Below are 245390 nucleotides of genomic sequence, written 5' to 3'. Positions count from 1 at the left end.
AGTAGGTGAGGGAAGGAAGCAGGCGCTGCCTTTGTTGTAGAAGCGATAGTTCCTTCTGTGGAAATTCTGGCAGTTTTCCTCACAGTCCCAACCTGATACCACGACAGAACTTCATAAGGCTGGGAAAGGAGGCAAAATGAGGAACTGAAATACTGAGTAAAACTACAGAGGATAGAACAGGGAGAAGAGAAAAACAACACAATCAATGGAGAAAAAAAGAATATGGATTTAGATGGGCAGAAAGGGAAATGATCCCAGAAAACAACAGAAGGAAGGTAGAGGCAAAAAGAGTTGTTTTTTTTTAAATCTGGCCTGTCAGTCACAGACACTGAGTGCTATTTCCAAGAGAAAAGCCATGTAGGCAATCAGCAATGGAAACAGAAATAGAGAAGACCACCTTAACTGAAAAAAAAAATATATGAAGGCAAGAGGTTTTTTTCTTTTGGTTGGTTTTGTTTGTTTGCTTTTTAAGTAAAAGGGGAGGAGGAGAGAGGAGAAAGTGGTCACACTCTCATAGCTCAACACTGTGTCCCAACAGCAGTCATGTCTTGTGAACTTTCTGAGGCAAGGACCTTCAGACTCCTTCCTCCTAATACCCTAGTTTTCAGATCCAAAGCCTACATCAGACCGAGCATTCCTGCTTGATACATCCTCTTTTTTTCTTATCCTAACCTACACTTCACTTCTGCTGAGACGCAGGAGCGGTGTCAGTGCCTACCTGCACGTCCCCAGCAAGGCTTCGCCCCTGGGAGAACCCCTGCGGAGCCTGGACAGGCTTTCGCTCTTCCCAGCTGAACGAGGTTTCCGTGCGTTGCCTCGCCCCAGATCCACACCTCGCCTGCGCTGCAGGCTTGTAGACAACCTGACTCGGGCTCAGCTTCCCTCTAGCAGCAGGAACACCGAACCTACGGGGGTGCCAGCGCCAGCTCACTCAGGGCAGTGTTTTCTCAAGGCTCAGACCTGCTGGGAACTTACTATCTACGTCGAAAACGTCACTTCAGTCTTAACCATGGCTAAATGCTGTAGATTGTATTGTGAAGGACTTGATCTGTTTACTATGAAATCATTGTAATTTCTGCTTCCATATTTCCTTTACAGAAGTATTCCTGGATGTTACATGATAATCTTACTACGTGAAAGTACATGCAAACTGTAGAGTGTATATATAGTGTCGCTACACGGGGTCCACGGATGGTACACTGTGTTCCATGGCTTACGCCGGAGCAAACTTCAGCTGTTAAACCCTGAAAGACACCTTGAAGCACAATTTCCTTACCACTCATTTGCCATATAATTTATCACATTCAGTCTTTCCCGTTTTCTTTTATGTGCAGTCTGATTACAACAGTAATTTTGTGAGGATAAATAGGTTTTTTTCGACATCTCAGTTCATTTAACTTATTTGAATGTCTGCAGTTCATCCAGACAGATCTGTGAGTTTAAAGTCCTATCCAAAATTTTAAAACTTACAGGGTTTTTTTTTAGGCTTTTCTTTCTTTTTCCTAACGGTTTATGGTGCCTTTCTCACCTTTCATACAAAGGGTCCTGCTGGCCTAAGCATAAACCTGCGCTCAGGTTCAGTTAAGGGAGCAAGAGATAGGGCACATGGCAACTGTCTGTCAGTAATGAAACTCCCCTCCCCTCCTTAACGAGATCGAAAAATCAAGGCATCGTGAATTGGACTCCACTCTTCCACCTCCGTCTGCACGAGCAGATGGTCGCACCCCCACCGAGCCCGGAAGGCGCCAGTGGGAGAACCGAGCCTTGGCCCTGCCTGTGCTGGTCCCGCACGGAGACAGGGCCTTGGGTTTTGCTGATAATTTATCTCACGGAAACTTGGTATTTTTGCCTTAAATGACATGCTTGAGTCCTTCTAATTATAAGTTAATTTATTTAATACAATTTTGTGCACAAAAGAATGCATTCTATAAATTATGTATGAGAATGTTAATGTCTTTACAAAGTACTAATAAATCCAGAAGACCGTATCGATTCAAATTATGGTTTAAAATCCTAATTTTTTTTCTTTTATGCTCACCATTATTATTTTTGTAGCTGCAAGTCTTATCATATAGGAATTTTTTAACATAATATTGATAGAAAATAGGAAAAGCAGTGAATATATGAAATTCTGGAGAGGAAGAATTGTTTGTTTGGATTTTTATAAGCTTTACTCATATTTCCTCATGTTTCTATGCTCTCTCTTTACAAGACAGCGTCATGACTGACAGTGATTCACTGGTTTCACGAAAGAAGGAGCTGTCTGGCTTTTCAAGTCTTCTCCTGAGCTGCTTATTAAAGTCCACCTCATGACAGCTAATAAGAATTGTTCATGAGTAGGGACAAAGGACAATGTTTTTTTCTGATTTACAATCCACTTGAGGATTGTTGAAGAGACAATTTGAACTTAAGTAAGAGCTTCAGGAATTAAGCCTTATCCAAATAACTGTTTTCTGATCAGCATGCTTCTTGTACCTGACTGAAGAGAGAACTGAAAAGAATAGTTTTGATGATTATTATTTGTTTAAAAATTTGTATTTGCTCCTGGCTTATATTATCTATACTTTTTATTTAAATATGAATATAGTGTTTTAGCCTAGGGTTCAAGATTGCAAAGATCATACACTTTTATTCACAGTGCCCACGGTTGTTCCATATGTTTTTGAGATAATCCTACTTAGAGTGACTGCTCTCATTATAGTACGGTGATGAGTAATTCACCTGCTCTTCTGTGATAAGTCAAGTCATACTGAATTACTGATGTATAGTAGAACATCTGATGTACAGTACTATTTCTGGATTGGGACCTGCAATCCTTACTCAAGCAAAAATTCTATGTAATTCATTCATTCTGTGGAATTCAATAGTTTTGCTTGAATAGGGAGCTCAGATTCAAATCCTTATTTTGTTGGGCATCTGTTTAAAGTGAAAATGGTAATATTCCAGTTATTTCCTGAGGAAACTAATACTTAGCTGAATTTACCCATGTCACATTGACTATATAAAAAATAACGCACAAAGTATTGATGTAAAAAGGGAAGAAGAGAAGGGACGTTTATAAAAAGCACAGAGAAAAGGAGAATAACCAGAAAGGAGGAGTAAGCAGGAAAAGAAAATATAACAGCAAAGCAATGAAAAAAGGGTTTAAACACCTGAGGCTAAATTCATCCTTGGATGGCTTCACTGACTTCAATGAATTCACTGCCCAGCCGGGTGAAGTTCAGCCTCCACTGGGATAATCAGGCTCGGTTCCACTGATCTTAAAGGAACTGAACCCACCTGCACCAGGAATGAACTTGCCTCTCTGGGCCAACTTTTATCCTGACTCTTATGTCATGCAATCCTTTTGGATTCACTAGGTTTGAATGAAATACAGGTCAGAAAAGAATTTGCCCCAGATATTTCTGCTTCACATTTTTTTTCAAGTGTGTTAATCGACTTAATTTAAATGGATTACAACATCACTCAAAGTGCTGTCACTGTCTAAAAAGGTTAATTGGTTTTTGAAATAAGAACTGTCCCCTGCAGCGTCAGTGGAAGCATGTAATATTTTCCTGTTCATACATCTGGATGCAAATATGGCCATTCATTCAGCTGTGCCCACACGGACAATTCCAGACATATCCAATACCATCTGCACTTGGAAGCATTTTCTACTTCTTTGAAAGATAAAAAGCCTGTTTCCTACCAGGCTTAGAAAGCACGAAGGCTGCTTCCACTGACACTGCAATGACATTACAACGTTAATTGTAACTTCTTGACAAAGCTGAATCCATATTGTTGTTAATAAAAATTATTTGAAAAGTACCAGGCTTACTGGGTTTTTTCCTTACCTAAGTGATTGGGTGGTGTAAGCATGTATCAGGCAAAAAAAAAAAAGAAAAATATTAAACTTGCTCATTGTTTTCCATTCAAAGTTTTGTAATTTTTTAATCAAATGGACCAAAGCACCACAAAGGAAGTTTACTAGAGTAAAATGTGCACAAACTAGTCTGACATGTTCAGTTTCTGGTAACTGTTTACAGCAGACTTTACTTAAACTTCAGCCATTTCAGCACCTCTATGAAAATTTGTTTGGTAGTTATTATTACCTTCACTGTTAGATAAATGGGAATTGATTCAGGATTGGCAATCAGGGGCCTGTGTGAGGAGCAGGGCTCCCAAGCAGAGGCCCATCCACTACCTCAGTTTACCTTGAGGCCCAGGTGAGGCCCCCTCCTTTAGCAGATTTTCAGTGTAATTGAAAGGGAGGCAGGGGCAGCTTTTTCTGTTTTAGGGTTTTTTTTCTATTTTTTTTTACTGTGAGGGTGACCAAGCACTGGCAGAGGTTGCTCGGAAAGGCCATGGAGTCTTCACCCTTGGGAGGTAATTCAGAAGGTGCCTGGACACAGTCCTGGGCAGCCGGCTCTTGCTGTCCCTGCTTCAGCAGGGCGTTGGGGGTCACCTCCAGAGGTCCCTCAGCCATTCTGGGATTCTGTTACCAATATTATGTCGGCTTTAGCACATCCAACCACACTAAAATTTTCATTAAAGCATCGTTAAAGCTTACTTGGAGATTAGATACTAAGACTTCCCAAAAAAAAATTCAGACCATAGTGTATCAGCACACCACAGAATCATAGAATCATAGGTTGGAAAAGATCTCTAAGATCATCAAGTCCAACTATCCACCCAACACCACCATGCCTGCTAAACCATGTCCTGAAGTGCTACATCTACACATTTTTTGAACACCTCCAGGGATGGGGACTCAACCACCTCCCTGGGCAGCCTGTTTCAACGCCTGACCACTCTTTCAGTAATTTCTCCTAATATCCAGTCTAAACCTCCCCTGATGCAACTAGAGGTCATTGCCTCTCATCCTATCGCTAGTTACCTGGGAGAAGAGACCAACACCTGCCTCACTACAGCCTCCTTTCAGGTAGTTGTAGAGAGTGATAAGGTCCCCCCTCAGCCTCCTCTTCTCCAGACTAAACAAACCCAGCTCCCTCAGCCGCTCCTCATAAGACTTGTTCTCCAGACCCTTCACCAGCCTCCTTGCCCTTCTCTGGACACGCTCCAGCACCAAAATGTCTTTCTTGTAGTGAGGGGCCCAAAACTGAACACAGGACTCGAGGTGTGGCCTCACCAGTGCCGAGTACAGGGGTACGATCCCCTCCCTGCTCCTGCTGGCCACACTATTCCTGTTACAAGCCGGGATGCCGTTGGCCTTCTTGGCCACCTGGGCACACTGCTGGCTCATGTTCAGCTGGCTGTCGACCAGCACCCCCAGGTTCTTCTCCGCTGGGCAGCTTTCCAGCCACTCCTCCCCAAGCCTGTAGCGTTGCATGGGGTTGTTGTGACCCAAGTGCAGGACCCGGCCTTGTTGAACCTCATACGGTTGGCCTTGGCCCATCGATCCACTCTGTCCAGATCCCTCTGCAGAGCCTTCCTACCCTCGAGCAGATTGACACTCCCACCGAACTTGGTGTCATCTGCAAACTGACTGAGGGAGCACTGGATGCCCTCATCCAGATCATTGATAAAGATGTTAAAGAAGATTGGCCCCAAAACAAGCCCTGGGGAACACCACTTGTGACTGGCCACCAGCTGGATTTATCTCCATTTACCACCACCCTCTGGGCTCAGCCATTCAACCAGTTCTTTTTCCAGCAAAGAGTACACCCATCCAAACCACAGGCAGCTAGTGTCTCCAGGAGGATGCTGTGGGGAACAGTGTCAAAAGCCTTAATAGTCCAGGTAGACACCAGGACCATAGACACGGAGCAAAATCACTCAGTGCCACCCTCACTCCCCACCTCACGGACTTCGGGGGCTTCCCACACGTTCAGGACCAAGTTCCTGCCACTCCCGCCCCAAAACACCCCCGCCTCCTCCTCCTCCTCCTCCTCCTCCTCCTCCTCCTCCTCCTCCTCCTCCTCCTCCTCCTCCTCCTCCTCCCCCTCAGCGGAGCCCACCCCGGGCTGCCCCGAGGCCGGCAGGGAGAGGGCAGCAGGCAGGACTCGGGACCCAGCGGGACCCAGCGGGACCCAGCGGGACCCAGCGGGACCCAGCGGGACCCAGGGGCCGCGCAGCGCGGCCCCGCGCGCGCCCCCGGCCCCCACAGCGCTGAGCCGCGCGGACGCGAGCTCAGCCTCGAGCAAGGTAGTGACGGCCCCAGGTTCTCCCACCCCCGGCGCGGCCTCGCCGAGCCAGCCAATGACCGCTTAGAGAGCGGCCCGCCCTGGCCAATCAACGCGCCACTAGCCTGAGGCGCGCCAAGGCCCTCCACGTGGGCCGCGGAGGCGGACGGCGGAGCAGCCATGTCCGACTGGGGCGGCAGCAGCGGCGAGGATGCCGGCGCGCCGGGCCGGCGGCCATCTTCTGCCGCCGGCGGGCGTCTGTTGCAGCCTCCGGCCACCCCCTCGCAGGACCGCGCCTCCGTAGAGGGCGGCGGGGGACGCAGGAGCGCTGAGTGGCGGCGGGAGGCGGTGGCCGGCTTCGGAAGGGAGGAGTGGGAGCCTCGGGGGGAGGTGGCGCGGCAGTGGCCGCCCCGATCCGCCGCCGGCCAAGCTCGGGACGCTGGGGCACCGCTCTGCTTCCACCTCGATAGCTCCCTGGTCGGAGCTCTCATAGGTAATAACGGCCGCAAGCCCCCCCCCTCCGCCACCCATCCCCGCGGGGCGCCTGGCCCGCTGAGGGAAGCGGGTAGGGGAGGAGGGGAGGACGCGGGCGAGGAGAGGTTTGTTCGTGTAGGCCCCCTCTGTGCCCCGAAGAAGGGGCATCGGTGCCTTCCCTCTCCCTGGCCCCGTGGAAGGGTCCCAGCCCCTTGTGATCCGCTGAGGTCTTTCTCGAGTCTGAGGATGGCAGGATGCTGAGTGCTGGCTGAAGAGCGGGGCTCTGCCGCTCGCCGGGGTAGCTGAGCTTTTCCTCCCCAGAGTGGTTGGGTTGATTCTGTTTCTCGTGGCCAGGGGTCTGTAAGAGGGCTGAAGCCCCTCTCGAGGCATCTGGAGGAAGGGTGGCTCGCTCTTGAGCTGGTTTTGCTGTGCCATCTCTTCAAGCGACGTGCCTTTCCCCACCACGCACGCACCTTGTGTTTGGTTAATTGCCAAAAAAGTTGCCTGCATTTTCCAACAGTTTGGGGTCGCAAGTTCTTTTATTTATGGATACATGCACTTAAGTGAAAATCCTAGGATTTGGTCGCAATCAAAATACAGTTACCCTGTGTAGTTTTTCCACAGTTTGGCCTAAAGCTCTGTAATACCAGCAGTGTATCTTTATAACAGGTCGCGGCGGAACTAAAATAAGAGAACTTGAGGATTCTTCAGGTTCCAGGATAAAGGTACTATGTGTTGTCTGTCATCCAGGCCTGGACTCTGTTGGGAACACATTTGGTTTTGCGTGTACGCCAGAGTTAGTGCAGCAAGTTGAAGGGTGTTGCAATAGCTGTAATAATTTTACTCTTTTACAAGAATTGATAAAAAGGAAGTGGAATTGAGGGTGCCACTTGATTAGTATGTGAAAGTTGGAAAAGCTTACTGATTTTTTTTTCCCCTTAAATACGCATTTATTTCCCACCGTTTTAGAAAGGGGCTTTTCCTGGGAAGAGAAGTTAAAATTCAGGAAAAAAAAAATCAGAGATGGTTAGATGGTTTTCAGTACGTATTCTTATATAATTATTGTCTTTGCAGTATTAAAAAAAAACTCAGTAAGGTTTTATAAACATAGGTTATAAAGGGAACCTATGAAGCTGAAGTAAAGATTTTTGGCAGTGCTGCTGTGCAAAACAAAGCCAAGATGTTGATTGATGATGCTGTTACAAGATCTGGACAAAACTACATTAGAGGTGGGACTGAGAAAGGTAAGAAATGTGGTTTTGGAAAGAAAAGAAATAAGACTGTGCATTGTCTTTCCATATATTTTGTAGCTTGCTTGAGTGTTTTTGTATTCTTAGCATTTTACCGAAGTGAATTATTTTTCACCTTGTTCTTGGACAATGGCATACCTCCTTAAAACAGAATTATCTAGACATCCTCGTTTCTCAGCTATGAACAGTTCCTCCCCCACCAAACTGACAGACTTCTGTGAAAATCTGTTTCTGTGTGTTTTCAATGATGCGGAATGGTATACTACTTTGTTTCTTGCATTATCAGTTGATTTCCCCAAAATACAAGTATTGGTTCTAATTTAAGTTTCAATGTAGTATCTGTGCAGTATTAAAATTCAGTAAGCTTTTATAAATGTTGACTATAAGGCAAGTGTACTGATTATAGCATGGGTGATTCTGACTTCTTGCTACTTTCATGCATAAAAGATTTGCTGTTGCACATCATGCCTCGCTTTCCTAGGCTTTATTGTGTTAACTTTACAATGTACATGTAACATGAATGTACGAGTAATGATTGTGTGCCGAGATGCTGCTTATGTTACTGGTACTTGTCTTCTGTGTGCTCCAAATGATGCTCTCCACAGGCGAACAACAATCGTAGTTGTTGATATGAGGCACTGATGAGGAAGAAGGGATCCGAGAGTTGTGTTCTGGTGTTAGAATAAGAAATGGAGTAGTTGTGAGTTTTGATTTTAGAAGTGCCCTGGAAGGTGGACGAGTGTGTTTCCAGAGGCTTGCAGCAGTTAACACTTCCTTAGTACACGTGACTGTTTTTGTCGTGTTTCTTGCTTTTCCGCTGATGCATAATTGTGTTGCCGTTTATATCTTCAGTGTAAAACCTTTCTTTCTTCAGAAGTGTTAACTGCATCGAAAAAAGGGGTGTAGAATGTAACTACGCTAAGACATCATTGTGGTGGTGTTGGATGCATTAGAAATAAACCTTGCTCTTAGAAATAAAGCTTTCTGTCTGCATATTGTCTTCTGGGTTCACAAGTTTTTGAAAAGCCTGTTGCACAGCAGGGCTTATTTATAGCTGGAGGAGTAGCACTTTGGAACCTGTCATTGCTTTCTTTAAGTACCTAAAGATGTTGAAATGCTTATTTTCTATCAGAACTGCATTTGTACAGATTTCAGTGATGTTTCAGGCTAAGACTTAGGAAAGAATTTTCTATTTAAATGCTTCATGTCTATTCAGAATCACATAAGGGGCCTCACAATAGAAAAAGGCAATAAGGTGTGTGTTTTGAGGGAGGTTCTCCCCCACCCTCCAACAGATTCCATCAAACAGCAGCCTTTTGTTACTAACTCTACAGGAAAAACATTGGACATTATCAAGCCTGAAAATAGCCCAAAGAAATCTGTGATTGACTGGGCCTCTCTTCGAGAAAACAAAGCTAAATATGAAGCTATGAAGTGGGCAGGTTAGTTTTAAAATTTTGATTGTGTGGTACTTGTCTTCATGTGGTAAAGCTGTTGAATGCGTAAACGTTTTTAATTTCTTCTTTGAGATGACTGAATCTTTCAGTGTCCAAAATAGTTAAGTATTTGCAGTGACCATGTCAATGTTTCTCAGCATGGTCATGAAGGACACTGTAGTTGCTGTGTAAAGACTTAAACTTACTACTCAATTGGTATTTTGACTTCACCCTTTGAAAATGCTGGGTTTTTTGTGTGTGGCCACAGCAAAGATCTGAGAATTGTTAACAGTTACACTATGTGTTAGCAGAAATTACTTTAGAGCTTGAAATGTGGGAAAGTGGTTCTTTTGCAGATACTTAACTGTTTGTCTCAGCCTTCATCTTTTATATGAACAACAATAGTCTGCCAGTGCTTTTGGCTAGTCTCTTAGTACAGGGCACTGTCTGCATTTTGGGGTTTCCATCTTGAGCTTTTAGCAGACTTACCCTGAACCTGTAGCATTTCTTACTGACTCAAGTTTACTTTTTCTGATTGTTTAAGACTTGCCACCAATTGAGAAAAACTTCTATAAAGAATCGCCAAGGACTGCTTCTATGTCACAAGAAGAAGTGGAACTGTGGCGGTAAGACCATTTACATAGGGAATCACTTGCTTGGAAAAAATAACTACTAAGGTATAAAGCCCAGAAAGTGGGAGATGAAATACTGAGATAGAAGCATTAATGTTAGGGTCTTGTAATAGCTTAGCTCTTCTTAGGAACTCTTTCTTAGGGATTAAACAATAACTGGCAGATAAGGTATTATTAGTTGCTTGGAAAAGTAACTTTAGGGATTAACTACTTCTCTAAAAGTGTTTGATCTAGTTGACTTTCAGAAGGGGAAAAAAAATCAAGACAGTCCATTGGCTTTTGGCTGTTTCTTTGCATTTCATTACCATGTTCATGTTTTCTAGATTCTTCCAAATAATATTGTTCACATGTTGAATACCTCTTGGCTGCCATTTTTTTCCCATATATTTTAGTCAAATACCATCTTCAAAACAAATTTCAGCTTCTATTACTGTTGTCTTCCTATCTGTCTATCTATCTTGTCTTTACAAGTACATTCTGGTGAGTGCATGCCTCAGTTAACTGTATCCAATCATTATGATCCACCAATCTACATCATTACTTTGCGAGAAAAGGTCTTCTGTTTCAAGTGATTCTGTGCACGCTGTGGTAATAGCTTCAACCCTTTTCAGTAGTTCTAATTAAGTTGGTGAACATTCTTGAAGGGTTACCTGTTATTGCTTTTCTTTTTGCATGCTGTCTAGTTTTTCTCTTGCATGCCCACCAGAGAAAGCTTGCCACGGTGAGCAAAGCATGGAGTATATGTACGTGTTATTGTTAGAGCTAGGCAGGAGCAACAGAGCATTGCTCTGTAGGTGCAGAATGTGTGTTGTGGAATAGCACTTGTGTGGTAAAAGAATGGTTTTTCTTTTTTCATCTGATCAGTTTGCTTTAAGGAGAAACAAGCAGTAATTGAAAAAAAGAAATTTGTAAACGTGAGGAGAAGTTGAATTACCTGTTCTTTTCCTAGCCCACACCCTGCTTGAAGTAAAACTGTTTGGTGAATGGAATCTTTGAAAAATACAGGACTGAAATGAAGATAAAATACTTCTGCATATTAATACCTCTTTGTTGGAGGGAGCCTCAGAACTTCAGTTTTTAATGTAGCGTTTGGGGGTTTGGTTGGTTGGTTTTTATGCTTTTTTTTGTTCTGTTGGGGTTTGGTTGTTGATTTTTTTTGAGCTTGTCTTACTGATCACATTCTTTTTTGTAAACTCTTCTGTTTGTATATTCTGGACTATCCAGGGAGCTGCTCTGAAAATATTTCGGGAAGGCTTTTGTCAGAATATAGTGTTCTGACAAAGAAGTCCAATCCATTCCTATGAATTCTAGGTTGTCTTTAGGTTTAAAAACTTGTCAGAGCTATTTAATTTGTAGTATAATTTAATTCTGATATGATAGGACTGCAGTTCGTGTTAATATCCATATATAACTTCAAATGAGTCCTTCTTAAGAAGGAATGGTAATTGATGCCTCCAGGAGAATAGTTTTTGTAGTAAGGCTTTCTTAAAAGTTAGAAGAATAGTTGTTAAGGTTCTTGAATGAGACTTACTTGTTTTCTCTTGTTCCAGGAATTAAAAAAAATTAAAAAGTCAGAAAGGCAGTCGTCTGTCTTAGCTCTGTTTTTGCAGATAATGAGACTTTAAAGCAGTTGCACTTTTTTAATTCTATACAGGAAAGAAAATAATAACATAATTTGTGATGACTTAAAAGAAGGTGAAAAGCGTTGCATTCCCAATCCTATATGTAAATTTGAAGATGTATTTGAGCATTATCCTGACCTTATGGCTCATATAAGAAAAGTTGGTTTTCAAAAGCCTACACCAATTCAGGTACTTCTTCAATTTTGATGAGTCTTTAACTGAAGCTTAAGAGGAAGTTATATTTGAGTTTATTCTGTTGTTTTATGTTAGTCCCAGGCATGGCCGATCATACTCCAAGGAATTGATCTTATTGGTATAGCGCAGACTGGTACCGGGAAGACATTAGCGTACTTAATGCCTGGATTCATTCACTTGACTTCACAACCAATGTAAGGACTGCTTGCATGTCTCACTTGTATAGCTGTGGATACTTACCTCCACCCCCCCATCATGGATTACTAGTAAAGAAGATAATAAATCATAAATCGGCAAAAAAAATTATAAACCTGGTGGAATATGTACCAGAGTTGTCACCATAGATTCTGTTAGTATAGCAGTGTACTTAGAAAGTCTAAAACACTGTAAAAATATTTGATGGCAGATGTGATGGACTTTGCCTAGCCTTATATACCCACATTCTAAAGATGCTTTATTACAGATCCAAAGATCAGCGTGGGGGGCCAGGAATGTTAGTCCTTGCTCCCACTCGAGAACTGGCACTTCAAGTAGAGGCAGAGTGTTCGAAGTACACGTACAAAGGAATTAAAAGGTAATCTTACTTCTCAATTGCTTGTCAGGTAAGCTTTTGTCCTACCACTTGTGGCTTAATTCATCTACTAAAATAATTCGTTTGCTGAGAGAGGAGCAAAGGTAGTAAATGCAGAGTTTGTCTTTTCTAGAATGCTTGTTTTGACTGCTCTCATTGTAAAAATCTATTTCCTATATAGCTGGAGTTCTCTGTATTGTAGCTTTGTGTGTTCCTTCTTGTCCTTCTGTGTGGACAGCTGAGTCTGGCTGTGTCTTCTTGTCACCTGGCTGTTAGGTAGTTGTCAACAGCAATAAGATCTTCCTGAGCCTTCTCCTCTTGCAGCTGAGCAAGCTTCTCTCACATCATGCGCTCCATCCTCTTGACCATCTTGGTAGCTGCCTGTGGGACTTGCTGCAGTATGGATATGTCCGTCTTTTAATAGAGGTGGTGGGTACAAAAACTGGATATTGTGCTTGAAGTGTGGTCTCACAAGTACTGGACGAAGGGGACTAATGAGTTCTCTCAACCTGCTGGCTACCTTCTCCATAGTACACAGCTGGCTTTCTTTTCTGCGGGGTTACACTGCTGAGTAATGTTCAGTTCCTTGCCCACCCAAGTCTTTTCTGCAAAGCCATTTTATAGCATGTTGGCCCCTAGCCATGGGGTAATTTCATTCCCATCTTGGCTTTTATTAAATTTCATGGGATTCCTGTCAGCCTATTTCTCTAGCCTTTTGTGGCTCTTCTGAGTAATAGCCTAGCCCTCTAAGTGTATCGACTGCTCCCCCAATTTGGTTTCATCCACAAACATGCTGAGAGTGCAGGTCTTCATTTAAGCTATTAAACAGACATTAATGTACTCTGAAACTTACTTCTAGGGCTCTCTGGTAACTTTGTATAGCATACAGAATTCCTCTTGTAGTCATCAAATACTGAAATGTACGTTCTGCTTCCGTCCCAAAAATACTAAGAAGTTTTACAGAGCATGTTAAGTTTGTGTGTAAGCCTAATACCGTATCAAGTGCATTGATGGTTTTAACAGCAAAATGTCTGACTTTTGATGGTACTGTTCAGAAAATCCTGCATTCTTTCATATGGTCATCTATTTTTGGTGTAAATACTTTCAGAAGAACCCAAAACATATTCATTGCTTAATAGCTATCTTCCTTCCTTTCATGTTTATTTTCACTGCAATTTCAGCAGAAAGTTATGGCTGAACTGTTGAGGGAGTATCATTCAGTGTTAAGTCCATTATTTACTGTGATACTGTCAGTCACGCGTACTGTATTCCTTCCTCTTGGTAATACCAGATGACACTTTTTCAAGTGAAGCAACATGGTGGCATGCATTTGAAAAAGACTGACTTTAGTTGAACCTTAATACACTGCCTCTGTAAAACATTTTATTTTTCAGTATTTGCATATATGGTGGTGGGGACCGAAGAGGACAGATAGATGTGGTTACCAAAGGTGTGGATATCATTATTGCTACTCCTGGCAGATTGAATGATCTTCAAATGAACAACTTCATAAATTTGAAGAGCATAACATACTTGGCAAGTAGCTGATATGGGATAAGTAATGCACTGGTTGGGGAATGGTTGATTTAGTGTGCACTTAGCTTTAATGAAGTTTTCTTTAAAGTTTTTAAGTCTTAATTACAATAGATCTTAACACTGAGATTGGTGTTAAGTATGAACACATCATTGGTGAAGGAAGGTTCATACTTAACATAATTGCATTGCAGATGTGCAATATTCCCTAGGAAAAAAATAAAATAGGCTTCTAGCACAATAAGTCTTTTAAAGATGCTAAATTCTTATCTCATAGTAGTAAGGTTTGCTGTTTTAAAGTTCACTTTGTCAGAATCAGTTGTTAGTGGATGAAATGCCTTTCCCAAGGTGTCTTGTTCTTTTAAAGGTTACCAGTGACTCAAGTTCTTATTAGAACTTGTGCGGTAAGCACCAACGTTGCAAACGGTTAGGTATTAAAATGTTTGGGTATCTGACTTTCTTTTGATCTCAATGAAAAAATAGCCATGTAAACACTGTTATTAATCCTTATGTCATTTCATTCTTGCCCTTTGCTGTGCTGGATACTTAAAACCATTGCTGTTTTGTAAAATACTTTCATATATTCAAATTATGTTGGAGTTGTCCATTTAACTGGTGACTTGTTGCCTAGTTGGACAATTTGGCCTGCTTCCTTTTCCTCATCTCCACCTCCACTCCCCTCTAAGGGTTAAATACTCATTATGCTGTGGCAAGTTAGCTCCAATTCTAGTTAATAGTTATGAGCTTACTGGCAAGGCCAGTGGTGGTATAGCATCATTAGAAATTTGGCCATCTGGAAAAACAGACTGTTGTTGGAAGACAGGAGAGTAGCCTCTTATAGAAGAGTAACATGTAATTGCTAAGCAGGAGGGAAAAAGGCCTGAAAAACTGCTTTCTGAGAACTACAGGAGTATTAGTAATCTCTCTCTATCAAGGTGAAGTATGGTCATGCTACAAGCACACACTGCTTTGTAAAATAAAATCAGATGTTTCAGTATGTGCAGGTTATCCTATAGTATGATATTGCTAAAAAGAATTAGCCATCAAATTGAAAAATATTATGTAAAGCAGGAGAAAAATATTTGCTGTTGTACTGCTGGGAGTTAAATATTTTCAGCTTGAAACCACTGCAAGGACGATATTTTGCGAAGTGTTTAATGTCTCATGCCTCAGACTTTCTGGAAATGCTGTACTTCTTTAGGTCCCATACAAAAAATTGGACATCCAAAATTCTTTTTTTTAATTAATGTTACAATATGTTTTTCCTTTTAGTTTCTTGTATATTTTTAACATATAAGATGCTTTCTATTTCCACAGTTTTGTTGTCATTTTTCAGGCAACAAAGAATTTAATCTTGCAGCCTTGTTTCAGAGAAAAGAGAGGGGTATTAAATTTTGACTTTTAACACCTTGGATGAAGAACGCTCTTCATTGAAGCGCTTCATTTACGGTTTTCATTTAAAGATATTGATAAGTCTTGTGAATGCTCCCAAAGTGCACAGAGTATTGTTCGCTGGTATGATATAATTGTTTCCCAGAGGACTTCCAAGGTCAGAGACTGGGATACAATTGTTAAAAAAAAAAAAACAAAAAAAAAACAACCCCAAAACCAAACTGTTAATTATATTTGAATATACACTGTACACAAGGTGAAATGGAGGCAGGGAATTTGTCTTCTCATTTGGCAGAACCATGAAGTTAGTTGCAGTCTTGATTCAGATTTTTAGGAACTTACTCAAGATAGGCTGCTGTTTGTCGTGATTTCAGAAGAAACACTGGAAAATTCTGTCATATATGGCCTTTTGATTGTGTACAATACATGTCATTTGAAGATTGTCTTCTGTTTTGCTGTGTTCAGTGTAAATCAGTATTCGTTCATCAGTAATCTGAGTGCTTTTTTCATTTGACCTTATGCTCATAAAGCAGAAGTAAGGAGACTGGACTTGTGCATGAATAATTGGGAAGCATTTAGGAGAAAGAATATACTAAAAAATAAAACCAAAAAAAATCGTGAAGTAGGATATAGAAGGTAAATTGAAGTAGTCCTTTTATTCTTCAAATATAAAAAAAAAAAGTAGTGTGCAACTTACCAATAACTAGTTTAAAACAGAAGAAAGAAAATAATTTTCACATGAAGAACTGGCTTGTAAGAATTTCTTGCCAAGAAATAGAACTTAAATGAATAATGTTAACAAACAATAAATACCTATACATAACAGGAAACCTAAGATTATGTCAACTAGGGCTAGATTTAGTTTATAAACCAGGACCTGGCTATGAGGCATTTGGAAAAAATAGTGCTGCTATCTATCTAATCTCTACTACCGCCTTTATTCTTTGTTAAGCACCTATCAGAAAGAAGGAAAGTGAACTTCAGCTACTCTGATCCATCTAATACGCATACTTATGTGCTTTCTTCTCCCTTTCCAGCTAACTCCCAGCGTGTTTACTAGTGTAGAAAGTATCTGCTGCTGAAAGGGGCATAGTAACCAACTCTATATATAAAATTACTGGTATTTCAGCCTTGCCATTGTATTAGAATCCAAGCAGTTAATGAAATCTCCATGAGTCCTTTGAAAATAAGGAGAATTAAATCAAGAAGCAGAATTACTGACTTCTGTCTCTCAGCTGATGATTTGTTATTTCAGAGATTTACATAAATATTGTACTGAAAACCTTTAATAGGTTGAAACATCTGAAAAGAATGGAACAGCAAGATCAGGACAGTAGAAAGGGATTATCCTCAAAGTCTTATGTGTCTACATAAGCAACTAGAAAATGTCAATACTTAAGACCGTATAACTTTATATATATAAACTCTATTTGAAAAGTAAAGGAGAAAAATGAGTCTTGGATGGCAGCCTTCTTCCTTTGTATGAGACTCTGAAAACATTCACAAGTGTGCTTGTATATTAGAAAAAAGATCAGTTCCAAATAGTTGTACTCAGACCTTCAGCTCCCTTGTTCTCTTTTGTTTTTTTTTTTACCAGATGAAACAAGTTTGACCTCTGGGATTTCTGCAGTGTCCTAGCATGAGCCAGACAGAATGTAGTCTGGCTTTTTTCCTACTTCTAATGAGGAACTAAACTGATAACTGATATCTTGTTCTGGTATGAGATCCCTTGCAAGATACAAATGAGATTTCCCCTTCAAATTACCAGAAATTTCTTACTGAAATTGTGTTGGTTTTGTTGGGGTTTTATTAGTTCTGTGCTTAGTTTTAGGCACCAACCGAATTATAGTTCAAACAAACAAAGAGTTGTTTCCTCTTCGTTGACTGTAAGTGCTCGTAAAGATGCTGTGGATTTTCTTGTTCTGCCCTCAAATGTATTACTAAATGAAAAAGCTTCAAGGAAGTTGAAGAGGTGAAATAGAAGTTGAACAGGTTTTGCAATACATTATGGAGCAGATTCTGCAATTAAAATTGTTACCATTGAAATGGTCTGCTATGTGATGTCTTGCTGAAACTCTTATCATCTAAGGAAATAGACACAATAAACAACCTTGTTCTGAGCAGGTTTTAGATGAGGCTGACAGAATGTTGGATATGGGATTTGAACCTCAGATAATGAAGATCCTAATAGATGTGCGGCCTGATAGACAAACTGTTATGACGAGGTATGGAAACATAATAGTGCTCAGTACTTAAACACTGTAAAGGTAAGGTTATTGAACAAGTTAACTTCAAAACAGATGTGTCAGTTTTATTAAGACTTCTACTAGCGTAAATGGGAGTGGCATCAGTTTTCTTTCTAATTCTGTCTAGTCAGTCCTTAAGTTATTTGACAAATTTATTTTCATTCCTTAACCTTTATACATGAGCTATAAAAACAACGGAGTTCTTTTCAAAACGGAAGGTGTCCTGGGAGTACTAGAATTTGCCATATCAATTTCAAATGCCATATTTAACTTCTCCATCTGGGACCAAACATATATCCTAACCTTCTGATCCGTATCTGTGCTAGTCCGTACCTGGATTAATTTTGAAATTATGCACATTTTTGGAGCTTTACAATAGAATATCATAACTATTTTTTTTGTTACCGTATTTTGCATTGGAGCTATTGTTTTAGAGCTAAAAACAGACTAGAAGCTTGCTTATTAGGCATCATTGAACTATTAAACTCACTTTTGGCTTCTTTAGAAGAGCTCTGGAACAGTTGCCTGTACTTTTAACCTAGAAAGTTATCTTTAAAGCTTGAGTGCTGTTTACTAATAGCTTCTTCAGATTATTCCTGAATGTTTTATAAGCTCACTACTGTTGTTGCTTACTCAAGCGTTTCACTGACTTACAAGAAAGAAAATAAAGAAGAACGTGATGAAAATAATGAACTGGAGAAGATTTTGCACTCTATTCTCATGTGTTTGTTTTCCTCTTTACTTCCTGTATAGTGCTACTTGGCCTGATGGTGTTCGTCGCCTAGCAAAATCCTATTTGAAAAATCCTATGATTGTGTATGTTGGTACTCTTGACTTAGCAGTAAGTTGTTCTGCTCTTTTTTCTTTTTTCCTTTTTTTTTGTTTGGGAAAAAAACATACAGTTAAACTGGGAAGTACTTGCTGGTAACAATAGGTAAGTGAATGAATGTAACTTTAAAATCAATCCAAATCTTCAAAAAACAACTCCATATTATTCTTTTAAAGCTTCTTTAAGAGCTTAGAAAGAACTAAAAAAAGGCAAGTAGAGGAGAACTTTGTTCTTGTGTTTCTGTAACAGGATCTTGAAGTCCTAGATCTTCAGTAGAAGACACCACAAGCAATAAATATCAATCAAACTTAAGTTTGAATGTCGTACTTCTGTGCCATGTGTTCTTGCCTGAACCCTTGTTTTTGCAGCCTTTACTTCTGTTCAGCAAGTTCTTGTTCCTTCCTCACTTTTCCTTCTGAAGGTCTTTCTAATGCATGCGAATGCTTATATGGGTCTGTGTTTCTCAACTGCTGCTTTCTCAAAGAGAGTGGAAGCTCTCTGCTAGACTCTTGGAGGGCACTTGTATTTTAGATTAAGAACTGTCTTTGAAGTCCAAAACTCCTAGTTTATATAAGTAGCTGCATACTTGTCATGCCTGTGCAGCTGTGTGTAGCTGGCTTCAATGCCGGCAGAATTTACAGAAATAGTAGTTCTTCCAAGATCTCCACATCCTGGTCTGGAGATTGCTTTGAGTTTGTTTCTTAAATTGTGAAATCTTCAGTTCCCGTATTTCAGTGACAGCGAATGAAGAAACTTGGTATCTAATACACTTTTAGTTAGAAATAGGGGGAAAATACACTTTTAATTATTCTGTTTCAGAGCTATGCATTTGTTGAAGGGCACTACTTGTCAGAGAGAGGATTGGAATTTGAAAGACATCGGCTGCTGTTGTAGCTCTCGTCTAATGCGTTCATCTCTTTTATAGGAGCTTCTCTTAACTGCAGATGTGACCTCTGGGGGGAAGGGAGGGAGAAGCATTCCCATGTGGAGAGAGTATCTTTCTGTGTACTTGATTCATTCTTCAGCTCTTACCACAAGATTATGGTGCAGCGCCATGAGAATGTCTAGACCTTTGTATTACTTACGTAGTGTACCTTAGGCATTCTATGGCGACCTTCAGATGTAATGGAGTAATGTTTTTGTTAATGAACTGTTGTTGGAAGAACTGCACAGAACTGATCATTTCAAATAGATTACAGACTCTTCTTTAAAAGCTTGTTCTTTCAAGTAAGACTGACATAGTTCCAGCTTCCTCTGGATTAACATAAAATATACTGAAAGTACTTCAAGATGATTTTCACTAATATTAGGAATATTTATTTCGCCTCACTAGTCTGCTGATCTGTACCATATGATTTTGCAAAGATAAATTTTTACTGTTCTCCTAAAGCAACTAGGAAACAATAAATACATCTGCATTGTTTGAGCCCCAGACTGATGTATATTTTGGTTTTGAAATAGTTTTTCATTGTATCATATTACTAGTTTTACAATACCATAATATGGGAATTAACAGGAAAAATATTATTCAATTCTGTTTCTACTTAACATCCGTTTTTGCTGTTTAACAGGCAGTAAATACAGTAGAACAGAGAGTTGTTGTTATTGCTGAGGAGGAAAAGAGAGCTTTCATGCAAGACTTCATTGACTCTATGAAGCCAGAAGATAAGGTCATCATGTTTGTGGGGAAAAAACTTACGTATGTAATCACTTCACAGTATTACAGCTGTTCCTTTTTTACTAACAAATACTGGATAGTTTCTTAGTTCATGTAGTAATTACCAGGTGTAACAGCTCTTGTGAGCAATGTGCTGGTGTTAGCGGTATTTTTATTTATTTATTTATTCATCCAGATTGTCTGGTAGCTTGTATCCTTTTTAATATCATTAACGGTGGTGGTAAATTTCAATTTCATGTAGTTAAAGTAGATGTTAAGATTCCCAGGGACACATTAATGTTGTGTACTGTTTACTTGCCTATGCTGGTGCATACAAGACCTGATATGGGGGGGGTGGGGTGGTGGTCATTGGACTGTAGCTGAGCTTTTTGAGTGAACAACACAAAAATCATTCATTATTTATCTTATATGTAAATAGAAGCAAACATTTAAGTGGGGAATAGTCTTGCTTTTGTACTGTTTTATAATTCATTTCAGCTGACCTAGGTGGGCTTTTGCCCTTAGGCACACTTTTAGCTTTTGTTGTCACGTTATTATCTTTTGGATCTAAATCTAGATGCTGCATGTTTGTGGGTTTTTTTTCTTTTTAAGAACCATTGTTTTATTTCATCCTAGAGCTGATGACTTAGCAAGCGACTTTAGTCTCCAAGGAGTTCCAGTACAGTCACTTCATGGTAACAGGGAACAGTGTGATCGAGAACAGGCTTTAGATGACTTCAAGAAAGGTACGTTTGTACCTAAGTACTAGTTTGTTAGCCCAGGTTTTTAAAGCTTGTCATGTGCAGAACTTCACCTATTTGTAAGTGCCATAGAAATGAAAATATTAGAGATCTGTTGTGTTTACTTTGTTAATTTGACAAACAAACAAAAAAAGGCAAACAAAAAGAGATTGCTTGTCAATAAAATTTGGAATGTCAGAGTTAAATAATTTAAAGCTTGTTTTATTTTTGAACTCTGTGGCAAAGTCAATATTGTGTTAGTCTGCAGAATGGTAAATGATTGTGCATTCAGTGCAACAGTTCTGCTCTTGGTTATGCCAGTAGGGTATTACTCTGGGGTTAGGTGATCATATGCTAATAAAAAAAAGACTAGGCCTATGATAAGGATGCCAGCTGAGAATACAGTTGTTGAAGTTTCTGTTCTTTTCACAGACTCTTTATATCAGCTAGGCATGTTTCTTGCTTCTCCTGCACCCTGCTGTTCTACTTGTGAAACACAAATAATAGTAAAATGACATTTTGAGTGCTTACTTGCCACCTTGTATTTGAAGCTAACTCAGTGTGATGTGAAACAAGCATTTTTTTCCTTTATGTGTTAAGAATAAGTGCATTACACACTAGAAAACCAATAGACTGGAGTATATTTTATTATTCCATAAACTCCCATTATTTGTTTTGCTTCTTTTAGGCAAAGTCAGAATACTGGTAGCTACTGACTTAGCATCCCGTGGACTCGATGTGCATGATATAACTCATGTTTTTAACTTTGACTTCCCTCGCAACATTGAAGAATATGTTCATAGAGTAGGTCGTACTGGAAGAGCAGGGTAAGTGTTTCCAAGACAATACTAACATATTGTCAGTACTTGGGCACTTCACAGGTGTTTCTCATGTCAAATGCTAGAGCTGCAGGTGATGTGGAGTGGGGGAGTGAAGATTCCAGAGTCTATCAAAGTGTGTTTTAGATAATAACACACTGCTTTATGTTTTGAAATTGGTTCACTGTTAAATTTCAGGCAAACAAGTTTTCCACTTTTCTGTTACTTCATTGAAGTGGATGGGAATGAGGGATGTTTGAAAGCTGGTTTAAATGTGGGGAAGAATTACAGTTCAAAACAACTTCTGCATAGATACTCTGAAATGTCACTTCCTTGCTTGTCTCTTTGTGAGCCACGGAGTTGTTTAGTTTCCTAGACAGCCCATTGGGAAAAAACATACATAGATTAAAAGTTTGCAGCCTGTCATAGTGGTGTAGTTTAGTGTTAGGACTTCTGAATGCTGCTTTCGCAGGTTGGCACAAGTGGGCTTTTTCTTGTGTATGTGTTTGTTTTAATCATGATATGAATGTATGTCTCAATACTTAAATACGTTGTCTTTGTACTAGGTTTATTGTCTAAAAGTCTAAATTAGTTGTGCCTTTGCTCCATTGTAGGTGAATTAGGTGCCATATTCTGATCTTTAGAAAAGTTGCTTTCTGTCATGTGTGTAGTAAATACTCAAGACAGTTTTATCTACCAGTGCAGTAGTATTGCCTGTAGTACAAATGATTTCTGTGTAGATCAGTAGGAAAAGCCTAGCGGCAGTCGTTTGGAAGATCAACGGTTATTTCATTCCTTGTTTAGACGTACTGGGGAGGCAGTAACGCTTGTCACTAAGAGAGATTGGAGGTTTGCATCTGAGCTGATTGAAATTCTGGAAAGAGCAAACCAAGTAAGAATACATCTTACTGGGTAAGATTTATATTGATTCTGGGTTACCACCTGAAACAGTTCATGAAGGTCTAACCCTATGTAGACCTTTCTTAGTGAGTGTTTGTAGTGTCTCGGGCAAAAAAATGGGCACTTAAGTCTTTCTTGTCCTGGATGTTCTTAGCTGTATTTTACCTTGCAGATGAGTCCCAGAAAGAACTGGGAACTTTAATCAAAGCCTTCTGTGTCCAAAGAAAAAGTAACAAAGATACGTGCACATAGAGATCTGCAGAGGAATTGTAGGATCTATTTTATTTCATAGTATTTTATTCCATTTGTATTTCACTTCTGCATGCATGTGCCAATATTCTTGTTTGACAGTGTAAATATTTACAATATTTATATCAAAAGAAGCTCAACTACCTATCAGTTTATTATATCTGACAGTTGTGATATCTGCATGCACTTTTCCAAGCTATCTTTCTTATGGGTGTTTGTAAATAGTATGGGAAATACAACTGGAATGTGATTTGTTTCTTTATTTTAAAGAAACATTTTTTTTGTTGCTACCATATCTGAGATGCCAGAGACAATTACATTGTTGTTTATTCCTGTGGCAAGAAACAGTATGTTGTCTGACTGATAGCAAACCCTCAGTTTGTGCCCTGACTCGAGTTGAAATTTAAAAAAATTTTTTTTTTTGGGGGGGGGGAGCGATGGGGGGGTGAGCTAGATGAGTACAAACTAAATTGCTATGACCTAGGACCTGTGGTTGTTATTGTGGACACTTACTCAAACTTTAAACCCTGAGTTAGAACTTCACCTAAATCTTCTGTTTTACAACTCGTCTTTGAAAGATGTTGTGCCACTTAATGCAAACCTGGCAAGATGCTTTTGAGGGAGGAAAGTAATAATAAAAAAATAAAACAAACCACACACAAGTTGTCCCCTAATAATTTCGTAAAGTTGCAGGTTGGGGGTGAGGTGGGGGGGTGTTGTGTGTTCGGTTTTTGTAGTGTTTTGGGATTTGTGTGTTTCTTTTTTTTGTTTTTTGGATTTTTTTTTTTTTTTTTGCAAATGTGAGAGATGAAACCAGTAATGATACTTTGAAGTCACTTAAATATCACTTAGAGGTACCTTGTTCTGCATTCTGAGTCAGCCGTTGCCGTCCATGCTTTGTCACCTGCTGCAGACTGAAGTTCCCAAACTTTTTTTAATGTGTGATAGTCCAGCTGGGAGTGGGTCTCTGAGCTTAGAGGAGAAAAGAGCATCTCTGAATCCTTACTTTCAAGGGTAACTGTTAGTCACAACATTATTCTCAAACTTTTAGTTACAGCTGATAGAAGGGAAGTATCCATACAGGCAGGTGTTTGGGGTTGTTTTCCTCATGACAGTGAAAATATAATTGCTTCAGTTTTAAAGCATCACATAAAAGGGAAGGAGAGCAACTGAATACATGGTCTGAAGGTTCAGAATATTCGGTTTCAAAACAGGTAAAGTGCATTTGTTAGCCAGATGTTTTCCATGATTTTGAATATACAGATAATGTCGCTAGAGAAAAACAGGTACAACAGAAAGATTTCTGTATCATGCTGCAGGGATCTTTATATATAAGCTTATTAAGAAGCATGGACAGTTTTATCAGGGAACTGGGTGGAAAAAACACTGATCTCTGTAATGCCAAGAAGAGTGTTACATATAAATTATGGCATCTTTATCCTTTTCTGTTTTCTCATTTGGACTATCATACCTACTTTGTATGTTTAGCAGATACACAGATTGTTCGTGTAAAGCTTTCAACAAACCACTAGATGCTGGCTATTACCTCACTGAGATTTTTATGTTCCATATCCTGGCTTCTTCCCACTCTTTCCTTGTGCCTGCTTAAAAAGCACTCTTACAAGAAGATGTTGCAATTTTAGTTGGAATAAATCCAGTTTCACACTGTAGCAGAGGATCTGATCTGATACTGAGGAAGAAAATCATCCAGTGTTTCAACTGAAAACTAACTTTGTCTCATTACTTCTGGCTCTGTTGGTACAAGTCTGTAGTGAATTTCAGCTGGAGAGATGCATCATTTTTCACTTTATTTTTAAACAATGTCTAAAACTTTGTCAGAATAGACTGTTCCGTAGGCATCCTGTTCTGTGGACTCCTGACAGCCAGGGCAGTTGTGTACCAGTAAAAGCAATTCAACACATAAAATACGTACTAGCGAGCTGATACTCATGCCAGCTTAAGAATAGTTGCTTATCGCAAATGGCAAGCATTCTGAATTATAAAGCCGCTCAAAAGAAGTTGGAACTGGAGGAATACACCTTCCTGCTGCACCAGGCCAGTTGTCCTGGCTGCATTCTTCACCTGTTCAAACATTGGCAGGTCTAGGCATTACTAAGGAGACTTAACAGTATTTAGATTTGTTTGTACTGTACTGTTTGCACTGTGTGTGTGCCGCTTACGGAGGGACAAACCACGGAGACTGAGCAATCACGTTAATACCGTGCTCACAAGCGCTGCAGTAGCTTGCTCCTCACTCTGATCAGGAAGCTGATTCTGGACTGGATATCTTCTACCTGCTGCGTGGCTATGTGCAGTAGCAGGTTGTTGAAGCAGGCTGGTTTTGATAATTAGTGATCTAAAACCTCTTCTGATAGTAGTCACCCATACTGCTTTTTGCGGTAAATGTTGCATTAATGTCCGCATTATGCCTGACCTGGTTTAAGAAAGCTTGTTGGACACTGCCTTTGTTCCATAATTTATAAGAATAGTATTTGGGTTTGTTTTTTTTTTCATTCAATGATCAGTGTCACCCAACCTAATAAAGTCTGTCTGCAATTCTGTGCATCTGGCCTCAGTCTTCATGAGCATGAGGAACTCTGAGGTGACAAAGTGTGCTGATGATACTGTTCACCTCCTTTTCCACATAATTACAAGCATGCCAGAAAGCACCGTGGATCTTGGTAAGAGGCTCTTGTGAACTACCAGTAGTGGGAGAACTGACGGCTTTCTCCTGCCCTTCTTTTCTTGCTTTTAGCTTTGTTTTATCCGTGTGAGAACCCTCCCTGTGGCAGTGCTTTAAGTACCAAAGTTTCTCTTCAGAGGCCCCTAAAACTTCCAAAAGGAATTTAATATTAATCATACTAGTGTGATATTCAAATACATTTATATATATAGTATGGTATCACCTTTTAGTGGCATTGGGCATTTTTTCCAGCTGTTCATTATCACTGAAAGGTACATTTCTATCTGAAATGCAAATGCTTTAATTAGCTGGTTATATGTTGTCATCAGATGTGGTGATACTAGCATACATATGTACTTGAAAATCTAGGGACACTGTCCTGGTTATTTTTCAGTATATTTCAGTATAATTTTATGTAAAAAGATTTATCTGCGTGTCTCTACCAAAAAAAAAAAAAGATCTGCGAAGTGACAGGAGCCAGATGAGTAACAAAATCAAGTTTGGGAACACACAAATCAATGGCATTTATGTAAAGCAGAGTCAGGAAGTTTAGATTTATTTAAACCTGACCTTGTTCTTGTGCTGCTTCCTTATCAGGTAGTTCCTAGTGAGCTTATTGCAATGGCAGAAAGATACAAACAATTTCAAATCAGAAAAGAAATGGAAAAGGATATGCGAAGACCTCCGAGAAAGCCCTCAAAATAACTAATCCCTTGAAGTTACTGGAACAAAGTAAGTGATTATAGTCAGTGTTAGCATCTATGGGCTTGAATTTAGAAGTTTCTTTTCTTGGTTGATTGTTTTCTGTACCTGTCCCACTTAAACAAAATACATTTAGAAACATGGCTTAGAAAAGAAAACTGGATTGACTTTATATAGAAATAAATATTGTTTTGCGCTCGGGCAGTATTTTTGCTTAAGAAAAATTAATTTCATTATTTTTTCTTGTGTGATGTGCATTACTTCTAAAGCACTTAACTACTGGTTATAAACATGTTGTGGGTTTTGTGATTTTGATGCAGTATTAATATGTAGGACTGTAAAAGATAATTTTTCCTTTTATTTTCAGAGAACTGGATTAGCGAATGTAAGCAATGTTTGTCAGTGTGGCTCCAGAATACTGTATGTTTGCATTGATACGCCACACCTGCCAGTGGCATGCAGAATTGTTTCCAAAGATAACTTAGTTATTTAGGAACTGCTCTGTTTGCAGTAATAATGTTTGCTGAAGCAAGGGGTTTTTTTCGTTTTTTTCATTTTAAAACTTAATATTGAAAGTCATTTTTGTTAAGTCTTGTGTCTCAGGCTTTTTTTGAGAGAAGTCTGCATTTCATCCTGCTGGAGGAGGGCATAACAAGAAACATGTGTTCATGGCTAACTGGAGGAAAAACAGCTTCTACTTTTGTTCTCATGGATATAACTTTCTAGCTTAAGGAAGAAGAACAGAGTTCACTAAGGCAATGTTAACAAATTCAGGAATTAAAAATACATTTGAAGGTATTTCTTTCAGATAAGGTCGATTCAAATTTTACATTCGGATGTCAGGTTCTGTCACACAGATTGCTAATGATGATGGGGTATGTTTTCACTCTTTGGAAGTTGTATGGGAAAGAGCTATTCATTTGATGCTAGGTCTGAACTTGTGTTTACTCATGTGTCATAAGTAAATGAAAAACTAATAAACTCAGTCTAGTGAGATGAGAGTATTTTATTAAAAGCATTCTCTAAATGTACTTCTGGCCTTCCCTCTTTTTTAATTTGCTCATAATTGAGGTGAAATCTGGGCATTATTTAAGCCAGTAGGTTATTTTGCCTTCAAAAAGTAGGCTAAAAATACAGACTTCCCATGGCTTCTTTAAGAAGAAGCGAAATACGTATTTACTTACAGCACAGCCGTTCCCAAATGCTGTGTATTTATCACCTGCACAATTTTAGTGATAGGAAATATTACAATTTTTATTTTTTCCTAACACCCATCCTCTTCAACCTAAGAAAAATTGAGCTGAATTGTGATTCCAAGAATGTCAGATTCATGCTGCATTTTGGTTTTGATAACAACGTGTAATGGCTTTAAACTGAAAGAGGGTAGATTTAGATCACACATAAGGAAGAAATTCTTTACTCTGAGGGTGGTGAGGCACTGGCACAGGTTGCCCAGAGAAGCTGTGGCTGCCCCCTCCCTGGCAGTGTTCCAGGTCAGGTTGGACGGGGCTTTGGGGAACCTGGTCTAGTGCAAGGTGTCCCCTCCCAAGGTAGGGGGGTTGGAATTAGATGATCTTTAAGGTCCCTTCCAACCCAAACCATTCTATGATTCTAACCTTTCACATAGAGACTTCGTCCTTGATATGAGTTGAAGATACATTTCTTTCTACAGGATTGGTCATGTGTGTGCTTACTGGCACAATAACTTTTACTCTGTTGCAGCACATTGGATAATAATCTCTTCCTGTCCAAGGTCCAGTGAAAAGACTAATTTCCAAAGCAATTCTGAATACTCGGAAAAGAGAAGTTACTTCAGGAACTTCGTATTGTTTTGATACCACAGTTTCTGTCTGCTCACTGTTGCTGGTGATTGTCCTCTGCAAAAGGTCTTCATCCACCCAGTGATCTGGAGAAGTTGTTCTGGTTTGTGTCAGTTTGGTCTTTTTTTTTTCTTTTGAAAGCAAGAGTGTATTTTAGATATTCCTTAGTGGATTTTCATTTAAAATTAAATTGTCGTCTGCCCAGTCATTGATGCCTTCATATTTGGAATTGTAGAAACTACGTGTGGGAAATTAACTATTGCAAATTCTCTTCTGTATGTTCTTAGTATACCTTGAGGATATTTTGCAGGTGACATCTAGACTTAGAAAGGGAAGATAAATATTGCTTAAAACATCCTATTTCTTTTAAGAAAATACCGCAAAGCAGCATGACTGAAATACACAATTTTCTCTTAGTGTTCTTGATTTTGTTTTGGGCTTCGTAGTACCAGACTACTGAGGAGTCACTTAAGTTGCAGAACTTCTGGTTTTAAATATGCAACTCTACACAATTAGACAGTTTTGTAAATGATGTTTTTTAATATTTCTCCTGAAATATTGGGAATCTGTTGTTCAGTTCATAGTTTATTTGTCTTGAAAGGAAATCACTGCTTGCTTTATCTTCCAGGCTGAGCAAGTTGTATTGGGGAATAAAAAAGTGTGGCAGCTGACACTTTTGCAGGCAGTCCAGAAAATAGCCCAGATATTTCTGAAAGCAATGATCCAGGTCTCCCAAATGCCAGTCTGTGTCATCTGGCCACATGACACACGAGTGGAAAAAAGCAGTTTTGGCATGATATGAACAGAACTTTTCCAATTCTTTTGCATGTTTCATTTTAAGTTGCTCTAGAAGATACTTCAGAAGCTTGAGACAGCCTTTCCTGTTAAATAAATAAGAATTTATTAGGTGCTTTCTAAATAGTTCTAAATATGTATTCTAGTTATTTAAATACACATTATTCATGAAAGCAATAAAAATGTTCTTACTCTTCTAGAACATTTTCAATAATGTTTTGAATAAAATCTGAACAGAAGTGCAGCAAGAGGCTGGATAATCCTCGACGTTTACGAGGTCAGATCCTAGCAGTGAAGGATTCCTACTTTAAACAATCGTTCTTGTGAATGCACCACTTCCACTGGTAGCCACAGCACGCAGAAATCAAAGCGTTGGTCCGCAGCGTGCTTACACGGTACGGTCTCACAGCTGCTAACCACTGCAACTTGAGCTTGGATGGAGCATGAATTTAAGATTAAACCTGCCCTTTTTGGCTTGGATTTACACTGAAGGAAATGCCACTACCTTCCCGTGGTGCACCACAAGAGGAAGAGGTGTATATATATAGTTTAATACGCTGCTTCGTAGGGGCATAGCATGTCAGATAATATCCATAAAGCAAAAACAACGAATTATGCATTAGTTCTCTGGTGACTTTCTTGATTCAGTGTAAGATGTAATTAAGTAAACTAAGAAGTTGGTTTGCCATTAAGGAGGTTCTGTACCTCATGTCGGTTTTTTTCCTCTTCAAAGAAATGTTGAAACCAGTTTTTATTGGAGACAAAAATCACATTTATTCATCCTGATTCCATTCAGCAGGTTTTTTCCTCACCATCGTTTTAGAAAGTGCCTTGGTGCAAAGTGTGATTTTGCTCCCAAAGCTCAGAAGGCGGAGTCATCAGACTTCAACGCTGGTCCTTCTAAACAGGATTGAGTTTGGGAAAGATTGTTTTAACAAGTCCCATCTTTCTGCTTTCTAAGGCAAGTCTGTAGTGTCAGCCTGCAATGTAGTTTGTTTCCACAGCTCGCTGAGTAAATGCAAGTTCAGCAAGTACATGCAATGTTGTAGTGCTGTAGAACAGTGATGCCTAAAAGAATTATTTGTGCTCCCTATTTATGAGTAATTAGATCAAATTCTTAAAAGTTAAACTGAAACGGCGCTAGCATGGCTCACACAGACTTGAAGTAAAATATTCATGTGAAATACCAACCTACAGCACTTCGGTCCGTCGGATTCACAGCATGTCTTTGAGCTGCCGTGGTTGTTGATCATGGCCTTCTCGATATGCGAGAAAGAGAGTCGCCAGGTGTTCCCTAAAGTTGAGTACAAGATTGTTAAATGGTTACACAGCAGTAAGTACCTGTGCCTGTAACTTGGAGGGGGGAAAAAAACCACACCTTATAATTGATTTCATTTTAAACATCAGCAATTTCTTTGCACTTAAACTAAAAAATAACAATAATTAGTTAATTTTGCCTCAATTCCCTACCTGCTCCACACAAAGACAATTAGGATCTTATTAGTACAGGACAACGTTAATTGTTTGGATACTTTAACTATATTCTTAAGGATGTTAGGATTTACTTGAAAATTAAGCTTAAACTTTCCTGCATTTGTTGAACGTGATTTGGGGAATTGCACTACTCACAGAAATCTGCTACTTTTGAATTTCTGTTCTGTATTATCTGCGTCACCATTCTGGTTTAGAATAAAAAAATCTTCACTGTTGGTTTCAATTTCTTTGTGCAAGTAGTAGGCTTGTGAGTTTGTCTCTGGTAAGGTGACTGTTCTGAAGCGTTTATTTGTGTTCTTCTGGTAATGTTTCTGAAAACAATGATTAACTTAGCTCAACCCACTATTTTTAAAAAAAAACAGCAAGCATTTTTGTCTTCCTTATATAAGTTAGACTGTTTCCCTTGCCTGTTTGGTTCAGTTACACATTTAATTTTCACAGGAAGAGACAGCCTGGTAGAGCAGTAATGATTTACTTGGTATTACGATGGGTCTACTAATTAAAAAAAAACACCTAATTAAAAAAAAATCAACAAAACAGATTGCCTGAACTGTTTTTCCGGAAATCATCTGTTCTCATAATGCAGTGACGAGCAGGGATGTTTCTACAAGCTAGTGGAGGCTTGGGGTGAGAGTGCTCTGGAGAAAAAAATGTACATTGTAGTCATACCAGAGTTCAATGAGAAATAATGTGTCTTGCTAGAGAAGAACTTCCTGGGGAAGTGTGTAACTTGCGTATACAGTCCTGCTTCCAGGGATGCTCCCTCCCTTTTGTAAAAATCACCTTCACCCCCACCCCCCCCCCCCCTTTAGAAAGCAAGGGAGAGGATGTCGCTGTTAAGTACAGCACTAGCACAGGAAAGGCCCGTATTGGTGTGCCTGACTCAGCAGATTTAACATAATGCTCTTAGGAGTGGTTAGTATACAGCCTGGCAGAGCATTTTGTCTTTAGGTACAGGACAAGCAGTGTCACAAACCTGATGCTTTAAAGAGGGATTACAATTGTCTTTGATCTGGATCTATCCAGGATAAGATCAAGATCTGTACCTCGAAGGCAGAATACTGAACAGAATCTGGATATTCTTTATAGCACTCGTAAGTTGTAGAGAAGACATTTCATAATTTAGACTTATTGGCTGTATTTGAGGTACCTCTTAGAACCTTTTCTCTTTTGTTTTGTTTGGCTACTAAATAAATTGATTTATTTCTGAAGTCTCTCCTGACTTTTCTTCCCAGCCACTGTTCAATTTTGAGGCCATCCTGTGTGCTGGGCGGCCAGCTCTGCTGAACTTCCAAAGTCAAGATGATGTCCACTGAGATTTCTGCTGAAGGGTGTTTGATCTGAAGAGTTATTGCAGGGCTTCCAGCCTTTTTCCTTTTCACAGTTACTTCCACATCTAGTAACAAAAAGAAGAAATTGATTTTTTTCATGTATATATTTAGATATTAGAAACTTTTTTTTTGTTAAGAATGTTCAGGTTTTTATGTAAGAGGAATTTATAATAACCAAAATAAATAGCTGGGTTCAGTGACTGGCTCTTTAACCTACAGGATATGGATTTTAAATGAAATGTTAAGAAGGCCTGTTGAGGAGTTCTTATGGAATAAGCAACACTCTTCTTGAACTGCTGTGTTTGCTTGATGTACTATGTCTACAGAATCAGACATACAGTCATGTTTTCCAGTGAACAGCCTCACTCTTGAAAACACTGAGACTTAAAAGAGATTTGGCCACGATGTTTTTGAAGGCTTTGGAGAAAGAGAGCACTCTAAAAGGGGAGGTTTTCTATATAGATTAATATAAAATACCAGGTAACATATAGAAGAAAGCTCTTCCTTTTGCTACCAGTTCAGCAAATGGCTCTTTGTGTATGGCAGATGATAAATTCAAAATAGGTAGGTCATGTAGGAAGTACCAAGTGTGTGACAGAACCCTTAATATTCATTATTTTCATCAGAAAGAGGATTGCATAGTGGAGCAGTGGGTTAATCACGTGATATGACTGGCTCTGATGTATTTGTGGTGGTTCTCGGCACCAGGGCAGACCTGAGGTACCGGGGGCAGGAGGGGTTACAGCTGCCGCCAACAGACAGCTGACGGGGTCAGGGGGAAAGCACATTTTGTTAATGACAGGGCAAAGCATACGTGCAACGTAATTGGATTTTTGGCACTCCTAGGTGAAGCTTCTTCACAGAATCACAGAACGGTAGGAGTTGGAAGGGACCTCTGCGGGTCATCTAGTCCAACCCCCCTGCCGAAGCAGGGTCACCTACAGCAGGCTGCACAGGACCTTGTCCAGGCGGTTCTTGAATATCTCCAGAGAAGGAGACTCCACAACCTTCCTGGGCAGCCTGTTCCAGTGCTCCGTCACCCTCAGAGGGAAGAAGTTCTTCCTCTTGTTCAGACGGAACTTCCTGTGCTTCAGATAGTGCCCATTGCCCCTTGTCCTGTCGCTGGGCACCACTGAGAAGAGTCTGGCCCCATCCTCCTGACACCCACATTCTTCTCTCAGTCCTTACCTTTAATGTTTTTTACTTCTTGTTTAATAATTTCCCTTAGGGCTTGAAGCATTTTAAAGGCTGATAATTTTCCATCTTCATCTAAAAATCTCAGCAAATACTTTTCTTTTGGATTTCTTTTGAATGTTAGGTAATAATAAGCCCCGGTGTCATCACATTCATCCAGCTGAAGTCTTGCAACTGGCATTACAAGCATGATGTCGAACTCATTTGGTTCAGATATCTGCAGAGCACAAGAGGACAACAGTCGGTGTGCAGCTGGGGCTTTACCCTCTTCAGGCTTTCGTACCGGCTGCTGCGGTTTTATCTATAACTGCCTTGGCCTACTTCTCGCGTCCGGGGGGAACCACGATCTAATTTCCGTGCATTTGTGTTACGCAACTGTGCCCGAGTGGAGAAGAGCAATTTATGGACAGCGGTCCATTCCCCAGCTTCCCGACTCACTCATTTTCATAAGAGCGGTTTGAGAGCCGTAAGCTGTTCCAGTAACGCGAGGGCACCAATCCCGGCCACCCTTTCGCACCCAGCAACCAGCTGCGGGGCGGAGAGGGACAAACCCGCATTGCTATGCCTGAAGCTGGCTTGAGGAGAGAATAAAAGAAGTGTCCCCGTGTGTGACTCTGTTTCGGGTCGAGCTGGAACCGGAAAAAGGGCATCGCTGCCTCTCCTGCTTCTGGATAAAAGCAGAGCGTAAAGCGAGGGGCCGAGGCTTGGCAGAGAGCGACTGGTCCTCCGGTAGCGCCGGGCCGACCCGCCGCCGCCCCGTCCCCCCGCCGCTCCCGCACCCACCTTGACACGCTCGTAGTAGCTGCCGGCGCCCAGGCGCTCGACGGAGCCGAATCCGCCGTCCCTGCTGCGGACGGCCTGGATGAGGCGCGACACGACGTGGTTCACCAGCCCCGCCGCCTCCGACACGTCCTGGCGGCCCAGGCTGAGCCGCGACAGCACCTCCCGCAGCCGCGGGGCAGCCGCGGCCGGCGGGGCGCGGCGGGGGGCCGCCCCGTCGGGCACCGCCGCTCGCCTCCGCGCCGCCGCCGGGGGCCTGGCGGCCGGCGCGCCGCTCCCGGCGGCCTCTCCGCCGCCCGCCGCCGGGGTCCCGACAGCGGAGGGTCGCCGAGGTGGGCGGCCGCGCCGCGGAGCGGGTGCGTCCCCCTCCCGCGGCGCCGGGAGCGCGGCGGGACCGGCCGGGCTGCGGCGGCCTCGGGAGGAGCTGCGGGCTGCGCCCCGCGCCGCGCCCCGGCCCCGCGAGGCCGCCCGCCGCGCCCCGCGCCGGCCCCGCTCCCCTCCGCCGCCGTCCATGGCTTCCGCTGCCCCCGCAGGGAGATTCCCGCCTCTCGCCCGGGGCGAGTTCCCCTTCCAGGCAGCCGCGGAAACGAAACCCGGCTCTGACCGACGGCCCGGGCGCGGGAAACCTCCGCAGCGCCGGCCGGGCTGGGCTGGGCCGTCCCGTCCCGGGGGCGCGGCCGCACGCTCGCTTCTCTCCAATCCCCTGCGAGCGTTTTCCCGCGCTCCGAGCGGGCCCCACCCTCCCGCTCCTCTCTTCCGGTTCCGCCCGCCGCCGCCGCGGGCAGGCGCCATGTTGCTGCGCAGCGTCCGGCGCCGCCTGTCCCCGTCCCTGCCCCCGGCGCCGGGCCCCGGGCGGCGCCGGGCGGGCAGTGAGGCCGGGACAGCGGCGGCAGCGCCCTACCAGGTGGTGGTGATCGGCGGGGGCCATGCCGGGACGGAGGCGGCGGCGGCGGCTGCCCGCGGCGGGGCCCGCACGCTGCTGCTCACGCACAAGATCGGCACCATCGGTACCGCCGCGGGGGGGGGGGCGGGCCCGGGGGGGGGGGAATGGCGGCGCGGAGCCGGTGCGGCGGCGGTGACGGGCCCCCGGCTGTGCCCCCCGCAGGGGAGATGTCCTGCAACCCGTCCTTCGGCGGCATCGGGAAGGGGCACCTGGTGAGGGAGCTGGACGCCCTGGACGGGCTCTGCGCCCGCCTCTGCGACCGCTCCGGCGTCCACTACAAAGTGCTGAACCGCACGAAGGGCCCGGCGGTGTGGGGGCTCCGCGCGCAGATCGACCGCCGCCGCTACCGGGAGCACGCCCAGGTGAGAGCGGGGCCGGGGCCCTCCGCGGAGCCGGGCAGTCTGCGGAGGCGGGAGGTGCCAGAGCCGCGGAACCGCAGGGCCGTGAGGGTTGGAGAAGGCCTCTGAGATCGTCAGGTCCAACCGCCCACCCGCCGCCACCGTGCACTGGTAAACCACGTCCCAAAGTGCGACGTCCACACGTTGTTTGAGCACCTCCGGGGATGGTGACTCCACCACTTCCCTGGGCAGCCTGTTCCAATGTCTGACCACTCTTCCAGTAAAGAAATTTTTCCTAATATCCAATCTAAACCTCCCCTGACGCAGCTTGAGGCCATTCTTAGGATAAACTACAGGGGATGATGGCGGTTGTGGGGATTTTTTTTTAACATTTTCTTATCAAACCTAGATACCTTTCTGTTCGGTACTTTAATGCAGTGTGAGTTGTTGGAGCTCGGCACAGTTAAAAAAATCCTCTAGCATTTTATATACAGGTCAGGGTTCATGACCAAATAGTTTCTTTTGAGCTTAAACTCCATCTGTGGATGAAAAATTCTACTTGATGGAGCACTGGAACAGGTTGCCCAGGGAGGTTGTGGAGTCTCCTTCTCTGGAGATATTCAAGACCCACCTGGACAAGGTCCTGTGCAGCCTGCTGTAGGTGACCCTGCTTCGGCAGGAGGGTTGGACTGGATGACCCCCAGAGGTCCCTTCCAACCCCCACCATTCTGTGATAGATCAGGATAGCACTGTGACCAAGTGCCTGCCAGGTGACCTGGTAAGAGTGGGAAAGGGAAGAGGGTGATAGATGTTGTGGAAATCCGCGGGGTTTGCGACTGCCCACGCGTCTCATAACCTCCTAGATTTTTGCAGTAACTCCTTTCGTGACAGAAAGAAATCCTTAGCACACCACTGTTGACAGTTCGCGAGGCGTCTGTGGAGGACCTTCTTCTGGCGGAGCCAGAGCCGGACCATCCTGGGAAATGCCGAGTCACAGGAGTCGTTCTGGGTATGTGCTGGTGGCTCGGCAGGCGCCTTTGAAGGGCTGTGCTGCGCCGAGAGCGCCCTGTGGGGCAGACATTTTGGATTCATCGGGGGCGATTCAGGCCTACCGCGAGCTAAGCTGGGTTGATACCTGTCATACAATGAAAATCGCACCTGGATTGACAGGGCCTTGGGACGTTACGCGAGTTTAATCTCCTTCAGGCCGGCGATGCTGAATCCTGTGCTGCGTTTTGGGGTTTTTCTGTGGTGAATGGAGCGTGCTGCCGACGGCGCTGCGGGGCGGTGGTGCCCCGCTAGTGGCAGACTCATGCTGTATTACCCCTCGCTGTCCTGGTGAACGAGCTTCCCGAAATAAAGGCCTGGGCAGGAATTTTTCCCAGGAGCAGGTTTTCTGTGTTCGGGGTGAGACGCTGAGGAATAAGAAAAATACAGGAATAACTACATGCTGCTTATGGCAGTTATTACCATTAGTGCTTTTGTTACTGAAATGCTGGTTTTGTTACAGGATAGAGGACGGATAAAGCCTGAGTGAAGACTGTTAGTCTGGTTTTAGGCAGAAGCACCGGAATACCGGGGCTTTGTCAATACCACAGTGCATGCATCTCTGAAAACTTGCTGTTTCAGGGGATGGGAGCACAGTACGTGCCGGGAGCGTTGTCCTGACCACCGGTACGTTCCTGAGGGGCATGGTCCTCATCGGACTGGAGAAGCACCCAGCTGGGCGGCTAGGGGACCAGCCAGCCATTGGGCTGGCTCAGACGCTGGAGAAACTGGGGTTTGCCATGGGCAGGCTGAAGACTGGGACGCCACCCCGACTCGCCAAAGACACGATTGACTTCAGCGGTCTGGAGGAACGGGCAGCTGACAATCCTCCGGTGCCCTTCAGCTTCCTCAGCGAGGCGGTGTGGATCGAGGTGGGACAGCGCAGGTCAAATGGATGGAGCGCTGGGTGGGGAGCGGTTCTGGGAATGTCGTGGTTGCAATCGGCCAGGGAGTTGGTGGCTGGGAAAGGGAGCTGGGCTGTGTTCGCGCTGGAGGCGTCATGTTTCTGAGGACTCTCAGTGCCAAAGGAGAAATTGCTTGTTTTCCTTTGAAAGAAGTACCTTCTTCCTCTCAGTTCTCAACTTGAGAACCATCTTTAGAGTCAGAACTGCGGGCGGTATTGTTGTTGGTAGTATTCTTCATGTGCTGCTTACATGGGCGGTGTACAAAACGCTTCGGTAATAGACCTGTGGTGTGGGGATTTATGATGTCTTGCTCGTTACCCCAGCTCTAGAATAAGATTAAAGTGTTGAAATTGGAGATCGTTAACAGTGTTGACTAGGAAAGAGAAGGGATGGGGTTATGCACAGAGCTCGGAGGTGGCATCTTAACAGTAACTTAAAAGCGGAAGAAACTGAAGAAGATCTTGGAAAGTCGATGGCATTCTTACATAACGTAGTTAAACAGCACAGCATTAAGCGCCGGGAGTTAATTTGCCCCAGAGCATATAGGAATTACAATAACCTATTATAATTGGGGTGGGGGTGAAAGTGATATCCCTTGAAGTCCTTGGTATGTGTAGGAAAGGTGTTAAGGAGTTGAGGTGCAACGTTATTACTGTTTTGAATGTGAGTCTACTGACTCTTTTTCAGAAAAAAAAACAGTGAAATACTTCACATGGTGTTTTTTTTACAAACCTTGAATTTTCTGTGTTAATTGCAGGGTTTTGAGATTTCTTTTTTTCTTCACCGAACTCTTTAATTGGCTGTTAGCTCTAGGGTCAGCACTTACTCCTCTTACCTCGGAGCTTTGGCTTCCTGTGGTTTATTTGAATGCTGTGATACAATGTGTTGCTTTAATAGGAATGTCTGTCCTGTGATTAGGAATACGGTGTATGGAACAGAACCTAAGTCTGGACCCCCAGGGTCTCTGCTGTTCTTGGTCTGCTTTTGGGCATGTTGCTCAGGCTCTTTGACTGCTGGTGTTCTGTCTGTGCAGTGGGTGTGACAGCACTACCCATCTCTCCGGGAAGCGAGAGCCAACTGTCCCGGAAAAGCCCTGGGAGATCCTCGGGCAGCTGATCGGTAAGAGTACAGTGTTGTGACTGGATTAACTCAGTGAGCTTTGGCCTCTTTCAGCCAGAAGATCAGCTGTCATGTTACCTGACGCGCACTACCCCGAAAGCCCAGCAGATTATCTGTGATAACCTCCACCTGAACAACCACATAAGGGAGACAACAAGGGGCCCGCGGTGAGTGCGTGGCGTCCTGCAAGGCTCTCTGTGGCATGAGCTGACAACCTGTCTGAAAGCGTGGCTCTCCCCTGCTTTGCTTCTGCAAAGTTTCTTTTTCTCCGTGTCAGGTGGTGCTCATGGCTATTTTACTGCTGCAGGTACTGCCCCTCTCTTGAATCAAAGGTCCTGCGCTTCCCAAACCGAGAGCATCAGGTGTGGCTGGAGCCCGAAGGCTTGGAGTCCGATGTCATTTACCCCCAAGGCATGTCCATGACGCTGCCACCTGAGCTCCAGGAGCAGGTGGTCAAATCCATCCCCGGCTTGGAAAAAGCCAAGATCGTACAGCCAGGTGAGGAGGCTGAGTAGTTTTAAATCTTATTTGTCATACTGCTTACCAGTCCATGAAAACCAGATTTTGTTTGGAGCATAGCAAAACAAAGGAAATATGAAACAAAATTAATTCTTGGATACAGGGATTTTTCCTTGTTTGTTTTTAAATCGTAAGTAGAAGTTGATAACTCGCGTCATTCTGCCCCACTGCTTGCCTTTGCCGATAAATAGGGACCTTCAGAATCCCTGCTGTAAGATCTGTCTTGTTGTTTGTCGTAGGCTACGGGGTGCAGTATGATTATTTAGATCCCCGTCAGCTGACCGCTTCTCTCGAGTCCCGGCTCGTCCAGCGCCTCTTCTTTGCAGGCCAGATAAACGGCACTACAGGCTACGAGGAAGCTGCAGCTCAGGTGGGTGAAGCTGATGGTGTGTACTCAGCGCTCGGAAGGCGAGATTGCCGTGGCGTCTGTCTTTGATGCTCAGCCTTGCTGGGCCCATCTTGTGCTGATGAGAAGTTCTTTTGCTGCTCACCCTGGTTCCAGACTTGCCCGGATATTTTTACTTTCGGTATCTACAGCTGCTGTTACTGAGATTGCTGTAACAAAAGTAGTCGGAAGCGCAGTCAGATGTTTCAGCATGGAGACTGTGCAATGGGTATAGTTGAAAACATGTGGGAATTGTCTCTGGTCATGTTAGCGGAGGCTGAGAAGCCCTGCAGACAGCCGTCGTATCACAAAAAAGAAACTGCCTCCATTACTGGCACAGACGATTGCGTTTGCCAGGGTTTGGTTTGACACCGGAGGCTTTGGAGGCAGATGTGCTGATACTTTAGCCACGAAGAGACCAATAAATGTTTTCTGTTTTGTTTTTTCTCTGCCTAGGGTGTGATTGCTGGGATCAATGCTTGCCTGCGGGTTCACGGCAAGCCCCCTTTCGTTGTGAGTCGCACCGAAGGCTACGTTGGCGTCCTGATCGACGACCTTACCACGCTGGGCACCAGCGAGCCGTACCGGATGTTCACCAGCCGCGTGGAGTTCCGCATGTCCCTCCGGCCCGACAATGCCGATGCCAGGCTCACCCACAGAGGTGTGTGGCTGGGTGGCTCCTGCGGTGAGCAGCCCTGCCTGGCCGTAGACCTTGGTCTCACACGCCGCCTGTCTCTGCAGGTTTTGAAGAAGCCGGGTGTGTGTCGCAGCAGCGATACGAACAAGCAGTGAAGATGAAGGCTGCTCTGGAGGATGGAATTGCAACGCTAAAATCCCTTCAATTCAGCATATCCAAATGGTCCCGGTTAATACCAGGAGTTCCCATCAGTAGCAGTCGAAGGTCGCCTGCCAGGTAAAGGTTACAGCTGAAGCGTTCTGGTCTGACCTGTGCTTGCTTTAGGACACCTGGCTGCCAGTTTAACAGCATTTGCCTGCCCATCCTGAAGCTGTTGGTACTCCGAGATTCCAGCTGTATCACCTTCAGAGGACGGATATCTGACGTTTGCCTGTAGAATAAGCGTGACGTCGGTGGTTTTGCTGTGCCGCCTTTCCTGGTGCTGACGTAGGCTCCCAAAGCAAGGGGGTGCTCCTCCACGGGCCCCGTCAGTTCTTGCTGTCCTTACTGAGACGGTCGCCGAGTGGTGACGGTTTTGCAGTGGCCTGCTGCTTTGCTGAAGGCTTCATAAAGCAGCAGTTAATTTCAGGCTAGTATCAGATGGTAGCTGTTCTTGTACACAAAGGCCCTTGCTTTCCTTACCCATCCTTTGTCTATCTCACCCTATCTTTTCTGTTGTTTTAAATCAGTGACAAAGACCTGGCTGGCTCAGTCTGTGTGAAAGGTTCCCCTTGATGCCCTTACTTCTATCCCTTCTAGCTGGCCGTTCGTTTTTCATAAAGAGTCCCTCTTCAAGAGCTGAACTGCTCTTGTGTACGCTGAGAGGAGATAGTAGGGAGGTGAGCTTGGCTCTGCAGTTGTTCTGCCTTGAGTTTGAGCTGGGAACAGCTGCAAATCTGCCTTATGTAGGTGACTCCTTCCTACCTTAAAAACCTACTCTTGTTCTCCACAGTGCCTTCGACATCCTTCAGTACCCAGAGGTCAACATGGAGGTTCTGGCGAGGGCTGTCCCAGAGCCCCTGGGAAAGCTTGCTCAATGGAGACAACTGGCGGAGAGACTGAAAATAGAAGGTAAAGTACAAGAGGTACAGTCTCTTAGTGGGATCTGCGTAGGTGGTGATGAGTGAGGAGAGAGCCAACCCATTCATCTCGCTATGCTTCGTGTTGCCGTTTAGTGAAGTGAAGCACTGTTATCACAGCTTTCACCTTCTACCAGAGACCACGGCCCTGTTCAAGCACTTGTGTTTCACTTTGTGGGGTGAGATCAGTTGTTAGTGTGCACACCTGGGTTTTTCCTCCTTACTGCTCTGTCAGATAGACCATCCTTTCCTGGGATGAGAGGAAAAGCCAACCCGTGTATCTTAATTCCTGTAACAAATGAAAGAGAATGTCTGCTTCCAAAGTAGTGATGTGAATTACACCTGCCTTTAGTCCGTGAGGCTGGAAACCTCCTTAGGAGCTTCTGACCGTCTCAGTGGAATCGCTCGTTTCTGCTTCCAAGAATTCCTGCGAGTGACCTGTTTCACATGAACATCTGTGTGTGTTCTGCTTGTTTCCCTGATCTTCCATCACAGCTGCTTACGAGTGGTGTGTAGTCAATCAACAGCAGGAAATAGAAGAGGTGCGTCGTGATGAAGCCCTCCGACTGCCGGAGGACCTAGATTACTTTGCCATTGACGCGTCGCTCTCAGCAGAGGTGCGGGAGAAACTGGACTCTAACCGTCCCCAGACGGTAAGATACTGGGCCACAGCAAGGCTGGGCAGCCGTGATATCCCTCCTGTGTCTTCCCAAGGCACGTGAGGGGTGAGGGGAATCGGGGGCAGGAATACCGACAGGTTTAGATCTCATTTCTCACTAGCTCCAGTGTGTAGGTTCGTGCTTGGTTAACTTGTTCCCGTTTCCATGCCCAGATTGGTGCAGTCAGCCGCATCCCTGGAATTACACCAGCTGCTATTGTTAACCTGCTGAGATTTGTGAAAACCAATCACCAGAAGGCAGAGAGGCTAAAAGCTTTGCCTCAGACTGGCAGGTACTTACCAGGGAAAATGCACTCGGAGAAAGCAACTTCCCAAAGACGGATTTCCGCAGAGCTTCCGGAAGAGGAGCCGGAGAGCACCTTTGTGAAAACGCCTGTGTAGAGGAGCGTACCCCCTCTGACACAGAGTGTGGCGAGATCACCTGTACTCTGCACAGGTGAAGCCGATGCTGGCTGGACCCAAAGCAGCTCAAGTTGTGTCCCGTGGCAGTGTCACTGAGTAGAGCAAAGATGATGGAACGCGCAGGCCTTAAGTGAATGCTCATGAACCTAAACACGGCCTGTCATTTTGCCAATCCAGGTGAAAAGACAGGGGCATTGCTTTTAGAAGTCCTTTCATTTGGAAGATGTTCAGGTAGTCAAAATGTGTTCTAAAGCATCTTGGAAAGGACGGTGCTTTGCTCGTCTGAAGTGAGTAAGAGATGTCACCGTGCTCAGCCCATGGCAGCCCAAGAGGCTGTGAGCTGGAGAGCGGGCTCCATTGACCTTAGTGCTTGGTTTGTAACTGCCGTGACCATGCACAGTCTGATGTTTCAGTGCAGTGTCAGCCGAGAGGAGACGCTTGGCTGTGGAGATGTGTGCAACGCAAATATTTAAACTTACGTAGGAGATGGATTGAATGTAAACGCTCTGTCCTGGGCTTTTTTGTCTCCTTGAAAACAAATAAAGCTTATCTTGAAACTTGCTGAGGAACTCGGTTGTCACTTAGCTTTCAGTAGAGCTTTTGGTCACGATTCGTGCAGGTAAGATGGGGTGAGGTTGGCTACAGAGCTGATGGAGGCGGCTGGAGGGAGGCTCGCTGCCCGGGCCGGTGTGCGGAGGAAGGAAGGTGGGGAGGCATGTTGGGACCTGCCCTGGGGAACCCCGGCTGCGGGTGGTGTGGTGACTGACAGGTGGGTGTGCTGGGTGCCTGGGCAGCTCAGGGGAGCAGGACCAGGGGTTTCTCATCAGCACTGGTCCTGCGAGTGACAGTGACCGAACATGCATCTGCACGAGATAGGCTTGGGCAGTTGGTTTGTCACGTGCCATCAGGAAACACCAAATTCAAGCTGTGGCCGCGCGCCTTGCCTGCCTTTGGCAGTAGTCTCTGATGCTTGCCCCGTTGCTGAACGTCCTCTGAACTGACCGCAAACAGGCTTGGGAACGAGCTTTGTTGCAGTTAAATGTAGCTGTAATTTTGATATTAGGATCCTGGACTTGCCTCTGTCTGCTCTGGGTGAGTGGTTCCTTCCCTGGCCAGACAAAGGAGTTGGAGCAAATCCTTTTTGTGGACAGAGGCCCTGTCGTGGAGCAGGAGGATGGGCAGAGCTCACAGCTTGCTTTGGGGCATCATCCGCCCATCTGAATGCGTCTCCCAGTCACCAGCTGTTGGCTTGTACAGGACAGCTTTAGACACATGATCTGTAGGTCAGTTCATGTCAGAAGGGCCCAGAAAAGCTAACAGATGTCTGCCCCTTTATGTCTGTGGCCTATTTTCCTTTCAGATGACTTCATCCTTGTAAGCCTGAAGTTTGGTGTTCTGTTCCCCAGGGTTCAGATTTGGGTCCAGTCTTGTTTAACATCTTTATCAATGATCTGGATGAGGGAATTGAGTGCTCCCTCAGTAAGTTTGCAGATGACACCAAGCTTGGTGGGAGTGTCAATGTGCTTGAGGGTAGGAAGGCTCTGCAGAGGGGTCTGGACAGAGTGGATTGATGGGCCAAGGCCAACTGTATGAGGTTCAACAAGGCCAAGAGCCGGGTCCTGCACTTCGGTCACAACAACCCCATGCAACGCTACAGGCTTGGGGAAGAGTGGCTGGAAAGCTGCCCGGCAGAAAAGGACCTGGGGGTGTTGGTCAAACGCTGGCTGAACCTGAGCCAGCAGTGTGCCCAGATGGCCAAGAAGGCCAATGGCATCCTGGCTTGTGTCAGGAATAGTGTGGCCAGCAGGAGCAGGGGTGAGGCTGCACCTGGGGTACTGTGTTCAGTTTTGGGCCCCTCACTACAAGAAGGACATTGAGTTGCTGGAGCGTGTCCAGAGAAGGGCAAGGAGGCTGGTGAAGGGTCTGGAGAACAAGTCTGATGAGGAGCAGCTGAGGGAGCTGGGGCTGTTTTCTCTGGAGAAGAGGAGGCTGAGGGGGGACCTTATTGCTCTCCACAACTACCTGAAAGGAGGTTGTAGTGAGGCAGGTGTTGGTCTCTTCTCCCAGGTAACTAGCGATAGGATGAGAGGCAATGGCCTCAAGTTGCATCAGGGGAGGTTTAGATTGGATATTAGGAGAAATTTCTTTACTGAAAGAGTGGTCAGGCATTGGAACAGGCTGCCCAGGGAGGTGGTGGAGTCCCCATCCCTGGAGGTGTTTAAAAAACATGTAGACATGGAACTTCGGGACATGGTTTAGCAGGCATGGTGGTGGTGTGTTGATGGTTGGACTTGATCTTAGAGGTCTTTTCCAGTCTTAATGATTCTGTGATGGCAGCTGTGCTTTCTGTGGTGTAACTCAGGCTCCAGGTATGGTGCTCCTGAAATTCCAAAGCAGCCCTGAATCCCTTGCCTCTGTGGCTATTCAAAGTTCAAAGCTTCTGATCAAGAAAGTTTCATGCTTTCTGCACTGCGTTATCTTTGTGTTGTGTTTCCTTTTGACTTACCTACGTCTGTAAAATCTTAGAGTTTTTATGGACTAGGAAGGAAGCCCTGTTGACAACTTCATCCTCTCGCTTCTATGCAGACTGTGCAATCCTGAAACTGCATTTCCTAGTTCTTGTCAGCAGTCATTTGACAGGAAAACCTCGCTTCCAGCAGTGTGTGTCATGAAAGGCAAGCCCCTCGCACCCTGTTGCAAAAGCAAACACTTTTTCCTCAGCTTTCTCTGCTAAGTTTCTGTGCTCCAAAGGCCTTGGTTCTGGTCTCACTCACCCCAGTGTAAATCAAAGGGTGATCCTGCTGAGCTGGGCTGCACCCGTGTCGAAGGAAGAGCAGAAGAAGAGGGCTTTTGCTCGTCTTACTTTTAGCAATTTAATAATGCACAGCCATGGTCTAAGAGGTAGAAAGAGGGGAGAAGTTCAGTCCGCGGGAAACTGAAGTCAGCGGTGCATGGACGCATTGCTTTCCAGCAGATCTTCTGTAGCAGCTGCCCTCTCTATTTCAGCGGGAAGCAGGTCTTTGGCCACTGGTGAGGTCGCTTGTTCAGGCAGGGCGTCCTCTGTTTGCGTCTGTGGGTTAACGATGTCCATATTTGCTGAGATGGAAAACCCAGCACGCGCGTAAGTCTGAGGACGGGCTGTTCCTCAGGTGTTAGTTGCATGTGTATAGGGCTTGCCCCAACATCTTGTGCTTGTTGAACAGTTCTTGTTCAAGACTTCTCACCTGAAATCATGGCTGCAAGTACTTCTATTCATTTTGTTCAGAAAACCAAGCGCAGAAAGGCTAAACAGTCTGCTGCAAAGAGCGTGGGCAGGCAGGGCGCAGTGCAGGACGCAGGCACTGCGCCATCTGCTCTCCGGCGCCGCTGGGGATTTGTTACAAGGCCCAAGGCTTGGTTTTTTACGCGAAGACAAAGTGACCTTAGACCCTCACAGGCCCTGTGGTCTCACGAAGGCCAGCAGGATGGGACAGGCAGAACCGGAGAAGCCTGCCTTTGAGATCCCCGGCCGCTTGCTTTGCCTTGGCTGTGCGGCGATGAATCGCGCTTTGTCCTGTGATCCTCTCTGCCGCTGGGCAAGCAGGGCGGGTAGGATGGGCGGTGAGGTTGGCCGAACTCCTTGCACATACCAAGGGTCTTTGTGCTCCCTGTTTCAACGCGAGTGTCTCTCTTCATTCCCCTCCTGCAGAACACAGGCCTGGCGAGCAGCAATGTTCCCCAAGCCAAATTTCCTCAGATCTCTACCATGCTATCTTGTACCAGATTTTCAGGACAATTGTTGTCTTCCTTTCTTATTCTAGCTTTTATTTTATATGATACTTGGACTGCCCAGTTTCTTCATCTTTTCTTTATTTCTGCCTGGAAGATGAGAGCAAGAGAAAAACAGGAAGGCATGTTACACCACGAGACCCTACAAGCTGTCACCACCCAATATTTTCTGGCCTCAGTGCTGCTAGAAGAGTTGGGATGGTGCAGCGGTGGCTGTGCTAAATGTCCCTCCTTAGCCCCCCGCTTCGCTGGCCCTTGCGCGTACAGGTGTGCCTCCTAGCTGAACATTGCCTTTGCACTTTGGTGAGTAATTATCTTCACTCGTATTCATTTCAGACACTCAGGGGTTTACTGGCTTTGATGCCTACACCGCCCAGGTTGTGCTTCTCCAGCCGCTGACAAGTATCTCAAGGTCCTGTTTAGCGGGTGCTGGAGAAATGTGCTGTACCCGAGGAGCTGCCGTTTCCACCGGGGAGATGCTCTCTGTGCTCCCCCTGAACCATGGCCTGTGCTGCCCAGAGTCCTGCCAGCTGCTTGTTTCCGGCTCCGGCCATGGAGTTACGGGGCGAGTGAGAAATGAAATGCATCTTTCCTCTCTTGTGCTGAAGGTTAGTGGTGGCCAGGACTTTCAGCTGGAAGATGGGAGGCTTGCAGAAAGGCTTGCTGTTGAAAAAGGGCAGAGAGAATGGGCTTCATTCTTGCTCTGTTGTTTTAACCACTTCTCTGGGCAACCTGTTCCAGGGTTTCACCACACTCCTTATAAAAAATTTTTTTCCTTACATCTAGTCTAAATCTACCCTCCCTTGGTTTAAAGGCATTGCTCCTTGTCCTATCACTGCGTGCCCTTGTAAAAAGCCCCTCTCCAGCTTTGTTGTAGGCCTCCTTCAATTACTGGAATGCTGCTATAAGGTCTCACAGGAGCCTTCGCTTCTCCAGACTGAACAACCCCAAGTCTCTCAGCCTTTCCTTGTAGGAGAGGTGTTCCAGCCCTCTGATCACTTTTGTAGCCCTCCTCTGGACCCGCTCCAACAGGTCCATGTCTTTCCTGTGCTGAGGGCTCCAGAGCTGGATGCAGGACTCCAGGTGGGGTCTCACCAGAGTGGAGTAGGGGGCAGAATCACCTCCCTCAACCTGCTGGCCATGCTTCTTAAAACTTCTTTATTGCTTCTATAGGTATTTTTCTCATATTTATTATTTATTTCAGTTTCATTCAGTCATAAACACTATGAAGTTTTCAGAGTATTCTGATGTTTTCATGTTTACAAAAAAGTATTCATGTTAATTTATTTGTAGAATCATAGAATACTTGGGGTTGGAAGGGAGCTTTAGGGGTCATCTAGCCCAAACCCCCTGCAGTGACCAGGGACATCTTCAACTAGATCTGGTTGCTCAGAGCCCCGTCCAACCTGGTCTTGAATGTTTGCAGGGATGGGGCATCTACCACCTCTCTGGGCAACCCGTTCCAGCGTTTCACCAGCATTATGGTAAAAAATTTCTTCCTTACATCCAGTCTAGGCTGAAAGCTGATGCTGTGGTGGAGATGGGAGGTGACTGAAGTGAAGGGCGAAGCCGTTTCATGTCCAGTATCAGCTACAGCTCCCAGCACAAGCCCCCGGACGCTCGTTTCCAGGCACCACCGGGGACCAGCAAGCACATGCTGTTTTTATTCCAGGTGACTTACCGTTTCATGTGGTTGACTGAAGAGCAGGCATGGAGCCAGGTGGGAAATGAGCTCACTCTGTGCTCTACAGGGCAGTGAGAAGAGAGGGGAGCTGACAACAGGTTCGTGACTAGTCTCCTCGGTGGCAATTTTACATGCTTTAACTTGAAAATTGCCGTGTATGACCAGGTGGTGGCTTGTGTCACAAGCCTGCGGGATTTTTGGAGTCGCAAGTGGAAAGGCTGCTGTGGCCAACACCGCTGAGCTGGCTGCTGCTGGGAGGTTTGGTCCATGTCCCACTGCGCCTCGCGGGACTTCGGTCAGCTCGGTGGCACTGGGAGGTGGTGGAGTCCCCATCCCTGGAGGTGTTCAAAAAACATGTAGATGCGGCACTTCAGGACGTTTAGCAGGCGTGGTGGTGTTGGGTGGATGGTTGGACTTGGTGATCTTAGAGGTCTTTTCCAACCTATGATTCTACGATTATTATTACTATAAATAACAGTCAAGTAGGAGCAAGCCTATAACTACTTTTAAATTCATCTACTCTTTTTTTTTTTATTCCTCTGGGAAAGGCTATTTAAGAGCTTGTTTTACACAGAGACAACTCTTAACATCAAACAAGCCCACATTTCTTTCTCCAAAATACCCATACCCCATTAGCAGAGCCACAGTCCAGCTCACAAAACTAAATATTTACTAATTATTTAACAATAATAACTAAACATGTAATAATAAATAATATAGATAATATGTATAAATAACAGTAAATATGTAGTCATTTCGGGTTTTTTTCACCCTATTTATGAAGGAGTTTAGAATCCAGCTTCAAAACAGGAACTGCAGAGTTTTAAGAAGTCTGGCAACTGCAACAATTAAAAACAAGAGAAAGGAGGCACCTTATGTGTGTATATATATTATATATATAAAATATATACATGTACGTGTGTGTATATACACACATACATCAAAGAAAAAAAATGGGAGTTTTGCTTAAGGTGTGGCCAGGTGGCTGCAGATCAGCAGAATCTGAAACCTTCTTTCAAGTTTCAGCCCTTCGTGCAACAAACCTCTCCGGGAGGGGAAGGTTGTCTTGCCTTTCCATCGCTGTGCGGGTTTGGGAGCGGCTTCCTCACCAGCCGAGCTCCGCAGAACAGGGACCTGGCATAGGGAGGCGGCCTCCCCTGTGGCTCTTCCCCTTTGCGTCCAATAATTCCGATTTTACTGGGCTGAAAGGGAAAGGGTGCCCGTGACTGCTGCTGGCAGGGCAGGCAAGGCCGCGAGTTGGCGGTGAGCTGGCTCTGCTTCTGTCCAGAGACTATGTAATAAAAAAAGGAAGAAACAAACCAAAAGCATTAATATGCTTTAATACGCTATATGCATGTAGCATAATGGGCCTGAGCCAGCAGCTGCTCTCGCGGAAGGACAGCTGGGTCACGGGATGACTTTGCTCAGAAGCACCAGGAGAAAGCCCCAGCCTGGCCCATCCCATGGCCACAGCACCCTTGAAAGCAGGAGTCTGGCCCACGAGGGACGTTTCACCAACGAAAGCTTAGATACCTTTGAGTTTCATGTTTTTCTTTTTCCAAAACAAGGAAGCAGCAAAACCCGCACCAGTTCAGAGCTGCTGAGCGGGGCCGCAGCTCCCCAGCAGCCAGCCCTTGCGCACCCCACTGCTGACCACTCGCCGGGGAATCGCGCTCCGATTTATCGCCACATTTCCTCAGCGCTTCACCCAGCAGCTTTTGAGAAAAACCCACGCTTAACTGCCGCCTTACCAGCGCAGAGCAGCTAGCAGATTTGAACGATGTTGTGGAAAAACAGAAAGGATTAAAGAATTACCGACAGGCAGCCACAGAAAGTAACCTTAGTTAAATTATGACAATGATGTAATTGATTTATAACGCAGAAATAATCTGACGGGACTAAAAAGGATTCAGAAAAGGCTAAAAAAACCCCACAGCTTCTGTGTTTTGGAAGCCAGCATGGTTTTTCTGTCTACCAGGTTTTCCTCCGGCTGTTGAGCGCCCTGGGTGCTCCCTTCTCCCTCCTGCAGGGAAGCGGTTTCAGCCTTCCCCTCGGTACGTAGCAGGGGCGGCGCACGCGAAGCCATAATTCCGCCCAATGCTATTTTCCGTGCTCATAGTTAATTCCGTTTATTCCTCGGTTTAGCTTATCATTTGGCTGCTGTTTAAGATCTGCAATTTCAGAAGACAAAATTCCTAGCCAGAAAGCACTATTTGCTGCTGCTGAACAACGTGAAGAATTTGAGGACTTGAAAATAACGGAGATCTGGAATCTCATAAACTCAAAGGTGTTTGTACCCTCGGATTTGCACTGAAAAGAGAGAGAGAAAATTCTCCCTGCGCAGCTCCCAGCTCCCTCAAGCAGGGTCCTTTCCCGCGCCCTCCCTCACATGCCCATCCCTGCAGCAGTGCCCGAGGGAAGCTGGCTTGGCCAGCACTGAAAACGAAGAAGCTTTAAAAAAACCACAAAAATAATGAAGGAAAGGCTCAGCCCGGCACCCTTCACAGCAAGTAAGGCTCCTACGCACAACCACTTTGGGGACAGGCAAAAAAAGGAGTATTTTATGCCTGGAGCTGTGCTTTGCCGAGCCCTGAACACAGCAGCAAGGTGCTGCCGGGGAGGCCGGGAGCTCCTCAGCTCTCCCATACTCTCCTCTGCCTCCCAGGCCCCCTCTAGACTACGGAGACACCTAACCGACATAAATTAAAGACAGGCAAGTTGTATTTGTGATCCTGATCAAAACTTCAACAGACACTGAATCATTTAGCACCAAGGAGGAAAAGGGACATCCCTGTACAGTAGAGAGTTTTCATTTTCTTCTACGCAGTTTTATCTTGACCAAATCTGAAATCTCAAATATGCATTTAGAGAAATAATCACTAATTTGTCAAAGTTTGTCAATACTGTTCAAAATGTATTGAGCCAGCTACAGTCAGAATGTAAATTAGTCTTTCATCTGCAATTTCAGTAAAATTAACTGTTCCAGTGACTGGCCTTGCATACAGCTAAAAAACCCTGGGGCAGTAACCTGAGCAGATCCCCTTTTATTCCAGCCTAAAACATCCACCTAGGCAAACAAAATAGAGCAAGAAGTTACTCGGCTGCAGCCACTACGTCTGCACTGCTCCACGTCCCTACACCCACCAGGCTTTGCTGCGTCCCAGTCCCCAAACACCTCACCACAAACATTTCTGGAATATCTGTGTGTACTAAAAGCCCTCCGGCCTCCCAAACCACACCTCATCAAGCAGAAAGGAAATCATGGTTCAATCTTTCGGCTCCCCACTGCCACCTCCAGCGATAAAACTCAAAATAGGTGAAGTAAATTTCACCTTCTAGACAGTTTTCTGCCTTCACAGCTGGCTACGTCACCAGGGCAACACGCTCTCGCACTTCTGCGTAGCAGGACAGTATGGAACGAGTCAAGGACAGCTGCAAAAGTTGCTTGAAGAAATAAGCAGTCAGAAGACAAATGCAGTTCTCAACTATTAACATTTATTAAAGGTTAGACCAAAGTAGTTTTATTCTCAAGTTCTGTTTACAAAAGTCTAACAATTTCCCCAGGTAGTCAAAGATTAATAAAGGAACTGAGATGGCATTGCATTAGCGCATAGAAAGCAAAACTGGTCTACGGTAGAAAAAAGAAAAAAAAAAAAAAAAATCAGAATTTGTGTAACATTGAGGTTTTAAATACTTCAAAGCAATTGCTAGCATCGCAGGGGGTTCCCAAGCGCCTGCTTGGCTGTGCTGCCTACATCGTTAAGTTGTTAGCTGCAATACTGGCTGGTCTCTAGGCTTTAGCTTTTTTTTCCCCCCCTCCTACAGAGGCAGAGCCACCCAGATCCCCTGGGCCACTCCAAGACGCAGCACCCTCCTGGCAGCTCTCCCAGGTGCCACCTCGCAGCTTTTCCGATCCACGCACAGCTGACCAGAAGTAAACGGCCTCTTGAAAAAGCTGCACCGCCTGCCCTTACTGCCGGCCCTTCCTCCCGCTCTCCGCCCGTTAGCACCCACGACGCTTCCAACACCTGACGTGATTCCAAGCATCACCTTGCCTCAAGGCTTTGGTTTCAATCGGCCCCTCATGCCACACCAGCGTCCAAACCGAGCGCGAGCAGCAGGCCCAGGGGAAGCCACCACCGTGCGATGAGCACAGAGGAACGGCAGTGGGCTGCGCAATGCCCTGCCAGCCCCGGCCAGCCAAGGCAAACACCGCACACCCACACAGCAACGCGCAAGGAGCCCGACAAGCGCGTCGCCACTCTGGAGACGCAGCTCCTGCCAAAGCCCTTTGCGTCCAGGATAGAACTTCGCACTTTGCTGAACCAGTCTGACCAAAGCCTCTTGGAAAAAAAAAAAAGAGTCAGCAGTTTAACTGAAAAGCATGCAAAGATGTGGCGAGACACTTGAGCTTTATTATGGCAACGGCACACCTGCCTCCATTTTAAAGTCCTGTCCTTCCTGCTGTCTCGGGGATACTAACAGACCTTCAGAAGCAGCATTCAAGAATCACAACAAGATTCCTTTACCGGATCCCATAGTCCTCTGGAGAAGGCGCTCTAGCCCTTGCTTCCACTGTACTCAGCCCACCTATACCTTCTAAAATGGTGTATAATGCTCCAAGGCCTTACTGCAGTTAAGGCAGAGAAGGTGAGCAGAGGAGAAAAGATCCAACCAAAGCAAACAGAGAGCGTGAAAATAAGTAACTGCAGTTCAGGATTAACCAAGCACCTCCAAGCAGCGAGTTCCTACAGAGCCAGCACATGGCTGAAGAAAGAAAACAAACAAGAGAATACAGCCGTTACAGACAGAACCAACACACTGGTGTCACGAACAACCACCCTTCCCAGATGCGGAATTGTTTCTGCACCTGCGTGGGGATGCTGTGGGGAAATCATGGTAAAGGTTAACAAAACAGCTGCATCGTTATGCAAGCCGGATCCGATTATCCATTAACTGCTTGCCTCCATTTACCAACTCAAAGCCAGACTTTCATTCTGGAACCCCCATTTATTACAGCCGCTATTTCTTACAGCCCAAAACGGTCTACTTGGATTATTTACCTAGTAATTAATAGCAATCTTTTGGCCTAGTTACCCAACCATCAACTGCTTGATGCAAATCTTCAACCCCATTGTTAAGGACACAAGCACACAGTCCCACCACACCGTTTGGCGCTGATGTAGTAGTGTGTTCTCGAAGAAGAAGACATCCCATAAACATCCTTGACCCACAGTTCACAAATTAAAAATTTAAAACCATCAGGCAGGACAGGTATAAACACTACCTCTTCGGAAGCCAGTGGAAATACCTGCCGGTTTCTCTCCGAGCTTTGCTCTCAACATAAAAACCGAGGAAGATGCTGTAATGGTGGGTCACTCCGAGGCTGCCTGACAAGTGTCTGCTCAACAGAATGTTTTTGAAATTTAGCTATTGAGTTGTTTAATCTTGACAGATCTACAGGACAGTTAAATCAGTTCCCCAGGAGAAAAAAAAAAAAAAAAAAAAAAAAAATCTGTTTCCTCTAGCATTTAGAAAAATCCATGTATAAGACTTGGGAAACCCAGCATTTGACTCCCTGATTTTTTGATGTTAAATGTGGTTGTATTCACACTATTCTTCACTTACAAAGTTTTACCAGTTTACTCAATGCATCACAGAATGCACCAAAATACTGTAAAACTGTTACCAGGTATTTGTGCTATCCAATTTAGAAATTATCCTTAAAGAAGAAAGCACCACAGAAATCAATTTTTTAAGGCTTAGATTAGCTAAAACTAAACCTGCAGCCAAATTTTTCCCTACACCTCTTCAGTAACAACAAATCTGAGTATTTGCTTTGCAACTTCTGAACATGCTCAAGTAACATCAATCCGTTCTTCTGAGCCCACCAGGACTGTAGATTTTTTTTTTTCCCCCTATAAACTTAACATTAACCCAAAGAACACAGAGACGTAGCATTGAACTTTTCTTTTAATGGTCTCAAATTCTGTGACAGATTTTTGGTCAAGTTTCCATTTTAAAAAATTTATCGATTTTAAAGACTAATAACTTAAACTGCCACGAAACAAATGGTCCACAAACACTCCTTTCCTTCTGAAGCTTTTACGATGCATTGTAATCATTAACCAGTCTTTTACTATTAAACTTAAATGGCCAATTGAGACAAGCAGTTCTGAGACCGTTCGTCCACCACTGATTAAGACTGAGGTGGCAGCTGACGTACAGAATTTTCATTTAGCCTTCTGGGCCTTCTGGGCAGACTTTGTGACCTTGCCAGCTCCACCAGCCTTCTTGTCAACTGCCTTGATGACACCAACGGCAACCGTCTGTCTCATGTCACGCACAGCGAAACGACCTGAAAACAGAAACAGGTTTTAGGGCTTGGGTCTAGGGCTATGTACCCAGAGCATTGTCCGCAAAGCGGCAACACGCAGCCCGGGGTAAGCGGGCAAACACCAGGACAGTAAACTGCAGGAGGCTGGGACAGAGAGAATGATCTAGAAAGCACCCCTGTACTGCTGAGGTTTTGGTCCCACTTCAAAGCTTCTATGGAAGTCACACCTTTTAACAGCATTTTTGCAGAACACGCTACACCCCAATACAAGAAATCAAGGTGTTTTACGAGATGCCTTACCGAGAGGAGGATAGTCAGAGAAGCTCTCGACACACATGGGTTTGCCAGGGATCATATCAACGATGGCAGCATCTCCAGATTTCAGGAATTTGGGGCCATCCTCCAGCTTCTTGCCAGAACGACGATCAATCTTCTCTTTGAGCTCAGCGAATTTGCACGCAATGTGAGCGGTGTGGCAATCCAGCACAGGAGCATAACCAGCGCTAATTTGGCCAGGGTGGTTCAGGATAATAACCTAGAAAACCAAGAAAGCTAAGTTAACACCGCAGCCATTTTGAATACTGCTGTGTCTCTTACAAAGCCCAGGCTTTCATGTAATTTGCTTCGAGTGAATACACCTCAAACACAAGTCTGTGCCACTTGACACCTCAGCCTGCTCGTAAGAAACAAGCAGCATACCGCGTTTCACCATCCTGAGCCACATTTCAAACATCACCTGTGCAGTGAAGCCAGCAGCTTCCATCGGAGGATCGTTCTTGCTGTCACCAGCAACGTTGCCACGGCGAACATCTTTCACAGACACGTTCTTAACATTGAAGCCAACGTTATCACCAGGCAGAGCCTCGCTCAGGGCTTCGTGGTGCATCTCAACAGATTTTACTTCAGTTGTAACGTTGACAGGGGCGAACGTAACCACCATGCCTGGCTTCAGAACACCAGTTTCCACACGTCCAACTGGTACAGTACCAATGCCTGCAAAAGAGAAGTAACATCAGTAATTCAGCTCGATGAATATACAGCCCTTACAGGAGAAAACACTCGAGAGAACATATTGGACATCTTCCACTTGGAAAAGCAGCTCTCGGGCAACCTGCATTTCTGTCCCACACAATAGCTGCTGCTGGCAAGCGCCAAGCATTATGCAGGACACGTACCGCCAATTTTGTAGACATCTTGAAGAGGCAGACGCAGAGGCTTGTCAGTTGGACGAGTTGGTGGCAGGATACAGTCCAAAGCTTCAAGGAGGGTGGTTCCACTGGCGTTGCCATCCTTTCGGGTCACCTTCCATCCCTTGAACCAGGGCATCTGTAAGAAATAAGCACCCAGGCGTAACCTGTCTGCCGAGCTGAATGGCACAAGGCTAGAACAGACCAAGCATTATCCAGCATTATCTTGGTATACTACTGCACAGTAAGAATGTGTGAAGAGCTGGGGCGTGATGTTTGACCTCAGCACTTCCAAATACAACTATTAAAAAAATGTGCATTTTACTATCGCGTAAGTTATCTCGATAACCCTCCTCGCTTCATTTCTTAATATAAACAAATGTCAAACCTACGTTAGTGCTGGGCTCCAACATGTTGTCTCCGTTCCAACCAGAAATTGGCACAAAAGCTACGGTGTCTGGGTTGTAGCCAATTTTCTTGATGTAAGTGCTGACTTCTTTGACAATCTCTTCGTATCTCTTCTGGCTGTAAGGTGGCTCAGTGGAATCCATCTTGTTGACACCAACAATCAGCTGTTTCACACCCAGGGTGTACGCCAGAAGGGCATGCTCACGGGTCTGCCCGTTCTTGGAAATACCAGCCTCGAACTCACCAACACCAGCAGCAACAATCAGGACAGCACAATCAGCCTTTGAAAAGAAAGAAAGAAAAAAACCCCAAACTCTCATTATAATGTTTGCACGTGTCAAGGTATTAGAGGAACCCCCAACCAAACAAGGAACATGCGTTAGCTTCCCAAATCCTTAGTTGAATTTACATACCTGAGAAGTTCCAGTAATCATGTTCTTAATGAAGTCTCTGTGTCCAGGAGCATCAATGATGGTGACGTAGTATTTGCTTGTTTCAAATTTCCACAGGGAAATATCAATAGTAATACCACGCTCACGTTCAGCTTTCAGCTTGTCCAAGACCCAGGCATATTTGAAGGAACCTTTGCCCATCTGTGGATTAAAAAGAGAAACTAATCAACCCATTTTTCTTTAAAAAGAATTATATATATTTGCATTTAATTCAGAAAGATCACACACTGGCTAAAGAGCAAAATCTAAGAATAGCAAGTGGTTTAATACTGAAAAATGCTGCTGCTTGTAAAAGATACACTTGGCACTACTAGTGAGAGATGCCAACTGTCTTCTGTTATTTACCCTGTTGACAGTTTAGCCCTCTTGACAGCTTGTTAACTGCATTCACACATCTTCACAGATCTCTTGAGCCCAAGCCCTACTATCAGGTGTCCGCTACAAATTTAAGCTCTCCTACTACTGCAATCCCTGCGATAATCAACATTTTAACCGCCACTCAGCCTAATAACTGCTTCATTCCATTCTGTGATGTGCTTATTAAGACCTACGCTGTTCTCTCTTCGGAAAAAAAGGAAAAAAAAAAAAAAAAAAGCATGGTCAGCAACGCTTTCTACAGGTTCCAGCACTAAAATCCTACCTTTCTCATTTTCATTAGTAAATTTTACCAACACAACTTCCTTAATATTATCCTCAACTACATCTGTGATAAGGCTGAAGCTGGGAACTCAAATTCTGATTCCAGACATAGCTTTAGACTACCTTTCTTTTTCTCGTTCTGCACTTCACAGTTTGAGCTTTGCCAACTACCACAATGGCGGATCCCACACTTTGGTACTTGTTCAGCTACGGGGACAACTGCAACCCAGCTGCCGCCCTGTGGCCACAGAACACTCGTGCGCTTGTTCGGCTATTGGGACAGCCGCCATCAAGCCGCCTCCCTGTGGCCACCGAACAGTTTGCAACTTCAGTTTTGCAGCTGAACCTCTTTACTCGTTCTCGCACCCCGAAAACTCAGCCCGGGGGGGGGGCGGGGGGGTGACGGGCCCACGCACCTCGGCGGCTTCCTTCTCGAACTTCTCGATGGTCCTCTTGTCGATGCCGCCGCATTTGTAGATGAGGTGGCCGGTGGTGGTGGACTTGCCGGAGTCGACGTGGCCAATGACGACGATGTTGATGTGGGTCTTCTCCTTTCCCATGGCGGGTGTTCGTCAAGTTCCTTCTCTCGGCGAAAGAGAATCGACACCTGGAAGTTCCCCGCAGAAACGCCGGTTACGCCTCCGCTGGAGCCGGCCAGTGGGGGGGGAGGGGGGGCGATGGCGGCCCACGTCGGCCCGGCCGGGGCGGCAGGCCCGGCCCGGCCCCGCCCCGCCGGGGGAGGGGAGCGGGGCGAACGGAGCGGGGGCGGGCGGGCGCCGGCCGGAGCCCCCCTGGCGAGCCCCCTCCCCGCGCCGCCGGGCTCGGGTTACCCCTCCGGCCGGGGAGCGGGGCGCGGCGCGGCGGGCCCGGCGGGCCGCGCGGAGGGCGGGGCCGGCCCGCTCCTTTGTGTGACTCACCCCGCCCGGCCCGCCGCGTCCTCCATTTTGTGGAACGAGCAGCAGCCAGGAAAGCCGAGCGGCCATTTTTTTTCACTCGTGCCCCGTCCCCGCCCCCCCCACCTTCCTCCCTCAGCCGGCGGACCCCGGGCCCCGCCGGCGGCCCCGCCGCCGCAACAGCCCCACCGCCGCCAGCACGGCAGGGGGAGCGCGCCGGGCGCCTCCTGCCCCACGCCGGCACGGCCACGCCGCACGCCGGGCCCCAGCCCGCGGCGGGGGGGGGGGGGGGGGGGAATCGAGCAAGACCACGCGTCGCCATCTCGCCAGCGTGCACCCCCCCCCCCCCCCCACCGCCCCCCGCCGGCGCCCCGCTCCGCGGCAGCGGCCGCGCCCGGGCTCGGCGCTCGCCGGCCCCCAGGTCCCGGTCCCGATCCCTGCCGCGGCCCCGGCCTGCCCCGCGCGGACGGGCCTCACCTGCGAGGCGGCGGCAAACCCGTAGCGAAAAAGACCGACAGCGTGAGCGCCGCCCCTTATATACCCTGCGCGGGGGCGGGGCCGGGGGACACGTCACCACTCCCGGCGGCCCCCGCAGTCCCGCCCCGGCGGCCGCGCGGGCAAAGGGCGCTCCCCGCCCCTCCCTCCCCCCGCGACCGGGACCCCCCCCCCCCCCGGTAGAGCAGTTTGGCTTCAAAAAACAAACTGAAAAAAACCCCAAACCAGGCTTTTTCTTTCTGTCCTGTGCCGTTGGAGGACGGAGGCTGGCGCGGCTCGGGGAGCGTCGGCACAAGCCCACGGCCGAGGCGGGCCGGCCTGAGGCAGCGAGGCGCCCGCAGCGAGTGGAGCCCCACGCTGCGAAACGTGACCCCGCGCGCGGAAACGGGCAGCTCCGGCTTATTAATTTTTGAAATCACGGCAAGGAGGGGTCACAAAAAAAGCTCACAGCATCAGTAGTAAAAGCCCTCGTGGTTCCAGTGGACTGTACTCCGACTTACATCAGTTACGAGTAAGAGAATCCATGAAATACTCGGCATCTCTTACACCTATTCAAGCGCAATTAGGCTGAGAAGCTGAACAAATGTTTAGGTCGATCTGTGTTTCCTTTGCAGATCATTTCCAAAGTTACACGCTTCTCGTCTTCAGGTATGCCTCTGTGAGAAACAGGGACTGTACCTGTGCAGCTGTAACTCCACTCACTTGTTGGTAATGCTCCTCAGAGTGCAGTCGGGCAGCATGGAGATAACGCCTTGTTCAAAAACCAACAAAAAAAGAACAACAACGTGAAAAAATACCCCACCTCGCGCGTCTACACTCTCGCTCCACTCCCAAGTTTCTCTTGTTGAGACACACCCAGCATCCAAATTCATGACAGTAAAACGCAGTAAACTGAGCTTGATATGGATTGATACGGAATTGAAGTGCTTCCACAATATCTAGTGTTTTTCTACATGCGAAATTAAAAAAAAAATTGGATGTGTTTTGTAAAAAAAAAAGTGATTAGAGAGATGCTACGTTAGAGGAGATACTGACTTTAGAATACCCTTTTTTTCTTTTTTACACAAAAATCCAGTTTCAGACTAAAACCTGCAAAAAGGTTCAGATATTGTTAAACAAACCACTAGTTTTTAAGAAAGGAATAAAGTATCAAGTTCCTCCTCTTCCCCTCCTATGTTTTTAGGCAGAGATTAGTGTGCAGGGGGGAGGGTGGAGACGGTTCAGCTTTCCTCAAAACTTAATGTTTAGGGGCAGTTATTAGCGAGGACATTGCATATGAAGACACAGTAACAGAAGGACAGGAAAAGGCAGGTGGATCCCTTTCTGGAAATGGAAATGCATTATCATAAACTCATTTAGTGGCTCGGGCTGAGGACCAAAGGATAATACTTGGTAAGAAAGCTAAGCGGCACTTTTTGGGTCCCCGGTAAAGCAAAGACTGTTTGTAAACACATCTGAAAAGCTTTATTATTCAGGGTGGTTGGACGTTAGCTCCTAAACCGTGTATTTCAGGAGGGGGGTATTTTTAATAGACTGATCTGTCAACGTATCCATTCTCATAAAAAGGTAGTCTAACGCTTCCCAAATGTCATCAATGACTTGTGCCTCAAGAGGGAGAGGAGAAAGCAAATGTGTTACTGACTTCTTACACAGCCCATACTAAACTGCACATTTCTTTTTTTAAAGAGGGACCTTTATTTTTTTTTTAGAAGACCTTCATAAATAAAGGCATTTAGAACTGTGTATTTCTTAAGATGACAATTTCTGTGGTATGTACATAGCTGAAAGCTATGAAAGTTGAATTTGTTGAACAAACTTTTAACCACGGTCCTAGTTCAAGTCTACAACAGTTGTTTTTTTCCCCCCTCCATTTATTTAATTGAGTTTTGAAAAGAATTTTATTATTTCCTCTTTAATCTGTCCAGTACATGCTTTTATTCTCTCAACAACTAGTATATGTCTCATTGTCCATTCTATTAGCGGAACATTCCTATTATCAATCTCACAAATATTTATACAGCTGGGGAGCTTCAGATATACGAGTGGCCTCACATAATTCAGTGGAAATGCATTCTGAAGAATCCTCTCAGCTAACACAGACAGGCATACGCCAGACTAAATCCTGCATGCAAATAGCCTGTTACAAATCTTAGATTTTGTTCGTTTGGCAAAACTAATCTCTTTGATATGAAACACTTTGGGAGAAACAGAGATAAGAGATTTCAAGCAGTCAAGGTCTTTCAGGCCTTGGAATAGTGCTTACTAAATCTAGACTGACTTCAGAAATAGGAAGACTTTGTGGGGAAAATTTACTCATGCTCCCTTGACCACAGGTCAGCATATGCTAAACTGAAATAACCTATGGCCACATGTGCCTGCAGTGTAAGAACGCGTAGAAGGGTTCTCTAAAGCACTTGTATGGTAAGAACCTATAAACAGCCACAATTTTAAAAAGAATCTCAGATCAAATTACATTAAAATGAAAGTTATGCTGTCAGTATATCTAAGCCAAATATTCTAACTTTTAAAAACAAATGTTAACTGGATTTTGAGATCACGGAAGCTACTGCAGCATTACTTTCACTTTAGTGTGTGGCTCCGGCACACACAGAATGTACTATAGGCTTAGAACACACTCACAGCCAGAGAAATCATGCTAGAGCATAGAAGATGTGCTCACTGAACACTGCTGAAGAAGTGGCATCTTTTTCGGTCAGGCTCCTGCACATAAACAAAGGACTTACAGCACTTATACAGCTATTTTAACTGCAATGAACAAGATCATTCAGCAGTGCAAGCAAACAGACTTAGTAAGCACAAGACTTTAAACACAGATCTGATAAATGCAGTTTATCAAGCTCACTATATACAGAAGAGGCACCAAGCTTTCTGGAGGGCACTTTTCGAAAGTGCGATGGAAAAGCAGCCCAAAAGTAACTGGTGATTAGCAAAAGCAGATTCTGGTACACAACATTATTTTGTAATACAAATAACCTCATACTTACTGTGAAATGCTTTCTAATCCCTATGTTACAGTTATCACTGTATGTACATTAGTTCAAATGTTCAACATAAACTATGGTATGAGCACACAGCTTTACTTCCATCTGTAAGTGTTCTTTCACGCATTGATTCTTAATAAAAAGCATCTACATCTGTTATGAAATCCTTTTCTCTACACAATCCTAACCCTTACTACCAGACTTTACAATCACCTGTTTAATAAATAAAAAAAACAATTAAGAAAACAATGGTGTTATTCATGCATGAAGAGATTAGACAGAAAACCTGCTTCAAAAAAAAATTGTTTAACTGAACTGGGCGAGTTAATCTACTTGAAAAAAAGCTACTTTTGAAAGTTATTTAGCTCTGTACTAGTATCTGATATTTTCATGTAGATGAAATAACTTGGTAAAAGGAAGAGACAACAGTAAAAACACTTCTGTCTTAGGAGGCAGCACAAAATAAACCCCTCCAACCTTGAAAGTCTTTAAGACTTGGACTGGATAAAGCCCTCAACAACTTTGATCTCACAGCTGACCTTGCTTACAGATTCAGCAAATAAGGTCTTACAGTAGGAGGTGTAAGAGAGTGGCCTTCAAAACTATCAAGAGTATTATTGGGATGAACAAGCAGCTGCAGTTTCAGAGGCTTCTGAATAACAACTTCACATGAGCCTCTTACAGGCGTTCTTTCCCCTAAAGCAAGTTTCCTGCAGGAAGCACTACTGTTCCAGTTGCAGCATTTACAACGGGTGAAGGACTAATGCTTAGAGGACAGTCTGCTTTAAAATAACAGCAACAAAGAAAATCCCTTTGGACAATCTTTTGAAACCACATTTATCCACAATATGAAAAGTCTAATTTATATTGAAAGGTTAGTACCCGCTGAACCGTGATACTGCAGGTTTAGTGTCAGACAGAGTGGGTATAACTGCAGATGCAACCAGAACTAACAGCTGTATCTAAACCTCTGTTCTGCTCTGTGGAGGTCTGCATTGCCGAGCTAGAAAATGAAAGTATCTGATTTAGAGCAGAAGTGTCTTAAGCGGGAAGAAAAGAACCTCGCAGGTGGCTGCTTCAGCAAGGGTGCTCTGGAACTGAACAGCGAACGGGAAGATACACGCAGACAGCTAGAGGACTTCAGATCCAAGAAGTAATTCATCCTTCAGTCTAACCAAAAAGTGACCCTTCACTTACAGATGCCTCACAAAGCTTCACACACTTCATTAGTGCTAGGCTAATTTACACCAGCTCATGACCTGGCTCCGGGCAAAAAGCAGAGTTACTAGAGACCAATGCAGAAGAGAGGTGCAGGGCTGACAAAGTAACCACCACTATTACAGAGAAAGAATGTAATTTGTTAAACTGTTCTGTGGTTTTGCATTAGTGTTTTCCAACAGCAAACAGGCTGCAGCATTTGCTCCTGTTCCCCAAATGGAACCACACTTTCACTATGTCCCGCCACCTTTTGGACACCTGAAATGAATGGTAAGCCCTTCTAGGAGTTCAATTCAGAGAATACCCTAAATAGGAACATTTAAAAACAAAATAGTGCATTGCGCATAAAGACAGTGTCAGTGACTGAACAGAAACCCACTGGGCGAGGACAGTTTGGCTCTTGTTCTCGATTTATTATGAGCTTCCAAAATTCCATTTCAAAGCTCTGGTCTCTGCTGCTAAAAATAATTTTGCCAAAAGCAACATATTTGTCCTTTTGCGATAAGCCTGTGACAAAACCTTTAACTGGGACCTCAACTCCTCACCCACTGACCATGCATTTTAGAGCTCTCCTCTGAGCCCTCACAGCAATTGAGCTATGCTCCCATAGCTCTGCTGAGAGTCCGCTCATAAGGTTAATTTTGCTGCCTCTCGCTAAAGCGGGTTTGGAGCTGGCTTGTGCACTTTGCAAGCCGGAAGTCCACCAACAGAAAACCTGTAATTCCCTGTTCTCTTCTTGCAGACCTTTTGCATTCACCCTTTTCTGCCTCTCTTGTGGACCAAGTAAAGGCAAGTTTTCAAAGAGGGAGACAAAGTCTATGGCTGGATTCCTAGAAGAGGTTTATACGAATCAAGAAAACCCGAGATGCAGCTTATGGCTGCAAGGGAGAGAAACATAATAAAGGTGATTTTGGTGGAGACTGCAAAAGTGTGCTACGAATCAGAGGCCGTGCATGGATAGGCCAAAGGAGGAAGCAGGGCAGCACCTGAGACTTGGGTTGCTAAGGATGGTGCGGACACATCCAGCTGTTCAGCTGAAGTACCACCCATTGTTCGCTCTCCTGTCTCAACATTGCTGTGGTTTCACGTCTTGGCATCCCTCAGGCCATAGGATCCATTTCCACTGCAATCACGTGTGCATCATCCTTGCTATGTGGTAACCGCAGTAACCAGAAGTGGTGCAAGTCAAGTCATTTAGAAGCCTTGCTCAGATTTCGTGTATGTAGCATATGCTTGACATTTATTCAGTGAGTTTAGATTTCAGATTGTTAAAGTTTGGAAAGCTCTCCGAGAAGAGCTATGGGGATAAATCAAGATCTGGAAAAGTACTTGTACTTGACCTGTTCAATCTGTCCTGAGTTTACTGAAAGGCACTTTGGCTTAGTCTGCAGAATTCTGCGAGGCAGAAAATCCTGTAAAGCAAGAATCACAAGTCTGGACACAAAGACACAAGAAGATTCAAGATTGTTGGTAGTTAAGTTAAGGCAGAAATAGAAGCCAATTATTTGCAACTGGCAATGAACAGTGGCACCAGCTTGTTAAAACCAGTAAGCCAACAGGTGAAGAAGTGCTCAATGTTTAATTATGTCACTAAAAAAAACCACAGTAAAGGAGGAAGAACTTAACTGGCGGGAAGAGGGAACAAACAGGAGCGGCCATTTACTTAAAATGATGCCTTTGCTTTCAATGAGCTGTCTCTAATACAGTCTCTCTGAAGTACGTGGCCAGATGAAACTATCTTGGAGCCACTACCGATTATTTTTGAAAGCTATGGAATGGGAAGGTTCCAGAACACCAGAAAAATAGAAAAAACATCCCTAAATTGGAAAAAAAAAAAAAAAAGAAAAGAAAAAAGGAAAAACAAAGAAAGAAAGACCATATGCATGAGCTGGGCAGTTATAGAACAGTTGGTCTAACAGGACAGTTGGTCTCATTTCAATTCCTGGAAAAATATATTGGAACAAATGAACTATTTTTAGAAGATAATAGGTTGATAAGTAACAGCCCCAGACTTGTTAGGAGCAGATTGCATCAAACTAATCTTTCTACTGTGACAGGTTTAACAGGCTCATGGATGGGGAAAATGTGGATATCATTTAACTTAAAGGAAGATATGACACTCCTTAAAAGCAACTTGCATAAGTAAGCTCAGCAAGTTTTGGACAAAATAATGGATGTGCGGGAGACCAGCTGAAGATGACACATGCTCAAAGTAATTGGTAGTATCACTATGAAAGGTTGTACCAAATCCATTTCTGCAGGCACAGACATTATTCCACCATGCAAATATAAAGTTAGAAATGCACACAGATGTAATCTTACATTGCCCACTTTGGGGGAAGGAGAGGCTAAGCACTTCAGAGGTCAAGAACAGAATTCAGAGTAATGTGGTCAAGTTAGAGAAATGGTCCAAAATAATGAGGAAATAAATCAAGGTTAATATTTGTCCTTTTTAAGGAACAGTGCGCTGCACAAACACAGGAGAAGTAGCAGCTAGCCAGCAGTCCTGTAGAAAAGCACCTGGGGTTAGAGTGGATCACCAACTGAACAAGAGTCAACACTGCCATACTCTTGTGAAAAAAGTAAACATACCGAGATGTATAAACAGAAGTGCTGTAAGATACGTAAAATAAACCTTCCACCTTACTTAGCAATCATTAAAGCCTCTACTGGGATGCTTTGTCCATCTTAGGAGCCATGCTTCAAGACAATACCAAGACAAAAAAACTGGAACAGACTCTGTGGGCAGCTGGTGCAATCCCCATCATTAACAAGCTTCTTACAAGCACCTAAATACCTATCAGGAACAGTTTAACTACTGCTTCCTCAGCTATAGATATCCATAAGTCTCTTCAAGCCTAACTTCCACAGGTTTACATTACTTAGAGGATCTGTGTGATCACGAATGACTTTCTTACACCATAATTTCAGCCCACGTTGTTTAGCTTGGTAAGCAAATTTCCGCAGGACTTTAACGCATTTGTATCAGCTGAAGGTCAATTGTTTAGTTACAGTAGTCACATCTGAATGGAAATTCACAAGTATTTCAACCATGAATCATGCATCTTGCTGTATAAATTCCATCTTCCACACTAGATGATCAAGCACATTTTATTGCAAACCAAAAAAAGCTAGCCTATTATAACTAACAGAGAGGTGTGGAAGGAAATGGAATAGTCAGTCCTAAAGTCTAACCAAGGAAGAGTCAGGTGGGAAATGAAAGATGGAAGAATAAATTTTGTACCACAAGCTCCTCCTGCCACTGAATATGGCAGGTTATGTTAGAGCTGTTTGGAACAGGGTAGATTCCTGGCACGATGTTACAAAACTTTCATTCAGTACTGGTTTCTTATCAAAATGAAATGCTGGAAAACACGTTTGGTTTCTCCAGCAGCTTCTAAACAACAACCAGAAGAATGCTAAAAATCAGTGCACAGGACTTTCCCATGGGCGGCGATACTGCAACAGGAACTATCAACCAGGTAACATCCTGGGGGAGTCAGTCCACGTACGCTGCTACTCCTTATAGTCCCTTCTGTAACAATACTTGTGAAAAACAACAGCTGTCATTTTGGAAGGCAATCCACAGAGGAATGGCATTTCAGAGGTTAAAATCTTGTACTACACTCTGTATAAAGTAGACTTCGGCCCCTTTAAACTGCGAATGGCTGTTGAGTCAGCTCTGCACCGAGGCCAAATCTCGGAATGAAGGGGAGCCAAGGCTGACATGCCAGCCTGTCAGCCCACCACAACGGAGGGTACAGAGGGGAGGATGGACAAGGGGAGTACAAACTGGGAGAGACTGACGCTTGAGCTTAGAGATGTGGCTATCCCACAGGCCAGAATAAAAGTAAAACACATAAAAACGACAGTACGGGTTAGAAAAAGTTTGCAAATTGATTCATGTGAGTGAGTCATGTGCTACTGACCTCTGTTGCCTGAAACAGCAACTCTTCTACTCTCAGCAGGAGACAGCCTGTACCACTGAAAGGGTGAACAGCGACCAAAGGATTCCCTTAGTGCAGAGCAGGAAGACCTAGAAGGTCTGCCTTAGTTACTGGGCAGTCTCCGTATCACAGTCTGTGCAATTCCTAAGGCAACTTGAAGTGTACAGCACACTCCAAATTGTAAATTCTCTACTCTGTTTTCGATTCAGCACAGAGGATATAAATCTCTGCCCAGCTGTTTTATGTGCATACACTGTCATTCACCACAGAAAACCTAACTGTGTGTACACACTACATACAGGTGCAAGTGCTGTAATAAGAAAACACATAGGAACACACAGAACCAGGGGTTCCCCCACTCCCCCCTAACATCTGAATGGGGTTCCCCCCACCATCTAAGGTAGGGGTGCATGTGTATGTGAGAGTCAAATGGCAGTTGTAAAGAAACGCTGCTTTTTAGAAAGTAAATCTTAACTCCTTCTCTAAATTTAGCTCTGTAGAGTCATTAGAGATGACTATTTATGGGAAATCGTTTATACTTGCTTTGCAAGCTAACGCAGTCCCATTTACTTCACAAAGCTGTGCAGTGAGTCATGTTACCCAGCAACATTCACACACTCGTATGAACTAAGGAAGCAGAAACTCTTGCTCACTTGCTTTCCCCTTTCCTTCTAGGATATTCTTGAGAAACAGCATCCACTAGCAACAGTTCAGAACAATGACATTCCTACCAAGCAGATACAGCAACTGGTGTGGGTAAACCAAACCGTAACACAGAAAATATGAAAGGGAAAAGAAAGTCTATTCTAAAATAAATCTTTAATTCCTTCTCTTAAGCTTACATCTGAGTTCAGCAATTTGAAAGGTATTTCTCCATGTCAAAGCTAAATCTACACAGCTGTGAATACCTGCCACAAGAATTGCTTTTGTCTTCTGTCTATCCAAAGATTTCCTGCACTGGATCTAGCAATTGTATAGTTGAAAGGGGAGCGAGAGCAGCGAAGCTATCCACAGGAAAGCTTTTTTTAATTATTTCAGTTTTATTTTAATTTTTGCATTGGTGGGGGTTTTTTTTGTTTTCTATTCTATCACCTAATAGACCAAACTAACTCCCACGGCCACATGATCCCGAAACTCAACCCACAGGAAGTAGGATATATCATTTAGGTGGCAAGGCTCAGTTACAACAGATCAGCGACAAAGTGAAATTGCACTTCTACTTATTCTCTCGACTAAGCAATGTGGTCACCATAACCATCAAGGCTGATCTAGGCTGTGTCAGATACTACACACATACCTAAGAAGCCCAGACCTGCATTTCAGGCTTAAACCTTGTGAAAATACACTTACCTCTTTCAAAAAGATTCTGAGTATTTTTCCATGGGAAGTCTATTTCTCCACTTATAATTCGTAAGTAAGTATTCATTACTCAGCAGAGAAGTCAATGACAATACGCGCAAAATAAGAATTGTAATTCACAGCTTCCCAAATTCACAACAATATTCTATCACTTTTCACTGCGTGCATGACTAGGTAAGGTCAGACCATCTTAGTCATCTTTGCGTGACCCTAATGTTGTGACAACCTCTATGGTGTCTTAATTCTGAGATCGGAACTAGGAATTGCATGATGTTTTTTTCTGCTGATGTTTGTTTTTTTCCTTTTCTTGCTATATGCATGTACCATGCCTGCTAATGGTGGCTGGGACTTACAGTGTGCCATCTCAAAGCATACAAGCTACAACAGACAATACGCAGGTACACTCACTGATCTATTAGTGGCAATATACAACAAGTATATCTGATCATTTATTGGTCACTTCCTACTCAATTAATTCTCTTGTTATGTTGAATAAGCAACAATTACAGAAGTGCCTAAATGAATCCAGAGTTTAAGTTCCACTGAATTTTGCTTAGAGGTTTAGGAAAAAAAAAAAGAAAAAAGAAAAATAGAGAAAAAGAAAAAGGTTATCCACCACCATGTTCTTAATGCTGCATCTTAGAGAAGCCAAATCAAATTTGGCATTTCAAATTGGTTAAGCTAATACACACGCTCTTTAAGCAGTAGTTGACCACACTCCGTCATCTATGTTCTTAAGTAGCTTTTAAAAAAAACTTCTCAACCAAATATACTTTCCATTTCAATTTTACAAACCACTCAATTCTTCCCTATTTTCTCTCTTCCAGACACAATGCATCTTGACATCCAGTGATTGCCTAAAGCACAGCCTTGGGGTGGGGGGGAGGCACAGGAAATCACTGCAAAAGAGAACAGTGACTTTTTTGGATTACAAGACCAGCTACCTCAGGGCTTCTCTAAAACGAAGTATGAAAACAAAACTGTGACAATAATCTGTTCCATGGCTTTGAAATTATGAATGATATCAGCTACACCAGCAAAGTTTCCAAACTGTTGCTGATGCATCTTCAATGTCTCCCAGAATGGCAGCAATGAAGCGTCTCATGTATTTTCACTCTGACTAGGCGCACAGAAAAGGAACACAGACCACGCCTGGAACACAGGCAACACCTATATCAGATATACCAGAGCGCCTCTCTTACTATCCATAGGATAGAGGGGCATCTCCCAAAAGTTACCCATTTGTGAATGAGACCAGAGTACTCTTGTTTTAAATGCAGAAAGTGCAGATTAATTCAGAGTGAAAGAGAAAAAAGAAACCACAAACTTGTGTGAAAAAGCCCAAAACTATTTTTCTCTGTGCAGATAACCAGAGATATCCAGCATAACATACAGTACATCACCCTCATCTTACCTTAATGTAAGTATCGGATAGTTTGAGGTGGTTCTATCCAGCTACTCTCAACAGAACAAAAATCACTCCTCCTACCATCCAAGCAGCAGTGGAACTGGTTTTCAAGGGTTATTAAGGTAAGCCATGGTGATTAAGCGTGATTTATAATCCTGTTGTTCTTACGACATGCCAGGCAAGTCTCAGTCCAAGAGTACCCACAAAGTTTAAAAAAATGATCTGTCATCACTGTACTTGAGAGTGTCAGTATACAGTTCTCGGTTACCTTCTAATAAGCACAGGTCAGAGGTTTCAATATAGACACAAATTCCCAGTGGATGAATTATCCAGCAGGTCTCACGTTACTGCAGCTGGAGATACAAGCAAAACATTTATCAATATAACCATCTTTTTTCTGGTTAATTTCAGGCATCTATAGTTTCTACCGCAGTGCTACATTTGCTGAGAACGCAACAGAAACTTCAGAGTTCAAAAAAAAAAAAAAAAAAAAAAAAGAGTTGGCACACATACACAAAGTAACTGCTCTGAGCCCTTTTCAATCAGACAAGAGAAAGCAAGAGCAGGGAGCACAGCCCTGCCTACCAGGAAGTCACTGCTTCCAGTGAAAGTGAGATGAAATGCAAGTGTAAATACAAAAGTAGCCACAGTGATTTTTTTTTTTCACCTCCATAGCTTCGTGGAATAAAATGGCAGAAGGCTTGGTCACCAGAAATACAGAAACATTGACCATAATAAATTCATCACCTGGCTCTAGAAGTCATGAACTTACCGAAACTCTAGAGACAACTCACCTACACTGGGAATTACTATGAGCGATACCACTTGCAGTGTACAATACATAAAATTCTGTCTTAACTCCCTCCTCCTTGTTAAGCAAGACAGTTCAATCCAGTGTACCTATACCTGCCTTTCCTCATATTTTATACATTGATTGTTGACTTTTGTTTTAAAAGTGAATAGCTTCAATGTGTGCACGATAAATAAAATACCTAGACATTAGGAAGAGTCACAACTAACTCACATACTATACAAAAAACAACAGTTTGGGTACTATTTTTTTTTCCCCAATACTAAGCAGAATTACACTATACTGGAAATTAGTTACATGGTTGCCAATTTGTCATTTAGCTGAAAAACTAGACTTGCATCATACCGATACCCTTAACAAATCATTTTTAACTGAGCTGGCATAAAAAACATGAAGCTGATTTTATGCTGACAACAGAGACTGCACTGGCCAGACACCTTTGCTGGAGGAAGCACTACCCCGTGGCTGGAATCCCTTCCCAGTGACACTGCTTATCATTGTGCTAGAGCTTCCTGCTTATCAGACCCCCAGTTTGTGCCTTCATAAAAATTAAGCTTTTGGTTCCCCTCCTGTGTTATCTATTTTCTAGAAGTGAGAATCTTCCACAATGGAACCAACTGTCTATTTAGCCTGACAAAGCAAAATAAATTGTTCACCTTCGCATCTCAGCTATCTAGGACTGAAAGCACATAAACCTGCTCATCTGACAGTCGCAAGCCAATTGCTTACTTTTCTAATGCTTTGGGGCTGCAGTGCCTCATTTGCATGGTACAGAGGCTTTGAAGAGCAGCAAGTCACTCTCAGTACCGGTTCCCACTCTCCAGCTGCCCCCTCCATCTCTTCCAAGTAGCTGCTCATTATACTATATACCATCCAACAGGCAAAAGCACTAAGGCACTATAATATCAAGGTACTTGGGAAGTGTTTGAAGTCACTCAGATGGAAAACACTGGACACGTAAAGACTAGCTATTCATACTTCCTCAGCATATGATTAATAGATCACTAATCAATACATTTCTACCTACCTAATAAAGGTCATTTTTCTCTCTGAAGGAGTCAAATAGGTCTACTCAAACCTTTACAGGAGCAGAACTACCACTGGGCCTGTTTCCTTTTGGGGATGATAATGAGGGTTAAGGTTCAACGTGAAGGCATTTTCATTTAAAGTAAAGGCTCTAGGGCACAAATACAGCTGGAGGCGGTGATTTAAACAAACCGCGTGTGGGGGTGGAGGGGCCTCAGAGGATGCTTTGGAGCATGACTGAGGCCTGTTTGGGAAGGACTGGTATATTTCTTTACAAGTAGTTCTCGGATCAAAATCAAGTGCAGTAAAGGCACTATGCGGAAAGTGAAAATAAATAATCTTTATTGACTGAGATAATCGACTTGCTGACTTTGAGATTTTTTAATTCTTAAAGTGCCTTATCTATATTGTCCTCTGCCACCTCATACAAGTGTGAGCTGCCTACTGCCTGGTAGGAGAGGGCTTGCTGGCTGCAGACAGCCATGCTGGGGCAGAGCCCTGCCATGGCTCTCTGCTGTTGCAGAAGCATGCACCAGCTCAGCACTGCCCCGCCACGCACTATAAATCCCCGCTTTTGTGTTTCCTTGCTGCCAGAGATAGCTGCTCTGAACAGCAGTCTCCTTGCCTGGCGCACTGAGACAAAAAAATGTACAACTGCGTAGTTGTACTTCATGACTCAGCTGAAAAGACATGAGTCAAACAGCAACCTCCTCAGAACAACAGGAGCTGCATATTAACCATCCATCCGTGCATGTGGTTGTGATTTTGCGTCATATTTTATGATTCAGAAGAATTAAAACAGGCACAGAGGAAGAGGAAACCCGTAGAGAGATTTATTTTTTCCTCCTGTAGGAAGGCATCTGCCTTTGTAAAAGTATGTTTGTACAGGTTGCACATTCTCTGAACAGTGACGCTTTCATCTGGGCTTCAAAGTGACACACTTACTATTTAACTTTCATTGAGTAGCAGCAGACAGAAGGATTTAGTTTGGAATTTTGTTTTGGTCTGTTGCTTTTTTTTTTTTTTAAACCATTAGATCCTCAGTTAGAAGTGAAGCCAGCTGCTTATTATTCAATTCCAGCAATTCAAACGGATTGCTTGCATTTTAACCGCTTGTTTAATACAGTTGCTATTTCAGTGGTCAGAAGCAACCTTTGAAGTTAGCACCCTGTTAAGAGGAGAGCTGGGGGGAGGAATTACAGCTTCTGCGGCTTGTGATTTTAGTGTGTTCTTAGACTGATTGAAGAAGATGGCTGTGGATCCATTTTCACAGCCTGTTTCAGTAAGAAGGGATAATTTGAATCCCAAGAATGTAACAGTGCATGCAGAGTTATAGATATCTGTTACATCCAAGCTTGAGTGAAGACATTTTGCACCCACTTTGACTGGGGTAGTCAAAACCTCAGCTACTGCCCAGCTCTAGAGACACTTCTGCTCACATATGCCCAGTTTTTACATTAAAGGTGCTGGCTGCACACGGGCAGCTACTTTTTGATATACGGCTTTTTTTTTTTTTTTTTTTATATACACAGGTAGCTACATTTTGATATACAGCTACCTTTGATATACAGCTGCTTGGTACCCATCTTCTTCATAAACCTTTCGCAGCTCTGCAAATATCATGCAGTTCTTGTTCTCAGCTCTTGAGGATAAGAGGACTGATAAGGTGGGCTGTTCACAAAAAAAGCTGCCCATTTTCTTTTAAAACAGGGAGTAAGTGCTGATTATTTAATTCCTCCCCCATCTATGCAGGGGGAAGTAGGCTGATTACCACCCTGTCTGCAGGAATTCAAGCCCACTTCTCCCGGGGGAGGGCGAGCTTAGGCCTGTAACATAGAACTGTGGGTACTACTGCTGGCAACATGTAGTTTACCAGTTACGTGTGACAACAAAGCTTTGCTACATGCCATCTCCTTCACAGACTGGGTTTTAGGTCATACTACAGCAAAATACTTTAGCAGAAACTTAGCTCTCAACAGCCGCTTAAAGTACCATAGGCATCAACATGACTCTACAGAGAGAAGTTAAATCAACACCATCATCCCTGTGTGCATATTCTTCCACAGTGTGATCCTGCTCTATTGCTATATACATCTTGTATTTACCAGTTTACTTTCAAAACCATGCGGAGATGCTTAGCAATTCTATCAGCTATGTATTAACAATTCAAATATCTTGATTTCTCATTCTCTCCACACAAGAGCTTTTATGCTTAAGCAGAAGCTATTTTCACAGCAGAAAATATTAACATAAGTAACTGCGTTGGAAGTAGATTCTAAAATATTCACATCTCCAAATCTGAAAAAAAAAAGACAAAGACTGCACTAATAAAAAACCAAACAACACTGAGGACAAGAAATTAAACCTTCTCATAGCCATTCCAGATGAATTTATAGTTCAGCTTACGGTTGAACCAGTTTTCCAGTTATGGATACCTTAAAAAGCCCATCGACTTCAGCCTCAGACCTTCAGCCAGGACTGATGACTGCAGCAGTAGTGCTTGACTCTGCAAAATGAATGTCAGTTATGATGAAGGTAATGACAGAGACGTGACACCAAATCAGACTCTGGCAAATAATTAATTCCTCTATATTTGCTCTGGGCTTTATTTTCCATCCTAACTGCTCAGAGCAACACAGCATTACCTCCTTTCTACAGCACACAAAAAAACCCATGCTCCCTCTCCTTAAAGTTATCATGTACTTCCCTAGCTGAACAACACAACCATGCAAGATGCACTGACCACACACAGCACGCGAATTTTAAAGCATCATAAGTCAGTCAAGTCAAAACCAAAATTTCACTGAGTGACATTTTATACATTCATACAGCTTAATTTTAAGATCATTCAGAAGGCAGACATTTTCTTGTGTTATTAAAGGAAATGCTGTCCTTTCTTTTTTTCTCTCCCCAACCCCCCTTCACTGCAAAGGTAGCTGAAGTGGTTTTGTTTAAACAGTATCTCTAGGGCTACCCACTGCTTGGTAGAACTGGCAGAATTAGGTCTCGAATTGAGTTGCAAAATATACTCCATTACAATTTCCTTTTAAAGATGGCCACAGCAATGATTTTTTTATGTTGTCACCTTGCAACAAAAGCTACTTGTGATTTTTAGTATATTGTATTTTCCACAAATTGCTTACAAATTATTAATTATTGCAAGACTTTTGCTTAATTTCCTTTTAATGAATACATGGAAAACTCTTTTTTTCCCCCTTAAGCAGTGACTGTTTAAACTTGTAGATACAGAAGGCACTTGTCACTTGTTCTCCATGCAGCCCAGATGGTCAGGGAAAAAGGAGTGGGAGAAAGATGGCTGCCGTTTCGTTAGGGGTTTTTTGTTGTTCGGATTTTTTTTGTTTGTTTTGTTTTTCATTTGTCTTTTCCCTTTTCACATCCCACCCCCCAATCAAAAGCAAATAAACCCTCTAGCTCCAATCTTATCATCTAGCAAGATGATTCAGAAATAGAAGATTAGTCATTTACTGCTAGAATGCATCAGCAGAAGAGGTAGTCAGAGGAACATCAATAGACCCAAGTTTTCCATCAGAAAACATGACAATATCCAAGTCTGTCTGAGCTAAACTTATTAAGTGTCTACACTATTATTTAATTTAGGAAAAGACCAAAAAATTAATTTCCTTTTCTGAATAAGCCATATGGAAACTTCTGTATAGTACAAAAAAAGATTTTAAGAAATTCCTTTCATTAAATTTCCTTCCAAGAATGCTATATGAAAGGCTATTACCACTCTTCACTCCGCTCTATATCAAACAGGTATCCTTTAAAGGGAGGGGAAGGCAAACAGAATTTTGGCTTAATAAGCCATCCTTTCTTTCCATTGCTTTGCCTTCGGCAACTCCCAGGCACCCTCTCTTGCAGTGTGTTGCAAACTTGTACAGGTTATGTTGCAATAACAGCAAAGTTACTACTATTCTAAAGTTAATCTGCATTCACTTGAAAATGCACATCAGTACTTGAATCTTCTTTTTAATTACTCCACTACCTGAGTTTTCATGTTTTGTGTCTGATCCAGGCCTGAACGCTGCCAAAGTGTAATCTTCTTAAGTATGTTACTGAGAAGCAAAAATCAATTCATAATTTTTGGAACTGACAAAGGATAAGGAAAATTACGTCTCTAAAATCACATGTGCAACCCTTTTAGAACAGCGCTACTTAACTGATAGGGCCAAACAGAATTTCACATGGAAATAACTTTTCTGAAAATAAATGCAGTTTTCACTGGATTGAACTATGGCTCTTGAGAATTACATTAGCCAGATGTGTATTGGAGCTTCTTAGAAATTAGAAGTGTTAAGTCCGATCAATGACTTTACACACAATAAAAAATTAATTTCTATGTCAAGGATTCAAACCATGTAGATGTAGTTTTAGTTTAAAAATGTATGACCAATCACCACTATGGCAGCTTTACAAAGAAGAGGAAGTAGAAAGGTTGTAATGGTGATTTAACTGAGTCTCAAGTTATCTCACTCAAGGTAGCAGTTTTTTATCCTCTGGTATGCCTTTGTGTGTCCCTCTCAATTTGCTGTGCAACTGGGATTTAAATAATGCTGGTGTCTTCCTGCGCTTCCTTTTCTGGCTACTTGAATCTTGCAAAATGTTAACAACTAACACCCTGACCTAAACTAGTTACTGGGGCTACATGCAGCTCTGCTGGGTGGAGGGCAAGAAGTTCAAACAAATATAACTCCTTGTTTTACTTTCACATTAAACAAAGCAAGAATTACTTCTGCAACAGACTATATACTCCATCACATAAAGTGTAAATAAATTAACCCTTTTTTAAGCTATTTTTCAGAATTATAAACATACAGTCCATTAGATACAGAATTGCAGAAATACTAATAACTGTTGTATGAATGAATCATGAAGCAGGCAGATCAGCAAAGCTTTAATTTGGCTTTAGCATAGTCTGATTTGTTGGATTAAACAAATGCATTTTAAAATAATGGCTCATTATATTTCTTCATGTCAAGAAACCAACACGAGGCTAACCAACTTCTCTTTAAGTACTTATCCCCATGAGATCCTCCTCCTATCTTCAGGATTGTCTGCTTCACTGTTGGTGAATACACTACTGCTAGCATGGTTGTTTCCTCCCTGGGCACAGTAATAGAAACATGAGCAATAGAAAATAGAGTAATAGAGAAATGTGTTAATACCAAATCATTCATGACAAATTATATCCTCTTCTAGCTTCAAATCATACACATCTTCTTCAGTTTAACAACTCCGGTCAGTGCTCTTGTATTTAATAGAGACAGCATCTTTACTGACAGGTCTCAGAAAAGGATTTGGCAAGCCAACAACTGTTTGAGACTTTTGATTTATTTTGTTTGATTGCTTTTAAATCATGTTATTTAAGAGCAGACATTGGGCTTTTTGAGACAGGTACACAGGAGAAATGGGAGACCCTCTTAAAATGCTACTCACAGGAACAGCTTTCAAAACACAGCAGCAGTGTTTTAGTTGTGATAGTTGAGCTCATAATGTAAAAGAATAGGCTTCAAGTTTAAAAGCATGTCTCTCTTAACCAGAAGCTATAAGTTTTCCAATAGAAGATGCTACCTCTCCCTGAAAAGTTTGTTTCACTTACCTTCATAACTTAAAGGCTTCCTAACCTGCGAAATGCTAAAAATATTGGAAGATCTGTTAAACTCAAAAGTTAACTTGTTTATCATGGAATCAAAATTGGCAAATAAGTAAAGAAGTGATTGAGAAAAGAAGCCAGAAAAAAGAAATACGTCACAGGAGCAATTCCACTTCTGAGTAATGAACTAAGATGACCTTTTCACATGGCAAATACAGTTATTACCAGTTAAAGAGGAACATGTAGATAGGTAAGCACCATGCATGGGTGCCTATACATTATGAAGAGCTATATAAACCTTTGCTAGTTTATCATTAAAAAAAGCCTACGTAAGTTAACTCATTTTTGGGTGACAAATACCCGAGACTTCATTAAGGTGCATGACTGCCAGTTGGTATCCTTGGAACAAAGAAATAGTGAATTGAAAAACATACCCATTGCTTTGTGGCCTTTCCTTTTCTGAAAAGCATGAGGAAGGCACTTTTCCAGGCTGTAAAAGGCCATGGTTCAGATCTCAGGTTAACACCCCGGTCACATGCTGTGGGATATTCTGCTAAGAGTTATTGCATCTCTGTTACTAATGTTGGTAGAATTTTGCATTAAATATTAAAAAAAATAATTAAGCAGAACCATATCAGAAGGAGACATTGAGGAGAATGCACTTAAAAATACCTGCCAACACTAAGATATGCTCCCAAAGCAGCAATTCAACTCCTGCTCCAAAATGCGCAAGATCTGGTTTTTGAACCAACTTCCCTCATTCCAAGTAGACATCCTAATTGGAGGATGGAACAGAAAGCACAACTTCTTACTCTGGTACACCTGTTAAGGAAATGCAGCAAAAAATAACAATATCACAACTGTTGTTCTCAGGAAAACACAGTCACCACAAAAGCCTGCCCAGTTATTGTCAAGATCCTGTCACACAGGTGAACCGAGATGAGAGGTACTAAAAAACCCTCCTTACTTCTGAAAATATAGAACATAAGCAGTGGTTTTTAACAGATGAAACTCACTGCAGGAGCATGGCAATGCAATAGAAAGAGTATGGTTAGCAGAAAACACTTTGACAGCTTTTTCCTACAGATTTTTCTTTCTGTGAGCATGATACAGAAAGGTAAAACTGTTTAGTGTTTTGGGGGGGGGGGGGGGGCGTGTGTGTGTTTGTTTAACAGTTAAGAGCCTTGCTGGATCTAGAGCATGAATCCCATCCTAGATTTTGTTTATTTTAAAATCAAATTGGAAATAATTATGTATTGCCAAGTTAATTGTAGGCCGTTGTCTAGAAATAACATAAGGATTCACAGCAATTTTTTTCAGACCCACTGCCAAAGCTCACTTAAAAGTTACATAGCATATCAAATGAGTATTAATAGTGCATTAGATGAGGAGAAAACAAAATCTAGTATGCTGGTCAGAAATTTCTAGACTGCTTTGTGGAGAAAACAAAATCTAGTATGCTGGTCAGAAATTTCTAGACTGCTCAGTTGCTGATATGCCTGAAGTGAATTCAGTTTTAACTGAATTTAGTTCAAGCAGTGATACAGAGAACATTTATATTCACTTATACTGCATCTACTCCCTTAAGTATTTATTATTTTAGATATTCAATTGAACTTTTTCAAGGAAAAAGAGTAAAAGCATGAGAAGCTGAAGTTTTCAACTTCAGAACAGGCGAAATAGCAACGCTGTCAATATGTTGCCTTGCTCACGATCTCTAGAAAAGCAATGGCATAAATTAATTTAATCTATATCCAGAAACTTAAATTTTTTAAAAAAAAATTCCCCCCCCCTCCTTTTTAACCAAGGCTACTGAAAGAGTACAAATTTCTGTAAATACAAGTGAAATTATTCCTTTTAATACAGTGTCAGGTGGATGATAGTACTCACCTGTAAAGCTAGACAAGAAACATCTGAAGCATGTAATTCTCCAGGAAAATATTAGCCATCCCTTAATCCAGTCACCAATCTTATTCAGCATACTTTCAGAATAGTGTTCTAACTTCAGGGAGAAAGTAATTTTTAACATCAGATGCACACGTAAATATTCATTCCATTTATTGTGGAAACACTGAAGACACAATATAGTTTTAACATACTCCCACTGAACAACTACTAATTTAATCTGAACTTCACATTGTTTATTGTGGAAATGTTGCAGACACAAAGACACATTTAAACACAGCTCCACCATCAGAGAACATGACACTTCAAGGAAGGTCAAAACAAAATGGCTCTTAAAGCTAAAAAGAAGAGGCAGATGCCATTTCCTAGAAATGAAGGAAGGTAGGCTCCACTGGAGCAGCTTTATTACTGGGCTTTTCTTTTGTATTGGTGACAAGTGAGAAACCCAGAGCCCAGTGATTTTTCTTTTTTACCCAATTGCTCCAGTCCAGGAATCTTTGGCACAGGAATTTTCCTTTGCTTTCTGACTACGAGATTATTCAGCCATTTGTTCTTAACAAGGCCACTGTTTTCATAGACTTCATTTAATCCTACTGTGTGGCATTTAATTGCATGTCGTGCAAAGGATGCTCTTGAGTGTCAAATTCTGTGTTGACAGGAGACTAACAGCATCATGTTACTGCACTGGTGGTTTTTTTTTTTTTTTCACTCTACTTTTATCTGACTAACAAACAAGGCTGTTAGAGAACTGATTTTCTCATTATCCCCTACACTGGCCTTATTTAATTGCATTTACACTGACCAGCTGACAAATCTGTCTACATGCAAGAGGAAAGAAATCCACTTGCAATGATTTAAAGAGAAAAAAATGAACTGCCAAACTGAAAGTTATTTTAAGATAAGCATGCAGATATTCTATTTCTAGTTCACTTTTGCGCACTGCCTAGATTTAAACCACAGAGTTGCACTGCTTCTTCTTTGCACAAATGAATAAAAATAAGGCCTATTTAAAAAACCTGCACTGCAGAGAACAGTAACACATGGCTTGTTCTGTCAGTCACAACAGTACATTTTACTTCCTCATTGCTCTGTATCAATTGTGCAGCTGTATTCACGAAACGGAATGTTTATATATTGAAAACTTGTGCGTAAAATAGAATAAAACCCTGTGTGCACTTCCTCAACATCAATTAAAACACTGACAAAATAAAAGCATTATAAAAGATTGTAGAAAACTACAGCTTTTCTAGACTTTGAAACAGCAAAAAACCTACCAATCTCCTTGTGGAAATCAAAACACTCTTTCAGGTACAAATCTTTGCGTGCCATTCCTCATCTTACAGTGCTACATAATTACTTTGCTTTTTCCTCTCATTTCAGTATCAACAAACATCTGCCTACACATTAATTCAGAAAATATTAATTAAAAACTGGAAAAAATTGGAGCCTAGCACAGAGATTTAAAATGCTGTCTCTGATCATATATTTGACATCAAGTCCCATTTAATCCAAGTAGTTTTTTGCTAGGAAATAGCACACATATGCTGTCAAATGATTTTCAGTACAAAAGATACACAGATAAAATAGTTGAACTGAGAAGGTCTGAAGACTCCTAGGCATCAGCAGGGAAGGCACTTTTCCGGTCATATAATTCTAGCACATTCGGATTCAGCGCAGCTTTGGTATTTCAACATCTCCTTCAGTTCCTATGCAAGTGATATCCACTGACTGCCCAGTCCTGAACTTCTCCACTTGCAAATAACGCAAAGAAAATTGCTCCAAATAGATTAATAGAAGCAGCAATATAGAAAACAGTCTGCCATTCTCCCACAGTATTCTGCCAAAAGTATGAAAGAAAAAAAAAAAATGCAGTCAATTTGCAGCTACACACTCAAGAAAAAGTAACTTTAAAACCAATGCTACATGCGTTACTTATTTAAATGTAATTGCTATTCAGCATGATTTCATAGCAACATAAAAGCATTATAAACATAAAAGATCAAAGCATAAGTATAGTCAACTTCAGTTTAATAATACAGCTTACACCAATAGTCCTATCGGATAGCATCAGACTATCTGGATCAGTTTATCATCTGAGATGCAGAACCTTCATATCAAAATTCCCAGTAGCACGAAGGCTACACAAACTCGCAGAGAATTTTACTGTAATAGGAAACAGTTCCACCTCTGGTGAGGTGATCCAAGAGCTGAAGTGCTCTGCACTATGCAGTAAGCTATTCTTAATGACTACTCTGTGGATATTCCAGAATCACAAGCCTTTTAACCCAAACAAGGTAGCTATCTTTACTTAGATTCCAAGAGGAATCCTCTAAACTCTGGTGTTTAAGAAAGGTCTTAAGACATGTGTAACAAAGAACAGTTGTTTGTTTGGTTTTGGGGTTTTTTTTTCTTCTTTTATTTTAAATAAAGAAGTAATATATGTAGCTGTCTTGAGGCTTTTTTTTTTCTCTTTTCTTTTTTTAGTTTCAGATGACTACTGTAACAAACCTGTAAACTATCTTGCTACAAAAAAAGAATAATACGAGAACAGTGCACTGGTATAGGGAAAATAAACCAAACCCAATAAAAACAATCTGACCTGTTAAGACATCTGGAAGAACTAATTTGTTTGGACTCATGTATTAATGAATATTTTCATATTATTTTTAAGGAAATCATTGGAGTGATCACCAACTCCAAAAATTCAACTGCATCAATAAACTTACTCTTCCCATATTTCTTTCTTAAAAGAATTTAGAATAATTCATATAGTTGATTATAAAAAAAAAAAATCAAACAAATCCTCACTTCCTTTTTCTATTGCAAATCAACCTTTGACTAAACCATCTTGTAAGTCAAATCTAACACTGTTCAAGTTAGGTGTCTTGTGAAACTAACAAGGCTTACAGTGTGCTAATCCTGTAATGTACATACAAAGGGATGCATTATAAAAACCACACATCTGAATCCAGTTTCTCACTCATCTGACAAATGCTGACCTTACAACTCAACACCTCGTGTGAGAGACTGATTTAAAAAACAAAACAAAAATAACCAAACAAGTAAGAACTTGTCTTAATTTGCTAAAATAATATCACAACTATCTCATCTAGTTGGCATTTTAATAGAGTTTTACTGTGACAAACACATATTATTACTCCTAGAGAATAAGAGGGGTGGGTGACTAAAACTTTTAAGTCCTACACAGGTCTTCAATTTTACCTTTATTTTCCTGATCAGAATAATAAAGGCTATGTATTAAGTCATTCACAGAAATGGAACAGTACGATTTACATGTATAACCGAGATTTCATTTAATGACTGCAGACTTGAGAAAACAGAATTTCCATTCAATGGAGATAAAAATATAACAACTGAAAAAACAGTAAGCAGACTTACGTTATGAGTGAGGTTCTTTGCAATAACTGGCCCCACCATTCCTGGGATAGTAGCAAAAGAATTTGTGATCCCAAGGAGAATTCCAGCATACCTGCAATAGAAATTGTTAATGTTGCTTATTAACTTACCATGATTGTCAGTCATGGAAACAATTTTGCCTAACCTGATCCCATAGGTCTCATCTTGATCACATAGACAAATTCAAACACAAACATTCCAGTAGGAATGGCTTGCTTTTATTCCAGTAACAACTCACTGACAACTTGGTAAATATGTCTCTATTTTCCAGAAGCTAGTTATGGAATCGAGCTGAAATTGCTCATGGATCCATAATCCATACCCATATCCCCTTTGCTAAGCCACAACCAAACTGTCTGGAATGGATCCATCGGGTAAGTTAGAAAAGAACCACTGCATGCCTTGAAGTGGAAAGATGACCAGGAGTATGACAGTGCTGCTTGGCAACAGTAAGAGTTGGTTCAGGTATCATTGCTAAACAGTGTCTGCCAAGAAGGCAGTATCACCAGCGTGGATGGATCTCCCCACTTACACTACAGAGTGGATGTTCCAGAGGCCTGAGTTCAGAGCGCTGCAGCAGTCCTCCCCTGCAGCTTTCTGTGGGTCAAGGCCAAGGGGAAATGTGTCTGACTTAACCAGTTTCACTGGTTGCCATTCCTGCAGCTCACTTCTGAGGCTTCCTGTTCCATGAACATGTTACTCTATCACATGCGTACGCACCAGCGGCCATAAAAAGTTGCTGGGAAAAGCTGGTAACTTGCTTAATATCTGAGCCTCAGTACCTCATCTCTAGACAAGTAAAGATCTCTCTCACAGGAGTTTCACAATGCTGAAAAATCATGTTTGAAACTGTACCACAAGCGCAATCTTGTGCGAGAGACTGAAGAGAAATAAGAGCTAGACATTCTACAGTGGTGCTGGAGCTTCCAGCCACCAGAGCATGGATCCCTGCAGCTCAGAGTTTCAAGGTGGATTTGCTGGCTGAAAAATCGTACAAAATACTAACAGAGTTGCAGTTTAGCACAGGAGAAGAGCGTTGTCTCCCAGTGCTCATTTTAGGCTGTTTTGCAGAGTGAAATTATGTCCTCACCGATTTTAACGGAACAGAAATATAATTTCATCTCAAAAGAGAGATGCATAGCTTTGACATTTTATTTACCAAAACAGGAGAATTCAACCATACAGCATTGTTACAAAAGGTTTCAATATGTGTATCCAGTCCAACGATATTAGAGAAACGAGTTTTTTCCTGAGAGAGAGAATTAATTATCTAGCCTACTAATTGATTTTTTTCTTGAAAGTCAACGCTACATATCAGTTTAAAGCATGGCAATGTATTTTAGACTGAGCTCCAATGCCTTAATTAAATCGATCCTTATTTCTTATAAAAGTGGCACATAGTCTTATAATCTCAGAAGGTGTTTAAGAATTAATAGGCCTTTCTGAAGCTGAATGTGAAAGTGTAAAACTTTCCCTTAGCCAGATAAGTACATAGAGCAAAACTCCATTTAAAGCCTTGAAGTAGAACCAAATGCATTTTGTCTTCAACATGTTTAAACGCTACAATACTGCTAGCACACACTTTCAAAATTAAACACAGCTTAATAGTTTCCCTGGTTGCCAAAGGTCTGTGGCAATAAATAGCTGGCTAAATATCTCCAGTTATGCCCAGTGTTTCTGACATAAGTTGCATTCTTGATAACGCTCACTGTTTGATGCAGATAACTGCTATGCCACTCCCTCAGCACAGTAGACACTCCCATACGAAATGGGAAAGCAAAGAGCGACATGTTTGTAGAGCAAGACTAATAGTAAGCTGTTGGTCAGGTTCTTGTGGCATAGTGGGGATAACCAAATACAAATCAACTTGCAGAGCAGTTAAGTAGTAAAATTAAGAGTGAAAAAAACAGATGTGTGAAGTGTTTAGCGTATAGCAGAGCCATAGAATATTATGAGGGCTCATGGTAACAGCAATACTAAAAATGGTAGACGTTGCAACATATTGATGTAGATTTAAAGAGCTAGAACAGAATACATTTTCCCCACAAGAACAATCTTGTCTCCCTCCCATCCCCAAACCCCCCTAATTCAATACACTGATGGCATAATAAACACATGCTAGAAAACACATAGTAAATACTGTTTTTTCATTCAGTATCAGTATTTTCATTCACTTTTTCCTGTGAATTTAATCATTATTTCTTTGCTATAATGGAAGTTTTAGTAGCAACAAGGGACCCTTTGCTATGCTAGTCAGCATACTTTTAACCAATTAAAATGGGCATTTAAGTGCACTCTGAATCTGCTTTGAATCACTTCTGGTTACTCTAATATCTTTCAGTAAAATTAAAAAAAAAAAAAAAATCGAGCTCTGGGTAAACTCTTAACAGAGGTTTCCTTCACAGTTTTACGCAGACCCCATTTTCAGATTTCTACAGTTACGTCAAGCATTTCCTTGAAATTGTGAATGTCTGTCTTGGCCATTTCATCCAACAAAGTTAAGTAGAAAGAAGCCTTTTTCCCCCCTGTCTTAGATGTATTTGTATTTCTGTATTAGAAGAACTTTTTTGTTTTTTGTATATGACCTTTGTTACATGGATGTGCCCTTTTCCTTCTCCGTCTCCATTTGGACAGATTTACCCTGAATTACAGCATGCATGTGCTGAATAGAGAATCACCGATTTCAACAAAACAGCATCCACCCTGACCACGTTCCCATCCAGGAAACTTTTCCCGCATATGCAACCATTCGTCTCTAGAGACAACGCCGGGCCAAAGTTCCTGAACTATCAGCAAGATAGCTGCCTCTCCTGCACTTACAACCAGTATGCTCCCTTCAGCCTGTCTGAGGGAAAAGAACGGCTGGAGGAACCTTCACAGCTTAAATGCAAAAGGAATAAAAGCAGGACTTAGTCGAGGGCAGGAAGAATAGAGCGGGATTTGGTCAGAGGGATCAGCAGCAGTTCATGTGGTGAATCTAATCATGCCTGCTGACATGTATCAGCGTTGTGCCACATGATCTTTTTCTTGCGGCTTTTTTCCACACCTAAAATACTCTGTATACTGTCATATACAAATTCACCCTTTAAATAAACACATTAGAAATGCAAAGTGAAGCATCTCTCAAATTTGAAAATACACTCAAGATCCTAGTTCTGGAAACCTCAGCCGTCACCTGCATACGCAGGTTCCTTGCGCATGTACCTCACACAGGCATACACTGCAGTTGCGCAATTTCCTTTTTCCTGTGACAGCTCTGTTGCACTCACTGGACAGGATGAAGTGTTCCATTTAATGCTTAATGAGCACTATTTAATATTTTGTTTCACTTTACTTGCTCAATGCATGGACCCAAGACTTACTTTCTGCATACAATTCGGCTGTTGCAAGTAGAATTTTAATAATCCCAAACAGTAGAACTTTACACAATAATAGTTTACTTTCACAACACTCTTGAGAGCTGGAGATGATACTTTTAAATCTATCTTATAGATAGGAAACAAAAACATAGGCCAAGAATGTATGCGTCTACTGGATGCTTGATTTGAGATCCTCAGGATCTCATCTTTAGAGTATTTAACTGTGTTCATATATTCAAAGCACAGCTCCAGTGACTTCTGTCTGCATTCCAAGTAACACCATTTTCGCAAACCAGAACTTAACAGTTTGAAGAGGCATACAAAAACAGGCAATAAATCAGCTAGGCCTCAATTAATCTCACTGGATCAAACTTTAGCTTCTCAGTTGAGTTGTTTAAGGTTGGACTCCAGCTGCTGCACACTCCCTTTACATATTATGGTAGTCTGACCCAGCCTCAAGAAGTCCCTGTCTCTCTTTGTAACTAAAGAATTCTTAAAGAGTTCAGATTCCTAAAGCCAGAGGGTGTGAACCTGGTCCTCACAGATGACTGCACTAGACTCTGATCCAACCTGACTTAACACATGCAAACTCTATGACAGAACACTGAAAGAACTGAATTCCCAAGAGCGATATTCACCTACTTTAAACATCACCCTTCTTTTCTCTTGCAATGCCCTGCCTCAGCCATTATGTGCTCTCCAGCTACCACAGCTACAAGGTACAGGGTTTAGGAATGAATGCCAGTCTCCCTTTCTATACAACGCTCAGTCATTTCTAGAGCATGGTATTTCCTGTGCACTGAGTGAAGAAAAGGTCCTGTGTGCAGGGCGATATTACAACAATGACAGAAAGACTAATTTGTGATGCACAGAGAAAAGGAGGTAAATAGAAACTGCACAGATATCCAAGTTCTGCCACTAAGTAACTTACAGGAGTAATGTCTTTTGACATTACTGCTTATGTTTTGTATTATTCAACACAGAAATCTAAAATAAATAACTCCAACTCCTAGCCAATGTTTTACATTTTTAGAAAACTAACTATTGTAGTTCTGCAAAGCTAAGCTTGAAACAGTAGTTGTATAACAGCCCCACAATACCCGAAATGCACTGCTTCAACTACAGCTTCTAAATTTGTAATTCTACTCGATTTAAAACAGGGTGCATCACAGAAGCTATTATTCTTAGTTTCATATTCAATTCATAGTACAAGCTGTTTATAGCTGGCCACTGACTCCTTCCCTCTTGCTTGCTAACTAATCTCTATTTGCAAATACAGTGCTTAAAATCAGAAACCTGAGTCACTGTCAGTGCTTATATTCCAGGTCTGTACAGCATGTGGTCCACAGCTAACTCTCCTAGGCATTCCAGCAACACAATAAAAAAAAAAAAAGTGCTCACAAATGTATCATGTACACTAACAATAGCTTCAGCAATACTTACGAAGGTGCTATGTCCAAATGGTTGATGCTGTAGCCAGAGGTACAAAACCCTCCTAGTGTTGTTGATATGGTCACGAATGCAACAGCCAGTGCATAATTGCAGCCTATGAATCCAGCTGCTACTAAGAACACCGCAGGTCCAATCATTCCTTGAAGACAGAAATCTTAGAATGAATAGAGTTTTGACATGAGAGACATTAAGAGGCTCTAAGCTATGTATACATTTTCTACACAACTTCGACCACCACCTGGTGTACAGAATCCAGCACTGCACTACATGCATTACAGTGGGCCTGCAAGGAAGAGCAAATTGGTTGCAAACCTGTTGCTGTCTCATGAAATGGTAGTCAGAACAGAAAAATGTCACTCTAGCTGCAAAGAACAAACTTCAACTAGATAAAAGAATTAACGAAAGGCAACAGATACTGAAAGTGACTTCACAAATTAATTTTATTTATTGTTATACAAGTTATAGGAGCCGCACTGACATCGGCATGTGTACAGTGCGCTACAAAGAAATTATCCCCATTTAACTCTCCAGGTTTCAGGAACAAACACTAACTTCTGCAGATCATAATAAAGTAGACCTGGAAGCGTTCACACAAATACATACATACATATATGCACATACTTTTCCTGCAGGCACCTTCTAGAATGAGTTTTATTCCACATTTACAAGATCTGAACATCTGGCATATCTATACTGGAGCTTGCTGTACAATTTAGAGAATGCAAACTACGTCAGGTACTGGAAACAGCTTAGTAGCCATCGTGAGCTAGTTAGTGTCTGCAGCCAACTTCGGTACCCATTTCCCAGTACCAGAGCCCATTTACATGACCCCATCACGATCTCTCTGAACAGCTCCAGGCAATGCTTTTGTTGATGAAGCCAACCTAACAGTCCTGCTTTTCCTAACACAGTTGTACACACTTGGGTGCAAGGCCCTGCAGTAAACTGGATCACCAAAATGATATAGGCTTAAAAAAAAAATAAAAAAACCTGACAGTTTATTATAAGAGCTGGTTTAAGGAAAGCGACTGAATCAGCAGAATTGAGAAGGCAGCAAGGATGGGCATACATTCAGCAGGCTGCAACTTGTATGGATCCTGTGCCTAATCTCTTTTTCTTTTCCTTCTTTCCCCTGCCCCCTCTTTTAATCAGCAATCAACTTCTTCCTAAACACAGCCTTTTACCTGTATTGGTTAAAAACACAATCTTGTTGATCTCTTTGTGATTGCAGATCATCTCTCCTCCCAGTTAGTCAAGATCATTTTGGATTCTGTTTGGTCTTCCTACCCTGGTAGCAACTATAAATTTGTAAAAAGTGTATTCCTATTCAGTTACTTAAGTCTTAAATAAAGGAAACACTGAACAACAGAAGGCTGGGAATAGGCTCACCGCCACATCTCAATTAGAAAGCCATTCACAAGGTATCATTTCGTCAACCAGTTATCACAGTTATCACCACTTTAATGGTGATTCTACCTAGCCATTTATTTAATCAGTTTGCCTGAAGGAATGATGTATGTTGACCTAAACAAAGCTTTTGGCAATCTCTTATTGTTCTCTTATCCAATAGGCCTACTTTTTTTATGGAAGAAGATAGGATGTACTTTTAACAAATTAATGTACAAATAAAGCTTCTCCTCTCCAGCCATGCACAATCCTGCCTGATCTCACAGCAGAATGTCACACTACTCTCCAAAACTCTTTATTTTTCCCAGACTGATACTACTATGTTCCAAACAGAGATGATACTTGCACTTACCTATTACGGTAAAACACTTGCGAACACAAACAGTGGAAAATTTCTGTTTTTCCCGTAAATAATCAGCAATTTGCCCAGATAGAATTATACATAACCAGCAGCCAAAATAAGGTAGGGCAGATAAAAACCCATTCTGTTAAGGAGATAAAAAAAAAAGACAGTTAAAACACTGAAATGACTATTCTATATGCTGAAAAATCACTCGTGCTGAAGCATTAACAGACTGAACCAGAGGTGTCAAAACCATCCATCCAGATAACTATTGTTGGTATAAGAGAGAAACCTAGAGATAGAAAAAGCAAAGCATTTTAAAGTTACCAATGTGTAAACTCTCCATTGTATCACTTAATCTGTAACTACTAATGCAGCCAGACAAAAAACTCAAAGGTTTAAATCAGCAACTGGGTTTAGGAAAAAGAAAAATATATATGAAGGTATCTTGCAGACATTAACCTGATCATGCAAGTTTCCAGAAACACCAATTTCGAGTAAGACAGGATACCAAGTGAGTTACTAAGGTAAGCGGAGGCCGTAAAAATCCTTCAGAATTTTGAAAGCTATATGGAATTTCAGGGGTTTGTACTACTATAACTCTTCAACATCACATTATCCTGTATCTATCTGCTGAAACATCTGATGCTGGCTGTAATCACAGACAAGATACAGAACTGGGAGTTTCATCAAATCCAGGCTGGACATCTTACGATCCCAAAGGAAAATTAGTATTCAGGACCTGACATTACTTACACTGAAGTCACTTGTTAACTCCCACTACTTTAAACAAGAGCTGTTTAGCAACTGCTGCCTGGTTCTGCATGTTTTTTTGATGAGGGGATACTAAAGGTACTACTAAGCTGCATAAGTTTACAGCCTTTGCATACAGCTATGGGTAATTGTTGATAACAGAGCTATAATTTGACCTAATCTGAGGTTAAAAAGAGGTATCTGCACAGCTATTGGATAGAAATACTCTAACTTTTATATATTACTATAAAATGAATATTTGTCAATGAAGAAGCGAAAGCTTCCCTAGGAAACTTAATTTGAAATGAGACTAGAAACACATCACCAGCCAAAATCCGCTCTATCAGCACTCAAACATGCTGTCTGTTGGGTTTCAACACTCAGATCTCAAAAGCAGCTAGTAAAACTTTGAAAAATAGAAAATAGTATCGGTAACAAAAAGAACAACTTCTTTTGAAGGCCTGTTCAAAGTGCTTCAACTTAATCAATCCCTTTATTATATGATGGAAACTGGTGGACTATACTGTAGCTACTGTATAATATTTTAAACAGTAATGCAATTTCCACCTAAATGTGTGGCAACAAAGTTAGTCCAACACCATTATGCAAGCTTTTATTTATTTATTTATTTATATATTTTTAAAAAGTGTTCACAACAGTCAGTACTCTAAGTCACTCCGAAAAGAAGAAACACAACCCAGAGACACAGGAAACCCCCTCACAGCAGAACCTGTTAGCATTTAATGCAATTGTGTTTTACAAAACACGTGCAATTGAGGGCTGTGGTAGCAAATGACTTTCATAGGTGTTTACTGAGGTATTCCCTCAAGACGCATAATGAGGAACCCAACCAGCAACTTAGCTAGCTTTTTTCCAGCCATTTTGCAGCTCGCCCTACTGCAACCTTCTCTTCTAATGCTGAGATTGCCCATTTTTTCCTCCTAAGATTGCTGGCACCACCGTTTTCTCGCATGACGTGCATCTTCAGCTCACTCTAAAGCAGTCTCTTGTGTTAAACCCCGAAAAGACTGCACTAAACTTCTGGAAATTTCCGAGCACCTTTTCACTTGAGCTGTACCAGTTTCTCCAGGTAAGCTATCCTATCACCAAAGCTTTCTCATTAAAGAAAGACCAGTACAGTCATGTAATTGCTATAAATAAGAATGTTCCATCCCCATAATGTTTCCCTGATAAATAATTTCATTTTTTAAAATTTCCTTGAAAAAGCACTATTTCTGTACCTTAAGTCGATGGTTTTGCTCACCCTGTTTACCTTACCTAAAAAAGGTATTTTACCTCTGCTGCTCACTGAGGAAAGGAAAGAAAGGGACAATTTAGAAAGGGATCCAATCAGACTGATGCTTCCCAAATAATTTCAAAAATGACACTTGTCCAATGATTTCCTTAGTTTTATCTTTCTTTTTTAACTGGAAAAGTTCTATTTTATGAGTGAGCAAAGAAGAAGTAGATAGTATTTCAGAAGCCATAAAACAAACTATATGGCTTGTATGATTGCTTCAGATTTTATAACAGAAAAATATTTTTATAGCTACTGTTTTAAATCAGAGCAATAGGTAAGATGCCTCTCCAACCGGAAAAATAAGCTTGAAAGCTAGTATTAAGATAAATGTCAAGTAAGGCCTGAAAAAAAAGTGGAAATTACGAGGCAGGTAACATTTTTGATGCACCTGCTTAATTATAGAGATTTATTTAGCCATTTCCTAGCTATACATTTACATTCCAAGGTTCTTAAACAGCTTACTCCATTCTAAACAGCAGGGAAGAGCTCTGTTATTTCATTTCTTTAACTCAGAAGAAAGTGACTATACTTTTGTTTATCTCACCTCCTGTGCATCAAACCGCAGGATCTCCTTCATGTATGTGGGCAAGAGTGTAAGAAGTGTATAGAAAGTCCAATTATAAGAGAAGTGTGCCACAACAATAGCCCAGAGTGGAAGGGACTCCAGCATAGGTCTCCAGGGAACAGATTTCTGTGTAGAAAGCTAGCAAGCAGGAGGCAGAGAAAAAGGGAAGAGAAAGAGTGATCAGGACATCAACACACACATTTACTAAATATAGTATTTTGATCCTACCCAAGTCTATTGCTGACCATTCTGAAGAGCACAAAATAAGTCTCAGTAGATAGATGCAAGTCATCAGCAATAAATGAAACATTATGTTCAGTTCTCACTGAAGGTACACTCACATATGTTACTGCTCGGTTTTTGTACTACTGCAAAGTAAATGAATCACTACTATGTTTTGTAACCAGAATTTCAAAAAGTATGCCTTCCCTTGTTGAGGTTTGTTGCCTCCTGCTTTCACTATAAATGATTAAATATTTAAAGTCACCCCTCATGTTTATTTAGCTGAATACTTCCTACTCAATCCTAAATATTAACTCTGGTCTCTCAGCCAGCTTCACAGGTTGCAAATATATATGTCCAGTCACAGGAATAAACTCCTAAGCATGCTTTAGGAACTGTCCCATTAGCACTTTCAGAATGTTTTTTCCACTAACTGTAATCTCTTACTCTAGAAGACATATTGAAAAAAAGTTGCGAAATGCTGTATTGCAGAGTTTAAAGATGTTATACAGGTCTGGATATAGTGTAAAGAGAACTGACAGACTTGAGGTTTTTATTTAAAAAGCACCGCAACAACATCTGTGACAAAATGCATTACTATAAATGCTTTGTTTGCTTACTGATTGTTTCTCACTTATGCAATTGAACTATATTTTTATTTTTTTGTCTGACAAATTCTACCTCTATCTCAGATTACGAACGTTTTTCTAGACATCAGCAGAGCATGACACTAATGATAATATTTACGGTTTATGTTCTTACTTAAGCAAGTATGACTACATCAAAGCACTGTACCTGATCTTTTAGAGAAGAGAGTATATATTCTTTTTCAGCATGTGAAATGCTTCTGTGAGTTTCTGGTGTATCACTAACCAACCACATCCAGAAGAAGAACCATAATACACCAAGTGCACCTATTGGTGGGAAAAGGTGAGTGAAGAGACAGAAATAATAACATAAGCAGCTATATCGAGTGAATAACACTCTCAGACAATTTAATTAGAAGGGTTTTTTCCAAATCACAGAATCACAGAATCACAGAATCACAGAATAGTAGGGGTTGGAAGGGACCTCTGTGGGTCATCTAGTCCAACCCCCCTGCCCAAGCAGGGTCACCTACAGCAGGCTGCACAGGACCTTGTCCAGGCGGGTCTTGAATATCTCCAGAGAAGGAGACTCCACAACCTCCCTGGGCAGCCTGTTCCAGTGCTCCGTCACCCTCAGAGGGAAGAAATTCTTCCTCATGTTCAGACGGAACTTCCTGTGCCTCAGTTTGTGCCCATTGCCCCTTGTCCTGTCACTGGGCACCACTGAAAAGAGCTTGGCCCAATCCTCCTGACACCCACCCTTCAGATATTTGTAAGCATTTATAAGGTCCCCTCGCAGCCTTCTCTTCTTCAGGCTGAACAAGCCCAGTTCCCTCAATACTGCAATATAATTTTAATGAACATTATTTTTCTATCTGCTTACAAACAGTAGTTCTCCAAAGTGGCTTAACAATGCACAGAGGTAATAAACAATAAAGAGGAATAAGCAAGAGGGGTTTTTTTGTGGAGGTTTTTTTCTTTTTTTTTTTCCTCCCCTCCTGGAAGTGCCTCATGCAGCAAGAAAGTTGCATACACATACATATGATATTTTTATCAGTCACATGGAACAGCCACAGAGGATAGGGCTCACCAGAGGAAACAAAAATTCACTTTAAGTTTAGTCACAAAAAAACCCTTCGTGCACATACACAGAATATCAGTACATACAGCTTAACCAATGTACCAATCCTCCTTTTCTTTTTTTAAGCCAAACACCAGAACTGTCATTTGAAAAAGGTAACTTTTCAATAGTCAGTCTAAATCAACTATACTTTTATATAACTATAACATTGTAACTTATTTCATTTTATGCAATTCTTCATTTTGCACCCTTTTTATCTGTACAAAAATTGGAGGTGATTTTGTTGAGAAAAGTGTAACCCTTGTCTTTTATTCTGATTCTCCCTTCCCCACGCAGAATACGAAACGGCTCAGACATGTAAACAGACCTATAAAAAGCATCAGTTAGATCTATGACATGCTGTTAGAAAATATTCTCTGTGTTTGAGTTCATTCTAGAATATAACTCACAGTAAACCTGCTATGCCTTGCATTTTGGGCATTCCTTCAGGGTTCCTGTGACTGCTAAAGAGATTTTCCACACTGTTCCCATTTTAAGCAGCAGTAACTTTTCACACTTTCTTTCATTCAGAGTAGAAGTTTGTTCCTGGGATTAAAGTTATTAACTCAATTTCACACTTCAAATAAGAAATTTCAGCATGTTGATTCCAAGTGGCGGAAGAATTAAGAGCATTTGACTTGTACCAGCTTTTGTCCGACTGCGAGACAGCTTTGCTCCTTGGAAGCAAGGCTTACATAGCCACACACAGGAATCTACTTAGCTTTAAATTTCTCTGATTTCCCAGGAGGAATAAAAGAGCAACACTACACGTCAAATACATTTTTAAAACTTAAAATAAGTTTTATAATATACCATGCTTTTCAAAGAGAATATGGATTGTACTTCTACTAATTAAAAAAAAAAAAACACTTACCAAATATGTAAAACACGTAAACCCAGCTCATATAGTAGCAAATTAAGCCAGAGAGTGGCAGAGAGACAACAGTTCCCAGCTGTGCACCTACCGAAAGAAAGCAAAACAAAGTGGAATAACAACAATTACATCTCCTGTAGACCCCTTAAACTAAGCAGGTTCAAATCCCATGGTCCCTGAATTCAACACGGTGTATGATCGGGCAAGGAAGAAGGGAAAGATGAGCAGATTCCAGTTCAGATACAAGCCAAAAGCAGTAAAAAACTACTCTTAAGTTTATAATTCAATATACATTCTGCAAAGGACAGTAGGTCCCCTCCTGCACCAAATCTAAATCAGAAACACAATCCATATTATTTACTACTTACTAACTCTATTGGTGGTAAATAGTAGACCTTGTCTCCCAGTGTTAGTCATACAATGACTTATCCAAACCTAATTTCAACTCAGAAAACATTGTATTATGTTGATACACTGGCTGCTTAGATTTCATCTTCACAGAAACAATTTTTATTTGAGGCAGAAAGCTTCAACCACGAACAACACAACCACACACTTCATGCAAAATATAAATCAAAATAACAACCACATATATGTCCAGTCATATGTTCTCTTAGAAAATCAACACGATCATGATTAAATAAACCACAGACCACATGATTGCCAGCCATGAAAATGTGGGGAAACTGCTAAGTTTACACAAGATGCCTTTTCCTTCCATGACTTAACAATTGGCAGCTCAAGGCCACGCCTCTTCTCCCTGCTACACCAGCATATAGTTTCATAAGACACAAAAGGACAGTTTAAAAGCAGATGTCAATCCCAGCTCAGTGCTCTCTATTTAACTTGTATGCTGGCTCTCACATAAAGACTTGTTTTAAAGCAGATTTAATTCAGTAATAATGCAGAAAACAGATTAAAAAAAAAAAGAAAAAAGCTTTCTGCTGCATTAGGTGGGTTACAGTGGCTCATGGAAGGGTCTGATGAGTGTCTGAAATAGCACAAAGGAAGGAATGAGACAGCTGGCTAGGAGGGAAGTGAGGAAATGTGAGGAAGAAAGGATTAACGCTTCACTCCTGTTGGCGTAAGTGAGCCACTAGAGTGGCTTAGCTGCTTGGGAAACTGTAGCCACTGTTCACATGGTATAACCTTGTCTTCTTGATGAAGCCCAGGTTGAATAAGAAAGCTGTAACAGAATTATTACTAGCAAGAGTGAGTAAAACAAACCATTACTTCATTAAGAGAATGCAAAATTTGTCATCCTCAAAGAAATGATATCAATTTTGATGAGTAAATTTAGAAAGCTACATTTTTCACCTGCCCCACGGATACTGCATTGAGCAATGTGACTGACCAATAAACCCCCCAAACACACAAAGGCTCAGTGAAGATGGGCAAGAGCAATGTGTCCATGAAGTTCAGGGAATAACGCAGGGTGTGACTGACAACAGCTGTCGCAAAGAAAACTGACTTTATCTCAGCACAAAGGGTGGCCTTTGTTTTAGATAAACAGCTATGCCAGTTGAGTGGATCAGGTGACTATATCAACAGTTGAGCTGATCAGCTGGTGGTGTAAATGTTTCTCCTGAGTTCATTAAAAGTGTGACCATCTCCCTGAGTTAGCCAGACCAGCATGAGGGCAGCGAATACGTGGCTCAGCCCAATATAAATCATAAAAACTAAACAACCAACAACAGCAATTCTTAGAGAACAGCAGACTCGAGCTGCCTTCAACCCATGTATTCCTTCCCAGCGACTGGGGATTCCCAGCTTCGTGATGGTGAGCATGTTAGAGACCAGTAATGCAAATGTGTATTACAATTGCTATATTTTGCTAAGTGTTAACTTACATTTGTACTGTGCTTTCAGTATACTTTGCATCACTCTGCTAAATCAAAAATCCTGTGTAACATCAAATATCGTCAGAAGAGTAAATTCAATATCAAACATTACACCTTCCACACACACAATATCTGAAAGAACCTGGTCAGGGAGTACTGGACTCTGACAAAGAGCTCTTGTAGCAATACCTGGGACCTTGGACATTTTCTTCCTGGAGTTCCTCCATAAACACTTAAAAAAAAACCCAGGAAAAACACACACACACCCCTCTATCCTGTGATTCTGTCCCAGCTTTTTTGTTCCTAGTAATAAATCTCCTATATTTGCAATATCTGCCATTAATCAGCTCCACGGTAACTCTTTGCACCACTGCATATCAAAGTTAGTCTGAAGTTTATACTTCGTTGCAGATGAATACCTTTTCTCAGGGTTATAAAAGCCATGAATAAATGAAGATAATGAATGCAAAGCAAGATTTAATTCAATGTTATACTTTCCAGATTAAATGCTGATTAAAATTTAGAATATAAATCCCTTTGACTTAAGTCAATCCTCCCTGTTACTGCAGTAAAAATGTATAATCCCTTTATCAGCGTGGGAATTTCTCACCTGCATACGAAATACTAAGGAGCTTGCTGCGTTCCAGTGGAGGAGCCCAAGAAGACCACATTGAATGCATAGCTGGGAAGGTAACACCCTAGAAAACAACATTTCTTTCAGTTGAACTGCAACAATTTTAGAACTCCTTTGAACTTTGCATGTTTCAAAGTATATTTCATGAAAAAGTAGTAGTACCTTCTGTTAGCTTCTCTTTTAGCAAGAAACCACTTTTTTAAAGTGTGCAAGGCATGAGAGCAAGCAGGCAGAATTAATTTCTCCTGCTTTTCATTCTGTATATGCTGGAAAAGCTGCCAGAATACAAACAATACTGTTCTGAGCTCCTGGTTTCTGACAAATGAAAAGGGATCTGTCTCAACTGTCCTTACAAACAAAACCTTTTTCTTAATCAAAAAGCTTAGGCTAAAACACAGGGCAAACTTTTCAATTATTAAAAAAAACCAAAAAAAACTAAGCTACTCAAAATGAAACAACCCATACACTACTCCAGCACACAAACACCCATAGGGTCTAATCATAGCAATTTACTAGTAAAATGTTCAAACACGTTTTCAAGTTACATAGAGAAAAAGGATTACCTCTCCAAGTCCTTCCAAGGCTCTGACAGCTATGAGGTAGCCAACTCCCAGATGTGCAGCTAAGGGAGTAAGCAAGGTGAATACAGAGGTACCAAAGATGCCAAACCCCAGTAACAGCTTCCCTCCAATTTTGCTTGCAAGATATCCTCCTGGAATCTGAGTAATGATATAGCCATAGAAAAAAGAACCAAGGATCCATCCCTGAGTATCAGCGTCCCAAGAATACTTTTCCCCCTAAAAAGAGAAAAAACCCAAATTACAGGAAGTTCAAAATAGCAGTTTCTCTGACCATATCTTATACAACTTTGATCCATCATTTAGTCCTTTACACTTAAATTACATAACTTTCATGGTCTCCTTCCTTTATACACATCTATACTGCAATCAAAGTTGTGCTGAAAGCTAATTCAGGTAGTTTAGAGTCTGTCCAGACATATCTAGCCCAAGTATGAAAATCATCACAATGTGAAATGTAAGCACTTGGGCAGTTAGCCCTTCTTAAGTTCTATGCAACTTGGGTTAGGTGACACAGGTACAGACTACGTAGCCTGCATGAGTGTGAATCCCACTTCTGTATCACAGTGTGGTCATTCTGTCATGCTCTAGGAAAATGATCCTTCCTGCAGAAAATCTATGGGCAGAAAAGCAAACGAGGAGATGCAGATGTTTAAATTTAATATAAAGAAAGAGAGCAGCCAAGGACAGGACTTGCAAGGGTAGGTGGAAGAATGGAATAAGCACAACAGAGGGAAGATGAGTTTAGCAAACAAAGTAATAAAAGCAAAGATGATCAAGACAAGGAGCCTGAAGCTATAAAGGAAGTCACAAAAAGTCAGGAACTGTTGCCCAATAAAGTGATTTTTGAAGTTTGGGATCGATTCCAAGAGTCCAATTTATGAGCATCTAAATATGCAGCATACATTTCACGGAAGTGATGAGACAGAATCATCTTCCCATATGTTCGCAGTTATAATCTGTTCGTGATAAATAATAAATGACCTCTAAAAAAGCAAACAAAACGAAGCCAGGAGTACAGCAAGAGTGCTCAGTAATAAACTTCAATTATAAGGCAAGATCTATGCAAGTGCAAATTCACAAAGCTGTTTTGTGAGGTTTTTTTAAAGCTTTTTCTCATATCTAAATGTTCTGTTCAGATAGGAAATGTGATTTTAAGGATTACTGGAAGGGAAGTCAGAGATAAAGGATATAAAAACAAGAATCACGATCTGGGAAAGAGATCAAAGAAGTAAGGAGAAAAATATTACATGTTAATTTGTAATGGAATTTCATGCCATTAGACTGTAAAAAGAGCAGGCAAATCTGGACAGCGATGTGAGCTCTGACGCAGATGTAACAGTAGCAGTTGATCACTGGCACACAAAACCGTGAGTCATAGCAGATGTACAAGGTCAGATTAGCCAATTTGTAAGGAATAGCAGAGAAAGTATGTACGTAAAAAAACCTGACCCTGAGCACAGCACTTCTGAATTAGCTAGGCATTAAGGCTATTATTTTTCAGAACAGCTCTAAAAGAACCACTGAAAAGGCCATTTGGTAAGCCTGTTCTCTTGCCACCTAAGCATGAGTCATCAAACACAGATTTATCTTAAAAAGACTTTTACACACCACTTTACAGTACAATATGTTTGAGACCTCACCGTTGTGTTGCGAGGAACATTTATAGTGGAAGAATGCTCTGGACACACATTGGAAGTCACATTCTTTGCTAAGCTTGTGTTAGGTTCTACCATATCCACCAGAGCAACGCTTAGGTTCACACGTAACGCGTACAGGAGGAAGAACCCAAAAAAGGCCAGTAGTGCTAGATTGTAGCGAGCCGAGCAGCATGCAGGGACTGAAATGAGAGTAAATGAGAAATTTTTGGTTTAACATAACCTAACAAATTAAGAACAACTGACAAGCAGTTTTTACTAATAATCTCAGAAATTTATGGGCAAGAAAAAATAGGCAAGACAACAAGCTAATTGTTCTAGTCTTAAGGAGTGGATTCAATCAGGGCAGAAGGTGAGGGTGGGGGGAAACAAAAAAAAGAAGCCCCTTTTTCTAGTGATGTGCAAAACAAAAGTAATTCTGATTCAGACAATTGGTAGCAACCCACACAAGGGTAGTGGCTGCAGTGGAAATGTGGTGTGCGGTCTGCAGAAATGGATTAAGAAACATGGTTTTCAAAAGTCCTCTCCAAAATGCAGTAGCATTTGTTCAAAGTAGAACTTCACACTAAAAAAACCCCAACAAGATTAGTGGGAAGTCAGTCATATACATGAAAACAGTTCAAGAAAAACAAAGACTCTTAAAGTAATGCTAAAGAACACTCACTGAGATCCCAGGCTGTTATCTAGCAAAAGTTTTCTTTCTATAAATTTGCTTATAAAGGAATATGGATTTGCTAACATCTGCCAAACAGAAAAGACTAGCAGAAAGGGGAATGGCAAACACTGCAGTAGCACTGTAAAACAGCAACGGTTTCCCTGTTGCTCATTGCGCCACTCTTCTGCAGTCACCATACAGTAATGAGGCTGACAAAGGAAATTGTCTCAGGCTCAACATAAAAACCTGTATTGCAGCATTAAGCTGACTGTCAGCTGTATAAACCCAGATATCGGACTTTGCACTGTAACACAGCTATTGATTCCCCTCTACAGCAGTACACTGCAGCATTTGGCAGAGATCGTTCATCAGTACCAGGAGATTCAGATCAGAGTTGAACTGTAACTTGGCCAGCACATGACCAGCGGCAAAAAAAATTTGTATCTATACAAAATACAGTTTATAGTTCTGCAGGTACTCTTTATGAACTGGGGATGCCTGAACCTACTGAGCAGAAATGTCAAATAGTTAAGAAACTACTCGAAGAATCTGCTGAATTTACAAATAGTTAGCGGGTGGAGTTTCCCCCATTGTGAGGAAACCATGGTGCTAACGGAAAATTTTATAACCTGGACATGTGAAAACTCTGGGAGGGTTGGGGGTCAGCACCTGCAGGTATTACATCAGTGTACAGTGATCTCATCTTTCTCTTGACTACTCAGAATTCAAATTATGAAGAGAATAAGTATATCTATGAACAACAGGACTGACTGGAGCCTGATCTGCTACTGCAGTACGTCTCTTGGCTGGATTCTCTGATCTGCAGTAAGAAGCAGAAAGCATGCCTGTGGACAAGCTATCTAAAGACTCTCCCCTTCCCAACAACTTCCCTGAAACAAGGAATGAGCCTATGCGATTTGTCTTTTTCAGTGGGGGCACCAACAGACCCTTCCTGCAGAACTGTATTTTTCATGAAAGTAGTAGAACTTTTCGATTTTTGAAGTCTCTAATGCTGACCAACTTTATGTGGTTCATTACGGCTGCACAAGCTGTTAAAATGACAGAGAGGCTGTATTTGCTATGTTCTTTTAGTAAATAAGTAGTAAGTGAGGCTACTGTGCAAATATGCAAAACGTCTTCCAGATCCACGGTAATTGCAAGTCTTGGCTCAGCAGCATTTGAAAAAGGCATATCCGATTTTTAAATGACTTGAAGGAGAGCAGCCAAGGTTTTATTGCTTACTTTAAAAACAATAGGCACCAAGAGCAGGAAGTGCTTACTGCACAAAAATTAGTCAGGCAGCTTCATTGTCCTTCATTGTTATTTAAAAAGCAACTTCTCTTTAAGTAGAAAATGTATAGTCATATAATTTGTAACAATTAATATAATTACAGGTAAAGCTATTTAACCTTTCCACTGCCTGTATTTGCTGGGGTTAAACAATAATAGCAGAACGCTAAACATCACACTGATGAAGTAACCCTTCCTTGGAAATTCAGATTAACTGGAACATCCACTACTCTTCCTCTGGAAGCCTCTTACTGGCGTACACCTTGTCTGGAGAGCAAGCTCCACAGAACAGATGCGTCAGAACTGAAGATCTCTAATATCCGATTTTTTTTTCAACTGCAAAGAATTTATCATAAAAATCCAACAAACATGTAGATCTGTAGGTCTGAAACAAACGGCTGCTAAATTACTGCTTCCTTGTCTTTCCACCAAGTCCATTTGCAATACCTGAGAATATTAGATCAAGTTAACAGAACAAAAGATTCGAGAAGGTTCCAGACGCATTTCAGTCACCCACCTCTTCAGGAGACTGCCGTAATCAGAGACACAGACATTCACCCCACTAAAGTTTAAGGCAGCTAACCATGAAGTTCAAGGTCCTACCTTCACTGGCAGTCTTGGGTCTTGCATCTGTCGTTAATTCTGATTTTGGGGGCATGTTTTATAATACCGCCGCTATAAGTGAACAAGATTCTCAAACTGCAGATAAAAAAAAATCGGTCTGTGCTGCAACTGGCACAGCAGTTAAAGGAAGTTTCTCTTCTGCTGTATTTTTCCTCATGGGTGAGGTGAACCACCTAAACCAGAGCACGATGCATTGTGCAAGCTTAAGAACGCATTGCTTTAATAACCAACCCCAACTAAAATTTGACTCTTCTGTCACTTGTGTGTCACTTTGTTAGCAACCCCCCTTGCTGCAGTTGCCCATTTCCCAAGCAGGTTAGAGTATTTTTGCATGGCATACTGAAGAAACTTAAAACCTTACTTTACTGCTTATAGTTTGTATATTCTGGGAAACCAAACAGCACAGACAACACCCCCCGAACACGCTGGCCCTGTTGTTAAGCCCTGACCCCATAACGATCCCCCTCCCCTGCAGTCATCTCTGTGCCTTCTCCCACCTCCCTCTCCACGCCGCTGCGGCAGGCAGTCGGCCTCACTCAGACCCCGTCCCAACACGAAATTCCGCCGTGCCGGGCCCGCGAGCAGCTCGGCCGGCGTTCAGGCCGGAGCCGGTCACCCCGCGCCGAGGGCAGGTTACTCACAAGGGGACCCAGCGCCCGGGCTGCGCGCCCGCTCCCCGCCGCCGGCGCGGGGGACAGAGCCCCGCTCCCTGTCAGGACCGAGCGCGACGCGGGGCGGGAGGCGAAGCCCCCCCGAGGCGGGACGCGGGGCAGCCGTCACCCTGACAGGGGGCCCGCGCGCCGGCCAGCAACGGCTGCGGCAGGCTCCGGGCCCGGGCGCGCGGCTCCATGGCAACGCGACGCCGCCGGGGAGGGGCCGCGGCCCGGCCGGGCCCCGGGCCGGCAGGTCCGCAGCGGGGCGGGTGGTCCGCAGCCGCCCCCCGGTGCCGCCTCCCGCTCCTCTCACCCGGGCCGGGCTGCGACTCCTTCAGCAGCGGGGTGCGGTCCTCTCCCTCCGCCGTCTCCATCTCGCTGCCCCCCGGACCGCGCAGCGCGCCCAGGGCCAGGCCGCCAGCCGCCACCGCTGACAGGACGGGAGGGCAGAGCAGCTCGCCTCGGTGCACCGCGGCCCCCGCCCGCCGCGCTCTGCTCTGCTCTGCCCCGCCGGTGCCGGACAGCGGGGGCTGCGGATCCCGGCGGTCATGTGACGGGCGCAGGCGGGCGGAAGCGGCCTCAGCCGCCGTGTGGCGCCGCTCCCAGCCGGCCCTCGGCGGCCATCTTTGATGAGGGCAGGAGCGGCCGCGCCCGATCTCCCTCCCGCGGGGCGGGCGGACTGACTGACTGACGGACAGGGACTGACGGACAGAGCGACAGGAGGCCTGTCTCGACTGTTCTGAGGAAAGTTCCTCATATTCAGGACAAATCTCAGCAGGCGAATGGCGCCTTCCCTTCCCCGGGCCGCCTGCCGCTTCCGTGGCAGCCGCGGTGAGGCGGCGGCCGGCAGTGGGGGTCGAGTTTTGCTCTGGCAGAAGCTCTGGAGGCTGCGTGCCGCGAAGGAGTGCCAGGCGGGGGAATGCCATGCGTCGAGGCCTCCCTGGCACGGTAGCAGGCGGCCATGGTACAGTGACTGCTCATGGCTGCACGGGGACGAAGGCGAGCAGCTGCTTGGTGGCTGTGAACTGTGGCAGCCCTGTCTGGATTGGGAGAGACTCACAGTGCAGGTGTTGGGTTTTTCTATAACCACTAAAATGCTCGGTCACATGAGTGGCATTATAAGAATAAATTGCAGTATCTGCAGCACAGGACAGCTTTATTCTCTGTGTCTGCGCAGTGCCTGATAGCTGGAGTGAGGCCTTAAAATGCACCAATATAAATGAATAAACAGCGTAGCATATGTAACTAGAGCTTATTCTCTCAGAACTGGTGATTTTCAACCTCTCAAAGCTAACGACACTTTTACAGGCTTTAGTTTTACAGGCTCTTACATGGGAGCCTATCTCTGCTCACGTGTGCCCTTGCCAGGGCTGAGTGCTGAGTCATTTTGATGATCCTGCTGGTCACCCGCTGAAACCCTTGGCTTTGCTAGATGCCCGTGCCATCAGTGTAGATAAATGCCTGGAACATTTTGCATGCTGGAAAAAGGAAGAACATAAAAGATTCCTGGCAGCATATTCATCTATATAATTTCTCACAAGGTAAACGTACTGATTTTGCAAGTATGAATAGAATGACTGCGGCGGTGTGCCAGTCATACAGTATTACATCTGTATGAACATATGAAGCAAACCAGGATTTCGGTTCTGCTTCTGAAATTTAGCCTAAGAGTGTCTTCTGTGAGTCAAAACTTACCTGGAAGTTACTCTTCTATCCAATATGACAGAATGAAAGCCAGTTGCTTTATTCTGACAAAACATACATCAAAAATATTTTGCAACATTTGATGACAAGTGGAGATGTGGTTTGTAGCACCTGAGGATGGTAGCTTTGCGTTTTACACGTGCTGTACCGTTCTTGGCCTTTCTGTTCATACCACCACCATACCATACAGCCCAGAGTGCTGCACCCTGCCCATGAGGAAGGAAGTCCTGGCGTGTACGGACCAGGACTCATGTGCTGCACAGGGTCATGAGTATGATCACTTCCATCCATAGCCTGAACCGCAAGCTCTCACTAGACTCCTCTCATCATAGCACAGGGAGGGCAGGGGACTTCGGGGGCTGCAGCAATCAACAAAGCTTTTCCTAGGCTTCCTCTTTTTTTTTACCCCTCATTTCTTCTCACTAAGGCAGATTGTATCTTAAATCTACCTACACTCTCAGTATGACATAATGCCAACAAACCTTGCAATAGCAAGGAACGTGGATGTCTCTGCCCTGCTGCCTCCTTCTTGGATCTCGCAGACCCTCACTGGTGACTGGATCTTCCTCTCTCAGTGACATGCTGTACCAAGAACAGCTTGATTGCGACGCTGCAGCCCCAGAGTCAAAAGGTGACACCCATAAATATAGATTGCGAGGCTGCAGCCCCAGAGTCAAAAGGTGACATGCATAAATACAGATTTAGGAGTGTGTGAGGAGCACTGACCTTTGCCACAGCAGATAAGAACATCATTCCTTATTCCCTGGAGGCTGATTTTGTGTATAGCTGTACATAAACATGCATGGTTTGCCTCTGGCCAGCCTACCAGGCAAGGCTGGTTCTCACCTGCGCTCTGTTCTGCCAGGCTCTGTGTCATAGTTGTGATGCAGTCCTGATGTGAAGTACTTGAAGTATTTTCTGTCTTAATTTCTTTTTTTTTTTTCTAAAAAGGACTGTTGTTTGTATTCAGCTGCTTTTGCCCTGGTTACTTTCAGTGCTGGATGCAGCTATGCTCTGTGCTAGGCTAAGGAGATGGGGGACAGCACTGCTGAGCACCCCGCTTCTGTTGGCATCTGGCTCCGCAGCACCAGAGAGGACAACAGCGGAGGTTTGCACTTCCTTCCCTAAATCCCACCCTGACATTTCACATAAGCAAGCTACGAAGACATGCTGCAGCACTTCTCGTGTAGAGCAGCAGATGGCTCTCTTTCCTCAAGTCTTACTGGGAAAATGTTGAGGCTTGCTTAGAAAATGAAGAAGGTGGCCCAGGAAAATCTATCTGTAGTGCTAACCTAAGTCACAGCATTCCCTCAGAGAGCAAGACAATGTGTCTTCTGTTAGGTTACGAAGTTTCATAGAATATAATTAAAAAGTTCTTTGTTTCTGGTTTCCCACATGATTTATCAGTCTTTTTTTTATTAGTATTACAATATACCAGTATTTATTTATGCCCTTTTTTAAGAACCTGACTTTCAACATCTTGTTTTTCAAGACAAACAGAAGAAAGAAGCAGAGAAATACAGCTCGTACTCGCAATATAAGAATCATCTAGTTATTCTTAAATAACTGGAAGTAACATACACAGAGTTCGGGGAGTAAAGATAGAAATACTCACTTTAAATTTGTCTGAGTCTCCTCATATGCAGTATAGTATACAGCATTTTTATGTTGTAAATGCCTAACCAGAATATTTATGTTTTAGATGGATAATTTACAAAATGGAGAAATAGAAAGTTAAGGTATCAGGTCATTTGGACAAGAAAAGTAGATCTGCATATGCAAAAAATTTCTCAGGTTTCCCACAGGATAGCAAGTTACAGTCAGTCAAAAAGGACAACAGTTATGATGCCTTGAGATATGCAGTCCTGCTACTGTAGACCTGAATACAAAATTGCTACTAAATCATGCATGAGATGATGCTGACCAAATCAGAAATGGTTTATCTGACTCTGGCAGTACAATGTGTTTTCATTTGTCTAGAAATACTCTGTCTGCTGCAAATGCCTCGGGGCTCGCTGTTGCCAAGGATATTCTTGCCTGGGCCTTTATGTTGGGAGGGGAGACATTCATCATGCCCACTCTTCTTATCATTTCTTAGCAGAGGCACACCATGCAGTTCAATTTTTGGCATTGGCCATGACAGCAGAAAGCTTAGGACTGTCCTTGGTCAGCAGCATTGCTTTCATATCAAAGAAAGGAAGCACATATTGCGTCCTCTACAAAGTACTCATCTGGGTTATGTGGCAGCACTCAACTAGATTCAGGGAAGTGACTTAGGCTTTGTATTACTTAAATTTCAGTGTTGTGATAGCCAGTGGAAGTATAGGTTGGAAATATAGGCAATCTTGGTGTCTAGATTCCCGTTCTTAAACATATTCTTCCTAAAGGAAATGGAACTAGCTATGATGCTGGACATTTCCTATTAAACAGCTGGCCTGTGTTCAGGACACTCATCTGTATGTGGAAGCACAGATTCACATTTCTCCTCTGGCAGCAGCATTTAGTTTTACCTCTGCAGTGAATACTGAACCGGTGGGCTTTGGGGATTCCTCTTTCTTTTTAATGATAGTTGCTTCCTCATCTATAGAAGCCATGAATGTCCTTAAGGTAAAGAAGAGATTCCCCATTAGCACTGCTCCTCAGTCCTGTGGATGAGTTCTGTATTTGCCTGATTGGTGGCTTTAAATGCTTTGCCATGGATATATGGACTTCTAAGAGATGTGCAAGATCCCACTAAGAGCAATTCTTCTGTCAATGGGCTTACAAAAACATATGAATAGCTATAGTGCGTCAGATCAATGGTCCATTTCCCTTAGTATCCTGTCTCTCACAGTAGTAAATAGCGAATGCTGAGGGAAGGACATGTACAGATCAAACATAGGGTGATACATCCTCTGAATAGTCTCTGCATGTTTGAATACACTGACTGGTGACTCAGGCCCTTTCTGAGCTGGATGTGGTACCTCTGTACTCAGCAGTCCCAGACAGATTTGTCTGTCATGAATTTATGCTGTCTGTTTTTTAATCCATGTAAAATTCTGTATCCACGTGCAAGGAGTTCCACAGCTGAATTATATGCTACGGACAGGGGTATGCCTTCATAGTCTTACACTAAGCATGCTCTGAGAATAAATGCTTATCTTCTGAATCCCTGGTGAGGACTTACTGCTCCCGGTGTACGTGCCTAGCCATAGAAACATTGGCTTTTAAGGCCTTTTACTAGTGGAGAGTCAGGTGCTGAAATATTAGGGATTTACAGGTTTGGAGGTATATTTTATGAATTCCAATGGACTGCATAAGTGTTGGACTTACACTTTCAGCTGTGAAACACAGCCGTCTTGTGAAACCATGTCTTTGCACCTGCCTAGTGCCAGGCTAGAATGATTCTTTCAAGAGTTTCCACCCCATGATGTGGTGCATTATAATATGGCCATGTTGATGCTGTTCACGTCTGTGGCAAAACAAAATTATTCTGAGTTACCCTGTTGTGAAAAATGGAATGATGAGGATAAAAGATGCTGGTATCTCACAGGGTATCTCGATAGAGTTTTGTCCTGTTCCAGCTGGGAAAGCCCATTGGCAAATTGATTGGTAACTGAATTTGCCTGGAAGTGCCCAAGACCGTGCTGCAGCTGTCATTTGAGTGTTTTCTAACTCTTTCTTTGAATGCAGACTCTGTAGTGAAAGTTAATGATAAAGCTTTTTAAAGATATTTCCAGTGGTGAGGAAGCTTTACCTAATCTTAGAAGAGCTGATATGTACAAGCTTGCATTATGCATAATGGTGAGAGATCCTGAAAAATATGTTTCTCTTGTCAATAACTAAGTAAATAATTTTTGCAGAGATCTCAGAAAGCTGGATGGAACCTGTCACGCAGGACAGGATAATGTGCTTTTTTGTGCTCAAGGAACACTATATGCCAGTTAAGGTAAGAACCTGTGAATTAAGTACTTAATAACTGGTAGTCTCATGCATAACAGTGAATTGAGGAGACTTGAAAACGTGTGTGATAGTGTGAGATCCCTTAGACTGGTTGGGATCAGAATATCAGAAAATAACTTTACTAATTTTTACCAGCAGGTGTCTAAGGAAGACATAAGTCTGAAGATTCTTAGTTGTTTGGTATCTAGCAAAAAGAAGCAAAGCTTCTTGGAACAATAAAGACACATCTACTTTGATGCTGATTTGAAAGCTTGAATTTTGAAAGAGAAAATGCAATCCTAACCTCGGGATTTGGAAAGTAATATAAATGTTTAAACTCAAAAATTCTCATCTAAGTAGGGCAACACATCCCCTATGAACTCTCAGTTTCTTGGTGAGGTTGTTTTTTTGTCTTACCCTACACTTCAGATAGCTGCAGTTCTTTCTGTCTAGCATGGAAAAGTCTTCTCCAGTCTTTCATAACTTTCATATATTCTCTAAATACCCTACAAGTATTTTTCCTTTTATTTGCTGTGAGGACATCAAGCCTCAAGGGCCAGAATTTTTTAAGATAGATGTAAAGTATATCTCTGCTTTCTTTGCGACCCATGTCACGGAGTAAACCCTGGCTTGACTTGGTGTCAACACATCCACATTTCTCAGGACCAGTCTTGGGACAGCCTGGCCATTGAATGTCAGTTGGATCGAATCCTGGCCTGATGCCTGTCAAATAATCCTTGGTACCTGCTCACTCAGAGCTCTCTCCAATGTGCAACACATACCATACTGCCATACCTTGCTGAGAAAGCTGAAACAGTGATATGGTGGTATGTGCATATGACGCTCTGCTTCCTTACAGGCAATTCTCATTTTGATTGCATTATGCAGAAGGGCTCGTTGTCCTATTGCCAAACTTCTTTTAGTAGAGAAGGGGAAACATAGCAGCAGTAATTACTGCAGTCATTTAAATAGCAAACTGGTTGTGGTTTACGTTATTTTAATTAAGATGAAAATGCATGAGCATTGCAGCTAAGCATAAGTAAAGTGCAGTTGGAAAACGTTAACAGCTCTGTTTCAGACATGGTAAGGAATGTTATTCCAAACTCCTGAGCTCTGTATCATCTAACCATCAGGTTTTGCAGTCTCAGTCCTTGGAGATTTTCAAGATCATTCTGGATAAAGCCCCAAGTAACCTTGTCTGACCTTATTGCTCACCCTGGTTTGAACAGCATACTGGATTAGATGACCTCCTGAGCTCCCTTCCCCTGAAGTTTCCTCTGGTCCTGTGATCCTGTGACCCCTCTCGGCAGTAGAAAATATCATGTGCACTAGGTGTCTTAAATACAATTTGTTTGTTTGTTTTTTTAATATCCAAAGTAAATTACTGCTGAGGAACAAAACAAGAAGAAAAGAAGAAACTCTCAGAACTGCTGTTAGTGGTCAGAAAAATCACAGGGTGACTCTTTAGTCTAAAAACATGGCTAGGAGGCCTTGGAAAGTTGTCCAATATAGGACACATTTCAGGCATATGACAGCAATTTCCAAACATTCAGTTGCTGCAGTAAGGTTTGGAAAGATGTAGCTCTTGGGTCCACACCCTCTTCATTTAAATAAACACGACTGCCGCTTTGGGTGGTTGGCAGTGGAACAAACAGTTGCTTTTTGAATAGTGTGAATGAATATCCTATAGTGGCATTACTCAAGGGCTGAGTGTGTTTAGACATTGGCTTATTCGGTGGCTTGAAACATGAAACCTTTACTCAGGTCCTTCTTAATCACTGAGATCGGACTCCTAACTCTCCCTCCTTTCCTGCAGGCAATATGTGGTAAGAGTTAGTCCTCAGGGAGGTACAACTGGTATTTACCGCTGTCTAAACTAAACACAAAGTTATGTGCTAGTTTTATAAATAGTTTGAGTGTATTTTTAAAAAATAATTCTTAATCACTTCTGTCTATAGAAGCCATTTTAGCTACTACAGAAACTGATTCTGTAAGAGACAACTTGCATAACATGAGGTTGATTCGCATGTTACGTGATTGTCAAATGGATGTCATCTAAAATAGAATGGAGGTTCTGAGCAGTTTTACCTACATAATTAAAGTCTACCTACCGCTACTCTAAACAACTATTGCTTCTTGATACCACAGTGGAATTTGTTGGAAAGTGAAGGATTTTATTTTTCCTTTTTTTTTTTAGATTTACGAGAAGAGACAGACTAAACTTCAACACGGTCACAATTTTAGCTTTTGACCAATTTCCAAGCAGGAAGTTTTGCATTCATTTTTAGAAAAAAAAAAAGCTGCCCTGCAAGAGATCACATCCTACAAAAACATTTAATTTTAAGAACTACTTCTAATTCTGTCTTCTTTTTTCTGGTGTTGGCCTTTTCTGGACATGCCAAGATGGAGGAAACCAGGATTGAAATAGTATAGTCTCCACCACTCCTAGGTGCTTTTCTTGTTAATTCTATTTAATTTTCTTGGGAGCGGATCCCTGCTCTGTCCTTTCTGGGGTACTTTCATCTCTCTGTGTATGATTTTGGTCCCTCGGCTCAAGAGCAGCCTCATGGATTTTCATCATGCTGGCTGGAGATCCCCTAGCTTGATCTTCTGTATGCCATGGAGTACAGAATTTCAGCAAGTCGCCCCTCTCTTTAGCCTAATGACTTGGGTTAGACTTTCAAAAAGTCACTCAGGTTTGATGGGAAGACGTAAAATGAAGCAGCAGCCACCAGTGCTCAGAAAGCTAATCTCTGTTGTTAGTATGTGCCTCATTTCTAATTTCATTTGATTGACTTTAATGTCTGATCATTAGTTCTTTTTACACTTTTCTCCCATAGACTAGTATCTGTTATTTTCTTCCTATCAAAGTGTCATGGAGGCCCCTCTCTGATGAGGTAAAATATGCACCTCTTTAGTCTGTTGGTTTAGGGCATTGTCTCCACACCTTGACTTACTTTTGTATAAATTGTGGGAGAGGAGGTTTGTCCACATTATGAATTGCTCTCAGGTCAGTCTGCTTTAGAAAGGAAGCTGCCTCTGCCTACACGGATACACTGGTCTGTAAAACAGACTGCTGTACTAAAATCCCCTTTTTTATGGGTAGATGAACATCGTAAATAGCTGTTACAGAAACACACATTCATTAAAAAATCTGCCAGTTTTAATGTACTTAATTAAAAGTGAAGTTACAATGTACAAGTGCATGTACTCCAGAGTGCTGTGATATACTACTCTGTGACACTATGGAAACACCAGTTTTAGAAATTCATTTTTTAAAAGCTGTAATTTAAATTTTCAGTTTAATTGTAGGCCATAGACTAAGATAATTGAATCCTCAGGGAATTCTTACCTTCTTTAAAATGAAATAGTGTTAATGTGTGCTAAGTTGTTTAATAAAAATGAGGTTTTTCTTGGCCTTTTAAGCAGTATTTGCAATGAGGAGGGGTTGCATTGACCTTTTGAAAACCCTCAGAAAGCAAAGGGAATAAGGGCAGCTAAGAGAAAACGATTAATGAATCTTTGTAAATGGAATTTCGTCACATACAATAGTAAAAAATACGGCCCTAGGAAAACAGATTTTTGAGGACAACCTGTCATAATTTGTAAAAATTTTTAACTTCTCTCACTTTCATAAAAACAGCCTGTTTGTACATGCTTTAACATGCCCCTACTGTATGGTTGAACATTTTAGAATCAGACAAAAATGCTAAAATAAAATAAAATTAGGGTGTAACTTCTACTTTGCAATGAAAAAGGGGTTACCTGAACCTGCTTCTTAAATGTTCTGCTCATATGTATCAAATAAGATACACTATATCAATCAAAGTTAGGGGGCTAAGTGCAGCAAATAATGCAAGAAAAATCAGTTCTTTATATCAAAGTAACAGACATTTGAGCGAGGTGGAGGATACAATTTTGAGTTCTGACTCACTGAAGGCAATGATTTCAGTGCCATTGATTTCTGTAAAGCCAAGAGTCTACTTCAAGGATACCTGCAGATGAAATCTGAAAATTCAGCTATATGTAAAAACCTGTTACAGATACTATAACTACTTGCACCTTGGAGGACCTTCAGCACATCAATAACAAGAACATAAGGTCATTTTGCAGTAATTTGTTATGGTTCTCTGAGATCCATCAACTGCCAGGAACTATTGTTCTGGGAAAAAACAGAGGGCAAGGTCCTAGTTTTCATTCCATTATGGTCCTTCTGCACTGCCTAGTCAGTTCAACAGGGCTGTAAAGCCAGGGAACTTGGTAACAGAGGATTATCTTTGCTGTATGAGAACTCCTAGTTATATCATTTGTAGATTTGCTCTGCAGACTTTCATATTTCCCATAGTATAATTTTGTCATTCCTTCTTTAACTCCCTTTCTTTCTGAATCATTTCTAAGCCACATGAAGTCTTAACCATGATGTCCTTCTACATTTGATGCATTTCCTAAAAGGCAGTGTTTTACTCTGTTGAGGTATTCCAAAGCACGCATTTAATATAATGCAATAATATAATATTTATGGATTTGATCACATTAATTTTTTATGGGTATAGTTAAAATGTGTGCAGGTATTTTAATAATAAAAATTAAAATATTATGAAAATATAAACATATATTTCCAAGATAATAAGATCTTTCTAAGATAGATTAACAAAGCAGCAGCTTTTCTCCTATTTGGACACTGCTTGCTTGTTTTTGTGCCACCCTTTGAACAAATAGAAACAAAATCTGATACCTTCAAACAGGCCCTGATGCAAAGCTTGTCAAAATTAATGTCTATCTTTAGGTTTGATTCATTGAATACTGAGTGAGCACACTTAAGCTATAGTCATTTTACACGCTCTAGAGATAACACGACACATTTCAACTACTTGTCTTGATTCCCTGTTTAGATATTTAATAGAAATTTTAGGATGGGATTCACTTGATTCATTTAGAAGGCCACTTTTGAATGTCTGCTCATTCAAACATTAGTATCTTAACGAGTCATATAAATCTGGTCTGAAAAGTGCCTACTTTGCTCCATTGCCTATGCAGCGAATGTACATAACTAGCTGTAGACAACTGCAGAGTCCAGATCTGGCCAGGTGAATCCTACCCACTATGCCTGGAGTAACAGTTCAAGTTGAGAGTGAATTTTCAAATAACATTAGTTATCAAGAGAGATGTCTTCAGGTACTAGGAAAAAAGGTCGTAATTGCAGTGCAGACCAGATTTTCATGAAACTCCACCCTGATAGCCCAGGGCAAGTTTCAGTGCATGGCACCACCCTTCGTCAGCATAGTGTAAAACGTTTTGACACGTTCAACCATCAGAACCAGCATCAGAAGTGTTACTACTGAGCACTGGTCGGTGAAGTGGATCGAGAACTGGCTGAATGGCAGAACTCAGAGGGTTGTCATCAGCGGCGCTGAGTCTAGTTGGAGGCTGGTAACTAGTGGTGTCCCCCAGGGGTCAGTACTGGGCCCAGTCTTGTTTAACTTCTTCATCAACGACCTGGATGAAGAGTTAGAATGTACCCTCAGCAAGTTTGCTGATGACACCACACTGGGAGGTGTGGTAGATACACCAGAAGGCTGTGCTGCCATTCAGCGTGACCTGGACAGGCTGGAAAGTTGGGCAGAGAGGAACCTGATGAGGTTCAACAAGGGCAAGTGCAGGGTCCTGCACCTGGGGAGGAACAACCCCATGCATCAGTACAGGCTTGGGGTGGACCTGCTGGAGAGCAGCTCTGCGGAGAGGGACCTGGGTGTGCTGGTGGACAACAAGTTGACCATGAGCCAGCAGTGTGCCCTGGCTGCCAAGAAAGCCAATGGGATCCTGGGGTGCATCAAGAAGAGTGTGGCCAGCAGGACGAGGGAGGTTCTCCTTCCCCTCTACACTGCCCTGGTGAGGCCTCATCTGGAGTACTGTGTCCAGTTCTGGGCTCCCCAGTTCAAGAAAGATGAAGAGCTACTCGAGAGAGTCCAGCGGAGGGCTACGAGGATGGTGAGGGGACTGGAACATCTCCCCTATGAGGAGAGGTTGAGGGAACTGGGCTTGTTCAGCCTGAAGAAGAGAAGGCTGCGAGGGGACCTTATAAATGCCTACAAATATCTGAAGGGTGGGTGTCAGGAGGATGGGGCCAAGCTCTTTTCAGTGGTGCCCAGTGACAGGACAAGGGGCAATGGGCACAAACTGAGGCACAGGAAGTTCCGTCTGAACATGAGGAAGAACTTCTTCCCTCTGAGGGTGACGGAGCACTGGAACAGGCTGCCCAGGGAGGCTGTGGAGTCTCCTTCTCTGGAGATATTCAAGACCCGCCTGGACAAGGTCCTGTGCAGCCTGCTGTAGGTGACCCTGCTTCGGCAGGGGGGTTGGACTAGATGACCCACAGAGGTCCCTTCCAACTCCTACTATTCTGTGATTCTGTGATTCTGTGATTCACTTCTGGGAGAGCTTTCTATCCTGTGCTGCTGTCAGTTCTTTCTAGCAAACACAAATTCTTCAGGCTTATGTTGAAGCAAGGAATGTGCCCTCCTACTGCCACGGAATGATCTTCTACCCACCTGTTTTTAGTATTCGCTATAATTTTTGTCCATTCGCTGTGAGTAATAAAACAGACTTTTGCTTCCTTCCTGGTTCCATGAGCTGCTGAATCACAGTTTCTGCTAGGACCTCATCCAAAGCCTATTGAAATTAATTAAAAGACTTATCCATCCCCTAAATGAGCTTTGTTGCAGGCCTTGAGTTCAGTGATGCATAAGGCTACCGGCTAAGCTTTTGAAGACAGAGTATTGTACTGGAAGAGACTATAGCGATCTTCTAGTTCAAATTTCCACATAACATAGCTCTTCAGATTTCCATGAATTTGCCTCATTTCATGGAAACACACTTTGTTTGTACCACAGTCTGGTTGAATGCCTGCTAAATCCAGCTGAATGTCTGGCCAGCCAAGTTCACCGTCTAATGCTAAAAGCAGGACAGGGCATTGACCATTCAAGTCCTTGCTGTCGTAATTTTTGTTGAGATTTTTCCCCAGTACTTTAAGTACTGTAGTGCTTAGGTTTTTACATTTAACAACAGTACTATTTTCTGCATGTGATATTAGAGAAAAGCAGACCTGGCTGTGCTTGAGTTTATTTCCAGCCAATCTTCATACAGTAAGTAGTGCTTGCTAGGTGCTGCGATCCTTCTTATTTACCAAGGCAGAGGTTGCTTTCTGGACTCATTAAGGAACGATTCCTGTTCTCTGTATTTACTTAAACACATTTTTACTTTGAAAATACCTAGGCTGCAACTCAAAGGTGTGATTTCAGCTGATACTGATCCATATATTTGGGCTAGGCTTAAACTAAGTTGTATAGCAACAGACAATAGTACAGCTGTTAGCTGCCTGAGACTGTAGCCAGTGGCGCAGATGACTTCGCAGCCTTTGCAGGCTCTGTTTGTAAAAGACCATGAAAGATTAGCAAAATTAGGGTCCTGGGGAGCCGTGAAGCTGGTAAAAGTGGAATTTTTGTTATGGTGACTTATTGCAGATGGGTGTAAAACTTGAGTCTGGTAATGCTTGCTTAACTCCAAAACGTGAAAATTGAACAGAGAGGGATTTTTCAGGTAGCTTCCCTGGTTGGCATGCCGAACACAGCAACAACCTGTTCTGCCTCCCAAATTGTGTCTGCAGAGTATCCCCTTCACTGGCTTGGAGCAGTTGGAGATTATTAAATCCTTTCATACTAGGTTATACTCTTTCAAAATTATTCCCAATGTGCAGAGGTCAGGTCCAAAACAAATTTCCCTCACATGGTGATCTCAGTAAGTTGCAGTGCGGTTCCCTGCTTCCAGTTTTGTGCACAAATTAGTCTCTCAGGTGTTTGTCAGAGACAGGCATTTAAAACCTACTTAGGCCTGAGACACTGCCAAAAGGTTGTTTCTATGGTCTTGAAAATGTTGTGTATCCTGGCTAAGGTCTTTTCTTTAGTTAAACTCAGATCTCCTAGCAGTTTAATACGGCTGTTCTGGGTGGACAGGTATTTTTTAGCTAAGGATGTTTTGTGCCCTCTAACAGAAGCCAGTGGGTGTGCAAAAATTTTCAAATCTTGCTGCCCCTAAGCTTAATTTGACCAATTTAGGACAAACTGAAGTGCTGCTTGTTTTTGTTTGAGTCTGACCTAGATCAAACTAAACAGTGACATGTAACTGCATAACGAAACCCTAGTGTAGACAACCATAAATGGAAATGAGCAGATTAACAGAGTGCAGGGGAGTGTAACAGTCCTGTAATCGGTAAGGTTGCATGATGAATTGTGCTTACCTGACACACAAGTCAAGTCCAACAGAACATTTTAACAGTTAGTGAGCGTGGATAGGATATTGGCTTAGCCCAGGTCTCTATGTTTATTTTCCAGTTACTCCTGAGTCATTTTTATTCTTTGTATGCAGAGAAATGCGTGGAGGAAGCTTGAGATACGTGGTGTAGTTATAGTATACACTGGCCATAGGATGAAGTTGGCTGAAGATTTCCTGATTTCACCTCGTATCTGCTTGTGAGCAGTTTTGTATCTACATACTGTGCTGATAGATGCTTGTGGGCTATGTTGCAAACGGAGCCGCTGAAACAAGCTGCATAAGAATGAAACCCCTCTCCAGAAAGAGCTGTATGGCACAGGCTGCTAATGGTCTTTTGGGCTACATCCATGCTGATGAATTAAATAGTGCCAGCAAACATTCTTGGGACTGAAAGCTGATTGTCTCTACCCTCATGTTGACCTTGGCATGGTTTTGCCCTGGCCAGCAAGTGCTCACTTGAAAAATTCCTGGTGCGGTTTGGGGGTTAGTGTGGACCATACCCAACGGGAACTTTGGATGTGGCCACCTTGTGTTGGAGACGAAGAGACCGGATTAGTATTGACAGGTATGGTGGAGTGCCAGCTGGGGCCAGTGCCGGAGACCGGAAAGATGTGTACTGTGAGTAGCTTTACTGTGTGGGGCTGGGGTCCTCGGGATGCAGCACCACCGTAAGCGCTTTTTCCTGCCATCTCCAAGAAAAAGGAGTGGCAGTGACTGTTTATCATCTTCCCTGCCTGTTTCTCACAAGCAATGAGTTAGGGACTTACAAATAAAAGCAAACACCTCCCAGCCTTTGCCTCACCACGCACCTTTGGCAGGTGAGGAGCCGCAAAGACTGACCTTCCAGGCATCAACTGTGGTTGCTGTAACATCGCTCCTTCCATAGTCTACAGACGTGGCACCCTCTCTCCTGTCACGGCAAAGACTGGCACTCCAAAAGAAATCAGCAGAGGTATGAAAACCTACAAAAGCAGTTTTGGAAGATGAGAAAAGACAGCATGAGTGCCTGGGATACTGTCAGAGGACAGTGTTTATGTACATTTACTGTTCGTATCTGATTTTCGTACGCACGAAGCACGATGCCTCTGTTCAGGGCTGTCGCTGACTCTATTTTGTCTGCATGACACAGCTTGGAAGCCGCCAGCCCAGCACTTCCGAAGAGACAAGGCTTCAAGAACCGGGTGGAGTTTCCAAAACGTGTTAGTCTTGTGCCGGGATGAAAGAATTCAGATGAACCAAAACATCGTTCGACGTGTCTACTCTACACAGGAGCAGCATCTCACCGGAGCTGCCCCAGCGCACTTCGTGGCCGCTGTTACGATGAAGATGCGTGTGCTAAGGGTGAAGATGCACACGCAGACACGACCTCGTGTCACAGACCCCGGGCACGGAGGGCAGCGCGGCCAGCGCTGCGTTACCGATCGGCTCACGCTGAGGCAGCTCCGCGGCCCCTCGGATTCCTGCCGGCGCGGTCCTCCCCGCTCGGACCCGGCCCCGTTCCCGGAGCCCCAGGCCGGCGCGCCCGGCAGGCTCCCGGGGCCGCTCCCGCCCCTCCAGCGCGGAGCCTTCGCGGTGAACGGGCGGTTCCCACCCCCCCGACCCCGGGCTGGCTTCGGGAACGCCCCCGCGGCCTCTCCCTTCCCGCCCCCGCCCGCCGAGGCACCTCCCGCCCGGCCCCGGCCCGGCCCTGCGCACAGCGGCGGACCGGCCGGGCTGCGGGCAGCGCGCACGGAGCGCCATGGCGCGGAGCCGCCTCCTCCTCCTCCTCCTGTGCTGCGGCTCCGCGGCGGCCGGGTGCGTGGGGTCGGGGCGGCCGGGGGCGCGGGGCCCGCCTGGCAGCCTGCGCGGGGAGCGGGCGGAGCGGCGCTGCCTGCTCCCCGTCCCGCAGCGCGGGGGGAGCGGGCATCGCCCCCGGCCGCCGGGAGGGCTCCGCGGCGGGCGCCGCGCGTTACCGTGCGGCCGCGGGTTACTGTGTGGCGGGGGTCGCGTTTCACGCTCTGCCCTCTCGGGTTTTCCAGACCCGCGTTCCTGGTGGCGGCTCCCTGGAGCATCCGGCCCGGAGCGAACGTGACGGTTGCGGTAGCCGTGCTACCGGGTAGCCCAGCGCCGGTCACCGTCAGGGGAGAGGTGATCAGAGATAACGAGACCATCTTGAGCGGGGAGGCGGTCTTTGAGAAAGGTAAGGGTGAAGGGATTTAGATTTGCCTTCTCGCACAAAGATTTTGCTGCTCCCGAAAATGTCACAGCTTCTAAACGGTACTGAAATAGGAACTTTGTTTTAGCGAGTAGGAATCGCTTATGGGAAAATAATCTTCTGCTCTGCTGGCGCTGTGTGCAGGTGGGCAACCCAGCTGGGCAGCCAGTGGCTGCATGGGTGTGCTAACTCGTAAGCTCTAAAAGTAATCAGATGTTAGCCAAGTGTGATGGATGTGGGGTTTCTGAGGAGCCAGGAGGTACCCTGGTCAATGTAGAGGGGCCACTGAAGAAGCAGAAGAGGTGCTTACTGGTAGGCTTGTTGTTAAGGTGCAAGGTGGAAGTGGGTGGGTGAATGGTAAGGGTGGAAAAACCAAGGTGGTGAATTATCTGGAGCTGGCTGCTTCTCATGCTCGAGAAAGGGAGGACCTGAGGACAGTAGGAAAGCGGAGACGACTGTGTCAGACACCGCTACTTGGAAGCTCTGCATTTGCAGAAAGAGAAATTTTTAAGGATCAAGAACTGAATTGTGGGACAGGTTGGGGATTGAAGGTAAGTAAATCACAGAAGAGGCTGATGTCGTGTATGCCTGCTGGGCAGCAGTAGAGGACGTGGTGGCAGTTCTGAGGAGTTGGAGAACTGAGGTATCCTGGTCACTGCTCCTTGTCATAAAGGCCAGCTGGGAACAGGGGCATAGAGATGTCCTGCCTGAGGTTTGCCCTCACGAGAAAGAAAAATTTGTCTCGATAATCTAGCTTTCAAACTGCTCTTAGTATGAGGCAATATAAATGACACAAGAACTCTAGCTTTTTTTTTGTCAAAAGTAGAGAGTTTGGGGGCAGTATGAGGTCCTAGAAAAATCTGCCCTGCTGTAATGTACTTTCTTCTTGATGGTGTCAACTGATTTTTCAGTTCACGTCTTATAGTTAATGTAGATGACTTAGTTGGAAGCATCACACCGTAGTTCGAAAGCCTTCATGGAAGCCCACCTCTCTTCACAGTCTGTAGAGAAGACTGAGGCATTGAGCGTGATGGATTGCATTTGACCAGATCAAAAAATTCGTGGCCCTGGGATGCAGAAAAGCATATCTGATCAAAACTCTTCTTGCTATTTCAAATATTCTGAAAAAGTTTTCCAGAACTATGCATGGGCAGATTTTAGGTCAGGTTGGATATTGTCTATCCACTCTTAATTTTATAGTGTTACCGGCTATACGTCCTCCAGCAGCCAGTGTAAAAGCACAAATCTGAGGCAAATTTCCTGTAGTGTTATTCCTAATTTAAAAAAAAAAAAAAGATTTAAAACAGGAATGAACACTTATATGCCTGATCTGTTAGTGTCCAAATCTAACACTAATAGTTGCGGTGATGTATGCCTAAGGCAGTTACTTTAGGAGGATGGGTGTGCTAGCACCTAAAATCTGCATGCAAGCAAAACAGACTGGCTGTCATGCATGCAGTCCTTAATCTTGAGTCTCCGTAACATACTACGTGCCATATTTAGATTTTGCTTATCCAAAAGTAGAGTTCAAGCCTACTGAACTAGACATAGCAGAGGATTCATCAGTGAACATGCTTATTCTGTGGGAAAAACAACTTTGATGTATTTATTATGTGATTAGTAGTGAGCTTGCCTTTTGAAGCTCACAGTTCCTCTTCGACCCTTTCCTGGCAGTATTTTCATACGAAAAAGCCCACCCCAAACCAGTTGATTTATTGTTTTTAAAAGAAAAACTGCCTTCTCCTTTTCTTCTTCTGATTGTACTGGCATTTTTTTCCTGTTTCTGTTCTGCTTAACATCAAGTTCAGTGAGCCTTGCATGCGTTTCAAACTGTCTGTTGTTGTCCTTTTCAACATTAAAAAGCAGACAAGCAACTGGTAATTTCAAGCGTGTGAAAATACGTGGATGTGTCTATCAGCACAGCATACAGAAAAATGTTTGACACTGGGAGTTGCCAAAGTCAGAGGGAATGGTGGGTGATCAGGAACAGGCATGACACTCCGTCAGATTGGATACAGTGAGGAAAAAGGAGAAATGCTGTAGTGCGTTGCTTGAAGTGCATGGATTTATTGTGTATTTTAGATCTTTTTCCTGTCTTGTAAATATATACTTGAATTTTCCATGCTTTTTTACTGTACAAATGGAACAGAAAAAAAGATGCTGTTCATGCAGTGTATTTCCTCTTGCAAAAATCTTAACATTTAGTATGTGGCCACCCATTCTTTGCAGTTATGTAATTTGTTAGTCATTTGTTCTCTGTGAGCAGATATGTAAGCAAAACTGTTAGGGGCCAGGAGCAAGAGAGCTGCCCTCTAACAGAGGACGTAGTGTTGAAGATGTGAGTCTGAAGGTGCTTCAAGGGTGGATCAGTTGTGAATGCAGTTACTCATAGAGAAAGCAGTTTGTCAGACAGTATTCTAAAGCTTTAAATTCTTCACTGAAGAACAAAAGAAGATAAAATATGTAGCAATATTGTCACTGTACAAGTTTAAGAATGTGACTGAAGGAAGACTGGGAAGGTTTTATTAGGCCAGCTGTTGCAGTGGAAGGAAAAAAAACAAACGTATCTCCAGGCATACAAAATCTTCTTTAAATGACATCATTGCTGCATATATTAGTGCCCAGAAAATGTTGCTTTATCAGTCATTTTGGCCTGTTAGGTAGAACAGAGTGGCTGATATAGTGGTATTATGGTTCCTGTGGTGCACATGAGTTTGATGAGTTTTATTGCCATGGGTCTATGCAAAGTAAGTATTAAGGGAGGCAGGGTGTAGCTGAAGTTGTTGACTATGCTGAATATCTGGAAAGCTGGAACCGATCGCCCGCCTTGGTTAGGCTGCATATTCTGTGGCACTGTTGCCTGAGCTGGCAACCATGCTCTGTATTTTTCCTTGCATGGTGGCAGCAAAAACAGGGGATTAACTGCTTTGAGAAAGTGACCTGACTGAAAAATAATGTTTTTATTTTTTTGATTTTTTTTTTAGATTGCCTGATTCGATGTGCGAATATTTGTGCTGACAGAACTAAGATGGATGCAGAGTTGGGAATTGGGTGCTGGGAGTAGAGACAGACTGAGGACTGCTTTTTTATTAGTGCTGTTTGATCTTGTAGGCCAAGCTCATTCGAGTGCCTAAGGGTGAGAGCTGTTACATACCTGTCTGACCAAGTGCATCTGCAATTGCTTGAAGTTAAGGATGCGCTCTTGTTCTTCAGCTGTAGCTTAGTATGGTACATGTGCTTGTCTTTAAATTTCTGAGCTAGTTCTGTAAAAGGATCTTGTTGAATTAGAGGCACAGTTATTTTTCCTTTATGTAATACAACTCCTGCTTTATAGACAAAATAGAGTGCTTGCCCTCTGACGGTTGATAAAAGATTTACTGTTTTAACATTACCAGAAGTGGAATTTTGATTTCTGAGTGATTCTTGACCTGTAGAGAAAGACTTTAGCAGTGGAGCTTAGTTCACATCGTTATCCTTTTTTTCGTAACAAAGGGAGAAGTGCCTGGTTTGCATTCTTTGGAGTGAGTGAGAAAGTGCACGCTCATTTCAAGAAGTGCTGATAATTTGAGCTTGGCTCAACATACCAGAATCCGAATGTACTGTAGCAAGGGCGATTCTTTGAGACCAATGTTTTGGTACAGAAATTAAGTTGATTAGATTAAATGTAGTTAAAACAGACCAACTGAACTTCTGCAACCAGGATGTTGCTGCTACAGATAAACTTTGTGTGAGCAAGCACAACCAAAAAAAAAGTCAGTGCATCACCAAGAGCGAACAGGTTTCCGTTATCTGCTGTGGACTCCAGAAAAACACAAAGCGCTAAGTAAAGCTGTTTCTGTGCACCGTACCAAGCCTTGACACATTTGCTGTGGAGATGCAGTATCAGGAAGATCCTCACCCTGATTGAAAGTGACTGCAGAAGATAACAAAGGCTTATGTGCAATTTGAGCTGCTGGGTTTTCTGGGTCAACAATAAAAAAAAGTGATGGGAATAACAGACAGGCAAGTTAAATTTTATGCATGAATGTCTTGATTTTCAATGATTATAGTGAAGGGTGGCTCTTGCCATACATATTTATCCAGTGATTGATCAATAAAGATATAGTTTGAATTGGCAAGAAGTGTTGTCTTACAGGGTTTGCCACCCAGTCCTTGCAGTTTGTGTTTGTGTATGAGAAACCTTATACTTTAATTGCAAGAGCTTCTGAAAAGTCTGTGTTACTTGTTGGTGCTAGAATGATTTGGAAAGAGTAATGTAAGTTGAAAAAGAAAATTAGTTATAAGAAAGGCTTTCATGTGTAATGAGGTGTCGTTTACCTGATTGCCTGAACAATTTTAACTCTAAAGAATAAGATTTAGTTAGAGCTTCTGGTATTTAAGGTGCAACATGATGTATTTACGGCACAATGAGTGAGAACTACTTTGCGAACTGCAGAATCTGATATAAAATAGCACGTGTAGTTTGGGTTCCCTGTAAATTATTTGTACGTGTTAATTAATTTGCACTGCTTTTCAGTACTTCTAGAGAGGAGTAAACGCACTTGTTAACAGAGATTACTGAGCTAGAGTGTGGTAAATACTCAGCTAGGACTTATGAAACATGACAGAGTTTGTGAGAACATCTGTCAAGCTCAGACATGTAGTGATCATCCATATAGACAATGGAAAATCTGCTTTTACCAGAAGGCTTGTTTTGCATACTTAATAATATGGCTCTGACCACGTTAGTGTGTGAAACAGTGAAAAGCACTAGGAATATTAGATTGTAAAGTAACAGCTAAATGGCAATGAATGGCCTAAGAACACCAGTCCCTTTTGTTAACTTTGAGTTGCCTCTGTACCTTTTTTCAGAATAAAATGACTGACTCAATGGTGACCACAAAATCTATGCTGAAAATCTGTAGAGTGAAGGGTTTTGACGACAGTTAAGTGGGACAGCTCCTTTCTGCCTGATTCTGCATCAGTGCCTAAAAAGCCAAACAGCAAGAGAGCTAGAGTCCCATGATTTTGCGTCCGTAACCTCCACCTCCAAACGGATGTGTAACTGTGCCTCGTGAGAAAGAAGTTGTTAAATAGTCAGCATATGCAGATAACCGGTGCAAAATCAAAATTGAAGGAAACGTTCTGGGGGAGGAGGTGTTGGGGCTGGATCCAGAGACAAGGAAGCTTGTGAGAAGAGGGTGCTCCCTTACGGGCTTTCATATTGCTGGAGTGCTTGTAGAAAAAAACCCACAGGTTTCTGTGCCTGTTGTTCAATCCATCCTGCTAACAGGCCCATTAAGTAGTTTGCAGAAAAATGGGAATAGGAGTCCCATCCAGTACTTGAGCCTTACCTTATTGCTTGGATGGTGTTTGAGGTTTGAGGGAAAGAGCCCTTCTGTGGCTCCAGGCTTACACGTTCACACACGAGGTCATTTTGGTCACCAGGTTCTTCACCAATATCCAGCCAAGGAGAACGCAGCCGACCAAATGCTACAGGCTGTTTCACTGTACCTTGAGAAGGGAGGAATAATTCACTCATAGCAGAAATATGGTGGCAGTGGGCCAGCTCTTAGAGAGGAGCGAACATTACATGTGCCAGCGCTGGGTTCCCTGTTGCTGCTGTGTATTGAAGGGGCTTTACAGCTTTTAGGAAAGGGAGGAGAGAGAAAAACAAAGTAAAGATTGTTAATTTTGTGGAAAAAAGAAGTGATGCCAATAAACAACAGGAACTGGGAGGTAAGATGCTATCAGAAACAAGAAGGAAAGGGAGCAAAGGGAGAAATTGCTTGAGGGATTCGTATAAAAGGTGTAAGTACACATTACCCTAATATAGCAGAAGGGTAAGAAATATGATAACTGAACATGATCTTATGACTGGCCAAAAAACAACAGAAAAAAGGAAAACCATGTGTATAAACTGAAAATGAGATCAGATTCCAAAGGCTGAGCTTAAAGGAGTGTAGCATGGGTATAAAGGGACAATATTGGAAAGACCAAACCGCAAATAGGAAATGATGTGAAGGATGAGAAGGCAGGATTTTTAAATACTGTAGTGGTAGCAGGAAGACTAGCAAAGGATGTGGCTTGCTACTCGCTCTGATGAGAAGACCATTGGTCAGTGATGCTGAGAGACAGTAAGTGATCAGTCTTCACTAAGAGGATCAACTAACTGCCATGGAAAAGGGTTAAGAATTCTGGCAACAAAAGGCTGATTTGGTAAAGTAGATGTTTAGGCCTGATAAAAATGCATGTAGAATATTTAGGGAATTGATTGAAACAATTTTAAAACTGGTAGTGAAGTTTTGAGAGCATGAATGAAGATAGAGGTGCTGGAAGATTGAAAACCTGCAAATAAAATGTGTTCCACAATGGGTTGGCAGGGGTTGTAGGTGTAGAAGAAGTGGGATATTGTTGTATCTTGACTTTAGTAAGGCTTTTGATAGTCTGGTGTGGCACTCTGACAAGCTAGCTGGGGACAGTGGGGACAGCGTGAAACTCTTATTAAATGCATTCGTGGCTGAATGGAAAATAATATTCACAAAGTAGGTCTAAGTAGTTTGCTCTCAAACTGGAAATGGCTCGCCCTGAAACTGTGTTGTTCAGTATGACTGACATGGATTAAAAAGGGGAGAACTTTTATTAAATTAGTGAAGGGGTGGCAAGGACGCTGGGAGGAAGCATTAGGTTTTGAACTTGTTTTGGCAGTGTGGGAAATGGTTAGGGGAAAGACTAGAGCGTGATTCACTAGGGCAGCTGCATAATTCAGTTCTTGCTGAGGAATAAAAGAGCGTGTGTTTACTGAATGAGAAACAAGGTGAGGCAGCAGTCCTGCAGAAAAGGGTGTGTGTTTCTGGAGAGTTTGATGGTTTAAAGGTACCAAAAGGTGAAAACTTGCAAGTAACACTGTTGGCGCTCAAAAAAGAAGGCAAACGCTATACTCAAATGTATGCACAGAAGTATTTTCTGTAAGTTATGAGAAAGTCTAATCTTCACAGCTCTAATTAGGCATCTTGAAGAATGCTGTGCCTGATTTGGAGCACTCCTCATGGATGCTGTGAACCAGCTGGAGAAATTCCAGGGACAGCAGAGGGAAAGATCAAAGATCTCTCAGGAGACAAGTTCAAACCGGACAGAAGAAGGTGGGCCTTCACATGAGACAGAAATCAGTTGTGGAACTCTGTGTCGCAGGTATTGTGGATGGAAAATGTGATTGCACAACTTCATGAGTCAAAAGTCCTTTAAGGGCTGGTCCAATATAAAGACACTAATTTTGGCTTTTCAAGCCCCGAGCCTCAGATTGCATAGGCTGGGAAGAGTACCCAGGGAAGGGTCACTGTGTACTTGTTCTGTTTTTACACTGTTTGGATGTCTGTCCTTGAGGATCGTTGGAGATGAGATGTTGGGCTAAACAGACTTTTGGGTTGACCCTGGGAGTCTCAATTCCTCCCGTGTCTCCTCAAATGCTTTCGAGAATGTGGTTCTGGAAAGTATTTGAGGAGACACGGGAGGAATTGGGGTCAGGTGACAGGAGAGTTGTGCTACACAGCTGGTTATTACCCTTTGGGTACATAAAAGGTAGCTTTAAAGAGAAAGGGGTGAGAGCTAACAGTGGATCTTTACATGGGTCTAGGGTGATGTCCTTAGTGGTGTCTAATTAAAAAGAGATCCAAGCTGAAGTGTTGAGGGTTATAGAAGTACCTGCATAGTCAGGAAGCACTTGGGAAATTCATGGGCCTCCAGTCAAACACAGGTGACTTCTCTTTTCATGAGATTCTTATGACTACCTGCACTGGCCATGTTGCTGGTTCCTGTGCTCTGCTGTCCCTGACTACCTGTTTGTGAAGGCAGAGATGAGCTCCTGTCTACAGAGGTTGAGTAGCACATGGCAAGAGGTGATGCTGGTTCACCTAGATTCGCTGCAGTCCAAATAAGTATGTGCGTAGAAAACGTGGCCAGAGCGACAGACCCCTTCTCCCTCACTTCTCCACCTTCCTGGAGGTGCAGCTGTGAGGTCTAGGTGCTTGTTTTGTATGATTAGGGAATTATATTACCTTTATTTACCAATGAAGGAAGTCTCTGGTAATATTTTTATATGTATCTAAATAATTTTGTGGTCTCAGAAAAGTTATGTGGCTTTGTCATCACAGACTCTGAATGCATTCCAGAAAATGGAAGAAAACCAATATGAAAACAAACCTTCTTTCACTCCTGCTGAGAGGAAGCTTAGGTAGTTCCTGAATGTTTTACTTGCAGTGAGTGAGGCTGAGAGGTGACTTGACTTTGGAATTTTGCACCAGTTGCAGCAATTGATGCGATGAGGGTGGTGTTAGTACCGCCAAATCTCTGGCGTAGACAGACTTCGCCACATTTTCTCCTAGTACGATTTCCCTGTGTTTGAAGTCAGAATAAGAACTGCAGCTGTTTTAAATTGCAGTATTAGTGGCTTTGTCTGTGTTTATTTCATGGACATCGGAATGGACAATAATGATGGCCAATAGTGCCTTAAAAGCAGGATGTGCAGATGCCTACGAGTTTGTGCGTTTGTGTATAGTCACCAAGGGAAAACTAAGTGAATGAAATCAATTTCCCATTTAGTTGTGCAAAAGGCTTAAGTCTGAGATTATTCTAAATTGTCTGCGTAGTTTCATAGACTGGATCTGACATCAAGAAAGTTTTCTCTGTAGTATTCAAAACTTGTCTTTCTAACAGCTGTAAATTTATAATTCATGGGAATATAGTTGTTTGGGTATGGTTTGCAGCGATAATGTCATGCGCATGACAAAAACTCCATGGATGGCTCTTAGAGGCTGATCTCAGGGAAAAAGTTGAGAAGAGCCTGTACTTGTGTTTAAGTGTCTGGGATGGTGGCTGCTGGAGAGTTGTCAGAAGGTCTCTGATTAAAGAGATGATTTAGTTTTAGAAACATGCGGCTGTTTTGTTTTCCTACCCGGCATGCAGCGTTTCAGATAAACCACAGAGCGCTTTATTGTGTTCTTGCGACTGGCTGCTCTCTGACCGCTCAGATGGAAGTGGTAATAACTGTATAATCCGTGGAGTTGATTGTTTTACTTTAGATGACTAAGTGGAGAATTAAATGTCTGAATTATGACCTAAGTCTAAAAAGAAATTAGAAGGGCCAGTCTGCGGGAAGCTTGGTGCTGGCTTGTGGAAGAGATCGTGGATGTGGCGGGACAAGGGAAGGGTCGCCCAGCATCGGCAATGTCTGTCTGAGGGGGTGGGAGGTGGTGGTTTTTCTCAGGGGTGGATCTAGCAGTGCTGGTGAGAGAAGGGCTGAACCAGTAAAAGGGACAAGCAGGGAGGTACCACGACTCCTTTACCATGGGAAGTAGGAAGACAGGGGGAATGTGGTGGTGAGGGGACAGAGGAGATGAAAGGCAGCACCCCTGCTCTTCATACCTTCAGGGGAATCTGTATCTATTCCTTCCCGGCCATGAGTGTTTCTGCTTGTGCTTTATATGGTTGGGTTCCCACCACTCTTCCTATAGTGGAGTAAGAGCAGAAGATTGGGGAAAAACTTTTGCATGTAGCTGGAGGGAGGTGTTTCTGTCATGAATTGTCCTGGTTGTCAGGAATCTCTCCCTACACACTGCATTTTCGACTGAAGCCAGAACTTGCTGGTGACTGCAGAGTTTGGTAAAACATGGCTTAAATTGCAAAAATGTCTGTGCATGTTGCCTTTCTCCTGTCCTCTAGAGCTGTGATGTCCTGGCTCTTGACTGGACCCTCAGGTGATAAATTCTGGTCCAGTTCAGATTATTCCTCTTGTCCCTTTATGCCTTTCTCCATAGGGTGCGCTGCTACCCTACCTCTCTCTCTCCCTGTAAAATTTGAGTGCTTTTAGCCTCCAGAATTGTAAAGGACTGAAAAGGATAAGGGGGTGGGCGAAATGGGGAGTAGGGTAATGACTGGCTGTGGAGGGAAGGGTATGTAGTGCTAGCAGGCGGGAGGGGCTTTGTGGAGCAAGTATGTACTCCTTTACTGTAGGGCTCTTGGCTTCATTTGGCTTTGGATGTCAGCCCATATGCTGATGTCCACTAGCAATCCTATTGCATGTGTTTGAGTGCTATATTGCCCCTCCTTCTAATGTCTGGCCCAAATTTAGCCAGAACTTAACAGCAGTGGCTCACACTGTATTTTGGGCTGCTTGCGTAACTAACCGGTGCTAATTTTAGGATAATAGATGAGGAGTATAACACATTTAAAGAAAACTTCATACTTGACAGATATGCAGGTTGTCTTTTATGAAGAAAAATATTTTTCGCTCCCTGGACAGTTTAGGCCTTGGTATTTGTGCTTCCTTCTTTTTTCATATAAAAACAATATGTATTTTGGATAGGAAGAAAAATCTGGAAGGACATTAGGGAACATTATTTTTTTACTTCTCTGATGTTAAAATAAGTTTTTGAAATAGATTCTGCAGTAGAAAAAATTCCATTTACCTCTGCAAAGAAAATGCTTTTCTGTAAACACTTCCTAAGCGTGGATACGTGATCACAGCTGCCAGAAGAAAGACGTGGCATCATTTCAGCAGATCAGTCTAAAGGGATTCCAGTTATATTTTTCCGTTCTCACACAGGACTAAGAAGGAGTGAGAACATAGGCAGAAAAGGTTAAGTGAGAAGGTAGTGATACCTGCCACATAAGCTAGAATATGGAGTCAGGACCTGAGTTTGTGTAAATTAGTTAGAGACTGAAGTGCTGCTGCACTGATTTATATTGGCACAAGCTCTAGTTCACTGTGCCAAGCCATACAGTCATTTTTCTGGAACTCCTGTCCTTTTTGGGGAGTGGAAACTGAAACGTTTACATCTAGTCCTAGTGCTGGTGGTGTCAGCTCAAGAAGGGGTAGCACAGTTTTCTGGGTTTGGATCAGGCACATGCAATGGGAAGAATGTAAGATGCCATCATTTGTACAGCTTTCTGTAGATCTAAAAAAAGATGCATGTATTTGGCCCTGTAGAATTTTTTACTATTTGCTTTGCTGATAACAAGACTATTAGACTCCAAAAAATGGAATGGTGGCAAGGTATATTAAAAAGATGACAATTTCCCCCTGCTGTCTGTACTGGTGACGTGTCTCTACCACAGTGCCTTTGGTTCCTCTTCTGCTGGACTGTCCTAGATGCCAAGGACTCTGAGGAAAAGGAGGCAGGACAGTGGGGTGTTTGTTTCCACAGTATTTCCGTGTATTTCCTCAATGCAGTATTTATTGAATGAGTACAGCACAAGCTTCAAGAATTCTGTGAGAGAGCTGATTTTGCAAGTGTGACGAGGAAGGACATTTTTTCTGAAAGGATTATGTGACTTCTGCAGGGATTTTTTTTGGTTGTTTTTTATTAAACTTTCCTCAAGGTTAGTCTAGAAGGAATGGTCCACTGAGTTTTTCCTGCCTCCCCCTGCAGCTAGGGCAGGGCTCCCGGCTGGGAGTTTTCTTTGACTAATCCCGTGCGGTAGCAGGGACCCGTGCTCTCGCCTGGTCTTTCCCCTCTGCGGCCCGTTGCAGTCGTGCCCGTTAGTCCGCTGCTGTGAAGAGCAGACATGACGAGTCCGGAGGAAGCGTCTGGTGGTCTACAGTGCCTGGTGCACGTGGCGTTGGCTGTTCTGGGCTCCTTTCTAAACCTACTTTTCGTGCCTGGAGTTAGTGACCTGTGATCGCTGGGAGCCGTATTTAATAACTGAAGGGATCCCTTGCAGGGATGTGCCAAAGGAGGGTGACAACTGTTGCCGTTTCTGGGGACTGTGGAGTCGACTGATGTCATGTGTAAATCATGTGGAAGTGTTACACACTGCACGTGGGTAAAAATGTCCGGTTGCATGATAGCAGGGCTTCCAGCAGAGCAGTGCCAGGTGCTAGCTTTTGGACCGTGGTTAACTCCTTATAAACCTGAGATTGCTGTGCCATTTAATAGAACTTTAATTCATCAAGCGGACAGAAAAATGTGGTGAATTTCAGCAATTCAGCATTGGCATAAAGGAAATATTCTGCCTACGGCTCTGCTTGAGCATATCTGAGGCCGTCCCTGGGCGTAGCTGAGTGGGGCTCCAGGGGATTGAGTGCAGCTCAGTAGTCTTTGAGAAGCTGGGAAAATCTTGCATGACAGGGAAGTTTACTGCAACACCAAAGAGTTTCGGACCTGCCCAGGTTGCTCAGTTCTAACAAAATAATTACATAGTGACATGAACTGGAGGATTACCTCATGCCCCGGAGCCTTTCTTAGGATTTTCATGGCTGGGAACGAGACGGCGCTCTGGGCTTTGTCGAGGCAGCCAGGGAGGCTGTAGCTCCCTGACACTGCTTCAGAAGGGAAATGCTTTCCGAGTTGCACAGAGGAGAAGTGACTGTCGTTTAAATCTCCCTCTTCCCCAACTGCTTCCCCCTCTGCATCACAGCTGTATCTGGCTCCGGCCTGGTGATAGGACTCCTAGGCTTGGGAACGTGGAAAACCCCCCAGTATTTCTACCTTAAGATTTCTGTCTTTTGCATACTAGTTGCTCTGAGAATAGGTGGAGGCAAGCAGGCGCTGCGCTGATGAGAAAGCTGTGAAGTACCTGCCCTGTTAGGTGAAAGGTTGCTTTGAAAGCTGTAAGATGCTGCGCAGGGCGATGTTCGGCAGCCCATGCGGTGCTCTGCCCCTGCGGTGCGTGTGTACCAGTGTGTTTGCACTGGCGTGGGTAAGGATGGAAATGGAAAACCCACCGTGTGGGCTATGGTATGAATTTGTGCTTGGTGTCTCCTGGCATACTGAAGTCACTGCTGTAGCCGTTGCTATCATTAGCTGTGTTGGACAGATTAAAGCTAATGTAGCAATACTTACTGTGTGCCTTTCCACTCAGACATGTGGGGTAAATCAAACTAAGTTCCTGTTCCTTGTTAATAAGTGATTATCAGCAGCGACAAATTTTTTTTTTTTTTTCCCTGGTGACACAATGTCATTGGTTGTGGTCGTACAAAGCCCAGCTTTAGCACAGCCTTATTTCACAGAGGTTTTATGGGTTTGCGTGGCAAGGTTTTGGCAGTGGGGGTGCTATAGGGGTGGCTTCTGCGAGAAGTTTCCCCTGTGTCTGATAAAGCCAGTGCCAGCCGGCTCCAAGACGGACCCACCGCTGGCCAAGGCAATCAGCGATGGTGGTAGCGCCTCTGGGATAATGTGTTTAAGAAGGGGAGAAAAAAAAAAACTGGGTGGTGAGACGGCAGTTGAGAGAGAGGAGTGAGACAATGTGAGAGAAACAACTCTACAGACACCAAGGTCAGTTAAGAAGGAGAGGGAGGAGGTGCTTGAGACGCCGGAGCAGAGAGCCTTCCCTTGCAGCTCGTGATGAAGACCATGGTGAGGCAGGCTGTCCCCCTGCAGCCCATGGAGGTCCACAGTGGAAGGGACCCCACGCCAGAGCAGGTGGATGCCTGAAGGAGGCTGTGACCCCGTGGGGAGTCTGCACTGGAACAGGCTCCTGCTGGGATATGAGGAGCCCACGCCAGAGCAGGTTTGCTGGCAGGGCTTGTGACCTGTGGGGGACCCACACTGGAGCAGCCTGTTCCTCAAGGACTGCACCCTGTGGTAAGGACCCACGCTGGGGCAGTTCATGAAGAGCTGCAGCCCATGGGAAGGACCCGCATTGGAGAAGTTTGTGGAGAACTGTCTCCCGTGAGAGGCACCTTCACACTGGCACAGGGGAAGAGGGTGAGGAGTCCTCTCCCTGAGGGACAAGGAGTGGCAGAGACAACATATGATGAACTGACCGTAACCCCCATTCCCTGTCCCCCTGTGCCGCTCTGGGGGAGGAGGGAGAGAAACGGGAGTGAAGCTGAGCCCGGGAAGAAGGGAGGGGTGGGGGGAAGGTGTTTTAAGATCTGGATTTATTTCTCACTATCCTCCTCTGATTTGACTGGTGATAAATTAAACTCCCTTTTCTCCCCAAGTTCAGTTTGTTTTGTCCGTGACGGTAACTGGTGAGTGATCTCTCCCTGTCCTTGTCTTGACCCTCGAGCCTTTTCATCATATTTCCTCTCCCCTGTCCAGCTGAGGAGGGGGAGTGGTAGAGCAGTGTTGGTGAGCAACTGACATTTATCCAGGCCAAACCAAAACAAGAGGGATGGGAACTAGAGAAGCGTTAGGCTTTTAGTAATCTGAGAGATTTCAGAAGGTAGCTTTAGACCATCTCTGTTGTTGCTAGTTACCCTACGTCCTGCCTCTTTTACCAGCAAAACATCATAATCCCTTAAAAAAAAGTCTTCCTAGTTAACAGTAACACTGTCTCTCCTGACTTGGGAAGACATTCAGTTTCCTTTAGCTAAAATGATCTCTCAGTGTGATTGTTTGGGCATGGAGTTGTTTGGGTAGGTCTTGAGAATAAATCTATCGTCAAGGAGAGAGGTTTACATTGTGAATTGGGTGCTCTGCAGGACTGCGTAATTCCTCTCCTGGAGGTGCTGGTTGTCCTGAAGCCCTGTGTGCCATGCAAGCTTGGCCGAGCGTGGGGTTCCCTGCCGCTATGCAGTGGGGCTGGGTGCCCTCTCCGCTGGCTGCTTAGAAAAGAAGTGCATATTTTGCCTGAGACTCCTGGCTGGAAAACCTCAAAGGCTGATGGAATTGCTCAGAGTCAACAACCGCATAGGCTGCTTCTCGAGTGAAGAGGAAAGAGGGATGACAGGAAAAAAGTTGTGGCTTTAATGGTAGCATAACATGTTGTGAAAAGAACTGTGCTGCTTAGGGCCAGATGCCACCCATCCCCGTTAAGATTATGAATACCAGAATGAAGTACTGGAGTGTACTACCCACAAACTTTGTTCATGGGATGTGAGTCATTTGGTTTAACCCAGGTTAGAATTTGAGTAGATGGTACATGCCGGACGGGATTTTTCCTTTAGCGCTGTGGCAGCAGCCATGACAACCTGTGTTCAGCCCATCGAGACTTCCTTCTGTTTGTCACTGTCAAAGGAAAGAATTCCTTGACTTTTAAAATTAACGTTTATTGGAGTTCAAAGGTCAAGTGATTGCTTCATCTTGGAATGCTTTTATGTCCAGGATCAAGAAGGACATAAATTGAATAAATTAATTGGATTTCTTTTGGTTACTCCATGAAACAAATGAGTAAAAGATAGGTATAAACCCATTGCCTTTTAGGAAATATAAAAAGGTTTAATTGAGTGGAATCAGCAAAAGAAAATATGAGTCGGGAGTGTGCCCTGGCAGGTGAGAGGCCAAACTGCATCCTGGGGTGCATCAAACACAGCATAACCAGCCAGTCCAGAGAGGGGATCATCCCGCTGTGTTCAGCCTTGGTGTGGCCTCACCTGGAGTACTCTGTGCAGATCTGGGCCCCACAATTTAAGAAGTACGTGAAGGTGCTTGAATGCATCCAGATGAGGGCAACAAAGCTGGTGACAGGGCTGGAAGGCATGTGAGGAGCAGGATTTGTCTAGTTTGGAGAAAAGGAGGCTGAGGGGTGACCTCATTGCTCTCTACAGCCCCCTGAGGAGGGGACGTGGAGAGGGAGGTGCTGGGCTCGTTTGCTTGGTGTCCAGTGATAAGGACGTGTGGGAATGGTTCAAAGTCGCACTAGGGGATGTTTAGAGGGGACATTAGGAAGCATTTCTTTACCAAGAGGGTGGTCAAACACTGGAACAGGCTTTCTAGAGAGGTGGTCAATGCCCAAACTTGTCAGCATTTAAGAGGCATTTGGACAATGGCCTTAACAACGTGCTTTAACTTTTGGTGAGCCCTGAAGTGGTCAGGCAGTTGGACTAGATGATTGTTGTACATCCCTTCCAACTGAAATAGTTCTATTATATTTTAAAATACATTACATAATTGAAATAAATCCTGTGGCACTGATGACTCCATGATTTAGAGTTATCCAGGAGCTGAACAGCACGTTTATTTGGATTCTGTAAGTATTTGAGGCTACATTATCTAAAATAGTTAAAATAGTAAGTTGTATTAACTTAAGCCACGTACATTAATATCTTGATTACTTATTCCCATGGTGGTGTGATGCAGTGGGCATGGTTAATTCAGGGTGCTCCTTTGCCTATGGCTGGTAAATGTTGTGCAAGGTTTTGAAAATTTTAGCCTTTATCTGAGCTGCAGAACCAATGGAAAACAGTAACCTGAGTGGAGTAGAGGATTGAATAGATCGTAAAGGTGCTTCAGTCTATGTGAACGAACAAGGAGCTTCTAGCGGAGATCAGGTGGCAGAGAAAGGTCCATGGAATGTGGAAAGAGGGACAGGCCACTTGGGAAGAGTACAGGAATATTGTCAAAAGCATGCAGGGATGCAATGAGGAAGGCTAAGGTGCACCTGGAACTGAATCTGGCAAAGTATGTCAAAGACAACAAGAAGGGCTTCTTCAACTACATCAGCAGCAAAAGGAAGGCTAGGGACAATGTGGGGCCGCTGCTGAATGAGGCGGATGTCCTGGTGACGGAGGATGCAGAGAAGGCAGAGCTACTGAATGCCTTCTTTGCTTCAGTCTTCAGTGCCAAGGCAAGCCCTCAGGAATAACAGGCCCTGGAGGTAAGAGAGGAAGCCTGCAGAAAGGATGACCCTCCCTTGGTCGAGGAGGACTGTGCAAGAGATCACTTAAGCAATCTGGACGCCCACAAATCCATGGGCCTTGATGGAATGCACCCACGAGTGCTGAGGGAGCTGGCGGATGTTGTTGCTGAGCCACTCTCCATCATCTTTGAAAGGTCCTGGAGGACAGGAGAGGTGCCCGAGGACTGGAGGAAAGCCAGTGTCACTCCAATCTTCAAAAAGGGCAAGAAGGAGGACCCAGGGAACTACAGGCCGGTCAGCCTCACCTCCATCCCTGAAAAGATGATGGAGCAACTCAATCTAGAGGTCATCATCAAGCAAGTGGAGGAAAAGAAGTTTATCAGGAGTAGTCAGCATGGATTCACCAAGGGGAAATCATGCTTGACCAATCTGATAGCTTTCTACTTTCTAGCATGACTGGCTGGGTAGATGAGGGGAGAGCAGTGCATGTTGTCTGCCTGGACTTCAGCAACGCTTTCGACGCTGTCTCCCATAACATCCTCCTAGGGAAGCTCAGGAAGTGTGGGCTGGATGAGTGGTCAGTGAGGTGGATTGAGAACTGGCTGAATGGCAGAACTCAGAGGGTTGTCATCAGTGGTGCTGAGTCTGGCTGGAGACCTGTAACTAGTGGTGTCCCCCAGGGGTCAGTACTGGGCCCAGTCTTGTTCAACTTCTTCATCAACGACCTGGATGAAGAGTTAGAATGTACCCTCAGCAAGTTTGCTGATGACACAAAACTGGGAGGAGTGGTGGATACACTAGCAGACTGTGCTGCCATTCATCGAGACCTGGACAGGCTGGAGGGTTGGGTGCAGAGGAACCTGATGAGGTTCAAGGGCAAGTGCAGGGTCCTGCACCTGGGGAGGAACAACCCCGTGCACCAGTACAGGCTTAGGGCAGACCTGCTGGAGAGCAGCTCTGCAGAGAGGGACCTGGGTGTGCTGGTGGATGACAAGTTGACCATGAGCCAGCAGTGTGCCCTGGCTGCCAAGAAGGCCAATGGGATCCTGGGATGCATTAGGAGGAGTGTGGCCAGTAGGACGAGGGAGGTTCTCCTTCCCCTCTAGTCTGCCCTAGTGAGGCCTCATCTGGAGTACTGTGTCCAGTTCTGGGCTCCCCAGTTCAAAAAAGATGAGGAGCTACTGGAGAGAGTCCGGTGGAGGGCTACGAGGATGATGAGGGGACTGGAGCATCTCTCCTACGAGGGGAGGCTGAGGGAGCTGGGCTTGTTTAGCCTGAAGAAGAGAAGGCTGAGAGGAGACCTTCTAAATGCTTATAAGTATCTGAAGGGTGGGTGTCAGGAGGATGGGGCCAGACTCTTTTCAGTGGTGCCCAGTGACAGGACAAGGGCCAATGGGCACAAACTGAAGCATAGGAAGTTCCATCTGAACATGAGGAAGAACTTCTTCCCTCTGAGGGTGACGGAGCCCTGGAACAGGCTGCCCAGGGAGGTTGTGGAGTCTCCTTCTCTGGAGATATTCAAGACCCGCCTGGACAAGGTCCTGTGCAGCCTGCTGTAGGTGACCCTGCTTGGGCAGGGGGGTTGGACTAGATGACCCACAGAGGCCCCTTCCAACCCCTACCATTCTGTGATTCTATGTGATTCTGTGAATGTAAATCAAAATGTTCAAGTGGAGAACACAGACGCCAGCCACTACCAAACAGAGAAGTGATGTTGCTGTAGGCTGGAGTTCATACTTTTGCAGCCCTGTAAAAGGTATCGCACATCTTCCATCAGCCGTGTGAGGGAGGAAGGGGGGTGTGGATGTATCTGGTGAAGAGCAGGCTGAGAGATGGTGCCCAGTGAAGAAGCAGCTTTAGGTTGCCATAGAGGTAATGGCTCAGCATAGACGTACTGCCACACTGCTGGCCTTGTTTCATAGCAGTGAAACCACCACTAGAGGGAATGTCCAAGATTAAGGCAGTTTTTTGCCTTTCTCTAATAATACGTGGTTTAAAGTCCTTTCCTTTTTTATTCCTTCTAGAGAAGTTATTAATCTTGATAAAAATGACTGCAAAGAGTAGTCACCTACTAAAGTGTGGAGAAGATAAATACAAAGTATCCTGGGTTTCTCTTAGATGGGAATGAGTTGCAGAATCAACTTATTTGCAGAAGCAGAGGGATGCTTTGGTTTTAGGGCAGTGGTACCAGAGAAAGGAGTCATTCTCGAGGACAACAGTGCCAAACCTCACCCTCCTTGTTCAGGTAGCTCCCAGCTGGGACACTGTTGGCACCCTCAGACAACTATTCAAGTGGACTACTGGATTTCAGTTTTTCTGGGCTGCTCTGCTCTGGCTGATTCTTTTAGCAGGTTTGAGATGGTAGTGATTGTTAGGGAGGTGCTGAATCTGGTAGCCTGATGGTGGGGGGTTCGTATCTGTGACTGGGGTATTGGGGTTTCCCCCCTGCTGGTGTATCTCTGGGCTTGTGGTGATGGATGTGTGATGGGCTGAGTGCTCCCCTGGAATGGGGCTGAGTGTTACTGCGGTTCTACCACCTGCCGTCCTTCCTTCGTGCTGCTTCGTGTGTCTGGAGATGAGCTGCTTGTCCCATAACCTAATCGTGGCTGACAGTAGCGTTGTCAGGACTTGGGAGGAATAAACGTGGGGAGTGAGATGTTGAATGAAGTATAAACACAGTATGTGAATACTGACTAATGCAGCCGTTGCTCCAGGCTGTGTATTTTTTATTTTCTCATCCAGACGGTGTTTGGCAGCAATCAGGTGGCTGATGAGAGTGTGCATGCTGGCCAGCTGGTTGCAGCCATTGCATGTGTGTTGGCTGGAGGGTCCACGTGCCCTGAGCTCCAGAGTAGCCACGTCAAGGGAACTTGGTCGTCCGATCGGTATTATGGGCAGTGTGGGAATGGGGGAGAAGCACTGCTTTTGTAATTAACCTGGTAATGTTGATGTTTTGGTAAGTTTTTATAAGCTTTCTGACAGTGCGGTATTTCTTCTTTTTTCTTCAGATTCCTTTGGGACTCTTGTTCTTCCAGTAGTAAGTATTTCTACTTTCCTCCTTCCTCAGAAAATGTTGACTCTCTAACTTTTCATCAGTTGGTGTTAATGAGATGATGTATTTTGTATGTGATCTTAGCTATTTTCACATTCTCGGATGAGTGTATTTACTGACCAATAAGCCAAGGAGTTTTCGGATCTAGTGCTCTGCAGCGTGTTACAAGGAGCTGATTTCCAGCACCAGCACAAGCTGTCATAAAACTTGAACACAGGACTTTGCTTTCTGTTTTTTTTGGCTGGCTGATTCCTACATCTCTATTTCAGACACACCATGGGGGGTAATTAGAGCTGAAAGAATTGTGCAGAGCAATAATTGAGAAATATTAAAAATAAAAATGTATTTGTACACAGTCTCCTTTAGGATTTGGACATGCATGTTCAGTGAAAGTACATAATAAGCTAACTAGTCAACAAAAATGTGTAGTATCGAATCATGTGTTGAGTATGAATCCTGGATGTTAATCTTGAAAACCCAATCTAATGAATCATGTATTTGTGTGAGGAAAAAAGTTTTACCAAAGTCTTTATTTTTTTAAACATCTGTAAGTCTGAGTATCCTGAAATCTAGTGGGTTTAAAGTCTGATCTCAAATAAACTGTATATCTGATGAAATAATCTGGAAATGTTTGATAGATAATCAATGACAATGAGCAGCTCAACATTATGAAGACTGCTAGGTTGAAAAGCATCTGTACGAACTGTAAATTAGCAAACAGAAAATTCAGTTAAAAAAAAAAAGATTAAATTAAGAAGTTCCTTAATATAATCTGGCCAGGTCTTAAAGTGTTCAAGCACCTAAAACTAGGCAGGGTGAATTCCTCCCTCTCTCACCACTATCTGAGGTGATGAAAACTGACTCATTTTTTAATAGTACGATGTTTTTTTCATTCGTGTAGCCACGGTAGACTTGTGTTTTGCCCGAAGTGTAGTTGGCTGGTAGCAGAAGGCGGGTAATGAGTTTCTGGTTTTAGCCGTCATCTTTTCCACAGGAAACAGTAGTATCCTTGTCTGAGATGCTCGTGATGGTGGCTGGCGTGGTCAGGAGAAGTATGTGAGATAGCCTTTTTCTCTCTTATGTTAGTAGTGCCAAAATGGGGATAGTAATACCATTCACTTGGGGGATGTATTGACTAAGATAAAATATTTTCACAGCAAGTTCCTGCTACCTACTGTCAAAAGCTGCCTTACTCATATTTGGATTGAGAAACAACCCTTTAGAGAAAGGGTTGGTGGGGCTGAGGTAAATAGTTACCATTATTGTAGCAGTGACCTTCTGGAAGTGTTGTGTTAGTGCAGTTTCTGTTAGTGTGGATGGGTGAACCAGAAGGCGGGTTACTTCGCACCTCAGCTGTCCTAATACACTGCAGTGGTCATTCAAACTTCATTGTCTCTGGCTTTTATATCAAGAAAGGTACAGCAGGCTGTTCTGTCACTGTGTTGCATGAAGGAAGGATCTTTTGAAATAAAAAGGTATAAAAATTGAGGGAGCAACCCATGCTATCTGTCATTATTCATGATAGGAAAAAGATACAGAAAAATATATGGTGTCTCTAAAATGCGTTTACAGACTTTTAAAGAAGAAATCAAAGACAATCCTTGCAGGTATCTTAAAATAATGCTGTCAGAGCACAACTCACTGCTGTGATGGACAAAACTAGCTTATTGTCCCTCTGTTTTGAGTTTGAGTGAGTGTTTAGAATGTTTCCTGGACTACTTCTGTCTGCTTTTTAGGGAATACACCTTCTTTAATAAATGGTAATGTTTGTAAATGAATTAATTTTGAGGTAATATTTGACAGACGCAGTAACCAAGGCTGTTCCTCCCATTTAATATATTCCAGAAACTTGGCATGGAAGTTGGAGAGTGTTGAAATATGTGAATCATATGTTCTTGGCAATGTGTATACAAAAACCTGCTGTTGAAGAAAATGCGGAATCTGTTTCAGTGTGGTGCTTTGCACCTAAAGTTTAGTTAGATAAGTCCAGATTTGAAAGGCGGAGTCTCTTCTTCATGTGTCATGATGTGCTGGCTCATGGGTGAAAAAGAGCCTGTTGATTTTTCCCTTTCCTGATTTTTTTTTTTTCCCTGGCTTGTTTTTAAAAACAGAAAGTCAACAGAGAGGGATGAAATTGTAGTTGATTCCTCTTTATAGGTGAACACACAGAGAAGGAAATGTATTTGATAGACATTTGCATCTACCTCATTTGTCATCCTGTGACATTTTGCCCTGTTTGGGAATTTCTGTTACCTCACTGTGTGCTCTTAAAATCAGTTTTGACAGCACAACAGCCTTTCATTATAGAACTCGGTAGGATACTTTTGAAGTGCTGTGCCTGGTGAGTTAGTAGCTGTAGTTTCATTACCAGTGCAAGAGGAGTTCTTAATTTCCATATGTTATGCTGAAAAATGCAAGCCTGTCTGTTTTAGTTCTCTAGACTTCAGAGGTTTTACTCAAGATTCTGTTGTAACTACAAACAGAAGCATGTGACTCTTAAGCTTTTTAGCAGGGCTACTTGTTGGAACCAGCTGTGTGTTCTGTTAAAACCCTTTTCGTTTTTCAAAGAGACACTCCTAAGCAGACTGCAGTACAGAAACCTTCATCTGGCCTGGGATGTCCCTGTGGTCGTTCGTTGTCTGTGTAGGCTCCGCTCGAGGTGAAATTCCCGTGTGCTGCAGCAGGTCTACTTCGAGCCTTTTGACCCTTGTGGCCAGGATTCCTCCCACCGATCTGTAGGAAATGGACTGATGCATCTGAATTATGACCTCTATATTTCTTCTGTTCAGTGGAGAGAATCATAGAATCATGGGTTGGAAAAGACCTCTAAGATCATCAAGTCCAAAAAATATGGAATGCTTCACAAATTTGCATGTCATACTTGATACTACACATTTTTGTTGACTAGTTAGCTTATTATGTACTTTCACTGAACAGAGAGACATGAGACAGAGAGACATGTGCATGGTTATTCTGATCTTACGTGGTCTAAATTTCCTTGCCAGTGATGTCTGTCTGCGTTTACTGCCAGTGCTGAAAGAGCCTTCAATGTTCGTCCTAAATAAATTAACCATACAAAATGTCTCTTCCTTTGTTCCTTAATATTTTGGAAAGAATAAGTATTTTACTTTCTAGAAGAGTTGCAATATGTGCTGTAGTTATGAATTGTTAAACTGAAATGAATCAAAATCAGTGAGGTTTCTATTGAAAAACAGTACATCACCTCATGAGATCTTCATTCTGAATCTGGTTTTTCTACCCCATGTGACATGAAGCTAAGTCTTGTAAAAAGAAGTGCAAGGTTTTCTTGCTGTCCTGCTAATCTTGCCCGCATATAACATCTTCAGCTCTTTTTTTTTTTTTTTTTGGAAAATTCATTACCAAAAAGTGATGGAGTCAGAAAAAAATTAACCTCCAAAATCAAACCCCAGAAATTTCTAAACAACTATGAAAAAAACAAAAGGGAGTGCACAATAAGGGTGTGTGTATGTGAGTCTATGAATGGTATATGAATACATAGATACTTACATTGTTGAAAACCTGATTACTACTGAAAATTAGATGCAGTTATGTTGAGAAGTTGCTTCTGCTAATGCATTTTCAGGTAATTATTGAAATGACACTTGAAAGCTCTGAAATCCTCTTTCTCTTTTTGAGAATTAACATAACTTGACAAGTTCAGGACTATGTCAGATCTTTATTTCAAATGTTTTTGGAACAATAATATCTTCAAGAATATTTTGGATAGTTAACATAGAATCACTGTGTTCTTTTTAGCTGCCTTTGAACAGTGCTTCTGGGAATTATGAATTACTAGTGGAAGGCTATGCTGATGGCCGGCGCATCTTCTCTAACCGTACCAGCTTGATGCACATGTCAAAGAGCATCTCCGTATTCATCCAGACTGATAAATCTGTGTATAAACCAGGACAAGACATGATGTTTCGGATTGTCACCATCTACCCTGATCTCAAACCTTACAAGGCAACTCTGAATATATATATGCGAGTAAGTATGCACAGGAACCTAGTTATACATTGGAATTTATGACATGTTCCAACTTTGTGACAAAAAAAGATCATATGTATTGCTGCCTAAATCTTGCTAGCAAGACCACTCACATTTAACATGCAGCCTGACTTTTCTTCTAGGACCCTCGGAAGAAATTGATTCAGCAGTGGTTGATGGAGGAGGGTGATTTGGGCGTAGTTTCCAAAAAATTTCAGTTATCAATGAACCCCCCACTAGGAGAGTGGTCCATAGAGGTGGAAGTGAACGTGAGTATTAGCATTGCCAAATCACAGAGAGATTTCATTTCTTCTGATAATAAATAAAATTGTTTTTACTGTGAAATTGTTTTTACTTTATCATGATTAAAATTGTGGTTCCTTTGGTGAAGCAAAACCAGAAATAAACGTGGAGCATGAAAAGAGGAAATCCTTCCCTCATGGCAAACCTAAGATACTATGCAAACCTCACAAGATTTTCAGTAGTATATGGTTTTGTAAGGAAAGACATAAAAAAAAGCGTACATATTTTATCCCAAGGTCTGTGTTTAGATTCTAAAATACAAATGTTATTTAAAAAGTGAGGTATTTTAATATTAATATAAAAGAAAGATCTTATGAAGTACTGTGTTTTGTTTTTTTGGTTTTTTTTTTTAAGTGAAATGCCGGTATGTTCATTTTCTAAGCGCATATACAGAAATTCATTGTGCCTTGCTGCGCAGCCAGTCACTGTCTCAAGAGGTGTGAAATCAAAGACTGTCATTTACAAATCTCTGTGTAGTTTTAGGCGTTTCAGCAATTCACAGTGACTGAGCAGTTACTGAGGAAAAAATAACTGTGGAAAATAGAAAGGATGAGTAGTAAAGCAGAACTATTGCATAACTAAAATAGTATGATCTAGTTTGCGTGTTGCTCTTGGTAATAGTTCTCTCGGTCCAATCCTTAAAGCTGTACACTCCTCATACGCCATGGAACATGTTGCAAAAATAGCTAGAGGTTTAGTTGTTCAAAACTCTGTGTGTCAGGTTTATTCAGCCTGCTTTAAGTGCCTGTAATTTGGGAACTGCGTTTCCGACTTGGCTTGCAGTGGCTGTGCAGAGACATTTAGCAAGTACAAACAGGACTGCTTAATGTTCCCTAATAAAGGAGATGATGGAGTAGGAAGCAGAAAAACTAATGTCATCATGTATTACTTGGGAGTAATATTTACCAGTACCAGTTATATGCTTGAATAGATTTCTATAGGCTGAGGTAGTTGAGGGTGGTACTCAAGTGAGTGTCAGGACTGGATGTTTCAAATGCTTCTCATGTGGGTGTGGAGTTGTTACTAATGTCTTTGATGGGAAAAACATTTGAAGTTGTTCCTGCCCTTGTCCCTGTGCTCGGCCGCTCCTTCGCTTCCGTGTGCTGCTGTTCAATAGCTTCTCAGTCATGCTGAGGCAGCTGTAGTAGGGCTGAGATCTAAAGCACGCTGGGGAAGTGACCCAGATTGAAAAGCATCGTTGTGTTTGTCTTTGCCTAACCCAGACCAGCTGTCTGATCTGGTTGACAGCACAGCCCCGCTCACAGCTGCATAGGTGCTTTTCAGGAGGTTGGGAAGTGTAGCTCAGACATGAGAACAAAGGCTGGTGACAGTGGTGAGCTCCTTCAACAGCTCGCTTGCCAGGCGAAGAAGTGTTTGTGAAATTTTGCTTGGGCTTTCTGCGAAGTCTTGAGTAATCCTTAAGTCAGGAGGACACTGCTGAAGAAATTCCAGCAGCTGTTTTCAGGATCTGAATATGAGTGACAATCCCTCCTGAAACAAAACCAAAAAGAAAAGGGAAAAAAAATTGTAAAATTGAAAGAAAAATGCCTTAGATTCGTCTGGGCTAGTGAAACAGCTGCAAGAAAACAGACAAGTGAAGTGAAATGTTAGTAGGCCAGAGGAGATGATACTCTAAATTTTAGCCATCTAGTATGTATTACAGAAGGCTAATGACGTATGACAGGGTGGGAATGTCTCTCAAGTCATGAGTAACAGGGAGAAGGCAAATGGGGAACATTTTGTTCACTGTCTCTTCCAATGCATAGCTGGAGGGCACAAGGTAAAGGAGGTAAAAAGCAATTTCAACACAGTTGAAACAGCATTAACTGAACTGTAGAGCACAGCAGTGGTGGGTGTTGTGAATACTGAAAACTCAGGTGGGATCAAAAAATGTCTGGACAAATTCACGGAAGTACAGTCCATTAAGAACCGTTAACTGGGAAGCCCTGAGGCTTGGGCTGGCACCGTGTCGCTGCTGGCTACCCTGGTTGATGCAGTTGTCTAGGTGTTGAACCTTGGCTGCTGCCAAAGGCTGGACGTTGGCTTTCATGTTAGATCCACCAGGGTGCACTCTTTCTTAGGTTGTCTTTATCATATTTTATTAAGAATGTCTCGTTTTCCCTACTACTACGTTTTTAAAGCTTAGAGTTTTAGCATGGAGTGTGACATTGAATACAGCGTTTGGGTTTCTTAATAGAGCTCTAAATGCTTCACTGGCATGAAGAATATCCAGGGGTGGGATAATGTCCGTCACACTAGGGTATCTTTCTCTGTTCACCATGGTTACAGGAGACAGTTCAAGGTGGGAAGCACTGCAAGATGCGTTTGGTACGTTTAACAAAATGCTCTCTTGGGAAAAAAAACTTGGGGAGAACAGAAGCGAGATTCTTTTTTTCATTGACAGAAGAAACCATTAATATTTAAGAAACACTGCATTTAATAAATGGATAGAAGGGGAACTAGGATATAGATATCAATCTAAATGAAAGTCTGAACTCTTGCGTGTTTGTAGGAAATCTAAAGATCCCAAGGAAAACTTGATTGTTAATAGACGTATGAAAGAGTTTTTTTTAAAGTTTTCTAGGAACAAAAGAAAATCCAGCAGCAGCAGAACCCAATAATATGAGGAAACTGTAATTATGTGGCAGAGATGAAAACATTTAATAGGGGTGATGGTTCTGTGTGGCTAAGTGAATCTCAGTGTGGGGAGATTTGAGGAGACCAGTGGAGGATGAATGTCCTTAACAGAAAAGAACAAGTGAGGTAATGCGGGAAACTCTAGACCTGTCATCTGGCATGAGAAAAAACAATGTCAAAGGTGATTTGGAATTCCACTGATAAAGAATTAAATTCTTTAAGGCTGTTACGGGTTTGGTTAATAAGATAGATTTACAGATGTAACAGATTTTTGTAAAGGCTTTTCATTTTACAAAATTCTAATGAAAAACAGTGGTGTATGTAAAGTCTGTCAAGGAAGGGTGGGTTGATTTTTGGGCAATCGACACTCAGCCAGGGTGTTTCTAATATAAACTGATGACAGGGTTTGCGGATGGAGCCGAGGAAGAAAGCTTCACAGTGGGAGACTGCAGAAGTCCCATGTGTTGACTGTATATCAGAGGATCAAATGAATCGGTGGATGTATTGATTACAGTCTGTGAGTGCCATTACAGGTTTTAAAAGACTTTTTAATATGGTGGAGAAAGACATAGTATGAACCAAGTAACAGAAATTGAAGCCAAACAAATTCTCTTTGGCATATATATGTCTTTCATCAATGAGGGTCTTAATCACTGGAACAAGAAAAAAAAGGGAGTGAGGGCTTCCCTGTTACTTAGTGTTTTAGCATAAGGAATGGTTGCCTTTTTGGAAGATGTATTATAATAATGCAGGTTGCTGGAATAGCTGAATAGTTGAGTAGCCAAACCTGGCATAAAAGCAGGTCAGGCTAAATGGTTCCTTCTGTCATTAAACTCTTTGAATTGAAAATTGAAGTAAAGGAGAAAAAGAGCAATGTATTGTATAAAAAAAGAGACTTGTAGGCTTTGAGGCCCAGAAAAACCAGCAATGTCAGGCTCCACACAGAAGCTGATGTTGTTTACTTTCAGACTCCCTTTCCTCCATCATTCATGCCTGCTCTGCTATAGTTTTCAAATTCTATGCTAGAAGAATATAATTACAAAGCAATATGGATTATTTCTGTAGCGTGTGCCTACACAGTATCTTACTTTGGATAAGGCTATCATGTGCAGAATATGTAACTATTGCAATATTAACACTGTTACACTAGGTCTGTCTGGTGGATTGTCTCACAGGCTGTTATTTTTCTGATAGTGTGTCATACCATTGGATTAATGAAACCTGCAAGAAACCTTGCAGAATTAAGGAAAATGGGAAACTCGATTGTCTTGGTTACAAGTGAGCTTATGCCCTGAAGTACAAGGTCATATGGGATGGGATTCAGTTTGAGGTTTGAGATGAGTGGTTGTCTGTGTCTAAGTCATGTGGTGGAGATTTAGTTGATGTTCAGTGAAAGCTAGTGAGTGGCCTGGATCACTCCAAGTGGATATTCCTAGCTATTGCCTGGATATTCTTTGCTGTTCTGCAGCTGTTCTGCTGTCCAAGGGATGTACAGGTTTTTTCTGTGTCATATATATTAAAGTTGTTTGGATTCACCAGTCCCTTCCTGGTAACGGTGGTCACTGAGAACTTGGATTTACTGCTTAGGAATACTTAGTATATGTCTGGCATTTTTAATAAGTGTGCCTACCTATCCTTAACTAGTACTGCTAGCCCTGGCTCTGCGTGGGATCCAGCACAGCTTGTGCATCTACTCATGGTTTTAGCAACATCTTCAGATGGCAAACCCAGACTGATCTCTGTATGGTTTAGCTATCCTGATGCCACGACCTGAGCTTTCTAGTTAAACAGTCGTCTCTCCAACCTTTCTGTCTCAAGTTTCCCTCTTGTCTTTAAAGAGTGTTGTTAAGTCAGTAAATAACTTTTCCCTTCCAGTGGTTACAGATCAGTTCCCAAGTATACCGCGTTTGGATTCCTGGAAGTACTGCCTCTGAATCCTGTTTTAAATCATGGTCTGGCTGCTTGCTGCTGTTAAACATCCTGTAGTACTTTTTAATAAGAGTTCAGGTGTTGGTATAGCTGTTCCAAGAAAACTCAAGACAGAGTAATTACAGTCTGGTTCCCAATGCTCCACCTTGTATTTTAGTTGGATATCTTATATTTCCTGTTGTGGAGGCTGGTGCTGAAAGGCTTTTAGATTCTGGTTTTAGTAGTAGGCATCTCCGACCAGAAGTTGTTCCTAGCTATAAGGCATTTTGTACTCTAATTTATGGAAGTTGTTATTTGGGAATTTATGATCAAATATTGAAGAGTAGTAATGTTTCACGTGCAGCGAGGGCTTTGTAAAAGATTTTTGAAGATTATTGTATTTTTATAAAAGCTTCAGCTGTAAAGCAACTTTCAAAATCAGCTGGGGTTGATTATATACTTTACACTTTGAATTTTTTAACATTTGGGGGTTTAAATATGTTACAGTGTATCCACAGTGAATTCTGTGACGTTTTACTGCTAGGTCAGCTACAAATTTCACATTTGATCCAGTGAGTTTGAGGTTATATCATTACTTAAGAGAAGTGTCACCCTCCTTTGAAATCAGACTGTACATAAAACCTGTGGAATTGGCTGTGTATTCAGTAGTTTACAAATGAGCGCTGATAGCTAGTCAGGATCTGATAGTATGAATACTGGTGACGTTGGTGGAACTCTGCTTAGTTCCTGGAGACCGTGCTGGTCTGCAGGTTCATACAGAATATTATTTAGGGGTTTATTTCCTGCATGTGAAAATGAAGCACAAAAGTGGTTATGAAATGCTTCTGTTAATTCTGTCTAGATAAAAATCTGTTTTATTCAGTTACACAGCAGAAGCAGAGGAGTGTTCCTGATGGGGGCCGTGAGATGGCGGTGTGGCCATGGGAAAAGCCCTGAGACCACAGCCGGAGCCTTTCCTGATGCCACAACTTGTGGCACACGTCAGTGTCAGAAACAAATAAGAAAATGGACCTAGACCAGATTTGTTTCAGGGACTTTCGATGAGCAAAGAAGAAGAAAAAATCTGAGGGGAACAGTTCCTGTGATCTTACTTGTTGATTAGACCCAAATGACTTCAGACAGGACTGGTTTGTCACAGCAGAGCAAAATCTGGACTGTAGTTTAGTGATTCTTAGGTGTCAGGGTCCACAGCGTCTAAGGCTCAGCTGCAAAAAATCTCGCTCCATTATCCTCATGATCTCAGAATGCTTATATGGATCTCTTTTTGTCACTGTTTTCTTAGTACTCTGGGCAATGTACACAGAATGTAATAGAAGTTTCGTGGTTTAAGAAATGCTGATTTAGAGCAAAATGCGAATAGTCTGAAAGGGTGAGTTTAATAAGCTCAAGAAGGCCTGGAAGACAAGAACCGTACTAGAATAAAGCAGTGATGGAAACAAGTGGAATAGGCATGGTGTTGTTTTCTTAAAAAAAAAAAAAAATCTCTCTCGGGCTGTATATATAACTAACTGCTTGTCTCAAAAGGCGCCACTCCTGGAAACTGGTTTAACAACTTCTACTCCAAAGTATTTGAACAATATTTGCCAGAGAGACAGCCCTGCCCTGAGGGACTAAAATGATACAGAGTGGTTGAAGTGCTGTTGCTTGTCGTATTCCAAACAGTTTGGCTGAGAAGTATCTTTTCAAACCTAGGAATACAAACAAGACAATTATTTTGGTGATCAGTGACTTAACCATGAAATTGGTAGCAATCTGATTTTTATTTTGATAGAAGTCTTTTGCTAGGAAGAGTGTAAATATAGAGGTGTAAGGGGCTTAGTCTGAGATGCTTAGTTTGCAAAGTTGTTGATCGGGTAAGAGATATCAGTGGTAATGGTTTCCAGCTTAGATCCTGGTCCTAGGATTTTTCCCACTGGAGTTCTCAGTTTATTGTCTCTTGCCACAGACATTCATTCCCATCTGACATATCTTGATGCTACCTGACAATTGGTTATCCATATTCAGTCTCTTTTGCCCCACATTTCAAACCACGTTCACTGAGATACTCCAGTACATATGATAACTTATAATGGTGTCACTGTTCTCAGGAATAATCAAAATAATCAGATGTCTGAGCTCCACGTTGACATAACCTCATGATGAAACTGAGCAGCAGTTGGCGATGTTAACCTTTCAAAATAACCACCTCCTAGTGCCAGACTGTTGTCTTTCTTGATCTTTCCCCTATTTCCCAGAAGACTCTTAAGTGAAGAAGGAAATTAGGCTTTCAAAAAGGAGCCTCTCCCTTCCTGTCCTTTGGGAAGTGGAGGCTTGTTCAGTTTCTCAGCCGGTTCTTCCAGCCCAGCTGAGCTCAGATTTTCCTTTTGGAAAATCATTGCCCCAGTGTAATCCCTGTGTCAAGCAGATCAGCTAAGATGCAGACCTCCAGTTCTAGGCGCAGTTGGTAAATCAGCTCATGCAGTTTCACTGTTGATGGCAGCTTTTGGAATGATGCTGTAAAAAGACCATTTAGGGAGGATTATATGTCTGCAGACAAATAACATACATGCTTGGTCAGAATCATAGAATCATTTAGGTTGGAAAAGACCTTTAAGATCATTGAGTCCAACCGTAAACCTAACACTGCCAAGTCCACTGCTAAACCATGTCCCTAAGCACCACGTCTACGCAGCTTTTAAATACCTCCAGGGATGGTGACTCAACCACTTCTCTGGGCAGCCTGTTTCAATGTTTGATAACATTTTGGTGAAGAAGCTTTTCCTAATATTCAATCTAAACCTCCCGTGGTGCACTTGAATTACTCGCAAAGAAAAACAATTGAATAAGATAACAAAAAGCAAAATTTACGTGGCTGACTATGATGACTTTTTGGTCAACTGTCATTTTACCAAAGAACAAAAATAGCTGCTGAATTTGTAGAGAGTGAAAAAAACCTTTAAAATTAATTTCCCAACAAAGTGCCATATATGGTCTCATGTACCATATCTCAAAGATATGCCAGAATATGCTTTCAGATTCCCTCCTGAGGAAAATCAGGAAATAAATGAAAAAATTAGAAAAATAGGAAAACAGAAGAGAACACAAGTAATGCTATATTGTATAGTTGTTTATTTCTTCCATTGATTTTTATCAAATGAACAAGACGGGAAGATATAACTCAAGAGTATCGCTGGTGAAGTAAGTGTGCACTGTAGGCTGTAACAAAATTTTAGCTGTCGTTTGAGTAAATGAAGAACCTTAAGATTATATGTACTTTTGAAATGGTCTTGTCCTCTAGATAGGCACTGTAATAACTTCTGTTTTGTAGAGAGATACTTGAGTGAATTTTAAATGAGCTAGTAAAGATACTGCTGGTAGGTCAGTCATGGTTCATCATGATGACTGTTAGTGTTATGTTAGGTAGTTTTATGCTAGCTATCTTGGCTATTTTTTTTAATACAGAAACTAGCTGTATATAGACATCTTCAGATTGGAAGCTGCACAAGCTCTTCATTATATATACTTATAATCTGCCATATATGAGCTTCTGTGTCCTTCTGTGGTACACATACATACTACTGGTTCCTACAGGAGCTCCATAACAGGTGCTGATAATGGTTGAGCCATGATTTAAAGTCACGTCATGTCAGAAATTGTAATTTAACTTGAATATGGGAGGGATTTAGCTTAGGAGGTATGTTAAACTTGCTAATCTAACCACAATTTTGAGTATTTCTCATACGATTTTTTTTCAATAGGGTCAAGTTCATTATCAAAGATTTAAAGTGATGGAATATGGTAAGTGTTACACAAGGGCATTTAGTAGTGACCAAAATTGGTAGTGGACTCCCCATTAATTAAACTAACTTCCCATGACTAGCATCAACATTTTGAGTACTCCCAGAGAATCTAGTTTCCAAATCTCTTGCTTCCCTGAGACTGACTCTGTGTCCTGGAAAAAATGTTGTCTTATCAGCTGCCCTGTTTATCTTTGGTAGTTTTAATGACCTACTGCTGTAGTGTCTGGATATCACGCAATCTTTAAAGTACTTCAGCCTATGAGATGCAGTTATTGTCCCTGTTCTTCCAGGATCACACAGGCAATGTGTTCATGCCGAAATATCTGTGTAATGTCTGATCATGAGGCTTGCTGATAATTCTGTAAAGGCTGAATTATCTAAATATTTTATATTTCAGTCTTACAATCTTGTCTGCAGGTTACTTTTATGATGCTTGTTGTTCTCCTTTCAGCAAAAGATCTTAGCCTGGGGCGTGCATGGGGTTGGGTTAAAAATATATCTTAACCTTATATTCCTTAGGAAACTGTAGTAGTCTTTATTATATTACATGTTTTACCCTTTTAACTTAAAAAAAAGAAAAAGATTTTATTTCTTGCGTGAATTTAATGCTTTCTGTAATGTTTTTTTTTTTTTAGTCCTACCAAAATTTGATGTCATGATAACAACACCATTATATTACTCTTTGAGAGATGAGGACGTGACTGGTGTTGTCACTGCAAAGTAAGTAAATCATTAATACCATTGCAACACTCATTCTTAAGAAAATTATTGCGGGTCTATAAGTGTCGAAGTGAAAACTTATGTTTAGAATGCTAAAAAAGTGCCAGTCAAAATTAGTTGGCTAGCATCTATTTCTAGTTACTGGTGTTAGACAGATCTTCAGACATTTACTTAGGTTTTTTTGGTCTGGTAAAGGTGTTTCTAGACTATAGCCAAGACATTTTTAGCTACCTTATTCAGAAAATTTCTTCAGTCTTCTGCTTATAGTGTGTATTTTGAGGCATTCTTTTGTTCTTATGGCTCTTTTATGGTGATCTCCAACTTAGCACATCGAGGTCTGTAGGTAGAATAACTATATTTTATTAGACCACTTGGAAAACTATGCAAATTTCTATGCACATCCTGCTTTATTGTGACCCAAGTGCAGGACCCAGCACTTAGTCTTATTGAACCTCATACAGTTGGCCTCAGCCTATCGATCCAGCCTGTCCAGATTGCTCTGTGGAGCCTTCCTACCCACAAGCAGATCAACACTCCCTCCCAACTTGGTGTCATCTGCAAACTTACTGAGGGTGCACTCAATCCCCTCATCCAGATCATTGATAAAGACGTTAAATGGAACTGGCCCTGATAGTGAGCCCCAGGGAACACCACTCGTGACCAGCTGCTATCTGGATTTAACTCCATTCACCACAACTCTTTGGGCCTGGCCATCCAGCCAGTTTTTTATCCAGCTAAATGTACATCCAAGCCATGAGCAGCCAGTTGCTGCAGGAGGATGCTGTGGGAGACAGTATCAAAGACTTTGCTAAAGTCTAGGTAAACAACATCCACAGCCTTTCACTCATCCACTAAGCAGGTCACCTTGTCATAGAAGGAGATCAGGTTGATCGAGCAGGACCTGCCTTTCATGAACCCATGCTGTCTGGGCCTGATCACCTGGTTATCCTGTGTGTGCACGTGATGGCAGTCAGGATGATCTGCTCCATAACCTTCCCTGGCACTGAGGTCGGACTAACAGGCCTGTAGTTCCCGAGATCCTCCTTCCAGCCCTTCTTGTAGATGGGTGTCACATTGGCTAACTTTCAGTTAACTGGGACCTCCCCGGTTAGCCAGGACTGCTGATAGATGATGGGAAGTTGCTTGGCCAGCTACTCCGCCAGTTTCCTCAGCACTCTTCGGTGGATCCCATCTGGCCCCATAGACCTGTGTGTGTCTATGTGGCGTAGCACGTCACTGACCATTTCCCCTTGGATTTTGGGGGTTTCCTTCTGCTCCCCATCCCTGTCTTCCTGCTCAGGGGGTTGGGTGTCCAGAGAACAACTTCCCTTACTGTTAAAGACTGAGACATAATTACCTCAGTAATTATCATCCTTTGTCGCTAAGTTTCCCCCCACATCTAATAGAGGATGGAGATTCTCCTTCACCCTCTTTTAGTTGCTAATGTATTTATAGAAACATTTTTTATTCTCTTTTACAGCAGTAGCAAGGCTAAAATCTACTTGGGCTTTGGCTCTTCTAATTTTCTCCCTGCATAACCCCATGATATCCTTGTAGTCCTCCTGAGTGGCCTGCACCTTCGTCCAAAGTTCATAAACCCTCCTTTTTTCCCCCGAGTTCCACCCAAAGCTCGCTGTTCAGCCAAACTGGGCTTCTTCCCCGCTGGCTCGTCTTTCAACACAAGGGGATAGCCAGCTCTTGCGCTTTTAAGACTTCCTCCTTGAAGAGGGTCCAGCTTTCCTGGACTCCTTTGCCCTTCAGGACTGCCTCCCAAGGATCTCTGTCAACCAGACTCCTAAACAGGGGCTGTACAGAAATCTGTGAAAAAAATTTAGTATACATGAATCTCAAATAAAAATTAATTTTGCTTTGGGAAAATGAGAGACAGATAGAGATACCTGATAGATCCATACAAGAAGACCTGAAATAAAAGCTCTTTTGTGGGTTATCTAATGCCAGAAAATGCATACCTTCTAGACAAGCACTCCATTTATAAGTGAAAAGCAGAAATGATTGTTTAACGAGCTATTTAAATTAGATGTTTGAACTTTTGAGAAAAAACTTCCTTTCCTAGAGGCAATGCAACCTGATATTATAAACCATCTAGGCCTCTCATAAGGGGCGATTTTTTTAAAAGATGTTTTCCTCATTTTTTTTCCTCTATTCTGTTTTGCTTTTGGAATCCATGATATACCAACATGAATTTGGTTTCCTATGTTGTTTTCGTCTTCCACAGGGTACTTGGCTTCTTCATTAGGTATAATCATAAGGTATTTGAAAGTGTACCTCTCTGCTGCAATAAATGCAGACTTAGATGCCAGTGAATTGTCTGAGATTGAATCCCAGCAGTGTCAAAGTTTTACTGATACGTCATAATTATTTATAGGGAATGTCTTCATTCCTGGTGACTGTTTTTATAGGCATAATGCCTCTATATGTAAAGATTTTATATACCCCTTACACTTGTGGATGTCATGAAACCTTTTTCTTTCTCATCTCTGGAGTATTATTAAATTAAGTCCAGGTATGCTACCCAATGGCAGTATCATTTCCAGGTAAATGGCAGCTTATTACTGTAATTAGGTCTGCTTGGAAAGACTTGAGATCAAGCACAAGACAGTGTTGTCAGAGTTCTTCCTGTAACTACACTACTTGATTATTCTTTCCCTCTGCTTTTCAGGTTGGATATTCTTAAGTGGCTGCTGATGAAATCCATAATGATTTAAAGTACTTGAAGTTATCACATATGAATGTATTTCTACTGATGAACACAATGATTTTGAGTTTCTTGTCCCTCCTTTCTCTGTCTGAAACTTATAATGTCATAGTATCTCTTAGGTACAGCTTGGAAACATTTATACAAAATTTTTATTTTATTACTGTTCACTGACTGCAGGTTGCTAATGGCATGCTAAGAAGTGAATATGTTACAGTTCAGACTTGCTACAGCTACAAATGATGTTTACCATGTAATAATACCATGATTTCTTTGGACTGTGATTACTAAATAATTTGAGAACAAGTATCTTAGGTCTCTCACTTTGTGTTAGCAGCATTTGGGAAGCAAAACACTTGCACTTCCCACGTCCCATTTTAACTCTGCTGCATATTAGTTATGATGCTACATTGGTGTTCTGTTCAATAACTTATATCCAGTTTAGCTTAATATAGTTAATTTTCATACATTATGCAGCCCATAATAATAGCAGTAGGTTTATAGAGCTCACGTGCAGGAAAGAGCAGCCCTTTGTATCTTCTCCAGGTTTTGAGCTTCTGACTTCAGTGTTGATAAACTGGTGTCAGTGTTGAAAACCCCGTGTTTCAAAGTACAGATGTGTTCTAGCCATATTTGAGGCCAGGCAAATATATTTTAGCAGAATCTTTTGCCTTGAGAGCTCTTCAGAAGCCCAGGCCCTGGAGGTGATGCGTTGTTTGACTTTTACTGATGTGTTTCAGGTACACGTATGGAAAACCAGTAAAGGGAACTGTAGCAGTCACTTGCCTTTCTGTCTCTTACTGGTCAAACAAGAGAAATATAACAACAACAATGGAGGTGAGTCTGCTGTTAGGAGTTTGTAGTGTTGTAGACTTTAAGCCTGTGTCTCCTTTTGTAGGTTAAATATGCCTGGGACCATTCTTGAGTGCCTAGTTAGCTGGCATGGTCTATGGAGTGACTTGCATGAATAGTGTTAAACTCTTTTTAATTTCCAGAATAAAGTGTCTACATTCAGAGTGTTTGTTGGGAATAGTACTTGGCCATGGTGGTCCCTAGAACTGTGCCTGGAAGTTATTTTGGAGAGTGCTAGTTGGCCCAGATAGAAAAATTTTCCAGGATCTGCTGTGTGATGGAGAACATGTGCCCAGGAATGCTCCCTGGCCCCGTGTGTGCCACTGCACACTCAGCCCTGTGTTACAAGGCCAGAGGAGACCACTGCAATTGTCGAGGTGGAGCTCTAGCATGGTGGAGGCCAAAGCGTTTTTTGCTCACAGATTGCCTAGTAACTACATTGAAGTTACTGTACTAGTTGTAACCTGGAGCATGAAATTTAAAAAGGTATGCGGTTTTGATCTGAAGACTTAGAAGTGGTGATAGATTCCTGGCATCCTTTTGCAAAATCAGGCATTTTACTTTTGAGCAGTGGACTGCGTTTAAAACAGGTTCAGTTTCTGCTAAATGGTGTGCCTGTCGTTTTCTGTTGGCTGACTTCAGCTGTTGGCTGACTTCAGTGCCTTCAGCAGCACTAAGCCTGCAGAAACTCTGAACTCAGAGGTACCCCCCTCCTTAGGCAGGGACCTGTTCATTTTATTTTTCTCTAAAGCATAGGCACCACTGCTTTGGCCATGTAGAATTGGACAGTTCTAGGTATTAAAAAAAAAATAAATAAGTAACTTTCTCTGTAAGGCATTGTTGACTCTAAAAAGTAATGAACTTCTACTGGATTTAATAAAAATCTTTACTGAAAGCAAAAAATAAAGTGTTCATAAATGAATCAGTATTCATAATTTTCTGGTGTTAACACTCCAGAACTTGTATGTGGGGAGAGATACAGGACTTAGCCAGAAATAAGCTGTTGTAGATGGAAAGGTATCCTTGGCTTTGCTGGCTCAACTTTTTTTTTTTCTACGTTGCAGATAAATGGATCTGTGAATGTAACCTGTAACAAGCTTATGTTGCAAAACTTGAACGCTGATCCGTCGTGGCACCGAGGTGACAGTGATTACACAGAGCCAATAGAAATTATCGCTGTGGTCACAGAGTCGCTCACAGGTATGTGGCTGTGTGATGTCTTCTGAGAGAAAAACCAAAGAGCAGGTGATGCTGTAAGAGCTTACCGCTATGTGGAAGTGCTTGGAGTGCTAGAAAAGCATCATGTGCTGATGGCATTACGAACCATCTACATGCAAATATATTATCTGAAAAGATACATTATCTGAACTGTTGCTTGCCTAGATATTAAATAGTTTAACCAGCTCTTAACTCAGTTGAACACAGTTCTGTGTGAAGTGATTTATTAAATAACCCAGAAACATGTTCAGATAGGGGATTAAAGTCAATGACTGATCACTTTTGGTGAGAAGAGCAGGCATAAAGAATTGCTAGCATTAGCTTGAGTCTTACAACTTAAGTTTAATCATAAACTTACCTTGTTTGTTTGTAAACCACATCAGCAGAAACAGTTCTCTGGCCTCATGTTGTCCACTGTCTACTCTCTTCCAGACCAGCTATTTTGCAAACTGGGCCTTTTTGTGAGTTCAAGTTCCACTGCACCTTGCATATCAGAAAAAAATCATTTGTACAAAATTTCTGCTTAGGAAAAAACCTAGGTTTCATTACAGACTTTCTGTAGAAACCCCAGCAAGGTGAAGTTGGCCGATTTGGGATTCATAAGCTTCTTCCTTGTGTCGTCCTGACATAGTCTGCATGGAGTAGAGCACTATGTGGTGTGGCTTGTTTAGCACTGTGGAAGACAGTACCAGTACGTGTACCACCTTTGTACTGATCCTTAGCTGGAAGGATGAAGAGTGATAGGTGTGGAAATGGTGAAAAATATAATAGAATTATTTAAAAATCATGGACAGTAAACAGTATTGCTGCTAAAGGAATATGGATGTTAAAAGCATGTTGTCTAAACACATACAATTATTCAACAGGAATCTCCCAAAATTCAAGTACCATCATATTTCCAAAGCAAAGTGACTATTTTATTGAATTTATGGACTACTCTAGAGTTATTAAACCTTCTCTGAACTTCATAGCTACTGTAAGTTCTTTTGTTTTATTATGATCTGTCCATAAGCAAATGTGACTTTTCCTGTACTTTTGCTTACATGTCAAAGTTTGCCTTGGATTTTTAAGTATAATATACAGATTTGTTTACAAATTACCTCTTTTTCAGGATACATATTGGCAAATGCTAAACTTAGAAGCATTTGCTCTAGAAAAGGATAAAGTGTCAGGGAATGCTGTAGTTTTGGCAGGATATGTTTGAGTATAGTTTGTTAGCATTCTTATGGAAGATAAATCTTTTCAGTTTCTAGCTGATTGTTTTCCATTAGATGACCGTGCTTTGAAACAATAGTGTAGTTATTGAGTCCCAACCCTCCTAATAATATTTGTATATGGAAGTGTGTATATATACAGACAAAAATACATAGTTTATGTAACGCATATGATATAATTAAGTAGCTGTTAAAAAATTTGGTAAAACTCATCAAACCACATTGCTCTCAAGTGAAAGTGTCTTTTCTGCCTTCTGTCATGTCTTTCTCATACCGGCTGCAGTCCTCTCATAAAAGTATTTCATGTTTTTCATGCTGTCCATATTCCGCATTCAGTATTTCTACATTTAGCAAAGGTTGCATATTGCATCACTGCATTTTGCTTGAAAACCAGAATCAGCTTTACAATTCTTGAGGCTTTACTGTATAGAAATTAGACCTAAAAAATACAAATAAAATACTCTGAATGTACAGTTTCAGAGTAGATTGGCTCAAGCCATATCTTTGCGCTAGCCTGATCTTTTGGGTCATTGGTTTTCATCCTTTTCACTTCCTTGACAGCATCCCAGTTTGACTCCAGCTCTGACCTGCTGCTTCTTCCTTTTCCAAAAATGAGCTGAGTGAGAGGTAGCTGAGGCATTTAGCAATGCTTGCAGCTAGCAGATAAGAAGGTATCAGTTGTGCTCACAGAGTAGTGTGAAGGAACAACTTCTGCTGTTACTAGTAAGTGGAGATCTGCATAGGCTGTACAGACAGAGGATAGGAAAATAATGGCAGAGGAGGAGAAGTAATGGAGTGACAGACCTCTGGATAGAAAAAGAAGGGGGAAACATTAGTTAGGTGCTTTTAAATGTAGCAGTTGAATTTTTGGAGTGTGTAGTACAGAAGGAGAATGGCTTTACTATGGATGAGAATCTGCTTGAATGTGGGAGTAAAGGTTGATGTAAGTTGCAGTGCTGATTCATGGATGCTGGAGTGAAGAAGTTGCAGACTGTCAACTTTGAGCCTGTTCTAAGTCTTTTCTTCAGCTCATTTGATGAATCCATAAAGACATCTGACTCGGCACCATCTCTGCTCATCTGACGGTTTCCTGCACATGATGTAATGTTAGGTTGTCCTTTGTGGTGGTGGTGAGGTACAAGTGGTAAAATTAAATAGTTAGGCTGTAGGTAGGTTATGTATAATTTGCCTGAGAGACAAGCATTTTCAACAAGAAGAGTAACTGGGAGAGCTGAAAGGCAGGCCACCTTCAGTTCCATCTGCCTTGCTCTTGCTCTTTTTTTACTCCCTGGAGTTGTGAATAATTTTGTTGTTGGCTGACTTTCCTGTCTGCAGTGTTCACAAGGGATTAAAAACAAAGTTACTGATGTGTGAGAAGTCTCAGGATGCCCTTGTCTTTTGATATGATGTGAGTGCAAATGTGGTTACATGTTATGCATTGTGCATTTCAGCTTTACGCTGTTTATGGGTGTTTTCTTTCTTTCTGTTTTTAGCTAAAGGTGACACGTTCTGATAGCAACCAGCTGACAGCTGAAGAGAGGCAGAATCTTGTCATAATCACTGCGCAACAGTCAGACCTGCTTTTTCACCACTCTTCACTTTCTCACCTTGAGAATGAGGCAACAGAGGAGAGAAATCTGACAGTCCATGTCCTGAATTACACGGTCCCAGAAAATGGAATAATTGATATTGAGTTTCCAATCCTGCCCGATACAAAAACTCTGAGAGTTCAGGTATTACTTTGTAATGTGTTGCTGTGGAGCAGCAACACAGCAAACTGAGCGGGCTGCGATCAATGATGCGCTGTTACTGCCATCTGCAACAGTTGAGATGTCACCTGCTGTTACTTTCCTTACCTCGTATTCATGTTAGAGCTGGAAGGAAAGTGACAGATCCTGTCTAAATGTGAGATAATTGCACCAAGATATCAAGGGGAAAAAATAAAACAGATACCCAAAGCAAGCAGTAAAGTGGTCTGGTACTGCCATTAAGGCTACCATGTTCTTGTAAACAATGCCATGTATGTGAATATCACACATATTTTGCTGTTCTGTTGAGAGCTTTGTTTTACATTGTCTCGCAGGCAGAGTTCCTGAGCAGCAGGACCGACATAGGTGTTTATGATGTGTTCAGCTCCCCCAGCCACACTTACCTCCAGGTTAAAACAAAGAGCCAAGATATAAAGGTACAGTCTGAGACAAAACTTGCCAGGATAAGAACTGTTCCAAGTTACTTAGCATGTTTCCATACTCATTCATATGAATCTTACACTTTTCCTAGGCTGGGAAGCCTTTTGAGCTGAGCATTGCAAGCAACAAGCCAGTGAGAGAGTTCCACTATCTGGTAAGTTACTGGTTTTACATATAGGGACAATCCAAGATGACTTTTACCAATTTAAGAAATACTCCAGTGAGTGGAATGTGATTGAATGTTACAGAGATTCAGCATTTTTTTATTGTGCTTTGTGAAGGAGGTGGCCCCAAAACTTCCTTTCCACTAGGATGGTCCTTTTTAAAAGAGAGGTCCATTATGCGACCTAACAGAAATGCCCGTGGCAGCGTAGGGAGGTGTCCTCTGGGAGAAGCACATCTCTGATTTGGATGTTGGGCTATCTCTGCTTGCAGATGTGTGAGACAAGGCGCAACTGTGAGAGTAATACTGTCTCTGACTGTGCAGAGCACCCGTGATGGGAGAAGGGGCAGGCATGTCCCAGGAGCAGCCCAAGCTGGGGCTTGGCAGCAGGTCCTGCAGATGCAGGTGGAAGCAGGGTGCTGGCAGAGCCTGTACCCAGGGCTGTCAGGGCTGAGCCTGCAGGCACAGGGTGAAGAGAAGACCTGCCTGCTGAGGATACAGTGGTCCAGTGGGCAGGGTGGCATTGTTAACAAGAGAACTTTGTAGGCAGCATTTTAAAATAAATGGCTTTGGTAATGGCTTGTTTAATGGCTTAGCTGCTGTACTGTATCTTACAGCATCTGGATTGAAGGTTTTATGATGTATACCATCATCAGTCTCCCATCCTGCCCTTAACACATGCCTGTCTTGTGCACAGTCTACACCATAATGATCATGAGAACTACAATTCTTTTTCTTTCAGAGACCTTAATAGTAATTTGAATAAGGAAAACATAAGGACGGTATAAAATATGGGCATTCATGTGTATTTTCTCAAATAGAAACACTCTCTAAAAGATTTTAAAATATCAGATCCATGCAGTCAAAGGCAAGGAACGGCCCTTCATGGCTCCGTCTTCATTAGTAAGTGGTATGGTCTAATAGGAACAGAGTTAGCGTGAAAGAATTGATGCTGTGGGCCTGAACTCCAGGTGTTTCGAGGTACCTTCAGACTAGCTCTAATGTGATCTGGTAAAATGAATACCTGTTTTTAACTGGAACACATTAGTGGGCCCCAATTCACACTCTCCATGGTGCAAACAAAAGTGTGGTAAGTAGGGGGTTTTGGGAGATCTGCTTTTAAAATTGTATTCCTGATCCAAACTCAAATGGTGTTATAGATGATCCAGCTGTATTACTGTTGTGTTTTTATGTTGTGCTGTGCACTCATCATTGTAGTTCTTTACTTGTCCGTAGTGACACAGGAATTAAAACATGGAAGAAATCTATTTCTAATATTTAGATGTTATATTATCCGCCTGTTCCATACCCAGTCTTACAGAACTGGTCAACCACTTAGTTAAAAAAAAAAATATCACAGCTATATGTCTCTTCCTTTAACAGCTGTTTGTAGAAGGAATTGCAGAGCTTATGACATATTGAGATACCAATAGATTGAGTGTTTTGTTTTTCCCTTTCAGGTGTTATCTAAGGAACAAATCATGGCTTTTGGCACAAAGGCTGCAAAAACATTCACTTTAACAGCAGAAAATTCCTGGGCTCCTTTGGCATGTATACTTGTATTCTATGTTGATGAGCTTGGAGTGGTTATAAACGATGCTCTCACTGTCCCCGTTCAGCCTGTTTTGAATGACAAGGTAACTATATGAGTCTGAGACCATGATTTTGTCTGTCTGTTGCGTGGTAAACAGTATTTTAGATCATAGGATTGTAAATGTAAAAACTTCCTCACCGAGGATCTAATCTGAGGTTTGTGTAAGTCCTTGGAAAGACTTTCGGTAATACCAGTGTGGTTAGGATCCAGCTATTGTGTATCTGAAAGAAATATCTGCTAGCCCTATGTTTTCCACATAAAAAGATGCACAGCATCTCCTTGTGTTTTTAGTAGTTTGGTCAATTACTGAGCCAAAGATTTCTCTGGCCAATAGAATCGAAAGGTACTCAGAAGTGCTCTAAATGTGGAACTGTAAATGTTTATGAAGACCTCGTTCTAGGCAGGCAGTTGACTTTTTACAGGTGAGACCACTGAAAGGCTCTTGATGGGTTCAAATTCTTCCTCCCCTATGGAAATTTTAATACTTATAACCAGACATCAGTAAGGAGGCTGTTTGCCTTATTCCTGTGTGAAAATTTTCTCCGTTCGCTTCATGATTCAGGATATGAATGTTGTTATCACAGGATAAGGAAGTGGAGAGGCAGGACGGTGAGAGAGCTACAGGCACACATTTGTTGATTATTATGTACCAATGTCTGAAGAATCTAAATAAATAGAAAACAGATAAGATAATTTAGTTGAAACTTGGGAGTTGTAGGGTAGATATAAGAAGATATTTCTAAAAAGGAAGGCGTAACGGTTTGGTTCAGCCTTCTGGAAACAAATTGAAATCTTTCCACTGATTGCAGTGTCTGCAAATAAGATTGCATTATATTTGGTAGCAATGAGGTAAGTCATGAACTTGAAATTATCAGTTTGATTAAATGTAGTTTATGGATGAAAAACATGATCCTAGCGTATATGCAGAGAGGATGAAAAATTGAGACGATAGATTATGAGAATTTAATACCAACCTTACTGTACTTGCTGTATTTCACTGGATAGTGAAAAAATGTGAGATAAGGAAAGAACTGTTCTCAAAGGCTTCAAAATTTCAAGCTATTTCTATTTCTCCATTTCAGTGCTAGCCACTGAAATGAGTTCAGTACTGTGGAAAGCTACTCTCTCTGTAATTTGTAGCCTTGCCAAGCATTTAATTTCTGTAAATAAGTTAGTAAAATCAAATATACAGAGCTGCAGTGCCACGGTGTACCCAGAAACAAACCATTTTTCTGTGTGAATCAGTCTGATGCCCATTTACAGTGAAGCACATGGTGCTAATCCCGTTTATCCCTGCACCATTACTGTGTTCCCTGTCGCTCTGTGATTTTCATACTGAATGTGGTTGGAAGATACCATTACACAGATATATCAGAGGAGTGGTGTGATGGGGCTGTAGATTCAGACATCTAAATACATGTATTTACATGTAGGGTCAGGAGTCAGTTGTTTAAGCACAGACACCTAGTGTCCTCCGAGAGGCTGTAAGGTATTCAAGATGTCATCGTGGAACAGGTGGAAGTTTCGAAGGTCCTATGGGAGACCTGTCCCCTTCTGGAATGGGAGCTGAGGGTCAGACAGCATACTGTGGGATACCTGAAGTCGTTCCAGGTGCCTTCAGGTGACTGAGTCTCATCTCTGTATGCGAGTTATGTGTCTAAACTCAGTTTACGGAGAATCAGTTGCCGCAAAAGAGTGTGGTTTTAAGTTGTTCTTCCTGTACTTCAGTGCATGCTCCAGAAGGGTGAGTTATGTGTCCTGTCTGGCAGCACCACCGGACATGTCTTGGATACCTTTGAACGTCTCAAATGGCACCAAGTGCCAGTGTTTATGTAACTGATTCCCACCCACAGCCAGTATAGTCAGTGGAGCCCGTTGGACGGTTTTCTTCACCACCACTTGGATTTATGCTTTTGGTGAGCCAAACTGTTACCTAGTCTCCATTATTTCTTTTGACTCTGTGTGACATGAGCTTTGGGAGCTTAAACGCTGAGCTGAAACATGGACAGCTAAATGTAGGTAACGTAAGTGTGGAGCTGAATTCCACCTCGAGACTTTGTATTAGGGGTGTTTTGATGAGGAAAAAGAATAAAATTGTTCATTTTAAACAGAAATTCTGCACTGTCATCTGATGCAGTGAAGATCGGATCTGTTAGAAATACTTTACAGCAGATGACCCTTCCTCTCTTCAGTATCCTAGGGAAGGCATACTGATGCTGTACTAGCCTATTTGTTTCCTTCTTCCTTACTTGTGCACCTGTTACATATATCCCTTATCTGTATTGATCTCACTGTGGAACACTTAGTTTTAATTTGAGGGCTGAATTTTTTCTCCAAATAATCTTTCCCTGGATATGTTACATGCTGTGTTGTGAGAGCAGAATGAATGCCATAGTATTTTCCCAAAGGTCCTAGAAAAAGGAAATCCAGAGTCTTAATTATAGCCAATTAAGCTAAGAAAATTCTTCCTTGGAGTTGTTAATGGCTGTAAATATCACTGTATAATTTAAACCTGTGCTGTTCTTCACTTTTTTCTAGATTAAAATCTCCTGGAGCAAAGATAAGGTCAAGCCATCTGAGAAAGTCTCCCTTAAAATCAGTACAACAGAACCAGGATCAGTAATTGGACTTGCAGTTGTTGATAAAAGTACAAAGCTTCTAGGAGAAAGTAGTGACATAACAGAAGATTCTGTAAGTAAATGGAAAGAAAGTGTTTTATTGTTGTGTATATGAAAGATTATGTTTATGGAACTGTTACAGTTTATATGCTGAACGAGTAATGTTCTTTTGGCAGGATTTTTAGTCCTTAATTATGCAAATATTTTTTACCTCTGGAAGTAGTTGATTGACACAAGCGGAAAAGACTGTAAGGTTTACAAGGTGATAAGCCCAGCATTTCTAATTCCAGTTAATACTTTATTGTTCTTCCATTTGCTGAACTGCTCAGTTAACACTTGGCAGTTTCTTCTTTCAGGAAAGACAAAAAAGTCAGAAAAACTCCATAAAGATTTGTGCTTTGTGCTCTTTAAAATTAGCAATATAAAAGAAAGAAAGAGTTATATTTTTTGAAGAGCAGAATAAATTATTCATTTTTTTAAACTCTCTATACTTGCAGAAGCTCTAGTGCATCGACACCTTGAAAGAGTTGGCAATACACATTGTTCCTGAAGTGCTCAAATGACATAGCCTATGTGCCGTAGAGTATCCTTGGGCTGTAGGCTCCTGTTTTAGGGTTATGTAGTCTTGGGCATTCTTCCATTAATCATGAAACCATTGCAGCCTAATCCCCTTCATCCTGTCATGGATTCTTTTCTCTTCAACACAAGAACTAAGCGAGCTGCTGCTTAAGGTACAGCTCTATGAATTAGCCTCTACAGTGGTGAAAGTTCTGAAAAATGTGAGTTTGCATTCACTCTTTGGATGATTTTGTTTCTCTTGACTTAGGTCTTCCATGAGCTGAATTTGTACAGCGCAGTGCAGTATTTCCCCCTGGTCAGAGGTTCTTCTGGTGTCTTTCAGGTACATTTTTTCTTTTTAATTCTAAGCTGGGTTTTTTTACTGCTTAGCACATCACTTGTTAGAAGAAAGCGCCCTTTTTGAAGTTTGGGACTGTAGACAATGTACTGTTTTCATGGTTTATATGGGTTTTGAATTGTGAAATTTATCAATATGTAAATACTCTGAATGCAAAGAAATTTGTTTATACTTTCGTAAATATGGATTGCTTTATGCTTGATACTGTCTTCCCTTTGAAAAGTTTTCAGTCATTAAGGCAATATTTGGATTCAGATGATCTCAGTTTTGCTGGTTCCTGTATATTACTTGCTTTAGTTCTATGATTGCTTTATTATGATGACTTCATTTTCTTAAAAAAAAAAAGGAAAATAGACAAGTACTGTTTATGTCCTGAATGCCCTGGATTGAGATATGCTGTATATATTTTATCCAGAAATGCAGCCTTTGGGTATCAACTGATGCAATTCTTGAGGAGGATAAAGAACACTTTCTTTGTAAGTAATAAAAATAAATGTAGCCAAATCTAATTTACAGACTGGGGAAGGAGGTCCATGGATTATGGCCGCTGTTAGGTCTTGTTACTGTACTGCATCCAGGCTGCATCCAGCCTGGCAATCCATTACCATTTCCAAGGTCCAAGACATAAAAAATGCATATGACAAAGTATTTTAAAAACTTCCTTTTGCTGCTGTCCTGAGTGACAGTACCCCTTAAAGGCCTGAGGGTGAATGGAGATTTTATTTGCAGTTCCAGTTGATATTTGTTGCAGTGGTTTGTTGTATGTACTCATATTACACCAGTTCCATAAGCACTCTAGAGAGGCCATGTAGAAATTTAAGTTTGTGTAAAACCTTTTTTTATTCTTCAAAAATAAGCAATAAAAGGAAGTAGTTCCTAATGTCACAGTGTTACCATATGCTACAAGGCCATAGATTATACTTAAAAGACTGTATTAATTTGACTTTTCTTAACTGTATTAATTTGTATTCATTTCTTAACTGTATTCATTTGATTTTTCTTAAACGTAGATATTTGTAGGTAGGACAATATTTTTTATTTTGCAGATGGTGGAATGATACCCTTAGAGGATGGTTTCGGTGGTGAGATACCAGTATCTAGAAATGGACCTCCTGATTTCAGCAATCTCTATGTGAGGACACATTTTCCAGAGACTTGGCTTTGGATTGACACTAAAACTAGGTATAAGATTAGAAGCAAATGGAAACTGATTTACACTTGCCGTTGTTATTTTGTAGGTTTTAGTAGCATTCTGCACTGGTGCTGAAGAACACTTCTTAAAAATGTAGTATTGTTTATATTCTGCTACCACCTAGAGGCCACAAGTGAGACTGGAGACCTACCGAATGTGTTGCACAACTGCACAAAATAGGACAATGTCTGACTGAAGGCCTTGTAATTTCAACAGAAGTTGGATAAAAATCCTGGAGACGAAAGAAACTCTCTTCATTTTACAGATGGGGAGATAAACAGATAGGGAGACCCAGTCGTCTTCTCTAGAATACATGAGAAGATGGTGATTAGCCCACAGAGGGAAATCTGTTTCTGGCTGCACCTAATTCAGTGAGCAATTCAAACTGTCAAGTGATGGTGAGATCTGACCTGTATCGTGAAGCACAAATCTTGTATTGTTTCACAGCTGAGAAGTTTGGGAAGCAACCGTCATCTGGGATTGTGTTAAAGGATCTGTAGAAGTTGATTACATGTAATGTGATTCAAAGTGATTACCTTCAATTCATGTAATTTAAAGTAATTTAGTTTTTTTTAAATCATTTTGATTCCATCACAAATATTTCTAAATTATTAGGAAAAGAAAAACAGGTAATCAGCAGGTTTTCCTGCCAAGAGTTTGGACTTAATTTTTGATGCATTTTAAGCATTTGTGTCCACTTACTGATGTCTGTAAATGGATGCATTTGAAAGTCTGCTCTCCCCTTCTGCCATCAGATCTGACACAGACACCACAATGGAAGTCACAGTACCTGATACCATCACATCTTGGGTAGCCAGTGCTTTCGTGATGTCTGAAAACAACGGACTTGGGGTGACGACTGCTCCAGTGGAGGTACCATGGCACGAGACAGTTATCCTTAAATGCTGGTAACACTGTAGGATGTTACTGGAAGCTGTATTTTAGTTCTAACGGCAGCCATCTCCTTAGATTTACAAAGTGATTGAGAGGCCATGTGTATTCAAACTTTAAAGAAAAAATCATCTCTGAAGACATGTGTGATACTATATCTGCCTCCCCTTCCTGCTTATATAAATATCTCAGACGTTACCCAAATACTTGGGTGCCTTTTTCTGTTGGAGCAGCTGTTTTGTTTGAGTGCATTCAGGATGTGCCTGCTTCAGAATCTTTGTATGTAGGAAGGGGGAATGACTGCCTGAGGACAGCATGTTTGAATGTTTTCTTGGCTTTGCCAAGAGGGCTTTCCATGTGTTAATAGTGCATGCAGGGAGGTTGGCACAGACTGGCTGGGAAGAGGTGGCTGGAATGGGAGAGGCACGTTGCCTGCTGGAAAGATCATGCCATTGCTGCTTCACTAACTCTTACCCCAGGAGGGAGATGGGAGCATGGCTTAAAGACTAAATTCTGGCCTCGCTTTCCTTGATCTGTCAAAACCAGTCTTGGACTAAACATAGGTGCTACTTTTTGGGTGATTTAGCTCGAGGAGCAGAGTGGACACTGAGAGCCAGTGATGGGATGAGAGGCAGCTTGGTGCCAAGTTCCTGTCTCCTGAGGCTCTCTTTGTGCTTCCAAGTGTTCAAGGAGTTTAGCAATTTAAGCTAAATTCATCACTCCTCAGGTTAGATCTCTAACCTGAGATTCCCAAAGTGTAAGTGCAGTTGTCCTAGGCCCACTCTGTATTCATGGAAACAGCTACTTAGAGTTATTTAGCCTGTTTAAAATAGGATTTACTTTTTGAAATCTCATTTAGCTAGTATTTTATATACCTTGAATAATCCTCTGAATGTAGTTGTCTCCTTCCATTCATTACGTAAAGATCCTAGAGAAACTGTGTTCCCAACTGAGACAACTCCAGTGCCTAAGGTTAGATAGGTTGTAACTGTCAAGTACTGGGTCATAGCTTTCCAACTTGATGCCAGGACTAGTGCAAGCATAGCTTGGAGACAGCCATTTACCCATTTAAGTTCTCATGTGCTCAGATTCTTGGGGGGGGAACTTTTGGGATCCAAACCAAGATCTAGGTCCAGATTTCATAGTTGGCTGCTGCAGCAGACACAGAACATGTGCTTCGAACATCCTGATCATAATTCAACCACAGAATTTGGAGCCCAATCTGGATTTTGCAGCTAAGGCTCCTTTGAGACTGGAATCATGATTCTCATTTCTTTCACTCGGCTTGGCAGAGATGGGACAGAAAGAGGAATAGTTTTCCGATTCAGACTGTATGAAGATATATAATTGGACTCTCATCCTCAAATTTGAGAAGGCTGAAAGTAGAACAGATGTTGAGATTCTTATTTAACTATAATCACCCACATGCACTGTTCAGTACTTTACCCTCTTAGAGATGTTTAGATTGTGCTTAAAGTTCCATATGGCTGAAACATGTTAATCAGTGCAGTACAGAGAGGCAAATAAAAGAAATGCGTGAAAACTGTAATAGGGAAATAAGTAAGTGGCATCTGCGTGCTTAATGTCATTTACTGCTTTGCATCTTGTTTTTATTTGACTACTTCTACACAGAGTGTAGATAATTTTACTCTACTGTATTTTATTGTAATGTACCAGAATATTCCTGAGTGCAAAACTTTAGTATTGCAAGAGTTTTAGAGAAAAGCAAACCAAAAAAAGACAAAGAAAATAGGTACATAAGGAAAACCTCGAATAAGAACTAACCAAAAATTCTCCATCAGAACTTCTCTAATGTCTAATATCTAAAAAAGTTTTTGACTCTGAAAGCTTTAGCAAACAACTTTTCAAAGTTTTAAAAAGAAAATGGAATATTTGCTAGCTAGGAAGAAAGCTGAGGGGTTTTTGGATCTGAAACCAATAACACTTGGAAGAATTTTTTTAATGAGAAGCAAATTAAAACCATTTTTAGTTGACATTTCAGTACTAAAGGATATAATGTTTCAGCCATCTTCTTGTACAGATCTTCATAAACAATGAAATTCGGATCCCATTCAGCTTGATGAGAGCTTACCACTGACTTCTCAGAGCCAAGGCTTCATTCAAAAACCTCTGTTCACAGATAAAAGTGACTGTTTGCTGGTATATTTCTGCAGTTTTTCTTTTAATTAAGAAAAGATGTATTTTTAGAAGTATAACTAAAGAATTTATGCCAAGATTAATCTTACAAAAATAACACATCATTCTAAGGTGTTGATGAAGTACAGAATTTGGGAGAGTTAGTGATTTTTGTATTCCAACATGCGTTTCTGTATTGACTTGGAGATAGGGCAATGGACAGATTCTTAATCATCCGTTACTTGTGCACTCAAAATAGTTCACAGTTACCTTAATGAGATCTCAGGGCAGATAGCAGCTTCCAAGCTTGCCAGGTGATAGACGCTTAGTCCCAGTTCAGGTGCCTCTGTTGGAATGTGCCCTGTCGAAGCTGTCAGCAGCTCTCATCTGAATGGTGCTGCTGAGTTCCCTCAAAGGTGCTAATGACCAGAAGCATCTTTGGCTTCTGCCTCAGCCCTTCAGCAGTACCTATTGTTAACTGTAGAGTACAAGTAAACGTAGCCTGTTGTCTGAATTTATAAGTGATCAGAAGACAAGTTGTGTAGGCATTTTCTTGCTAGTATCTGATTATAGGCATTCACTGCTGATTTTGTTTTGCAGCTAGAAGCTTTTCAACCTTTCTTCATTTTCCTGAACCTTCCATACTCTGTCATCAGGGGAGAGCAGTTCATTTTGGAAGTGAATGTCTTTAATTATTTGAAAGAAGATGCTCAGGTAAAATAAATCTCTTTGTACTTGAATGTTATTTGACACTGCAGGGTTTTTGTCACCGGTGGTGACTACATCTTTCTCCCATGAGAACTTTAATATTTTTTTCAGTGAGCAGACCATAAAGCTATTTCTGTATACACAAAAAAGGTGGCAGCTTATGAAAGCACTATTTAAAAATTAACTTTGTGTTGCAAATGTTACTGTATTTACAGGTTACTGTGATCCTGGATATGAACGATGCTTTTGAAATTATTCTAACATCCAATGAAATAAATGCTACAGGAAATCAACAGTCTGTATCTGTACCAAGTGAAGATGGGAAAACTGTTCAATTCCCAATCAAGCCAAAACAGCTGGGAGAGATTCCCATCAAAGTGACAGCATTATCATCTGCTGCTTCGGATGCTATCATCCAGAAAGTTTTAGTAAAGGTAAAAAGTCTGCAGCTTGGCTTGTTCCTGGAATAAATTGTTCCCTAAAGTAGACAACAGAGTGCAGCAAAAAGACAAACCAGTTTATTTGTCTGCCTCTTGGTCTTGTAAAGTTGGTTTTGGGTCAAGTGGCTTAAAGTAGAAAACACTTCTTTAAAAATAATTTCTCCTTTAAAATTATTTAGATCCCCATTCCAGGAATGAACACATTCTCCAACAGATCATGTTTCAAATTCTTCTGAAAGCAAGGTGAAACCTATTTGTGCATTAGTGAACCCTTAGTGCTACAGCTACCTTAATAATCTGGAAAGTGGACCAAATAACTGGATTATGGATAAGTGCAATCAATTTTGCCATACACCTGACTTTAGTTCAAAGCCTGTTTTGTATGAGCATTTCTGTACCTTGGTAGTGGTGGTAGTTTAGCCCCAAGACTTTTCTGATAAACCAGAAACTGATAAGACTTGCCTGACTTTGGACATCTGATTCATGTTAGCCTCCATTTCAGTGGAAAGTGGTAGACACTTGTACATCTCATCCTAAAGTAAATGTTGAAGATAACAGACCCAGAGAATGGTTGAGGCTGGAAGGGAGTAGTCCAACCTTCCTGCTCAGGGCAGGATCAGCTACAGCAGGGTGCTCAGAACCGTGTTCAGTCAGGTTTTTAATATCCTCAGGGACAGGGACTTCACAGCCTCTGGGCAGCTCCTTCCAGTGTTTGAACACCCTCACAGTTGAAAATATATATTTTTATGTTTAAAAGGAAATACCTTTATTTCAGTTTGTGTCTGTTGCCTCCTATTCTGCTACTAGGCATCACTGGGAAGAGCCTGCTCTTCTTTACACCTGCCCTTCGGGTATTTACTCGCATTGAGTCACAGCTCTCTCAGACTCTCCTTGGACCGCTGTCCTGCAGGGTTGTGAGTTGTTTTGAAGTGGAGCCGCTTACTGCCCTTTCTGTTGAAGTTCAGTTGCTGTGCAGGAGAAAATAAAAGCTTGTTAGACTAAGGTGTAGGGTGAGGAAAGAAATTAATTTATTTCCTCTGCTTCAAGGACAGTTTTTCTCAAGGGATTTTGCAAGCATGAGGAGATGAAACTTTTACGGTAAGCATGCAACTCCAGTCCTAAAAGCGACACACTGTTGGAGGTAACAATAATCCTGTCTTTATTTTATAGGCTGAAGGATTGGAACAGACATATTCACAGACAGTCCTTTTGGATTTAACTGGCAGTAAGCCACAAGCAGTGTCAAAAACTTTGGATTTCACTTTTCCGTCTGATGTTGTAAGTGGCAGTGAGAGAGTGCAGGTCACTGCTGTTGGTAAGGGTTATTTTATTCTGTTTCCATCTTTATTATTTGCTGATCAGCTGCTTTGTCTTTTTTTTTTAAAATAATTTCATGCCTGCTGGGCTTTTGTTGAACTCAGTATCTAAGATACATGTATCTGCAGTCCAGCTGCTGGTATGTTCTGCACTGCAAATGTAGGTGTTTTTTAAAGAACAGAGCAGTTGCCAGTAGTACCTAGAAGTAGTAAACTCTGTCAAATAGGGCAGGAAGTCTGAGCTGCCCTAGCAGCATGTCAGAGCTTTTCTCAGAATCCCTTCTGAAGGACCCTTAAAAGATTTTGCTCAGTATTGCTGTGGCTCTGTAGGGTTTTAGGGAACTGCATTATTTTTTATTTAATAGCTATATTAATAAGTTGAATCATTAATTCAGAATCGTTTATCATCATGCATGGGACTAAGCATAGGAGGATTTATGGATGGAGTGTGTTATTCCTGTCATTTATTTAATTTCTGATGTTATGGTATTGACTATCCTTTTTCAGATTTAGAGAGGGAGATGGATTTTAATGGGCAGGGTCCTGCAGAGTTTGCTGGTGTCCTGTTTTGATTCTGCTTGTCTTCAGAATAAAATCTAAACCCCAACTGATTGTTGTTCCTTGTGACAGCTAGGCTTTGATAACTGTGGGTGAGAGAAGAAACACAGGAAGTTTCAAATATGTAACATTACTGAAACATTTTCCTGGATGAATTTCCCCTGGGGCCTATAGGAAAGATAGGGGAAATATTTTCAGCAGGGCTTGTTGTGACAGGGCAAGGAGCAATGGCTTTAAACTAAGGGAGGGTAGATTTAGACTAGATGTAAGGAAGAGATTTTTTTTACCGTAAGGGTGGTGAAGCGCTGCAACAGATTTCCCAGAGAGGCAGTGGAGGCCCCATCCCTGGAAACATTCAAGGTCAGGTTAGACGGGGCTCTGAGCAACCTGGTCTAGTGGAAGACGTCCCTGCTCACTGCAGGGGGGTTGGGCTACATGACCTCTAAAGGTCCCTTCCAACCCAAAACGTTCTATGATTCTGTGAAATATCTTTTTGATTTTTTTTTTTTTTTAAATGGTGACTGTTTGAAATTACTCTGTAGAATACGATCTGCGGGGAGATGGGTCAGTGGATACAAAGCTCTTCTGAAGATGAAGAATGCATGTTAAATGCAGTTTTCTGCCTGATTAGTGATGTTTCGTACAAACGTTCCCAGTCTGTCATATTTTCTCCAAGTTTAGATGATACCACCCTATATGTGTTAGGTATGCATTTGTTTGCAGTAGGCTTTAATTTATTTTCATTAAATTTTATCTTTCAGGTGATTTACTTGGGCCTTCTATCAGTGGTTTGTCATCATTGATTAAGATGCCTTATGGCTGCGGTGAACAGAATATGGTCAATTTTGCTCCAAATGTTTATGTTTTGCAATACCTGACTAAAACCCGGCAGCTGAGAGAGGATATTAAATCAAAAGCTGTGTCATTTATGAGAAAAGGTCTGTGTATTTAAAAGAAAGACATTAAGATTTTTAAGAACTCTTACTAGTAAAAGATGTCTGTGACTCTGCATTTGGTTTTTGAAGTACTGCTCTGTTGGTGTCATGAGAACTGGAAGAAAAGCCCATCTTCTTCTTTTTCTCTTTGTTCTGGGCTGACAGAATTAAAGAGCCAACAATTTTGTGTACAAGGGCAAGTTTGCTTAGAAAACACGTGGTTAATTTTCAGAGGGGAAACTGTGGTTTAGAAGGTAATTTATATGGTTTTCCTCGGTGGTTGTTCTCTCTCCTTTGATAAAACTGTGTGTAAGCAAACATTTCTGACCTCTGCTTGAGGCACAGAGGTTGAAAATTAGTCACTGGGCAGTGTGAGCCATATCAGTCCCATGTGTGTATCTGTCTTCAGTGACACCATCCCCATCCTGCCGTGTCCTTGTAGAGCTCAAGGAGGTCGGTCTTTGCTCTGGTGGCTGGCTTTCACCCACCCAAATTTTAGACTTGGTGAAAAGTGAAGTCTATGCTGGAAATCAAAAGCTGGAAAATTTTAGTTGGAAGTTGCTGGACATTTTAATCGGGAAATACTCCAGGGCATCACAAAGCGTGGAGAACATAGTTGCGCTATGCTTCTGTGCCCTTTGGATCAGACAGTGTCTGACTGAGATGTACCATGCTCGCCACATGTAAGGCTGCATGCTGAGAGCCTGGTTCAGAGAGAGGAATGAGACCATCCTCATGTGAGCTGCACCCCTATTAAGGCACCTTGATGACATTTTCAAATCTTGTTTACTCTCTGTAAGTCTCTGATTTTTTTTTTTTGGTGTTTGATTTTTATTTTTTTTTTTTAAAGTTGTTGACATTTCCGTTGGAAAAGACACAGCTCAAAATAAATTTTCCTTTAATCAAGATCCTAATTTTCTGTCAAAAGCACTTAAACATTTTTTTAAACCGTTCCTAATACATGGTTTAGTTGAAAAGTAAGGTGGAGTGGGGGAAAGAGGTGTGTTATGGAAACAGCTGCTCTGAAGTCTGTAAGCAATCTACCACTCTTTGAAGCCTGAGCTGTGCTACCATAATTTTCTGAAATTTTCCAGTAGCAGATTTATTAAAGTTATTTTGAAGAAAGTGAAAAATTATAGGGTTAAATGTCACTATATACAAAGCATTGTGTTACTTCACTTGTTCCTGGTGTTTTGAATTTAGGTACATGTTTTTAACGCTGTGGTAGCCAAAAGAGCAAGTATGCTGAAATATTTGTAACCTTAAGATAGAAAAGAACCACAATCTAAAAAAGATTTTTTTTTTTTTGCTTTATTTTAGCAATTGTTTTTGGTTGTTGCACTGTTTTTTTAAATGTAATCTTAAAGTTGAAATTTGTCTTTAGTTTGAGATGTAACTTCTATAAGCTCAATTTCTGAAAGGATTGTCATGAAGTTTCAATTAAAACAAACTTTATTTCACATGTCAGAATTCACTAAATATTTGAAAAAGTGACCTGAATCTGAAGTAAATGTAATTAATTTTAAGGCCAAATGCTTGTGAGAAGAAGGGATCCTATAGCAAGCAGAGACTGCTGTATGATCTTTCGTTTAGTAATTTTTATTTACGTGGAACAAAGGTAAAGCAAAAGAAATGTTGCCTTTCAAACAAAGTTCCTGCAGTTGTGGGAATGACAGATGCCATCTTGAAATCACTTCTTCAGAAATAAAAAAAGTCCTGGTTGGTGTGAAAACTTTGGTGCTAGACATAAAGTAAGCAATGAGTTTGAGCAGTTTTTCCAAGCTGTTTGAAACATGAGACCTTTTCATCTTCCATGTATTTCTGAAGTTCTTTCCATCCTGATGCACTCCTGTCTCAGCCTCGCTCAGCCTACATCTCTTGGGTTCCAGCCAGTCCTCTGGGAGTACTAGTGTACATCTTCATAATAGGATCCTTCTTTTCCTTGCCTTTCCACTTGTACGTGCTGACATTTGAAGCATCATTTTTCATGTCTGATGGAGTGTCCGTTGGAACGAACGTGGTGATTCACAGACCCCAGGTCTCCTGTTCCAGCATTTCTGCAGGCTTCCCCGTGTTAGATACGCTCTTGTTTGGAGACTTTTGCGTGACTGCCACGGGGCTGGCATTGAGAAGAAAGCAAGCAGACTGTAGCAAATAGCTGAGTGATCGCTCTGTCCTCCCTCTGGTTCTGCTCATCTTTCTGATCCCTCCCAATCTTAACAAATTCTGAGATAAATTTATCCCTGTGTAAGGACTGTCCAGAAGTTTTTGTAGCAGGCTGTTGGTCTTAGTTTTGTGCTTTTATGCTGCCAGCTGGGTAGTGATTATAATACTTATTGCTGTATATTGCCTGTTCTGCAAAGAAACAGAAGACCTCAGTTTTCAGGCCTTGCAGTCAGATACTTTGGAAGAGGAAGCAATCTATTTGTATATACATACATATTCATGTTCCTCATAGCACATTATTTTGAGGATTAAACTTTGACAGTGACTTTTGCTTTCCTTGGTGAGAAATGCCACTGATTCCTTCTTTTTTCCCTCCCACTCAAGAATGCTTGACTTCTCAAGATCATGAACTGAGATGACAGATTTCTCTGTATGGGGAAGATTCACCAGTTTTAATCATATGATTAACCACTGTTGTTGTACTAAATACATTAAAAACCCCCTATGTTTAAGTCGAAATTGTAACTTCAGACTGTTCTGAAGAGACAAAAACTAAGCCTGATGCTACTGGGATAAGAGTTTATGTGGGAAGGTGCACTGGTATGCTGTAACAGCTCACATTCACATCTTTATATCTGTATTTATTCTATTATTGAGAGACCCTGACTAGGATTTCATCTTACACTGTAACACAGATTGAGGCACCAGGCTGTTTGTTCCTCAGTAATTAGGGCTGTGATTCACTCACTGTGTATCTATATCCAGGATGGTATGTAAGTGGGTGATTAACCCTTTATCAGGGAAAGCAAGGAACATTTTACAGGGGAACGGTTGTAGTTGGGTGGACCTCACAGGATGTATTTGTAAATTCATTCAGTTGTGTAGGACTTGATCATGGTTGCCTGAGGGTTTTCCTTCTGCCTGGCTGATTCAATATTGTGTCTGTATCTGTCAGCTGTTAGATTAATTAATATACTTTTTTTAGTTATAATAGTGAAAATAGTAAAGCCAAGGAAAAAGACAAGATGGGGGGAAGAAGAAAAGATGTCTTGTGAAATGCTATGAATAGATATGATTATTGTTCTGGATACACAAATGGCAAGCAAAATGTAAGAGGAGGGCTTTAGATATCAGAAACTACAGGGAGTAGCGCGTCATAGGAAGCTCTTCATTTCTAACCTGAATTAACGTTGGTTCTGCACTGACATCAGCTATTGAGTAAGGATGTTACCGGTGGTGGTGAGCTGGTAGTGAGCCCTTGGGGCTCTTTTATTGTAGATGTACAGCAGTCAGGAGATAGCTGCACTTTTTCTGGATACTGAAAAATCTTCGGATACATTTTTAAATGGATCCTTCTCAGGATTTCAGGATATTTAGGTCTTTTGAAATTTTTCATTCGTTTCAGAATAGCCTCTTCCAGCATGCTTTTTCTGACAGCTAGTCCTTTAATTTGGCAAAAGCAAGCTGCTGAAAGGCTCTGTTTTTCAGCATTTGTAGCTTTGGTGTACCCTTGCCCTTCCAGTTGGAAAATACTTGATTTTTGCTTGTCCTTTCTTCTGCTGGAAAGATGAAGTGTTTCTGTAGGTGCACAACTCCAGCTCCCCGAAGTGACGAAACACTGAACTAAAGCTGCTGCTCTACTCTGTGCTCGCTGCTGTGCTCCTGAAGCCACCGAGTTGTGTAGGAGCGTGTCTTTCTGCATAACTCGGTCGTGTTTGGGTGGCAGATGAGCAGGAACTTCTGGTTCTGCTTTTGTAGATGGATCCTTCATGTTACTGCTGCCTGCTTTCTCATCATCGTCTGCGCGGTTTTGTGCATCCCTTCATATTCGGGAGATTTTTTTATGAAATACAAGCTCAAGATCTGCCCTTCTCAGCCTTAGAAAGTGCCTCGCTTTACATCAGCAGACAGTTTGTGCTGGAACCTGCATGAGAGGAAAGTGTTCAATACCTGTCTCTGGTTTTCCACTTCAGGCTACCAGAGAGAGCTGCTTTTCCAGAGGGATGATGGCTCTTTTAGTGCCTTTGGAAATGATGATCCCTCTGGGAGTACATGGTAAGTAGTTCTGCCAGATTCAGTCGTGGAATTTGAGTATTTTAGATATTTTCCCTGTGACTCAAAATTTTTTGTGACACTGGTAAAAATTTCCAGCTGTGTTGGCCTTCTGCCTGGTTTTCCTTAGGTGTTTGGGCCAAGTCTAAGGTCATTCTGCTGGATAATATGCTGTCAAAACCATTATTAGGGCAAGACTTTTTAATTTTGCAAATGATGAGTGATGAGTTATTTTAGCCAGGGGAATTGCTTGGTCTAAAACTTCTCTGTTGCTTTCCTGAAAGGATTGAGAATAATGATTCAGTGACTTATTCTTGCAGTTGATTGAAACCATTTAGGGCTATGTGATCATCATTGCTTCAAACAGATTTTCAGTTCTCTCCATACTGTAGGCTGAAGACTGGCTGAGGCATTTCCTAGGGGGTGAACAGAGTTACTGATGTGAAAAATTTGTCCTGCCTACGTCTCTTACACCTCCTTTTTCTGAGCCTGTAAATACAGCTGAAAAAGACTTTTCTGTGCTGCATTTCACCCTGAGAAGCATAGTGAGCTAGTAGTGAAAGCTAGGTAGGTAACAGAGGCAAGTTCCAGCACTTGGTTCAGCTAAACCATGTTTGGTTAGTTTAAATATACTTCTGTGTTTCAGTGCACGCTGCTGACTTTAAATAGAACTATCCCAGGTACTGTGCCACTGATTGAGTCACTCGTCCTGGAGTCAGTGAACATCTTTCATTGACATCAGCGAGATTTGCTTTAGACTCAATATTGATGGATTGGAAAACAAAGATAGTTTATCTGTACTGGCAACTCTGGTGCTTGAATAGTGCAGTGACAGGTTACATGAATACATGTTTGGCAAAGAAAGGCGTCAAAGCAGAACTTGGGATTATTGATGAATAAAACAACAAAGGTTGTTTTGATGATATAATTACAGGGATAATAATGATAATTAACATCACACTCATAACTGCATTACTGTGTAAACTATGATTTTTGCCACTTCAGCCTAGCAGCTGAAGGCAGGAAAGCAACATTTGAATAAAGATAAACATGTGCTGGCAGACTTGGAGTCTATACTCTGTATTTATTTTTGAACCGTAACAGCTGCAAAAGGGATGATCTTTAGGAACAAGGACATAGCTTCATATGTTGGTGGATTAAGCTTAGTCTACTTACTTGTCTGGGTAAGACATGTATTTTCCTCTGTGTTGGGGAGGTGTGTGTAGAACACGTTATACATCACGGTAGTCTCACATCGTCTTAAACAGAAGAAGCTGTAATATGTTGCTAATTTTGTCGTATTTGATTGATCTTTTCACCAAGGTTATCAGCTTTTGTATTAAGGTGTTTCCTTCAAGCTCGTCCATTCATAGATATTGACCAAGATGTACTCATGGATACAGCTAAATGGATTGTCCGGCATCAGAAATTAAATGGGGAATTTCATGAACCTGGGAAGGTGTTACATAGTGATCTTCAAGGAGGCACCAATAATCCAGTCACTCTCACAGCTTACATCATGTCTTCCCTCCTAGGGTTCTCAGATAAACAGGTATTGGATTTCATAAATAGAATTCATAGTTACTGGAACACTTCATAAATTGCCATACTACCTGGCAAACACTTGGTAGTTTAAGGAAGCAGAATGAAATATGAACAGAGACAAAATTTAACCTGATTTTATTAAACTTTCTTGTACTTTGTCAGAGTATCTACCTGAGACAATACAAAGCTGTGCTGTTAGGCCCTTCAATTTTATGTGCCTTTGCAAAAATCTAAAGGCAGTTGCTTTTAGCAAGAATATTGTCATGGCTTTAGTCCAAGAACTTACAAAGGAATTTATGGAGGGAACTATAAGAGATGCTGTTGATGTCATGGAGATTGCTCACGTTCATAAAAGACAGTGCCAGATCAAAAGGTTTGCGTTTGAGGTTCGTGCCTGTGAGTCTGAAATTTTCAGTATTTCTTCGTTGTTGTGTCGTGATAGTAATGTTTCTGTTTCTGTACAATTTTTTCTTTTAAATGATAGTATTTCAATATATATTTTATTCACTATACATTCTTCAATATGATCTTCATTTCCAGCATGCTTATGTGATCAAGAGTGCCACAAACTTTCTAGAAGATAAATTAGAAGAAGGCATTACAGATAATTACACCTTGGCAGTCGTGACATATGCATTGTCCTGGGCAAAAAGTACAAAAGCAAAGGAAGCACTGAATATACTGAACCAGAGGGCAGAACACCAAGGTATTGCACAACTATCTTATATAGTTCTGTAGATGGATTTTTGTAAAATTTAAAAATACCTATCACATATCTGCAGCTGCATATAGAATTAGAGATTAAGGGGATCCTTCTACTGAATTCAAGTCTGTTTGGAGTATAATATAGAGAAGAAGCTGAGAAATTCCAAGGCATCCTTAATGAAAATTGTCCATAAATGACTGACAATTCACAACAAAGCTAGGTCTTTCAGTCGCGGGTACCATGTTCCTGATGGGAGCACCATGGTGCTGTTGAAGAACATTACTTGTCAGGTTTTCCATGTTGTTATGTGCACTTGTAAGATCAGTCTGTTTAAAGAGAAATGGATGGAGTTAGCTATTCCAAAGTAGTTTGAAAAGATCGGTAGGGGTGTGGGGGGCATTAATTAAAACCAGTATGAAATGAAGAGTTGAAGGATTGGACTTTCTGTAACACAATACAGAGGTGTGTTGCATTTTCTGTGGGGACCCATCATCTCATCATGTTTAACCTCTTTGGAGTTCAGCATGATTGGATTTTGTTCCCTGTTTTGAGGCAAGAACAGACCATATGGAGTATAAGGAATGGAATTTTTTAGTTCAAAATACTAGTCGTCCTGTTGAAAAATCCAAAGGAATTCATGCTCCAGCCTAGAAATGGAGGCTCTTGGGTGTCTCTCTGAATTTACTGAGTTAGGCCTTTTGTACAATCACTTTTGGGAAGGGACGAAGTCACTTTTTTGGAAGGCTTAATTAGAAAATGAGCCTAGTGAGCAGCGGTGCTGCTTGCGGTGCCTCCTCTAGTCCTGAAGAGAAAGGAGCACCTCAGCAACAAGGTGGCCTTTTCACAAGGGCTCCTTTACCTGGATACTTCAGGCTGACAACAAAAGGAGCAACGTGAAGTTCACTCCAGCATTTTTGTATCTAGATTCAGCCATTGCTGAGGAAGTGCTTAAGTCAGTCTTTTATGAGACATATGCTTAAACATTAACACAATTTTAAAGAACCTTGCTAGATCCCATACGTAAGTGTTAATTAGGAAGTTTCCCTTGAGTCTTTCCCAGAAGTCCAAAGACTTCAGTCTGTGGATCTGAGGTTAGTATTGGTTCCTTTTGCAGGAGAATTTCGTTTCTGGATAACACCTGCTTCTGAAATTTCTGATTCATGGCAGCCACGGTCCATCGATATTGAGCTTGCAGCATATGCTCTGCTCTCACACTTTCATCAAGACAGATTAGCAGAGGGGATCCCTATTATGAAATGGTTAAGTCAGCAAAGAAATCACCTTGGGGGATTTTCATCTACTCAGGTAATATCTTGTCTCAAGGGGCTTTGTTACACTTTTTGATGAGCACTGTATATTAAAAAAAAAAAAAAAAGAAAAAAAAAGAAAAAAGGACCGTTTGTTTTTTACGTAACAATTCCTGAATTTTGTTTTGCTGTAACAGCCTTGGTTGTGTGCAGGCTTGCATTCTTTGCAATATTGACATCTTAAACCTGGACTACCAGTTGTAGCCTTTTGGCAAGTATAATACAAACCAGAATTACAGGGTCACCTTGATTATATAAAATATTAATAACAAAAGATCTTAAATTAAGAAGTGGTGCCCATGGAAAAATAGTTAATTAGATTTTCCAGGCAAGTGTGATAAATATCTGTACTTACTTTCTCTCCAAGGAGAGAAAACTATTCATATTCTTTCCCTATGTGGGCCCTCAAACACTTGAAAGGCCATTAACTAAGATAAAGGCGAGTAGGTTTTAGAGAAACAGCCTAACCTAGTGCCTCTGTTGGCGGTTAGTCTTAACTTAATAATGTATTTTGTTCTCATTCATACGTAGATTTTTGATGGGTCATGAAATTTGGAAGATCTGTGTTATCTCCAGGAGGTTCCATGTTATTGAAACCACATCTTGTAAGCTGTGCTGGCATGCAGAAAATTTATGTAGTACTTTGGATTCCATTAGTTTAAACTAACTTTTAAATTAACTGCAAATGCTGGTCACAGTAAAGTGTCACATTTCATCATACCGCTTGGTACCAAGCTGTACAGGCTATCCTTCATTGTTTTATTATTAATCTTAGAGAAATTGGTTCTACTAAATAAAATGCAATTTAAGAACCATCCTAGTTCCCCTGAGGTTCTAGTATTTTTCTAATGTGTTAATTCTTGCTTATTATTTGAAGAGGCTGATTGAAGCAATACATCAGTTGAAAAAGCTTTTCTTTATTCTCCAGTAACCATTTTTACTTGGAATTTTGAAAATTCAGCAGTGTACCATTTACCCCTGAGAGTGAGGTTAAGAAATGAATTTAATCTTTTTGTTCTTCCATAGTCTCAACTATTTTGATTTCAAAATTATTCCAGTGTCTCTCTAGATGCCTTTTTTAGTTTGTAGAAATGACCCCATACTTTTCGTTAACTTTTAAGATTGCTTTGAAAAAAATGTTTGGAGAGTTTCATTCCATGAGTTTATTATATTAGAAACTTACTATATAGTTAAACAATAAGGAGGAGAGTAATCAGTTGCATGTTTGATGTTTTATAAGTTAGGGTATGATAACTCACTGCAATTTGTACACGTGGTATAGCTTACTATGAATTTGCAATCAGTGTATTTTGCATTATAATGCTTTTAATGTTTGAGCATAAAAAGTACATATCATATACACAGGAAAACAATGCGTACAAAAAATATCATATATCTATGAGAGTAGATTTAAATGGTAGGGAAGAGTAGCAAATTCTGGAAAGCCTGTGTTGCTGGGCGAAAGGGGCCTATGAGTGTGGCTTGAGACCATATTCCCTAACTTTTCAGGCTGTGTATTGGAGGCAGCGTTGTCGTACTGAGCCGTGCACCTTGTGCTTCAGCTGTGAATGTTTCCTGGTGAAAAGCCTTGGGTATGCCTTCTGCTTTAGAGCATGCCAAGGTCTGATAGGTAGATGTGATAGGTCACTGCAGTTTCGTTCACGTTAACGTGAAAGAAATTTTGTAAGTTGGGCTTCCAAGACACAGATCTTCAGCAGGAACTGACATATGAGTAGTCGGAGTAAGGGCAGAGTCATTCAGATGCTTTGCCACTGTCTTCTGCGAAGGAATAATTGAAGATATTCTCTGAGGGTAAATATTTGCCTCCTACTGAAAAAGTCTGCCACTGACTCCAGACTGTTACATCTTTCTGTAGCCCATTAGTTGCATCTATTCTGTCACACCGTGTTAAGTACCGGGTTTGGGATCCCAGCCATAGTAGTTCAGCGTACAAGCAACTTTGGCACTGTCACTAATCACCTGATCTTTCTGGATTTTAAGAAATCAGTGAAGCAGGTTGCCTCAGACAGGGACATGGCATGGGAAGGAGAGTAGTTTCTAATTCTACCCATTTAGAGTGAATAGGCAGCACGTGCTGGTACCTTGAGGTGTGGCGTGGTCCCCATGTCATAGTTAATGAGCTTCAGTTACATTACAATTTCGTTACTAGAAGTGACCCAGGAATGAATAAAACACCTCTGTATGCCAAGTCTGCGAGGCCAATTCGATCACTGTCACTGGTTAAAAACAGGTGCAAAATTAACTACACAAAGAACAAAAATCCCTGAGAAACATTAGAGATATGCAATTGATTACTGTATTTTTTCCCAGATAATAATGGATATTAGAATTGTCATTCACTAAACCATGCTGAAACAAGTGTTTGAAAACTACATCTCCTGTTCAAAAGCTGAAGAGCTAAACCTACAATCGTACACAAATATAAACAAATAGAATGAGAGAGAGGGGGATGAGAATGTCTTTATAAGTGTGTTCTGCAGTGGTTAAATAATTGCGCAAAACCTTTTGATCAAATATAGAGTACAAAACGTGACCAGAATCCCCTTTGAAATTTTTGCCTTGGGTCTGATAAAAACTAATTTCTGGCTTTTTTTTAAAAAATAGTTTTTTCAGACCTATAGCTTTTGCTTCAGTGATCAAGGTACCTTGAATAATTACTGTGAGGTACTGCATGTTTAATCTTTCGTCTTTAGATACATCTAGACAGTAGCAGAATCATTACTTTTTTCATGGGCTTTCTCCTTGCCGTCCCTGTGGCGTGTGATGCTGACTGTTGTGTCTCCTAACGTGTCAGGTCTTGCACATGCCTTGCATAAGAGGAGAACTTCTTAGCTGCCTCTGGCCTCATTCTCTGTTGCGTGTCTCTCTACCTAACTTGTCCTCTGCTGCCATCCCTCTTCTGCACTGGGATGCTTCATGCCAGTGGAATCCCAACGGAGATGTGGAGGCGGATGCGTGAAGCCCCCAACATAATCAACACATGGGACAATACAGGGACCATGAGCTCTCCAAGACATGGCCTGTACACAGGTAGCTCACTGTGCAGACTTCTTCTGTTTAATACTGAAGGATTTGTCTCTCTCAACAGGACACGGTGGTGGCTCTGCAAGCCTTGAGTCTATTTGCAACTCTGACTGCTGCAAGCAAAACAGAAATGGATATAACAGTAACAGCACCTTCTTTGAAAACTCCAGAAACATTTTCGATTGATACTCAAAACCGTTTTCTGCTTCAGGCCAAGGAGGTACTGTAGAAAGCAAGGTCTGCTGACCTGTTGGAGCGGGTCCAGAGGAGGGCCACAAAAATGGTCAGAGGGCTGGAATACCTCTTCTATGAGGAAAGGCTAAGAGAGCTGAGGCTGTTCAGCCTGGACAATAGAAGGCTCCGGGAGACGTTACAGCAGCCTTCAAGTACTTGAAGGGGTCCTACAAGGGAGCTGGAGAGGGCCTTTTTACCAGGGCCTGTAGTGATAGTACAAGGGGTAATGGCTTTAGACTGAAAGAGGGTAGATTTAGGTATAAGAAAGAATTTCTTTACTCTGAGGGTGGTGAGACACTGGCACAGGTTGCCCAGAGAAGCTGTGGCTGCCCCCTCCCTGGCAGTGTTCAAGGCCAGGTTGGACGGAGCTGCGAGCAACCTGGTCTAGTGGAAGATGTCCCTGCCCATGGCAGGGGGGCTGGAACCAGATGATCTTTAAGGTGGCCTCCAACCCAAACCATTCCGTGATTCTATGATTCATTCTATAATTCTGTGACTGAAACTACTTTGAAAATGTTATTTTACTCATCTGTCTGTCTTTCAGATTGCCCCTGTGCAACCAATGACAGTTACAGTGGCAGCGGAAGGTACAGGATTTGCTGTCTTTCAGGTATGCAATCCAGTTATTCGTGCTGGTCTCTATAAGCAAGGTATATTTTAGAAAGTTTGTAAAAGATGTTAATAGGAACAATGTTCTGAAATGTCTTATATCAGTACCAAAGCACTTTACTAATTGAAGAATGCTGTAAACCATATATTGTGTGAATGGACATATTCATGTGATTGATTGTTTATGTCTGATGGTCTGGCCTTTTAAGTACTGTTGGATAATTGACAGTTTTGAGGCACTTCCATGGTCCAGAGTCACATCAAAGCAGCCCTGTCCTCCTGCAGAAATGCAGTGTCCATTTGCAAGACAAAGGACTGCAGTGATACATTCGCAGGCATAAAGGTCGTAGTAAAAAAGGCATGTGGACGAGGCAGAAATGCCTCATCAGGAACCTGTGGTAAACCACGGTAAGGCACAGATCAGTACAGAAGAAGATTACACTGCTAGTTATTATTTTCCTGTTAATGAGGTAGAATACAGTAATAATGCAAAAGCTAAAAATGAAAGAGTATTACAGTCAGGTTCTCTGGCAATTTTTACACTGTTCTGAAGTAGCGTGAAAGACAGAGTCAAAGGATCCTGCAAACTGACAACAGTAGTAGATGCTTAGCATCAGCCAAAAGCAGGGGCGTGGCAAAGAGTGGAAGGAGGTATAGTGATCCCCTCTCTGCCTGTCCTGCAGAAGACACTGTTTCAGTAGTATAAATTCAAACACCTTTACTTGTATTTAAACAAATTAAGCTGGGAGCAGCATATACTTTCTTTAGAATTAGCAAACAGTGAAGAGCTCTTTTATGCTTTTCAGCTGCTTGCTCTTCCCTCATAACAGAGATTATGTTCAGAAGAAATTCTGCCTCCAAGATTTTCCCTAACCCTATGAGAAATATCATATGAGAAGATGGTATTGGATCTGATTTGATGTGGCCGTTAATCGGTCTCTCTTCCCTGCTGTCCTGTCCATGATAATGACCTTTGAAAAGCTACAGATAATACAGAAGTATTAGTCTCTGAGCAGGAGACACTCATTTTATTGAAAGTGTATAGATAAACTCATAATTGCTGAGTGTATTGCAAAACCAGACAGAGTTCTTACTAGACTCCTCCTAGTTGTACTTGGGAAAACTGAACTTAGTCTGCTTTTAATGCTCTCGAAGTTTTATGCCAGGTCAGACTCTATACTGAGTTCCTTCCAACCTGACCTTTACTTCAGTGTTCTTATGCATCTGGGATACAAAAAAGCATGGTGATAGTTGATAACTATGCTTTTGGATAAAAGACCTTTACAAAGAAACCTGCACAGCTGCCTATCAGTGGTGAACGGCAGCTAGAGATACACCTCATTCATTCAGCAGCAGTCTGCAAAACCCACAGTGCTATACATCGTGATCCATGTTTATTAATTCCCAGAAGTGCAAATGAAGTTTACAGCAAAGTTCAAAAGTTTCAGAGGATAATTTAGATTCAGACCTGCAGGCCAAGATAGGAATGAACATCTCAGCAGGACTACATTCACACATCTGTGATTTCAGTGTGTATGTGGAATGTAACAAAGTGGGGCTCCAGAACAGTTGAAGGCTACTTAACCTTAATCGTTGTTGAGAAATACTCCCTGATATTAAGTCAACTAATTTGTCAGGCGAACTGATCAAAAACTTTTCAGCAAATTGTTTCTTGCTGGAAGACGCTGATTTGCTGAAATGAATGCCTTTTGTGAAAGCTCGTTGGTTCCAATTACATTTTTGCCAGCAGGAAAATTTCACATCCAAACCAGCATGTCTGGTGAAGACTGAGCAGAATTCTTCCAACCAGAATAGCCAGAAATTGACTCTGTGGTCAGAGGGCTCCTTTGGGATGTATAGCACCATAGTTTAAGCTCCTGGTTTGTTGTATGAACATGCAAATGTGCTTCCAAATAACTGGTGTTCAGGAACCAACGCCAGGTGATCTCCTTCATTTAGGTCACTGTGCTGTTGCCTTTTTCCCTGCAGCTTTGAGTCAGAGATGCCGTGACTTGATTCAAAATATTGTACTTAGCACACTGGAGTAGCTTCTTCAAAACCTTTTATTTGCTAGGACCAATCCTTTCCTTGTGCTTCCTCTGGCAGGTCTGGTATTCTAAAAGAAAGAGAACTGATGCCATTTGAATGAGATTTCTCTTTTTCCCAGACACAAGCTAGATCTGGGTCGCATTTAATAAATCAGGTAGCATATGACATTGTGATCACATTTCTTCAGCTGGGTTTCTTAGGCTCGCCAAAGCGCAGTGGTGAGATTCACTGTTCTGGGATTTGACTTTCTGGCCAAATGTAGCATGTCAAAACAGTAAGTCATCTCAATATCACAAAACACAAGATTCAGTCCGTTAATGGAAAAGGCTGCTTTCCCAAGAGAATGAATTCTTATGAAAAAACCTTTTTTTTTTGGTGAAATTTCACTGTGTGTGTGTGAGTTGGCAGTGCATTCACTCTTCACCCTGCAGGATCTCATAAAATGTGTTTATTTTGGATAGAATAATTGCAAAAGCAGACATTTACTTGTAGCTTTGTGGTCCTGCTGTCGGCAAAATCTCCTAGCTCATCCTTTCATTATGTGGGCATATACTATGGATGTCCTAAAATGCTGATTCTGCAAGGGAGAGGAGAGGATAGTTGTAGAATTAGGTTATATGAAAGACACTCTCTAAAGAGAGCAGTCGAAGAAGTGATCTTCTTTAGGTGGCCTGCTGAAAGTCTTCGAGGAAACACCTGTCTGGAACCACTGTGAACTGGCTTTGGCAAACACTTCAAAAATTTGGCATGACCCATGCCTTCTGGAGCAAAGAAGGACCAAAACGCAGGACTAGCAACAAGGGGAGGGTTGGCAGGCTCGAGGATGAGTGTGGGCAAAGTGGACAGGTGGGTAAGACCTCCTTGGTCTCCTGGTCATGTACAGACATGGAGTGAGGAAAAAACAGAGAAATCACCTGTTACTCGTTACTGAAAAGCACTGACCGTTTTTTCCACTCAGCATATTTTTACTAGACTTAGGCAGGGGACTGAATGTTATTCAGTTTGGTGGTACTGAAGAAGGTAACACTGTAAATTGCACATGTATTTCTCTGTTACAGTCTGAGTGTATACTAGCTAGCTCAAAAGGGATGGGGAAACAATGAAGACTATTTCCTTGAATTCATGCCCTCAGTCAAGCACATTTGTGCTGCTAGTTGAAGACCAAAGAAGAGAGGGAAAGAGACATTGATTGGGGCATTAGAAATGATTCATGTTTTTTGAAATGTAATGCAGTTGATTGGGTCAGATACTGTTACAAGCATCTCTCTCATGCGGAAGATTAGCTTTTAGTTTTCTCTTCTTGGGCCTCTCACCAGAACTGGTTGCAGTATGACAAGACTGGACCAGTTCTGCCTTTAGCTTTGGCAGCTGCTTCCTAAAAGAGTTAAGAAGAAATGCAGTTGTTTGTTTTGTTGACTTAATGCTAGTTTCTGTATAATAGCCTTCTGTCCCCGAAGTAAAAGTGTATCAAGAAAGAGGCTTTAATTAAACTCTGTTGTGAAAAAGATTTTTCCTTCATTGTCATTGGAAGTCAGGAAAGGAATGTCAGACCGTAACAGCGATAACTTATTCCATGAAAATGCTAGCTGATTGACCTGTTCAGAATGTGGTTTCAGACATCCTGCATTGGCAGCGAATTCCCATTCATTAGCTTTTTCTGGCAAAAGTTAAAACAGCTTTGTTTCTGCGATGACAGATTGTTGAGGCACTGCCAGCTTGTCTTTACCAAACTTACTGCATGCCTTTAACTGGCAGGCTTTCTAGGTTGGCTTCATCCTTGGTACTACCTTCTTCTGCAGAGCAGTTGTACAGGATAAATCTTGACTGTTGCACAATGTTTTTCCTGAGTGCCTGTAGAGCATTGACTCTACTCATACAGCTTGCTAAATTCAGCAATGCAGGGCAGGGCAACAGGAATTGTGTGTTTAGATTGAAAAAGAAAGAACATAACTTTTATACCAAGGAGTGAGAGACATAACAGCAAAAGCAAAAATCGGAAATTAGAGACTCTTCTGCACAGCCTTACTAGCATATAACTGCTAGCCTATAGCTGCTATAACTTGCTAACCTGTAACTTGGACAACCCCCTGTCATATCTTTAAGTTTGGACTAACAGTTTTCTACTTGCTGCCAGAAACTGTTGTAAAGGGACTGTCATTTTCCAGAAGCGCTCTTCATTCTCTTTTCCTTAGCCAAGCAAAGTGAATGTTGGTGTCTTGCAAGGGGGAGTTATTTGAGCCAATTTCTGATTATTTTTCTGCCAAAATCAAAAAAGAAGATCCCACCCTGCCCTGCCATGTGTTTCATCTTGATGACTAAGGGAGCAGATAATGATTATTAGTTTGTGTGTGAAAACTCAATGCAAACTTACTGTTCTGTTGTTGGTGAAAATCACTGTTTTGCCAAATAATGTCAACTGTTCTTTGGTAGTAAATATTTTCTTCGTTTCTTGTATTTGATTTTGTCATTCTAGAGTTTTGAAGATTGAGCTTTCTGATTCATCATATTGAAGTGCTAAGTCAGCAATCCATTCTCTTGTCCTCCATCAGAGGTGGTGTCCTGTTTGTGCAAAGGGATTCTGCAGTTACCATGAACATTGCATCAGGTGTTAATAAGTCTGAAACACCTTAGAATGTTTTCTCAAAGTTAAATTTCATTTTGGTGTCTTTTATTGGGTACGAGTACACAAGTATGCTAGAGCAGATGTGCTGGGACAACTGATACAGTTTGTTATCCTCTATCCTGTTGTGGCCAGTAGAGAGAGGATGACCAATGAACAGGGCAAGCATGAAGTGATGTCTCACTAGTATGCCCTCTTGCCCTTCACCAATATGCAACAGGGGGTTGCATATCCCAAGCCGCAGGTTTTCTGTGTGCTCTCTCTGGCTTGGTAGATATTTTTTTGTTTTTCTAATATAAACATGTAATTTAAAAAATATTTCTAAGATTTTAATAGCCATAGCTTCTCCCAACAAGTAGTTCTGCAGCTAATGTGTATTGCATGGAGAAGCACTGCCTCTTTGTCCCCTTGAATCTGCTCCCCTGGTTCTTGTATTTGGAGAGACGGCTTAAGAGGGACTGTGTTGGGTCAGAGCAAAGCTCAGTCTGGCCCAGTGTTCCATTTTCCACAACAGCGAGAAGTGGATGCACCAGAGAGAGTATAAGAAGATAAATACATGTAGTATATTACCTCACTGTCTTCCACCTCTTACCATGTATTATTCGAGACCTTCAGCTTTAGATAGTTTCTGTGGGCTGAGAAAAATTTGATTCCATGAATAAGTCTATTTTGCCCTTGAACACTTGTACAGTTTAGTATCTGCAGCATCGTGTGGGAAGGAATTCCACAATTTAATCTTGCATTGCGTGAAAAACTGTTTCCTATTCATCTTTCTGATGCAGGTCATTATGCTGTAGATCTTCACTGTGTCCTTCGTCCAACTTGCCTGTTTATGGCTAAATTTTCATCTATTATACCATTTCTTAAATGGTAAACAGATCTGTTAGTAATCAGTTCAAAATCCGTTATTATGCACATTCTTTCATTGTGCAGCTCTTTGCAGTAATCCTAGTTCTTGCTGCCTCCAGTAAATTAGTCTAATCAGCAAACTTCATTGCACCAGCATTCACTCAGCTTTCTACATCACGTATGGATATGTTTAATGGTGGTCACCCAACTCAAATTCCTTTAGGTTTCCACTTGTTTCATGTGTGAACATTCATTCCCACCCTCTATTCCTGTCTTTTAAGAGCCCTTTATCCCTTGACAGCTTCTTTTGTTCCACTACCTTTGGATAGTAATCTTCCTAACCAGCTATGTGTCACTGTAACATCCAGGTAGCTTATACTAGACAGAGCTCTGTTGTCCACATTTTTTCATTTGATTCAGGTAGCTGGTGGCTTTATAGCAACAGCCTATTCTCTGACGTGTGATATTTACTCATTTGTCCACTAGTTTGACTCTTTATTATAGTTTTGACTGTGTTTTCTGGTACAGATACCAAGTTTACTTGATATCCAGAGTTTTCTTGACCCCCAGTACTCTTTTAAAAATTGCTGTTATGTTTGTCATCCTCCACTCTGGTACTAAGGCAGTTTTAAAGAAACACTGCACGTGATGATTCGGCTGTTCCTTTACCTCACCAAGTTCAATTCTGTAGGCAGTACAGCCCGTTTTTTTACTGCATAATTTTCTGTCATGACTGATAACGTGAGAGTACTCACTGGTTGCTTAATTCCAGCTCCAGCATTTCTGCTTTGGCTATTGGCATTGGTAATTCTGTAGGATATTGAGATAATCAGGCTGTCTCCTAATTATTCAGACCTCTTCTAAGGGCTCCTGGTTTTACCACTCTTCTGCCACTGCTTCAAGCATCTTATACATGTCTACACTAGAAGGATTGGAAACGCTTCAAACTCTGCTAACAGATGAGCTTATTTTATATTCATGTTACTGTCCTGCACTGGCCATCCTGTCATACTTCCTCATTTGGCTCGCTTAGCAGAGCTTGGCAGTTGTGGAGCTGAAAGGGCAATAGCTCTGTCTTTGGGGCAGACTGAAGGCTGTAGCTTTGTCTTCGCACAGATGAACCAGATGGTTAAACTATTTACTGAACTGCAAGAAGACTGTTGTTCTGATCTTGGAGTAACGTGCTATTCCTCATCTGTTTTGAGTGTATGAATGCTGTGCCATGAAGACTGAAAACAAATTCTGTACATACGCTGTGTATTTGCTCTTCCCCTGCCTTCATATGCAGCCTGTCTGTTCTGACTCGGTGGGTGTCGATCTCTGAAGTTTGTCTTTATTCATCCCATTTCACTCTGTCAGGAGTAGCTGCACACATTATAAACTAGCAGACAGCAACAAGGGAGAAAATTGCTGGTTGTCCTAAAGCTCCCTTGTGTTTGTCTCAGTTGTGTCCTGCTAATTGCATTCGTTCTGCTGCATTACAAAATGTTCAGAAGGGTATTTCTTTCAGGGAATTCCTATGAATCTCTTGTGTGCAACTGTCATATACAAGGCCATGTATTCTGTCTCATGTGAGCAATCCTCTGGCATTATACTGATACAAATGTAGTGTTTTAACCACACGGATTTGCTTTATGTCTGTCGCCTGATGTCTCTACTTGCAATCCACAGCTCAATGTTATCTACAACACAAAACACACTGATCAGAGGCTCAGATCTGTCCGAAAACAAGAAGCCTTTGACCTGAATGTTGATGTAAAGGATGACAAAGACGATAAAAACCATTTGACCTTGAATGTGTGCACAAGGTAGGTAATTCAGTTGGAGCATCTCATACACCTCTTTGTCTACACAGTTTAAAAATTATTTTAAATGAGCTAAATTATGCATTTGTTTGTAGGGATCTATGAATGTGTGGGATATAAACATATAACTAAAGAGAATAAAATAATTACTTTATAAATCATCAGTAATTAAACTAAGAAGCAGTTCATAAGTCAAAAAATAATGATAGATCTTTTGTGCAGAATTGTTGCTGGCCAGGTGTCGTGGTTTAGCCCCAGCTACAACAAAGAACCATGCGGTCGCTCTCTCACTCCTCCCCTTCCCTGTTGAGATGGGGAGGAGAATCAGAAGGAAAAGGCAAAACTTGTGGGTTGGTATAAAAGCAGTTTAACAGAATGGCAAAAGGAGAAGAAAATAACAACAATAATACTGATAAAAACAATATACAGAATGCAATTTTCTCGCTGCCCGATGCTCAGCTTGCTCCTGAGCAGCAAAATCACCCTGCTCCAGCCAGTTCCCCCACTTAAATACTGAGTGGTGATGTCACATGGTATCGAATATCCTGTTTGATTGGCTGGCTTGGGTCAGCCCAACCAGCTGCTTCTGAATATTAACCCTATCCCAGCTGAACCCAGGACACCATGTCATACTTTTTTAGTGGTTTGCATAAAGATAGTGGTACCCTGAATGTTAGAGGTGTATGGAAGAGAAGAAGCAGCTCACAGGCTTCTTTGATGCAAGTGCTTCTTGGCTATATGGAGAACTATGGACAGATTTGAAAATTCAATCAGTCTTCCACATTCTGACTTCTAGTAGCAGACTCTGACAACTGCCCATTACTCTTACCTTTCACGAACAGAATGCTTTGCTTTTGATCTGGAAGTAGATGCTTCTCTTTTTTGGTAAAAAGACGAGGAAGTTCTGAAGTGCTGAAAATACTGTGAAATAGAAGTAATCATTCTTTGCTCATCTCTATTAACAAACTTTGCTTGGAGCTATTTTGACAGGAGTCAAAATCCATGTTTACGTAATGATAATTTCAACTGGGGTTTTGCCTTATTGTCCAAGTATCTTTGTGGTCTTTCATTTACCAACATGTCTTAGAGTTATGAATTTGGTCGTATAATATAATGTAAGCATCATTCTAGAGTTGAAGGAGGTGATGAGTTTTCTGGCCAGACTAAGTCTATTCTTTCTGCTGAATAAGGGAGGGGAAGGTGCATCTGGGATGATGTTTGTTGTTCAGTAAACACCTACTAAGAACTGAGCTGAGGCTGCTAAAGTATCATCTCAGGGACCACAGAACAGCCACCAGATGTTACTGGGATAGAATTTGGATCAGATGAGAACAGGTGACATTAAACAGACACATTGCATATTCCTAGGTCAGCCAGTCATTAAACCAAGTTGTTTCGTTGACTGCTTTGCTGCCTCATTTTTACTTGCTGTGAAAGTGTTTATATGTGTATGTAAAAGAAATGTGTGAAGATGTTTGTTCTCTGGCAGCTTCTTCAGTATGCACTACTTATTGTAGTTAAAGCACTGTGTGTTTCACAGAAAATCCTATAGGACATTGTATCTCTATATATTTTTATGTTTTTTATCTTGTCTTATCTACAAGGATGTTGAGAGGACTACATTCTTTGTATTTTAGGATTTCATCTGTTTGTGAATATTTCCTCTAGAAACACTGTTATTTTTCTTGTGGCATTATAATGGATTCCTAGTAAATACAAGATTTGCAAAGTACCACCTGGTCCACCATGATTAATCTTGCTTTCCTTTCCTCCACATCCTATTTTTGTTATTTATTTGAACACCATATGCCTAGAACTATTTTTATGCTCTGCCTACCACAAGGGAGCTGTGACTGGAGATGGAGCCTCTAGGTGACGCCATCATACAAATAATCAGCTACAGTGAATATGATTTCAGTACAGAGAGGATTGATTTAATTTGGGAAATAGCCAGTAGGCACAAAGCCAGAGCCCTGTTTTTATGTGTTTCTGGTAACCAATTCAGTAATACAGATGGTAGGCAGGGACACTAGAATACATTAGAGCTCTTGAAATAGAATGGGCTTGTTCTCTTTTAAAGTTTTCTATGAAGTGTCAACAGCTTTCTAAAGTCTCGCACAAACTCCTGACATGTGAAGGCCTTACATGATGGGTCTGGATAAGTCTTGGCTGAGCATTCAGGTTTCCTAGCTAAGACCTTTGGCTCAGGAACACAGACAGGAAGGGCTCCATCTCTCTGGCGAGGCTCTAGGGTGATGATGTTTTAATTGCAAAGTGTTCAAAGGATAGGGGAAATTCTAGTGGCATTATAGAACTGCCCTAGCAGAATATTTGGAACATTAAGATCCATCAGCTTTTAGCACAGAAAGTGGGCTGGTATAAGTTCTAGTAAGTCTGTGTTTCTGTTCTTTAGACTGAGACTGTCTCTTTGCTTGGCTTGATAGATTAGTCATCCTCTTCTTTTTTTCCCTATGTAATGTATGTAATAGATGCGTTATCTGTATTAAATTCCTGAATTATTTTAAAGTTGGTCTGCTTATAATCTGTACAACATGATATGGCTTTCTGGTAGAGAAACCGAAGTAGGCAAATAGAGAAAGACTGCTGAAAACTCAACCAGTTTAGCTAGCCATGCGTATGCATAGTCAGGTAATGGAGGCTGCAATTTTTTTGCTTTCTCTAATCTGCAGAATATTCCACCTTCTTTCAGGCAGCTTGGCAGTGATTAGCCATGGTCATCTCAGCTGGGTATCATTTATGACACTGGAGCAGGTGATGTCTCATTCAAATTGAACTGATTCTTGGTTAGAGGAGCCGACTCGCTGTCTGGGAAGCAAATACCCAGGGCTGACAGTTTCTTCTCTGACCTGTCTTGCTGCCCGCATACCATTCCCAGGCATGGGAAACCGATTGCTGATGGTTCTACTCACTTTCTTGTTTATGCTTTCTGCCTACACTAGCTTGGTGTTGTTTTCTCCTCTTTGCATCATCTGTGAGAGGATGTCACGCAGATTGCAGATTGCTGAAGAGCTGAAACACAAAATTCAGCTCAAACCATTCTCAGTTCTCTTCAGGTACAAGTTTCAAGTTGTCTTTCTTTCTTTCTCTTACTGGTCATTCTTCTTGCATAGTGATATGTTTGGGGTTTTTTTTTCTGTTTTAAGAGACCATGAGGTTGAAGAGATGATACCATGAGCCACGCCCAAGGCTGTTTTTTTTCTTTGTTGAGAGCACCAGGTCCCATTGCTTCTAGAGATATATCTTACTCACTTCTTGACAATACAAGCTGATTTGGTTATCTGTTGGTATTTTGGTAGTACCCCAGGCTGGCTAGACAGCTTGGGTATTTTCCTCCTCTCTTATTGGTAATTATGCAGAAATAATTACATCCAGTTCCAATTCAGTTATTTGTTTTCAATAGCAGCTACTTTGGCACAGCACATCATCCAACAAATGGTTTCGTTTGTTTCTAATCTTGTGAGCCAACTGAAGTCAGCAGTTGTGCAGTATTTCTTTCAAAGTCATATCTGTGTTCAATCAGCCATCCTGCCAGGCTTAATAGCATTGCTTTGAAAGCAAGCTCTTCCCTTTTTTTTAAACCATCCAGCTCTACAAAGAAATAGTTTTATTCAATTACTTTCAACTACTGTCAGGCCTTCAAAATGAGGATTGGAGGCACTTCTGTTCCAGTATAACAATAGTCATTCACACTCCATGCCAAGGGGGGAGGAAAACTCTTCTGCCACCTGTTTTGTTTAAAGCAATACAAACTTTTGCAGGTTGTTTAGGTATCACTTTTAGCACAGAACACCATAAATATATTCTGGTAGTTCTGTTGTGCACCATAGTATGTAAGGTTTGTTCAACAGAGCAAAGCTTCTTAGTGTAACATCTGATTCTCACGTTGGAAGGAGATGTAATAATAAGCATTATTTAGGAAAAAAGAAGGAACTCAACTTATTAAATCTTTTTCCAAAACTGGATGACTAACATCCAGTTATAACATATGCATATATTTAAAATATATGCATATATTTAAAATGCATATAACTATGCATTTTAAAACTGGAGCTTTGAGAAATAATCTGGTGATGACTTTGTTAATGAAACCATCAATCTAGAAGAAGGAAATATGAAAAGGTTTGGGAAACTCTTTTGGTGTATACCTTTATCTCACCCTCCAAAAATTAATAAAAGGAAAACAATGCAGCTGTTAGAGGAAATAATATGTATTTCAGTTCAAGAGTTCCTACAGCGGTTTCTAAATTACTGCTTTTGAAACATGTGTTGAATTGCGATATTTCCTGTGTATTTCTGAGGTAAACCTGCACTTATAGATACCAATGGAAGGCTCCTAGTGGTGTCAGTGTAGTCTCTCATGTGATTTGTGTAATGTAGTTTTCTCAGTGCTAAACCTGCTTTTGCATATGTGGTTGAAATTACCGGGCAGAATAATTGAAAAATCAGTTATTATCCCTTTATTGTTAGAAATTTTCTTGTTGGCACGTTGTTCCATTTGTTTCCTAAGTATTGTTAAGCACAGTTGCCTCCATAGCTGGGATTTAATGATCAAACAGTTTCTTTGGAGAGTGGACTACTGTATTCCTACTAAAAATTTCTTTGTCTCTGTGTTTTGAAAAGGTACTTGGGGTCTGGCACAGCTCCCCGTAGTGGTATGGTCCTCATGGAAGTTGGCTTACTCAGTGGTTTCTCTGTGTCACCAGATTTCATTCCATTAGACAATACAGTTAAGAAGATGGAAAAGGACAATGGAAAAGTCAACCTATACTTAGACTCTGTAAGTTGAAAATAACGAAGAATATGTTTGTGGTGATGTTAATCTTGACTCTGTCATTGTTTGGTTTAAATTTGGAAAGACGTTATGGTTGTATTCTTTGGGGAAATCAACATCTGCTGTTCACATTGAATTAATAGTTTCACTGTTTTTCAGTGAGACTGATTGGATAGCCACAACTGAGTTATATTTGTAAGGGGCTTCTATTTTAGGCCTCTTAAAAATCATACATAAGAAGGCAGACATTTCAAGAAGTCTGTAATTTGGCCAAAATGACTACAAATGAGATAAGCATCTTTATGTATATCCTGACTCCAAGTCTTTAGAAATGCACTACCACTGAGCTAGAAATCCATATCTCTTCGATGAAATTACCGTCACCGGGGTTCTCAGGATGTTTCTCTTCTGTTTTTGTAGCTAAATGAAACACAGGTTTGTGTGGATATTCCGGCTGTGAGAGACTTCAAAGTGGCAAATATCCAAGATGCTTCAGTGACTATACTGGATTACTATGAACCTAGTAAGTGTCAGTCATTCCAAATGGATCTTAACGATTCAGAAGTTCAAAAGGAAGTTTCTTTTCATGGAAATAGGAAAAATTTTAGTGAAGAGAAACCCACATCAAACTGAAATTTACATTTTTTCATTGAACTGCAGCCTTTTTGGACACTGACATGCCAAATTTTCCAACAAATGGTATTTTTTTACCCACATATATATGTTTACTGTGCTAATGGGTTGGTTCCTCAGCTGGTGTGAATTGTCACAACTTAATTGTCAGCTGGTATAAATTGGGTTCAATCTGGCCCAATGTGTTCCCAAAACTACCAAAATGAAGCAGGAACTTCACTGTGGTTCATTTACCAAGTTAATGATTATGTTTCAAGTAGCTTTTCCATCTGTTTCTTGTTTAAACTAAGAGTCCTTCCCTGGAGAAAATGTCAGTGTTTTGATTTCTATAGTTATGTAAAAACGATGTACATGGGAAAAACAGTTTCAAAGTTTTTTAGTTTGGGTTGGTGTGTTGGGTTGTTTTGGTTTTTTTTTTGCTTAGAGTGTATTTTGGAGAAAGGCAGCAATTGTACAAAGCTCTTGGGCAAAATGAAAAACAAAGAAAGATTACAAGCTGTTGGAGAAGGTATTGGAGAGGTTTTCATTACACCAGCCAGCTGAAATATTATTAAGGATTTGGGCTTGATTTGAGATAAGGCATAAAAAAGTTGTATAGGCAATTTTCTTGATGTTGGTTTGTTTTATCACAAGACAAAAGACAACCAAATATGCTATGATATGTACTACTTTAGCTAAATGAAGATGGTATTTGTTCTATGTAGGCTGAAATGTTTGTTCAATCACAGAATTTTAAACTAAAATAGGAATTTAACAGATGTAACTACACTGTTAACCTAGAGCATGTTTTAAGGCATAGTGGCTTAAAAATTAGAGCAATTTTTATTTGAGACAAACACGTGACACTTAGAATCTATGGCCAAAATGAATTTCTACATGCTTCAATTCCTAGGAGAAGAGCTCAGGACCTAGTCTTTTAGAAGAATGCTGTTAGATAGGCTAATGAATTAATGTATTAAAAGTCACACATAAATGCACGTGGAAATATTTTTATTCTATTTAAATAAGAATATTGAGTCTACTGAACTACTGGAGAGAGTCCATTGGAGGGCTACGGAGATGATCAGGGGGCTGGAGTATCTCTCCTATGACGAAGGGTTGAGGGGAGCTGGGCTGGTTTAGCCTGGAGAAGGTTGAGAGGGGATCTTACAAACGCCTATAAACATCTTAAGGGTGGGTGTCAGGAGGACAGGGACGGATGCTTTTCAGTGGTGCCCAGCGACAGGACAAGGGGCAATGGGCACAAACTGAAGCATAGGAAGTTCCATCTGAAAGTGAGGAAGAACTTCTTCCCTCTGAGGGTGACAGAGCACTGGAACAGGCTGCTCAGAGGGGTTGTCGAGTCTCCTTCTCTGGAGATATTCAGAACGCACCTGGATGAGGTCCTGTGCAACCTGCTCCAGGTGACCCTGCTTCGGCAGGGGGGTTGGTCCAGGTGATCCCCAGAGGTCCCTTCCAACCCCTACTATTCTGTGATCTCTGATTCTGTGAAATACATTTTGTATCCATAAATTCTCAATTAATAAATCAATATCAATTTAAAGATATGAATTACTATCCTTAAGGACTAAAATTTGTGTGACATTAGAAGTGCTGCAATAGAAAGCTTTGACTTTAAGAAAAAGAATGTTTCAAATATTGTTTTACGAGACACCATTCCTATTACTATGTAGCGTAGACATATTAGTGGTCAACATGTATATAGATGGCATGATTAGGAGTTCTCCTGAGAAAACTTATAGCAGTCTTCCAGTACCAGAAGGGGGGCTAAGAGGGAGCTGGAGAGGGACTTTTCGCAAGGGTGTTTAGTGATAGGACAAGGGGTAATGGCTTCGAACTGAAAGAGGGTAGATTTAGATTAGATATAAGGAACAAATTCTTTACTTTGAGGGTGGTGAGGCACTGGCACAAGTTGCCCAGAGAAGTTGTGGCTGAGCTCTCCCTGGCAGTGTTGAAGGCCAGGTTGGATGGGGCTTGAAGAAGCCTGGTCTAATGGAAGGTGTCCCTGCCCATGGCAGGGGGGTTGGAACTAGATGATCTTTAAGGCGCCTTCCAACCCAAACCATTCTATGATGCTATGATTCTATCAACCCTTCCTATCTGGCACAGGAAAGTGCTTTTATTTTAATCTGTTGTTTTCTATCACTCTCATAGTTGGTGGCCCATGCTGCAGGTGTATATTTTATGTGATGGTGACAGTCAGATTCTTGTCATATTCAGAGCTAGGAGTTGTCTAAGAAGTCCTCATGCTTTGGCATTTATCAAAAAATTACATCTGTATGGCCAATATTACAACTGGCATACAAACTGGCTTGGGTGCTGATACAGCAGTGCCAGCAGGGAGATCTGCCAGGGTTAATATACACAGCTACGCAGGACATTCAAATGCTGCTGCTTCTCTTACCTGACTTTGTTCAGAGCTGGTTGGGTGTCACTGTTGGGTAAGCATTTTGGCCCACAAAGATACATCTTTAATTTTTTTTAGTATCTTGAGGCTTGAACGGAAACTGAATATAATTTCTGTTAAAAAACTAACAATAAAAAAAAGAAACTGCAGTGTCCCTAGTTGGAATGGAAAACCTTCAAATCCAAAAACCGGCTATGGGAACTTTGCAAAAGCTTGTCTGCGAGCAATTACCATGCATTGAGGTTTTTTTAAATGAATATGATTTTCCAGGCTTCTAGTCTGTTTGGCTCTGTAGCAAACCTTCAGGGAACGGGGGAGCAAAATATGGGAGCAGGAGCTAGGTGAGGTGGACAGTCCCAGATTCAGGAAGCTGAAGCTCCCAGACATACTAGTGTGAGAGAAAGCGTCAATTATGAGAGACCAAGCTCTTCAACATCATAGCCAGTAACTTGCCAGGTAAAGCATCCAAATTCCTTTGTCATGGGGGTTGCTGTGTAGGTAGGGGCAAAATTCCTTTTAAAATGTTTGGCCAAGGTGTGTGAACAGATTGGGTCTGACAGTTGGAACTGAGTCTATGAAAGTGTACCCTCCACTGAGCATTTGACTGAATACGTTGAGAGTATTTTGATGTTTTGGGAGAAGAACAATGATTAATCCCTAGGCTTAAACACCCACTCTGGGAAGTATTTTGCAGTGTATGATGAGGTCTACATCAGAGTTTCGTGCATCCTTTAAAAATGCTTTCTTTGTGAAGCTAATTTGTTGGTCAGTTCTCAGAAGTTCATTAACTAATGTTAGCTAACCTTTCTGAACAGGAAGAAGAGCGGTGAGAAGCTACAATTCAGAAGTAATGCAAAGTATAACCCCTTGTGACTTCTGTGAAAGTGATTGCAGTCTTTGCCACCGAGACGGTTCTCCAGCCTTGCTTCAGCACTCTTCATTGGCCTCCTTGTTCTGTGTGCTGTTTGTCCTGCATGTAAACTTACTGTGCAGTTGGGTGTCATAAAAGGAAACAGATTACGTTTCACATCTAAGGTTTCCATAAATTATCCAAAGAAAATTTTATGTTCAGATACCAGCCCGTCTTTAGTGATTACAGTGACCAAACCCCTGCTGTGTTCAGGGAGCGCTGGGCTGGCCCGTATGGTAAATTTCTGGCTGTGCCAGAAAACTTCTTTATGTGTCTGCTGGAAAAACTTTCCAAGTGTTAGTTTCATAGTGAAGTTATTTTCTGAAGAAGCACAGAGTTACTGGAAAGCAGTCTGAGAAAACGCAAATCTAGCTCCATGATTCCCCTCGCTTTTTACCCCAGCTTTCAGCTGTGCTTGTTTTTTAGGGGTGTATGTTAGTTTACTGTGCTTTTCTGAAACATTATCTTCTTCTCCATTGGGGTGTTGGTAAGCAGAGCGCTGGCAGCTTGGTATCAGAACTCCCTTTGTTCTGTTCTGCAGACATGACACTTAACATTAGTATTGAATTTCGGTGTATGGTCTCATGGGGAATAATATGAAAAATAAAAGGAGCTGGCTTCAGAGCAGATCCAAGAGCCAAAAAGTGCTGCATTCACAAACTGCTAAATGCTCCAGAAAATTGTCAGTCTTTTTTTATCACTACAGAGAAGCTAGGTGGATTTTTTGCCAATTCATAAGCTAATCATGTTTGAAAATAAGGCCTCACGATGTTCTCATGCATTTTACTCTGAAAGGCTTTTACTGTAAATGTATCAAAGATGGAATCTGTGTTGGAGACTTCGTTTTTCCAGGGTCATTCAGAAACAAACCTGTTTCTCTTTCCATGTGAGAATGCTGGTGTCCACTGGCATATTTATGGCCAGCAGGATGAAGGTTGTTTTGATCCTTTTCTGGTTTTTGTAAGTCCTCTAGAAATGTCACTCTGGGGCATCATTTAGGTGTTGTGTTTGCAGCCATCTTGTCAACGATTTAAGTGGCATAATCCTAAACAGGTGTTTACTGCTCCCTGTGCCATCTCAGCTGGCTGACCCTGGATGCCATCTGTGCATGCAACTCCTCTTGTTGGTTGGCAGGAGAGGCTGTGAGGAGGTGTGGGCTGCACATGCATTCAGTCTGGCAAAACAGTTGACATGCTTGCTTCAAGCACATCCTTGTATGCTTAACTGCTTTGCTGAAGTAGGAGATGGAGGAGAGCAGCAGGCACTTACACCCAGACCTGCTCTTTGCACGTGGGGAGAATTGCACGTCGCTATGGATGTGGAAATGTGTGAGCTAGAGAGCTCTTTCCTCTGAGTGAGTGTATGAACGTCTTTCCTGACTTGCAGCCGATTTATCCTTCTTGAACATTGCCTGCGATATGTAATGCTTACTTCTTTTTAATGAGGAAGCCAAGCTGATAACATTCCTAGTTACTAATATGAAGTTAACAGCTGTCATGCCAACTAACAGGGGGAGAAATTTCAGGACTATTGATTCCCTTTTTTCATATCTTTCTGAGACGGAGTGTGTCCAAGTGCACATGTAATAATATGGCAGTCACTTTCCTTGAGCAAGTTCTAATTTTTGATTGATTCCCTTTTTTCATATCTTTCTGAGACGGAGTGTGTCCAAGTGCACATGTAATAATATGGCAGTCACTTTCCTTGAGCAAGTTCTAATTTTTATTCAAAATTTGCTGCTGCTTAAAATGTACCTTTTTTATTTTTTGCTCATCTATGCTTTGTTCACAAAGCAAATTAGTGCATGGTAGTATGGGAAGAGACTTGAACTTCCTGAACTGGGTGCCTTCTAATACTGACGTATAGGTTTTTAACTGCAAAACTGGTTTAGGTGGGGTTATTTGTTTTACTTTAGCTATATTTAGGATTTACAATGTTTTCACAAACCTGGGGTTCTGTTCCGTCTCTCTGGCAGAGCTTAGGCCTGGTTCTTTGTAGTCAGTTCGTACTTTTCACTTGCCTTCTCTTTGGATCTAGCCCCTTGAATTGGTGCCTTAACATGAGTGCCTTTGCTGCTCTGACCTACATGAAGCAATACGGTATTTATTGAAATCTGAAGTGCTACGTAGTCAATAGGATGCAGGATCTGATGCTCTGTAAGTCATGCCCTTGGTTACATGGGTCCAAAGCTGTTAGAAACCAAGATACACACTGAAACACATTTTGCGTCCCAAATCTGTTACTCATATATGGGAGCATAGATTGAATTGTGCCAAATGTAAGATCTGGAAAACGTTCACACTTTAAACTGGGATGTGTTTTGCTGTGGGTTTGATTTCTTGGTGACGTATGAAAGCAGGTTGTCTTTTGCCTTTCGGGACAGCAGCCTTGACATGTCATTTGCCTCCATTTAATGTAATTTCAAGAACCTGAAGCTTACGTACTTTCAGTTTCTGCTTCATGTAAAGCTTCTAGGAGGGATGTTGATACCTGATTTGTGTTAGGATAAAGCGGCTTATTTTTTAGACAAGAGGTGCTAAAGATAAACTATTCCTTTGCAGTAGACAGTAGGAATAAATTAGTTTTATTTTGTAGGCAGTCCCAGCTTCCTGAATGTCCTCCAGAAAAATGGGTTTAAACTGCTCAGCCTAATTTCAGTGCAGCTTTTATTAGTATTCCCTTACATTTGTTTATTGAGACAAACACCACATGTTTTTAAATGACTCTTGGCTGCCTTGCATACCCATTAAGAATCATCAGTCATAATGGACCATGTCATGGAAATTGCCGGAGTCAGTGAACAAACATCCTGTTTTATTTTACTTTTTTCTATACAGCACGCATATCATTACAGACGTCCAGATCTGCTTCTTTACTAAGCTATTTTAAAGGAAGAATGTACATTGTATGACTTTGAACAAATGTTTACACCAGGTGGCCTTTAACATTCCTACACCGATGCCTTCAGTCACTTTTCAGATGAGGCTAGTGCTTTGAATGAGTTGCAGAGGATTAATTTTGTATTGTGTGTAGCAGTGAACGGAACAGAGGAAAGGGAATATTATGTGGCACTTTTTTTGTTTTCCTCATCATTATGTAGGAACCTTTACACAAATGCTCAGCAGATATATTTCTCCTGTTGCTCTGTAAAGTCAGTTTTTGATGTTAGAGGGTCCATACTCCCACAGAAGGTATTAGGAAATCTTTTAGCAAAAAAGCTTTAGAAATTCTTTAGGAACAAAGTCCTTAAGGAGCTGTAAGGAGTGGTGCTAAATAAAAGCAGTCAGGAAAAGATATTTTGTGATGGAATCTTCATGTTGCATTGCCTGAACGTTTCTGTGTGGTTGCTGTTTCCTTGAAATCTGAGCATTCCCTGGTACTTCCCGTGCCCTTTTCAGCCACATGCTGTCAATGGACCTGGTCTGTGCAGGGCCATTAATAAGCTATCAAATCAGTAAGAAATACTCATTTATTTAGGATTGAGTTTAAAACAAAAACATAATGCATTTTAAAGGATCCCCTGCCCAAATTCTACCTTTGCTGTCACCCATGATCTTAGCCAAGGTTTTCTCTAGAGGTTTCTCTAGAGGTGTGCGTATCATCTAGAAATCTTCTATACTGAACGCTGTTGTACAAAGCAGGGAACGCGTGCTGCCGAACAGGTTTACAGCACCTCAGAGTCTGCATGCTGGACCAGCTCGATGGCTAGTTTGGTTCCCAGCGTGGCTCCGCCATGCTCCCATTTACTTCACGGGCAGGAGCTGGTGGCTTGTGCACATCAGTGGCATGAGATAAAGGGGGAAGTGGCCAAACTGGTGCAGGAGAAACAGAAGAGCCAAGGTCCAAAATTACGTGCCTCTCTTTTGCCTTGAAAGTCGCTGTTGAAGATTCAAAAATTGTTTTTATTCAGTTTTCAAAATACTATCCTAGCAGTATTTCTCTCAATGAGTTATTCAAGTTGGTATGAATATGGACAGTATTTGCTTAAAGCAGAGTCCTGTAGAAATCATATGTATATACCTAGCTGGTATATAGGCTCCAGTGTACAACACTGTGCAATGTATGTACCATTGAAAACATACAGGATCTTCACAGAGTGCTCAAACCAACAGCATTGTGTAATGTTCTGTTTTTCAAAATGTACAATTAGGTTTTTAGGAAAGTTTATATTTGAAAAGCAGCTGGTACCTAATGGTATAATTCTTCTGTCTATCTCAAACACTAAGAAAGAGTATTCAATTTTAATTCTAATGGCCGATAATATTTCTGGTGTAGACTTTCTTCTTCTACCATAAATCTTTATGAAGTGAACCATCTTTATGTGTTTAGTCTTCTAAATGCATAGAAGAATTTGAAATTAGATGTTCTCATTAGTAATTTATCCATATAATATTACAGCAGTGATGTGATCAGGTCTTCTGAGTTGTTATTAGATTCTCCTTTTCCCCATGTCAAAATACTTGACTTCTGTGTTGTTTCTTACTCCGTTTATTGTATTTTTGTGTGCCACTTGGAAATACCATTGCACTAATGCTATTCTATGCAATAAAGTCTGACAGTGTGCTGTATTAGATCAATCCAGTGATTATTTTTCCTAATGGATAGCTTATTTTCAGATGTGTATGAGCATTAATTGCTTATGCGCTACATTTGAGTCACCAGAACTTTTCTCTTTAATTTCGAATTATACATTTTATTTCTGGATTTCTTAGTGGCTACTGGGAAGCTTCATCAGTCTTGCTCAGATCTTATGATGTCATGTTATGAAATGATTTTTTTGTTGTGGTGTTTAGTATGGTTAATTTCAGTGCCATACTGATACGAGGAAGAAAATATAAAAAATGCTGACTCAAAGTAAGTATCGTATGAGCAGGTGTAATGTACCATACATAGCTGTCCTGCTGGCTGTTGCATCTCTTCTGTTCCCGTATCAGGCCTTAAGCAATTTGAACTAAAATTCTTGGCTGCCTTAAGACGTAGTCAGATACCCACTTTGATCTAGTTTAGGATCATCATATGCATTTCCACTTTCGATCAAGTCAGAAATGGTAGAAAAAGAATGCTTTTATGAGCTGTTTTGAGCAAGCAGAGGTGAACTAACATGCCAGCTATGCAAATTGCTTCTGTCTTTTCAAATAACAAAACAAATGTTAAGGAACTAGAGTGTTTCACAGAATTTTGGAAAACTGTTATTGATTTATTTTTCTTCAAATAAAGTTTTCAATAGCTGTTTTTAAATTCTATTAAAGATGACTTTAAATAATATATGGCTAGTGTTTGCTTGTTTAAAAATACAACTGCCTGTAGTCAATCAGAGTTTCTATACACTGTCAACCAGTACCTATCCTCAGCACCTCTTAAAGGCTGCCTCACCCGTGTTTTACAGCTCATCATCTGAAGTGATGCAGTGGTGGTTTCCAGGGTCAGGCTTCTAACTACGACCTTACAGGTCATTGTTTGGGACTTTCCGGACTAGGGGTCACCTCATTTTAAAAGCATATGAAGTTATTGGAAGCTTTGCTGTTATCTTTAACAAAAGGAACATGAATAGTCTTATGTGATGAACTCCATTCGGGCAGGCCTCTCGTGGTCGTGGAGAACCTGGGGAACTATACTGTTTCTATGAGCAGGAACAAACCCGTCAGATACAGAGCTTATTGCTGTCTGGGGCCTGAAGTAGCAATAAAAGAGCTCCAAGAAATCTTTATGCCAAAGTATTTTATAAAAAATAATTGAATTTATGAGCAGATTATTTTTTTTTTTTTCAGGTGAACTGCTATGTTAACTGTCATTTTTCACGCATTAGAAGTTTGGCCTCCATGATGCTACCTTTCCCTAATTCTCCTCATAATTCTCTTGCCGTTCCTCCTGCCTGCCCTTGGAAGAGCTTCCTGGCCCGTGGCAGCTTCGAGGTCAGGATCTGCTCAGCCTTGCTTGCCTTTTTTACCCTGACCTCTCGGCGATCTCGCCCATGAGCTCAGCAGCCATCCCTGTGCTGATGTCTCACAGATCTACCCTTTACTTCACAGCTTTTGTTGCCTGTCAAGACTAAAATCCTTTTCAGTCTCACTTAGGGATAAATAGCTATCACCTCAAACTCAGGGTGGATAAAGGACACTTGGGACTTGCCAGCACAGATTTGCGAAGCTGAGATCGTGTTTAACCAAACTGAGAACTTTCTGTGATGAGCGGATTGGCTGCGTGGATGAGGAGAAAGAGTGGGTGTTTATCTGGATTTTAGTAAGACTTTCTCTCGTAAACTGATGAAGTATGGGCTAAATCGGTTGGCACTGGGGTGGACTGAAAACTGGCTGAACTGCTGCACTCAAAGGGCTGTGATCAGCGGGACAAAGCCCAACTGCAGAGTGGTCACTGGTGGCATACCGTAGGGGTCGAGACATGCATAATGCTTTGCATGCTCGTATATGCACTTACGAAGCTGCATCACTGCTTTCCTGCTGTGGCGGTGGGTTGGTTTCGGCCAGTGACTGAGCACCTGCCAGCCACTCACTCGCTTCCCACCCTCAGTGGGATGGGAGAAAGAATTGGGAGGGCACAGAGAGGAAAACTCATGGGTTGAGACAAAGGGAGTTTAATAGGGGAAAGAGAAAATGGGGGGGGAGGGGGAGAGAAAAAGCAACCAATGCAAAGGTAATCACTGACGACTTCCCACCAGCAGATCAATGTCCGGCCAGTCTCTGAGCAATAGCTGCTTTGGAAAGTATCTCCAGTTTTATTGCTGAGCGTGACATTATATGATGTGGAACATGCCTTGGCTCAGTTTGGGTCAAATGTCCCAGCTTTGTCCTCTCCCAGCCTCTGGCTCACCCCCAGCCTGCTTGCTAGGAGGACAGCGTGAGGAATGGAGAAGGCCTTGACGCAGCTGAAACATCGGTGTGTTAATATCAACACCGTTTTGGCCATAGGCCTGAAACACAGCACCATACGAGCTACTACGAAGAAAACGAACTCCACCCCAGCCAGATCAGTGCCCCCCCAGACCCCTCCAGCAGGTCTCCTTTGCTGTGACTTCTCACACGGCGGTGTGTGTGAGCACTGACAAGACTCGTGGTCCCGTGGAGCTGAAAGCTAATGCGATGACCGGCATCTTGCAGTTCCTTGTGCCCTCTGCCTGCGTGTACCTGCTGTTGTCTCTGGCCTTCTAGCGAGATCGCAAGCCGCTTGCCATCTAGGTAAAGCCTGACTTTTCCTGCGTTGGTAGAAGTTTGCTGCAATAGGATCTCTCACTGTATGTTCCAGTAACATCCTTTTATGGGGAAATGCAGTAAAGCCTGGGATTATAAATTTGGATATATTTTATTTTGATAGAATTTAAAATATCTCAGTTGTACAGATCAAGAATCCACTAAAGTAAAATTATTGTGTTGGTTAGCTTTGAAAAAAATCCCGTTCTATTGTTTGTTTTTCTCAGCGACAGCTCTCCCTGCAATCTCCTGACCTTGTAGAAAGCACACCAATTTCCAGATGGCAGCAGAAGATAAAAGATACAGAATGTTTCAGTCTTCTTTCTCGCTTTTCCTCTCGCATGTGTAACTGCTTGAAGAGCTGCAGGTTTGTGGGTTTATATTTTTTGCCCAGTATGAGAAGATAATAAAGCAATAAAAATACTCTGCTTAATCTTATTGCCATATGTTTTAGCTGTGTGTTCTTATCCTTAACACATAACTTATGCTGCTGTTTCTTTAATAGAAAAGCACTTCCCAAAGTGGAAGATGGTTTCATGTTTTTTCTGTTTTGTGAAAATATTTTCCCTTATGCTCAAGGCAACGTTTACCTGATGTCTGCGACTTGTTCTTGCTCCTGTTCTGCCTCCTTTCTCCTCGTTATTAGCACATTAGGGACTGAGGAGTGGTAATCTTTAATGGCAGCGAGAACTGCAGCAGGCTGTGACAGCTGAATGTGGAGAATGTAAATTTCTAATAAAATGGTGGATGCTGTTTGAGGGCTTTGCATGCTCTGCACGTTATAATTATCTTGGTTTCCCTTTGATTCCTTTCATTTGAGTTTACTCCTTGTTGCTAACATGTTGCTGCAGTCCCAGTAAACACAGCACAGTCCTGAGGGGTGACTGGCCTGTGGCCTTCGGGGAGTAACTGAGGAGGCGAGTCTTCCTGTACTGGCTAAATAATTGACGGAATGAGGTGGGTTTCTGAAAAAGCTAAGTCAGAGCACCTAAATTAGCTCCAGGTGTATTTGTTTGTTTATTTATTTATTGTGCTTCTGCTGTAAAGGGAGCCTAAGGAGACTGTTATCCTAGTGAAAGCATCTTAAGAGTCATCAAGCTCAGTAATTTCGGGGGAGAGATGAGATATACCTGCAAGGGGAAGAAAGGGTTAGTTACAGACCACCAGTCCACCCTCTGGCTTGGGAATGACCCAAGTCCCCGGCATGATACAGAAAGTCCTGGGATTCCATCAGGAATCAAAGCAGCCCCTGAGCGAGACATGCCCCGTGAGGCATGGAGCTGCTTCATAGAGCGACCACCTCTTTGGTAAGACTTTTGCCATGTGCAAAAAACCGTAAACTATTACAGCCGTGACTTCCAGGGTTGATTTTACCTCGGAGTAGAAGTGTGACTGAGCCCAGCTGTACTTACCTGGGCAAAGGAGAAGTTGAAACCTCATACATCAGAGTTTAAGCTAGATTTCAACTGTGAGAGATTGGGATGTAATACAGAGTATTGTGCAGTTAAATTTTTATACTTTTCGATGTAAGCGTCCTCATCCTCACTACTGGGCTGGATGTGTTTCTACTGATATCCACTATAAAGCAAACCCTAGGTCCTTCTGGTGCAAGGATCCCCGGATGGAACTGCCACTTGCTCATCATCCTCTTCTGGGCTTTGAAAGCCTTAAACCAACAGAAAGTTGCAGAGGAGGAAGGATTATGCAGGTGTGGCAGATCTGTTGAAGCAGCAGAAGGGAAAGTTACATTGAGTCAAGTTTCACAGCGGTTTGTTGGGGTCTGATTTGGAAAGCTAGAAAACTTATTAAATTTGCAGGCAGCAACAGACTAGGGGGAGTTCCAGCACTGCAGAGGCCAGAATTCAAGTTGACCTTGACAAAATGCAGAAATGCTCTAAAAGCATCGGTTCCACTTTAACAGAGAAAACAGCAAAGCTCTGTGCTCGGGACGGACGGTGCTCAGCTGCACAGATGCCAGCAGGGGAGTAACCAACAAGGCAGAAATTCTGCTGAAGAAAAACCGAGGTGCAAATGGATCATTCACTGAATGCAGGCCAAGCCATTGCATCTCACGATGTTTGTCAGGCTATTGCAAAAGAAGCAAATGTGCTGGGTTGAGTAGACAGGAGCGTTGTCTGAAAAGCAGTGCTTTCTCCATCCAACGCTGCTGCTGCAGTCTCAGCCGGAGCAGCTACCCCTGCATGGGTGCAGCACTCCAGGGACAAGGGCCTCCAAGTGGAAAGGGCAGCCAGAATGATCAAGGGCCTCGCAGACGAGATGTGTGAGGAAGGGGTTAAAGAAAGCAGTGGTTTAAGCTACGGAACAGATAGCAGAGGTTAATGTGATAAAAGTTATAGAGGTTATTATGATAATAATAAAAATAATGAAGAGATTTAAATAGCAGCAAGGGGCATTTAGAGTAGATATGAATAAAAAGAGTCAAAGGATCTTGGATACTTAGGTTTGTGACAATAGCTTGTAGGCTAAATAATATCGTGGAAGCCTAAGATACGAAATCCAACTGTTGTAGCTGGACAGCTGAAAGAGTGTGAAGCCTGATAGTGTGGCTTTTAAGCAGTTAGGTGCAAATGAGCTAGGAATGTCTGTACTGCACTGGGAGAATAACAAAGAGCGATGTAAGACAGTGTAGGAGTTCATGGAGGAGCTGTTATAAATCCTGCCTGGGGCATGAACATGATTTCTTACTGTCCCTGACACTCGTATTTATCTGGATCCAGAAACCTATCATTGGCTCTACTTCCATAAAGCCATAGCAAGTGCTTGAATAAACAGTTGCATAGCAGAACAGGCTTATTTAGATGCAAAACTTGCTTTGTGTTTATATTCCTACTGGCGATTTACATTTAGTTTTTGTCTTGTGTTTTAGGTACTGTTTGTTGCATTTGGTGTCCTATTTCCTTCATTTGTCTTCAATTTAAGTGTTTTATGAAATCCATACTGCTGATTCCTTCCAAGCTGACTATAAGGCTTGCTTTATAGTTTTACCTTATATTTTACATAGTTTTATGCACTATTGTCTGCTGTAATCTCCCAGATGATATATGAACAGATTAATCAACCAAGAAGTGTATCTTCTAGGCCAGCACTTTTATTGCAGTCAGGGAGAATACAATAAAACTGATTCACTGTTCATGAAAGCATGTAAGAAAAGGGAAACCCACGGAGTTTATTACAATGCCATTCAATACATTTTATTATTAGATGAAATTAACATACAGTTAAATTTTCCGACGGTTTAAAATTTGTAGTGTGGTAGATACCAGGAAGTTAATTTTTCAGTCTGATTGGAAATACTTGGTACTGTGGTCTCTATAATGAGTCATTTCTATGAAAATCTGAATTTTTAAATTTTGTCAATCATTGTTTAATTTCAGAATGTTTTTGTATTAAATGTGAAAAAAGAGATTATATAAATGTAACATGGAACAACATCTTAAATCAACTTTGGCTGTCAAACAAAGCATTATATTTAATTTTTAAAATGTGTTTCAATATTGATATTACCCCTAGATAAAGCAAACTGGGAAGATGAGACGTGTAGACTATGAACCAGTTCCTAGAAAGGTGACTTTGGTGCAGGTTAAAAGATAAAAGGAGCAACCAGACCTAGAGTTTAAGTATAAATGTTGGTGTAAACATACTGTCTTTTCCTACATGAGCAGTCCTGGAAGTGTCAGGCCAATGCATATGTAAGTGGTACAGAAGTGTTGGCTCCTTTCTTTTTTTCTGACCCACAGACACTTTTAAAATACCTGTTACCCCTTGCAGAGGAGGCACAAGTTGGTGGTGCTGGCTTTCAGACCTCACGATCCTGTTGCCTGTGCCGTGGTAGCACACGTCTGGCTGGCACTAGCAGGGTGTTTATGTATCGAAACCAACCGAGACCTTAGTCACGGCTACTTAGGCAAGAGAGGATTTTAATATGTCTGGAGCAAAGAATGAGAAATCGTATCCCTAATAAAGAGGAATAAAATAATATAAAAAAGAGCCTTTTGATCTGATTCGCAACAGCCGCCTACCATGGAGACTCTGTGGATTTCCCTGGGGATTCTTCTGGCTCACGTTGATGGAAAGGGAGGACTGGGCTGAGGGATACTTTAGGTAAGTGGAGAGACATTTCTTTGTATTTTTTTGAGAGATGAATGTTTATTAAAATGCTGGATCAAGGGGCAGGGATAGTAATATAAGCACATGTGGAAATAATGTACTGAGAAAGCTTTGTGGTTTCGTATGGAGAAAAAAGATAGCAGCCAACTCTAGCTCAGTGGGCAACTAATTAAGCCAGAGATCTTTCTGTACATTGTATTCTCAGTTCAGTACAAGAGCATGTATCAGCAAGGTGCCGTATGATTTTCCTTTTTAATTTGCAGTTTGGTTTCAGGAATGAACTATGCATCATTGCCACAGTGATCATTTAAAGATGAATAGGTTGGCTGGATGTTAGATGAGAATCAACATGGTGAATGTGTCTTGTTCCTGTGCACGATCATTTTCACTAGTCAGTTGTTCACATCCAGCTTGGGTCTGTTGTTTCTGCCTCCCTGGTTTTAATTGGATCTTAGTTAGAATAATAAAAATATGAGCACTTTTAATGTTTAACAACATTAATTTATATTATACAGTTGTAAAGAGTGAGTTTGCCATTGCTACATATTCTGCTTGCTCCATTTAAAATAGGATGCTACGGCTTTCATGGTTCCTTCCTTGACTTCATCCACCATTTTTCCAGTACACAGAGACCAACCACAGTCTAGAAGAGTTTTATTATGGGATACAGCAGGAGTAAAGCTGAAAAAAAAAGGTGTGAATTCTTTTTGAGGAAGCACAACGTGTGGTCTCAAAGTGGTACCTTTCACCAAAGGAGTATGAGGCATTTAACAGTGCATTTATACAAAAAACAAAGTCTAGTGTGACCTATCCAACTCTGCCTCAGCTGCTTCTCTAGTTTCATTCTTTTTCCACTCATTCATAATGACTTTATTCTTCTACATCTGCAATAAGTAGGATTGAGATAATGCTGCATAAGGTCAAATACAGGAACACTCTCAAACACAAACCTAAGCCTCAAGTCCCTCTAGATTGGCACATTTTATCTGGAAACTGGTGGGGCACAACTGGCTCGCAGGAGGTTCTTACCTAGCCCCTTTCCCCAGAGCTGACTGAAAATAAGTTATGTGAACTGCAAGCAGAGCCAAGTGCCACCTTGTGCTCCTCAGGCCTGGGCAGCTGCAGGCACGGGGTGACAAGGAGTGGGGCAGTGAGCAAAGGTGGCTGTATGGAGCAAGAGCAGCCTGGCAGGCAGCGCTTGCTGTTTGCACTGTCCTGTCCCAACGCCTGGGCATGAGGGTGGCCATGTCCCACCTGGGGCAGCGGCCAGCCTCCGTGCCTGATCACCGGCCAAAAAATGCCTTTGGCAATGGGATGTGAGTCTATCTGAGAGACACAGGGAAAGCTGACTGTGTGGCAAGGAAAGCAAGAGAGGGAGAAGGAACAAAACCTTAATCAGGTTGATGATGGACTGCTGGTGCGAGATCGATGTATGGATCAGTATTTATTCTGTGCTAGTGGCAGCAAAACTGACTCTTCAGGCTGACATTACATGACCAGTTTTACAGGTCACAAAACACATTCCTACCTGTATTTAAGATGCATTTTATTGGCCTGAACATGAATCCCTTGCTCTACATCACATGCAGTGTACATGTAATGTAGATCGCTCTGTGAAAGATGTCAAGGAACAGGACATGCTAAGCATAAACAAGCTCAGCAAGAGTCAACAATGTCAAGCTGCAGTGGAAAAAGGCAAACAACAGACCCTGGTGTATAAACAAGAGCTCACTTGGGAGCCACGTGATGCCCTTCCACTCCTCAGCTTCTGGGAATGCCACAGCCATGTCTGCAGCAGGAAACCAGGGGTCTGGCTGTGGAGATCCCAGGGGCAGACAACAAAGGTTGTCTAGAAAGCACAGCCTCTGTGGGAAGGTTAAATGAGTTTGAGTTGCTTGAAGCCCCTGGAGGTAGGGGTGTGGGAGAAGGTGTTTCTCTGTCAACTATGTCTAGCTGTATCAAAAATTCTTGAAAAGTTGAGGAGAATAATTTGTGTGCTGTGATCATGAGTGGTAAGATTAGAAGTAGGCAAATAAATTGCAGAGAGATAGTTTCAGTCTGAACATCAGGGAGAACCTTCCTAATAGGACAAACAGACTGTGGGACAGGCTGTTGTGGGAGACAGCCTGGTTCTTCAGCAAGACACTCTTTGAGAGCAAGTTAGACAAACATCTGCTAATAGTGACCTGGGTCTGTAAGAGTCTGTCTAGGTCGTGGAGATGGAAGAAGTAAACTCTTGATGCCCTTTCCAGTGCTGTTTTGTTATGAGCTGACATCTGCAAACTCTGATGCAATGACACAGCCTTGGATGGCCTTTGTAAGAGACCTACTGAGATGTGCAAGGCATAACTTTCTGCTGATGTTCAGGTAAGTGCTGAAAAAATGCTTTGAATTCACTGGAGTTACAGTGGGGTTATGTGGTGTAAATGAAAATCTAGCCCATAATTCCGTCCAGAAGTCAATGCTGATTCTTAAAAGCACAGTGGGACTGCGGGGACATCAGACTTCTGATTTACAACAGGGTTCACAGTATTTGCAGAATGAAACAGTCGCTCTTGAAAATGCCTCATTGGCAAGTACAGGATCAGGCATCCTGTAATAAAGGGTGTCAGATACAATGATCTGAGCTTCTGAGTCTTTCAGGGATTGTCTGTGCCTAATAAATGTGAGCCAGCAACCTAACTACAGAGCCGAGTTGCGTAAACATGCACCAGGCAACTTTTTCGCAGGCTGTTCCTAAGGTGAGGCTGAATCATATCGTAAGTTTTATAGGTTTCAAAGCCCATCTCCTCATTATTATAAAGAGATTTAAATGATGTCTTTGTGACTGTGCTGGTTACAGCTTTGTTGTTAGATTACAGTGCGCAGCTTCAGCTGTACAGAGTACGAGCAAGCTACCCGGGGAGTGTTTTCATTAGTGGCTACAATTCTGTGCCAAGCTTTGTTCTCCATATCATATTTCTGCTGAACTTTCCTACTTTCTTCACCATTTTCTTTCCCAAGGATAAAATCAAAACGCTAAAGGTTACAAAACCAGGAAAATGATACTGAATATACCTTGGGCACATAATAACACTGACAGAAAGCACGACTGTGATAACCACGACAACAAGAACACTTCTGATTTTTAGTTAGACTTTTCCATGAAACCAGAGCTCATGTTTGCTTGTCCAAACAGATTTCGAACAAATGAACTATTTGTCACTGAATGAAGTGTGTGCTGAAGGCGGGCTGTTACTGTGAAGGCAGGCTGTGTTACACTGTGAGACGCAGCTCTACAGCTAGTACCTTTAAAATACATCTATAGATGAGGCTGGCATGGTCCCAGTGCTTCCCATTATCTTATTTCTTGCTGTAGTTACAGTTTTGCCACATTTTAAGTGCTGTGCCTGGCTGTGCAAGGGTCTTAGGAGTCCAGGACCACATAAGACCCTGCCAGTCGGGGCCCTTCTAGGGTGCCTTAGGCTTAGGAGTCCCTGTGAACTTTCTTAGTGAGTAGCCCTGCTCTTGCTGTTCCCTGGCACTGAGGTGGCGGGGGAAAAAAGCTCCTTCTTTAAGTGACTAAATGTCTATCATGGGTAATACATTCACTGTTGTGCTCGAAAGTGCAGTATAATGGGTGGTTGTTTCATATTTATCAGCACACTGCTTCTCCAGGAAAGGTTGTGCTGAGGACTGAACCTTCAAGGGGTCAACCATGCAACAGACTACTGCAGGGCATCCATCTAGGTCGGAGACACCGGATGCTGGATGTGGCTGTTGGCAATGATGGCTGACAACCGTCAGCCTGATTATTCAAAACAGAAACCCCCGTTCCCTGGGAGGCCAACACAATTGCAAGATGGAGGTTGATGACATGGGTAATAAAATAAATGGGGAATTTCTCTTTTCCTGGTAAGAATACTCGCTACCCCCATAAAGACAACTCAGAAAGAAAATGAGCAAGGATCTAGAGATGTCCCGACACCTTTAAACTTTCAGCTTTTGAAAAATTCTTTGGTTCTGCTATGCATCTTTTCAAATATCCCAGTAACATTTACAGAAGTAAATCTATCCTCGTTCTTCAGCAACGCTTCTTACTAGAGCTGCCTGTCACCATTTCAAGTGACTGAGAGAATGATGGAGAATGTAGCTGGTAGCACACACTTGTCAAGCAGAAATCAACCAAACCCAACCTGCAGGATTATCTGGGAGCAGCGATAACTGTAGGGAGAGATTTTTGACCTCTGCAAGTGATTAGTTTTGCATATCCACATGTGTATGGCTTGAATAGAAGCACAGCAGTTTGTTATTTTCTGTTCTATAGCTTGCAGCTGCATGTATAAACACTTTAAATTTGAAATCCTCCCAAATCTGTGAAATCCCCAGTGATGTAGGTCTTATATCCTGGCAGGAGTTCAGCTCCACATCTCCAAATGAGTGTTGATGAGGTATGCACACTCATCAAATATTTTCTGTATTTCCATTCTTCTGGGGTGCAGATGCCAGTGAAAGAAGCCACAATGCTGGGCCAGAGCAAATACCGGAGTTTCTGCCCTTGAGCCACTGTAGCTTTACCATCTGGGAAACAATTGATTGCATCCATTTTAAAAATCAGCTGCTGTGTTATTAACTTTTTAAAAACCGTTATTTCTTGGTGAAAGCAGTGATCTAAACATTAGCACAAATTGGTGCACGCCTTGCAGCACTTAGAGCGCAGCCAAAGCCAGGGGTGGAATTTTCTGTGGAGGCCACCAATGAGCCTCAGCTGAGGCAGATTCTCAGAGTGTGGATGTAATGCTCAGCCGCCAGTTGCACATATTTTGATATTTTAGGCCATCTTCAAGTACTTATGTTGAATATTTCAGAATCAGAAACAGAGATGGTTTTCAGTGCTTTGTTTCTGAAAATCCCAGAGTCCCAGGGAGCTGTAAGTGATGTGATCCTTTGAAATTGACCTCACTGCTGTCTGGTGAATTATCTAAGATTAGGAGAGCTTACTGGTAGGCTCATATTGGAAAAAATATTGCCAATAGTCAAAATGAAAAAATCTGCACATACAGTATTGGCATAACTTGGGTAATGCCCAGTGAGTAAGATTGGCAGGGTCTGAGAACCAGGTGACAAAAGTTTTTTTTAATCCTATTTCTCCTTATGCCAGCAAACAGCCCAATGTAGTTCTAGTTCTACTCCTCAGCATGCTGCATTGGATTTTATCTGGTGTTATTAGAGCAGTCAGTTTTTGTGCAAGTATTTCCATACATGAAGTTAAGCAGAGAAGATAAAAGAGATAGAGAAATCAAATGACTATGCTCTTAGATTTTTTTCCCTTTTATGACTTACAGCAGAGCATACAAAGCTTATGCAGGAGGCTGATACTCAAGCAGAAGAGGTTCACATATAATTAGTGACTGAAAATCCCACTTTTTTAGCTTACTTGGGAAAAGCCACTAGTTTAGGCAAAATGCACGTTCCGCCACAGTCCATTTTCACTGGATCCTATGCTCCAACCATCCTGTTACAGAGTCCAAAAGCCACAGGAACCTATCAGGTATCCTTTCAAGCTTCTGAATGATCTACAAGTATTTCAGTCAGTCTTGTGTAGATTCCTGGTACAAAATTAGATCCCTCAATTAAAGAAAGAATGTGCAGTTCAATATCCCAATTTGTAGCTGATTTTATAAAAGTATATCAGGTAAAATATTTCAGATACATTCATTAAAATGTTTTGGAAATGAAGAGAAGATTTTCAAAAGCTCAAGAAGCCATTTGGTCCCCAGCTGCTATGAACATCAAATTCCCATTTTGAAACGCCTCCTCTAACTGATTGTAAATGATGCACTTTTTTCCTAAACACATTTTCTGAAACCAGATGCTACTTCAGATCAATAGTCTGACAGCCTTTCAGGTGCTAAACTAATGGGATATGGTGTTCAGCCTCAGCTGAGTGTCACCTAACTGATAATTTGTCAACCAACAATGTTCTTGTCAAATGGTGAAACAGCTGCTTCATGTGCTTTTTCCTGGGGTATGTGAAACTTGAGGCATGCACATACAATATCCAATTTCAAAAGGCGCAGTGGAGGACCAGTTATCACTTCAGCGTGCACAGATAGGTCAGGATTTGGTGCCCATGTGGTTGTCACTGACTGTAGTCCATCTCAGTGTCCATGACCCACCTGTGCCAGGCATCATACAATCACGGAGTGAAAACAAGGAACATGAGGAAACAGCGAGACAAGTAGAAAGCATCAGATAGACCAGTACTGATTCATAGTACATGTCTGGTAGAGCCCAGGTGTAGGTAACACTCTGGCCCAGATCTTCTCATCTTCTCTTTGAATCTCATTAAAGCTACAAAGCATCGACAACTATGAACTTTATCTATGCAATTAAATGGGGCTTATGCTGCTTTCTGTGACTGGTACTTTAAGGGCACGTTAGGTTCGTTAAGACTGCTTTGAGTAGGACCCTTAGTGGTGTCATGGTCAATTTTAAGGGTCAGAGGAGGAACCATTGTGGGATTTGTGTTCAGCTATAAACTTCTGAAGTGATTGCAAATTTGGGGGTGACATTGCCTATTGGTTTAAATATGAAAAAAAAAAAAGCCTGCCTTTGTTTTTATTACTCCTTAATGTAACTAAATAGTTACACTGGAAATATCATTAAAATGGATTAAAAAGAATTGTTACCCATAAAAGAAGTTTCATCATTGGATTCTGTTTTCTCCATGGAAAAGAGTAGGTTTTTAATGTAATTAAATGTCAAAGCTCTGCAGATGAAATTGTTGTTCTTTTTAAAAGAAAAAGTGAATTAAATAGAAGACACTCCCTTGATTAGCTTTTCTCCCTTTTGGATGACTGCTGCTCCACCTCTGTGAACAGGGCTGGTGAGTGGAAAAATTACACAAGAAACCAAGAAATGAAAGAAATTAAAAGCACTCTAAAATTGCTGGCTCCGTCTCCTGTTCAGCAAATATCATTTTCATAAATAGAAAGGATGACCACGGTATTCTGGAACTGCCTTGCCATGCAAAAGGTGATTCAGAAATGAAGGAGGTCCAGAAGAACAATAGGGGTGTTGAAGAGAGAGGGAGGATTCCAGACTTAAGAACACTGGAAAATTTGCATCAAACCTGAACTTCATTAAAGTTTCCCGAGTTTCTGTCCTAAAATTTGGAAATATCAAAAGTGTACAATTTCTCCAGTGGTTTAACACTTGACGTTTTGCAGCCTGGGGAGAGGTGATAAAGCAGCTCAATTCAGAGTTAGCTCCAGAGAGCTCCTGCATGTTAGGCACAAATGCTGCCGAGTGCTGTAATAAAGCCAACAGTTTTACGCCTCCAAGAGATTGACCTCATTACAAGGGCTTAGGGAGCAAAGTATTTTAGGACTGGGAAAATCTTTATCAGCCAACTATACTGGGAAATGTTTGGGTCTGAGTGGAGTGTAACATACATTCCTGCATAGGTAGAAATGATAATTGCTCATCCGGCTGTGCTTCAGAACCCTGTGTGTACTGCTGTGTGTGGTATGCGATGTGTGTGAACATCTGGCACTAGCAGATAGTATTTTGATGAACAGTTGGTTTTCACCCACCAAACTGGGGCGCAAACACAGGGGCCTCCTGAATGCCCAGTTTTGAGAGTTCAAAATGGCTCAGATGGCTGAGATGGCCTAACGTTGATTATTGCCAGCGCACTGGGATAAAAGGAGGAGTATTGATCATGTTGATATAATTCCAGGAGATACCTGCAGAAATTTTTCTGAATTTCCTGGGTTTCTCTTTCTCTTCTGTTCAGTTCTGATGCTGAATGTGAATTTTCAAAGGAAGATATTTTTGAGAGATTTCTATTTTGGGAGTGTTTCACAATGAGTGCATGACATATCTTTGCAATGTCATCATTCGGCACTTTACAGCATTGAGTTCATTCCGTGAAAGTTGTAATTCACCATAAAGTTAGGGAAAAGACCATAAACCATTGCTGGAATTGTAGAAAAATTGCAAAGTCTAACTCACCTAGCAGAAGCTTGGAAATTTCAGTAAGCTGAGGCTCAGATTTGATTCAAATATTCCAGATTCACTGAGTTGTGATAGTTTTCCTTAAATGACCTTCCTGATCTCATTTAATAAAAATACCTTAAACTCAAGGCTGATTAAGTCTGTGATATTTCAGAAACTTTGCAGGGAGTAAGGGGGGTTGTTTGCACTTCCCTGAACTCTTTTGGTAGTATTGAAAAAGATACAGGTTTTCTCACAGTATTGTCTAGAAGAGTCCAGGTATGGTAGTGCCTATTGCTCTTGTTATGGATTAGACAGTGTCTGATATGATGGAGCCCTAAACACACCTGTTTAGTAAAAGGCTGAGTTTTAAGACCTACATCACATGAAACCTGCATCTCCAAACAAATACGTAAATAATTGGCTGTTGTTATCCTCCTGTGGACTGATTTTCTTTGGACCAGAAATTCTAATTGAAGATTAAAGAAACTCTACCCCGCAATAGTTCCCTATATTTCTGAGCTCTGGGTAAAAATCCATTAAGCCAAAAGTCATACCTTATGGTAATAAAACATAAACCAGGCTGAGAGAGTTGGGGCTGTTCAGCCTGGAGAAGAGAAGGCTCCGCGGTGACCTTATAGCAGCCTTCCAGTAACTGAAGGGGGCCTACAGGAAGGATGGAGAGGGACTTTTCACAGGGGTCTGTAGTGATAGGACAAGGGGGAATGGCTATAAACTACAAGAGGACAGATTTAGATTAGATGTTAGGAAGAAATTCTTCACCATGAGGGTGGTGAAACACTGGAACAGGTTGCCCAGAGAAGCTGTGGCTGCCCGCTCCCTGGCAGTGTTCAAGGCCAGGTTGGATGGGGCTTTGGGCAACTTGGTCTAGTGGAAGATGTCCCTGCTGATGGCAGGGGGGTTGGAACCAGATGATGTTTAAGATCCCTTCCAACCCAAACCATTCTATGATTCTATGATTTTTTTTTGTCCTTGAAAACTTCGAAGAAATCAAGACTGCACAAAAGTCATAAGAAGACTGGAAGAAGTGGCATTCAAATTAAAACAAAGGTTTGGATTCTGGTGAGAGGAAACACTGAGATAGTTGCTTCAGAAGAAAAAGCTCCTGAAAACTAAAACCCCAAGCCCAGAACCTCCCAAGGAGAAACAGCTGGTTTTGGCCTAGTATGTATTTTATCAGTTCTTAAAATACCAGTTTCATTGCTCTAGACTCATAAAACAATGAAGAACATCTTTCATATTAGCAGATGAATACATTGCTATCAATAGGCAACTCCAGTCACAGTACTGATTAACTGTACATCAGAAATTGTTTTCAGTTCTCTTGTATTGACATCGCGTAACATCAGGATCTGACTTCTCAAGAATGTGAATGAGGTAGTGTTGAATTAAAGCTTCTGACCCAAGTTAGTCCATGCATAACAAAATGTTTCCATCCATGCTAGGAATCACATGGATCATATTTCAGGACTGATCCTATGGATTAAGGTAAAGCAATGGAACTTGAAACCATATTTCCTTGCATAAAGAAGATTTCTCACCAATTCCCACAATATGAATAAACTTAAAATGTGCTGAAAATGGGCTTGGCACTATGGACACTGTCTGGTAAGACTGTCCTTCCCTTCAGCTGTCTATAGACTGACTGAGGGAAGGCAGATAGCAGAGGAAACTTCAACACATTACAAAAACTCAGCTGCACATCTTGCAATGAATGACGACTGTTTTATTTTAGGAGTCCCGATGTCTATTGATCATAGCAGTGACCCATTACTTAGAACTGATAAACTGAAATCATAAACTAACATTACAGGATTTCTTTCTTCCTTCCTGACTCATACGAAGGGTCATCACTTACCTCGAAAAACAGCGTCTTTGCCTCATAGCACATTGAGTGACTGAGCCTATTAATTTTTTCCAATTTTAAAGAATGCCTAGCAATAAAACTTGTTTAACGTATTAAATGGTCTCTGCGAGCCAAGTATCAATCTTTCTCATTCAGTGAGAACAGTGATGTGTTCTCCAGATGACAACGGGTCGAATTGCTATGGTACTCAGAGATTCATCCAGATGACCTCTAGGGGTCCCTTCCGACCCAAAACTTTCTATGATTCTATGATTCTAAATGCTGGGCACCCTTAACTCCCAGGCACGTCAGAGGGGTTTAGGAGCTCTCAGTAACTTGTAACTTTGGAGGCTTCTGGATGAGGTGCTGGCATAGTGCTATGGATAAGCTCCATTCACGGGCTCATTTCCTTTCAGGGGTGGGTAAGACCTGCCATCTAGCTCATGAACCGTGCTTTCCTTTATCTCCTGGGCAACATGCTGCCACTTACAATTCCAGAGCAATGAAACACGTAGACTGTTAGTAAATGAAAATACTATTTTTTTTGTATTTTAAACTTGCAAAGTCGATGATGTTTTCTTCACAGAACTGGTCAGGTTCCAGAGCAACTTGAGGCTGCCTGGAGAAAATGCTGGCCTGAGATTCTGGTGTGGAACCAGAGGGGGTGACTCTTTTCTCTCCATAACAGCCCTTAGTTCATTAAATGTTGCTAGAGATGAACTGAACATTTTTCAGAACTGAAAATTCACGTATTCTGTACTGTGGACCACAGGGTAGGTGACAACATTTTGGCCTGCCTTCAGCTGATAAAAACCTCATATAGCTCCAACGAAGCAAATCTAAACTAAATGACAGATATGTCATCCTTCTCTTCATGTCGCCACGATGAGGACACTACTGCCGTCTAACATGAGATGTTCTCTAGGAAGCGCATACCTGCTTTCTACTCCCTTTCCTTGTAGGTGTTTTCCCACCCAGATCTTTACCTGCTTAACAAATGCTCTCTGCCAGGCTTTTGCATGTCTCTTCCCTTCCAGCAGCAGCCCACTCTTGGGGTTTCCCTGAGGACCTCTGTGCGGATCTCCTCCTCCTCTTCCTCTGCCTAGCTTTTGTTGACTTCATTGCTGGGGCTTCTGCTTCCCTTGAGAGAGTTTATGACCATCCAGGAATTACCTCTGCTAGGAAATCATTCTTTTCCTTAAAGGAATGTGCTCTTAAAAAAACACTAACCTTTCAGGGTAGACTCAAGGGATGACTAATATTTTGGCATACTCTCAGCAGTTCATATTCTCTCCTTCTCTTGTTTTTCCTTGAAGTTCCATTGTGTGGATTTTCTAACTCTCTTTAGAACGTAATTGGAAAACATATCTTTGTTTATCTCTTTCACTGAACTTTCTTTTTTTCTCTGTAACTCATCTTGCCACTCTGGAAATATGAAGGACTCTGAACAAATAACAGTGGGTAGCCAGTGCTTTTGATGACCATTGTCTTTATTTTCTCTAGGCTTTTTCAGATATGATTTTTGTCTTCCTCATTTTTTGCCATCTGCGGTGAAGACAGTGCAAGTCTTAGCGTTTTGCAGTAGACGTCTGTAATAATTCTCCACTTCCCTTCTTTTATCTACAGCAATTGATCTCAGCCTATCATCTTCAGATTTAAAGGTTTTGGAAAGTATAGACAGTATAAATCTCTGCTCCTTTTCCCTCGTCCAACTGAAATGGTGTGGGTTTTTTGTCTTAGTTTTATGAAGAGGACCAGATGATTACTGTGCTGTCACCAGCATCGTCTGCTATGTTGTGTAAATGCCAAACTGAAAATCCTCCTGGATGCTTCTCTTTCCCATCACATTCTGTTCTACTGTTCACACCATTTATTCTAATACTTGTCAGCTATGCAGTGCTTTCTTTTTTTTTTAATACTAATCAGCCTGAAGACCCCATGAGGATAAGTGTTAGTCCCTTTTCAAGGAAGACATAATCAGAATGATTAATTTCTGAAGGACGAAAGGGTGAAAGCCATTCCATCTGCTGGCTTCCAGAGCAGATAAAGTCATAGAGGTGACTTCAAGGCCAGGTTTCCAGGAGTGTTGAACTGCTGTAGCTTCTACTGCCTTTGGCTGGGGTGGGAGGAGGTGACAGTCCGATCCATGCCTGCCTGGGGAGGGACATGTGGAGTCTTGCAGCAGCTGGAAGCCTCCTTGTGATCCTGCTGAGACTGAGAGGATGCTGGGGACACAGCCATGCAGGAGGCTTTCCAGATCACTGACCCGAGGCCAGCTGCATTAGATAATCCCTTCTGGGACCTGACTGGACTCCTCCAAGAACAGTCTGGGAGCCCACTTTGTTTGCTGTCCTCCACTCCATTTAGTCCTTGTGTTGGGAATGTCATTTGCATCTGCATTGTTTTGCTGGTTGAAATCTTCTCCTAATACCCAGCCTAAATTTATCATTTATGCTCCTAGGCTGGGCTGCAGAAATCAGCCAGAAAGGACAACTCCAAGAAGAGGTGATCACCAGTGGTGTGTTTTACTGGCTTTTTTTATGGGTCTTGGATGCTTAGTTTTTTCTAAACAACTAAACAATATGTCTGTCACCATCACATTTTTTCTTTGATTTCCAACCAGAAGTAAGTCTTCTCATAGGATGCCACTTCATCCCATTCATCAGCTCAATGCCATGACAGGATAAATGCAGTGGAACACACTTTCTGTGGTACAGCTGCCCTTAGGAACATGGGAGTGTGCCTGCTAGTGAAAGTGGCTCAGAGGCAGAGACACACTTGTAACATGGAGACTCCATCAACTGTACTTTAGAAGTAGTAGTGAGGTAGTAAATGAGCTCCAGAATAGCTCAGGTAGCTTGGAGTTGGATCCCACCTGAAATACTGTTTCCCCATTTATTGCTATGCTGTTGGAGATGTAAGCAATGAGGGCAGGTGGATAGGAGCCCCATGGAAATAAAAAGGAAATCCATTTTCCATCAGGACCCTTTGACAGTGCCATTCCCCTCTGTGGTCCAAGATCAGTAAGGACAGACCTTCAGGGCACACTGCAGAGTGTCCTGTAACTGATAGAGGGGATCAGTAATGTGCTGCCCTGATTGTTCTTCACCTGTTGTGCATGCCTTTCTGTTTGGCTCATTTTCCTTTTTCTTGGTCTGATGTAATTTTTGCAGATGAGGCAGAAATGGAAATATTCCAACAGATCTCTAGTAGCTTTTTCCATTGACATAATGCTTTATGCTTTTAAAACTGTTTCAAATAAATATGATAATTGATAGAGATAGTCAGCAAATTAGGAACATAAGGCATTTTTGGAGGATGAGCAAAGACCACCCGGCATATCACATATTTCCCTTACACACATATCTTCCCAGCCCTACTCTAGCCAATTGCTACACAAACAGTTCTAATATTACAGTCCTAACTGGTTTATTGGTTATGTCTAGATTTGCTACAGTCATAATTAAAAAGTGTGCTATATGCGTGACCAAAGAACCACAGAACAACCCAGAAATGATAGAAAACAGGGCTGCTAGGAACTTTAGCTTATCATTATTTCTGTTGCTTCCATGACCACTTGTTGTGCCTGAGAGATATTTATCTGACCTATTCTTAAAAGTTTCATGTCAGCCATGGTGCTGCTTTGGTCTGACAGCGAAACCAACACTGAACTTCAACGACCACCCCCCCACCAGTCCTGGTGCCTAACAATGGGAGTTCTTACTTCCCAGAATTTCCATCCTGGGCCCCTAATGAAGTTGGTGTTGGGATGACTTTTCAAACTGGGGGATAAGTTTTACTGTTCCTAGGTAAAAATGCCTCCCCAGAGTTTCATTCCATGAAGCCCACTGGCACAGATTAGAGCTGCAGTTACTCACCTGGGCATTCAGAAGCAGGTTGATTTGGCCAAGATCAGTAGCAGCAAGGGTAGAAACCTATTTTTTATAGGTCTTGAGAACCTGCTTCTCCTTCCTTTTCATGTGTGACTTTTTATTTCTATAGATGCTCTTAAGAGAAAATGCTCCCAATGCTCTGGCACCTTTGGCAGACTTTGAAGTGTATGGAAATGATTGCTTTGCATTTCCTTGAGTGTAACCCCAAAACACAGCTAGAACAAAAGGAAGGAGATGAGTTCACACCTCTGGCATCTGCAGAGCTTTACGTCCCTGGGTTCCCACCCACCTTCTCGTGGCGAGGAATACAATTTTTGCTCAGAGACTAATGACTACGTGTGGCTCGGGGGGGGGGGGGGGGGGGGGGAAGAGGAGAAATAATTTCCAAGACATTGTGCCCTAATAGACAATTTCGTTCTGTGCTCCTACTCCTACAACTGTGGGCCTCACCAATAGCACATTGCTAAGGCAGCTCTGACCAGCTGCCACGGGGAAAAGAGGACATCTCTTAGGAAAGACGTGGTTTCCTAAGACTAGTTTTAGAAACCCAGTCTGGCAGACAGCCTGGTGCCAGTGCAAGTTTATGGAGACCCCACATTTGATATCTTCATGAAGAGATATGCCTCATCGGAAGTGGGAGGCTGAGCTGATTAGCTGCAGCCTCCAAACAGAGACGAAGCATTGCCCTGTGCTGAGCACAGCACCGTCTTCTCATTTCCAGCCGACACAGACTCAAAAGACAGTTGCAAAGTTCATATAAATAAAAAAAAAAAGACACAATCCTTTAGCCATCTGGTAATCGGAAAAAAGAAAACCTTGCTATAGCAGTTGCTAATCTTTGCCTGGCAGCTGGGATGCTGACCAGGCACCCCAATTGCAAAACCAAAGAGCAGAAGGCAGGCACACACCTGTCAGGAAACGAGCAGAAAGTGTGGCTCTTCCGACAGCTCGGCTCAAGCAGCCGGTGTCACCTACCTGGAGCCAACCCCGTGGTGTCCCAAAATGCCGTGTAATACAACTGATAGCTCCAGTCAGTGGAGACAGTGATTTTAAAGCAGACTGTCACTGGTATATTGCCCTCACCACATCCTGTGGTTTGTTCATTAATGCAGTCTGGAGGCCTTCAGAGATGCAGATGCTCCACATATTTCACATATCTGAGAATATAAGCAAATACATTTTTACTGGCAAAGTAACACCTCAGTCCCTTGTTTATGAGCGTCCTATCCTCAGCCAGAGGGTGGTGTGTTTGGAGGGGAGCAAAGGAGACAACTGGGTTTCGTTTCTTCCATCTCTGGAAAGGGGTAGGAATGAAGAGCAGAGTTAAAGGGAGTGAGCAAGTGACCCATTGCTCCTTTTTTAAAATAAAAAATATTTATGTTTTTGTCTTCAGGGCTATAACTTCTGAGCGGATAGGGGAAAATCCTAAAAATCAAGGTGCAGTACCAGAGGCAATGGGGGAAGAGCAGAAGGCCCTGTCCTGAAAGCACTGATGAGATTTGTTGGTTTCCCACTCGGTGCTGGAATTTTCTTGAAGCTCCTGTCCTGAGGTGCCTAGCTCACCTCCTGCATTGCATTGCGAACTGAAGCCAGATGCCTAAAACTTAGATCTTGTGAGGCTCAGAGAACAAAGACCCTCTCTGGACTTGATCCTAACTTGTATCCAGTTCATATCTGACGAGGGGTGGATAGACTGGCCTGCCTGAGAGCCAGTGCTGTTTTGCAGTCTGTGCCATCGATCAGAAACCTGTGCCAGGCTGATTCCAGCCAACGGTAACAACAGCCCAGCCTGGTTCAAAGTCCTCTGAGTGACGAGTCTACCTTCTGAGCAGGGCTGGCAGGCAGGAGATCCTCGGCTTTCTCCACATCTTGGGATGCAACTCACGATGACAGCAGAGCTCTGCCGAGCCCTGTGAGGCTGGGTCCGGGCAGACCTGGGGATGGCAGGGCTGGAGCTGGCTGCCCCAGGGCTGCACACCGGCGGCTGGGGCTGCCCTTGGCTGAGGGCTCTGCCCTCCGGAGCCGCATCCTGCTGGAAGGGTGGCCCAGGGAAGAGCTGCGCAGCAGGCGAGATTCATCTTCTTAGCCTGGGCATTTAATCAGGAGGGGATCATTTTCTGTGGAGGCCTGTGTGGCCACAGGCAAAGGAGATGTCAGACTGGTTTGCCAGAAATAGGTGCCTGATTTTGTAAAAAATCAGTAGTTAAATGCATTGGAGGCATAAAAAGTAGGACAAATCCTGTTTATAGACTTTCTCCTCAACAAAGAAAATTAATTTTTCTTGCTTTTTGCTTCTTATGTGTCTCTCTAAACAGGGATTCTGTCTGTAGCATTTTACAGTTACAGTGGATGGAGTAACAGTGCAAAAACTGGCATTATGTTCCCTTGGTTTCCCATCCTGTTCCCATGGGGGTTTAGGGAGGAACTGCACCAGACACAGCATTTGGCAGGGCTTTGGTCTTTATTTTTTTCTGAGCCCAGAAAGCTCTGTTTCTGTTTGATCCTGATGAGACTGGTGTTGAGGAATTTGCCACCAGTCAAAGGGCCACTGAGCTTTCGGAGAGGATGAGACCGCAAACACTCAGTGTTACTCCTGGATGAGAAAGGCAAACGGCAGGAACAGTAGCCTTATTTAACCTGTGCGCTGCCCCTCAGACAGCCTGACATCAGGCCTGCCGCGATGGCAAAATAGCGCTGCTCTGAGTCTGCAAAAATAATCAGGATGTTCTGCTGCTGCAGGGACTGGGGCCAAGCAGCAAAGACAATCTGCCTTTGAATGCAATCGGACACAAGTTTCTGCTCCGAAGGCTGGGGGGAAAATGCCAGGAGGACAATTTGAGTGGTAGTGGGACGTCTGGCCCCGGGGCTGGGCAGCGTGCCAGCCTGCGCCGAGCCACCCGGCCACTGCCGCCTGCCTTCGTCCAAAAAAATGACGAGATGTTTTGGGAAGGTTTTTCAACCAGGACGTTTGGTCTTCCAGTATTTAAAAGATACTCAAACAGTTATCGTGGCTACTACTGCTAATGGTAACAATCACAGCAAATTCTAATGAATATAATGGTTTACCTTGAATTATCAGGCCCAATGAGTAATGGGAAAATAGCAATGTTCCACTGTTACCACATTTGTTTATGATTTAAAGTACATTCAGGCCAGATTCAGTTCCTTTTCAGGCTGAAGAAAAGGTTTACAAATACTGTGGCTGAGCATCTGATAGACCTCTTGCAAGTCTCAGGCTTGGATCTAACTGGTTTTCACCATCAAAGTGAAATTCCCAGCTCCAGCAGCACTGGAAATTTGCTCTTCATTCATTTTTCCTCTAGTTCCAGGAATGAAATAACAGTATAAAAAATGCATCAAAACAAGCCTGGAAAAGTATTTGCTGTAGTACAGAACACAGGAGACAAGAGGACTTGCGAACCACAGTGATTTCTGTGCATATGTACTCAGACCAAAACAAATTTGATTGGGAATGTATATATCATTTCTTCCAGACTCATTTTTCTGCAACAGTTGAACTACCACGTCATTCGGTGGAATGCGTGTGGACTTTTTTCTAAAACAGATTTTGTTTGTACTCTCCTCTAAAGCAGGGAACAGTACCTCTTATACATGATGTGATTTATTGTCCCAGCTGCTCTTAAACGACACAGGCTTACAGTCAAGTCAGTTTTCTGAATAAAATTATTAGTTGAATAAATCTGAAGAATGAAAGAAACTCAGTGAAACTTCTCACCAATATTTCACAGTTTCCTATCTGAATAAAGCTCTTTTGCACAGACTTTGTGAACAGCTGAGTCCATAGAGTATATATTTTACAACCCCAGCATTAAATATACTATTTCTTTCAAGCAGAGATCCTGATGAGGTAAAGACAGTTGAATCCTGGATTGCTGGTGTTTGCAGTGGAAAAAGAGCAAAGCAGCTGGTGAGAGCCATCCTGCAAGTTTGTTTCTCCCTGAGCAGTGCAGCCCTCACTGAGCTGTGCCCAGGTCTCGCTGCCTGCGGCTCTGATGCAGGGCATGCTGGGCAGCTCTCAGTCCGATCAGCCTTCCTCCGATTTTATACCCAGGCACCCGTGTCTTCTGGTTCATGGCCTGTGCTGTCAGAAACTGGGTTGCTGAGCCACCACCACAGCTGGATGTCATTGCTGGTGTCATTTCACCGGTATGGAGAGGGACTTGCTGCCTTTTCAGTCATTCAGGGATGACCATTACTAGTCTGTTCTTCTGTCAGGCACAAAGATATCTCACCAGCCCAGCAGATCAAGCCAAAAGACAGCTGGCAGCCAGTTAAAGTCCCCATTTTAGAGCTGAGGATGGAGACAAGGAGGGCTTTCCTGCCATCCCACACCAAATACCCTCCCATGGCTCATCACAGATCTCCCAGTCCCTTACCTTGCAGTCCTGCTGATTCCTCTCCCTTTCCCTTGCCTAGTCTCTCTCACCGTTTAACACAGCAAAATACTCACTGGAAAACAAGAAATCCCAAACCATTCCTGTTCACAGATGTCAGGGAAGCCGGGCTTCTCTCCAGGGGCGGCTGCAGGTGTGGTCCAGCCTTGCTGCAGCGGGGCGGTCGGGGGGCTCAGCCAAGCCCTCCACACACCACAGAAGAAGGCTTTGCAAGAGAAAAACCTTTAGTAAGCAAAGGGATTAATCACACCTAGGGGTGGGAATGGCAGATCAGAAGTGCAGAACAAAGGGAAAAGATGGCTTTGATTATGGGAGGATTCATAAAGTCACCACTCGGAGAGTAACCCAGCCCCTGGGGAAGAGACATGGTGCTGGCAGGGGGAAAGAAACAAAAGCTTTAATTTTCAGGTGTTTTTCTTGGGCCACAAAGTAGAGATCACGCAGGGGATGCTGTGCCCCAGCAACCCTCCGCCAAGCACCGGCTGCTAAGAAATGCAATTTGTAGTCCTGCTCTGCACATGAACCTCTCCCTGGAGGGTAAATCCTCTCCCTCTTCACAGGCGCCCAGGCTGGGAATTGCATCCTTGGTCCAAGCCAAAAGGATATTAACCAAGATTACCTGTGGGCGTAGGCAAAGGCTGATGATCATTAGTACAGCCGTGACTCCTCCGTGCGGGGCAGACCTTTGCTCTGTTTCGCTGAACCGTCAGAGTAACGAGGAGGATTTACATGGTGGAGCAGCAACAGCTATCTCACAGGGACAGAGATCAGGGACGTAGCTGCTTGGTAAGTTTTAATGTGAAACTGAAAAAGATCAAAATTTCATAAAAAAAAAAAAAGCCGAAAACTCCAGGGTAAGTTTCAGCCAAAAATGTCGAATGTTGGGGGCAAATGTTTCAAAAAGGCAAATGATGAAAGAATTGTGGTTTCCTATGAAAAAGCGAGAGAAAATTTTCTGTGAAAGTTTTTGCCTAATCAAAAATGTACTTTTCCATTAAAATAAAAACAAACAAACTAGATGAGAGAATTTCTCCGCAGTCCTCGCTAGGCCCAGCACTCCTGAGAGGACCATTGCCACTAGATGTCAGCCTATTGCCATGCAATAAAAACAAACGAGCCAGAAATGTCATCAGGAGTTTTTCAGGATGAGGATATTTCCACTGAGCTCTCTTCTGTCAAAAATGTTGCCAATAACTCCTTAATTTCTATAAAATTCTTCAGTTTTGGATTTCCAGATTTTTTGAAAGGGATTGCAACACATTCCATGGACTATGCCAGCCAGATATTTTTCCACTACCACGTCTAACCCCTGACTGACCTTTGGTTCACCAGATCTTTAAAAATTTCTAAGTAACATCTGAATAGCATATAAGAAGAGTTTAATCTCCCTGCTAACTCCTCCACCCCTCACGTGTCCCACTTTAGTTCACGGCGTTACTGATTTTCTAGATTGAGAGATAGAAGTGCCTTATTTAGCTATGTGTACACAGCAAAATATTTCTTTCTGCAATATTTTTACATAGCTGAAGTTAATGCCTTTCTTCCTGAAAAAAACACATGAAGACAAATGCGGTGTATTCCATGAAACATGGCATTTAAAAAAAATTCTGTGATAGTCCTTCTCTCAGAAATCATTCTTTTTGGGCTGCAGGTGTCCCAAGCAAAGGCCAAAAAAGCCATTGGAGATAATGACTACAAAAATGGATACTCTTCCCACCACATGTCATAAATGCTGTGATACTGTAAATTGCTCACATTGACTTCCATTACCAAATTGACTTCTGTGGAATTAGTGGCAGCTGCATCACGAGAAAACGTGGCCATCAGTTTCTAAATGTGGTGGTCTGGGTGGTAGGCTGTCTTGGTATGTTCTGCTGCTTGTATCTTCATCAGTATTGTTTGTGCCTTCTTCAATATTGATTGCGTTCCTAGAAAAATATGTAACATCTAGTTCTGGCATGGAATGCAATAGAAGAAATTATTTAGACCTCAGATCAGGATGGTACCTTCTTTCCTAGATGCAAAATTATACTTTTAGGAGGCCTGTTCACATACTTCCCCTGCTGAATTAGAATCTGAATTTTCAGAAGATCAGGATTCCCTTTCACATACACACACGACTATAGTAACAAGCACAGTTCAATTTTGCAGGGGTTTGTATATGAAAAGGCAGCTTTTCTTAATTAACACACAGAGGCATCAATGGGGCAATACTTCAAATAAAAAATATGCTAGGACATCTGGGTTTAAACCATTTATTGATGATTAACTCCGATTCCTTCATGCTCAGAGGAAACTCTGTGTCTTAAGAAAAGTTATAAAAATGTTTCTGAGAAGGTTTTTTTTTTTGGTACTATTAATTTTCACCCAGTATTTGCAGCTGAATTTCATGGGCTTGCACAGCTCCTACACTTTTTATTATCGGATTATTAGGAGACAGATAATCAGTTGGCAAAAGGAAAAAATGTGTGTATCATCAGATGTGTTTTTACAAGATTGGAAAAATAGGAAAGAAGAAAAGAGCCCTCTCAGTCATAAAACTTCAAAGACTCACCTTACAGAATACATGAGTAGAAATTGAGAAATGTACCACCTGATATGAAATACCCTTCTGCTCTGCTAGGCGGTGAGTATCAAGCCATGCTTCATAGTACTGGTCTTGGGAGAGACCAGGGGACCACTCTGGGTGACCATCAGCCTTATGCTGGTAAGGAGAGGAACACATTTGATTAGAAATGTTGAAGCCTCATCTTCCCCCAAGAAGCTGCTGTGACCGAGCTGTACAAATTAAACTTGTTTTTTATTCCTAAGAGAAGTGGCTGGCGTAACAGAGAGGTGTAAACAGAAAGTCAATAAATTCAGTCTCTTGGGGTTGACTGGAGGTTAGTGCCAAGAAAATTGTCAGTAACAAGACCTAAGAAGCCATACACACATAGCTCGCTCAAAAGGAGCATGAAGAAATCAGCAGTGAAAGTCTGGGAGAAAGCACTAGCTAAATACATGTTCTGACTAGCAAGCTCTATTCCAGCCACATTTGGCTTTCATTTACAACTCTTGCTCTGCGCATGGGGTCTGTCTCACAGGTGTAATGTGTTCCAGACAGCGGAGATCAAACAAAATCGGATAAATGTGCCTGTTGAGACTTAACACATGATGTATGCTGGAAGATATGATACAACACCTTTGGTCCTCTATAGTTATTCACACACTGGAACATACTTGTATTTAAAGAGGTTCACTGGAAAGCTGTTGTTTAATTTGTTCTAGCCTAACACTTAGCTTCAAACCATCAGCAGGATTTTCCTTGTAACTACAGCAGTTTATATGAGCTGTGACCTCCCAGGTGGGTCTTCTTTTTTGTTCAGCTGGTCCAGGATCATTAAACCGTCTGCTGGTGACAATTATTTCTCCCAGGTCTTTGGGAACACACAGTAATCGGGCAGTAAATATAACAAGGAAGACGACCCAACCCCGCTCTGTCCCTGTGCAGTTTCACTGTTGCATGAACTCTAGCTTAGAGGGTCACCAGAAAGCTTTAACTCTTCTCACGTAATAGTCCAGTTACCTCTAGCAGGTGGGAGATGATAGCACTTTTGGCTTCAAAGTTTTTCCAACATGCTGCAAAGCCATGTTTCCTTTTCAGCTAGATGGCAAGGTTAGGCTTTGCGTGTAAAATTATCTGGGCAAAGACTTTCTCAACACAAGAACTCTGGGCTCTTCCTTCGACCAAAAATGTATTGCTTCCTGTTACATCACCCTTTTTTAGATTTGGCTCTGAGGTTAGGAAGTACAGAGAAGTTTACTTTATTCTGAAAATACTCCTTAATGACAACAACAGAAAAAAATCCAAGGATTTTGTTTTTGACCACATGAAAAGAATCTCCTAGAAAATGAGTTGCTAATAATCCTTCTGTGTAAGCCTATCTTTAGGATTTATTCTGATAACCCTTCCCCTGAAGGGTGTCCTTGAAATAATGGGAAGGCTTGTATGTTCCCACAGTCCTAGAAACTATGCAGTATGGGTTTTTCCTCATGCTAAGGCTACCTCAACTTAGATAGTTGAAAGAATAAGAGTCAGGTGAAGATTCTTCTTTGAACGACCCAGTGGTCCTTCAAACTGTGAATAGAAAGATAGACCATCATCATGTTCTTGTACAGAAACCCAAGCAGTGTTTCAGCCCGGGGATGTAGCCTATCCAGGTAGCAATTTATTTAAAAATGGCTCTGTTTGTGGAAGGATTGTTTGGGGCAGGCACAGGGAAGCAGAGAAAAGATTGAGAAGTCTCAGACAAAGCAAACTATTGCAAATGATTGGAATAGGTCTCCAAAATGTTAGTACAAAGCCTGCAATGTGAGAAGTGGAAGCTGATTAGCAGCTAATTGTTTCTCTCCAGATTATCAAACTGCTCTTGAAAATGGCAGTTAGGAAATGTTACACACCGGCAGTCAATGTGAATGAAGAGACTAGGTCAGCGGTTACAACACTGATTTACAAAGCCCTAAGAATGATATCTTCTCCATAAGAGAAGAATGGGAGGAACTCCACTGGGCTGAGGTGCTGCATTTTGTCTTGGTGTGATAAACCAGAGGACTCAGAGGAGTCAAGAGGACTCCTAAGGAAGATGCTGCTGGCCATTAGACCCTGTTTTAAGGCCATGAAAGCCAGAGTCAGAGCTCTCCCTGAAGCACACACTAGGTCACATCCTGAACCGGGACACATAATCTTCACTTTGATACATTACCTATTTTCTGGGAACAGTGAAACTGGTTTGGACACTCTAGAAGATCCTGCACAGTGTCAGGACCCTACTTCAGGGCTGTCTCAGACGAAGTGGTGGGCCACCTGGGGACAGAAAATAAAATGGCCAGACCCCAAAGGACTGTATGGATGCTGTTGTACTGCTGCGGTAAATGCTGCCAGTCCTCAGACGCTCAGATCTAGAGTCTGAATAAGGAAAGTAATGTGCAGGTGTGTGTGCGAGGAAAACAGCCACAGCTGCTCCTCAGATCAACTCCAGAAAGAAAAGCAGTAAGAAGCTTGCATGAAACATATGACACAGCAAAAAGATGCCAGGCGGGTGGTAACACAGGGACAGCTGGAGAGCTGAAGTGGCTGCTGGAAGAGATGATAGTAAAACACTTGATCAGCTCAAGTGGGTCCTAAGCGCCGTGCTTGCACTGCTCGGCTCGTTCATGGCAGCAGAAGGAGAGTGCACAAAACAGGGAAGGTGGGGGAGCGTGGTGGTGGAGCACTCTGCAGAGGTGCTCGACAGCCGAATGCTACAAATTGGTGCTGCCTGAGGTCAAGGAAACACTGTGTACCTGCAGGCAGACGCTGTGATACCGCAGGCTGTGGAGACAGAAAGGAGAGGCGGGGAGTGGAGTGGAACATTTTATGCAAAAGCTGCAATATGCTGCTAAGATACGAACTACAAAACCCCTTCGAATCAATTTACTGGGAAAAGGATGTACAAATATCTGGATAGACGTTTCAGAATGAAACAAGATGCTCTGCCAGGACAACCTGCCTTTAGACAGCTGGAAAGAAACATGAAAGGGGCTGACTAGCAGTAATCTTCTGTTAAAGTCAGGCTGAGAGGGAAAGCTTTAGTGTCTGGCCATCAAAAGTGCCTAAGAGATGTAAGACAAAGTTGTGAGATTTTTTCAAATGTTGTTCTTGCCCTAAGCAATGCTTGGCAGACTAAATATGATTCTTCTTCAAGGTGCAAATTTAAGTTAGTATTCAGGTCCCGAGTATGGCATGAAATGAGATGTGTAGCATCCATATTACTGATGATCCATATTAATTATATTTAATAATAATATATTATGGTTTGATAATAGTAGTCCAGGGCAGTAAAGAGTTTAAGGATGAGATTTCCACTTCTGGGGCAATGTTTAGCAAGGATATCTTTTACAAGCAATACTGCAGGAATCAACTGTTCCTTCCGAGATTTTTCAGAATGGGAAACTGTGACACAAACTCTAAGAAGGTCAGAAAAAGCAATGAATGAGATTGTTTTGCCCACATAAAAATAACAGGGGAATGCCAAAATTCATCGTTATTGGCAGCCTCAGGGCGCATTACTGCAAGTCAGTGCTGCCGGGACAGTGCAGGGAGGTTTGGACCATGTGCACTTGCACTTTGCCGAGTTCTCATCATTGCTTATTCATTTCTCACTTTCCAACATACTAAAGCCATCATTTTTCATATTTGGATGGCAAAGTCCAGCTGAGTTAATTAAATCGGAAGTGAGCAGGATACTAAGCGATTTCCTAGAGTATGTCAGTTGTGGGTTTTTTGCAGGGGTTTTCTCACTATGCGCTGTTTGGAAGATGGAAGAAAAATCAATATGTTGTTGTATTCCCCCCCCATTTTTAGCATGAGTGATGAGCAATGCCCTTCCGACTGCACCGTCTTTGTCAGGGGAGGTGTGGCAGCACCGCACAATCTCTGTGCCTGATTCGGGAAGTCACAGCAGAGAAGCCTTAAGTTCAGACAACCATCCAGACTGGTGGAATTTGACAAGTTATTACACATCAGCTGAGTCACGGTAATTCTGTGGATGTGCTTTAAGCATGTGGCAAATCTAAGTTACTGTACTATAGCTTCAACCTCTTTCATTGCTGGCTGAGATACCCGTAGCATCCAAATTAAGACTTGTCTTCTGTACTTCCTTTGCTGGGAGAGTCACTATACAAGGACAATGGGGATTTTGCATCAGGCCTATACATACGATATGGCTGTGAAATTATTATGAAATATGCCTTCTACTGTTCAAGACTGAATAGTGGGTCAAGTTTCATCATCAATTTTTTTCTAGCTGAACTGAATAGCGCAGTTTTTACCTCTAAGCAGCCCTCCTCTCCACTTCCACTTGTTGTGACTGCTTTCTCACGCCTGAGTATAACCTTGCTCAGTCAGACTTCAGATTTAGTTGTGTGAGGACTGACAGCAGCTGGTAAATAACTGTGATAAAAGTTTTTGTAGCAAGGACATTACCCCTCAAGGAAGGCTGCAGAGGTGATGTGTTTCACAAAGGCCATTAACAGAACCAGGAAAGGATGAGTTTGTTTGCTTTGTACAATGACAGCAGGATTTGAACCCTACAAACTTATATTTGCTCTAACTTTGTTTGTTTGTTTGATTGTTTTTGTTAACCGCTTTTTCTTGTCAAATGCCTACAGTTTCAAAGTGACATTATTTAGTGAATCTTAATGTGTAAGAAATGAAAAACAGGTTAAACTTTTATCTGAGATAGTGAGATGGACAATGTGGGAAAATAAATTTGTTTTTCTTGCATTAGAGACATAATGAAGTTATGTTGTAGCTCTGTGATCTTGTTAGTTTTTGCATGTAGTTATTTGTCAGAAAAAATATAGTACAAACCATTTCCGTTAACAATAGCAACGTTGAATCTTGAGGCTCTCACAAGCACTACTGCATGAGAATCCAATGAGGTCAAAACACAGTAAGCAGCTAACTGATTCCCTCAGGTAGCATGAAAAGAGAGGAAACTGAACTGCCCACATGCAGAAGACAGCTTTCCACGGATTTTCCATTAAATGTTCTGTCAATTTGCTGAAGTTTTCTTTACTTGTTGAAAGCAGCCAAACTAATATTACAGAGATGAGGAATTAGTTAGGGCTGAAAGAATAATACTCTGGGAGTTTCCTTCAGATTTGGGAGTTTCTTTCTAGCTTTTTTCTAGTTTCCCAGCCAAACACAAGATAAACTGATACCTGCCTTGGTGCTGCATACTGTGCTGTAATGTCTTGCAAGACTAGGAAAAAGGTTTTTGTGACACGCTGAAAAACTCATCTGGTGTTCCATCATTTTGTCTCATATCTGTGTTGTAAACATTGCTAGAGGAATGAAGTCAGTGTGGGATCAGTTTAGAGAACGGTTGCTACTGGGGTGAGTACCAAGCGTCAAAAAAAGAGTGAGAATGGGTGGGCATGTCTGAAAATACCCCAAAGGAAATCTTTAAATATGCACTGCAGCCATGTTTAAAATACACTTTTAATCTGCAGTCACTTGGTGATGCTCTTGTGTTACATTTCAGCTTTGAAACAGATAATTGACAGAGAAGAATACATTACTTAACTGTTCTTCCATTTTCACTCCTCTTTCTCAGCTGAATCCAGAATTTAGGATAGAGTCCCATTATACACTCCTGAGCTCTCTCCTGCACAAACTCAATGAACAAGGCTAGACTCATTGTGAGTTCCTCTGTGCCAGAAACAATCAGCCCAAGAGGTGGGATGCATCTCACTATTTCCAGCCATCTAAAAATATCTGATGAAAGTTAGTTGTTCAGACTCTCTGTTGCTAGAGAGACAGACGCCCTTCCAGAGAGTACTTCATCTCAAATCACCATGAGCCAGGTAGCCAGCTCTCCTTTGTGGAAGAAGCCTACATGATTACTATATACTAGATTCCAAATTTTGAGGAATCTAGTGTCTTTTCATGAGATCCTTTTCTTTTTTTTTTTTGGGGCCTGTGGGCTAATCCAACCCCATGTTGCATTCACAGCTGGGATCTACGTGAGATACAGCAAAGAGCATGTCATCCTATAGAAAACAGCATGAGCCATATGACTAAATGTTCAGAGATTTCTGCAGTATCTCAACTGCAACAGGAATCTAAGAAGCTAAACCTTATCTTCAAATGATGCTAAAAATAGCTGCATCAGCTCTGCCCTTGTATTTCCAAGGCTTCTGTTCTTGCCAGCCTCCCGTGGATGCACTGGGGAGCTAAGTCTTCTGAAACCACTGTTGCTGAAGATCTGGTCCTGGGACTATTCTGACACACCGCTGCTCATCTGAAACACTGAAAAAGGGTTATTAGACTGATAAAATGATCTAGTCAATTATGACTTCTATACAAGGCCAGAGAACCGAGTCACATTTTATTTTTCAGCATATATGTCTTTCTGTAGCACCTCTTACCTCAGTTAGGTATGATTAACCTGTTAACTCCTTGGATGAAAAAATTATTTTTCAGCAGAAATACTTATATGTGCATTTTATGTTTTGTGTTTTAACAATGTGTAATCAAGGGAGCCAGCTTTGTGATGCCAGAGAATATACCTTAAATCACTGGTGTTTGTAAGAAAACAGGTGCAAGTTACACAACTAATGATTTTGTGTTTATGGGAACTCAGTGGGAAGTGGGTGACGTTTAAACCAAACTCAAATACAGAGGTCTTTTTGTTGGCAGTTTCCTGTCTTTGCAAAGCATATGCTTGAAAGCCATGAGTTAGATGTTTGTTTCTTTGGCCTCGTGATCTGACTAATCAGACAGCTTAGAATTTATGAACTTTGAATCAGGACTGGTTTACCTTAAATTCTGGTTATGCTGATGTGCCTTTTGTCTAGGCATGATTTTTCAGAGTTTATTCTTGATCAACAGCAACTTGAATGTGATGTAGCAGACCCCGTCTGGACTGAGAATGCTGCATTAATGTTGCTATGACATCTCAAGTAAAAGCTATCGGAAAGTTTTATTGTCTGCTGTGAACAGTGGAAATACCAACAAGGAAAGTCAATTAATGTCAAACAGTATTTTCACACTCTCATATCCTGAGGGTTGCTTAAATCCGGTCAATGTTACAGGGATGTAACAGAAATAGGGTGCAGTAACAAAGGTGAAAAAGCTACTGAAGAGCTGCTGACACCCCATCACCTTTATCTGAGAAATTTTGTTCTTAGAAGGAAAAAGGTGCTCTAAGGGCAGCTTGCAAGCCAAACACAGCCTCCTATGGCTCAGGGGGTGAATGGCTGAGCCACTCCTACTGTTGAACTGTCAGTGAGGCTGACCTGAACGTGGACTTCTTTTATTAATTCCCCCTCCTGCTCCCCCATCTGTAGTGCATTGATCAATGTTGCTGGCAGATTTGCCACAGCAGTATTTTCCGGTTCCAGTGCCTGGAGAGCCCCTCTGCTCATGTGGAACAGATTGTCCTGTTGCTGCAATGAAAGGGCCATGGCAGTTCTATCCCTTGCTCCAGGAACAGAAAGCCAAATGAGAAATCCAACTAGAAATGCTCTTAAGCTTTCAAAACAAAATATACCTGGGTCAGAGTCCTCAACCTGTGTGCTCCATCTATGGAAATAAAGAATTAACTGCTGAATCACTGAATTCTTCTCCAGTAGATTTCTCAAGCACTATAAAAGAGTGAATGAGACATCTATATTGAAGAGTTGAAGAAATGTTTATTCTTATTTTGTCTCAATCTTTTTTTTTTCTATCTATTTTTCAAGAAAACAAAACATTCTCAGTAGTCATTGTCCTGATCTCTGTAAAATATTCTGCTACCTTTTCTGAATGACCAACAGTTTAAGTTGTATGTTTACTGGAAATTGTATGAATTATATGAATTATTAGTCATACAAAAATATTATTGTTGTAAAACAAGGAAGAACATATGTTTCTTATTTGACATAAAATACAGTCGTCTTACAAAGAGACAGAAAACATTGAATTCCACACAGTAAAAGAAATAGTAATCCAGAATAGTTTTAAAGTATATTGCCAGAGCCTATGCCAGTCACTGAAGATGTTTTCCGCTCCTTCTTCCACCTGTTTTTTTTTTTTAATACAAAACCACACTTTGCAAGAAGAGGGCTTTTGTCAGGACTTGATTGGTAAATTAATGTAAGTGGTATTTTTCAATTAACAAGTTTGAATATTCAATATTAGCTACTTCTGGTAGAATGGATGCCTTTAAAATTTAGGTGATTGTTCTTGCAATAGTTGCTCATTTTATTCACAGGATTCTCCATGTTAAATATAGCTTATGCTGCAAATGACATAGTGAAACCAATGAATTTAGTAACCCAAGAAAATAAGATTATTTGTAGATTGTTGTTTCTAGGCTAAATGCTATAAACAGGCATCTTTTTATTGCATTCTAGACTATATTTATGTGATGTCCCAATAATTTAATGGATGCGTCCAGGTAGGATAGAGCTTGCTGAAAGACAGTTGAGTGATACTTCTTAGGTTGGCCTTTCCTAAACTTGAGCGGTTACCAGTGAGTACCATGGAAGGCTCTGCAAATTTCTACTACAGAAAACTTCATTGTTTGAGTCAAGTTTGGGATGGATAGAATGGGAATGAATTGATGAAATAATTTTTTACAGCAGCTTCTGACTATCTGCTTCCGGAGATGCGTACACCACATAAAAGCATTCATTGATGCTTAATGATCTGAAGAGTACGTGAATGAGCCTAGGTACAGTTACATCTGACTCACAGAGTTCTTTAGTGATCCGGGAACCAGGCTGTGCAGATTTAATTCCTGCCTTGGTTACTGAGTCTAGGCGTATCACCCATGTGCATGTCATTGGGGCTGTGGCTAAACTGTGGAGCTTGGGGTACTTCAGAGCTCTCAGGAGCAGGTAGACAGCGCTTGTGGTCCAGCCCCACCTAGAATAAGATCTGCATGAATGGTATCACTTCTTCACCTTGCTGTGTCTAGTGGAACCAGAAAGCTGCTGCACATTGAGGATGGCCTAGGAAAGGTACATGAGATACTAGCTCAAAAGGACAGGTACCTGAAAGGTATTAAAGGGATCAAAGAACAACGGGTAGTCAGTAGGGATATAAATGCTTTGAAAAGATAACTGTGTCGAGAACAAAGGTGGCACAGAATGTTTCTGCCTGGCAGATGGAGATCTGGTCTGAGCATCTCAGCCACCCTGGCAGTATCACCCCATGTTGTACTGGGTCGTTTGGCCCTCAGGTCCCTTGCAAAGGAGCATCGTGACACAGTGGCCCAGCTGCAGTGATGTGGACTCAGAGATGTTTGCAAGAGACTGACCCTGTCTTTTGCAATTACTGGGTGGATGACCCTGAACATAAATTTGCATAATTGGTGGGTAGTTTTAACCTGCACTTTCCTTTCTGTAGAACTGCTGCCTAGCTGACCTTCTGTGTACCTGATCATGCCTAGGCAAGTGCATAACAGTATTCTTGCTGAGATGCACAGTATTTTTTTAAGGTCAGCTCTTAATTTTGAGAAGAACAATCACAATTCCCTTTCTGCCAATCCCAAACTTGACTCGAGCATTCTTGTGCCTTCCCAGCTCTTTCCTGCTCCAGCTTCACCTGCGGTTTCCATGGTACTGCTCTCTTTGTCATTAAGATCATAAGGACAACAACTATATATACAGCAGAGATTCCTCTGGATGCTCCTTGAAATTTCCAGTCTGGTAATTAATCTCTGATTATCAGTTTCTGGTTACATTTAAGTGAGAAAATGAAGCATGTCAGGGAAGGATCCTGGGATCAGGACTCCATCATTTATGCTATTTATGATTTGTTAGAATAGTCGTGTTTGTGATTTTGGTCCAAGCCAGCTAACAATCTCTCAAGCAATGTTTGAGCTTGGGTGAGGTTGCGATGGACCAGAGATCACTTAGGCTGAGCAACAGGCACCTTACATGTGGTCACCATGTTATGGAAGGGAAGGAATTTAAGCAGTGTGGACATAGGACGTTCTGTGTCAGAAAAAGGGGCTAAACACAGTTTAGTTCACAGAATCACACACAGAATGTTCGGGGTTGGAAGGGACCTCTGTGGGTCATCTAGTCCAGCCCCCCTGCCGAAGCAGGGTCACCTACAGCAGGCTGCAGAGGACCTTGTCCAGGCGGGTCTTGAATATCTCCAGAGAAGGAGACTCCACAACCTCCCTGGACAGCCTGTTCCGGTGCTCCGTCACCCTCAGAGTGAAGAAGTTCTTCCTCATGTTCAGATAGAACTTCCTATGCTTCAGTTTGTTCCCATTGGCCCTTGTCCTGTCACTGGGCACCACTGAAAAGAGTCTGTCCCCATCCTGCTGACACCCACACTAGAGATATTTATAAGCATTTATTAGGTCCCCTCGCAGCCTTCTCTTCTTCAGGCTAAACAAGCCCAGCTCCCTGAGCCTCTCCTTGAAGGAGAGATGCTCCAGACCCCTCATCATCCTCGTAGCCCTCCGCTGGACTCTCTCCAGTAGCTCCTCATCTTTCATGAACTGGGGAGCCCAGAACTGGACAGAGTACTCCAGATGGGGCCTCACTAGGGCAGTGTAGAGGGGAAGAAGAACCTCCCTCGACCTACTGGCCATCCTAATGCATCCCAGGATCCCATTAGCTTTCTTGGCAACCAGGGCACACTGCTGGCTCATGGCTAACATGTCATCCACCAGGACACCCAGGTCCCTCTCCACAGAGCTGCTCTCCAGCAGGTCCACCCCAAGCCTGTACTGGTGCATGGGGTTGTTCCTCCCCAGGTGCAAGACCCTGCACTTGCCCTTGTTGAACTTCATCAGGTTCCTGTGCACCCAACCCTCCAGCCTGTCCAGGTCTCGATGAATGGCAGCACAGCCTTCTGGTGTATCCACCACTCCTCCAGTTTGGTGTCACCAGCAAACTTGCTGAGGGTACACTCTAACTCTTCATCCAGGTCATTGATGAATAAGTTGAATAAGACTGGGCCCATTACTGACCCCTGGGGGACACCACTGGTTACCAGCCTCCAACTAGACTCAGCGCCGCTGATGACAACCCTCTGAGTTCTGCCATTCAGTCAGTTCTCAATCCACCTCACTGACCACTCATCCAGCCCACACTTCCTGAGCTTCCCTAGGAGGATGTTATGGGAGACAGTGTCGAAAACCTCGCTGAAGTCCAGGTAGACAACATCCACTGCTCTCCCCTCATCTACCCATCTATCCGGTCATGCCATCATAGAAAGCTATCAGATTGGTCAAGCATGATTTCCCCTTGGTGAATACATGCTGACTACTCCTGATAAACTTCTTTTCCTCCACTTGCTTGTTGATGACCCCCAGGATAAGCTGCTCCATCATCTTTTCAGGGATGGAGGTGAGGCTGACCGGCCTGTAGTTCCCTGTGTCCTCCTTCTTGCCCTTTTTGAAGACTGGAGTGACATTGGCCTTTCTCCAGTCCTCGGGCACCTCTCCTGTCCTCCAGGACCTTTCAAAGATGATGGAGAGTGGCTCAGCAATGGCATCCGCCAGCTCCCTCTGCACTCATGGGTGCATTCCATCGGGGCCTATGGATTTGTGGGCATCCAGATTGCTTAAGTGATCCATCACGCAGTCCTCCTTGACCGAGGGAAAGTCATCCTCTCTGTGGTCTTCTTCTCTTACCTCTGGGGCCTGTTATTCCTGAGGGCTTGCCTTGGCACTGAAGACTGAAGCAAAGAAGGCATTCGGTAGCTCTCCTTTATCTGCATCCTCTGTCACCAGGACACCCACCTTGTAGATTTGTATGGTCTTGATCTAGGTTTTTCATGGTAGTTGCAGTATTTATTTCCAGTTTGAGCATTTTTAATTTATTTCTAAGTTTTCTATGACGCTGTGATGTAAGACAGCACCAGAAAGTGTGTGAATGTTCAGTTACACAACATTACCGCATTTCGCTTAGCTGCACAAACTCCTTCTGCAGGAGGAAAGTAGATAGATCTGTCAGAACTATATCGACTGTGACTCACCTCCTTGCGATTTTAAATGTTTCAAATAACATGGATTTTCATTCAAGTACTGTCCTGAGGTTAGGCTGACTGATCTCTAACCCTCTGACTCCCTTTTCTGTCATTTTCCAAAGGCAGACCCTTGATTTGCCCTTTACCAGCCTTCTGGACCCCCCACTATCCCCCATGAAATCTGCAAGATGATGACTTTGGAAAAATGTGAGAGCGAATTCAGTCAAACTAGCTGTTATCACTGTTCTTTCATCTGCTGTTTCCTTGTTCTAGACTGGATTCTTTTCTCATGTGCAGCAACGCCATAATCTCCTGTGAACCTTTTAAGGCTGCTGTAAGCTCTCCTTTTCCATCAAGGAGGGAACAATTCTCTGAAAGGTCTTCAGGTATTTCCTTGAAATGAGACATGATTTTTAATAAATTTGAGTATTCTTTTGAGCTATAAGGAAGTAAGACATTCACAGGTCTGTGATCCCGGAATAAAATCTGTATTTTTTCAGTTGTTCAATGCATTTGTGTGAGACATTTGAGAAAATGTGGGAACGAGTTGTATCAGAAGCATAAATACTATTTTGCCACAGTGAGTCCTTTACCTTTAGCAGTAGTTGCACTGTTTAACTTAGATAGGAAAGAATGGCTTATGCATGCACACATGGCAAAGCATATAGAAAATCACTTTATTGTTTGTCTGAACCTGTGCTGAATAGTTTGAGACAGCGTTATACAGACTTTCTTTTTTGGGGAGTGATATGAGTGACTAACTTGGTAATGGAATTGGCAGAGACAATGTTGGCTAAGTACTTGGACCAAGAGCTTTGATGTAATAAAGCTGCATTTTCAGGGCCTTTTCTGCAGTCTTTTGGACAGTCAGGAGACCCAGCAATTACTGTTCCATTATATCAGTCCCAGTGGGTATTGCATGTTGATGCCCACCAAGTTGCTTCTGAGAACTTATAATTTAACTAATACTTTTTTTTTTTTTTCCATTCTGGATTAGACTCACTAATTAATCTTGCATGGATTTAGAAATTTCATGTGTTTCATGCTTTTTTTCTGGTAGAAATCTGAGTGTGCTTCTGAGTCTTAATGGACGTGGAAAAGCCACTTTAATCTCTTCTGTATAAATTTAATTTTGGTTCAAACCTTTTGTTTTCACATGGAGTCTAGTTATGAGCATTCTTAATAACGTGATTACTGGTAGAATCATTAAAGAACTTTATCTCTGTCACAGGCACAGTCTGCACACTGAGACATGATGTATTCATCGTCTATTCTCATGTGTAGAGCATAATTAATTATAGTCTGATTTTTCCTTAGTTTTATGACCTGATATTCTGGAATACCATATTTTGGGTAGAATTAGAGTACTATCATTACAAAATAACTGTCACTTTTTCTAGAAAAATCCAGCTGTTCTTCCTAGACATAGAATACGTAAAATAAGTTGTTTTTATGCTGATGCTTCCATTTTACCGGTAGATCATTTAGCAACGTACTGACTTCTGTTATTAATATATGTTAAAAAAGGTAAAAGATTTTATCAAAAGGTTGGTCAGTGGTATATAAGAAACTGGTTAATCTCTCAGGGTAAGATTCATTTGAGACTGAGACATCTAAATTTAGATCCATAAATATAGGTGTGTGGGAGTTCCTATTATGGAATCAGTGGTGCTTGGAGACTAGCCACTAATGTCTTAATTTGATTGCCTTAAGTTGAGGTGTCTATCATCACTTGAGGTGCCTCAGGATGTATGAGACATCCACACAGCATGTCCACAGGACAACACACCTGTGGAAGACCTGGGTCCTTCTGGAGTGACAGATTAAGGTGAAGCAGGTTGCCCTACTTGACATTATACAAGCACCAGGGAGTGTTTATTTTCAAGCAAATGAATCAAGC

The 245390-nt window shown here is 42.2% G+C and overlaps 6 protein-coding genes and 1 long non-coding RNA gene across 8 annotated transcripts; 4 read left to right on the top strand and 3 right to left on the bottom strand.

The window, feature by feature from the left end:
* The first annotated feature begins 6302 nt into the window (after positions 1-6302).
* DDX43 (DEAD-box helicase 43) lies at positions 6303-26067 on the top strand. The gene is made up of 16 exons (XM_075410588.1): positions 6303-6615; positions 7266-7321; positions 7708-7840; positions 9181-9288; positions 9827-9908; positions 11569-11725; positions 11807-11925; positions 12195-12305; positions 13697-13838; positions 17352-17452; positions 18227-18314; positions 19874-20001; positions 20596-20705; positions 21388-21526; positions 22322-22409; positions 25947-26067. The coding sequence occupies exons 1-16, from the start codon at positions 6303-6305 to the stop codon at positions 26052-26054; spliced, it is 1983 nt and encodes a 660-aa protein (XP_075266703.1). The 3' UTR covers positions 26055-26067.
* A 1010-nt stretch (positions 26068-27077) lies between these two features.
* CGAS (cyclic GMP-AMP synthase) lies at positions 27078-34101 on the bottom strand. Its single transcript, XM_075414512.1, has 5 exons — positions 33469-34101; positions 32680-32902; positions 31311-31556; positions 29858-29960; positions 27078-28752 (listed from the first exon to the last, which is right to left on the bottom strand). The coding sequence occupies exons 1-5, from the start codon at positions 33976-33978 to the stop codon at positions 28410-28412; spliced, it is 1425 nt and encodes a 474-aa protein (XP_075270627.1). The 5' UTR covers positions 33979-34101; the 3' UTR covers positions 27078-28409.
* Positions 34102-34252: 151 nt separating this feature from the next.
* MTO1 (mitochondrial tRNA translation optimization 1) lies at positions 34253-42122 on the top strand. Its single transcript, XM_075414511.1, has 12 exons — positions 34253-34472; positions 34571-34770; positions 35638-35755; positions 36376-36665; positions 37872-37984; positions 38125-38315; positions 38576-38706; positions 39178-39382; positions 39463-39634; positions 40350-40468; positions 40972-41129; positions 41309-42122. Exons 1-12 carry the CDS (start codon positions 34256-34258, stop codon positions 41534-41536), a joined length of 2142 nt encoding a protein of 713 aa, XP_075270626.1. The 5' UTR covers positions 34253-34255; the 3' UTR covers positions 41537-42122.
* Positions 42123-46630: 4508 nt separating this feature from the next.
* LOC142360603 (uncharacterized) lies at positions 46631-49904 on the top strand. The gene is made up of 3 exons (XR_012763235.1): positions 46631-46997; positions 48988-49063; positions 49155-49904. It is a non-coding gene; the product is annotated as an uncharacterized LOC142360603 (long non-coding RNA).
* Positions 49905-52964: 3060 nt separating this feature from the next.
* Positions 52965-57500, bottom strand: EEF1A1 (eukaryotic translation elongation factor 1 alpha 1). Its single transcript, XM_075414510.1, has 8 exons — positions 57403-57500; positions 56449-56639; positions 55355-55534; positions 54926-55222; positions 54522-54672; positions 54083-54339; positions 53647-53881; positions 52965-53367 (listed from the first exon to the last, which is right to left on the bottom strand). The coding sequence occupies exons 2-8, from the start codon at positions 56590-56592 to the stop codon at positions 53243-53245; spliced, it is 1389 nt and encodes a 462-aa protein (XP_075270625.1). The 5' UTR covers positions 56593-56639; positions 57403-57500; the 3' UTR covers positions 52965-53242.
* A 20362-nt stretch (positions 57501-77862) lies between these two features.
* On the bottom strand, positions 77863-101625 carry SLC17A5 (solute carrier family 17 member 5). 2 transcript variants are annotated; one of them, XM_075414509.1, is made up of 12 exons: positions 101356-101625; positions 100369-100464; positions 97806-98002; positions 96148-96381; positions 95561-95648; positions 93110-93196; positions 91324-91442; positions 90286-90444; positions 87698-87830; positions 85930-86077; positions 81110-81200; positions 77863-79547 (listed from the first exon to the last, which is right to left on the bottom strand). In XM_075414509.1, the coding sequence occupies exons 2-12, from the start codon at positions 100421-100423 to the stop codon at positions 79410-79412; spliced, it is 1449 nt and encodes a 482-aa protein (XP_075270624.1). In that variant the 5' UTR covers positions 100424-100464; positions 101356-101625; the 3' UTR covers positions 77863-79409. The 2 variants fall into 2 exon arrangements, with proteins under 2 accessions (XP_075270624.1, XP_075270623.1); XM_075414508.1 differs by lacking the exon at positions 100369-100464.
* A 15093-nt stretch (positions 101626-116718) lies between these two features.
* On the top strand, positions 116719-204655 carry CD109 (CD109 molecule). Its single transcript, XM_075414507.1, has 33 exons — positions 116719-116789; positions 117014-117174; positions 136698-136726; positions 140519-140749; positions 140893-141018; positions 149356-149395; positions 150033-150117; positions 153574-153670; positions 154750-154885; positions 155770-155879; positions 157611-157850; positions 158201-158302; positions 158398-158460; positions 159930-160106; positions 162602-162754; positions 163508-163582; positions 164013-164073; positions 164644-164779; positions 165545-165662; positions 168417-168530; positions 168740-168958; positions 170135-170279; positions 171600-171776; positions 175913-175994; positions 177315-177543; positions 178077-178242; positions 179357-179547; positions 182659-182814; positions 183373-183438; positions 190627-190763; positions 195402-195558; positions 195973-196075; positions 199408-204655. The coding sequence occupies exons 1-33, from the start codon at positions 116734-116736 to the stop codon at positions 199596-199598; spliced, it is 4329 nt and encodes a 1442-aa protein (XP_075270622.1). The 5' UTR covers positions 116719-116733; the 3' UTR covers positions 199599-204655.
* Positions 204656-245390: the final 40735 nt, after the last annotated feature.

Source organism: Opisthocomus hoazin, chromosome 2 (genome assembly GCF_030867145.1).
Source record: "Opisthocomus hoazin isolate bOpiHoa1 chromosome 2, bOpiHoa1.hap1, whole genome shotgun sequence".
NCBI classification, from domain to species: domain Eukaryota; kingdom Metazoa; phylum Chordata; class Aves; order Opisthocomiformes; family Opisthocomidae; genus Opisthocomus; species Opisthocomus hoazin.
Note: the sequence above shows the minus strand (reverse complement) of the source record. Positions and strands in the feature narration are given on the sequence as shown.

Coding starts and splice junctions, on each gene's coding strand:
- DDX43 (XM_075410588.1), top strand. CDS start 6,303: ATGTCCGACTGGGGCGGCAGCAGCGGCGAGGATGCCGGCGCGCCGGGC. Junction 9,289..9,826: donor TGAAGCTATGAAGTGGGCAG/GTTAGTTTTAAA, acceptor TGATTGTTTAAG/ACTTGCCACCAATTGAGAAA. Junction 13,839..17,351: donor TGAAGAGCATAACATACTTG/GCAAGTAGCTGA, acceptor TGTTCTGAGCAG/GTTTTAGATGAGGCTGACAG.
- CGAS (XM_075414512.1), bottom strand. CDS start 33,978: ATGGACGGCGGCGGAGGGGAGCGGGGCCGGCGCGGGGCGCGGCGGGCG. Junction 32,903..33,468: donor GCTACTACGAGCGTGTCAAG/GTGGGTGCGGGA, acceptor TGTGCTCTGCAG/ATATCTGAACCAAATGAGTT. Junction 28,753..29,857: donor GACGGACCGAAGTGCTGTAG/GTTGGTATTTCA, acceptor TTTATTTAACAG/GAAAGGCTGTCTCAAGCTTC.
- MTO1 (XM_075414511.1), top strand. CDS start 34,256: ATGTTGCTGCGCAGCGTCCGGCGCCGCCTGTCCCCGTCCCTGCCCCCG. Junction 35,756..36,375: donor AGTCACAGGAGTCGTTCTGG/GTATGTGCTGGT, acceptor TTGCTGTTTCAG/GGGATGGGAGCACAGTACGT. Junction 38,707..39,177: donor ACGAGGAAGCTGCAGCTCAG/GTGGGTGAAGCT, acceptor TTCTCTGCCTAG/GGTGTGATTGCTGGGATCAA.
- EEF1A1 (XM_075414510.1), bottom strand. CDS start 56,592: ATGGGAAAGGAGAAGACCCACATCAACATCGTCGTCATTGGCCACGTC. Junction 53,882..54,082: donor CTGCTGGCTTCACTGCACAG/GTGATGTTTGAA, acceptor TTGGTTTTCTAG/GTTATTATCCTGAACCACCC. Junction 53,368..53,646: donor CTCTGACTATCCTCCTCTCG/GTAAGGCATCTC, acceptor TTCTGTTTTCAG/GTCGTTTCGCTGTGCGTGAC.
- SLC17A5 (XM_075414508.1), bottom strand. CDS start 101,416: ATGGAGACGGCGGAGGGAGAGGACCGCACCCCGCTGCTGAAGGAGTCG. Junction 98,003..101,355: donor GGAGTCGCAGCCCGGCCCGG/GTGAGAGGAGCG, acceptor CTCTCATTTCAG/TCCCTGCATGCTGCTCGGCT. Junction 81,201..85,929: donor CATTTGGACATAGCACCTTC/GTAAGTATTGCT, acceptor TTTCTATTGCAG/GTATGCTGGAATTCTCCTTG.
- CD109 (XM_075414507.1), top strand. CDS start 116,734: ATGGCGCGGAGCCGCCTCCTCCTCCTCCTCCTGTGCTGCGGCTCCGCG. Junction 116,790..117,013: donor TGCGGCTCCGCGGCGGCCGG/GTGCGTGGGGTC, acceptor CGGGTTTTCCAG/ACCCGCGTTCCTGGTGGCGG. Junction 153,671..154,749: donor ATATAACAACAACAATGGAG/GTGAGTCTGCTG, acceptor TCTACGTTGCAG/ATAAATGGATCTGTGAATGT.